The following is a 253,791-nucleotide window of genomic DNA, read 5'->3' as shown; positions in this document are numbered from 1 at the left end:
GCATATAAACTTGTACTACTGTAGTAGGTGTGGGCTTCGTGTCTATCTTGGCCACAATAATGCGTTCACTATACTGTTTGTAGTAGCTTACCCGCATTCCTATTTTCCTATTCATTATTAAATCTACTCCTGCATTACCCCTATTTGATTTTGTGTTTATAACCCTGTAGTCACCTGACCAGAAGTCTTGTTCCTCCTGCCACCGAACTTCACTAATTCCCACTATATCTAACTTCAACCTATCCATTTCCCTTTTTAAATTTTCTAACCTACCTGCCCGATTAAGGGATCTGACATTCCACGCTCCGATCCGTAGAACGCCAGTTTTCTTTCTCCTGATAACGACATCCTCTTGAGTAGTCCCCGCCCGGAGATCCGAATGGGGGACTATTTTACCTCCGGAATATTTTACCCAAGAGAACGCCATCATCATGTAATCATACAGTAAAGCTGCATGCCCTCGGGAAAAATTACGGCTGTAGTTTCCCCTTGCTTTCAGCCGTTCGCAGTACCAGCACAGCAAGGCCGTTTTGGTTATTGTTACAAGGCCAGATCAGTCAATCATCCAGACTGTTGCCCTTGCAACTACTGAAAAGGCTGCTGCCCCTCTTCAGGAACCACACGTTTGTCTGGCCTCTCAACAGATACCCTCCGTTGTGGTTGCACCTACGGTACGGCTATCTGTATCGCTGAGGCACGCAAGCCTCCCCACCAACGGCAAGGTCCATGGTTCATGGGGGGGACTAGATACCTACGAATTGTAATTACGAACAAATTAAATTGAAACGATCAGATAGATAATGTTTGTGGGCTCCTTACCAGGTAGAACTGACAGAAGACATCGAAAAAGTCCAGAGAAGGGCACAATTTTTTTGCTGTCGAGAAATTGGAGAAAGAGTATCAGAGATATGATTAACGAGTTGGAGTCGTAATTGTTAAAACTAAGGCGTTTTTAGTACCGTGTGATCTCATGAAATTACCGTATTTTACGGACTACAAGATGCATTTTTCTCATGTCCAGTGTTTGATTAAAAATTCCCGCCAGTCTTAAAAATGGCCATAAATTCGATGCCACGGGGAACCTATCTCTATCTGGCAACACTACATTCAACTGGCAGAAGCGGTGCGCCGATGCGACGAACACGGGTTGCGGGGATTCACAAGCTGGCTAATACTGCGTCTCTCACGGCCTGTCATCACAAACTACGACGGCAGTGAATTTGAAAGTGATTTGTGTTTCGGTAACACTGCAATATTTTTGTTAGTAATTAGACTCGTAATGGAAAAAGATGAAAGATATTCACATGATGCGGACTATGAATGTGCGGAAGAACATGGAAACAGAGCAGCTGAGAGGCATTTCGGTCATTCACCAACAGAAAAAAAACACACCCGCGATTGGAATTAATACGAAAATCATTCAAATACACACTCGTAAGGTAGGGCTACAGTGGAACTTAACAGACTTAAGGGTGGAGTTGGTCGGTGTTGCAGGTTTATGAAGCGTCACCGACATAGCATGCGAACCAAAACGTCTCCGAAAATGCCACAAGAGTATGGAGAGGAAATATTATCTTTCCATCGCTTTATTATTCAAAATCGAAAAAAAAACAGTGTGGAACCAACCAAATAGCGAACATGGACTAAACTCCTCTGACATTTGATGTGTCGAGTAACAGAATGTTGCCATTAAAGATGCTAAAACTGTAACTATAAAAAAGAGAAATTGAGACAGGGAATAACGGAGCTTGCTGTTATTATGGGAGGTCTTACTTAAGAGTTGCAACCTCTTGATGTCTCGATAAATGAAGCGCTTAAAGTGTATATGGCAGAGGAATGGAACAAATGGGTGATGGATGAAACCTAACGTGAATTCATGCCGGAGTCAGCTTTAAAACGACCTACAATTAAACAAGTTTATCAGTGGGTAAAGCAGTTGTGACCTAGAGTGAGACAAGACGTTATTGTTAAATCTTTCGAGAATTAGAGTGTAAGTTACGCTCTCGATGGCAATGAAGGCCATCTTAAACACTGAAGCGCAAAGATACTGGTACATGCATGCGTATTCAAATACAGAGATATGAAAACAGGCAGAATACAGCGCTGCGGTCGGAAACGCCTATATAAGACAAGTGTCGGCTACTGCTGTTACAATGGCAGGTTATCAACATTTAAGTGAGTTTGAACGTGGTGTTATAACTGGCGCACGAGCGATTAAACGCAGCATCTCCGAGGTAGCGATGGAGATTTCCCGTACGACCATTTCACGAGTGTACCGTGAATATCACAAATCCGGAAATAAACATCAAATCTCAGACGTCGTTGCGGCCGGAAAAAGATCCTGCAAGGACCGGACCAGCGACGAATGAAGAGAATCGTTCAACGTGACAGAAGTGCAACACCTCCGCAAATTGCAGTAGATTTCAATGCTGGGACATCAAGAAGTGTCAACTTGCGAACCATTCATCGTAACACCATCGATATGTGCTTTCGGAGCAGAAGGCCCACTCGTGTACCCTTCATGAGGTGCACGCCACAAAGCTTTACGTCTCGTCTGGGCCCGTGGACACCGACATCGGACTTTTGGTGACTGAAACATATTGCCTGGTCGGACGAGTCTCGTTTCAAATTGTATCGAGCGGATGGTCGTGTACGGGTATGCAGAGAACCTCATGAATCAATGAACCCTGCATATCAACAGAGGATTCTTCAAGCTGGTGGAGGCTCTGTAATGGTGTGGGGCGCGTGCAGATGGAGCGATATGGGAGACCCGATACGTCTAGATATGACTCTGACAGGTGACACGTACGTAATCGTCATGTCTTTTCACCTGCCTCCATTCATGTCCATCATGTATTCCGACGGATTTAGGTAATTCCAGCAGGACAACGCGACACCCCACACGTCCAGAATTGCTACAGATTGGCTTCAGGAACACTGTACTGAGATTAAACAACCAACCAGCCAACTAACCAACCACTGTACATTGTGATTATACAAAGTTCTGGTACTCTCTTATTTTCCATGACGTAGTAATAGTTTCGATTCTACTTACAGATTTCGTTGATGCTGCATTACATTTGATCTTGTTTCGCTGTTTGGTCTGTTCCTCTGCTTACTGTCAGAAGTTTCATTTGCACAGCAATAACAAATTAACACTAATTTTTTTCACGTTATGTTTTGGATGTTGTTACCAACTGTACCTCGAAAGCGTCTTGTAATGAAATTGCGTGCTTACGGAATATCGTCTTAGTTGTGCCAATAGATTCGTGATTTGTTGCCAGAGATGTCACAGTTCGTAGTAACTGACGAAAAGTCATCGAGTTAAACAGAAGTGATGGTTCAAATGGCTCTGAGCACTTTGGGACTCAACTTCTGAGGTCATCAGTCCCCTAGAACTTAGAACGACTTAAACCTAACTAACCTAAGGACATCACACACATGCGTGGCCGAGGCAGGTGTACCAGTTTCTTTGGCTCTTCAGGACATACGAGGGGCGTTCAGAAAGTAAGCTCCGATCGGTCGCGAAATGGAAACGACTATGAAAATCCGATAAAGCTTTGCACAGATGTGTTGGGTAGTGTCTCTAGTATAACCCCAGTTAGCATCACGTCGCTCTTCTCATTTCTGAGCTCGCAGTGAGTGCGTAAAGATGTCTAGAAAATAGTGTCTGCCGCCAAGTACGAGGGCCTGGTGAGAAATTTCGCCTGAAGCTATGCAGCTAACATTACATAACTGTCGTGCTATTTCGTCTTCACGACAATTCTCAGCCGCATTCTGCAGGGGCAATGAAGATGCTCCTGCATCGTTTTCAAATGGAAATGTCAGATTACCCACAATACAGTCCGCAATTGTCTCCCCCTGAGTTTCATCTCTAGTCACATGAACCGCTGTCTTTGAAGACAACATTTTGACACAGACAACGAGGTGTAGGCCAGCGTGGAGAATTGGCGGAAAGCACTGGCGGCTGCCTTCTATGATGAGGCTCTTGAATAGTTGGTACAACGCTATGACAAAAGTCTAAGTCAGAACGGCGACTACGTAGAGAAGTAGCTGAAAGGTGTAGCTAATTCTTACAAGTAAAGCATTTCTGATGTTCACTGTGGTTTCAATTTGGCAATCAATCGGAGCTTACTTTCTGAACAGGCCTCGTATGAAGGGGACAATGGTGGCGACGAAGAGTAAGAAGAAGAAGAAGAAGGAGGAGGAGAAGAAGAATGTTCAGGTGACGATTTTCAAGATTTTAGAGGTCATTTCGGTTTTATAAAGAAAGTTTTTCTTAGGCTGGATTTGTAATCTAATAATTAAATCGATAGAATTGATTAAAAATTAAGGTGCGCCTTATAATCCATAAACTACAGTACGATCACAAATTTTCTTCTCACACTTTCAACGTATTCTGTTGGCGCCGACCTAGGTGTGGAGAAACAATCATAAGAACGAAATAAGAGAAATCACAGCTCATACGGAAAAATTAAAGCGTTGACTTTTCCCCACCCTCTGTTCGAGAGTGGAACGGTAAAAAAATAGGGTGAAAGTCGCGCGATATAATGTCAGGCAAGGGCTTAATCGTGAAATGAAGATTAATTATGTAGATGTAGAGGCAGAGGCAAAAGATGCGTGCGAGCTAGTGTAGACTGGGTGCGGACGGATAATCGCCTACCTGGTCTTCCCTGCAAGGGGTCGGCCAAGGGCAGAGAAACGCACCGGCCGACCGCGGCGCACACGCGGCTGCTGCGTACGTGAGGACACTACGGCGAGCTGAGCACAGCGGGTGACTGTGGGCTACACGCCGCTCCATTGGCACGTACTCCTAGCAGACGTGGGCTGGCGCACTAGAGGCCGGGCAAAGAACCACACATTCGACTGCTGGCAATAATATTCTACGTCTACATCTACATGGATACTCTGCAAATCACATTTAAGTGCCTGGCAGAGGAATCATCGAAGCACCTTCAGAATTCTCCATTATTCCAATCTCGTATAGCGCGCGGAAATAATTGTAACACCCCACCCGTCACTCATCTGGTTTTGCTGTGTGTTCACACCAGGTAATTGACTAACAGATCAATAGAGAGTTCAAAACTGCCGCAATGTCGGATAACGCAAAGAAAATAATAAGGCCCTGTGACTCCTGATCGAACTGCAGTGGCAGTGTTGACATTAATTGATTCAGAATTGATTCCTTTTAATTAAAAAGGAGTGCACATTGATGTTAGATTCAGCTATTGAACACCAGATGCAAATGTTGAACATAAAATTAATTGAAATTTCAACTACTTGATTGAAAACAGATGCAGTCGATCAGCACAGATTTATTTTAACTCACGACCTTCAATCATCACATTACATGACTCTCCTAACTGGCAGTGGTAATAAATTGCGTTTGCGTGGAGTAAAGCTCGATAAATCAAAAGTAATTCCTATCGACTAACCCAGGCGTAATGCGAAGTGTGAGAAAAATTCTACAATACACAGCCCATGAAACCCTCATGGAAACTTTTCCGACGTGATCCAACAAATTAATCAGTGGCCGGAGCGGGCACAATATCTCCAAATTCAGCGTGGCGGAGTGGCGTCGTTGTGCGGACGTCGGCCGACCTCGTGGTGCTGCAAGGCTGCGCTCGTCTATTCACTTCTAGCTATCTTGCTCAGTACATAGCTGAACGAAAACTTTCTATCTCCAAGCTCAATCGTTCCATTTGCTAAGTCCTAAACTGCAGAGATGCTCACTCTCTCTCTTAGGCAAGCTGAGTAAAGAACGCCACGTCTGCACTCTAGGCAAACTGGGAACGGAAGACCACTACGCGGACTTCTGCCAGTCCGCTCTTCGCCTCGGTTTCCCCTCCAGCAAAATCACTTACGCCAATTGCAGCGCAAGTCGCGTAAATTATGCGTAGCTTCCCAGCGCCGACCAATGCCTGCTCTGGGAAGTGAACATATTCCCACAAAATTTCCCTTCTTCTCAACTTCTGCTATGTATCTCCTCCCAGGCCACCCATCAAGGTTAGCGTCTGCACAAACACCAGTTTTTCCGGAATTCTGACTCCCAGGAGAGTACTTCAAATTCCTTGCTCCTACATTCCCATCAGAGGCCGGTGTATTTCATTCTGTCGCTCTTCACCTGATTTACTTCAGACCCTGCAGACCGTGAATTCAGCGTGAAGTTGCTATAGTCACGAACACGCATATTTTGGCCTCTGTTGACCGCTCCATCGTAGCTTTGTGCGGCTTTCTCGCATGTTTCACTGAAAACGGGACGACGGACATTTATCAACAGGCATACAAGTTGTTCGTCTGCTTCCCGGTACAACAGCATGGGGTCGGGGTCAACCAACCACCCACTCACTGTCACTCATCTTAAGGCGGCTGGAGGCCGCGCCCTGTTACCACTTTCTCAGAGCTTGAGCCGCCCTAAGCTGCCTATTGTCGCTTCCCTTCCCCGCTCCCCAGCCGGCCATGATCAACTCTGTATACTTCCCTGGGATAAACTAGCCTCCAGTAAATCGATGCGTTTCCACAAAGTTTTTCATTTCGTGTGAATTACTTTAAAACCATCACCTGACATTAATTATTCCAATACGTCCATACTATACCCTCTACAAGATGCATTGTGCCTTGTCAGTCATTTTTGTTCAGGCCTACTGTTCGCTCAACGTGAGTTAGGTGATCTTTAATGACTTCATGTAAGGGATATAGTTCTTGTCATCTTACAGAATGAACATCTATATACAACATCCAATTTTCCTTATTTTATCGTGGTGATCGTTCCTCCCTATGTAGGTCGGTGTCAACAAAAAAAATTCGCATTCGGAGGAGAAAGTTGGTGATTGGAATTTCGCGAGAAGATTCCGTCGCAACATAAAACGCCATTCTTTTAATGATTTCCACCCCATTCTTTTAATGATTTCCACCCCAAATCCTCTATCATTTCAGTGACACTCTCTCCTATATTTCGCGATAATACAAAACGTGATGCCTTTCTTTGAACTCCGTCAGTCCTATATGGTAAGGATCCCACACCGTGCAGCAGTATTCTAAAAGAGGATGGACAAGTGTAGTGTAGGCAGTCTCCTTAGTAGGTCTGTTACATTTTCTAATGTCCTGCCAATAAGACTTAGCCTTTGGTTAGCCTTCCCCACAACATTTTCTATGTGTTCCTTCCAATTTAAGTTGTTGATAATTGTAATACAAAGGTATTTATGGCTTTTGGATTAGACTGATTTATCGTGTAACCGAAGTTTAACGAGTTCCTTTTAGCACTCATGTGGATGACCTCACACTTTTCGTTATTCAGGGCAATTGTCAATTTTCGCACCATTCAGATATTTTTTTCTAATTCGTCTTCCAGTTTGTTTTAATCTTCTGATGACTTTATTAGTCGAAGACGGCTGCTCACATTGTCTGCCAAATCGTTTATGTAGATATTCACAATAAATCTCTATTGTTCCCATCACGAACAGTGCGCGGAAACAACAAACACTTATATCTCCAGGGCAGCATTCTGCGCACGCCCGCCCGTGATGCGTGTGTGTGTTTTGCTTCCTGCTCTCGCCCCACAGCCTTCTGCAGTTCAGTCATGCACGCAGTGATGGGCCAGCACGTCATAACCAGGGAAGTACAGTGCTGGCTGTTCAGAATGCAGCACCAGTAACGCGGTGACCAACGAACGTCAGATCGGCATGTGATTATTATTCCCCCACCTGCGCAAAGTATAGGCGTAAACCCGTCTATGATATCAGATCAAAAGTATCTCTAAACGAACGTTAAATCTACAATATTGGCGATCCTTTGCGGAAGTTCGAAATTTAGCGCAGACTTCAATGCGAGATACTTATAATAGTTTCCACAACGAGACTGTCTCCAAACTGGTAGAAAATCCAGAGATTCTGATCGTATGTAAAGTATGCTAGCAGCAACACACAATCAATGCCTCCTCTGTGCGGTGGAAACTGGAACACTATTACCGACCGAGTTCCCGTAGATGTTAGCACACTGGACTCGCATTCGGAAGAACAACGGTTCAAACCCACGTCCGGCCATTAAGAGTTAGGTTTTCCGTGATTTCCCTAAATCGCTTCAGGAAAATGCGTGATGCTTCCTTTGAAAGGGCACGGCCGACTTCCTACCCCTTCCTTGCTCAATCCGATGGGACCGATGACCTCGCTGTTTCGTCCTCTCCCCATAATCAACCAAGCAACCATCCTCTCCCGTCCTATTCGCAAATGTACCCAGAGAAACATCGATGACAGTGCTGCCAAAGCAATGTTACTAAACATGGCCCTCCGAAATTTCTTCACCAAAGAAGATGAAGTCAAGTCCAGAATTCGAATCAAGAACTGCTGCCAACATGAGTAACGTAGAACTATATATCCTCGGAGCAGTGATGCAACTTAAATCACTAAGTAAAAGCACCTACCCAATATCTTCAGAAAAATCTTCCTGGAGCTTAAATTTGTGTTTTGATCTGACGAAATTCTAAAATTTCAGAGGTGATTTTCTTAACATTTTCAATTTGCGTTTTACATGATCTGTATTTCGAACATTGTTTTTTGCTGCGCGGATGGCAAAACTAATCTATTGCTTTTAGTGTCTCAGTTCCTGATCTGATTCCTTTAGCATTATATGATTTAATTTGACTACGTTCCATTAGCCCTATGCTTTAAACATGGCCGATGAGCAGTTCAGACAAGAAGAGAATAGAAGCTACTTACAAATTGGAGGGGTAGATCGTGTAACCGGAGGTACTAGTGTAATATTGTACAACATTCACTTTCCGTTTCACGAACAGTTTTTCGGCTGTTACGTCATCATTAAGTACAAAGATTAGTATGTTAAAGCATCTACTTTTTGTTCCTGAACTTTAATTCCCTTTACATATTTCTTCTTAGTTTCCTTTACTGACTGGTCAACGTTCAGATTGGATAACATGGGCGTTAGGCTACAACCCAGCCTCATCCCCTTCTGAACCACTGCTTCCCTTTGATGTTCGACTATTAGACCAGCAGTCTGCCTTTTGTACACGTTGTAAATAAAATTTATCAACCCGTATTTTATTCGTGCTACCTTCAGAATTTCAGAGTACTGTCCACTCAACGTTGTCAACAGCTTGGTGCAAATCTCCAAATGCCGTGACTTTATTCTGACATACACTAATGGCCATTAAAATTGCTACAACAAGAAGAAATGCAGATGATAAAAGGGTATTCATTGGACAGATATATTATACTATAACTGACATGTGATTACATTTTCACGCAACTTGGGTGCATAGATCCTGAGAAATCAGTACCCAGAACAACCACCTCTGGCCGTAATAATGGCCTTGATACGCCTGGGCATTGAGTCAAACAGAGCTTGGATGGCGTGTACAGGTACAGCTGCCCATGCAGCTTCAACACGATACCACAGTTCATCAAGAGTAGTGACTAGCGTATTGTGACGAGCCAGTTGCTCGGCCACCGTTGACCAGACGTTTTCAGTTGGTGAGAGATCTGGAGAATGTGCCGGCCAGGGCAGCAGTCGAACATTTTCCATATCCAGTACAGGACCTGCAACAAGCGGTCGTGCATTATCCTGCTGAAATATAGAGTTTCGCAGGGATCGAATGTAGGGTAGAGCCACGGGTCGTAATACATCTGAAATGTAACGTCCACTGTTCAAAGTGCCGTCAGTGCGAACAAGAGGTGACCGAGACGTCTAACCAATGACACACCATACCGTCACGCCTGGTGATGCGCCAGTATGGCGATGACGAATACACGCTTCCAATGCGCGTTCACCGCGATGTCGCCAAACACGGATGCGACCATCATGAAGCTGTAAACAGAACCTGGATTCATAAAAAAAAATGACGTTTTGCCATTCGTGCACCCAGGTTCGTCGTTGAGTACACCATCGCAGGCGCTCCTGTCTGTGATGCAGCGTCAAGGGTAACCGCAGCCGTGGTCTCCGAGCTGATAGTCCATTCTGCTGCAAACGTCTCCGAACTGTTCGTGCAGATGGTTGTTGCGTTGCAAACGTCCCCATCTGTTGACTCAGGGATCGAGACGTGGCTGCACGATCCGTTACTGCCATGCGGATAAGATGCCTATCATCTCGACTGCTAGTGATTAGAGGCCATTGGGATCCAGCACGGCGTTCCGTATTACCCTCCTGAACCCACTGGTTCCATATTCTGCTATCAGTCATTGGATCTCGACCAACGCGAGCAGCAATGTCGCGATACGATAAACCGCATTCGCGATAGTCTACGATCCGACTTTTATCAAAGTCAGAAACGTGATGGTACGCATTTCTCCTCCTTATACGAGGCGTCACAACAACGTTTCGCCAGACAACGCCGGTCCATTGCTGTTTGTGTATGAGAAATCGGTTGGAAACTATCCTCATGTCAACACGTTGTAGGTGTCGCCACCGGCGCCAACCTTGTGTGAATGCTCTGAAAAGCTAATCATTTGCATATCACAGCATCTTCTTTTTGTCGGTTCAATTTCGCATCTGTAGCACGTCATCTTCGTGGTGTAGCAGTTTTAATGGCCAGTAGTGTAAATCTCGGTGTCGGTATTGCGTCGCGTGTTCCTGCAATTCTGTACTAGTGTTTTCATTTTTCTGTAAATAATTCGTGTTTCTCTTTTGTAACTGTGACTTATCAAACTGATGGCTCACAGCTACCTTCTTCGGAACGTGGCACCGCTGCAGCGACAGCCCCGGCCATCGCAATGCAGCCGCCTCTGCCATTTCCCCGAGGCCCGAAATAGACGTCGCAGCCGTGAACTCTGCAGCCGACCCTTCCGTGGACGATGAACGCGCTTTGAGCGCAGGCGTGGCTATCGAGTATCGGTTTGTTCCACCTGTTTTCCGTTGGGGACGGCGGGTCTAGTTAGTTACTTTAGCTGACCGCAAGTGATTTTAGGAACGAGATATTTCGTTTCGAGGGGTATCTGTCTTTTCGCTTATTCTGTCGACGCGATATCGGTCAATTCATTTTATAATGGGCTTGAACACTCGCCAGGATAGCAGTGCATGCTAAACCGCCGCTTTCGGGACGGGGAGGTTGTAATGGTACTTGAATTACGTAACCATTACGGCACCTCATCTCAACCTCTCGATACCAGCAATATTCTACTGTGTTTCTGTAAAATAGTTAACATATATCTGTGACAACATTCAGATTTGATTAATGTAGAGGTACTTCGATATATCGGTATGTATATATTGCAATGATATTATTCTTATTTGTATTCTTGCATTTGTCACTATGATCTTTGACGTACTTGTACCTCTGATTTTTGGGCGCGTAAGCGGTTATTGGAGAGTCAAGCTTTGGTCGTCATGTTAAAAACACACAAATTGTAGTTAATGAAATGAGGAAGATATTTTCAAGTATGTTTTATATTGTGAAGTGATGTTTTGGAACGAGTTACGTGATATTGCAACAAAAGTAATAAAAAAGAAGTGTAACTTGAATTCGGAGTGCTGATTACTTTTTTACATCACCATCACCCTAACTTGCAAAAGTTTAATCTTCAAGAATGGTTTATCAAACACATCTATAAAACTTTTCAATATCGCAGAATAACACCTAGGCCTCTTTGCATCCGAGCTTGGAATCATCACTACCTAGATTTTCGACGATTGAGCCATGAGTTCACAATGTGACCAGCGTGGGAAACACGAAAAGATGAGTGCCTAGTTTATCCATTATTTCAAGAAATGACTTTATTAACTGTGCTCTAATGACACCTCCCACATAATATAACTTTGTTGTTGCCCGAAAATGCAATATTTAGCTGCGTGAGCAACACTACAATCATAATTAATTTTTGACCTTTGTTGTAGTAGGGTTGTTAGAAGGTTCGCCGACCTCGGGTCGGATCCTCCCGGTGGATTAACAACGGGGCGGTTTTGCACATCCCACTAAGTGAATTCTGGGCTGGTACCCAAGTCCCGCCTCAGTTCACCCGATTCGCAAGCATTTGGGAAACTTTAGCTCACTTTCACATGACTGGGGTATACACATTTCGTCCCCAGGGGTAACGGCTGTTGGAGAGCATCCGGCCACCCCTAAAGCTAACCAAAACAAAACCGTCAACAACCATGTCGACCCTGCGCTGATGCAAGACAAGCGCATAATAAAAAAAATAAGCAACGTGTGCTTGAACATTCGTATTTCATAGAGACATGTTATCGAATGTACAAAATTTTCACGGTATACATACCACGTCAGATTGCAGCAGTTAAAACTTGAGCTTTCGTAGGTTAAGTGTCAAAAATTGTTTTCTTTTTGTCTTAAAAACTTCTCTGTAGTTTTCTGAACAAGAAGCAGCCTACTTCGAGGAAACTGTGCCGAAGAAAGGCCCAAATTAGAAGAATTTAAAAGTGTCTACACTCATGACGACGCCCCCATGTCACGCATACAGCTCTGTTAAAAACAGAATTTCGTTCCCACTTCTTTGTTTTTCATAACGTTTTCGTTCAAAATGGTACAAATGGCTCTGAGCACTATGGGACTTGACATCTGAAGTCATCAGTCCCCTAGAACTTAGAACTACTTACACCTAACTAACCAAAGAACATCACACACATCCATGCCCGAGGCAGGATTCGAACCTGCGACCGTAGCGGTCGCGCGGTTCCAGACTGAAGCGCCTAGAACCGCTCGGCCACACTGTCAGGTAACGTTTTCGTCTCTAATGTCTTTGTGACACACGGTTATTAGAGTAGTAGTTACACGGTAAGACTCAAAATCTAAAGGAGAGTTTTAACAACTGTTTTTGAGAACGAATACCAAAACCTGTTCTGGTAGGACTAAATACATTGAAAATAGGTATGCTGGATGCTCTGCTGTGCTCCAGTGACGGTGCAGTGCCAACTTTTAAGGTTAGGGAATTGATTGGAGCGCCAGATGGACTAAATATGCAAAGAATTTTTATTGCCAGTGACCGCAGCAGGTTCTTCGAAGCAGAGAAATCAGTGCTGGAAGCCACCAAAGAAGCTAGAATAAGAATGAGAAAACTGAAAACGAAAAGGGAGGAAGAACTACACTAGAAGCAAGGTGAATATGGACCTGGGATGCATTAGTGCCATGCAGGTAGGTAGAAAAACAGAAGTTCACTTTTTTCATGTTCTGGTACACATTGGTTAACAACTATTGACGATAGAAGTCCGTAATTTTGTATATTGTCTTAAAACATAATTGAAAAGAAGGCTACTCTTACGACTAAATTTGAAAATTTAAGACTTTTGAAAAGAAAAACTATGAGGTAATTACTGAAATTTTTAATAATCATTGTTAAACAATTTTTGAACGATAATGTATGACATCATCATATTCTTAAAAGTCTATTTTAAACATCATTTTGCATGGAAGTTTCAGAAAAAATGAAGCTTTAACTTTGTTTTTATTTGTATCTGTGCTGCAGATAAATAATTAACATGCGTTGTTTCACTTGCAACACAACATACAATTCAGAAAAAAGCGTGATTCCAAAATTGTAGTTCATACATCAAATTGTTCCCAAAAGGTCTATTAGAAGATGGTAAGCATTACGTGGGCTGACAATTCTTATTCTTTGAGCTGAACTATTTAGAAAACTGACAAATCAAGGTTTCACCTTGAGTTCACGAACCAGTCCGCTTATCACCATCTTCTGCGTCACGAGACGGCTGTCTGCCTGTAACTTACTTCGTAGTAACGGTGAAGCTTGTAATTTGTCTGATGATGTCTCTTGGAATGAGAGCTTCTATTGCACAGAACTCCTATATAGTAACAGGCTGAAACATCCGCCATGTTTTCCCCATCTCTGAAGATTCAGCAGTGTTTACCTTGTGGGTGGTTAACCTACACACGCAGCTTTTTACAGTACTTCTTATAAAATATTTGATATTGCATGTATGAAGCGAAGCAAAGAGTAATTAATGTTAATAGAGATACTTAGAATGCCCTTTTCGTACTACAGAAAAATCGAAATGTAATATTACACGGCTATAGAAACGTAGACTCGGAACTTGTGTGATAGTTTGTAAATATTAAATGTAATGAGCTGTGTACCAATGTCTTCAAATATGGCTGTTATGCAGTAACAACCTGCGGCTATCTGTTAGTTTAGGCTGTATATAGCCATTTGTAAAAGAGGTATTTATTTTTTATTCACAAGGTGTTTTTACTTCAGACCCCAGAACTTTAGAGTGTCTGCACTACTTGTAATGAAGTGTTCAGAAAAGATTGCTTTCGAGCTGTATGATGGAAAGCACGGTCATTTAAATAAAGATACGGGTGAGTCCGCTTTCTGTACACGAATGACACAATCAGATTAACTTTCAACCAACATACAGTACGGCCGCTTGCCTTCCGTTTATCTCCTGACGAGGAAGACCGTGGTAAGCTTCGAAAGCTCGAGTTTTAACTCCGATCTGATGCGGTCTGAACACCGAGATTATTTTTTATACAGGGATACCGCACTGGAAAATGGTTCATATGGCTCTAAGCACTATGGGACTTGACATCTGAGGTCATCAATCCTCTAGAACTTAGAATTACTTAAACCTAGCTAACCTAAGGACACCACACACATCCATGCCCGAGGCAGGATTCGAACATGCGACCGTAGCAGCAGCGCGGTTCCGGACTGAAGCACCTAGAACCGCTCGGCCACAGGGGCTGGCATCGAATATCTAATTATACCGACATACAAAGTTTCAACAACCATACTTGTGTGATGAATCCGAGAATCTACTACATCCACCCCCCCCCCCCCCTCCCACCCGCACGAATATCGCTTCCATACGCATTTACGCATTTTGCATAGGCGTATGGAACGTCAACAGACTCAGTGCATTATACGATGGGGAATAGCAGCTTGCTCCAAATGCACAAGTAGAGAAAGATAAGTTAATGCAGGTGAGTAGGAAAAAACAAACGCCTATTAGCGGTGCTCTGTTTGGCAAAGTCATGCCGATTAAATATCTAGGTGTAAGTTAGCAAAGCGGTATGAAATGAAACGGGCATCTGAGAACGGTAGTGGGGAAGGCAGATGGTCGGTTTTGGTTTATTGGGGGAATCTTGGGAAAGTGTGGTTCATTGGTAAAGGAAGACTTGTACAGAACACGTGTGCGATCTATGCTTAAGAATTCCTCTAGTATTTGGGACGCATTACCGGAAATGTTCCGTGAATTGAAATGGGAATCTCATGTGGAAATTTAGAGGGCAGGCATTCTCATCTGACTGCAGAACGATTCCACGGCCGCCAGCGTGTATTTCTCGTACTGTTCACGAAGATAATGTAAGACAAATTAGTGCTCGTTAGGACGCTTATAGATGGTGCTTTTTCCCTCGTTCCACTTGCGAGTAGAACAGGAAAGCAAATAACTAACAGTGGTACAACGTACCATGCGCCATACACCACACGGTGGGTTGCAGAGTGCAAAATGTCGATGTACAGTCGTAGACAAAACGAGCGAGACCCTCGCCTTTTCGTTATACTGACCCGCACAGCTTCAAAGTCTGCTACACAGCATAACAGGCAAGGCGACGAAGTGCTACCAACATACTATGCACAGGCGTGAAATTGAGAAACTATCCGAACTTTGTCAGACTGTTTTCAACCATGTGTAAGACTGTATTAAAGCTGATTAGTGCGTTAAACACAAGACGTAAATATAATATATAAATGAAAGAAGAAACGCTAATTAATATGAACTGTACTAATAAAAATGAATTTCAGCTTATCGAGATAACACAACAGTTTCATAAGACAAAGTACCCCAGATCGTTACGAATTAGCAAAATATTATGCGCATTCGGCCGCGAAACGGTCTGTGTCAACGTTCAGACCAGTCATACTGGATTACCGTTGCTGACCTATCATGAAAGTGTGCAAATTTAGCAATTCGTGAAGATTCATAAGGAAATTCAGTTAAGAAATTATTCTCATGGATGACATTGAGACAGTAAATAACAAGAGCAATAAAAAAATTCTCAGAATCAATATAGAGAGTTCAAGTGTCCAGTGGATTCAAAAGTTTGCTATAATAACGAATAATTGCTTTCACTGACTCCTTCATGCCTACGATTTCTGAGTCAGACAATGTTGGAAACTACACTCCTGGAAATTGAAATAAGAACACCGTGAATTCATTGTCCCAGGAAGGGGAAACTTTATTGACACATTCCTGGGGTCAGATACATCACATGATCACACTGACAGAACCACAGGCACATAGACACAGGCAACAGAGCATGCACAATGTCGGCACTAGTACAGTGTATATCCACCTTTCACAGCAATGCAGGCTGCTATTCTCCCATGGAGACGATCGTAGAGATGCTGGATGTAGTCCTGTGGAACGGCTTGCCATCCCATTTCCACCTGGCGCCTCAGTTGGACCAGCGTTCGTGCTGGACGTGCAGACCGCGTGAGACGACGCTTCATCCAGTCCCAAACATGCTCAATGGGGGACAGATCCGGAGATCTTGCTGGCCAGGGTAGTTGACTTACACCTTCTAGAGCACGTTGGGTGGCACGGGATACATGCGGACGTGCATTGTCCTGTTGGAACAGCAAGTTCCCTTGCCGGTCTAGGAATGGTAGAACGATGGGTTCGATGACGGTTTGGATGTACCGTGCACTATTCAGTGTCCCCTCGACGATCACCAGTGGTGTACGGCCAGTGTAGGAGATCGCTCCCCACACCATGACGCCAGGTGTTGGCCCTGTGTGCCTCGGTCGTATGCAGTCCTTATTGTGGCGCTCACCTGCACGGCGCCAAACACGCATACGACCATCATTGGCACCAAGGCAGAAGCGACTCTCATCGCTGAAGACGACACGTCTCCATTCGTCCCTCCATTCACGCCTGTCGCGACACCACTGGAGGCGGGCTGCACGATGTTGGGGCGTGAGCGGAAGACGGCCTAACGGTGTGCGGGACCGTAGCCCAGCTTCATGGAGACGGTTGCGAATGGTCCTCGCCGATACCCCAGGAGCAACAGTGTCCCTAATTTGCTGGGAAGTGGTGGTGCGGTCCCCTACGGCCCTGCGTAGGATCCTACGCTCTTGGCGTGCACCCGTGCGTCGCTGCGGTCCGGTCCCAGGTCGACGGGCACGTGCACCTTCCGCCGACCACTGGCGACAACATCGATGTACTGTGGAGACCTCACGCCCCACGTGTTGAGCAATTCGGCAGTACGTCCACCCGGCCTCCCGCATGCCCACTATACGCCCTCGCTCAAAGTCCGTCAACTGCACATACGGTTCACGTCCACGCTGTCGCGGCATGCTACCAGTGTTAAAGACTGCGATGGAGCTCCGTATGCCACGGCAAACTGGCTGACACTGACGGCGGCGGTGCACAAATGCTGCTGCAGCTAGCGCCATTCGACGGCCAACACCGCGGTTCCTAGTGTGTCCGCTGTGCCGTGCGTGTGATCATTGCTTGTACAGCCCTCTCGCAGTGTCCGGAGCAAGTATGGTGGGTCTGATACACCGGTGTCAATGTGTTCTTTTTTCCATTTCCAGGAGTGTAGAACTACCAAGGTATAATATTTTTTCACAAATTGTCAACTTGGAAGTCGAAAGAGCAAGTTACATAAATTACGATGACAACAAACGTTTTTGAGGTAGACTGATCGCTGTAGGCATCCAGCACTTTTATTGTGTGTTACATGCGCAGTACTTAAACTGGCAACGAGACCAACACACAATACCACTAAGGTATGAAACAACTGTAGCAAAACAGAGCATCCTCGTTGTCCATGTGATGGATAAGACGACTAATTGGCAACCTAAGTGTCAATGTAAGCAGCAGTTTCTGTTGGATCGTGTTCCTGCAACAAATAACACACATTTCCTACGTCTTCAGTTCGAATCTCGTAGGAAATGTAATTTAAAGGACATAAAAATATCGAGTAGATTTACTAACATAATTATGAACTGTCAAGAACGTAAATCGATGGTCACGTAGTTGTCAAACGTATTCTACGGTGTTGCCATTGTCCATTACACTAGCAGCAGGAAGAAAACGTTCGCTCAACGGATGTGCTGAGATAGCGAGCACTGGCAAAGCAAAGCTCGAGCTTTGAAGACGCCACAGTATCGTCTGCCACCACTTCGTGGGAAACGAAATACCTCAAGTATAAGCCAATGTGTTGTATTCGCATATCTGTGACTATGACTTGGCGCTAAAGTGTGGTTATGGACAGTACGTACGCTCAGATTGTGAGCCTAACATCATAAATAAAGACAAGGGGAAATTAATTAGGCGTCCTCCCTCTTCTGCAACATCAAATATATTTTTAGTTCATCATCATCATCATCATCATTTAAGACTGATTATGCCTTTCAGCGTTCAGTCTGGAGCATAGCCCCCCTTATACAGTTTCTCCACGATCCCCTATTCAGTCCTAACATTGGTGCCTCTTCTGATGTTAAACCGATTACTTCAAAATCATTCTTAACCGAATCCAGGTACCTTCTCCTCGGTCTGCCCCGACTCCTCCTACCCTCTACTGCTGAATCCATGAGTCTCTTGGGTAACCTTGCTTCTCCCATGCGTGTAACATGACCCCACCATCTAAGCCTGTTCGCCCTGACTGCTACATCTATAGAGTTCATTCCCAGTTTTTCTTTGATTTCCTCGTTGTGGACACCCTCCTGCCATTGTTCCCATCTACTAGTACCTGCAATCATCCTAGCTACTTTCATATCCGTAACCTCAACCTTGTTGATAAGGTAACCTGAATCCACCCAGCTTTCGCTCCCATACAACAAAGTTGGTCGAAAGATTGAACGGTGCACAGATAACTTAGTCTTGGTACTGACTTCCTTCTTGCAGAAGAGAATAGATAGTAGCTGAGCGCTCACTGCATTAGCTTTGCTACACCTCGCTTCCAGTTCTTTCACTATGTTGCCATCCTGTGAGAATATGCATCCTAAGTACTTGAAACCGTCCACCTGTTCTAACTTTGTTCCTCCTATTTGGCACTCAATCCGTTTATATTTCTTTCCCACTGACATTACTTTCGTTTTGGAGATGCTAATCTTCATACCATAGTCCTTGCATTTCTGATCTAGCTCTGAAATATTACTTTGCAAACTTTCAATCGAATCTGCCATCACAACTAAGTCATCCGCATATGCAAGACTGCTTATTTTGTGTTCACATATCTTAATCTCACCCAGCCAGTCTATTGTTTTCAACATATGATCCATAAATAATATGAACAAGAGTGGAGACAGGTTGCAGCCTTGTCTTGCCCCTGAAACTACTCTGAACCATGAACTCAATTTACCGTCAACTCTAAATGCTGTCTGACTATCCATGTAAAGACCTTTAATTGCTTGCAAAAGTTTGCCTCCTATTCCATAATCTTGTAGAACAGACAATAACTTCCTCCTAGGAACCCGGTCATATGCCTTTTCTAGATCTATAAAGCATAGATACAATTCCCTGTTCCACTCATAACACTTCCCCATTATTTGCCGTAAGCTAAAGATCTGGTCCTGACAACCTTCAAGAGGCCTAAACCCACACTGATTTTCATCCAATTGGTCCTCAACTAATACTCGCACTTTCCTTTCAACAATACCTGAGAAGATTTTACCCACAACACTGATTAAAGAGATACCTCTGTAGTTGTTACAATCTTTTCTGTTTCCATGTTGAAAGATTGGTGTGAAAAGTGCTTTTGTCCAGTCTGATGGAACCTGTCCCGACTCCCAGGCCATTTCAATTATCCTGTGTAGCCATTTAAGGCCTGACATTCCACTGTATTTGATGAGTTCCGATTTAATTTCATCCACCCCAGCCGCTTTATTGCACTGCAATCTATTGACCATTTTTTTTAGTAATTCTATCTTAAATGAATTGCGCAGAAAATCATTCACCAGAAGTGAATAACTTTTTAGCAACACCAGATGATATTAACAGCTTGCCGGCGCGGGTTAGCCGTGCGTTCAACGGCGTCATATCGCGGACCGCGCAGCTCCTTGCGCCGTCAGTTCGAATCCTTCCCCGGGCATGGATGTGTGTTAGGTTAGGTTGGTTTAAGTAGTTCTATGTCTATGGACTGATTACCTAAGCAGTTGGGTCTCATAGATCTTAGAGCCATTTTTTGATCTTTCGAGCAAATTTTCTTTACATAAATGGCCGTATCTTTAGATTGCGTTGACATAGTATCTCACTTCTTTACACGCCCAAGGGATCGTATACTTCAGGAAGTGAAATACATTTCCGCTTATTATATCTACCCGTACTCGAGATAAACGAGTTTTAGGGGTTGGGTAGACAGATAGATGGTCAAGAAAGTGAAACTAGTAGGGTTCCATTTTTAGCCATTTAGGTGACGAAATCCCAACAACGAAAATAGCTACGACAGTTAGTGAAGATGACAGTTAGTGAAGATGAGGGCCACATAAATAACTCCCCCTACTATTTATTCGAAATGTTCTACTTGCAGTCGATACATCAGCATATTAATTGTAGCTACGCTTTCGATCCAAATCACGTTTACAGGAATGCAAATAAAATCAATTTGCCTATACACATGGTAATCCAGATCCCAGTATTAATGCCACCGCGTTTTAGAAGTGCTAGGTAGCTTAAGAAGCACTTCGGCTAATAAACGTTTTCTGGCTGTGGCGAATGTAATGGAGAATACGAAACATTGCAAGATACGTTTCGCAGGTATGCAGCCGTTTATTTCCTGGGGTGGTGCAGGATTATCCTACTAAATTTACTCGCTAATAACAGTATTTTGTTATTTCGAGAAACATCCCGAATGATTGTCGCATAAGTGATGACATGAAGGCAGAAAATTCATGGTTTTGAGTCCAGAAAGCTCCATGCAACAAAAAACAGCGGATCATTTAGCCATTTTCATTGCGAAATTGCCGCCTTATTCATGTCTGCGATAATAATAGAGGGCTGTTTGGCTGGATTGTCTGTTAGCGTAGTGAAAGGTGTTTGCTACTGCAAGGAAGGTCTGGTTTGCTTTAGGTTTTAATCTCGATGGAGGCAGATAGACTATCAGTAAAGCAATTTTAAGAAATTCTCGCGCCCCCAATATGTTTTATTGCTACCATTATTCTGTACCGGCGCCTTGTGGTTGTCAATATGAAACTATTACAGAGTTTCGTACTTGTTACTGGTTACTTTTACCGCTTCTGTCAATAACTGAATTGACTTAAGTGGCACTCAATGATTTTAACTGAACTTCCTTATGAATCTTCACGCACTGCTAAACTTGCACTTCCATGATAGGTCAGCAACGGTAATCCAGTATGACTGGTCTAAACGTTGCCACAGACTGTCTCGCGGCCGAATGCGCATAATACACTCCTGGAAATTGAAATAAGAACACCGTGAATTCATTGTCCCACGAAGGGGAAACTTTATTGACACATTCCTGGGGTCAGATACATCACATGATCACACTGACAGAACCACAGGCACATAGACACAGGCAACAGAGCATGCACAATGTCGGCACTAGTACAGTGTATATCCACCTTTCGCAGCAATGCAGGCTGCTATTCTCCCATGGAGACGATCGTAGAGATGCTGGATGTAGTCCTGTGGAACGGCTTGCCATGCCATTTCCACCTGGCGCCTCAGTTGGACCAGCGTTCGTGCTGGACGTGCAGACCGCGTGAGACGACGCTTCATCCAGTCCCAAACATGCTCAATGGGGGACAGATCCGGAGATCTTGCTGGCCAGGGTAGTTGACTTACACCTTCTAGAGCACGTTGGGTGGCACGGGATACATGCGGACGTGCATTGCCTGTTGGAACAGCAAGTTCCCTTGCCGGTCTAGGAATGGTAGAACGATGAGTTCGATGACGGTTTGGATGTACCGTGCACTATTCAGTGTCCTCTCGACGATCACCAGTGGTGTACGGCCAGTGTAGGAGATCGCTCCCCACACCATGATGCCGGGTGTTGGCCCTGTGTGCCTCGGTCGTATGCAGTCCTGATTGTGGCGCTCACCTGCACGGCGCCAAACACGCATACGGCCATCATTGGCAACAAGGCAGAAGCGACTCTCATCGCTGAAGACGACACGTCTCCATTCGTCCCTCCATTCACGCCTGTCGCGACACCACTGGAGGCGGGCTGCACGATGTTGGGGCGTGAGCGGAAGACGGCCTAACGGTGTGCGGGACCGTAGCCCAGCTTCATGGAGACGGTTGCGAATGGTCCTCGCCGATACCCCAGGAGCAACAGTGTCCCTAATTTGCTGGGAAGTGGCGGTGCGGTCCCCTACGGCACTGCGTAGGATCCTACGGTCTTGGCGTGCATCCGTGCGTCGCTGCGGTCCGGTCCCAGTTCGACGGGCACGTGCACCTTCCGCCGACCACTGGCGACAACATCGATGTACTGTGGAGACCTCACGCCCCACGTGTTGAGCAATTCGGCGGTACGTCCACCCGGCCTCCCGCATGCCCACTATACGCCCTCGCTCAAAGTCCGTCAACTGCACATACGGTTCACGTCCACGCTGTCGCGGCATGCTACCAGTGTTAAAGACTGCGATGGAGCTCCGTATGCCACGGCAAACTGGCTGACACTGACGGCGGCGGTGCACAAATGCTGCGCAGCTAGCGCCATTCGACGGCCAACACCGCGGTTCCTAGTGTGTCCGCTGTGCCGTGCGTGTGATCATTGCTTGTACAGCCCTCTCGCAGTGTCCGGAGCAAGTATGGTGGGTCTGACACGCCGGTGTCAATGTGTTCTTTTTTCCATTTCCAGGAGTGTATTTTGTAAATTCGTAACGATCTGGGGTACTTTGTCTTACTGAAACTGTTGTGTTATCTCGATAAGCTGAAATTCATTTTTATTAGTACAGTTCATACTAATTAGAGTTTCTTCTTTCATTTATATATTATATTTACGTCTTGTGTTTAACACTCTAATCAGCTTTAATACAGTCTTACACATGGTTGAAAACAGACAAAGTTCGGATAGTTTTTCAATTTCACGCCTGTACATAGTATGTTGGTAGCACTTCGTCGCCTTGCCTGTTATGCTGTGTAGCAGACTTTGAAGCTGTGCGGATCTGCATAACGAAAAGGCGAGGGTCTCGCTCGTTTTGTCCACGACTGTACATTAAATGCAGACCCGTTGCTAGCATTGCTGCCTCATAACACTGAAACATCAGGAAGGAATGAAGACAATGAATTCTACTTATTGTGCCTATGCAGAACAGTGGGAAGAAAACTGATTAATTTATTAAATAAAAAATTAATTCTAGAATCGTTTTATGCCATGACTGAAATATTCAGTACACAATCACAGCACGATGAGAAGTTTCGGGCCGGCCGTCGTGACCGAGCGGTTCTAGGCGCTTTAGTTCAGAACCACGCTGCTGCTACGATCGCAGGTTCGAATCCTGCCACGGGCATGGATGTGTGTGATGTCCTTTGGTTAGTTAGGTTTAAGTAGTTCTTAGTCTAGGGGACTGATGACCTCACATGTTAAGTCCCATAGTGCTTAGAGCCATTTGAACCATTTGAACAAGTTTCGGTTGTTTACTACAGCCATCTTCAGATCGTTCACATCGTAAAAAAAGCGGTGGACATGCATTGAAAAACATCATCGTTAGCTGTAGTCACACAGTGAAATGGATTCGTATTGTGGGCCAACAAGAGTATTACAGTACGGAGTTAAAAGCTTCATCACGAGCGGTCCGGGTCGTAAGCCACAATGTCGCAAGATGACGGTACTAAAGAAGCAAAATTTCCAGTTGCATTACTAAAACTTGCATGGCATGTCTGTGTTTTGCAGTTGTACGGCAGGTATTATATTTTATTTAAAAAATTACGTTAAGACCGCCGTCTCCTTCCCGACAGTGTCAAGCTTCCAGTAATCTGGGGGTATGCGGCGTCTGAAATTTTGACAACTTCTCTGACTCACCTGGGCATCCAGTGGAACTGAGCCTGGATGACAAATCAGGTTACGTCATTCTGTGCTGCTTCAACTCGTGTGCTTCAGCTCCTGATTCACAATGCCTCGTGACTAGTGGCGCAGCCCATGACCAGATGTTTTCAATGTGTAAGAGAATTGAAGGACGCGCTGGCCGCGGTGACTGTCGAATCCGCCGTGTACAGAGGCAGATCAGGAGAGCACGGGCGGCAAGCGGTCTTGCGATATCTTGTCGAAAGGTAACGTCACGGAGACGTCAAAGATACTGCACAACCATCAGCCTTAACATGTTATAAATGTAATGCCTGCTGTTCAAATTACTAACTCAACCACATGTGGCAGTGTTGTATTATAACCCCGCAGTTCTTACTTCTCAATTCATTTGTCTATCTCTATTCTGTGATTATCGTGGCAAGCTACGAGGGCGGTTTTTTCTGCTCTGTTTAAATTTAATATCTTCTTGGGCCTGCTTTCGTATCGTAGCTTTCGAATCGTAGTCACGTATCCCTGTTAGTGAACGAACCTTCTCCGACTATTTATTATGCCCATAAGTGGAAGGAAATTTGGCCCATTTGTATATTAAATGAAACTACACTCGATTGAAATTGTTCCTAGGTACCATTACGTAGCAACAGATATTATTTAAAACACGCAACGGATATCGTAGGGAAATTGGGGCGCTCAGAGAAAGTTACGTGATTTTTCTTTTCTTGGAATTTTTCTATGCATTTATTTTTAAACTTCGTGAACCTACAATCTTTACCTCTTTGATATTCATTATATTTTTTGAATACTTACAAAACGGGAATCTCTTTCAGCAATGGCTTTTAAATGATTTATGTGAGAGCGAATTACTATCACTTTAACAAGGAAGATTATTCCAAAGAAAGCAGGTGTTGAAAGACGTGAAAAATACCGAACTATCAGTTTAATAAGTCACGGCTGCAAAACACTTAACACGAACTCTTTACAGACGAATGGAAAAACTGGTGGAAGCCGATCTCGGGGAAGATCAGTTTGGATCCCGTAGAAATGTTGGAACATGTGAGGCAATACTGACCCTATGACTTATCTTAGAAGATAGGTTAAGGAAAGGCAAACCTGCGTTTCTAACATTTGTAGACTTAGAGAAAGCTTTTGACAATGTTGACTGGAATAATTTCCTTCAAATTCTGAAGGTGGCTGGGGCAAAATATAGGGAGCGAAACGCTATTTACAATTTGTACAGAAACCAGATGGCAGTTATAAGAGTCCAGGAACATGAAAGGGAAGTAGTGGTTGGGAAGGCAGTAAGACAAGGTTGTAGCCTTTCCCCGATGTTATTCAATCTGTACATTGAACAAGCAGTAAAGGAAACAAAAGAAAAATTCTCCATGGAGAAGAATTAAAAATATTGAGGTTCGCCGATGACAAAGGACCTGGAAGAGCAGATGAACGGAATGTACATTGTCTCTAAAGGAGGATATGAGATGAACATCAACAAAAGCAAAACGAGGATAATGGATTGTAGTCGAATGAAATCAGGTGATGCTGAGGGAATTAGATTAGGAAATGAGACACTTAAAGTAGTAGATAAGTTTTGCTATTTGGGGAGCAAAGTAACTGATGATGGCCGAAGTAGAGAGGATATAAAATGTAGACTGGCAGTGGCAAGGAAAGCATTTCTGAAGAAAAGAAATTTGTTAACATCGAGTATAGATTCAAGTGTCAGGAAGTCGTTTCTGAAAGTATTTGTGTGGAGTGTAGCCATGTATGGAAGTGAAACATGGACGACAAATAGTTTAGAGAAGAAGAGAATGAAAGCTTCCGATATGTGGTGCTACAGAAGAATGCTGAAGATTAGATGGGTAGATCACATAACAAATGAGGAGGTATTGAATAGAATTGGAGAGAAGAGAAATTTCTGGCACAACTTGAACAGAAGAAGGGATCGGTTGGTAGGGCATATTCTGAGGCATCGAGGGATCACCAATTTAGTATTGGAGGGCAGCGTGGAGGGTAAAAATCACAGAGGGAGACCAAGAGATGAATACACTAAACAGATTCAAAAGGATGTAGGTTGCAGTAGATACTGGGAGAGAAAGAAGCTTGCACAGCGTAGAGTAGCATGGAGAGCTGCATCAAACCAGTGTCTGGATTGAAGACCAAAACAACAACAACAACAACAAACACAGTTAAACAGTTGAGAAAGAAGTTGAGTCTCATACTCTTTGGATCCTCAAAATATTTCTATACAGTTTTACACAAAACCAACTGATAATACACTGAAGCGCTAAAGAAACTGGTATAGGCGTGTATTCCAATATAGAGATATGTAAACAGGCAAAATACAGCATTGCGATCGTAAACGTCTATATAAGATAACAAGAGTCCGGCGCAGTTGTTAGATCGGTTACTGCAGCTACAATAGCAGGTTATCAAGATTTAAGTGAGTTTGAATGTGGTGTTATTGCCTACACATGAGCGATGCGATACAGCATCTCCGAGGTAGCGATGAAGTGAGGAATTTCCCGTACGACTATTTCACAAGTGTAACGTGAATATCAGGAATCCGCTAAAAAATCGAATCTCCGACATCGCTGCCACCGGAAAAATATCCTACAAGAATGGCACCAACGACGCTTGAAGAGAATCGTTCAACGTGACAGAAGTGCAACCCATCATCAAATTTCTGCAGATTTCAATGCTCGGCCATCAACATACAGGGTGTTTCAAAAATGACCGGTATATTTGAAACGGCAATAAAAACTAAACGAGCAGCGATAGAATTACACCGTTTGTTGCAATATGCTTGGGACAACAGTACATTTTCAGGCGGACAAATTACAGTAGTTACAATGTCAGCATGGGAACCATTCAAAGAAACTTCATCGATATAGGGTTCTGGAGCCGAAGGCCCACTGGTGTACCATTGATGACCGCACGACACAAACCTTTACGCATCGCATGGGCCCGTCGACACTGACATTGGACTGTTGATTACTGGAAACATGTTGCGTGGTTGGGTGAGTTTCCTTTCAAATTGCATCGAGCAGATGGACGTGTACGGGTATGGAGACAACCTCATGAACCCATGAACCCTGCATGTCAGCAGGGGACTGTTGAAGCTGGTAGAGGGTCTGTAATGGTGTGGGATGTGTGTAGTTGGAGTGATATTGGACCCCTGATACGTCTAGATGCAACTCCGACAGGTGACACGTAAGCATCCTGTCTGATCACCTGCAACCATTCATGACCACTGTGCATTCCGACGGACTTGTGCAATTCCAGCAGGACAATGCGATACCCCACAAGTCCAAGAACACTCTTCTGAGTTTAAACATTTGCGCTGGCCACCAAACTCCGCAGACATGAAGATTATTGAAAATATCTGTGACGCCTAGCAACGTGCTGTTCAGGAGAGATCTCCACCCCGTCGTAGTCTTACGGATTTATGGACGGCACAGCGGGCTTCATTGTGTCAGTTCTTAGTCGAGTCCATGCCACGTCGTGTTGCAACACCTCTGTGTGCTCGCGGGAGCCCTACACGATATTTTGCGGGTGTACTAGTTTCTTTGGCTCTTCAGTGTATTTCAGACGTGTTTAATATGTTTTACCCGTATTTATACACACATTTCCCTATATGTCTAGCGAATTTCAACCTTCAGTTTCGTTTTCACACACCTCAGAGTTCATGATGTCACATCTCCTAAACTATGTGTCGTTCAGATGGTTCAAATCGCTCTGAGCACTATGGGACTTAACTTCTGAGGTCATCAGTCCCATAGAACTTAGAACTACTTGAACTTAGCTAACCTAAGGACATCACACACACCCATGCCCGAGGCAGGATTCGAACCTGAGACCGTAGCGGTCGCGCAGTTCCAGACTGTACCGCCTAGAACCACTCGGTCACACCGGCCGGCTCTAAAGGCTGTAAATTCGACTAAATCCCTAGGAATTACAATTACGAACAGCTAAAATTGGAAAGAACACACGGAAAATGTTGCGGGGAAGGCAGAACACTTAGAAAATGTAACGGATCTACTAAGGAGAATGCCGAAACTGCACTTGTCCGACCTCTTTTAGAATTCTGCTGCGCGGTGTAGGATCCTTACCAGATAAGATTGTTGTTCTCGTTGTTGTGATCTTCAGTCCTGAGACTGGTTTGATGCAGCTCTCCATGCTAATCTGTCCTGTGCAAGCTCCTTCATCTCCCAGTACCTACTGCAACCTACATCCTTCTGAATCTGCTTAGTGTATTCATCTCTTGGTCTCCCTCTACGATTTTTACCCTCCACGCTGCCCTCCAATGCTAAATTTGTGATCCCTTGATGCCTCAGGACATGTCCTACCAGTCGATCCCTTCTTCTGGTCAAGTTGTGCCACAAACTCCTGTTCTCCCCAATTATATTCAATACCTCCCCATTAGTTACGTGATCTACCCACCCAATCTTCAACATTCTTCTGTAGCACCACATTTCGAAAGCTTCTATTCTCTTCTTGTCCAAACTATTTATTGTCCATGTTTCACTTCCATACATGGCTACACTCCATACAAATACTTTCACAAACGACTTCCTGACACTTAAATCTATACTCGATGTAAACAAATTTCTCTTCTTCAGAAACGCTTTCCTTGCCATTGCCAGTCTACATTTTATATCCTCTCTACTTCGACCATCATCAGTTATTTTGCTCCCCGAATAGCAAAACTCCTTTACTACTTTAAGTGTCTCATTTCCTAATCTAATTCCCTCAGCATCACCCGACTTAATTCGACAACATTCCATTATCCTTGTTTTGCTTTTGTTGATGTTCATCTTATGTCCTCCTTTCAAGACATTGTCCATTCCATTAAACTGCTCTTCCAAGTCCTTTGCTGTCTCTGACAGAATTACAATGTCATCGGCGAACCTCAAAGTTTTTATTTCTTCTCCCTGGATTTTAATGCCTACTCCAAGTTTTTCTTTTGTTTCCTTTGCTGCATGCTCAATATACAGATTGAATAACATCGGGGAGAGGCTACAACCCTGTCTCACTCCCTTCCCAACCACTGCTTCTCTTTCATGCCCCTCGACTCTAATAACTGCTATCTGGTTTCTGTACAAATTGTAAATAGCCTTTCGCTCCCTGTATTTTACCCCCGCCACCTTAAGAATTTGAAAGAGAGTATTCCAGTCAACATTCTCAAAAGCTTTCTCTAAGTCTACAAATGCTATAAATGTAGATTTGCCTTTCCTTAATCTTTCTTTTGAGATAAGTCGTAAGGTCAGTATTGCCTCACGTGTTCCAACATTTCTATGGGATCCAAACTGATCTTCCCCGAGGTCGGCTTCTATCAGTTTTTCCATTCGTCTGTAAATAATTCGTGTTAGTATTTTGCAGCTGTGACTTATTAAACTGATAGTTCGTTACTTTTCACACCTGTCAGCACCTGCTTTCTCTGGGATTGGAGTTATTATAATCTTCTAGACGTCTGAGGGTATTTCGCCTGTCTCATACATCTTGCTCACTAGATGGAAGAGTTTTGTCAGGACTGGCTTTCCCAAGGCTGTCAGTAGTTCTAATGGAATGTTGTCTACTCCCGGGGCCTTGTTTCGACTCAGGTATTTCAGTGCTCTGTCAAACTCTTCACACAGTATCGTATCTCCCATTTCATCTTCATCTACATCCTCTTCCAATTCCATAATATTGTTCTCAAGTACATCGCCCTTGTATAGACCCTCTATATACTCCTTCCACATTTCTGCTTGCCGGCCGCGGTGGTCTCGCGGTTCTAGGCGCGCAGTCCGGAACCGTGCGACTGCTACGGTCGCAGGTTCGAATCCTGCCTCGGGCATGGATGTGTGTGATGTCCTTAGGTTAGTTAGGTTTAAGTAGTTCTAAGTTCTAGGGGACTGATGATCACAGCAGTTGATTCCCATAGTACTCAGAGCCATTTGAACCAGCCTTTCTGCTTTCTCCTCTTTGCTTAGAACTGCGTTTCCATCTGAGCTCTTGATATTCATACAAGTGGCTCTCTTTTCTCCAAAGATTTTTTTAATTTTCCTGTAGGCTGTATCTATCTTACCCCTAGTGAGATAAGCCTCCACATCCTTACATTTGTCCGCTAGCCATGCCTGCTTAGGCATTTTGCACTTCCTGTCGATCTCATTTTTGGGCCGTTTGTATTCCTTTTTGCCTGCTTCATTTACTGCTTTTTTATATTTTTTCCTTTCATCAATTAAATTCAGTATTTCTTCTGTTACCCAAGGATTTCTATTAGCCCTCGTCTTTTTACCTACTTGATCCTCTGCTGCCTTCACTACTTCATCCCTCAGAGCTACCCATTCTTCTTCTACTGTATTTCTTTCCCACATTCCTGTCAATTGTTCCCTTATGCTCTCCCTGAAACTCTGTACAACCTCTGGTTCTTTCAGTTTATCCAGGTCCCATCTCCTTAAATTCCTACCTTTTTGCAATTTCTTCAGTTTTAATGTACAGTTCATAACCAATAGATTGTGGTCAGAGTCCACATCTGTCCCTGGAAATGTCTTACAATTTAAAACCTGGTTCCTAAATCTCTGTCTTACCATTATATAATCTATCTGATACCTTTTAGTACTCCAGGATTCTTCCATGTATACAATCTTTTTTTATGATTCTTGAACCAAGTGTTAGCTATGATTAAGTTATGCTCTGTGCAAAATTCTAACAGACGGCTTCCTCTTTCATTTTTCTTAGCCCCAATCCATATTCACCTACTATGTTTCCTTGTATCCCTTTTCCTACTGTCGAATTCCAGTCACCCATGACTATTAAATTTTCGTCTCCCTTCACTACCTGAATAATTTCTTTTATCTCATCATACAATTCTTCAATTTCTTCGTCATCTGCAGAGCTAGTTGGCATATAAACTTGTACTACTGTAGTAGGTGTGGGCTTCGTATCTATCTTGGCCACAATAATGCGTTCACTATGCTGTTTGTAGTAGCTTACCCGCAATCCTATTTTTTTATTCATTATTAAACCTACTCCTGCATTACCCCTATTTGATTTTGTATTTATAAACCTGTATTCACCTGACCAGAAGTCTTGCTCCTCCTGCCACCGGACTTCACTAATTCCTACTATATCTAACTTTAACCTATCCATTTCCCTTTTTAAATTTTCTAACCTACCTGCCCGATTAAGGGATCTGACATTACATGCTCCGATCCATAGAACACCAGTTTTCTTTCTCCTGATAACGACATCCTCTTGAGTAGTCCCCGCCCGGAGATCCGAATGGGGGACTATTTTACCTCCGGAATATTTTACCCAAGAGGACGCCATCATCATTTAATCATACAGTAAAGCTGCATGTCCTCGGGAAAAATTACATTTGTAGTTTCCCCTTGCTTTCAGCCGTTCGCAGTACCACAACAGCAAGGCCGTTTTGGTTAGTGTTACAAGGCCAGAGCAGTCAATCATCCAGACTGTTGTCCCTGCAACTACTGAAGAGGCTGCTGCCCCTCTTCAGGAACCACACGTTTGTCTGGCCTCTCAACAGATACCCCTCCGTTGTGGTTGCACCTACGGTACGGCTATCTGTATGGTTGAGGCACGCAAGCCTCCCCACCAACGGCAAGGTCCATGGTTCACGGGGGGAGGCAGATAAGATTGACAGAGTGTATTGAGACAGTTCAAAGAAGGGAAGTACGTCGTATCATCGGGAAATAGATAAGAGAGTGTCACTGACAGGATTTGGGGTGCTCATTATTAAAACCATGTTGTTTTTCTTTGCGCGGACTCTTCTCACAAAATTTCAGTCACCAACTTTCTACTACGAATGCGAAAATATTTTGTTGACGACGACCTGCATATAAAGAAACAATCATCATAGTAAGACGAGGGAAGTCAGAGCTCGCACGGAAAGAATAAGGTTTGTTTTTTCCGCACGCTGTTCGAGAGTGGATTAACACAGAATTGTTGTGGTTCGACGATATCTCTGCCAGGCACTTAAGTGATGCACAGAGTATCCATGTAGAGGAAGATGTAGGTGTAGAATGCTATTGCCAGCAATGGAATGTCTTTTTGCCGAAGGCGTCGCTTCTTTACCCGGCCTCTAGTGCGCCAGCCCACGACTGCTAGGAGTACGTGCCAATGGAGTGGCGTGTAGTCCACAGTCCCCCCGCTGTGCTCTGCCCGCCGTAGTGTCCTCACGTACGTGTGCGCCGCGGTCGGCCGGGGCGTTTCTCTGCCCTTGGCCGACCCCTTGCAGGGAAGACCAGGTAGGCGAATGTCCGTCTGCACCCAGTCTCCACTAGCTCGCACGCATCTTTTGCCTCTACCTCCACCTCTACATCTACATAATTAATCTACAAGGCGCTACAGTCATGGACTGTGCGGCTGGTCCCGGTGGAGGTTCGAGTCCTCCCTCGGGCATGGGTGTATGTGTTCGTCCATAGGACAATTTAGGTTAAGTAGTGTGTAAGCTTAGGGACTGATGACCTTAGCAGTTAAGTCCCATAAGATTTCACACACACACAATTAATCTTCAATTCACACTTAAAGCCTTGCCTGACAGTATATCGCGTGATTTTCACCGTATTTTCTTACCATTCCACTCTCGAACAGCGCGTGGGGAAAAACCAACGCTTAAATTTTTCCGTACAAGTTTATCTTATTTCATTATTATAATTGTTTCTCCATACCTAGGTCGGCGCTAACAAAATATGTTGGAAGCGCGAGAAGAAAACTGGTGATCGTACTGTATTTTATGGATTATAAAACACTATGCACTATAAGGCGCACCTTAATTTTTAACCAATTCTACCGTTTTTATTATTAGATTACAAATCCAGCCTAAAAAATCTTATTTTATAAAACCGAGTGACCTCTAACATTTTGAAAATCGACACCTGAACATCCTGCTTCTCCTTCTTCCTCTTCCTCGCTTTCATTGTACCCTTCATATGTACTGAAGAGCGACAGAAACTGGTACACCTGCCTAAAATAGTGTAGGGGCCCCACGAGCACGTAGAAGTGTCGCAACACGACGTGGCCTGGACTCGACAAATGTCTGGAGTAGAGCAGGACGGATTCACAGCATGAATCCTGCAGCGCTGTGCATAAATCCGTAACAATACGGCGTGTTGGAGAACTCTTCTGAACAGAACGTTACAAGCCAGTCCAGATATGCTCAATAATGTCCATGTCTGGGGAGTTTATCGATGAGCGGAAGTGTTTAAACTCAGAAGAGTGTTCCTGGAGTAACTATGTTGTAATTCTGAAAGTGTGGAGTGTCGCATTATCCTGCTGGAATTACCCAAGTCCGTCGGAATGCATGATGGACACGAATGGATGCAGGTGATCACGCAGGACGCTTACGTATGTGGCACCTGTCAGTCGTGTCTAGACGTAACAGAGGTGCCACATCTCTCCAACTGCACGCACCCCATACCATTACAGAGGCTCCACCAGCTTGAAGAGTCCCCTGCAGACATGCAGGGTCCATGGGTTCATGAGGTGTCCAAGGAATAGAAAAGCAACTGGAATCACTCAATAGAGGAAAGTCCACTGGACCTGACGGGATACCAATTCGATTCTACACAGAGTACGCGAAAGAACTTGCCCCCCTTCTAACAGCCGTGTACCGCAAGTCTCTAGAGGAACGGAGGGTTCCAAATGATTGGAAAAGAGCACAGGTAGTCCCAGTCTTCAAGAAGGGTCGTCGAGCAGATGCACAAAACTATAGACCTATATCTCTGACGTCGATCTGTTGTAGAATTTTAGAACATGTTTTTTGCTCGAGTATCATGCCGTTTTTGGAAACCCAGAATCTACTATGTAGGAATCAACATGGATTCCGGAAACAGCGATCTTGTGAGACCCAACTCGCTTTATTTGTTCATGAGACCCAGAAAATATTAGATACAGGCTCCCAGGTAGATGCTATTTTTCTTGACTTCCGGAAGGCGTTCGATACAGTTTCGCACTGTCGCCTGATAAACAAAGTAAGAGCCTACGGAATATCAGACCAGCTGTGTGGCTGGATTGAAGAGTTTTTAGCAAACAGAACACAGCATGTTGTTATCAATGGAGAGACGTCTACAGGCGTTAAAGTAACCTCTGGCGTGCCACAGGGGAGTGTTATGGGACCATTGCTACAATATATATAAATGACCTAGTAGATAGTGTCGGAAGTTCCATGCGGCTTTTCGCGGATGATGCTGTAGTATACAGAGAAGTTGCAGCATTAGAAAATTGTAGCGAAATGCAGGAAGATCTGCAGCGGATAGGCACTTGATGCAGGGAGTGGCAACTGTCCCTTAACATAGACAAATGTAATGAATTGCGAATACATAGAAAGAAGGATCCTTTATTGTATGATTATATGATAGCGGAACAAACACTGGTAGCAGTTACTTCTGTAAAATATCTGGGAGTATGCGTGCAGAACGATTTGAAGTGGAATGATCATATAAAATTAATTGTTGGTAAGGCGGGTACCAGGTTGAGATTCATTGGGAGAGTGCTTAGAAAATGTAGTCCATCAACAAAGGAGGTGGCTTACAAAACACTCGTTCGACCTATACTTGAGTATTGCTCATCAGTGTGGGATCCGTACGAGATCGGTATGACGGAGGAGATAGAGAAGATCCAAAGAAGAGCGGCGCGTTTCGTCACAGGGTTATTTGGTAACCGTGACAGCGTTACGGAGATGTTTAATAAACTCAAGTGGCAGACTCTGCAAGAGAGGCGCTCTGCATGGCGGTGTAGATTGCTCGCCAGGTTTCGAGAGGGTGCGTTTCTGGATGAGGTATCGAATATATTGCTTCCCCCTACTTATACCTCCCGAGGAGATCACGAATGTAAAATTAGTGAGATTAGAGCGCGCACGTAGGCTTTTAGACAGTCGTTCATCCCGCGAACCATACGCGACTGGAACAGGAAAGGGAGGTAATTACAGTGGCACGTAAAGTGCCCTCCGCCACACACCGTTGGGTGGCTTGCGGAGTATAAATGTAGATGTAGATGTAGGTTCTCTGCATACCCGTACATGCCGTTCCGCTCGATACAATTTGAAACGAGACTCGTCCGACCAGGCAACATGTTTCCAGTCACCAAAAGTCCAATGTCGGTGTCGACGGGCGCAGGCGAGCGTAAAGCTTTGCGTCGTGCACCTCATCAACGGTACACGAGTGGGTATTCGGCTACGAAAGCCCATATCGATGATGTTACGTTGAATGGTTCGCAAGCTGACACTTGTTGATGTCCCAGCATACACTGGTAGCAGTTACTTCTGTAAAATATCTGGGAGTATGCGTACGGAACGATTTGAAGTGGAATGATCATATAAAACTAATTGTTGGTAAGGCGGGTACCAGGTTGAGATTCATTGGGAGAGTGCTTAGAAAATGTAGTCCATCAACAAAGGAGGTGGCTTACAAAACACTCGTTCGACCTATACTTGAGTATTGCTCATCAGTGTGGGATCCGTACGAGATCGGTATGACGGAGGAGATAGAGAAGATCCAAAGAAGAGCGGCGCGTTTCGTCACAGGGTTATTTGGTAACCGTGACAGCGTTACGGAGATGTTTAATAAACTCAAGTGGCAGACTCTGCAAGAGAGGCGCTCTGCATGGCGGTGTAGATTGCTCGCCAGGTTTCGAGAGGGTGCGTTTCTGGATGAGGTATCGAATATATTGCTTCCCCCTACTTATACCTCCCGAGGAGATCACGAATGTAAAATTAGTGAGATTAGAGCGCGCACGTAGGCTTTTAGACAGTCGTTCATCCCGCGAACCATACGCGACTGGAACAGGAAAGGGAGGTAATTACAGTGGCACGTAAAGTGCCCTCCGCCACACACCGTTGGGTGGCTTGCGGAGTATAAATGTAGATGTAGATGTAGGTTCTCTGCATACCCGTACATGCCGTTCCGCTCGATACAATTTGAAACGAGACTCGTCCGACCAGGCAACATGTTTCCAGTCACCAAAAGTCCAATGTCGGTGTCGACGGGCGCAGGCGAGCGTAAAGCTTTGCGTCGTGCACCTCATCAACGGTACACGAGTGGGTATTCGGCTACGAAAGCCCATATCGATGATGTTACGTTGAATGGTTCGCAAGCTGACACTTGTTGATGTCCCAGCATACACTGGTAGCAGTTACTTCTGTAAAATATCTGGGAGTATGCGTACGGAACGATTTGAAGTGGAATGATCATATAAAACTAATTGTTGGTAAGGCGGGTACCAGGTTGAGATTCATTGGGAGAGTGCTTAGAAAATGTAGTCCATCAACAAAGGAGGTGGCTTACAAAACACTCGTTCGACCTATACTTGAGTATTGCTCATCAGTGTGGGATCCGTACCAGGTCGGGTTGACGGAGGAGATGGAGAAGATCCAAAGAAGAGCGGCGCGTTTCGTCACTGGGTTATTTGGTAACCGTGATAGCGTTACGGAGATGTTTAATAAACTCAAGTGGCAGACTCTGCAAGAGAGGCGCTCTGCATCGCGGTGTAGCTTGCTCGCCAGGTTTCGAGAGGGTGCGTTTCTGGATGAGGTATCGAATATATTGCTTCCCCCTACTTATACTTCCCGAGGAGATCACGAATGTAAAATTAGAGAGATTAGAGCGCGCACGGAGGCTTTCAGACAGTCGTTCTTCCCGCGAACCATACGCGACTGGAACAGGAAAGGGAGGTAATGACAGTGGCACGTAAAGTGCCCTCCGCCACACACCGTTGGGTGGCTTGCGGAGTATCAATGTAGATGTAGATGAAATCTGCAGTAGTTGCGGAAGTCTTACACTTCTGCCACGTTGAACGATTCTCTTCATTCGCCGCTGGTCCGGTTCTTGCAGCATCTTTTTCCGGCCACAGCGACGTCGGAGATTTGATGTTTTACCGGATTTCTGATATTCATGGAACACTCGTGAAATGGTGGTACGGGAAAATCTCCATCGCTACCTCGGAGATGCTGTGTCTCATCACTCGTGCGCCAGTTATAGGAACAAGTTCAAACTCACTTAAATCTAGATAACCTGCCATTGTAATAGCAGTAGCTGATCTAACAACTGCGCCAGACATCTGTTATCCTACACGGAGGAGTGTTCTGCCTGTTTACATACGTATCTCTGTATTTGAATGCCTGAACGAGTATCTTTGGCGCTTCAGTGTATAAGATGGTCTTCAGTGCCATCGAGAGCGTAACTTATACCGTACTTCTTGAAAGATTCAACAATAATGTCTTGTCTCATTCTAGGTCACAACTGCTTTACCCACCGACAAACTTATTTGATTGTAGGTCGTTTTAAACCTGATTCCGGCATGAATTCACGTTAGGTTTCATCCATCACCCATTTGTTCCATTCCACTCCCATATACATTTTAAATGGTTGATTTATCGAGACATCAAGAGGTTGCAACTCTTAAGTAAGACCTCCCATAATAACAGCAAGCTCTGTACTTACCTATTTCAATTTCTCTTTTTTATAGTTACAGTTTTAGCATCTTTAATGGCAACATTCTGTTACTCTACACATCAAATGTCAGAGGAGTTTAGTCCATATTCGCTATCTGGTTGGTTCCATACTGGTTTTCTTTCGATGTTGAATAATAAAGCGATGGAAAGATAATATTTTCTCTCCATACTCTTGTGGCATTATCGGAGACGTTTTGGTTCGCATGCTAATTCGATGACGCTTCATAAACCTGCAATACCAACCAACTCCACCCTTAAAGTCTGTTAGTTCCACTGTAGCCCTAGCTTACGAGCGTGTATCTGAATGATTTTCGTATTAATTCCAGCGCCATTTCGACAGTGTCCTTGAATTCTTTTCAATACCTCGTCTTATAGTTTTGGCCGTTTTGAATTCAGTCTTCTGTTTGCACATTTAGTCTTCTACATTTTTTCAGTTCTTTTTTACTCGCCCGCCAATCGCGGATGTTTTTTTTTCTGTTGGTGAAGGACCGAAATGCCGCTCAGCTGCTCTAAGCCATTTTCTTCTGCACATGCTGTTACTTTCCATTCGTAGTCTGCATCATATGAATATCTTTCATCTTTTTCCATTACGAGTCTAATTACTGACAAAAATATTGCAGTGTTACCTAAACACAAATCACTTAAATTCACTGCCGTCGTAGACTGCAGTGACGCATCGTAGGCTAGACAGTGTTCTGGGTTTGTGGTGGTGGGGCAGGAGAGAGGCAGTGTTTGCAAGCTTGTGAATCCCAGCAACTCATTTTCGTCGCATCGGTGCACTGCTGCTGCCAGTTGAATCCAGTGTTTCCAGATTGAGATAGGTTTCCCCGCGCCATATATGGCCATTTTTAAGACTGGGGGGAATTTTGATCAAACACTGGACATGAAAAAGCTCGTCTTGTAGTCCGTAAAATACGGTAATTTCATGAGAAGATCACACGGAACTAAAACACGGCTTTGTTTTAACAATTACGACCCCCAACTCGCTAATCATGTCCGCGGCACACTTTCCCCAATTTCTCGACAGTAAAAGAAAAAACAAGTTGCCCTTCTCTGGACTTTTTCGATGTCTTCTGTCAGTTCTATCTGGTAAGGAGCCCACGAACATTATCTAAGTGATTGTTTCAGTTTAAGTTGCTCGTAACCGCAGTTCGTACGTGATAGTGGGATTGACAGCTTTTACAGTTGTGTGACTTCCAGTCTCGTGGATGACCTCACACTTTTCATTATTCAGAGAAAATTTCCACTTTTCGCACCACATAGGTAAAGTGTAGAAGTCATTCTTCAATTGGTTCCGATCATCGGATTACTTTACTAGACGGTAAAAGATAGCAAGCAGCATCTGGAAACAATCTAAGACGGTGCTCAGATTGTCTCCGAAAGCATTTACATACAGTGTTTGTCACTAACTATTGCCACCTACAATAACTCCGACAGTATGATAGGACTGAAGAGTTTGTGGGATAAATGTTGCATGGGACAACGGAGGCCATAATAGGAAGTCGGTTTTCTGTTGATAGGTGGGGTCGCTTCAGAGATATGGAGGTCAACTTTGTTTTTTGAAATGGGATGCTATAGTTTGGTACTTACTTTCTGATAGCGGCTATCGAGACGAATCCAATGATGTGTAACAGTAAGGACTCTGAAGGTCAACGAAGGTCAGAAAGGTGGCATCAACGTTCATTTACAGAAAGTGTTCCAAGTGATGACCATTGGTTGGGGTTGGGTTGTTTTGGGGAAGGAGACCAGACAGCGAGGTCATCGGTCTCATCGGATTAGGGAAGGACGGGGAAGGAAGTCGGCCGTGCCCTTTGAAAGGAACCATCCCGGGATTTGCCCGGAGCGATTTAGGGAAATCACGGAAAACCTAAATTAGGATGCCCGGACGCGGGATTGAACCGTCGTCCTCCCGAATGCGAGTCCAGTGTCTAACCACTGCCGGCCGAAGTGGCCGTGCGGTTAAAGGCGCTGCAGTCTGGAACCGCAAGACCGCTACGGTCGCAGGTTCGAATCCTGCCTCGGGCATGGATGTTTGTGATGTCCTTAGGTTAGTTAGGTTTAACTAGTTCTAAGTTCTAGGGGACTAATGACCTCAGCAGTTGAGTCCCATAGTGCTCAGAGCCATTTGTCTAACCACTGCGCCACCTCGCTCGGTCATTGGTATCAGTGCAGTGCTACAATGTTCTTATCATGAATTGAGTGGTATTCCTTATCACATCGGCACTTATCAAAGCACATGCTCTGACAATTCTCGCTCACATATCTTCAGATGAAGTTGGAACGTCTTTATAAACAATGTCTTTTACGAATCCCCGAATCCAGAGGCATCAAGTCTGGCGAACGAGCCGGCCACTACACATCTCCTCCTCGTTCGATCCAACGATTTGGGAAAAGTCTCTGCAACTCATTTCTAGCCCTTAGCGAGAAATGTGCCGGACACCCATCATGATGATATCACATTCTGTTCCTTGTCCCTAAAGGTATTTCTTCCAATAACAGTCCTAATGTTTCTAGCAGAAATGTGGTGTACTTGCTACCATTAAGGTTTCCTGCAATGAAATAGGGCCTATAATTCTGTCCTCCAGTATCGCACACCACACATTAACCCACCACGGTTTTTGGTGTGCAACTTGCCGCAGTCAACATGGATTTTTAGTTGCGCATTAATGCATGTTATGCAAATTAACATTTCCATGGTTCGTTTATGTAGCCTCGTCAGTAAATATAATCAAATTAATAAATGTGTCATCCGTCTGAATCTGAAGATGAGCTCTTCGGCAGAATCCAATACGACGCGTACAACTGTGGTGGAGACTGTTATGGGAAGGATGATATTTATGGCGATGCGGAACACGAACAACACTACTCTGGCGCAGTGGCTAGCACACTGGACTCGCATTCGGGCGATCCTCATTTAGGTTTTCCGTGATTTCCCTAAATCGCTCCAGGCAAATGCCCGGATGGTTCCTTTGAAAGGGCACGGCCGACTTCCTTCCCCGACCTTCCCTAATCCGATGAGACCGATGACCTCGCTGTCCGGTCTCATCCCCCAAACAACCCAGCACTACTCTGGCTCATGCCAGATGCCCTTGCCATTTGACGCGAACTAACACAAGGATCTCGAACCACTGTGGCAAGACCACCAGTTTCTGTTTCCTCGTTAGTAACTTTCCTTCGCCGGCCCTGTTTCCAGATCCAGTTGTTCTCAATTTATCATACACGTATTTAAATGTACGACGTGTAGCGTGAGTACATTGAGGATATCTTTCAGCGTATAAGTCTGTTGCTCTCACTGAATTTCGTTGGCATTCTCCATAAATTAGAAGCACATCGACTTGTTCTTCGAAGGAATACATCATTCACATTCCCTTGATTCGACTATACTGGTCTTACCGTTCCTATTAGTGTTGTATTGCGAAACCGTCGAATGGTGTTGACATGTCAATGGCACGTTAGATGAATACGGCGTATTCGGCGAATATTTACTATCTGCACGATGCACGAGAGCGAATTGTCAGAGCATGTGCTTCGATAAGTCCCGATGTGATAAGGAATACCACTCAATCCATGATAAGAATATTGCAGCACTGCATTGATACCAATGGTCATCACTTCGAACACTTTCTGTAAATGGACGTTCATGCCACCTTTCTGACCTTCGTTGCACTTCATTGGATTCGTCTCGGTAGCCGCTATCAGAAAATAAGTACCAAACTATAGCATCCCATTTAAAAAAAAAAACCAAAGTTGACCTTCATATCTCTGACGCGACCCTACTTATCAAGAAAGAACCAGCGTCATAATATGGCCCCCGTTATCCCATGCAACATGTCTCTCACAAACTTTTCAGCTACTATCATACTTTCGGAGTTATTCTAGGTGGCAATAGTTAGTGACTTACCCTGAAGACTAGGAACAGCAGAGGTTTCATAAAACTTCCTTGTGGAACGCCAGATAATACATCTGTTTTACTCGATGACTTTCCGTCAGTTAATACGAACTGTGGCCTTTCTGACAAGAAACCACAAATGCAGCCACACAACTGAGACGGTACTCCGTTGACATGTAATTTTATTAGAAGTCGCTTGTGGAAAAAGATGTCAAAAGACTTCCGGAAACCTAGAAATATGGAATCAGTTTGAGATCTCCTGCCGATATAATTCGTTACTTTGTAAGAATAAAGAGCTACTTGTGTTACACAAGAATAATTTTTTTCTGAATCCCTGGTGATTATTTCTCAATAGATCGTTTTCTTCGAGGTAATTCATGGTGTTTGAGCACAGTATTTGTTCCAAAATCTTGCTTGAAATCAGCGTCAATGATATGAGTCTGTAATTTAGCGGATTCTCCTACATCCTTTTTTTAGTGTTGGTGCGACCTGTGCTACTTACCATCACTACGTACGGATCTTTCGTCGAGCGGTTGTGTAAGATTGCTAAATACGGGAATATTGTATGAGCGTGCTCTGTAAGAAACCTAATTCGTGTGGTATCTCGAGTGGTGGAGTTGCCTTTATTAAGCGATTTAAACTACTTCGCCGTACCAAGGATATCAACTTCTAAATTACTCATGTTGGCAACTGTTAGTGACTCGCATACTAGACTGTTTACTTCACGTTCATTAGTGAAGGGATATAGTAAAAACTGTGTTAGTAACTCTGATTTAGTGGCACGTACATCGATAATAATAGCATGATGAGTGATGACTTCTTGTAGCAAAAAACACGATCCTTTCTCGTCCATAGATACAGAATAAATATCTGTTTTGTCCCATATGCAGGCCTGTGTGACCGAGCGGTTCTGGGCGCTACAGTCTGGAACCGCGCGAACGCTACGGTCGCAGGTTCCAATCCTGCCTCGGGCATGGATGTGTGTGATGCCCTTAGGTTGGTTAGGTTTAAGTAGTTCTAAGTTCTAGGGGACTGATGACCGCAGATGTTAAGTCCCATAGTGCTCAGAGCCATTTTTGAACAAAAATCACCAACCAGGAAATCCTGCAATAAGCTGGCGAAGAAAGGTCGTTTTGGAGAACAATAGAGAGAAGAAGAGCGGGCGGACTGGCTGTACAGTTAGACAGAACCAATTTCTTGTATATACCCTAGAAGGAACGTTATCGGGGACAACAGTCCGAGAAAGACCTTAACTTGCTTTTTTGAATACAAACTACACTACTGGCCATTAAAATTGCTACACCATGAAGAAATGCAGATGATAAACGGGTTTTCATTGTCCAAATGTATTATACTAAAACTGACATGTGATTACATTTTGACACAATTTGGGCGCATAGATCCTGAGAAACCAGTACCCAGAACAACCACCTCTGGCCGCAATAACAGCTTTGATACGACTGGGCATTGAGTCAAACAGTGCTTGGATGGTGTGTACAGGTAAAGCTGCCCATGCAGCTTCAACACGATACCACAGTTCATCAAGAGTAGTGACTGGCGTATTGTGACGAACCAGTTGGTCGGCTACCATTGACCAGACGTTTTCAATTGGTGAGAGATTTGGAGAATGCGCTGGCCAGGGCAGCAGTCGAACATTTTCTGTATCCAGAAAAGCCCGTACAGGACCTGCAACATGCGGTCGTGTATTATCCTGCTGAAATGTAGGGTTTTGCAGGGATCGAATGAAGGGTAGATACTCGGGTCATAAGACATCTGAAATGTCACGCCCACTGTTCAAAGTGCCGTCAATGAGAACAAGAGGTGACCGAGACCTGTAACCAATGGCACCCCACACCATCACGCCGAGTGATACGCCAGTATGGCGATGGCGAATACACGCTTTCAATGTGCGTTCACCGCGATGTCGCCAAACATGGATGCCACCATCATGATGCTGTAAACAGAACCTGGATTCATCCGAAAAACTGACGTTTTGCCATTCGTGCACCCAGGTTCGTCGTTGAGTACACCATCGCAGGCGCTCCTGTCTGTGATGCAACGTCAAGGGTAACCGCAGCCACGGTCTCCGAGCTGATAGTCCATGCTGCTGCAAACGTCGAACTGTTCGTCGGATGGTTGTTGTCTGGCAAACGTCCCCATCTGTAGACTCAGGGATCGAGACGTGACTGTACGATCTGTTACAGCCATGCGGATAAGATGCTTGTCATCTCGACTGTTAGTTATACGAGGCCGTTGGGATCGAGCACGGCGTTCCGTATTACCCTCCTGAACCCACCGATTCCATATTCTGCTAACAGTCATTGGATCTCGACCAACGCGAGCAGCAATGTCGCGATACGATAAACTGCAATCGCGATAGGCTACAATCCGACCTTTATCAAAGTCGTAAACGTGATGGTACGCATTTCTTCTCAGTACTCGAGGCATTACAACAACGTGTCATCAGGAACGCCGGTCAACTGTTGTTTGTGTATGAGAAATCGGTTGGAAACTTTGCTCATGTCAGCACGTTGTAGGTGTCGCCACCGGCGCCAACCTTGTGTGAATAGTGTGAAAAGCTAATCATTTGCATATCATAGCATCTACTTCCTGTCGGTTAAATTTTGCGTCTGTAGCAGGTCATCGTCGTGGTGTAGCAGTTTTAATGGCCAGCGGTGTATATACTGAGTTGACGGAAGTCATGGGATAGCGATATGCACATGTACAGAATGGCTGTAGTATCATGCACACAAGGTATATAAGGGCAGTGCATTGACGAACTTGTCATTTGTACTCAGGTGATTGTGGCCGCACGTCGGGAATTAACAGACTCTGAACACGGAATTGTAGTTGGAGCTAGACGCGTGGGACATTCCATTTCAGAAATCGTTAGGGAACTGATTATTCCACTACTAGCAGTGTGGACAGTGTGCCGAGAATACCGGATGTCAGGCGTCACCTCTCATCACGGACAACGCAGTGGCCGACGGGCTTCACTTGACGACCGAGAGCAGCGGCGTTTGCTTGGAGTTGTCAGACCTGACAGGCAAGCAACACTGCGCGAGATAACCGCAGAAATGAATGTGGGACGTACGACGGGCGTATCGTTTAGAACAGTGCAGCGAAATTTTGGTGTATTTGGCAGCAGACGCGAGGGACTTTGCTAACAGCACGACATCGCCAGCAGCGCCTGTAGTGGACTCGCCACCACATCGATTGGACCCTAGACGACTGGAAAATCGTGCGCTGCTCCGATGACTCCCAATTACAGCTTGTGGCGTGGTTCGCGTGGGCGCAGAGTGCACGAAACTATGGATCCAAGTTGTCAACGAGGTACGGTACTGAGCAAATGTGGTGGTTCCATAACGGTGTGGACTGGGTTTACATGGAATGGTCTGGGTCCTCGTGCATCTGAACCGATCGTTCACTCCTAATGGTTACGTTCAGCTACTCGGAGACCATTTCGTGTTCCCAAACGTCGATGGAATTTTTGTGGATGACAATGCACTACGTCACAGGGTCACAGTTTTCGCGATTGGTTTGAAGAACATTTTGAACAGTTCGAGGGAATGGTTTAGCCACCCATATCGCCCGAGATGAATCCCATCAAACAATCGAGAGGTCATTCTTGCACAACGTGCTGCACAGGCAACAATTTCGCAATTATGGGAGGCTGTAGAGGCTGCATGGGTCACTGTCCATGCAGGGGACTTCAAACAAGCTCTTGAGTCCATGTCACGCCGAGTTTCTATACTGGGCCAGATAATAGAAGGTCCGACATTATATTACGAGGTATCCCATGACTTTTGTCAGCTAAGCATTCGTAATGCAGGAGTCTGTAATTTTACAAAACTGTAGAAGTTAGCTTGTACTAGACCCTAGACGGAGAGTTGCCAACCAAACGAAAGATTGATGATCAAGGAAACTGCTCCTTCCAGCACCGCTGCTTTTGAGCGGGTAGCACGTGTATGTTGTATTGTACAGTATTGAACAGGGGACCTAAAGAAACGACGGAGAGGCTTCGTCCCCGCCGTAGCCTTCAGTGGTTCACAACCCCACAACAGGCTGCAGCAGTCCACTCACCCCACCGCCGCCACACATACACCGAATCTAGGGTTATTGTGCAGTTCGGCGCCCAGCGGACCCTCTCCCCCCCCCCCCCCCCCCCTTCGCCTCACCCCGGAACGTCGTACACCAGACGAGTGTAACCCCAGTGTTTGCGTGGTAGAGTAATGGTGGTTGAAACGCCCGCTAAACCTGCTGGGCAGAAGAGGTGATTAGGATTGTGCAAAGGTCCAAATAAGATTGGGGTCAGTTTCACCTTAAAATTGTAATTTATGGTAATTTAATAACACATTTACAACCAAAGCGCCACATAGCCGAACCTTTACAACTACGAGTTTCAAAATGCAATTCTTTCACGGCTGAAGGCCTCCAAACAAGAAACCTTAAAAATCAACAAGATAAAAATGCAGTTAAAATAGCAAATAAAATAATTAAAATGTATATATATGGCAGATAGGTTGAAAGCCTCAAGGCAAGAGTGGATAGACAAACATAACCAAGTTGCAATGCACACGGCTGAAGGCCCACAATAAAATTTTCAAGATTTTAAAATAAATTACCATAACCTTTCAAAGGCAGAAGGCCGCAATGTTTAAGCTTGAAAGGTAATTTTAAGAATAAGGTTCCAAGGCTGAAGGCACACATTAATTTTCCAAGATTTTTAAAAAAATATAACCATAAACCTTAAGTTTTTTGTAGATGAAACCGGACTAAAAGAAAAGACAACGGCAATAACCTTTCACCAAATATCCACTTGCCGGAATTCAAACTTACTTACATAAAACACAGTAAAACCAAGAATTTATTCTTTTATCATTGGCTCTGATAGATCATAAAGAGACAATTAAACATTGGTGAGAAAGACAGTAGAGACAACAGCACTCAGAAGCCACTAGGGGTCGGTCTGCCCTCGTTCACTTAGGTGAGACAGGTGCTGAGCCCAACTACACTTGATCCATCGGAACCCAACCAAGGGACAGCCACGGACCAACCAAAAAAACGACTTGCTTGCCACCAATCGGTACACCATGTTGGACAGCGACAACAGGAGAGGAAAGGACGCTGCCTGAAATTACGTTAGTGGCCAGGGCAGGCAACCGGAACACTAGCGGCCACTAGGCAGAAAATTCCGCTGGTGCACTTGAATTGTAGTCAACCAATATAGTTCATTCCACAGCATGGCAGCTAAATTTCAGCAATACAAACACTTGATGTTGCTCACAGGAAAACCTCCCCAACAGCGAACCACCGTAACGAACCACACAACATGAATGGACGTGGCTTGGGTACTTGAAACCACCACTCAACTTTGACGTCCTGGATCTGTGAGCCACAAAGCTCGTAGATATCGGACAGCTCTACACATGCTCCGACACTGCGCAGGGACCGCCAGCGGACCCAGCCGACTGCACCATCAGGAGATAACTTACCTGGTCCGCAGCAACCGACCGGCTCCTCTCAGAATGACGACAAAATCTAAAATAGTCGTCAGTGGAAATAATGCCAGCTGCACACACAACTTGACAAACACTTGCACGCAGGCCGGAGTGGCCGTGCGGTTCTAGGCGCTACAGTCTGGAACCGAGCGACCGCTACGGTCGCAGGTTCGAATCCTGCCTCGGGCAAGGATGTGTGTGATGTTCTTACGTTAGTTAGGTTTAATTAGTTCTAAGTTCTAGGGGACTGATGACCTCAGCAGTTAAGTCCCGTAGTGCTCAGAGCCATTTTTTGAACAGCCGATTCATGAACGATCGGCGAGCCAAAACGCGTCGTCCGGTAGGACGACCGGCCGACGATCCACCAAGACCGTGGCCCGGTTCAAGTGAAGCGTGGCGGCAATGGTCGGGCGAGCCATGTCGACGCAAACCTCACTGCTGCTCCAGCCCGACTGCACCAGTGCCGCATTGCAACTCCCCAACTGGCAGGTCCGGACTGCACTCCAGACGCGTTCCAACCCACTGGCAGGCCCGACCTCGCGACCCGAACAGGCTTACGACAGACAACGACCGGGAAGTCATAGCAGTCGACACAGATACTACGAGAGGGGATATATCGACACGCAAACTGCTAGCGCCGGTCACGGTCAGGGAAAGCAGCAACTCAGAGACAGTAGCAATTTAAATTAACGTAGTGAGGTGGAAATACGTTAAAAAAAGGGAGGTAAAATACATGATGGCGGGAACATGAGCCACGCACGGCTCAATGGTGTATGCGTACGTGGAGACAGTGTCTGCGCAGCAATCGCCGACATAGTGTAACTGAGGCGGAATTGGGGGAACCAGCCCGCATTCGCCGAGACAGATGGAAAACCGCCTTAAAAACTATCCATAGACTGGCCGGCACACCGGACCTCGACACGAATCCGCCGGGCGGATTCGTGCCGGGGACCGACACACCTTTTCTAGCATACTCTTCAATTAGACATTTAGGGTGAATAACCAGATCCTTAACAGTCAGAGAAAACATCTGGGTACTTTATTACTGTATTTACTCATTACTAAGACTAATCATAGTCTTATTATTCAAGCAAATAAATTTATTCTTTATAAATCAGCCGCCCGGAAAGCAGCGCGCTAGACTGCACGGCTAACCGGGCGGGAACGTTTATATTACTAAAATATGGGAAACGAGCTTATTTCATATAAAAGTGTTGTCATACTCATTAAGAGGTATCATCTTTCGTTAAAGGTTTAACACCGTAGGAAGAATGTTACAGTTAGAAACTGTGCGTAAGTCTTGAGGCAGCATTAACACTGGGCCCGCAAATTACCCAGACTGTGTTCACGCAGTATTGGACATTGAGAGTACTTAGTGACTTACAACAAACTTTACACATAATTTCAAGCCTATACGCAACTTTTCCTCGCTGAAAAACCACACAAAATGGTGAAAGGTACAAAGCTTGTCACTAGGTACATATTCGCTGCTCACACAGTAAAGCTACAGTATCTGGGATGACGTTTTATTATTTCTTTACTACTTACACTATTTGGAACGCATTTTACGGGCAATGTTGACACATACCACTGAAAGTACCTGGAAAATTACACACATCAAATAAGTTTTGCATCACCGCGGTTCCGAGAGTTACGGAACCTGTACAGAAAGTTGCAATAAAGATCAACATAAACATCATTTCCGCCCCTTTTTATTGCTCATGAAAAGCACACACTGCATACAGCGAGACCTTCAGACGTAGTGGTCCAGATTGCTGTAAACACCGGCTTCTCTAATACCCAAAAATAGTTCAAATGTCTCTGACCACTATGGGACTTAACTGCTGAGGTCATCAGTCCCCTAGAACTTAGAACTACTTAGACCTAACTAACCTAAGGACATCACACACATCCATGCCCGAGGCAGGATTCGAACCTGCTACCGTAGCGGTCGCGTCGTTCCAGACTGTTGCGCCTGGAACCGCTCGGCCACTCCGGCCGGCCTCTAATACCCAGTTGCACGTGCTCTTGCATTGATGCATGCCCGTATTCGTCGTGGCATACTACCTACAAGTTCATACAGGCACTGTTGGTCCACATTGTCCCATTCCTCAACGGCGATTCGGTGTAGATCCCTCGAGTGGTTGGAGGGTACGTCGTCCATAAACAGCCCTTTTCAATGTATCCTAGGCATGTCGATAGGGTTCATGTCTGGAGAACATGCTGGCCACTCTAGTCGAGCAGTGTCGTTATCCTGAAGGATGTCATTCACAAGATGTGCACGAGGGGGGCTCGCATTGTCGCCCACGAAGACAAATGCCTCGCCAATATGCTGCCGATACGGCTGCACTATCGGTCGGAGGATGGCATTCACATGTCGTACAGCCGTTACGGCGCCTTCCATCACCGCCAGCGGCGTACGTCGGCCCCACATAATGCCACACCAAAACAGCAGGGAATCTCCACCTTGCTACACTCGCTGGACAGTGTGTCTGCGGCGTTCAGCCTGACCGGGTTGCCTCGAAACATTTCTCCGACTATTATCTGGTTGAAGGCACATGCCACACTCATCGGTGAAAACTTGATGCCAATCCTTAGCGGTCCATTCGGCATTTTTTTGGGCCCATCTGTACCGCACTGCATGGTGTCATGTTTGCAAAGGTGAACCTCGCCATGGACGTCGGGAGTGAAGTTGCGCATCATGCAGCCTATTGTGCACAGTTTGAGTCGTAACAACGACATCCTGTGGCTGCACGAAAAGCATTATTCAACATGGTGGCGTTGCTGTTAGGGATCCTCCGAGCCATAATCCTAAGGTAGCGGTCATCCACTGCAGTAGTAGCCCTTGGGCGACCCGAGCGAAGCATGACATCGACATTTCCTGTCTCTCTCTGTATCTCCTCCATGTCCGAACAAAGTCGCTTTGCTTCACTCCCAGACGCCTGGACACTTCCCTTGTTGAGAGCCCTTCCTGGCACAAAGTAACAATGCGGATACAATCGAACCGCGGTATTGACCGTCTAGGCGAGGTTGAACTACAGACAACAGGAGCTGCGTACCTCCTTCCTGGTGGAATGACTGCATCTTATTGGATATCGGACTCCCACCGTTTAATAGGCGCTGTTCATGCATTGTTGTTTACATCTTCTGGCGAGTTTAGTGACAATTCTGAACAGTGAAAGGGACTGTGTCTGTGATACAATATCCACAGTAAACGTCTGTCTTCAGGTGTTCTCGGAACCAGGGGATGCAAAGTTTTTTTTAATGTGTTTATATTATTCTACAACACACAGTTCAGGAGGTATGACGTCATAGACATTGAGTGAGCACTAGTTTCTTCTTAAAACGGAGCCAAAATTATCCAGACTATACTTATCCAGTGTTTGCTAATGAGAGCATTTATCGACTTCCATTTTTTTTTCAATTTACATGCTTAAGGTCGTATACTTAACACAGTAACTCATTTATGATGTAATCAGAAGTCTGAGGCCGTTTTGTGTATGCGAGTTCGATTTTCTAGAGAATTGGGAGCTTATTCGTATCGGACTTGTATACTAGTGTTCGCTCTGCGCCAGAGATGATGTTGACCACTAAGTGTATCCGGTGTTTGAGAGCCTATTGTGCTCATTTATGTGTGATGTGCATCTATGCTTCATTCCGTGAGTTTCGGGAGAAAGGAAAGAAAGGGGTTTATATTGTTAGAGTCGATAGAGATGAGGCGTTTGTGAAAACACTCTCGCTGGATTCGATTAAGAATAATTGTGCATGATTAAAGGCTTTAGCTGTTGTATTTATCCGACAGTACACACGCAGGTGAGAGGTTACTGCAAAAGTTTCCTTCCTAGATTTTTAATTGTATATGGAATGAAACAACGGCAGTGTCGCAGTGCCGTTGGCAAGCGGGGTGTGCTCAGCCCTTGTCAGGCCAATTGAGGAGCTACTTGACTGTGAAGTAGCGGCTCAGGTCGCGAAAATTGAGAAAGGCCCGGGAGAGCGGTGTGCTGACCACATGCCCCTCCCGCATCTGCATCCGGTGACGCCCGAGGGCTAAGGATGATACGGCGGCCAGTCCGCACCATCAGTCATTCGAGGCCTGTTCGGACGGTGTTTCTTTCCTTACGAAATCAAACGTAGCTCACGGTTCGGACGATTTGTTGGTTCATGTTGAGGCAACTCAGAAGTTGCACTTCGGAGCCATGTTTGTGGGTCGATATCATTAAATTAAAAATCCAGTAGCATCGTTGGTAACCATTAAGTATCGATCAAATTTGTCGTGGATTGTGCTATGCGCGATGTTCGCCCCAGCCGTAATGACGTAAACTCTGTGGATTCAGTTTAAAAGATCAAAATATGTACATTATGAAGGCAATAAAAGAAAAATTCGGAGTGGGTATTAAAATCCATGGAGAAGAAATAAAAACTTTGAGGTTCGCCGATGACATTGTAATTCTGTCAGAGACAGCAAAGGACTTGGAAGAGCAGTTGAACAGAATGGACAGTGTCTTGAAAGGTGGATATAAGATGAACATCAAGAAAATCAAAACGAGGATAATGAAATTTAGTCGAATTAAGGCGGGTGATGCTAACGGAATTAGATTAGGAATGGGACACTTAAAGCAGTAAAGGAGTTTAGCTATTTGGGGAGCAAAATAACTGATGATGGTCGAAGTAGAGAGGATATAAAATGTAGACTGGCAATGGCAAGGAAAGCGTTTCTGAAGAAGAGAAATTTGTTAACATCGAGTATAGATTTAAGTGTCAGGAAGTCGTTTCTGAAAGTATTTGTATGGAGTATAGCCTTGTATGGAAGTGAAACATGAACGATAAATAGTTTGGACAAGAAGAGAATAGAAGCTTTCGAAATGTGGTGCTACAGAAGAATGCTGAAGATTAGATGGGTAGATCACATAAGTAATGAGGAGGTATTGAATAGAATTGGAGAGAAGAGAAATTTGTGGCACAACTTGACTAGAAGAAGGGATCGGTTGGTATGGCATATTCTGAGGCATCAAGGGATCACCAATTTAGTATTGGAGGGCAGCGTGGAGGGTAAAAATCGTCGAGGGAGACCAAGAGATGAATACACTAAGCAGATTCAGAAGGATGTAGGCTGCAGTAGGTACTGGGAGATGAAGAAGCTTGCACAGGATGGTGTAGCATGGAGAGCTGCATCAAATCAGTCTCTGGACCGAAGACCACAACAACAACAACCATCGTTGGTAACTATTACGTATCCATCACATCTGTCGTGGATAGTGCTATGCGCGATGTTCTCCCCAGCCATAATGACGTAAACTCTGTGGGTTCAGTTTGTAAGATTAAAATATGTACATTATGAATATTTGATCTTGGACTGTTTCAATAAAGGGATTTGGACGCGAGTAGTATCTCAAAGTATACGAGAACGTAAGACAGAAAATACCATACTTATTCCTTGAACTTAATACGTTTACTACTATCAGTTTAATGATTTGCAATTCGGAGAATAATATTTCCAGTTCCAGTGGATTAACTTGTTTCGTTGCTTATTACGAAGAGCATTAATTTCCTCCGAACACTCAAGCACGGAAAGCATTCAAGTGAATCTTACATTCACTCTCGAAGCCATAGGGTTATTATTTTGTACACTGGTTTACGTTGTTGTGGTGTTATACTTGGAGCTGCTTTGTACGAGGAGGTTCGATTGTTTAAGGAATCGGGGCCTTACTGTTAGCGACTAGCGGAGCGGTTTAGTAGTCGCAGATGCAGAAATGTGCAGCTAGGCTAGGTGGACCTCGCCTGAGGCAGGTCGGGGTCGAAGTGATTACCGCACGCGCTAGCCTAGCGCTGCACAGCGGCGGTGCTAACAGCTTGTGACACCAGCTGCAGCTGCAGGCGGCTCCAGGCCGGCGGGACGCGGAGTCCTGTGTGTTTACCGCGGCTCCACCAAGGCTGGCAATGAGCGGGGACCGCCCCACATCGGGAGAAAGCGATCGCGTCTATATAACGGGGTGCCCGGCCAGGGGCGGTAGGCAGTTTGTCACCAGCTGAGCGGAAACAGGGCGAGCCGGCCATGAGACTGGTGAGTCTCTGTCTTTGAATACGCTTATCTTCAAAACTACTAGGTGAATTTTCATGGGATTTTCGCAGTTAACTTTAGCACTGCTTGGGGCACCGTACAGGCTTTAGCCCATTAAAATCAGATAACAGCAAAAAAGATGTGATTTAAAGTTTTAGTAGAACTTCCTTCTCTGTCTGTCTGAACAAGCCAATCTCTAAAATTATTAGACGGATTTTTAATGTGTTTTCAGTGGTAACTTCAGTGTACCTCGGGGCGCCGTAAAGGCTATATTTAATCAAAAACAGATCACGGAAAAAATATATTCGTACTTATCATAAAAATGTATTTTTTCAGAATGAATTTCAATCATCAGTTGCAAATAAAATTTATTATCTTTACCGGTTTCGACTAGTTCAGGAGCCTACAAAATTAGGGATATTATAAATGTTTTGACCTTGGCTACACATTCATGTGAATCAGGTTTATAATTTTGCACGCTTCTGAAGCTAATAAATCAATTTGCCGAAACCGCTAGAGATAATAACTTTTCATTTTATTAAGATTTTAAGCTCCTCTTGATGTTCTTCCGTGTTCGCGGTTTAAAAATTGGATTTGAATTCAGCCTTAGGCAAACACAATTTATATATATATATATATATATATATATATATATATATATATATAATGTCTGGAGATATATATATACCCAGATATGTTTCGACACCTACGTTATCATCTGCTTTGGGTCAAATTTTTATTTCTGTAAAGTACAGCCAGCCGGTGTGGTCGAGGTGTTCTAGGCGCTTCAGTCTGGAATTGCGCGACCGCTACGGACGCAGGTTCGAATCCTGCCTCGGGCATGTGTGTGTGATGTCCTTAGGTTAGTTAGGTTTAAGTAGTTCTAGGGGACTGCTGACCTCAGATGTTACGCTGTTGTTTTCTATCTACATAAATGGTTTTTGGATACGGTGGATAGCAATTTGCGGCTGTTTGCTGATGATGCTGTGGTGTACGGGAAGGTGTCGTCGTTGAGTGACTGTCGGAGGATACAAGATGACTTGTACAGGATTTGTGATTGGTGTAAAGAATGGCAGCTAACTCTAAATATAGGTAAATGTAAATTAATGCAGATGAATAGGAACAAGAATCCGGTAAGGTTTGAATACTCCATTAGTAGACTAGCGCTTGACACAGTCACGTCGATTAAATATTTGGACGTAACATTCCAGAGCGATACGAAGTGGGACAAGCATGTAATGGCAGTCGTGAGGAAGGCGGATAGTCGTCTTCGGTTCATTGGTAGAATTTTGCGAAGATGTGGTTCATCTGTAAAGGAGACCGCTTATAAAACACTAGTATGACCTATTCTTGAGTACTGCTCGAGCGTTTGGGATCCCTATCAGGTCGGACTGAGGGAGGACATAGAAGCAATTCAGAGGCGGGCTGCTAGATTTGTTACTGGTAGGTTTGATCATCACGCGAGTGGTACGGAAATGCTTCAGGAACTCGGGTGGGAGTCTCTAGAGGAAAGGAGGCGTTCTTTTCGTGAATCGCTACTGAAGAAATTTAGAGAACCAGCATTTGAGGCTGACTGCAGTACAATTTTACTGCCGCCAACTTATATTTCGCGGAAAGACCACAAAGATAAGACAGATTAGGGCTCGTACAGAGGCATATAGGCAGTCATTTTTCCCTCGTTCTGTTTTCGAGTGGAACAGGGAGAGAAGATGCTAGTTGTGGTACGAGGTACCCTCCGCCACGCACTGTATGGTGGATTGCGGAGTATGTATGTAGATGTAGATGTAGAATGAGGGAAAACACTGACTCTTTGACATTTGGACTCTATCGTATTTGCGACAACGCTGTTCTTGGTTGATATCACGTGTTACCACTGTAAGTTGTAAATAAATAAAATGCCTACACGATCTTCATTGTCTTTAAACCATACTTCCGCACTGTTTAGTGCATAGTGTACTCCCGCTTCGTACACGGCGTTTAAATTTATCATAACTAACCCGCTCTACCGATTTCGATTGTATATTTACTATGCGCACTATTCAGTATTTGAGAACGACTTACTGGCGTACAACAAACTTTACACATAATACCGAACTGTTACGAAAATATTTCTCGCTTACAACCCCCACAAAATGATCAAAGGAAAAGTGTTTATCGCTTAGTATATTTTCGCTACTCACACAGTAAAACTGTCTTATCAGGTACGACGTTTTAATTTATCACTTCTTTTCTATTACATTCAGTGCACTTTTAGCAGACAGTATCCTTATATGCCGCAGAATGTACGTACAAAATTATATCACTGTACGGCATCACGAAATGCGGATTCTCAGTCCTCCAGATGCGCCAATTTTGCTTATTGACGAACCCATCCAAATGAAAGCGGGCTTGATCGCTAAACCAAGCCTTGAGCATGCGCATACTAATTCCCATCATGCCCCGCGGCCAATCGTGCAGTTTAAACGTCCAAACGCAAACACTTCAGAAGTTATGACGATTTTATTTCATATAGTTTAATAACTGTCGTAAAAGCGTAAGCCAGGAGGTCCTGGAGCAATATGCATGACTCATTATCTGTGTAAAGTACTGTGTGAGTAAGGGGATGGGGGTAACGTGTGGAACATGTTGAAACGTGGGAAAAGTTCTATGAATTATTTCCCAACATCCGATCTTCTTTCGTCTTCATTGGCCGGTCTCAGTCGTGCGCTTACACATTGTAAAATAGCATAAGGACCACGAAGATAAGATACGAGAGATTAGGGTTCATACGGAGGCATATAGATAGTCGTTTTTCCCTTGTTCTGCGAGTGGAACGGGAAAGGAAAAAAAATGGTTCAAATGCCTCTGAGCACTGTGGGACTTAACATCTATGGTCATCAGTCCCCTAGAACTTAGAACTACTTAAACGTAACTAACCTAAGGACATCACACACATCCATGCCCGAGGCCACTCTGGCTGGGCCGGCCGGTGTGGCCGTGCGGTTCTAGACGCTTCAGTCTGGAACCGCGCGACCGCTACGGTCGCAGGTTCGAATCCTGCCTCGGGCATGGCTGTGTGTGATGTCCTTAGGTTAGCTAAGTTCAAGTAGTTCTAAGTTCTAGGGGACTCATGCCGTCAGAAGTTAAGTCCCATAGTGCTCAGAGCCATTTGAACCATTTTTGTGGACCAACGCGTTATTGACTTCCTTGGTTTGTGAAGCTCTGTCTCTTGACTGAATCATCCAACTTTTTTGAAGTTATAATCCTTTTTTTTTTCTGCACTTGTACATCACATCTAACGGTTCCCATTCCATTCGGATAATTCCTTCGTGGTGCGCTCCTTTTCTTTTAGATTTTCGATTGTTTCCGCATTATTCTTAGCCTGTCACCAGCACATTAAAGATTGCAGGAAGAGGAGAACGGAAATAACAGCAAGACTGTAGCAAGATGTGGCATTGGCTAATAGGAACGCAGAACAAGACGATAACAATTCCGATGAAAGGTTCCAAAGTAGGAATTTTCGTGCACGAAGGGAAGGACTGGAAGGAGAGGAAAGATGACCCAACAGCAAAAAGTTTAGCCCGACTGTTTGAAATAGCATCTTGCGCATACGCCCATGTTTCTTAAAAATAAAAATAAAAATGTTATCTGCTGTTGATGCGTCTTAAAACTACTTCGGAATTGTCTAGATGTACGAAAGTGCACTGGTCTCCACATTGCTTTAGTTCTTACGGCGGACTATATCTGCGCAAACGAAATGCAACAGGCAATACGATATTTAACTGTTCTGGAAATCACCTTAATTCCTTAATTATATCATTTTACGCTTATAACGTGTTTTTGCCCTCATGAATTTCAGTATTTAAAAATAAACAAGGAAATGAAATTGAAATCATTTCGCAGCCCACTAAAACGCTCCATTTGAGTCATCTGATGTCTGTGATGTCACTTGCTAGCACGCTGCCCCTATGTTCATGAAGCCCATTCACAGTGATACTTTGTTTTGGAATTTACGTTCGGATAGTGGGTTACAAATGGTGTGTACCACCATACTGTACAAACACATCTATAAAATCTCCTGAAAAACTGTTTTTGTATGGTCCAAGAATGATAAGGTGCGTAAAACGTGGCTTTAACTCGCTTGTAGAGATCCAAATGATCTATCTTGTGGTTATTTCTGTGAGCATCATTTTTATATAAGTATATACTGCATATTAACACGCTGTCTCCTGTAGCGAGGTCGATTTTTTTCTTTCTTTTTCTGGTTAATATTGCTGTCTTTTTTTAATTTTACTTTATTCGTAGTGAGTCACGTAAGAACTTTAAATTCTGTAATATATTACATTTTAATATCTCTCTTAATTTTTTAGCTTCATTTTACACCTGATCAACTTGGGACGAATTCCAAGAGTGGTGTTAAGAAACTGTATTTCACGCCATATTTATCCCCTATTCTGAAGAATCTGAGGAACCATTTAACAACTTGCGATCACATTAATCTTATCAAACAAGTCGTTGAAGGCAACAATTTGCCACTTCACACAATCTCCATTGAGCCTGTTGTAAAGCTGAATGATTTTGACAAAGAGATAAACTGCCTGGAATCTACGAGGGAATGTAATAAGACCAGGGCATTACGATAGAATGAAACTTGGTCCTGTGTAAATACTTTCAACTAATAGTGTTTCAGCAGCACTTAGATATGCAGTAGAACAACAGATATTTTAAGGTTCTGCTACGTCAACTGAATATTTTATAGAATTAATTTTCCATGGTTTAAATTTATGAGCTGGACGAACAGCAAAACCGTTGTGTGTACAGCTGTTGAAGACAAAAGGTGGGTACAAACTAGACGAATGAAGATCGACAGGTGACAGACGCTGGACTTGGACGGACGTTGGTCGCCAGAGCATTGGTGTTCTCGCCTACACCAAACGAAGAGCTTGGGGGCAAAGCGATGCGCCGTGGGGAAGCGCAATTGGCTCTGGTGAGTTGCCGACGTTGCTACCGTTTTGTTACTGCCATAAAGCGGCGTTTTAATTAATTTCACCGGCCGACATTATGAAGGAAGATGAGGACTTAGCAGTCGTCGCGTATTTACCTTCAGGTTCATGAAAAACAGGACACTTTGAATGACTAGAGATAGGACGTTCACATTCACAGGACATGTACATTAGTATGTTCTGCAGAAATGGTTAGCATTTCAGTCACCTCGGTTCAGCATGTGCCCTGTTGGCACAGGATGCGACAGGCGCCCTGTTAACTTGTTCCATGTGCGATGGCATCGACGAGTATAAGGCGCGAATGGCGTCCAGTGGTATACCCGTCCATTCTGCAGTCACCAGGTTCCAAAGTTAATCCGTGGTGGTCAGCAGAGGACCAAACATTTTCGACTGGCGACGAGTCTGGTGATCTGGCGAGCCAGGGCAAAAGGCTCACATCCAGTGACACCAAGAAAGCACGTGTTCGTGCAGTAATATGTGGTCGTGAATTGTCTTGCTGAAAAATGGCGTCTGGGGTAGAAGGAGAAAGGATACGGTTACGGGTCGCAGGATGTCATTAACGTAGGTCGCACTGGTTACAGTGCCCTGAACAAGCACCAGCTGTAACTTGTGGTGGTACCCAATAGCACCCCACACCATAATGCCTTGAGTTGGCGCTGTTTGTCTTGTGCGAATGTAGCACTGTGATGGCGCTCCCCCTGTCTGCGGCGAACCAAAATGTGGCCATCATTTTCAAACAAACGAAACCTGGACTCGTCCAGAAACACTATCTGATGTCATTCCTGCCTCCAGTGACGTCATTCCACACACGCCATTGCCGTCTAGCATGTTTCTGCACATTCATCAAAGGTAGGCGGATAACTGGACGACGCGCGCGTAACGCATGCCGTGATAAACGGCCACGGACTGTGACCCCTGATAGTGTACAATGTGTTACACTGTGTCACTGTTACGCCAGAGCCGAGGGGGAGGGAGATCTACTCTGCAATGCCATTCGGATGAGGTGTCGCTTTGTCGGGCGGTGGTCTGGGAGGTGCGACCTTACACAGCTCGTCGCGTTCTACGGCCTTCCGTGAATCATTTTGCACACACCCGTTGCACTGCCGACACCCTTCGTCCCACACGAAGCAGCAGTTTCCCGGACGGATGCAACACATTCTCTCGTGCCAATAATTCGACCAATTTTAGTGGCCAGTAGTGTAATTTGGCTCCAACAATTACAAAATGTTTCTGTTCTCCCAGTACAGTCAAGAGAACTCAGCACTTTCAAACACAATAAAGATGGCGTAGTGACGTGTAACAGACCAGTTGTGTTACAACATTTTGTTCTGAAAGCAGGTTGGTTCTATTCAGTATTCCAATTACCACACTGGTGAGTGGTCCAGGCTGTAAGTGGACGAGGAAGATTTTTTACAGCCTCCCACAGACGTCCACTTGTGCAGTAGGGCGTATGGTTGTGATCCGTCTATCACCTCGAGTGAGAGTGTCCGCACGTTCCAACACTGCAGAAGTGCGCCCTGCCAGCACTCCGAAGATCGGACAGGTTTGCGCGACCTTGTTGATGATAACAGACGCCTCGCCCAACGACTCACCGCGCTTTTGTTCAGCTCATGCGTTGTTATGGAGAACGAGAGGTTCGTTTGCATGTTTGTGACGACGAACACGCTGTAGTCGTTTCTTCAGTTTCTCTGAGGGTAGCACAATACACTTCACTGTCGATCGTTGCACAATGAGGCAGTGCATCAAACAGAATAACCCGTTCAGAGTCGCAGAAGATCCATGACTTTACCGGCTGAGGTAGCGGCTCTGAACTTTTTCTTCGGAGGAGAGGTAATGTGCCGCCATGGACTGCCATTTTGTTCCCAGTTCGAACTGATGGCCCCATGTTCCATCTCTTGTGATGATGTTCGACCAAAAGTTGTACGACCGGTTTCTTAACGCTGAAGCAATTCCTCACACATGGTTCTTGATTGCTCTTTAGGCTCAGTTAGGCGGCGAGGAACCCAGTGGCCACACACCTTCGAGTATGCCAACTGGTGCACGAGTGTGTCAGCACCATCAGCACAGACGTCCACTTATGCAGTGAGGTGTGTGGTTGTGATCCGTCGATCACCTCAAGTGAGGATGTCCACACGTTCCAACATTGCAGAAGCCGCAGCAGAGTGCGGCCTGCCGGCACGCCGAAGATCGGACAGGACTGCGCGACCTTGTTCGATGATGACAGACGCCTCGCCCAACGACTCACCGCGCTTTTGTTTACCACCAGGTCTCCGTAGACGTTATGCTAGGGCCTACTATGCCCTGGATTTCCCCCAAAAGAAACTCAGTGACATCTCTCCGCTCGGAAGGCACCTCCGTAACAGATGTCACAAGTTGAAGGCTATGCATAGCCACGCCCACCTACCGGTAACTATAGGGGCTGACGCGGGAATATTCCACAATGTCCCACATCAAATTCCGGATTTTTTTCAACCGAAATAGGCGGAGAAAAAAAGATGTTGCATTACTTATTGAAAGCCGCTCTTACGTGATAATAACAGATATTTTGCCAGAATGATGAGCGAAAATGTTGTCTGAACGTTATAATCATTCAGAGCAACAACAGTCCGGACTATATTTTTAGCACAGGAAAATAGCCAGTTGTACTGTTGTCATGAAAAATGGCAAAGCGGTAGGTACAGATACGACACCGGGAGAAATATTAAAATGCTTGAACCAAGATGGAATAAGAGAAATATTGAGATTATGTAATAAAATATATGACAGTGGTGAATGGCCTGAGGACTTTCTGACAACAGTAACGATTTCATTATCCAAAAAACAAGGAACCAAGAAATGCAGCGAACATAGGACAATCAGCCTCATTTCACATTCAGCCAAAGTGATGTTAAGAATAATTAATAAAAAACTTGAAAAAGTAATGGAGGAGAATCTTGGCGAAGAGCACTTTGGCTTTAGACGGAATACGGGCACCAGAGATGCAATAGGACTCCTACGAATCTTGGGAGACAGGTTTATTCAAAAACTAAGAGACCTATATATGTGCTTCATCGATCTAGAAAAGGCATTTGACAATGTGGTTTGGGACAAGCTGGCGACTACAATGAGCGAAAAGAGAGTGGACTGGAAAACCGGAAGACTTGTAAACTCATTGTATCTTAATCAAAAAGTTTCAGTTAAAGTGAGAGGAGAAAGTACAAATTGGATCGGACTAGGAAAGGGAGTAAAACAAGGATGCTGTCTATCACCTACACTTTTCAACCTCTACTTGGAAAATATGATTGACCAATGCTCATTAGATGAGAAAGGCGTAGAAATTGGAGGAAGGAGAGTAGGGTGTTTGAGGTTTGCTGATGACATGGTCCTTCTAGCCACAGGGAAAAAAGAATTACAGGATTTGGTGGACACCATTGAAACTAACAGAAAAAAATATGGAATAAAAATTAACACAAATAAAACAAAAGTATTGGCACTAGGAGGAAATAAGGAAATAAAAATTATGCTGAATGGAGAAATACTAGAACAAGTGCAAAATTTTAAGTTTCTTGGAAGTAGGGTAGAAAGCAACTGGAAGTGCACCACAGAAAGTAAAACAAGGATAGCAATGGCAGAAGAGGCGTTTTATAAGAATAGGAGAATTTTCTGCAGCGGTCTGGAAAGGAGAATTTTCTGCAGCGCTCTGGACAGAGAACTCAGGAAGATACTCATAAAATCTTGTATGGAGTGTTCTTCTATATGGTGCTGAAACATGGACTATGAGGAAGAAAGACAGAGAAAGACTGGAGCCTTTTGAGATCTGGACATGGCGGAGGATGGAAAGAATAAGTTGGATGGACAGAGTAAAAAATTAAGAGGTACTGAGAAGAGTGGGAGAGAAAAGACAGTTACTAGATGTAATAAACAGAAGAAAAATAAATTGGATCGGGCATATATTAAGAAAGAATGACGGACTGATAAAAACAGTTTTAGAAGGTTATGCAGAAGGTAAAAGGAAGCGAGGAAGGAAGAGATTCCACATACTGGATGACACGATGGACGGTACAACATACAGCAGCCTTAAGAAGGAAGCAATGGATCGCAGAAAAGGGAGAGGCAAAGGACCTGCTAATATAGCAGATAACTGATGATGATGATGATGATGAATGTTGTCAGAGAGTCAAGACGTAGTATCGAGTCACACACGAAGCAGGCGATGGGGTTGAATTGCGCCGGAGTCGGCATATTAATAGCTCGCTGGATAAACAGGTTGTAGGTGCCGCCCGGAGCCAAAGATAGCCGGCGTACGTAGAACGTCGGTGAGTACGCAGCTGTTGCTTCACGTAGGTGCAGCCAGTCAGTCGAGGACCTGCGCAACGCCAGACGTAGCTACCCACTGGCGCGTTGGCAGCTGGCTCTACTTGCGAAATGATGTTGATAGCCCCGGGTGTGCATGAGTCTATTTTGAGTCTCCAATGTTCTCTTTCAAATTCTGAAGGTGGCAGGGGTAAAATACAGGAAGCGAAAGGCTATTTACAATTTGTACAGAAACCAGATGGCAGTTATAAGAGTCGAGGGCATGAAAGGAAACAGTGGTTGGGAAGGGAGTGAGACAGGGTTTTAGCCTCTCCCCGATGTTATTCAATCTGTATATTGAGCAAGCAGTGAAGGAAACAAAAGAAAAATTCGGAGTAGGTATTAAAATCCATGGAGAAGAAATAAAAACTTTGAGGTACGCCGATAACATTGTAATTCTGTAAGAGACAGCAAAGGACTTGGAAGAGCAGTTGAATGGAATGGGTGATGTCTTGATAGGAGGGTATAAGATGAACATCAACAAAAGCAAAATGAGGATAATGGAACGTAGTCGAATTAAATCGGGTGATGCTGCGGGAATTAGATTAGGAAATGAGACGCTTCAAGTAGTAAAGGAGTTTTGCTATTTGGGGAGCCAAATAACTGATGATGGTCGAAGTAGAGAGGATATAAAATGTAGACTGGCAATGGCAAGGAAAGAGATTCTGAAGAAGAGAAATTTGTTAACATCGAATATAGATTTAAGTGTTAGGAAGTCATTTCTGAAAGTATTTTGTATGGAGTGTAGCCATGTATGGAGGTGAAACGTGGACGATAAATAGTTTAGACAAGAAGAGAATAGAAGCTTTCGAAATGTGGTGCTACAGAAGAATGCTGAAGATTAGATGGGTAGATCATATAGCTAATGAGGAGGTATTGAATAGGATTGGGGAGAAGTTTGTGGCACAACTTGACTAGAAGAAGGGGTCGGTTGGTAGGACATATACTGAGGCATAGAGGGATCACTAATTTAGTATTGGAGGGCAGCGTGGAGGGTAAAAATCGTAGAGGGAGACCAAGAGATGAACAGACTAAATGGATTCAGAAGGATGTAGGTTGCAGTAGGTACTGGGAGATGAAGTAGCTTGCACAGGATAGAGTAGCATGGAGAGCTGCATCAAACCAGTCTCAGGACTGAAGACCACCACAACAACAACAATGTTGTGGCTTGATGTCTTTCCATTCCTTATTTTCCTGTACGATCTCTTGGTGTTCTGAGCCGCCTCTACAGAGGTAGGACAAAATAATATGAACATTCATTCATACGATGGATGATCTTTCCTTTATTGCGGACCAGAGTGCGATAGTATGTGGTAAAACAGGGATAGATAGCCATGATAGTTTCAAATGCCACTGATATTGCTTTATCCATTCATAACAAACAAAGCGAGACTTTTTTCACAAAGTTTGACGGAACTTCACACTAACTACGAATTTTCTTTTAAACACTTGGCCATTTCACCTGTGTATCAATTTTAGGCGACCAAACACGCAATGGATAGACAGCCAGCTGACAAAACGTTTTAAAACCGTGAAACATCCCCTTAGAAAAATTATAAATTACTGTGCTGATAAACCTCTTACGTTATTTGATTTTCAAACAGTTGAGCAGAACTGAACGTACTCAGACATTTCTCTCTTTACTTATTCTGATCAACACTAAACTGACACACAATAACTTTTAGCGCAAGGCAATCTGACTTTCAATAATCCCTAAAAAAGAATGGCCATGACTAACAATAACCTATACCTTTCATGAATCACTTACCTCACAAAAATCTTCATTACTCGAACTACTGCAATACAGCGTGCGCCAATACTGCCAGCTGAATAAAAGATTCTAACCACTGAAGGCACTAACTACTGATAGGCATAGTTAGCAAATGAAAGATTTTGATAGAGAACAAACAATGTATTTACCTTAATAATGTTCAAAAGTCATAATATATATATATCAGTTCATGATATCCAGTCTTACAAATTTACTGTCTCTGATGGACACACGTCCAGATCGTCCGCTCTCAGAATTCTGCCATCTCTCTCCCCACATCCACCACTGCTGGCGGCTCACCTCCAACTGCGCAACGGTACGCACTGTTCACATCCAGCTGCCCAACACTGCAATAGCGAATATTCCAACAATGCCAACCAGCCACAGACTGCATACAGCACAATCAGTGATTTTGATACAGAGCGCTACGTGGCATTACCAACATAAAAACCTACTTACAACCGAAAAGAAAATCGTATTGACGTGCGGGATTAGCCGAGTGGTGTATGGCGTTGCAGTCCTAGACTGTGCGGCTGGTTCCGGCGGAGGTTCGATTCCTCGCTCAGGCATTGGTGTGTGTGTTTGTCCTAAGGATAATTTAGGTTAAGTAGTGTGTAAACTTAGGGACTTATGACCTTAGCACTTAAGTCCCTCAATATTTCACACACATCTGAACATTTGAAAATCGTATTAAAAGAGTTGCAAATAATCTTAACCGGTGTTTTTTTGTAGAGAAAATTACAAGAAATAACACAGTTTTACATGAAACTGAAACTTAAACCGGCCGAAGTGGCCGTGCGGTTAAAGGCGCTGCAGTCTGGAACCGCAAGACCGCTACGGTCGCAGGTTCGAATCCTGCCTCGGGCATGGATGTTTGTGATGTCCTTAGGTTAGTTAGGTTTAACAAGTTCTAAGTTCTAGGGGACTAATGACCTCAGCAGTTGAGTCCCATAGTGCTCAGAGCCATTTTGAAACTTAAAACTAATACATCAGAAGGTATGTACGTTGTGCACGCCAATTTTTTTTTTTTTACGCTACCACATCAATAGCACTTGTCAATGTATGACGTACAGGATTCGAGTAGCCAACGCTTCCAGCTGACTCACTGAATCCAGTCCAGTCGCATCTTTCCCTTCCCACAACCAGACCACTCTCCCTCTTAAAATAGCTATCATTCGAATCTTACCTGTACTGAACTTCCCGTGACAAGTCTGAACTGTCTGAAGTCACTTCAAGTTTACTTCTTTGTCGAATCTTCTTTACGATTTTTTCCCAATAGGTTTAGACTTTTTCTTTTTCCCCAAGATTTCAATTTTTAATACTTTCTTCTGATGACGTATTGGAGCCTTTAATGTTTCTTCTTTTGTTATTTTGGGTTTTGGGTCCAGCCAGTGTAGGTGAAATACGAGGTGCGACAATAAAGTAATGAGACTGATGTGAAAAAAAATGTTGCTTACAGTTTTAGTCAAGTTTAGTGTTGTCTCCATCAAAGTAGTTCCCTTCTGATTGCACACACTTTTTCCAGCGCTTCTGCCATTGATGTTAACATTTCTGGAACTCATCTTCTGTAATATCCTCCAAGACCCTCGTCACAGCTTTTCAGACATCTTGTGTTGTTTGAAAATGGTGTCTCTTGACAGCCATTTTGTCTCTTGGAAATAGAAAAAAGTCGCACGGAGCGATATTTGCTGAATAAGGTGGCTGTGGTAGTACTGAAATTTGTTTTGAGGTTAGAAATTGCTGTACTGACAGAGCAGTATGGGATGGCGCATTGTTGTGATGCAGAGTCCATCAGCAATGTTGGCACGGACACGAAGAACTCTTTTACGAAGTCTTTCTAAAATTTCTTTGTAGTAATATTAGTTAACTGGTTGTCCAGGAGACACCCACTCTCTATGAACAATTCCCTTGGAATCAAAGGAATGCACAAGCATGCATTTCACTTTTGACTTTGACATGCGAGCTTTTTTTGGTCCCTTTGAGCACCATTGCAAACTTTGGCGTTTTGTCTCTGTATCGTATTGAAAAAAAAAAAAAATAACTTTCATCACCAGTGATAACACGGCTCGGCAATTCTGGATTGATTTCCGTTTGCTCTAACAGATCGGGTGCCACATTTTTCCGTGTTTCTCTCTGTTATGGTTAGAGATTTTTGGGAATCATTTTTGCAGAAATCTTTCTCATACCAAGATCTTCAGTTATTATTAGACGAACCGTTTCTCGATTGATGTTCCTTCTGCAATCATCTTCGATCAGTTCACGCACCTTGGCCAAGTTGACAGCCGTCCGTGAGGTTGATGGTTGTCCACTGTAGTCTTCATCTTCAACATTCGTTCTGCCTTCACTAAACATTTTATGCCAACGAAAAACTTGAGCTCTTGACATAACCTCCTCTCCAAAAGCCTTCTGAAGATTGCCATAAGTTGTCGCGTTTTCACCCAATTTAACGCAAAAAGAAATGGCATACCGTTGCGCAATACTATGCGGTTCCATTTCCGTGACGAGAGACACAAACACGTGTTAACTTATTACAGCACAACTCACGACTGAGCAGTTGCATCCATGTACCGCTTGGACTAGAAGCAGCTCATAGACCAAGGTCAAAGATATTGTGCCTGCACAAGTCTGCAGGGTTGCAAAGCAAATCAGTCTCATTACTTTATTGTCGCACCTCGTAGTGTTCAGTATTTAGATTGGTGTGATTTGGGTTGTTCCTTTCAGGAGCACAGGCCAGCTATCGTCTACTTTAGTAGAGGGAGCACGCTGAGGTACCAGGGTTCTTCTTTCAGGGAATGTTTCGCCACATTCGTCTGCTGCAGTAAGACTGTCCGCTCTAGTACCGGACTGAGGCTTAGGTAGCGGTTTTTGGCCTGATGGGTTCAGGGCTTCATTGCCTCCACGTCCAACTGAATCACTTGTAAATGTGTACATTGGATTTGCATCTGGATTAGAGGGGTAAATCTCTGTTGCATTCTTCCAACACTCATGAAGAAGCTCGCCAATATGTAATCTTCCTAGCTTTCGATCTGGATGATAGTTTCACTATTTTGCTTCGGCTGTGTAAAAATAATGTTGTAATGGTTTACACGTAGATCGGCTAGCGGCTGCAGATAATTTGTACTGTGACTAGAGAGGCAAACTAAAATGACATTATTCATGTCAGTAAGCCCGCCCAGTTGTCCGTGCGGTCTAACGCATGGCTTTCCAAGCGTGAAGGAGCGCCGGTCCCCGGCACGAATCCGCCCGACGGATTTGTGTCGAGTTCCGGTGAGCCGGCCAGTCTGTGAATGGTTTTTAGGCAGTTTTCCACCTGCCTCGGCAAATCCCGGGCTGGTTCCCCTTATTCTGCCTCAACTACACTATGTCGGCGATTGCTGCGCAAACAAGTTCCCCACGTACGTGTACACCACCATTACTCTACCACGCAAACATAGGAGTTACACTCGTCTGGTGTGAGACGTTCCCTGGGGGTCCACCGGGGGCCGAACCGCACAACAACCCTGTGTTCGGTGTGTGGCGGCGGAGGGGTGCAGTGGACTGAGGCAGTCGTCGTGGGGTTGTGGACCACTGCGGCTGCGGCAGGGACGGAGCTTCTCCGTCGTTTCTAGGTCTCCGGTTAACGTACCATAACATAACATGTCAGTAATCTCGAACATCTTAAAAGTTAGAGTGTGAGGTATGTGATGTGAAGCTGGAGAAAAGGAGCTCACAAAACTTGTCGACAGAGTGTCAAAATGCCCTTTTCCGAAAATGCGACTATCTGCCTTGCGCGTTTAAAACAGCAGGGTCCGCCAGATATCGAAGGCATCGGATCCCAGCCCTGCAGTGAAATGGTGTATGTTCTGTTTACTGTATAGTATAGATGAAATATTCAATACATACGCAAATGGGGTCTGGCCTCCACCAAGTGATCTGGAGTAATTAATGTTTTTTTACAAGCTGTAGTCACTATAAAATTCTGTTAAAAGCTGAAGTACAGGCCCCTGCTCGGGTGGAACAATCACGCACTGTTGGGGCAGTGCGGCTCGAAATGAACTCTTGCTCTAGGGCCATATTAAGTGGCAGACGCGCGGGACTTTATCATCGACACTCGTGCTGGTGTGGATGTAGTGATGCGTAACATTTTAGTATTACCAAATTTTAGTATTACCCCTCCCATTGGTGGTGTAGCATCATAGTATCACGGCATTTCTCTCTCTCTCTCTCTCTCTCTCTCTCTCTGTGCGTGCGTGCGTGCGCGCGTGTGTGTGTGTGTGTGTGTGTGTGTGTGTGTGTGTGTGTGTGTGTGTGTGTGTGTGTGAGCGACCGAGCGGTTTTTAGGGTACTGCAAGCTTTCGCCGGCCGGAGTGGCCAAGCGGTTCTAGGCGCTACAGTCTGGAGCCGCGCGACCGCTACGGTAGAATCCTGCCTCGGGCATGGATGCGTGTGATGTCCTTAGGTTAGTTAGGTTTAAGTAGTTCTAAGTTCTAGGGGACTGATTACCATAGCAGTTAAGTCCCATAGTGCTCAGAGCCATTTGAGGCATTTTGAGCAAGCTTTCGATAATCTGTGTTACTTGTGCGTTACTCGTCGAAAACCGAGAAGGTACACACAAGAAAAACTATCAAATGTGCCTTTACCTTCCGAACCAGTGGTAATTCGTTGGGGTACGTAGGTCGAAGCTGCGTTGTTTTACAATGAACAATTCGAGGCCATTACAGGGATAGTAAAGTAAACGTCGTGTGAATAGGGCCTCCCGGCGGGTAGACCGTTCGCCTGGTGCAAGGCTTTCGATTTGACGCCACTACGGTGACTTGCGCGTTGATGGGGATGAAATGATGATGATGATTAGGACAACACAACACCCAGTCCCTGAGCGAAGAAAATCTCCGACGCAACCGGAAATCGAACCCGGGCCCTTAGGATTGACATTCTGTCGCGCTGACCACTCAGCTACCGGGGGCGGACAGAGGGACAATAAACGACTTCGATAGCGCAGAGGCTTCGGCAATTTGCCAGTGCAAGGAAGCTTTTAATGATTACAGTATTAAAAAAGACATTGCTGTGATTAGCACTCATTTTTCCCATGTAACTGCGAGTATTAAAAAGCTTGAAACTCAACGTTCGGTGTTGAACGAATCTATTCACTTGATGAATAAAATTATTATAGTGAACTCCTCATTGCCTGAGTTATTCCCAAGAACACTTAAAGAAAATTTTGAAAACATTTTGAACAATAACCCAGGCTTTGAACCCAAATTGATAGTTTTCTTAATGGGACGGATGAACTGTTATAAGAAACAATATGTGCTAATATAGCACCCAAATTCAAATATTGCCCTGTTAACTCAGTTGATGTAGAACGGGCTTTCTGGGCGCTTATAAAAATGTTTTCATTTATCGAAGACGCTACCGAACATTTGGAACAGCACTCGGTCGTTTATGTTTACAATAGTAGAAAAACGCAAAATAAATTGTAAATTATACTTCGGTCCAATAGTATCAATTAAAAGTTAATGCTGTTCAAAAAATTGATGATTTAATGTTTTTAAATAAAATATTACTTGGTTACGGGCATGACCCTATGCGTGCGATATATCTCGAAGTTGGTCCTGTACATATCGATTGTTTCGCTGCGACCCACTCGCATCGCGTCCGCTCGTTGCCGACAACAATAGCACAGAATGAACAATTCTTGAAACACGGTATACGTCCTCATTTTGCAAATTTTTAGAAAATAATCCCAGAAGGCCCCCTTTCTAACATCTACCAGAAAGTATTCAGAAAATATCAGCGTTCTAAATGAACCGATTTTTCGCGTGGCCGGCGCACTTCCTCGTGATTGATAAGCACCAGTTCGACTTTGAGAGACAATGTACGCAATAACTACCATGTTTTTTTATTATTTGTTCTTGCATATTTCGACACTTTTCAAGCAATTTTATTCATTTTTCATGCATGTTTTGCATGCATATTTTAAGGTTTCTGTGAGAACTATAATCCTGTCTCTAGTGATAACGCTTTCTTCCTCTGCCGAAAAATGTTTCCGCGCTTCATCTGCGTCGCTTCGCTGCTCAGACCCTGGTTTCATAGGCACAGCTGTGAAACCTCTCGCAGATGTTTTCGTCTTCGACTACTTCAAAACCGGAAGTCTGTCTTTGAAATATTAATATTTGTTCCAATTACAACAGAATATTTCGGACTTCGTTCACTTTTAATTTTCTTCAACAAATCGACGAATTAGTCACGGACAGTCCGCAAGCTATATACACTCCTGGAAATTGAAATAAGAACACCGTGAATTCATTGTCCCAGGAAGGGGAAACTTTATTGACACATTCCTGGGGTCAGATACATCACATGATCACACTGACAGAACCACAGGCACATAGACACAGGCAACAGAGCATGCACAATGTCGGCATTAGTACAGTGTATATCCACCTTTCGCAGCAATGCAGGCTGCTATTCTCCCATGGAGACGATCGTAGAGATGCTGGATGTAGTCCTGTGGAACGGCTTGCCATGCCATTTCCACCTGGCGCCTCAGTTGGACCAGCGTTCGTGCTGGACGTGCAGACCGCGTGAGACGACGCTTCATCCAGTCCCAAACATGCTCAATGGGGGACAGATCCGGAGATCTTGCAGGCCAGGGTAGTTGACTTACACCTTCTAGAGCACGTTGGGTGGCACGGGATACATGCGGACGTGCATTGTCCTGTTGGAACAGCAAGTTCCCTTGCCGGTCTAGGGATGGTAGAACGATGGGTTCGATGACGGTTTGGATGTACCGTGCACTATTCAGTGTCCCCTCGACGATCACCAGTGGTGTACGGCCAGTGTAGGAGATCGCTCCCCACACCATGATGCCGGGTGTTGGTCCTGTGTGCCTCGGTCGTATGCAGTCCTGATTGTGGCGCTCACCTGCACGGCGCCAAACACGCATACGACCATCAATGGCACCAAGGCAGAAGCGACTCTCATCGCTGAAGACGACACGTCTCCATTCGTCCCTCCATTCACGCCTGTCGCGACACCACTGGAGGCGGGCTGCACGATGTTGGGGCGTGAGCGGAAGACGGCCTAACGGTGTGCGGGACCGTAGCCCAGCTTCATGGAGACGGTGGCGAATGGTCCTCGCCGATACCCCAGGAGCAACAGTGCCCCTAATTTGCTGGGAAGTGGCGGTACAGTCCCCTACGGCACTGCGTAGGATCCTACGGTCTTGGCGTGCATCCGTGCGTCGCTGCGGTCCGGTCCCAGGTCGACGGGCACGTGCACCTTCCGCCGACCACTGGCGACAACATCGATGTACTGTGGAGACCTCACGCCCCACGTGTTGAGCAATTCGGCGGTACGTCCACCCGGCCTCCCGCATACCCACTATACACCCTCGCTCAAAGTCCGTCAACTGCACATACGGTTCACGTCCACGCTGTCGCGGCATGCTACCAGTGTTAAAGACTGCGATGGAGCTCCGTATGCCACGGCAAACTGGCTGACACTGACGGCGGCGGTGCACAAATGCTGCGCAGCTAGCGCCATTCGACGGCCAACACCGCGGTTCCTGGTGTGTCCGCTGTGCCGTGCGTGTGATCATTGCTTGTACAGCCCTCTCGTAGTGTCCGGAGCAAGTATGGTGGGTCTGACACACCGGTGTCAATGTGTTCTTTTTTCCATTTCCAGGAGTGTATATCCGTTAGCCGGTTAATAGATAGTTTATTGCACAGGGCTACTACCAACGATTCTTTCATTTTCAAACTTCTGTATTTTCCAGAGTATTACATGTACACCACTGGACATCAAAATTGCTACACCACGAAGATGACCTGCTACAGACGCAAAATTTAACCAACAGGAAGAAGATGCTGTGATATGCAAATGATTAGCTTTTCAGAGCATTCACACATGATTGGCGCCGGTGGCGACACCTGCAATGTGCTGACATGAGGGGAGTTTTCAAGCGATTTCTCATACACAAACAGCAGTTGACCGGCATTGCCTGGTGAAACGTTGTTGTGATGCCTCGTGTAAGGAGGAGAAATGTGTACCATCGCGTTTCCGACTTTGATAAAGATCGGATTGTAGCCTATCGCGATTGCGGTTTATCTTACCGCGACATTACTGCTCGCGTTGGTCGAGATCCAATAACTGTTAGCAGAATATGGAATCGGTGGGTTCAGGAGGGTAATACGGAACGCCGTGCTGGATCCCAACGGCCTCGTATCACTAGCAGTCGAGATGACAGGCATCTTATCCGCATGGCTGTAACGGATCGTGCAGCCACGTCTCGATCTCTGAGTCAACGGATGGGTAAGACAACAACCATCTGCACGAACAGTTCGACGACGTTTGCAACAGCATGGACTAACAACTCGGAGACCACGGCTGTGGTTACCCTTGAAGCTGCATCACAGACAGGAGCGCTTGCGATGGTGTACTCAACGACGAACCTGGGTGCACGAATGGCAAAACGTCATTTTTTTCTGATGAATCCAGGTACTGTTTACAGCTTCATGACGGTCGCATCCGTGTTTGGCGACATCGCGGTGAACGCACATTGGTAGCGTGTATTCGTCATCGCGATACTGGCGTATCACCTGGCGTGATGGTATGGGGTGCCATTGGTTACACGTCTCGGTCACCTCTTGTTCGCATTGACGGCACTTTGAACAGTGGACGTTACGTTTCAGATGTGTTAAGACACGTGGCTCTACCCTTCATTCGATCCCCGCGAAACCCTACATTTCAGCAGGATAATGCACGACCGCATGTTGCAGGTGAAGTACGGGCCTTTCTGGATACAGAAAACGTTAGACTGCTGCCCTGGGCAGCACATTCTCCAAATCTCTCAGCAACTGGCTCGTCACAATACGCCAGTCACTACTCTTGGTGAACTGTGGTATCGTGTTGAAGCTGCATGGGCAGCTGTACCTGTACACGCCATCCAAGCTCTGTTTGAATCAATGCGCAGGTGTCTCAAGGCCGTTATTACGGCCAGAGGTGGTTGTTCTGGGTGCTGACTTCTCAGGATTTATGCACCCAAATTGCGTGAAAATGTAATCACATGTCAGTTCTAGTATAATATATTTGTCCAATGAATACCTGTTTATCACCTGCATTTCTTCTTGGTGTAGTAATTTTAATGGCCAGTAGTATATAAATATGGGAGAGGCACGAATAGAATCGTAAACTCATAAAGTTCGCATCTCGCACTCTAAAGATATTCTATGAGTGCCTCTGTGGTCACACGACACGTTCAAGCGCTAGTCATGTTCGTTACATACCTTATGTGCCAACATCTTGGTAGGAATCACAGCAGCGCTGATTCGTTCTCTCAGCCGTTCCAGTGTTCTCGGCAGTCAGGGTACGTAAACACAGTCCTTAATAACCCCAAAGGAACAAGTCTCAAGGCGTTAGGTAAGGCGACCTGACTTGGGGGGGAGGGGGGGGGGGGTGAAGGAATCAGATAAACATCATCTTCACTACTATGTCCAATCCAGCGATGCAGAAGTTTGTCGCTTAGATAGCCACGAATATTGATGATCAAATGAGGCGGTATCCCGTCTTATTAGAAGATTAAATATTCAGCAGTCAGCTGTCCACAGCTGCAACATACGAGGGTAATCCCAAAAGCCATATTTTTTTAAAGTACAGAACTCTGTTTGTGTGGCAGTTGGTCTCACTGTTATGAAGACTGCTTCACGTGCTGGGTGTAAACATGCGCACGCCGCTCTGACGCTCTCAGTCTTGGCTTGGCAGCCGTTGAGAATGGAGCCCCCGTTGGATGTTACCGCCAAGTGCAAATTGCGCGCAGTTATTCGGTTTTTGAACGCAAAGGGCACTACGGCGATTGAAATCCATCGCCAATTGACGGTTCTAAAATGGCTCTGAGCACTATGGGACTTAACTTCTGAGGTCATCAGTCCCCTAGAACTTAGAACTACTTAAACCTAACTAACCTAAGGACAGCACACTCATCCATGCCCGAGGCAGGATTCGAACCTGCGACCGTAGCGGTCGCGCGGTTCCGGACTGTAGCGCCTAGAACCGCTCGGCCACCTCGGCCGGCTCCAATTGGCGGAAGTGTATGGTGAGTCGTGCATGGATGTCAAAAATGTTCGTAAATGATGTAGAGAGTTTGTAGCTGGTCGGACCGAAATTCACGACGAACAAAGGAGCAGGAGACAGTCAATTTCTGAAGATACAGTGTTGAAGGTTGAGCAAAGCATGTGTGAAGATCGGCGGGTCACCCTGGATGATCTCTGCACGTTGGTTCCTGAGGTTTCCCGAAGCACCGCTCACAGGATTTTAACGGAAATCAACTCGTTGCCGCATGTGGTCCTCAGTCAGCAGCGTGGCACCCAACTTGCGAATACCTTCCGGTACAGCGGAGGAGTGGTACTCAAGCGTCAACTTTAGGTTACGATATCTCTGGATGTAATTAACATTTTACAGTGCAACAAACGGCACTGATTAGGTATTTGTTTATATGTTCAGATGTGCTAACAAAACTACCGGGGTACCATTTAAAAAAACGTAGGTTTGTGTTAAAAAACATACTTCCGTGCATTTTTTTATGGTTTGCATTAACCAATTACATTAGCCCCTCTCCTCACGTTCGGTCTGTGGAATCGATTCGTCAGTATTTGATGTAATTTACGAAATATATCCAGCGGTAATGTTATGTGACTCACCTTGTATACGCACTGAAGAGCCAAAGAAGTACACCTGCCTAATATTGTGTAGGACCCCCGCGAGTACGCAGAGGAGCCACAACAGGACGTGGCATGGACAACTAATTCCTGAAGTAGTGGTGGAGGGAACTGACACCATGAATCGTCCACGGCTGGCCTTCAATCCGTAAGAGTATCAGAGGGTGGAGGTCTCTCCTGAACAGCACGCTGCAAGGCATACCAATATGGTCAATGGTATTCGTGTCTGGGGAGTTTGGTGGTAAGCAGAAGTGTTTAAACTCAGAAGAGTGTTCTTGGAGCCACTCTGTAGAAATTCTGGGCGTGTGGGGTGTCGCATCGTCCTGGAATTTCCCACGTCCGTCGGAATGCACAATGGACATGAATGGATGTAGGTGATCAGAGAGGATGCTTACGTACGTGTCACTTGTCAGAGTCGTATCTAGGCGTATCAGGGGTCCCATATTACTCCAACTGCACACGCCCCATACCATTACAGAGCCTGCACCACCTTGAACAGTTCCTTGCTGACATGCAGGTTCCATACACGTACACGTCCATCCGCTCGATACAATTTGAAACGAGACTAATCCGATCCAGTCATCAACAGTCCAATGTCGGTGTTGATGGACCGAGGCGAGGCGTAGAGCTTTGTGTCGTGGAATGGCTCTGAGCACTATGGGACTTAACATCTGAGGTCATCAGTCCCCTAGAACGTAGAACTACTTAAACCTAACTAACCTAAGGACATCACACACATCCATGCCCGAGGCAGGATTCGAACCTGCGACCGTAGCAGTCGTGCGGTTCCGGACTGAAGCGCCTAGAACCGCTCGGCCACCGCGACCGGCTGTGTTGTGGAATCATCAAGGGTACACGTGTGGGCTTTCGGCTCGGAAGCCCATATCGATGACGGTTTGTTGAATGGTTCGCACGCTGACTCTTGCTGATGGTCCAGCATTGAAATCTGCAGCAATTTGCGGAGGGGTTACACTTCTGTCATGCTGCACGATTCTCTCCAGTCGTCGTTGGTCCTGTTCTTGCAGCATCTTTTTCCGGCTGTAGCGATGTCGGAGATTTGATGCTTTACCGGATTCCTGATATTCATTGTACACTCGTGAAATGGTCGTACAGGAAAATCCCCACTTCATCGCTACCTCGGAGATGCCGTGGCCCATTGCTCGTGCGCGGACTACAACACCACGTTGAAGCTCACTTAAATCTTGATAAACTGCCATTGTAGCAGTAACTGATCTAACAACTGCGCCAGACACTTGTTGACTTACATAGGCGTTGCCGACCGCAGCGCCGGATTCTGCCTGTTTACATAATATATTTATATTTGAATACGCATGCCTGTACCAGTTTCTTTGGCGCTTCAGTGTAGCCTGGAAAACAGTTTATACTGTTTTACACTTACCTTGCATGATACTAAAAAGTTATTTTTATGCTGGTAGCTTTGCAAAAATACCTTACCCATCTGTCCCTGTAGCTTATACTTAGTTACCCAACTTGCACAATTATACTTTGTCTACATCTACATCTACATTTATACTCCGCAAGCCACCCAACGGTGTGTGGCGGAGGGCACTTTACGTGCCACTGTCATTACCTCCCTTTCCTGTTCCAGTCGCGTATGGTTCGCGGGAAGAACGCCTGTCTGAAAGCCTTCGTGCGCGCTCTAATCTCTCTAATTTTACATTCGTGGTCTCCTCGGGAGGTATAAGTAGGGGGGAGCAATATATTCGATACCTCATCCAGAAACGCACCCTCTCGAAACCTGGCGAGCAAGCTACACCGCGATGCAGAGCGCCTCTCTTGCAGAGTCTGCCACTTGAGTTTATTAAACATCTCCGTAACACTATCACGGTTACCAAATAACCCTGTGACGAAACGCGCCGCTCTTCTTTGGATCTTCTCTATCTCCTCCGTCAAACCGATCTGGTACGGATCCCACACTGATGAGCAATACTCAAGTATAGGTCGAACGAGTGTTTCGTAAGCCACCTCCTTTGTTGATGGACTACATTTTCTAAGCACTCTCCCAATGAATCTCGACCTGGTACCCGCCTTACCAACAATTAATTTTATATGATCATACCACTTCAAATCGCATACTCCCAGATACTTTACGGAAGTAACTGCTACCAATTTTTGTTCCGCTATCATATAATCATACAATAAAGGATCCTTCTTTCTATGTATTCGCAATACATTACATTTGTCTATGTTAAGGGACAGTTGCCACTCCCTGCACCAAGTGCCTATCCGCTGCAGATCTTCCTACATTTCGTTACAATTTTCTAATGCCGCAACTTCTCTGTATACTACAGCATCATCCGCGAAAAGCCGCATGGAACTTCCGACACTATCTACTAGGTCATTTATATATATTGTGAAAAGCAATGGTCCCATAACACTCCCCTGTGGCACGCCAGAGGTTACTTTAACGTCTGTAGACGTCTCTCCATTGAGGACAACATGCTGTGTTCTGTTTGCTAAAAACTCTTCAATCCAGCCACACAGCTGGTCTGATATTCCGTAGGCTCTTACTTTGTTTATCAGGCGACAGTGCGGAACTGTATCGAACGCCTTCCGGAAGTCAAGAAAAATAGCATCTACCTGTGAGCCTGTATCTAATATTTTCTGGGTCTCATGAACAAATAAAGCGAGTTGGGTCTCACACGATCGCTGTTTCCGGAATCCATGTTGATTCCTACATAGTAGATTCGGGGTTTCCAAAAACGACATGATACTCGAGCAAAAAACATGTTCTATAATTCTACAACAGATCGACGTCAGAGACGTAGGTCTATAGTTTTGCGCATCTGCTCGACGACCCTTCTTGAAGACTGGGACTACCTGTGCTCTTTTCCAATCATTTGGAACCCTCCGTTCCTCTAGAGACTTGCGGTACACGGCTGTTAGAAGGGGGGCAAGTTCTTTCGCGTACTCTGTGTACAATCGAATTGGTATCCCGTCAGGTCCAGTGGACTTTCCTCTATTGAGTGATTCCAGTGCATTTCCTACAGCGATCAATCATACTAGACTGCCTCGAATTTGTTGAGTCTTGCTTCAATTAACCTGCACCTACCTGAGCAGGAAACACATTCTTTCTGTCACTGCGCTTCGCTAATTCCGTAATATGTACTTGTCGGTAGTGCCACTTCTGCTACGGCTCAGCTAGATTACGCAGTGTTTTCATGCCGGATTAAATGCACCGCTGAAGCGTCCCGATAGTCTAATATGAGCGCGTCTCTTGCCAACCAGTCGGCCCACATTTAGACCGGACGTGGCGTGTCGTGGCCGCTACGAATACACACACACACACACACACACACACACACACACACACACACACACACACACACGAGCGTGCGTCTGAGAGAGAGGCGTGGGATAGATGGCGGACACGGTGCCGGAACTGGCTGCTGCAAAAATACACTCTCCCTCCCCGGTAAAGCTACTACGGTACGTCCAAGATGAAAGCGGCTTCGCGTCAGTAACACGGATATGTAGGCGTAGAACATTATTACGGTTGTTAAGCTAGCGTAGTCTACAGTACACGGTCATGAATAAGAGTAGACTGCTGTAGCTTTAGTAGTAGCTTTGGTTGGTTAAGGTCGTACCCACGTTGTACGTTGTGTATGTTGCATACCTACTGGACTTTTCTTTGCGTAAGCAATCAGTACCATACTAGGTTGTCCTAAAAATCGGAAGCGGTGAACCATATAGAAACCCTGTGAGGATATCCATTGATCAGCCAGAATATTATGACAACACAGCTGCACTACTGGCCATTAAAATAGCTACACCAAGAAGAAATGCAGATGATAAACGGGTATTCATTGGACAAATATATTATACTAGAACTGACATGTGATTACATTTTCACGCAGTTTGGCTGCATAGATCCTGAGAAATCAGTACCCAGAACAACCACCTCTGGCCGCAATAACGGCCTTGATACGCCTGGGCATTGAATCAAACAGGGCTCGGATGGCGTGTACAGGTACAGCTGCCCATGCAGCTTCAACACGATACCACAATTCATCAAGAGTAGTGACTGGCGTATTGTGACGAGCCAGTTGCTCGGCCACCATTGACCAGACGTTTTCAATTGGTGAGAGATCTGGAGAATGTGCTGGCCAAGGCAGCAGTCGAACATTTTCTGTATCCAGAAAGGCCCGTACAGCACCTGCAACACGCGATCGTGCGTTATCCTGCTGAAATGTAGGGTTTCGCAGGGGACGAATGAAGGGTAGAGTCACTGGTCGTAACACATCTGAAATGTAACGTCCACTGTTCAAAGTGCCGTCAAAGTCAACAAGAGGTGACGGAGACGTGTAACCAATGGCACCCCATACCATCACGCCGGGTAATACGCCAGTATGGCGATGACGAATACACGCTTCCAATGTGCCTTCACCGCGATGTTGCCAAACACAGATGCGACCATCGTGATACTGTAAACAGAACGTGGATTCATCCGAAAAAATGACATTTTGCCATTCGTGCACCCAGGTTCGTCGTTGAGTACACCATCGTAGGCGCTCCTGTCTGTGATGCAGCGTCAAGGGCAACCGCAACCACGGTCTCCGAGCTGATAGTCCATGCTGCTACAAACGTCGTCGAACTGTTCGTGCAGATAGTTGTTGTCTTGCAAAAGTCCCAATCTGTTGACTCAGAGACCGAGACGTGGCTGCACGATCCGTTACAGCCATGCGGATAAGATGCCTGCCATCTCGACTGCTAGTGATACGTGGCCGTTGGGATCCAGCACGGCGTTCCGTATTACCCTCCTAAATCCACCGTTTCCATATGCTGCTGACAGTCGTTGGATCTCGACCAACGCGAGCAGCAATATCGCGATACGGTAACCCGCAATAGCGATAGGCTACAATCCGACCCTTATCAAAGTCGGAAACGTGATGGTACGCATTTCTCCTCCTTACACGAGGCATCACAACAACGTTTCACCAGACAACGCCCGTCAAGTGCTGTTTGTGTATGAGAAATCGGTTGGAAACTTTCTGGTGTCAGGACGTTGTAGGTGTCGCCACCGGCGCCAATCTTGTGTGAATGCTCTGAAAAGCTAATCATTTGCATACCACAGAATCTTCTTCCTGTCGGTTGAATTTCGAGTCTGTAGCACGTCACCTTCGTGGTGAAGCAGTTTTGATGGGCAGTAGTGTAATAGCCGATACGTCCAACCACCTTTGGCATGGATAATGATGGCGACGCGTCGTGGCATGGAAGCAGTGAGGCCTCGGTAGCTCGCCAGAGACAGTTGACTCCACATCTGCACACATAAGTTACCTACTTTCCGTAAATTCCGCGGAAAGAGGGGGAGCTGTGACGCCACGTTGAATCACCTGCAAGATGTTTTCGATCGGGTTCAGATCTGGCGAGTTGAGGGGCCTAGACATCAATTGGGACTCGCCACTGTGTTCCTCGAACCACTCCATCACACTTCTGGCCTTGTGACATGGAGCGTTATCTTGCTGAATAATGCCATTGCCGTCGGGAAACATGCTCGCTTGAAGTGATGTAAGTGGTGTGGAACCAGTGTACGATACTCTTTGCTCGTCGTGGTACCTTGCACCAACTCCTCTGGTCTAATGGATGCCCACGTGAATGTTCCCCAGAGCATAATGGAGCCGCCGCCAGCTTGTCTCCGTCCCGCTGTTCAGTTGTCAAGGAGCTATTCCCGTGAAACACGTCGGATTCGGGCCCTCCCATCGGCATGACGAAGAATGTACCGGGACTCATCACATCGTGCAACGCTCTGTCACTGCGCCAACGGTCACGCGCCCATTCGAGTCATAGTTGCCGATGTTGTTAACATTGAAACGTGCACGGACGTCGGCTGTGGAGACCGATCGTTAGTAGTGTTCGGTGCACTGCGTGTTTAGACACACTTGTACTCTGCCGAGCATTAAAGTCTGGATGTCAGTTCCAGCACAGTTCGCCGCCTGTCCTGTTTTACCAGTCTGCCCAGCCTACGAGGTCCGAGATCTGCAATGAGGGGTGGCTGCCCAACCCGACGACGCCTGGACGTGGTTTCCAAAATTCTAGTGCCGAGCCTCGGAGCTATCGGAATCTTTCCTCGGCGAAACTCAGCGCGCCTTCCCCTTTCTATCTACAATCCTGCAAATGGAAAAAAGAACACATTGACACCGGTGTGTCAGACCCACCATACTTGCTCCGGACACTGCGAGAGGGCTGTACAAGCAATGATCACACGCACGGCACAGCGGACACACCAGGAACCGCGGTGTTGGCCGTCGAATGGCGCTAGCTGCGCAGCATTTGTGCACCGCCGCCGTCAGTGTCAGCCAGTTTGCCGTGGCATACGGAGCTCCATCGCAGTCTTTAACACTGGTAGCATGCCGCGACAGCGTGGACGTGAACCGTATGTGCAGTTGACGGACTTTGAGCGAGGGCGTATAGTGGGCATGCGGGAGGCCGGGTGGACGTACCGCCGAATTGCTCAACACGTGGGGCGTGAGGTCTCCACAGTACATCGATGTTGTCGCCAGTGGTCGGCGGAAGGTGCACGTGCCCGTCGACCTGGGACCGGACCGCAGCGACGCACGGATGCACGCCAAGACCGTAGGATCCTACGCAGTGCCGTAGGGGACCGCACCGCCACTTCCCAGCAAATTAGGGACACTGTTGCTCCTGGGGTATCGGCGAGGACCATTCGCAACCGTCTCCATGAAGCTGGGCTACGGTCCTGCACACCGTTAGGCCGTCCGCTCACGCCCCAACATCGTGCAGCCCGCCTCCAGTGGTGTCGCGACAGGCGTGAATGGAGGGACGAATGGAGACGTGTCGTCTTCAGCGATGAGAGTCACTTCTGCCTTGGTGCCAATGATGGTCGTATGCGTGTTTGGCGCCGTGCAGGTGAGCGCCACAATCAGGACTGCATACGACCGAGGCACACAGGGCCAACACCCGGCATCATGGTGTGGGGAGCGATCTCCTACACTGGCCGTACACCACTGGTGATCGTCGAGGGGACACTGAATAGTGCACGGTACATCCAAACCGTCATCGAACCCATCGTTCTACCATTCCTAGACCGGCAAGGGAACTTGCTGTTCCAACAGGACAATGCACGTCCGCATGTATCCCGTGCCACCCAACGTGCTCTAGAAGGTGTAAGTCAACTACCCTGGCCAGCAAGATCTCCGGATCTGTCCCCCATTGAGCATGTTTGGGACTGGATGAAGCGTCGTCTCACGCGGTCTGCACGTCCAGCACGAACGCTGGTCCAACTGAGGCGCCAGGTGGAAATGGCATGGCAAGCCGTTCCACAGGACTACATCCAGCATCTCTACGATCGTCTCCATGGGAGAATAGCAGCCTGCATTGCTGCGAAAGGTGGATATACACTGTACTAGTGCCGACATTGTGCATGCTCTGTTGCCTGTGTCTATGTGCCTGTGGTTCTGTCAGTGTGATCATGTGATGTATCTGACCCCAGGAATTTGTCAATAAAGTTTCCCCTTCCTGGGACAATGAATTCACGGTGTTGTTATTTCAATTTCCAGGAGTGTACATCTACATATGTACTCCGCTAGCCACAAAGCAGCGTGTGGCGGAGGGCACTATTCGCACCAGTCATATTTCCCCCATCTGTTCCACTCGCGCATCGCACGAGGGAAAAACGACTGTCTGAACGCCTCAGTAAGAGCTCTTATTTCCCTTATCTTTGAATGGTGATCATTGCGCGATTTGAAAGTTGGTGGTAATAATATATGCTCTACATCCTCGGCGAAGATCGGATTTCGGAATTTTGTGAGCAGCCCCTTCCGTTTAGCGCGTCGTCTATCTGCAAGTGTGTCCCACTTCAAACTTTCTATCAGATTCGTAACGCTCGCGATGGTTCAACGTACCAGTCACGAATATTGCCGCTCTTATTTGGACATTCTCAATCTCTTGGATCAGACCCAACTGGTAAGGGTCCCATACAGACGAACAATACTCCAAGACTGGACGAACTAAAGTATTGTAAGCAATTTGCTTTGTTGAAGGACTGCATCGCTCCAGGATTCTACCAATAGACCGCAATCTAGAATTCGCCCACCCGTTACTTGTGTGATCTGATCGTTCCATTTGAGATTATTTCGAGTAGTCACACCCACATACTTGACGGATGTTACCGTTTTCAAAGATTGGGCATTTATTTTGTACTCGTACGTTAATGGGGATTTTCGCTTTGTTACACGCACTAGCTTATACTTACTAATTTTGAGAGATAACTGCCGGTCATTACACCCCGCATTTATTTTCTGCAAATTGATTTGTTCACAGCTTTCGTGTGATACTACTTTCTTATAGGCTACAGCATCATCGCCATACAGTCTAACACCGCTGTCAATACCATCAACTAGATCGTTTATGTAAATCGTAAAAAGCAGAGGAGCTAATAGGCTGCCCTGGGGCACACCTCATGTTACGCTTGTTTCTGTTGAAGTCTCCCCGTTCAGGACGACATACTGCTCTCTGTCTGTTAGAAAACTTTCTGTCCAGCCGCATATCTCATCGGATAGACCGTAAGCGCGCACTTTTTGGAGCAAGGAACAGTGCGGAACTAAGTCGAACGCCTATCGAAAGTCGAGGAATATGGCGTCAACCTGTGAGCCGGTATATAGAGCCTGTTGTATATCATGCAGAAAGAGGACCAGCTGTGTCTCGTAAGATCGCTGTTTCCTAAAACTGTACTGGTTTCTGCAGATGAGCTTATCTGACGATTACAGACTGAATAAAAATGACAAGTTTTCCAAAGTGAGACCAATCTTTGATATAATCAATCAAAAATATCTTGTATTTGGAATATTTTCATATTATTTGTCTATTGACGAGGAAATGGTCCCTTATTTTGGGAGACATTACTGCAAGATGTTCGTCGAAGGAAAATCTGTCAGATTAGGCTTCAAATTGTGATGTTTATGCAGTTCGAATGGTAAGCTGTTGGTGAACAAGTAGTTATGAATTTGCTTTCAGTTGTTGAAGACCCGTCTCGTCATTCTATATATTTTGATAATTTCTTTTTCTCTTTTTTTTGTATTTTAAAACAAAAGGGATTTTTTGCCATTGGCACTATTCGGGAGAACCGCACTGCAAAGCGCTGAAAGAAAAGAAAGGCAAGGATGTGTTTGTCTTTCTCTTTGACGATAAGACTGAAATCATGATAGCAAAGAGGAATGGCAGTTCCACTGTGACAGTAGTTACCAACAACGGCACCATCCAACCTTTAGCGATTGCAAAAAGATTCAGTCGGAAAGGAAAGAAAAGTATTTCTCTGCTCCAACCCAGGGTAACAGCTCAGTACAATCAACATATGGGTGGTGTTGATTTACACGATAATGCTATTGCCAATTACAGAATTCGCCGGCCGCGGTGGTCTCGCGGTTAAGGCGCTCAGTCCGGAACCGCGCGACTGCTACGGTCGCAGGTTCGAATCCTGCCTCGGGCATGGATGTGTGTGATGTCCTTAGGTTCGTTAGGTTTAAGTAGTTCTAAGTTCTAGGGGACTGATGACCACAGAAGTTAAGTCCCATAGTGCTCAGAGCCATTTTTTTTTTTTTTTTTTTTCTTTTCAAACATTTCATAAGAGAACGAAATTAGACTCCTTATAGTCCCAAAGTTGCGTAAACGCAACATTTTGCTGTACTTTAATTGGGGCCTGTATGTTTCTTTTTTGTATTTTTATGTCTATATTAATGTACAATTAGATCAAATATTATTTTCAAAAGAATTTTTATTATTGTTAATGCTTTGTCCTTAATGGGTTTTGCACCATCCTTAACGTTGTACTGAATGACAGATTAATTTTTGAGGTTGTTGCACATCATAGTATCAGAAATTGAAAGAAAGCAAACCTTTTAAATTTGCATTCTGGAAAGGTTTCACAGTAATGTTTCGGTAACAAACCCAGCAGGTTCAAATGGTTCAAATGGCTCTGAGCACTATGGGACTCAAATTCTGAGGTCATTAGTCCCCTAGAACTTAGAACTAGTTAAACCTAACTAACCTAAGGACATCACACACATCCATGCCCGAGGCAGGATTCGAACCTGCGATCGTAGCGGTCTCGCGGTTCCAGACTGCAGCGCCTAGAACCGCACGGCCACTTCGGCCGGCAAACCCAGCAGGTAAACAGCAGTAAGTTAACGATAAGTAATGTTAAGTGCACTCAGTTAACAAGTAAACAATTTTAGGTAGCCAACGACGTATTTTTAAGAATAAAATTTTGGATATAATTTACGATTTTAGAAGTATATCGTTTCTCTAGAAATATTTGGAACCAATGATTTATATGCTTAAAAAATCACAGTGGTTGTACTTGAAGTATCTTATTTATCAGAATTCGTTGAAACTTGACTGTGCAGTTTCTCAAAACAGCCAGATCGTCCAATTACCATAGTTAACAGCCGAGGGCTTCATATGTAAAATAAATACTTTTAAAAATGAGTAGAATTGCAACAATTAGAAACAATGTAGACTTCTGCGAAGTTCACCTAGCCTTTTCTACGTCTACATACATACTCCGCAACCCCATAAGGAAAGATTGATTCACCTGTAAAGGAGACCGCATATAGGACGCTAGTGCGACTTGTTCTTGAGTGCTGATCTGGTGTTTGGGATCCGTACCAGGTCGGATTGAAGGAAGACATCGAAACAATTCAGTGGCAGGCTGCCAGATTTATTACCAGTAGGTTCGAACAACATGTAACTGTTATGGAGGTGCTTCGGGAACTCAAATGGGAATCCCTGGAGTGTTCGGGGAAACACTGCTGGGAAAATTTAGCATCTGAAGCTGACTGCAGAATGATTCTGTTGCCGCCAACACACGTTGCGCGTAAGGGCCACGAAGATAAGATTCGAGAAATTAGGGCTGATACGGAGATACAGAGGCAGTCGTTTTTCCCTCTGTCTATTCGCAAGTGGAACAGGAAAGGAAATGACTTGTTGTGATACAGGGTACCCTCGACCACCGCGGCTTGCGGAGTATCTATGTTGGAGGTAGATGCAGTCTGAAAAGTATCTACATCGACACCTACGCTCTGCAAATGTCTTAGCTGTTAGCCATTTTGCCTCTGAAGATGTCTCCAGCAGTCGGAGAGGAATCGTTAGGAGAAAGTTTTACACGTCAATCAACCCGGAAGTTTTAAGTGCTGTCCGTGAAAACTTACAGTTTTACATCAGTCGGTCTGTCAGTAAGTTAGCACTCTGCCTTTTATACAGCGAGAAAAAGACTAAATCTATTTTGAAGATATTGTTACTCTCCAGTTACAGAATTTAATGGGGAGTAAAACCCTACACATATTTTAAAACTAGTTATATAACTTGTGGACGTTAAAGTTATGCTTCGTCGGTGAAATAGGAGGTCTTTTGTCATGGAACATGTGGTACTTGCAAACGAACTCAAGTTTATTAAACGTCTTAACAGTTTTCACAGTCTTCAAAATGGAATACTTCTCAGTATCATTTCACTTACTAATTAATGGTGTGCAGTAGTGTAATAACGTGACACATAAACTGTTAAATACAGTACTGTCAATCTTTTCTAGGCTACAAGACTTTTAAATTTAAATAGAATATTTGTTTGTAGGAGATGACCGTGCTGAACCCTGGAACAGTTTTTCATATTTGGATAAACCTCAACGCTCCAGAGTAATATTTGTAGTTTCAGGAAAAGGCTGCAGCGCACATAAAGCGAATGCTACCATTTTAAAATAGAATAAGAAAATTAATACATTGCGGCGGCTGGCTAGAAGTGAAATTCCTCAAAAGTATTCTAAGATGCAACTCTCTCACTTCGACAACAGCGATGAATCAAGTTTATTTTTGTCTTATTTGACGCCTTTGGTTTTATATCGCCTTATAGACTGTTGTGAATATTTTACGATACCTGATTATGGCCTGCGGAACGAAACTGTTTGTATAATGCAGAAATTTTTATCGGAATCTCATGGTGGACAATCACGACTTTTTTTCAAATATTTACGAGCTGTGGGGCGCCACTTTTCAAATATACTGGGCTGTAGTTTATTCCTAGATTCATCACTTACAGCCGGCCGCTGTGATCGAGCGGTTGTAGGAACCGCGCGAACGCTACGGTCGCAGGTTCGAATCCTGCCTCGGGCATGGATGTGATGTCCTTAGGTAAGTTAAGTTTAAGTAGTTCTAAGTTCTAGGGGACTGATGACCTCAGATGTTAAGTCCCATAGTGCTCAGAGCCATTTGAACAATTTGATCACTTACAGCCTGTTCTTCTAACATTGTAGTATACACTGATGAACCAAAAAATTACGACCACCTGTTTAATAGCTTGTTTGTCTGTCCTTGGAACGAAATACATCAATGACTGTGCTTATGAGGGATCCAACAGTTTGTTTGTAGGTTTGTGCAGGTATGTAGCATTAGATGTCTACACACACATCATGTAATTCACGTAAGTAAGGCGCTGATTTCCGTATGCAGTGATGGCACCCGATAGCGACCCAGATGAATTCCATAGAATCTGCATCAGGTGAATTTGGTCGCCGAGACATCAACGTGAGTTCACTATCATGCTCCGAGACACGGACAGTTATACTGCTCAAAGAAGACATCGCCATCGGAGAATACATCAGGGATGAAGGGCTGCACGTGGTTCGCAGTTCTGTCAGCGTGCCTTCGATTAGTACCGCAGGTCCCACGCAAGTGCAGGAGAATGTCTCCCACAGGGATGGTCTCCTGACGAGCTTCATGTGCAACAATGTACGGTGAACGGTGTGCTCCGAGACAATCGCGTGTGTGTACGAGCGTTGTACTCTTTCGGCAGAAATGCCACAGATCGCAATCTCTTCTGCTTTACTGAGCAGGCATGTCTCCGTACCGCACGCTATGTGAAGAGTCGTGGACGTCCAATCATTTAGCGCCTAGTGGTAGTTTCACTCCCCTTCTCTTTCCATAGATGCTGACAACAGACAGTCGACAAGTTTCGCCGTTTTCGAGCTACTCGTTCACGGGATCTGCATAATAATAATCATCCCCTGTCATAGTCGCTTATCTGAATGGATTTCCGCATTTGCAGCCATATTTTCACTAGGGTGATCCTCCGTCCGTGTCTGCTCCGCTTACGTACTTCTGCTACCGAGTTACGTGCCCGCAACCCCACCAGACGGGATCCAGCGTCGCGGTGGGCAGTGGTCATAATGTTTTAGCTTAGCAGTTTGTTCCCATCTTCATTACCTTAAGCGTCATATCGAAACGGATATAGGTTCTCTCTGGCTAGTGTGGATCTATCTTTATGTCTCTGTGACGCTCACCAGCGTGTCAAACAAACTTGTGACCGAAGTTAAAATCGTCTGGGTTCTTAGGCTGCGTCATATTTCTTCTAAAATGATCGACGTTTCGACCCCTCTGCTGTGATCTTCCACTACCGCTCCTGCAGTGTTCTAGCAGTAGTGGACACCAGAAGATCCTGAGGAAGATCACAGCAGAGGGGTCGAAACGTCGATCTTTTTGGAAAAAAACATGTCGCGGCCTAATAACCCAGAATGTTTTAACTTTAATGACAACGGTCACGAAAGCCTGCAGACTTACATAAACCTGTTATCATTTGTGCTGTCTGTCGTATTCGGCAAACTTCCCACACACTTGGCAACATCCTATGATCCTTGATTTGTAAGCAGTCTCCTTTGTAGACTGCTTGCACTTCCCCAGTATTCTACCAATAAACCGAAGTCTGTCATCTGCTTTTCCTGCGACTGAGCCTACGTGACCGTTCGATTTCATATGCCTAGAAATTGTTACTCTCAAGAATTTGTAAGAGATTAATTCCAACTGTGAGTCATTGATATTATAGTCATAGGACTCCACCTTTTTTACGTTTTGGGAGGCGGAAAACTTTCATTTCTGAACGTTTAAGGCAAGTTGTCTGTCGTTATAGCAGTTTGAAATCTTACTTTCTTGAGGCAGTACTTCATTACAGCTAACTGCATCATCTACAAAAAGCCTTACCTTACTATTAATATTGCCTGCAGGATCGTTAATGTATTAAATGAACAGCAAGGGTCCCAGCACATTTCCCTGCGGCAGACCCGAAGTTACTTCTACATCTGTCGGTTAATCGCCAACCAAGATACGATACTACATCCTCGAAAAGATGCTAGATCCTCTCTACCAAAAAATCCTCAATCCAATCGCAGGTTTCTGGTGATACCCCATACGAACGTACTTTCGATAATAAGCGTAAACATGGCACTGAGTCAACTGGTCCGGAAATCTTGCATCTACATGTCTGCCTTGATACACAGCTTTCGGGATGTCACGTGAGGGAAGTGCGAATTTGTTATCACAAGACCGACGATCGCGGAATACGTTGCGGTTGACATGGAGGTAGTTATTCTGTTCGAGATGCTTAACTATGTTTGAGCTCAAAATATGTTCCAACGTCCTTCGACAAATTTCTGTGATGGACATTGCACGGTAGTTGACGTTGTCCTCGATGGCGAGTGTCCATCACAGGCAAGGGTATCGTCAGGAGTACCCCAGAGAAGTGGGATACGACCGCTGTTGTTCTATATACATAAATGATCTGACAGACAATGTGAGCATCGTCTGCGGCTGTTTGGTGATGATGCTGTGGTGTACGGGAAGGTGTCGAAGTTCAGTGTCTGTAGGAGGACACAACATAACATAGACAAAATTTCTAGTTGGTGTAACGAACGGCAGCTAGCTCTAAATGTAGGAAAATGTATGTTATGCGGACGAGTAGGAAAAACAAACTCGTAATGTTCAGATACAGTATTAGTTGTCTGCTGCTTGGTACGGTCACGTCGTTTAAATATCTAGAGGTAACGTTGAAAACCGATATGAAATGGCAAACTATTTTATACTCTACGCATCCGCAGCTGTTGAAAGGTATGAGGTTGGGAATAATTTAGCTAACAGCTGGTAAAATTGTTGTTTGTTAAAACACGACCGGTTTCGCGGCCTAAAGCCGCATCATCTGGTGCACCGTCTTCGTTATCTTTCGCTCGCCATAGCAGTGGGTGATTTGCAGGGGGCGATGGGGGGGGGGGATTTCCCCCCCTCTGCATCAGACCATCCCCTCCTCTGGCTTTAGTTTATGCATCCCAACCTGAGATGTTTATTTCCCACGCACTGGAGTAAAACTTTACATATAATTTAAATTTGTGGAGCCGAACACTGAAAGTGTTTAATACAGTCTTACTATTAATACTATTAATATGTTTGCTTATTATTTTGAAAAAGTGTTACGTAGTAGTTGTTGTTGTTGTTGTTGTGGTCTTCAGTCCTGAGACTGGTTTGATGCAGCTCTCCATGCTACTCTATCCTGTGCAAGCTTTTTCATCTCCCAGTACCTACTGCAACCTACATCCTTCTGAATCTGCTTAGTGTATTCATCTCTTGGTCTCCCTCTACGATTTTTACCCTCCACGCTGCCCTCCAATACTAAATTGGTGATCCCTTGATGCCTCAGAACATGTCCTACCAACCGATCCCTTCTTCTGATCAAGTTGTGCCACAAACTTCTCTTCTCCCCAGTCCTATTCAATACTTCCTCATTAGTTATGTGATCTACCCATCTAATCTTCAGCATTCTTCTGTAGCACCACATTTCGAAAGCTTCTATTCTCTTCTTGTCCAAACTATTTATCGTCCATGTTTCACTTCCATACATGGCTACACTCCATACAAATACTTTCAGAAATGACTTCCTGACACTTAAATCTATACTCGATGTTAACAAATTTCTCTTCTTCAAAAACGCTTTCCTTGCCATTGCCAGTCTACATTTTATATCCTCTCTACTTCGACCATCATCAGTTATTTTGCTCCCCAAATAGCAAAACTCCTTTACTACTTCAAGTGTCTCATTTCCTAATCTAATTCCCTCAGCATCACCCGACTTAATTCGACTACATTCCATTATCCTCGTTTTGCTTTGTTGATGTTCATCTTATATCCTCCTTTCAAGACACTGTCCATTCCGTTCAACTGCTCTTCCAAGTCCTTTGCTGTCTCTGACAGAATTACAATGTCATCGGCGAACCTCAAAGCTTTTATTTCTTCTCCGTGGATTTTAATACCTACTCTCAATTTTTCTTTTGTTTCCTTTACTGCTTGCTCAATATACAGATTGAAAAGCATCGGGGAGAGGCTACAACCCTGTCTTACTCCCTTCCCAACCACTGCTTCCCTTTCATGTCCCTCGACTCTTATAACTGCCATCTGGTTTCTGTACAAATTGTAAATAGCCTTTCGCTCCCTGCATTTTACCCCTGCCACCTTTAGAATTTGAAAGAGAGTGTTCCAGTCAACATTGTCAAAAGCTTTCTCTAAGTCTACAAATGCTAGAAACGTAGGTTTGCCTTTCCTTAATCTTTCTTCTAAGATTAGTCGTAAGGTGAGTATTGCCTCACGTGTTCCAACATTTCTACGGAATCCAAACTGATCTTCCCCGAGGTTGGCTTCTACTAGTTTTTCCATTCGTCTGTAAAGAATTCGTGTTAGTATTTTGCAGCTGTGACTTATTAAACTGATAGTTCAGTAATTTTCACATCTGTCAACACCTGCTTTCTTTGGGATTGGAATTATTATATTCTTCTTGAAGTCTGAGGGTATTTCGCCTGTTTCATACATCTTGCTCACCAGATGGTAGAGCTTTGTCAGGACTGGCTCTCCCAAGACCGTCAGTAGTTCCAGTGGAATGTTGTCTACTCCGGGGGCCTTGTTTCGACTCAGGTCTTTCAGTGCTCTGTCAAACTCTTCACGCAGTATCATATCTCCCATTTCATCTTCATCTACATCCTCTTCCATTTCCATAATATTGTCCTCAAGTACATCGCCCTTGTATAGACCCTCTATATACTCCTTCCACCTTTCTGCTTTCCCTTCTTTGCTTAGAACTGGGTTTCCATTAGCATTTCAAAACATTTAGAACTAAATCGTCATTCTCATGTTGTCATTGTTGCTTTCCTCTAAGGTGCGTCATCCGTTTACTTGCGAGCTTGCGAGGGAAGTAGTGTGGCAGTCATACCGCAGCAGTCGTTCCGCAGAGTTGGGTGAGGTGGGGGCTGAAATTCTCACCCCGGGTCCTGACACAGGGTGGTGACGGGCCCGGTACCTGTGCGAACATTCACCGTTAGGCCACCTTTTGGCAACGGTATGGCGCGGGCTAACGCGCCTGGGACGAAAGCACACGTTACTAAATAACGCACCATCGCCTGCCTCTAGTTCCTAGGATACTATTTCGTGGACCTTCTTTAAATACTCTTCTCTTCCACCATCGTTTTCTTTTCCTTTGGTTTTCATTTCCGTTGTTAGCTGCATGTGCAAGTACCATGTAGTCCGCCGCTGCGATACTTTATCATCCTTTATACTGCAAGACCGACACACGTGTGGCACAAATTCTGTTGCTTCGGTATAAATTAACCTGCCGCATGCAACATACGCCGCAAGATGTTGCCTGTTGTAGCATGCTACAAGACGACGCACGCCACATTTCCGTAGCATGCCACAATGTTGAAAGACGCCGCCCCAGCGTAAACGAGGCTTTAGAGCCAGGGCTGTATTGTATGGTGGATGTGATGTGTTGCGTACGAAACTATAACCTACAATCAGATTCAAACGTCGTCAAGAACTGTGAAGAGGTGTCATCCTGCAGCAAGATAACGCTCGCCCACATTCTGCCAAACGGACAGCCGACGCAATAAAGGAGTTGAGATTCGAGGTGCTGGAACATCCACCATACAGTATAGACCTGGCTCCAAGCGATTTTCACATGTTTGGACCCTTATCGGAAGCACTACAGGGAAGAAGATTTGAAAGTGATGAATACGTCATTGCTGCGGTGCAAAATTGGTTACAGATGCAACCGATAAACGTATTTTCTGATGAAATAAAAAAAAAAAACTCGTAAAACGTCGGGAAAGCTGCATTGAAGTCCAGGGAGGTTACGTAGTAAAATAACGCATGTTTCAGTTTCCTATCATCAGAATAAGTGCAGCTTTTCACAAATGTGCCTCTACTTTTTGAATTCCCGTCGTATACCTGTATGTAGAAGAATTTTGTAAATAAGCTTTACCTATAATGTGCTTTTAAAGATATAACAAGGGATGGCTTTTCTGATAATGCATACGCGTGATTAGTGAGTTTCGGCATTAACATCTATTTATAAATAACTGTTTAACCATGGGTAACGCCACGGTCCAAGCTAGTAACATATGTAATTATACTAACCCCCTAAGACATCCCCCCCCCCCCCCCCCCTGGTAAAAGCACAAATCGCATACTGCGCCATAGTAATGACAATATTCACCGAACGGTAACTTTTGACTAGGAACCATAGGTATGGGTATGATCTTTTAAAGTTGTGGGTATATTTATACATTCCTTTATTAATTTTAATTTCCACAAAATGTGGTGACACACTACTTCGCTTTTTATTACCTAGGTTGCATCTGATGGTGCGGCTTTAGGCCGTGAAACCGGTTGTCTTTCAATAAACAGCAATTTTACCACCTTTTAGTGGAATTCTTCCTAACATCGCGATATGAAATGGAATAACCATGTCGCGTTGGTAGTAGGGAAGACTTCGTTTTATTGGGAGAATTTTAGGAAAGTGAGGCTTATCTCTAAAGGACACTATTGTGACCGATTCTTGAGTACTGTTAGTGTTTGGGATGCCCAGCAGATCGGATTGGCGTGGTGCTAGATTTGTTACCTGTAGGTTCGATCAGCACCCAGGTACTACGGAGAAGCTTCGTGAACTCAGATGGAGGGAAGACAAGGTTTTTTTTTTAGCGAGACACTATTGTGAATTTGACGCTGACCGCTGATCGATACTACTGCCGCCAAAGTACGTTTCGCGTGAGGACCATGAAGATAAGGTGCGAGAAATTAGGGCTCGTACAGAGGCATATACCAGGCGTACCGATATGAAATGAGCGTTCTTTTGTTAAAATGGAACACTAATTTTGAACTGAAAAGTAAAAACATTTTATTCAAAGTACTGACCATTGCTTTCTATACATTTTGACCACCTTTCTGGCAATTTGTGAACACCACGCCAATAGATATTTTCGTCTTTTGAATCAAACCAATCAGACACCCAATTTTCGACTTCTTCGTAGGAATCGAAGTGTTCCGCAGCCAATGCGTGTCTCATTGATGAAAACAGATGATAGTCAGAAGGGGCCAAGTCTGGTGAACACGGCGGGTGGGGTAGCAGCTCCAAGCCAAGGGTTTTGATTATATCCTGAACCAGTTTTGCTTTGTGTGCAGGTGCATTGTCATGAAAAAAAATTACTTTGGCATGTCTTCTGGCCAATTCTGGTCGTTTTTTGATCAATGCATAGTTCAAATTGATCATTTGTTGTCTGTAGCGATTAGTATTCACAGTTTCACCGGGTTTTAGAAGCTCATGATACACCACACCTTTCTGATCCGACCAAACACAGAGCATTGTCTTCTTGCCGAATCGATCTGGTTTTGCAGTCGATGTTGATGGTTGTCCCGGATTAACCCATGATTTTTCCCGTTTAGGACTCTTAAAATAAATCCATTTTTCATCGCCAGTAACAATTCGATGCAAAATTGATTTTCTTTCATGTCTTTGAAGCAAAATTTGACAAATGGTTTTTCGGTTTTCCATCTGTCTTTCATTAAATTCATATGGCACCCGTTTTCCACACTTTTGAATCTTTCCCATAGCTTTCAAACGGTCAGAAATTGTTTGTTGTGCAACATTTAGCATTGCTGCCATTTGCTTCTGACTCAAAGTATCATCTTCATCCAGTATTGCTTGCAATTCTGCGTCTTCGAACTTTTTCGGTGGCCTTCCACGTTCTTCATTTCTTACATCAAAATCATTATTTCTGAACCGTTGAAACCATCTTTTGCGTGTTGCTTCTGATAGAGCATGATCACCATATGCCTCGACAAGCATTCAATGCGACTCTGCAGCACTTTTTTTCAAATGAAAACAAAAAAATTAATGCTTTCCGCAAATCATCACTTTCTGGTACAAAATTCGACATTGTTAACACTATGAAAACATATGATGATGTTTCTTCCATGACTTGATGTATACTAAATATCTTTGACAGATGTCATAAAAACCAAACAAAAATTGAGGCTCGTTCACAACAAATGTTCCCTATCGACACATTTGTATCTTAACGCTCATTTCATACCGGTACACCTGGTAGATAGTCGTTTTCCCCTTCCCCTGTTTGCGGGTTTAACAGGAAGGGAAATGACTAAAGGGTACCCTCTGCCACGCGCCGTGCGGTGGCTTGCGGGATATGTATGTAGGTGTAGGCGCATATCACTTTTGCTACCTTTCTTGTAGACGGGTGTGACCTGTGCTTTCTTCCACGCGGTATCTCGACTCGCTGTGGAAAAGTTTGACTGTACTTTCCACACCGAGTTCCCGCTGTCTGAATTTCGTTGAGATCCGGCCTCTCTCGACCACTTGTCCTGTGTGTTGTGCTGTTCCGTGGGTCACTTTCCCACCGCAACGCGGTGTTTACTGCGCGTGGAACGGACTCCCCACATTCCAGGTGGACGCCCCCTCCCACCCACCTCCAAGGCCGCGGCAGGTATTCCACGGACAAAACACACTCGGGCAGACCGCTAGCGGCGGATGTCTGGAGTCCAGTTAGCGGACAAAGAGCCCGCCTGCGGGACTCCTTCTCTGCTTTGCGTCCCCACTACGTACGGCCCCACTGCGAAAAATATCGTAGCGAAACAGCGTGGTCTCCAAAAACATCTTTTACGTGAAACCCGATTCTGCTCTCTAGGGAGGATTTTCCGATAACAGTGATTTCTGTGACTATTACTTTTCAGAAAGTGATCTTCTTTATGTGTGATGTATTACAGTCTTAAATCACATGGGATTACAGCTTGATAATAAATTCAACTGGGAGGAGCACACCACAGAACTGGTGAAGCGTCTTAACAAGTCTCTATTTGCAATGCGAATTGTGTCAGTCATAGGGGATATAAAAATGAAAAAGCAGGCATACTATGCTTACTTTCATTCCATAATGTCATATGGGATTATTTTTGAAGGTAATTCATCAAGCCAAGCTAAAGTTTTCCGAGCACAAAAACGTGCAGTAAGAGTTATATGTGGTTTGAACTCAAGAACATCCTGCAGAAGCCTGTTTAGGGAACTAGGGATACTAACTACTGCTACCCAATATATTTATTCCTTAACGAAATTTGTCATTAAAAATGACAAGCCAACAGCTCAATTCATGGAATCAACACTAGAAATAAGAATAATCTTCACAAGGATTTAAAGTCACTTAGTCTACAAAAAGGTGTGCATTATTCAGGAACTCACATTTTCAATAACTTGCCAGCAGCTATGAAAAGCTTAACAACCAATGAAATTCAGTTTAAGAGAAGCCTAAAGGGTTTATTGGTGGCCAACTCCTTCTACTCCATTGATGAATTTCTCAGTAAACTTCAGTGCAGTAATGTGTTCATTGTAAATATGTGTGTGTGTGTGTGTATGTGTGTGTACAATCTAACTTCTGCACCATTTCAGTGAAGTAATGTGTTCATTGTAAATAAGTATTATAGTAGTTGTATTACATGTTTATTACCTTATAAATAAATAAGAAATCTTTATTTTAAATTCAGTGCATTAGTATTTGTAAAATGACTATTTCATATACTGTTCATTAAAAAATGACGATAATTCCACTTGGGATCTGTGGAATGGTACATTAGCTTCTTTGTTTTAGTTGTAAATATTTGTCGTTTTTCTGACATGTTCTACATCCTGGAGGACCTCCTCACTACGGATCGATTGGAATGAAAGTAAATCTAATCTAATCTAAACACTCCGTCAACCTTAAAACGTTCCTGCTGTCACTAATCGCCGCAGCTGTAACAACGTGATTAATCACAAATAACAACTAACAGGCACTGTCTACATTACTAACGCAAGCAGCTGTCGGCAACCAGGTTGCGATTAAAGGTTGCCTATCCAACAGCATCCAGGGGCGACAAAAATTATATTTCCAGTGCTACGCATTACTGTCGACGGAGTTTAAAAAATGCTAAATGCAGCCAGCCATGCTCGGCTCACTAAGAGGTATAATCTTATGTCAAAAGTTTAACACAACAAGTCAAGTATTACATTTAAATTGATTCAGCTGTGGGTTATTGATTAAACATTGTATATTGGTACAATTTTGTCGTATGATGACATGTTTGGACGCTGTGGCTGTTATTTGATGTTGCTGAGACAGCAACCAGCCACAAATTTATTTTAAGCTCCTTTATTCAAAAGGTACCGTTACCGGTTCCGAAAAATTACAATTCATCGTCAGACGGGTTTCATGCTTTCATTAGAAGATGTGGTACGTTTTTTACTGAATAGTTGTCGTGAAATCTCGGCTTGGAGTACTTGTTTTCATAGTTTTCACCCAGCAGACGACATGTTCTAATGAAAGCATGAAAGCCGCCTCACGATGAATTGTGATAATTCGAAACCGGTAACGCTACCTTTTTAATAAAGGAACTTTAAATAAATTTGTGGCTGGTTGCTGTCTCAACACCATCAACAATTGTATATTGGGTTAACTAAACGAAATTTCGAAGCCTTCTTTCACAAACTTCATTATCTCTTTGAGACCCGGGATTCCGGTTATAAGCCCATATTCTGATACGTAACTGAGCACAAAAATGCGAACGAAGAAAAGATAAATATATCAACTTTTTAAATCTATAGATTCTTGACTTGAAACCTAAATGTTATCCCTGTTGAGAATTTTGATAAAATTGCGTGTGGATTTACAGAAGTCATTAGGACATCATTTACAATAACTATGATCAAACATGTGTACAAAATACGTCAGGCTAGCATTTACCATAACTATGCCTTAAGAGACAGTGGAGTGGAGTTATGCTCAGGAATGGGTGGGTGATCTATCGTTTCCTTTCATCTCAATACAATAAAAACAATAGCCGCAAACAATGAATCTGACTCCACCATTGACAAAAGTCTCAATAAAAAACTGAAGAAGGAAGCCAGATCCCTATTGTACCCAGTGAACAGCTTAGACAGACCGAAAATGAATTGCTGAAGTTTACCGTTTATAGCTAAATAGGAAAAGCAACATTTTAAAAGTAAAAGATTTGGTTCAAATGGCTCTGAGCACTATGGGACTTAATATCTTAGGTCATCAGTCCCCCTAGAACTTAGAACTACTTAAACCTAACTAGCCTAAGGACATCACACACATCCATGCCCGAAGCAGGATTCAAACCTGAGACCGTAGCGGTCGAGCGGTTCCAGACTGTAGCGCCTAGAACCGCTCGGCCACTCCGGCCGGCGGCAAAAGGTTTTTCTGTGCTGTTCTATATACCATAGACAGTTGGTATATGTCTCTCCAGTTAAAAAGATAAACAATTAGAGATCATGAGATGTAGGACTTATAAGACTGTGCCGCAAGAGCACAGAAGCTAGAGATTGAGGAAGCCAGATTCATCCTTGCCAAGCTCTGCACAAATATATCATAGATAAAGAAGTCCTATGTATGGAGGGAAAGGGTGAAAAACTCAATCAGCAATTTCAGAAATTAAGAAACAGATGTAAGTATCCCCACTTTTCTTACTGAATCAACAAATTCATTTCAAATATTCAGTCCTTCTAGACAATATTGCAGCCCCTAAATAGAAGATAAAGCCTGGTGCATTCTTTCACATAACAAAATTTCGTTCCTGTACATTACTCTACATGAAAGTATGTTTAGTCGGTCACTGTAAATGTTACCCTATTCCTTTCTGACCTGAAATTTTTCTGGAGGAAGGAAAATTTTTGTTTATCTGGTAATGCTCTTGGGTGATTTTTTTGTGATTTTAAATGCAAGATTTATAAAAAAATATGCACTCGTTTCCAAAACATACTTTTTACACTTCATTTGATGAAATATTCTCTATTGTAATAAATAATTGAATGATCATTCAATAATTACCATACAAAATAACAATAACAATATTCGATCATACAATGGAACAGAGAGAACCAACCACATCCGAGTATTCTGGTGGTCCCGAACTGGTGCACACTGTTACGATGACTTGCTGATATTTTCATAGTTATGCCCAACAGTTGGCAGCAATTGCGCTAGATGAAAAGGTTGAACATTCACATATCTGTACCTCAGGTTGGGAAAAAATACTTCAGTTGCAGCAAAGACACAGTAAAAGCTAATGTACACAATTGTCGCCAGAGGGTCTGAAAAGGTTAACGAATTTTGTAAATCCGTATACAATTCGGTCAAAAGTGTCAAAAGAACTCTGTTAGTGAAGAATCCAATGTTTAAAAAGTTGTCATGTGTAGCTTTGCTTGTTTCTCATCTTTGGAGATCAGTTATGTGCCAGGAAACGGGCTTATGACTAGAAACCTAGTTCGTACAGTAATACTGAAGTTTGTGAAACAAGATTAAAAAAGTATTTCGCTTAGTCAATACAAGTGTTACAGCGAGAAACTGAGTGTTTATCATGAAGCAGCGTAACAGATGGCCGCAAATAGCCGGATTTTAATCGTCAAATATTTGAGAATCAGAGGAGTTACAGAATTCCATCAAATTTCACGCGTAATTTCACACCTTCACGAAACTATTTTTCGCTGAAACCCCTCGCAAAATGATGAAAGGAAAAACTTCATCGCTTACTTCACTTTTGCTGTCCATGCACTAAAACGGCAGCATCAGGCATGACGTTTAATTTTTTACTTCTAACTCAATCTGCAACACATTTTACAGCGCATATCACTAAATGTACCTGCAAAGTTATATCACTGTAAAGGTACGTTTACACCTGTGCGCCTTACGATCTACAGATTCTGAGAAACAGCAACAGTCTATACCGACAACTAACAATAGAAGAAAATTACCACATACAAAAGCCTATAGTCGAAGGGAAAAATGTAATAAATGAAAGCACTACGCTCTGCAACAACACTCTCTTTACCGCTCTGAGAGAACTGACGAAGGACACAGAACAGTAAGCACACACACGCAAAAGAACCACTTCCCCATCACACTTCCCCAGGGAAGCGTACTGGGACCTCAGCTGTTCCTGATCTATATAAATGACCTGGGTGACAATCTGAGCAGTTCTCTTAGGTTGTTCGCAGATGATGCTATAATTTACCGTCTAGTAAGGTCATCCGAAGACCAGTATCAGTTGCAAAGCGATTTAGAAAAGATTGCTGTATGGTGTGGCAGGTGGCAGTTGACGCTAAATAACGAAAAGTGTGAGGTGATCCACATGAGTTCCAAAAGAAATCCGTTGGAATTCGATTACTCGATAAATAGTACAATTCTCAAGACTGTCAATTCAACTAAGTACCTGGGTGTTAAAATTACGAACAACTTCAGTTGGAAAGACCACATAGATAATATTGTGGGGAAGGCAAGCCAAAGGTTGCGTTTCATTGGCAGGACACTTAGAAGATGCAACAAGTTCACTAAAGAGACAGCTTACATTACACTTGTTCGTCCTCTGTTAGGTGTGGGATCCTTACCAGGTGGGATTGACGGAGGACATAGAGAGGGTGCAAAAATGGGCAGCTCGTTTTGTATTATCACGTAATAGGGGAGAGAGTGTGGCAGATATGATACGTGAGTTGGGATGGAAGTCATTAAAGCAAAGACGTTTTTCGTCGCGGCGAGATCTATTTACGAAATTTCAGTCACCAACTTTCTCTTCCGAATGCGAAAATATTTTGTTGAGCCCAATCTACATAGGTAGGAATGATCATCAAAATAAAATAAGAGAAATCAGAGCTCCAACAGAAAGGTTTAGGTGTTCGTTTTTCCCGCGCGCTGTTCGGGAGTGGAATGGTAGAGAGATAGTATGATTGTGGTTCGATGAACCCTCTGCCAAGCACTTAAATGTGAATTGCAGAGTAGTCATGTAGATGTAGATAAATAATGAACAGAAGTCGTCGTAATTCGCGCTACAGTTTTTCATAGCCTTTCTCGCCACATGCGATACGCCTCTCGCGACACACGCGAACAGCAAGATGGCGTAATATTCCGGATCAGAAACAAAAGTTTTGTTTTTCTGTGTAAAAAGCAGCCACATACCATCCAACGAACGTGAGTACACGAACAGCTAAGCAACAGCTCAATACACACCAAAATTACTGGTTTCCACAACACTACTACAACCCCAAGTATATACTGCTGACATACGAAGTTCACCTTTTAGCATTTGTTTACTAACAGCCGCTCACATGGTTGCAGATGACATGATGTTCCCTAAGTAAAAAGACGGCAACAGAAAAAAAAGAGCACAGAAAATATGTCACAAACAGCGCCAATAATTGCTTGAAACATGCTGTAACACACAATAAATAAGGTAGTATGAAAGTATCAATATAAAACTATATTTCAAAAGACGATTTTAAAAATGTAATAATGTTTTCCTGTGTTTGTACAACCATACCATTTTCTGCTTGTTTTAAATTAAAAAACCCCACTGATGATGGTGATATTTGTCGCCGATACTAGTTTGGGATACTAAAGAAATAAACGAATAACAAGGTGTTTTGCATCATGGCGGACTCCATGTCTGATATTGCATCTACATCTACATCAGCATCTACATCCATACTCCGCAAGCCACCTGACGGTGTTTGGCGCAGGGTACCTTCAGTACCTCTATCGGTTCACCCTTCTTTTCCAGTCTCGCATTGTTCTTGGAAAGAAGGGTTGTCGGTATGCCTCTGTGTGGGCTCTAATCTCTTTGATTTTATCCTCATGGTCTCTTCGCGAGATATACGTAGGAGAGAACAATATACTGCTTGACTCCTCGGTGAAGATATGTTCTCGAAACTTCAACAAAAGCCCGTACCGAGCTACTGAGCGTGTCTCCTGCAGAGTCTTCCACTAGAGTTTATCTATCATCTCCGCAACGCTTTCGCGATTATTAAATGATCCTGTAACGAAGCGCGCTGCTCTCCGTTGGATCTTCTCTATCTCTTCTATCAACCCTATCTGGTACGGATCCCACACTGCTGAGCAGTGGGCGAAGAAGCGCACCGTAACCTACTTCCTTTGTTTTCGGATTGCATTTCCTTATTATTCTTCCAATGAACCTCAGTCTGGCATCTGCTTTACCGACGATCAACTTTATATGATCATTCCATTTTAAATCACTCCTAATGCCTACTCCCAGATAATTTATGGTATTAACTGCTTCCACTTGCTGACCTGCTATATTGTAGCTAAATGATAAGGGATCTTTCTTTCTATGTATACGCAGCACATTACACTTGTCTACATTGAGATTCAATTGCCATTCCCTGCACCATGCGTCAATTCACTGCAGATCCTCCTGCATTTCAGTACAATTTTCCATTGTTAACTACCTCTCGATGTACCACAGCATCATCCGCAAAAAGCCTCAGTGAACTTCCGATGTCATCCACAACGTCATTTACTGTTTTTCTATGCAAACACGGACCAAATGGAAGAGTTCCAAGATAATATTATTGTTACGACTAGTCACCGTGCGACTGTAGCTTGCCCCACACGGAGTAAAGGCGCCCAGTGTGAACAACAGGTGTGAATGGAATCCACTAGCACGCACGTGTTGAGGAAGAGGTATCCGCCTATATGCGTGCCTCTATTTTCGCCACAGGCCACCGCACATATTCATAGTCGCTTGCAGAATATCTGCGGAGACGTGAACAAAAGCACGGTGAGTGGTTGGGCGAGGCGGCCCTGATCATCCAAAAAGGTCGCGCAAACGTGTCCAATCTCCCGCGTGCCGGTCGGTCGCACACAGCCGTGACTCCTGCAACGTTGGAACGTGCGGACACTCTCTTGCGACGTGATCGACGGATCATTATCAAACACCTCGCTGCTCAACTGGTTGTCTCTGTAGGTAGTGCACACACGTCCACCAGTTGGCGTACTCAAACGTGTGTGCCGGCTGGGTTGTTCGCGCCCTAGCAAAGACCATAAACGGCAACGAAGGACCACTCGTGCTGGATTACTTGCGAGGTACGAGGCTCATCGTGAGATTTTACTGTCGAACTTCGTCACAGGCGATGAAACATGGCTTCAAAACACTGAACTACACTACTACCCATTAAAACTGCTACACCAAGAAGAAATGCAGATGATAAACGGGTATTCATTGGACAAAATATACTAGAACTGACACGTGATTACATTTTCACGCAATTTGGGTGCATAGATCCTGAGAAATCAGTACCCAGAACAACCACCTCTGGCCGCAATAACGACCTTGATACGCCTGGGCATTGAGTCAGACAGAGCTTCGATGTCGTATACAGGACAGCTGCCCATGCAGCTTTAACACGATACGACAGTTCATCAAGAGTAGTGACTGGCGTGTTGTGACGGGCCAGTTGCTCGGCCACCATTGACCAGACGTTTTCAATTGGTGAGAGATCTGGAGAATGTGCTGGCCAAGGCAGCAGTCGAACATTTTCTGTATCCAGAAAGGCCCGTACAGACCCTGCAACACGCGGTCGTGCATTATCCTGCTGAAATGTAGGGTTTCGCAGGGGACGAATGAAGGGTAGACTCACTGGTCGTAACACATCTGAAATGTAACGTCCACTGTTCAAAGTGCCGTCAAAGCGAACAAGAGGTGACGCAGACGTGTAACCAATGGCTACCCATTCCATCACGCCGGGTGATACGCCGGTATGGCGATGACGAATACACGCTTCCAATGTCCGTTCACCGCGTTGTCGCCAAACACGGATGCGACCATCATGATGCTGTAAGCAGAACCTGGATTCATCCGGAAAAATGACGTTTTGTCTTTCATGGACCCAGGTTCGTCGTTGAGTACACCATCGCAGGCGCCCCTGTCTGTGATGCAGCGTCAAGGGTAGCTGCAGCCACGGTCTCCGAGCTGATAGTCCATGCTGCTGCAAACGTCGTCGAACTGTTCGTGCAGATGGTTGTTGTCTAGCAAACGTCGCCATCTGTTGACTCAGGGATCGAGACGTGGCTGCACGATCCGTTACAGCCATCCGGATAAAACGCCTATCATCCCGACTGCTAGTGATACGAGGCTGTTGGGATTCAGCACGGCGTTCCGTATTACCCTCCTGAAACCGCCGATTCCATTTTCTGCTAACAGCCATTGGATCTCGACCAATGCGAGCAGCAATGTCGCGATACGATACACCGCAATCGCGATAGGCTACAATCCGACCTTTATCAATCGTGACGGTACGCCTTTCTCCTCCTCTCACTAGGCATCACAACAACGTTTCACCAGGCAACACTGGTCAACTGCTGTTTGTGTGTGAGAAATCGGTTGGAAACTTTCTGGTGTCAGGAGGTTGTAGGTGTCGCTATCGGCGCCAACCTTGTGTGAATGCTCTGAAAAGCTAATCATTTGCATATCACAGCACCTTCTTCCTGTCGGTTAAATTCCGCGTCTGTAGCACGTCATCTTCGTGGTGTTGCAGTTTTAATGGCCAGTAGTGTAGAAACAAAAGTCTGGAGCCCCACGGCCGCTACGGTCGCAGGTTCGAATCCTGCTTCGGGCATGGAAGTGTGTGATGTCCTTAGGTTAGTTAGGTTTAAGTAGTTCTAGTTCTAGGGGACTGATGACCTCAGCAGTTAAGTCCCATAGTGCTCAGAGCCATTTGAACCATTTTTTGTAGAAACAAAACGGCGTTCCATGTAGCGGCGTCACACCACCCATCCTCCGAAAAAAAAAAAGTTCAAAGCCGCACCCACAGCTGGTAAACTTATGGTAACAGTTTTCTGGGGTCCTGAAGCGGTTATTCTGTTTGATATCCCTCCTCGTGGTGCAACGATCAACTCGGAAGTGTATTGTGTTGCCCTCAGAAAATTGAAGAAGCGAGTTTTGGGTGTTCGACGACTCAAAAATACAAACGAACAACGCACAAGTCTGCGCACCCGAGAGGAGCTCACTGAACTTCATCAGACAGTTCTTCCTCATCCACCCTACAGCCCAGATCCCGCACTTTCCGATTTCCATCTGTTTGGCTCACTGGAGGATGCATTCCTCGGGAAGCAGTGTGTGGGTGATGGGAAGGTTATTGATGCAGCAAGACGTTCGCTCCGACGTCACCCAGTAGGGTGGTACTATGTTGGCATACAGGCCCTCCCAGTAAAGTGGTGTACGACTATCGCACTGAATGGAGATTATGTTTAAAAACCAACCTGCTTTCAGAAAGAAGTATGTTGCATTACTTATTGAATGCCACTTGTACATCTCCTACACTTCCCCATAGCAGTCTAGCAGTACTGGTCAGACACATGAATTGCACCACCCACATGTGTGAACGTTTTCTGCTTCGCTCATACGAGGTGCATTCAAGTTCTAAGGCCTCCGATTTTTTTTCTCCGGACTGGAAAGAGATAGAAACATGCGCATTGTTTTAAGATGAGGCCGCGTTCATTGTCAATACGTCCCAGAGATGGCAGCACCGTACGGCAGATGGAATTTTACCGCCAGCGGCGAGAATGAGAACTGTTTTAAATACTTAAACTGGCGACGTTTTCCTTACTTGAACAGCGTGCAATCATTCGTTTTCTAAATTTGCGTGGTGTGAAACCAATTGAAATTCATCCACAGTTGAAGGAGACATGTGGTGATGGAGTTATGGATGTGTCGAAAGTGCGTTCGTGGGTGTGACAGTTTAATTAAGGCAGAACATCATGTGACAACAAACCGAAACAAACTCGGGCTCGCACAAGCTGGTCTGACGACACGATCGAGAAAATGGAGAGAATTGTTTTGGGGGATCGCCGAATGACTGTTGAACAGATCTCCTCCAGAGTTGGCATTTCTGTGGGTTCTGTGCACACAAACCTGCATGACGACCTGAAAATGCGAAAAGTGTCATCCAGGTGGGTGCCATGAATGCTGACGGATGACCACATGGCTGCCTGTGTGGCATGTTGCCAAGCAATGTTGACGCGCAATGACAGCATGAATGGGACTTTCTTTTCGTCGGTTGTGACAATGGATGAGACATGGATGCCATTTTTCAATCCAGAAACAAAGCGCCAGTCAGCTCAAAGTAAGTACACAGATTCACCGCCACCAAAAAATTTTCGGGTAACCGCCAGTGCTGAAAAAATGATGGTGTCCATGTTCTGGGACAGCGAGGGCGTAATCCTTACCCATTGCGTTCCAAAGGGCACTACGGTAACAGGTGCAATCTACGAAAATGTTTTGAAGAACAAATTCCTTCCTGCACTGCACAAAAATGTCCGGGAAGGGCTGCGCGTGTGCTGTTTCACCAAGACAAGTCACCCGCACATCGAGCTAACGTTACGCAACAGTTTCTTCGTGATAACAACTTTGAAGTGATTCCTCATGCTCCCTACTCACCTGACCTGGCTCCTAGTGACTTTTGGCTTTTTCCAACAATGAAAGTCACTCTCCGTGGCCGCACATTCACCAGCCATGCTGCTATTGCCTCAGCGATTTTCCAGTGATCAAAACAGACTCCTAAAGAAGCCTTCGCCGCTGCCATGGAATCATGGCGTCAGCGTTGTGAAAAATGTGTACGTCAGCAGGGTGATTACGTCGAGAAGAAACGCCAGTTTCATCGATTTCGGGTGAGCAGTTAATTAGAAAAAAAATCGGAGGCCTTAGAACTTGAATGCACCTCGTATTTCTGGAGTTGGCGTTTCGCTCTAACAGCTCACCATCAGCAGTACAGTTTCCACAATCGTGTTTCGTGGAGCTGTCGGTTATGGCGCCGGCTCAACTGCGCTCCGGGTGACTGCTGTATGGCCTGGCATCGTTCTACCTGTCTCATATACACTGCCTGACAAAGTGGTAGGAGAACCTACAGAGTGCACTAGTGTTGTTCGTGTTTAGTGTTGTTACGAGGCCTGGTAGGGTATACTATGGGCGTGAACAGCGATAGATGTTGGATGACTATATAAAATTAATCGTTGGCAAAGTAGATGCCAGACAGATTCATTGGAAGAATCCTAAGGAAATGCAGTCCGAAAACAAAGGAAGTAGGTTACAGTACACTTGTTCGCCACTGCTTGAATACTGCTCACCGGTGTGGGATCCATAGCAGATTGGGTTGATAGAAGAGATGGAGAAGATCCAACAGAGAGCAGTGCGCTTCGTTACAGGATCATTTAGTAATCGCGAAAGCGTTATGGAGATGATAGATAAACTCCAGTGGAAGACTCTGTAAGAGAGACGCTCAGTAGATCGGTACAGGCTTTTGTTGAAGTTCCGTGAACATATCTTCACCGAGGAGTCGAGCAGTATATTGCTCCCTCCGACGTATATCTCGCGAAGAGACCATGAGGATAAAATCAGAGAGATTAGAGCCCACACAGAGGCATACCGACAATCTTTCTTTCCACGAACAATACGAGACTGGAATAGAAGGGAGAACCGATAGAGGTACTCAAGGTACCCTCTGCTACACACCGTCAGGTGGCTTGCGGAGTATGGATGCAGATGTAGATCGCTATGAAGAATGCGGAAATGGTGCTTACTCATGTGAGACACAATCATCAGCACCTGACAGTGTTTTGAAAGGATCTCATTGTGGGGCGTTATGTGGCCAACTGGTCGAATTGTGCAATATCCTGATTTGTGGGTTATTCTGTGTCATACTGCACCATCGATCACAGACTAGCAGCAGCCGTAGTAGGGAATTCCTGTGCATGCGTAGGCTGCCTTTAACCCTACGCCACACTTTGTACGGAGTGGTGCTGTGATATGGAAGCGTGAACTGCTAATCAGTGACGTCGCATAGTGCCGAGTGGCGAATTATGGCACTGCACTACATCCTCAGCATGTATGGCAGCAAGCTTGGGAGAGATGCCATCCTTCCAGTGCCTTAGAGAGGAACATTGGTGTTACGCTTCTCATCATGGTGTGGGAAGCCATCGTGTGACTTCAGGTCACGGTTGGTAGTGGCTGTGGGAACTCAGATAGGGAAATGGTTACATCACGGATATTCAAGTGTTACATCTCAAGTGACGGTATCATGGTCCCATTTTTCAACAGGACTGTATCCACCCATGCATACACGTATCTCTGTGAAGTTTCAGCATGATTATGAGATCCTCTTCTGGCCAACAAGGTCACCAATATGCGACCAGCTTGTGCCTGTACCAACTATATCGAGGATCACTTACGATAGTTGTGGGGCTGCTCGCCTCATGAGAGGATACAACGGCCTTATGACGCCCTTCCCAACCGAATCAGTGCATGCATCCAGGTCAGAATGGGTGCAACGCCTTACTGCCATGTTCTTTCCAAATTTGAGTGGGGTTTGCAGTCACTGAAAGAACACCAAGAATCTTCTCAATGCGTGAAGTTTAATTTCGTTTGCTCCTACCTTTCAGGGGGCTTCACTCTTTTTGCTGGTATTTCTCCCCTGTGGCCCATCATCAGGGTCACAGTTTGGGCACTTCACTTTGAGGGGACGCCACTGTTGCTGTTGTAACTTTGCTCGGGATGGCTGCCACCTGAGCTAGCGTCATTGCTACTGTGTCACAGAGATATTTTGGGGCTGGCGTTTCGGCCGCCTATTTCATCATCAGGAGTATAGTTTGCACGCTCGTGTTTCAGTGGACGCCGCTGCTGCTGGCGGCGCTGGTGCCGCTGTGCTCCGGGTGGCTGATTCCTGGGATCGCGTCGCTGCTGCATGCCAAGGCCTACCTGCTACGCCAGTTCACCGGCAAGATCTTCCAGAAGCCTGCGGTCCACATTGCCAAGATACACGTCTACCCCGCCTACCCCGCCAGGTGAGAAACAGTTTTACATGCGCCACAACACGAGACTGGAATAGAAGGGAGAACCGATAGAGGTACCCTCCGCAACACGCCATCAGGTGGCTTGCGGAGTATGGATGTAGATGTACACTCCTGGAAATTGAAATAAGAACACCGTGAATTCATAGTCCCAGGAAGGGGAAACTTTATTGACACATTCCTGGGGTCAGATACATCACATGATCACACTGACAGAACCACAGGCACATAGACACAGGCAACAGAGCATGCACAATGTCGGCACAAGTACAGTGTATATCCACCTTTCGCAGCAATGCAGGCTGCTATTCTCCCATGGAGACGATCGTAGAGATGCTGGATGTAGTCCTGTGGAACGGCTTGCCATGCCATTTCCACCTGGCGCCTCAGTTGGACCAGCGTTCGTGCTGGACGTGCAGACCGCGTGAGACGACGCTTCATCCAGTCCCAAACATGCTCAATGGGGGACAGATCCGGAGATCTTGCTGGCCAGGGTAGTTAACTTACACCTTCTAGAGCACGTTGGGTGGCACGGGATACATGCGGACGTGCATTGTCCTGTTGGAACAGCAAGTTCCCTTGCTGGTCTAGGAATGGTAGAACGATGGGTTCGATGACGGTTTGGATGTACCGTGCACTATTCAGTGTCCCCTCGACGATCACCAGTGGTGTACGGCCAGTGTAGGAGATCGCTCCCCACACCATGATGCCGGGTGTTGGCCCTGTGTGCCTCGGTCGTATGCAGTCCTGATTGTGGCGCTCACCTGCACGGCGCCAAACACGCATACGACCATCATTGGCACCAAGGCAGAAGCGACTCTCATCGCTGAAGACGACACGTCTCCATTCGTCCCTCCATTCACGCCTGTCGCGACACCACTGGAGGCGGGCTGCACGTGGTGGGGCGTGAGCGGAAGACGGCCTAACGGTGTGCGGGACCGTAGCCCAGCTTCATGGAGACGGTTGCGAATGGTCCTCGCCGATACCCCAGGAGCAACAGTGTCCCTAATTTGCTGGGAAGTGGCGGTGCGGTCCCCTACGGCACTGCGTAGGATCCTACGGTCTTGGCGTGCATCCGTGTGTCGCTGTGGTCCGGTCCCAGGTCGACGGGCACGTGCACCTTCCGCCGACCACTGGCGACAACATCGATGTACTGTGGAGACCTCACGCCCCACGTGTTGAGCAATTCGGCGGTACGTCCACCCGGCCTCCCGCATGCCCACTATACGCCCTCGCTCAAAGTCCGTCAACTGCACATACGGTTCACGTCCACGCTGTCGCGGCATGCTACCAGTGTTAAAGACTGCGATGGAGCTCCGTATGCCACGGCAAACTGGCTGACACTGACGGCGGCGGTGCACAAATGCTGCGCAGCTAGCGCCATTCGACGGCCAACACCGCGGTTCCTGGTGTGTCCGCTGTGCCGTGCGTGTGATCATTGCTTGTACAGCCCTCTCGCAGTGTCCGGAGCAAGTATGGTGGGTCTGACACACCGGTGTCAATGCGTTCTTTTTTCCATTTCCAGGAGTGTAGATGTAGATGTAGATGCCAAGCACACATTTATCGCGGTTTTTCCATATTTTTGTACAACCCTGTAACCTCTTCGTTTCTGCATTATGTATAGCTTGTTTTGAAAACACCAGTCACGTTCTTTCTCGAGCTATCGTAACGTTCTTTCGAAGATATATGTAAGGAACTGGTAATGTGAAGACTCTACTCGTTTCTTCTTCTCTCTGTTAGCTCCTAAACGACCTTAGCCAATTGCTTGCAGCACTTCTTACTCGGGGGCTCTATCTGTGCGATTTATATTTAAATATATCTATTTTAGAAAGCAGATAAAATTTATTTGATGCCTTCCTAAGAGACAAACTCCATTCCTTCCAGTTTGGCTGTATAAGCCTACACCACATGTGGTTCAGATTCAAAGAAATAGTGTCGTAATTGAGAGATATAGAGTATATAAACTAAGTAGAGACTATACTGGTCTCCCACGATGCACAAAACAGTTCAGACCGCTTTTGGAGAAGCAACGGAGAAAGCGTGCCAAATTTAAAAGAACGCATAAAAGATTGGCCAAGTTATACAGAAACTTCGAAATTTAGTGCGATCTTGTGCGAGATGCTTTTAATATTGACCACAACTAAATTAGACCTCGCAATCTGGCAGAAAACCCAAGGAGATTCTGGTCGTATGTAAAGCACGCAAGCAGCAAGACATATCTTCACTGCGCAATAGCAATGGTAATATTATTGATGACATTGCTACTAAAGCTGAATTACTAAATGCTGTTTTCCGAAATTCCTTGACGAACGAAGACGAAGTAAATATTGCAGAATTCGAATCAAGAGCTGGTGCCAACGTGAGTAATTTGGAAATAGATATCCTCGATGTAGCGAAACAGTTTAAATGACTCAAGGCAACGCTTCTGGTCGTGAGTGTATATCAGTTCGGTTCCTTTCAGGGTATGCTGGTACAATAATTTGTTCAAATGGCTCTGACCACTATGGGACTTAACTTCTGAGGTCATCAGTCCCTGCCGGCCGAAGTGGCCGTGCGGTTAAAGGCGCTGCAGTCTGGAACCGCAAGACCGCTACGGTCGCAGGTTCGAATCCTGCCTCGGGCATGGATGTTTGTGATGTCCTTAGGTTAGTTAGGTTTAACTAGTTCTAAGTTCTAGGGGACTAATGACCTCAGCAGTTGAGTCCCATAGTGCTCAGAGCCATTCATCAGTCCCCTAGAACGTAGAACTACTTAAACCTAACTAACCTAAGGACATCACACACATCCATGCCCAAGGCAGGATTCGAACCTGCGACTGTAGAGGTCGGGCGGTTCCAGACTGTAGCGCCTAGAACCACTCGGCCACTCCGGCCGGCGCTGATATAATACCTACTTACTTAGCAATCATATGCAGTCGCACCAAAAAGTATTGGCACAGTCACATTTTAGTGGTTATAGGTTAAACGAAACGCATATTTATGAACAGAACCCAAACATGTGCCACCCTACATTACATAGGTTACAAATATGTCCAAATCACCTGTCCGTAAAGTAACATACAGTGTTATGAAAATAAACATCGCTCTTCTGCATCCCAAAAGTATTGGTACACGCTTATGAATCGGACAGTGTGTTCGTTCTCTTCATTGATATTCACCTTCTAATAGCTGGTGTGCATGCCTTTAGCATCTGTAACAGCACGTAAACGCCTAGGAATGCTTTGTATTAAATTCTGGGCGGTATCAGGGGTAATTTTCGCCCATTCCTCCAGGAGCACTTTTTCCATGTCGTTTTTACCGGACAGACGCCTTTTTCTGACTTGTGTGTCAAGATCAGCTCACAGGTTCTCAATGGGGTTCAAATCAGGTCTCTGATGTGGTGTTAGAACCCTTCTTGGGGCATTGTACAGTAACCACACCCGGGTTTTCATGGCGGTATGTTTTGGGTCGTTGTTTGCTGGAAATGAAACACTCCAGTAAGGCCCAATGTCTGCGCACTAGCGTGTAAATTACCTCGCAACACGTCGATGTATCTCATATGACCCATTGTACCGTGGTTTATAGCTAGGTTTCCAACGCCGGATGCCGCCATACAGCCCCAGACCATGATACCGTCCACCGTGTTTGACTGTGGGATGCATGTGTTTGATGTCGAGGTGCGTATTCGGCTTGCGCCAAACTTTCTTTCTTGCATCAAATCCGAACACATTAAACTTCGATTCGTCGCTAAATACGAGGGGCGTTCAGAAAGTAAGCTTCGATCGGTCGCGAAATGGAAACGACTATGAAAATCCGATAAAGCTTTGCACAGATGTGTTGGGTAGTGTCTCTAGTATAACCCCAGTTAGCATCACGTCGCTCTTCTCATTTCTGAGCTCGCAGTGAGTGCGTAAAGATGTCTAAAAAATAGTGTCTGCCGCCAAGTACGAGGGCCTGGTGAGAAATTTCGCCTGAAGCTATGCAGCTAACATTACATAACTGTCGTGCTGTTTCTTCTTCAAGACAATTCTCAGCCGCATTCTGCAGGGGCAATGAAGATGCTCCTGCATCGTTTTCAAATGGAAATGTGAGATTACCCACAATACAGTCCGCAATTGTCTCCCCCTGAGTTTCATCTCTGGTCACATGAACCGCTGTCTTTGAAGACAACATTTTGCCACAGACAACGAGGTGTAGGCCAGCGTGGAGAATTGGCGGAAAGCACTGGCGGCTGCCTTCTATGATGAGGCTCTTGAAAAGTTGGTACAACGCTATGACAAAAGTCTAAGTCAGAACGGCGACTACGTAGAGAAGTAGCTGAAAGGTGTAGCTAATTGTTACAAGTAAAACATTTCTGATGTTCACTGTGGTTTCAATTTGGCAATCAATCGGAGCTTACTTTCTGAACAGGCCTCGTATCACAGTGTTCCAAAACTCCATCGGCTTGCCGATGTAGTCCTTGACAAACTGCAGGCGTTTCTGCCGGTTAATTTCCGATATGTATGGCTTTTTCTTGGGAGAACGTCTATGTATGTCAGCCTTATTCAACACATTTCGTATAGTTTGAACACTTACCTCTTGTCGGAGGACTGTCTGAACAACCTCAGCAACGGTTGCTGCACTTATAGCAGGTTCCTTCCGAGCAAGTGTGATGATACGGCGACGCTCTCGGTTTTGGACGTCCAGGACGACACTTGTTCACTGTTGTTCCAGTCTCTTTATATTTATGAATGATGGCTCGTAGCGTGGTGTAGCTAACAGAAACCTCTGCTCCGATTTGTCGATAGCTTCTCCCTTGTGAATGGAGCAATACCACTCTCTCACGCAACGCCACTGAATGTTACTTCTTCTTCGGCCCCATACTGACCGCTATCACGCAGTACAGCAACAAACTAGCGACTGGGTCGCCAACAACACGCAGTGTCTATTGCGTCAGATATGGCGTCCCGGTACCTGAAAACCCAGCAATATACCGAGAAGCCACGCTCTGTGCCAATACTTTTTGTGTGCAGGGGAGATACACGTTTGCCCTTAACACTGCATTTCTTTGTTAATGGTAGGCACTGTGGGCAGAATTGTAACGTCTGGTATGTGAGGTAGCACGTACATGTGCTGTGTACCGGAAGGTGCGGCGTTTGTAACCAGCAACGATAAACACGCACGTGTGCCAATACTTTTTGGTGCGATTGTACAGCCGCACGCACCAGTGCCCAAGTAAGTGAATAAGAGTAATCCACTGAATTACAGGCCGAAATGACTAACGTCGATTAGCAGTTGGATTGTGGAACATATACTGTGTTTGAACATCATGAATTACCTCGGTTCGATGAGCCCTCTACCAGGCTAAGGCACAGTAGTCATGGAGATGTAGATGTAGTACGTGTCTCTAGCACCATACCTCAGATACTTCAAAATATTTCCTCTCTTAGCCATTCTGTGGCTCAGTAACAGGAAACATTAGTCGGCCCCCGAAGAGGCATAAAATTGATTCGCTCTTCACGGATCCAACAAAAATTCGACAGCTCATGAGATCTGTGAAAGGCGATATAGGCCACAGAAGCCAGGAGCATAGAAAATACTGTGCGGGTGTTGACAGTTTCATATCGGACAGACCCGCTATTGAACAGAGCTGCGTAGAACACATTAGATCTACACCTACCTCTACATGTACATGTACATGGATACTCCGCAAATCACACTTAAGTGCCTCGCAGATGATTTCGCCTTCGGTACCCTGAGAAATCTGCGGTATCAGAGTATGCTCTATAAGACATCGTACTGAATCCGAAGAGACATCTGTTGTTTGTTGTTGTTGTGGTCTTCAGTCCTGAGACTGGTTTGATGCAGCTCTCCATGTTACTCTATCCTGTGCAAGCTTCTTCATCTCCCAGTACCTACTACAGCCTACATCCTTCTGAATCTGCTTGCTGTATTCATCTCTTGGTCTCCCTCTACGATTTTTACCCTCCACGCTGCCCTCCAATACTAAATTGGTGATCCCTTGATGCTTCAGAACATGTCCTACCAACCGATCCTTTCTTCTAGTCAAGTTGTGCCACAAACTTCTCTTCTCCCCAATCCTATTCAATACCTCCTCATTAGTTATATGATCTACCCATCTAATCTTCAGCATTCTTCTGTAGCACAACATTTCGAAAGCCTCTATTCTCTTCTTGTCCAAACTAGTTATCGTCCATGTTTCACTTCCATACATGGCTACGCTCCATAGAAATACTTTCAGAAACGACTTCCTGACACTTAAATCTATACTCGATGTTAACAAATTTCTCTTCTTCAGAAACGCTTTCCTTGCCGTTGCCAGTCTACATTTTATATCCTCTCTACTTCGAGCATCGTCAGTTATTTTGCTCCCCAAACAGCAAAACTCCTTTACTACTTTAAGTGTCTCATTTCCTAATCTAATTCCCTCAGCATCACCTGATTTAATTCGACTACATTCCATTATCCTCGTTTTGCTTTTGCTGAGTTCATCTTATATCCTCCTTTCAAGACCATATCCATTCCATTCAACTGCTCTTCCAAGTCCTTTGCTGTCTCTGACAGAATTACAATGTCATCGGCGAACGTCAAAGCTTTTATTTCTTCTCCATGGATTTTAATACCTACTCCGAACTTTTCATTTGTTTCCTTTACTGCTTGCTCAATATACAGATTTAATAGCGTCGGGGAAAGGCTATAACCCTGTCTCACTCCCTTCCCAACCACTACTTCCCTTTCATGTCCCTCGACTCTTATAACTGCCATCTGGTTTCTGTACAAATTGTAAATAGCCTTTCGCTCCCTGTTTTTTACCCCTGCCACCTTCAGAATTTAAAAGGGAGTATTCAAGTCAACATTGTCAAAAGCTTTCTCTAAGTCTACAAATGCTAGAAACGTAGGTTTGCCTTTCCTGAATCTTTCTTCTAAAATAAGTCATAGGGTCAGTATTGCCTCACGTGTTCCAACATTTCTACAGAATGCAAACTGATATTCCCCAAGGTCGGCTTCTACCATTTTTTCCATTCGTCTGTAAAGAATTCGCGTTAGTATTTTGCATCCGTGACTTATTAAACTGATAGTTCGGTAATTTTCACATCTGTCAACACCTGCTTTCTTTGGGATGGGAATTATTATATTCTTCTTGATGTCTGTGGGAATTTCGCCTGTCTCATACATCTTGCTCACCAGATGGTAGAGTTTTGTCAGGACTGGCTCTCCCAAGGCTGTCAGTAGCTCTAATGGAATGTTGTCTACTCCCGCAGCCTTGTTTCGACTTAGGTCTTTCAGTGCTCTGTCAAACTCTTCACGCAGTATCACATCTCCCATTTCATCTTCGTCTACCTCCTCTTCCATTCCCATGTATTGTTATATGGACTAATAGTTTCTGGGATAAGGTAATAAAGGAAGCAGTCTAGATAAAAATTTGTGACAACATTCTCAATAAAAGCGGCGACCTGCCGTTAAGCAAGGGTTCGGACCTGGCCATCAGAAGGTTGAAGTGGGTGCGAAACGAAAACAGGCCTTACACGGCACTAGAGCGAGCATCAGTGACGTCACCGAAGGTGGCGCGGTTGTATCGGCTATACAGGGTGAGACACTATTGCCAACTAGAATAACTCCGTATGATAAGAGCTGAAAAGTTCGTGGGACAGGTGTTCCATGGGACAGCGGGAGCCATAACATGATGTCCGTTGTTTGTTGATAGGTGGGGTCGCGTCAGAGATATGAAGGTCAATTTTGTTTTCTGAAATGGGATGCTATAGTTTGGTACTTATTTTCTGATAGCGGCTATCAAGACGAATCCAGTGATGTGTAACAGTATGGCCTCTGAAGCTCAAAGAAGGTCAAGAAGGTCCATTTACAGAAGGTGTTCGAAGTGATGACCATTGGTATCAACACAGTGCTGCAATCTTCTTATCATGGATTGAGTGGTACTCCTTATCACTTCGGCACTTATCGAAGCACATGCTCTGACAATTCTCTTTCGCATATCGAGTCCTGCAAATAGTAAATATTCTCCGAATACGGCGTATCCATCTAACGTGCCATTGATATGTAAACCACATTCGACGGTTTCGCAATACAACACTAAAAGGAACGGTAAGGTTAGTTGTGGTGTCACCGCCAAACACCACGCTTGCTAGGTGGTAGCCTTTAAATCGGCCGCGGTCCGTTAGTATACGTCGGACCCGCGTGTCGGCACTATCAGACCGAGCGCCGCCACACGGCAGGTCTAGTCTAGAGAGACTCCCTAGCACTCGCCCCAGTTGTACAGCCGACTTTGCTAGCGATGGTTCACTGGCTACATACGCTCTCATTTGCCGAGACGATAGTTAGCGTAGCCTTCAGCTACGTCACTTGCTACGACCTAGCAAGGCGCCATATTCAGTTACTATTCTGAACAGATAATATTGTGAATCATGTACCGTCAAGAGTGACGTTCATCATTAATGGATTAAAGTTAAGTATCAAACTAATTATGTCCGCTTTCTGAATTCTCATTCCTTGTCATGTTCCAGACCTCACGTCAGTATAGTTCTTCCCTCCTCACGGCAGCCTGCGTGAGCTAAAACGCGTGCACTTCGGCCTCCACTCGTAACACGGTGTTGGCTCTTCTGCTAACACAAAACTAGTATCGTCGAATCAAGTGAATCTGAATAATGTATTACTTCGAAGAACAAGTCGATATGCTTCTCATTTACGGAGAATGCCAACGAAATTCAGTGAGAGTTATAGACTTATACGGTGAAAGATATCCTCAACGTACCGTACACGTCGTACATTAATATATGTGTATGATAATTGCTAACGAGGAGACAGAAATGGTACTCTTGCCACTGTGATTCGAGATCCTTGTGTTAATTCGCGTCAAATAGCAAGGGAATCTGGCATCAGCCAGAGTAGTGTTATTCCTGTTCTGCATCGTCATAAATATCATCCTTACCACATCGGTCCCCAGCAAGAATTAACTGGTACGGTTGTATGCGTCGCATTGAAATCTGCCGATGGGCTCAACTTCAGATGTAGAGGAATGACGCATTTATTAATTTGATTTTATTTACTGACGAGGCTACATTCACGAACCATGGAAATGTTAATTTGCATAACATGCATTATTGGACAATTTAAAATCCATGTTGACCGCGGCAAGTTGTACACCAAAAACCGTGGTCGGTGAATCTATGGTGTGGGATTCTAGAGGACAGAATTATAAGTCCCTGTTTCATCGAAGGAAATCTTAATGGTAGGTGTTACACCAGATTCCTCAAGAAACATTAGGTCTGTTATTGGAAGAATTACAAGGAACAGAATGTGGTATCAACGCGATAGGTGTGCGGCACATTTTTCGCTGAGGGCTAGAAATGAGTTGCAGAGACATTTCCCAAATCGTTGGATTGGACGCGGAGGAGATCTGTCATGGCCGGCTCGTTCGGAAGAATTGACGCCTCTGGATTTTTTCTTGTGGGGATTCGTAAAAGACCATTGTTTATAAAGACGTTCCAACTACACCTGAAGATATGCGAGTGAGAATTGTCAGAGCATGTGCTGCGGTAAGTGCCGAAGTGATAAGGAATACCACTCAGTCCATGATAAGAAGGTTGCAGCACTGCACTGATACCAATGGTCATCACTTCGAACACCTTCTGTAAATGGACGTTGTCGCCACCCTTTTGACCTTTGTTGATTTTCGAAGACCTTACTGTTACACGTCACTGGATTCGTCTCGATAGCCGCTATCAGAAAATAAGTACCAAACTATAGCATCCCATTTTAAAAAAAACAAAGTTGACCTTCATATCTCTGACGCGACCCCACGATGCAACAAACAACGAACATCATATAATGGCTCCCGTTGTCCCATGCAAGTTTTGTCCCACGAACTTTTCAGCTCCTATCATATTGTCGGAGCTATTCTAGGTGGCAATAGTTAATGACTCACCCTGTATAGGGACGGCAACGGCAATCAAAAGACAGTCACCACTTGACAATGACCAAGGAATCCTCGACCGAAAACTCGTGGATTTTGAACCATTCAGTGCCGCTGGAAGCTCAAGAGAATTCCATCACTATTTTTATTATTTTCAACATTTATTTTAAGTCTTTTTTTATGTCTTCTTTGCCGCTTCCGTCTCCAGTAGCCTTATTTCCTAAATATCTGTATGGCGCCTAGTTTCTTTTATCTCTATTTTCTCTGATTTTAAAGTTGACTTCCTCTCATTCCTTGGAGGACACGAATATTTCGTTTTCGAATTAATTTCCGTTTTATGCTTGTACCTCAATGCTAAGTCCTTAACTTGTAAGGTTCTTTGGCGATTTCTTTCATCTGGAGCTATCGCAGCTATGTTATCAGCAAACCTGAGCATCTATATTTTGCCTCGATATATTCTAATACCTGTACAGTATCCTTTGCACTCGTTTATTGCATGTTCCATGTAGGTGCATATTGTATCCTAGTGCAACGACTTTAAAGATTTTCATGGAAATACAGCGTGCCGCCACTGGAGCATTTTTCCAGATGGTTGGAGAACAACCAAAATTTTGTTTTCTCACGGCAGAATCCTTTTCCAAAACATACTTGAAATCACATACGGACACAAATACACTACTGGCCCTTAAAATTGCTACACCACGAAGATGACGAGCTACAGACCCGAAATTTAACCAACAGGAACAAGATGCTGTGATATGCAAATGATTAGCTTTTCAGGGCATCCACACGAGGTAGGCGCCGGTGGCGACTCCTACCACGTGCTGATATGAGGAAAGTTTCCAACCGATTTCTCAAACACAAACAGTTGACCGACGTTGCCTGGTGAAACATTGTTGTGATGCCTCGTGTACGGAGGAGAAAAGCTTACCATCACGTTTCCGACTTTGATAAAGGTCAGATGTAGCATATCGCCATTGCGGTTTATCGTATCGCGACATTGCTGATATGGAATCGGTGGGTTCAGGAGGGTAATACGGAACGCCCTGCTGGATCCCAAGGGCCTCGCATCACTAGCAGTCGAGATGACAGGCATCTTATCCGCATGGCGCATGTAACGGATCGTGCAGCCACGCCTCGATCCCTGAGTCAACACATGGGGACCTTTGCAAGACAACAACTATGTGCACGAACAGTTCGCACGCCTGCGATGGTGTACTCAACGACGAACCTGGGTGCACGAATGGCAAAACGTCATTTTTTCGGATGAATCCAGGTTATGTTTACAGCATCATGATGGTCGCATCCGAGTATGGCGACATCGCGGTGAACGGACATTGGAAGCGTGTATTCGTCATCGCCATACTGGCGTACCACCCGGCGTGATGGTATGGGGTGCCACTGGTTACACGTCTACGTCACCTCTTGTTCGCTTTGACGGCACTTTGAACAGTGGACGTTACATTTCATATGTGTTACGACCAGTGGCTCTACCCTTCATTCGATCCCTCGGAAACCCTACATTTCAGCAGGATAATGCACGACCGCATGTTGCAGGTCCTGTACGGCCTTTCTGGATACAGAAAATGTTCGACTGCTGCCCTGGCCAGCACATTGTCCAGATCTCTCACCAATTGAAAACGTCTGGTCAACGGTGGCCGAGCAACTGGCTCGTCATAATACGCCAGTCACTACTCTTGATGAACTGTGGTATCGTGTTGAAGCTGCATGGGCAGCTGTACCTGCACACGCCTTCCAGTCTCTGTTTGACTCAATGCCCAGGCGTATCAAGGCCGTTATTACGGCCAGAGGTGGTTGTTCTGGGTACTGATTTCTCAGGATCTGTGCGCCCAAATTGCGTGAAAATGTAATCACATGTGAGTTCTAGTATAATATATTTGTCCAATGAATACCCGTTTATCATCTGCATTTCTTCTTGGTGTAGCAATTTTAAGGGCCAGTACTGTAGTAAACTTGAGGGTGGTCATAGCTGTGTATTGAAACACAGGATGCTGTATATACGAGTGCTTTCATTTGTCACACAGGACGATATACTACCCTCCGAAGCCGGTCTACCGACCGCCGCCCCCGGTCTACGGCCCACCCCCGGCTTACGGCCCACCCCCTGTCTACGGGCCGCCTCCGTCGTACGGGCCGCCCCCAACCACCACGACGACGACGACTTCGCCGCCAGAGACATTTCCTCCGGAGACTGAACCTCCGCCTCCCCCGGAGGCGCCTTATGCACCGCCGCCGCCACCGGAGTCGTCGTACGGGCCTCCACCGCACGAAGAGGTGTTCACGGAACCTCCTCCACCTCCACCGTCGTATGGCCCGCCCCCGGCATCCTACGGCCCACCACCAGTGACGCACGGGCCGCCTCCATCGTCTTACGGACCACCCCCTTCGTCTTACGGACCACCCCATTTGTCTTACGGTCCGCCTCCGACAACGTATGCGCCACCGCCGTCGTCTTACGGGCCGCCTCCCTCGTCATACGGCCCACCCCCAGCGTATGGAGTTCCCAGATGAGAGCGAGGTAAGTCGAGGCTGCATCCGCCTGCTCTAAATGCCACAGTGCGTTACACGCCTCAGTGTCTGGTGACAGCTGCATAAACGCTCGTCCTCTCGGGCGTGACCGACCGAGGTGGCGCAGTGTTAAGCACACTGGACTCGCATTCGGGAAGACGACGGTTCAATCCCGCGTCCGGTCATCCTGATTTAGGTTTTCCGTGATTTCCCTAAATCACTCCAGGCAAATGCCGGGATGGCTCCTTTGAAACGGCACGCCCGACTTCCTTCCCCATCCTTCCCTAATCCGATGAGACCGATGACCTCGCTGTCTGGTCTCCTCCACCAAACAACCCAACCTAACCTCTCAGGAGTGCCACAGGGCGCAGTCTTAGCCCCACTACTGTGCTCCACGTGTTTTGGAAATAGACGTTCCACAGCCGCACTTTGCTTTTTCTTTTGTTTGTTGTACGTGGTCAGAGGGTCAAATGGTTCAAAAGGCTCTGAGCATTGAACATCTAATGTCATCAGTCCCCTAGAACTACTTAAACCTAACTAACCGAAGGACATCACACACATCCATGTTCAAGGCAGGATTCGAACCTGCGGCCGTAGCGGTCGCGCGGTTCCAGACTGAAGCGCCTAGAACCGCTCGGCCACTGCGGCCAGCATGGGCACAGGGAAGGGGGAGGAAGGTTGTCACATCTGGCTTGCGACGATAATGTACAGGAGGTCGAGCGGTCAGGACTTGTGAGTGGGCATCCGGGGCTGCCGTTAAGTGGCAGAACAGGAAATTAGCTACAGTAAAGAGAATATACAGGGCGAGCCAAAAGTTCTCGGAAGATTAAAGGGAAAGTTGAAATGTGATGATGGGAACATAGGTTTGACGTGGGGCCGCAACTTTTGGAGTGAATGTCATTCATGGTCGCCATTTTGGATTCAAGTTATTTTTTTAAGGGGAGGGGGGGGGGTGTATGACACATCAAATAACACTCGTTTGTGCTCTGGAAGTGAGTGGTGTAATTTGTTTTTGTCTATCTTGTACAGTTTAGAAGTTATTAATGTTCAAAGATACCTTGATACCGACACGTGTCTCTCTTTGTCCCAGCTGATCTAAAACGGTATGACGGTAATTTCCCAACTTTGAACATTAATAACCTCTAAACTGTACAAGATAGACAATAACAATTAACACCACTAAATTTCAGAGCTCAAGCGAGTGTTATCTGATGTGTCATACACCCCCCTTCCCTTTGAAAGGAAATGACTTGAATCCAAAATGGTTCAAATGGCTCTGAGCACTATGGGACTTAACATCTATGGTCATCAGTCCCCTAGAACTTAGAACTACTTAAACCTAACTAACCTAAGGACATCACACAACACCCAGCCATCACGAGGCAGAGAAAATCCCTGACCCCGCCGGGAATCGAACCCGGGAACCCGAGCGTGGGAAGCGAGAACGCTACCGTACGACCACGAGATGCGGGCACTTGAATCCAAAATGGCGGATTTCAAGATGGCGGCCATGGATGACATTCACTCCAAAAGTTGCGGCCCCACATCAAACCTATGTTCCCATCATCACATTTCAATTTTCCTTTCAATCTTACAACTTGTGAAGGTGTCCAAGGACTTTTGACTCGCCCCGTTTTTCAGTGTACGGTATACAAGGGGCGCGGCTAAGGTCGGAAGTATGGCCCAGTCTAAGAGGTCGAACAATTAAGTGAAGTGGGAGGCGGTTCATGTTAATTGATGTCGGTGGCCAGTCATGGAACGCACAGCCGGTGGCTCTGCCTCCCAGGAAAGACGTCTGTTCTGATGGAACTCTGGCTCACAAGAGAGAGAGAGGCAACTGTGTTATGCTTTGCAGAACGCTGCAGCACCCACACACGTGACCTGTATTCCACGCATGCTATTGGCTAAAAATGGTTCAAATGGCTCTGAGCACTATGGGACTTAACATCTGAGGTCATCAGTCCTCTAGAACTTAGAACTACTTACACCTAACTAACCTAAGGACATCACACACATCCATGCCCGAGGCAGGATTCGAACCTGCGACCGGAGCGGTCACGCGTTTCCAGCGCCTAGAACCGCACGGCCAAACCGGCCGGCTATTGGCTAAAACCGATGGCGTGAATTCAATAGCAGTTTCAGCAGAAGGCTCAAGGTGTCTCTTGTCAGCAGCTTTAAGTGGACAGAACTGCCTTGGTTCTGAAAGAGAGCCAACTTGTGTCACGTAAGCACAGCAAAAGTTGCTCTGGGAGAAGTATAGATGTCACTGGGAATTTGTAATAAATTTTTTTACACCAATTTCCTCAAATATTCCTTGGCTGGCTGCCACTCTGAACATTGTGTTGGTAGTACTGAAACATGAGGTAACAGGCATCAGCTTTGACCTGTGACGTCATTAAGAAGATGGAAAACCGTGTCCATTACTAGCTGCGCTCCGCCGTGTTACCGCCGGTTAAACTGTTGTTCATGAAGAAATATTAACGCCGAAACTCACTATCTACGCGTATGCGCCATCACAAAAGTTCTCTCGAGGTACGGAGGTGCGACCCACTTGCGGCCCAGCAAACCGCGTGACATCAGAAAACACACACACACACACACACACACACACACACACACACGATACCTTGGGATATTGAGAGAAACTGACAGAAAACATGTCGCCGTCCAGAACTCACTCGTTTGTGTGAAGAAAAAATATTTACGCGACCCAGTAGCGAAGTACAAAACGTACCAGGAAACGGAGTAAATAATTTCACGGCTGTCTGCCTATATGTAGAGATTTCAGGCTCTCGATACACGTGAGCAGCCAACGTGATTCTGTCTGCGAAAAACATGGTGTGCTCAGATGAATACCTACTACTTTTAACGTTTGTCCTTTAGTCTCATTTATAGTGGTCGATAATCTTCCTGCTGTTCTACATCTATATACGTACTAATTTCATCTATTAAAACAGTAAAAAACTAATTTATACGCTAAACGTAATGTATTCATTTGACATTTTTCTTTCATGGATGACTTTTTAGTCACGTTATGCATCCCACGTGAACAGCAGTCACATAGACCATCACATGGAAGCAGTGATTTCCTTTTGGGGATAAAAGGGCCTATGCGTTGATTCAGCGTATAGGCTATCTCTATTCCAAAGTACATCTAAATCCGTCCACCTGCTTCAACGTGAAGGAGTAACAAACATCTTAACTCGACGAAGAAGACAGTAAGCAATTTCTAGTTCGGTGCAGCTCAAATCTTCTAATATTTGTGCCTGCAACGTCATCTGCCCTCACGTGTGTGCCTGTTGGCAGCGGATTTGCTTGCATATCACAATCGAAACCAGCCTCACTAAAAGCCTACCACGTCCTCCTACATATAAAGGCACGACGTCTCCCTATTGTACACCATTTAAATGACACCGTCGACGTGAGCCTTCCATCGTATCAGAAGTATACCCGCGCCTCAGGCTCAGCGGCTAAAAGGAAGCATGTCTGTATGGAAGTCGGCATTAAACACTTCGACGATTGTATAAGCATCGCATTCATTACGTTGAATCGTATTATTTAGCACATATTAAACAGTAAAAGCATTTTGACAACTACGATACGGTTCAGAAGTGGAAACGTAAATAGCTTTATCTAAGAGTAATTATTGTTGCACATTTCGCGTTATATTCATCAAATCAATAAATATTATTACACATTTTTAAAAGCAGCCTGTGTGTTAATTCAGAGTATAAGACAATTCCATTCTAAATTTCTTCGAAGTCCGTCCAGCCGTTTCAGCGTGAAGGAGTGACAAATATGCTCACACACAAACTTTCGCATTTATGACGTATATGGGATGGCGTTCATGATGTGACAGATTCAATAATTAAGCAGACCAAAACAATTCCATAAGACAGCATGTAATTAAATTAATTTGAAGGAGAAAATGAAATTAACGGGACACTGACGAGAATTAGAGGGTTTTCAGTGGCGACTAGCAAAATAATCGGCATTCCTACCTTAATAGCCGGCCGCGGTGGTCTAGCGGTTCTGGCGCTGCAGTCCGGAACCGCGGGACTGCTACGGTCGCAGGTTCGAATCCTGCCTCGGGCATGGGTGTGTGTGATGTCCTTAGGTTAGTTAGGTTTAAGTTGTTCTAAGTTCTACGGGACTTATGACCTAAGATGTTGAGTCCCATAGTGCTCAGAGCCATTCCTACCTTAATATACAGACCCAAACAAAAAATTACTCCCAAATCCAGCAGGCCAACATTACACAATCCTCACGATAAAATATATATGTATACAAAGTGAGTATCATCATTGGTTTAAAAAAAAAAGTTCAAATGCGTGTGAAATCTTATGGGACTTGATGATGCCATTATGGCCGTATCACTTTAGGACATGGTGTAAAAAAGATCTGAGGATGGTCATTACAGACTGAAACCGGTCATCGTCTAAAGAATTCATATTGTGATCAGAGACTGAAATAAAAATGCATTTTATGGGACTTAACTGCTAAGGTCATCAGTCCCTAAGCTTACACACTACGTAACCTAAATTAGCCAAAGCACAAACACACACACCCATGCCCGAGGGAGGACTCGAACCTCCGCCGGGACCAGCCGGACAGTCCATGACTGCAGCGCCTGAGACCGCTCGGCTAATCCCGCGCGGCTCGTCATTGGTAAACTGAACTTTACGATACCAAAGAATGAGTGAAACTGGTATCGAACATTCCGTGATGCAAATGACCGTGTGACAGGGGGCGCTGTCCTGATGCAGCACCCATTTGTCTGCAATGTCTAGTCTCAGTCGATTCATCCTTTCCCTGAGCTCTTCAAAGATACATCTGTAAAACAGAATATTGTTGCGCGGTGTGGGACCCTTACCAGATAGGACTGACGGAGTACATCGAAAAAGTTCGAAGAAAGGCAGCACGTTTTGTATTATCGCGAAATATGGGAGAGAGTGTCACAGAAATGATACAGGATGGGCATCATTAAAAGAAAAGCGTTTTTCGTTGCGACGGAATCTTCTCACGAAATTCCAATCACCAACTTTCTCCTCTGAATGGAAAATATTTTGTTGAGATCGACTTAGATAGGGAGGAACGATCACCAAGATAAAATAAGGGAAATCGGAGCTCGTACGGAAAGATATAGGTGTTCATTCTTCCCGCGCGCTATACGAGATTGGAGTAATAGAGAATTGTGAAGGTGGTTCGATGAACCCTCTTCCAGACACTTAAATGTGATTTGCAGAGTATCCATGTAGTGGTAGATGTAGATGTAAAACACTTCGTTGACAGTATGTCCTGGATAAACAAATTCTTTATGCACGACACCCCTACTGTCGAAAAAGGAGATCAGTATTGTTTTGATCTTTGATTTGCTCATTCAAGCTTTTTTCTGTCGAGGAGATGTCTCAGTGAGCCACTCCTCACTTTGTCGCAGGATCGTACCTAAAAATCCAGGATTCATCGCCTGTACTCACACAACCGAACCATTCACGATCCTTGTCAATCCTCGTAAGATGATCAACGCATGTGTTTCTTCCGTTGCCCTTCTGATCAGTTGCGAGGTTTTTCCGCACAATTTTCGGGCAAACCTTTCGCATGTGCAAAACTTCCACCAAAATTTGATGCACGGTGAAAGTGTTTATCGGTCACCCATTATTCTTATTGTTAAACGTCAGTCTGATCTCATAAGAGCACGCACATGTTGGAGGTTTTCTTCGGTTTTTCAAATTGAAGATCTCCCTTAGCGAAGTTCATCTTCAACGTGTTCTGGGCCTTCCAAATATGATTTGTGATACCGAAAACTTGTGCCCTTGATATCGAATGTTCCCCATAGGTCTGTTGCAACTGTTCAAAGGTCACACCCACGGACTCCCCAAGTTTAACACAAAAATTTACGGCATAACGTTGATCCCAATTCCGCTCATTTTAGTAACACACAACAAAAACACTATTTCACTTACGGCGCTCTCAAAAATCGCGTGATTACTGTTCGGAGTTGAAACTCTGACTTAGCATCTGGAAGGAATGAACACACCGGTCTATACAAGTAGAACAACACAGCGTTGCCAGACCACTCGCACTGTTGACAGTCTCATTATTTTTCTCACACACCCCTATGTAGCTCGAGCAATGTCCAGGATAGCAAGATGAGATAACAGGTCAACAAAACTGTATCCTGGATTGTGTGGCGAAATAAATACAAAAATTAAATTTATTGATTTTTTTGAAAAGAGAAAAGCTATGGATATGGAACTTTAGAATTTTTGAAGGGCTTTTTTATGAACAGTATTGACCGGCTTGAATTCGGACAAATTCAGTGCTGCATGAAATTTGGCTGTAATATAATTTACAGTTCCGATTAATAACATTTTTGAATTCTGCGTCATTGCTGATTTAATCAGAGTTCTCACCTTAAACGTAGAATTAGTCCTTCTGCCACAATATTAATTCAGTAGTCGCCATCGATGTTCTTCTCTTTGTTGACCGTGTGTATCTTCCTAAGTCGGCATCGGTTTCCTTCACGAAGACGGTGGAAACAAAGGAATACAATGTCACGTCGCTTTAAATAATTCTCGTAAAACGTAGATAAATTCACTATTTTTTATTCACAAGAGAATAAGACTTGCTCTGCTCGTCGCACAAACCATAAATACTAACAAGATGGCTGCCTTTCAGCACACACCAAAAATTACGTCCATCCCCCACAAGGTAACAATCGAAAGTGTACCTTAACTTCTTCTTGGAGATTGAAACAAAAGAGAATCCAATATGAACATTACAGAGATTATATTCTACATTCCTCTCAATTTAATCTTTGGCGTAGACTTTAAAGTATTGTATGTCTCTGTGTCAGAATGTGTCATTACAATTGCCAGTGCAGATTTCTCTAACTAGCCACCGCGACGAATCGATCGCCGACAGTTATCCTCTCGACACCGTGAAATATACTCGTCGTTGGTCCAAGAGGAAGCAATTTCATGTCATTGCCACAGATTTGGCACTTTAAAAATTCGGACAGCAAGCCACACTGCTGCAAAAACTTAACGATGCTAGCTTCATCATTGCCCACAGTATCTGTAACTACTACTAATAATTCCACGCAAGAAAACAAACCACTCAACGCTGTTTGCCATTAGTACTCACTAATAACAACACGAGGCATTGAAATTCAACGCTCAAGAGCGCCACTACATACTATCAAATACCATTCTCTAACACGCCATATTTCAAATACGCCGCCCAGCCATGACGTCACATAGTAGAACGTCACAATGTGACGAATCATAGGCGAGGCCCGGTATCGTACGTTGCCTTTCACTCTTTATCTTTGGTTCTTTGCAACTAATGTCAGCGTCAAACTCCCGTTCTCAACTACCTGCCACCAACAGAGCGGTCTGGCTGGAATTAAGACATTATCACTGGACACAGCCAAACCAAACTGCCAAGGCACTCTTTGTCTTCTAATATTATTATTACCTCTTTGGTCTTGAACGTACTATTACTCGTCTTTCCTCGTAGTTTATACCAATTCTTCTGGCAACAACAAACATTTTTCATGTTATCGAATGCTTGTTCTAGTTCGAAATATTACGAGAGGAGGCGTGGGTCGTGGTTAAAGCCTCTCAAGCGGAGCCTACCCAAATCATACTGGCTGTCTCTGCCAAGAATTTGCCTTTTCTCTGGTGTTTCGGCAATTTCGAGTTTCCTGTGTGTAACTGGCTTCAAACAAATACTGCTCATAATGTCTTTCATGCAACCCTCGGTGCCAGCGAAAAGCGTCCATTTGTTTCCTGTGACGAACAAAATTATTTTTAACGTGGAATTTTGAGTGGCCATTCGACAAACTCGACCCAGATTAGTCTTGTGCGATATTCGTTTTATCTGTGGGCTATCGACAGCCACAGTAAAACACGAAGGAATAACAAATACTCATTTTCAGCACCGCCCTGGCCTGTGCTGATGCTACTCCCATGCAGCAGCGCTGCTCAGTCGCTACTGTAATACTGGCTACTCTTGATGTTTTACTGTCCCTGTTAATACACAGCGATGAAACAAATATCGCAATCGACTAATTTAGGACCACTCTATCCAGCGGACACGTCAAATCCCGCTTTAAAAATAATTTACTTTGTAATGGGAAACAAGCGAAGGCTTTTAGGTGGCGCTGGTTGTCGCGTGTAAGAGATTATGAGCAGGATTTGTTTGAGCCGACTACACGTACACATTACAAAAACGAAACTGCAAATATCTGCCGAAATACCAACGAAAGTACGCCTGATGATGCTTTTTAGAGACACCCTGTATATTAAAAAAAACATTTTTCGATAACGCAGCACAGAATTTAAGTTATCAGTGATTAAGCATACGCTGAGTTTTCTACATCTACATTTATACTCCACAAGCCACCCAACGGTGTGTGGCGGAGGGCACTTTACGTGCCACTGTCATTACCTCCCTTTCCTGTTACAGTCGCGTATGGTTCGCGGGAAGAACGACTGCCGGAAAGCCTCCGTGCGCGCTCGGATCTCTCTAATTTTACATTCGTGATCTCCTCGGGAGGTATAAGTAGGGGGAAGCAATATATTCGATACCTCATCCAGAAACGCACCCTCTCGAAACCTGGACAGCAAGCTACACCGCGATGCAGAGCGCCTCTCTTGCTGAGTCTGCCACTTGAGTTTGCTAAACATCTCCGTAACGCTATCACGCTTACCAAATAACCCTGTGACGAAACGCGCCGCTCTTCTTTGGATCTTCTCTATCTCCTCCGTCAACCATATATGGTACGGATCCCACACTGATGATCAATACTCAAGTATAGGTCGAACGAGTGTTTTGTAAGCCACCTCCTTTGTTAATGAACTACAGTTTCTAAGGACTCTGCCAATGAATCTGAACCTGGCACCCGCCTTACCAACAATTTATTTTATATGATCATTCCACTTTAAATCGTTCCGCACGCATACTCCCAGATATTTTACAGAAGTAACTGCTACCAGTGTTTGTTCCGCTATCACATAATCATATAATAGTGGATGTTTTAGAATTTATACGTGTGTATTACGAAAAGAATTAGTTTAAATGATACACCGCATTGATGATCACCCCAATGCATGTCATTTTTAGTGGAGTTCTTGTGCTGAGGCGTCGGGAAATGTTACATCTTGATTTTTTTTGTCTTTTTGCCATTATCAAGTGCAATATCAGAACTGCCTCCGTGATGCCTTTACCTTGGCGAAAGCAAAACCAATCGTCTTCTAACAGGTACTCCATTTTTGGGAAAGGATATCATGTTGTGTGCTACGAACTGCACTTGAAAAATGTTTATCTGCCAGATCAGTATTCGGGCGTACAGTCCCTCCATTTGTTACAGAGGAAAAAAAGCTTATATGTGCCTGTAATATAAGAACATATGATATACACTAAAGTAGAATCATAAGATTACTTGCACACTGTGCACGTGTCCATCAAACGATGTGTCTGTTTGGTATAAAACCTTTACGATGGTTAAAAATTATATGGATCTTGAAAACATAGAACACCGTGAATATTTAAAATATAATTATAACGCAGTACGTAACGACGCCAACATGATCCGGATAGGGTCGGTTACCTTGGCAGTACACAGATGAGCGTGTGTACTTGTTATAACTGTTTAACGACAAATGGCCACACTTACTGGTCGTATGTGACGCTGCTATTGGAGTTATAAAACCTGGAACTGCTCCTCAGGGAAGAGAGTCTCATAGTACCTGTCTCTGAGACCATACCTGGATATATCTGTGGCACTCAGTCCCTATGTACTTTGTACAGGGCTATTACAAATGATTGAAGCGATTTCATAAATTCACTGTAGCTCCATTCATTTGGTCACGACACACTGCAGATACGTAGAAAAACGCATAAAGTTTTGTTCGGCTGAAGCCGCACTTCAGGTTTCTGCCGCCAGAGCGCTCGAGAGCGCAGTGAGACAAAATGGCGACAGGAGCCGAGAAAGCGTATGTCGTGCTTGAAATGCACTCACATCAGTCAGTCATAACAGTGCAACGACACTTCAGGACAAAGTTCAACAAAGATCCACCAACTGCTAACTCCATTCGGCGATGGTATGCGCAGTTTAAAGCTTCTGGATGCCTCTGTAAGGGGAAATCAGCGGGTCGGCCTGCAGTGAGCGAAGAAACGGTTGAACGCGTGCGGGCAAGTTTCACGCCTAGACGCAGAAGTCGACGAATAAAGCAAGCAGGGAGCAAAACGTACCACAGCCGACGGTTTGGAAAATCTTACGGAAAAGGCTAAAGCAGAAGCATTTCTTAAACAGGAGATTGGAAAACCGATGGATCGGTCGTGGTGGAGATCATGATCAACAATTCATGTCATGGCCTCCACGCTCTCCCGACTTAACCCAATGCGATTTCTTTCTGTGGGGTTATCTGAGAGATTCAGTGTTTAAACCTCCTCTAGCAAGAAACGTGCCAGAACTGCGAGCTCGCATCAACGATGCTTTCGAAGTCATTGATGGGGACATGCTGCGCCGAGTGTGGGAGGAACTTATCGGCTTTATGTCTGCCGAATCACTAAAGGAGCACATATCGAACATTTGTGAATGCCTATAAAAACTTTTTGAGTTTTTGTATGTGTGTGCAAAGCATTGTGAGAATATCTCAAATAATAAAGTTATTGTAGAGCTGTCAAATCGCTTCAATCATTTGTAATTACCCTGTATGTTTCCTTGATCCATAGCATTTTTAATCTTCATAAAGATGTGACATGGCTATCACATATCACTATGCGATGCTGTTCGTTTATCTGCCACAACTTCGTGGTTGTTTTATAGAGCGTAATGGACATGTGTCTGGTAGGAAATCTTTGCATTTTTTAGTCTAGGGAGGCGCGTCCCCAGTGCGCCGTTCCCCGACGGTTTTCTGCTGAGATGTAGCTCCTCTTGCCAGAATCCCATACCAGCAAACAAGTTGCGACTTTACCTAATGCTGCTCATACCTTTCGTAACTGGGCTATGCATGGCTCTGTTTAAAAGGGTATAGCTTGTTAATGACGTAGCGTCGAGCGGCACACGTGTGCTTTCATGCACAGGAGCTAAAGTAGCTGTGATCCTGCAGCCAAATAGCTTATGCATAGGCTAGAATTGCGAGTTAAAGAAATAAACAGACATAATAAATAAAAGATAACTGAATAATTAGAAAATGAGTTCTATTCTAACATCTGTAATTGATGTAGACGACAGAGAATTATGTCGAAAAATGTTTATTCGAGAAAATACATCTCAAATAAACGGAAAGAGGTCCAACGATAGCTAAATACGATACATAGAAATAATCTTGTTAAATGAGTACAGTTGCAGTGAGAGCATTACGAGAACGGTAGCTGAATCTACAAGCTGAATAGTCGTTGAAGATGAACGAAAAAATAAGCTCATTTCGAGCACACATTAACGAAATGTTTGTCAGCACAAACTAATTCAAAGTTTTCACTTAAAACTTCCGGGCTGATAGGCCGTGGTCGATGTATAAAACTCTCCCCTGAGTAAATAACGACACAATATCAAAACTGACGAGGATATCATTCGCGTCCACGGTCATTTCCTTTAACTTCTCAATGAAATGAACAGAATTTTAAATATGAATGTCCGTCCCACCAATATAAGGTTGCAGCAATGAGGCAAGGTGTCTAGCTAACTCGTGTGATGGTCCGCCTATAGCACTGACAGTTGCCCTAAACGGAACCTCAGGTTTTATGCACTTTGGGTAACCATAAAGTCCAGGTGTGTACGCTTCTGCTTTACAAAGCAGTTTCTTATCATCGGGGCGAATGAAGATGCTTTCACCAGTCGACTGGTCATTCTTAAAATCTTCATAGTCGGATCCTTCTGGAGGAGAGGTGTAATGAAAACTTTGGTAGACAAGGCCTACATAATTTGTGAACCTGTTTATTTAACAGGTGAGATTGAACATCTACGGCCAACTTTCGTGAAGAATGGCTATTCTAGCAAGGATATAGATCGAGCACTTCGCTCTATGCAGAGAATCAGGAGCAACGACGTACAACAGTCGCCCAAGGGCAAGGTTTTTCTTCCGTTCATTAGTAAGGTCACAGATCGCATTGGGAAAATTTTAAGCAAGTATGGGGTGGAAACTATTTTCAGACCCACCGGGAAAATAAAAGAATATTTAATATCGGCAAAAGATGCACGACAGCCTTTGGCTACACCGGGTATATATGAAATTCCTTGTAGCTGTGGACAGGTTTATTTCAGTATCACAAAGAGAAGTGTGAACACCCGCCATGTTCAACATAAGAGGAATTACCGCCTTGGTCACACGGATAAATCGGCCGCGGAACATGTTTACCAGGAAGGTGATCATGAAAAAAAATTCAGCGAGACGAGCGTCATATCTAAAACGTCGCATTATTATGCACGTATGTATAGACAGGCTATAGAGATTGATAAACAGCGTAGTAATTTTAACAGGAAAGACGATGGTGTTAAACTGGATAAAATTTGGATGTCAGCATTGCACCGCAAGCGTGACGATCGATTACTTTCAATCGAGAATGTTGGCATTACCAGAGACAGTCTCATAGCCGATGCCACGTGATCGACAGTGGCGCCCTCTGTACGGCCTATATAATCAGCCCTTCCTCGAGTCTTCTTCACAGTTCGCCGGTTTACCTCGGAGGATGTCTCCCGCTGTCAGGGGAGAGTTTTATACATCGACCACTGCCTATCAGCCCGGAAGTTTTAAGTGAAGATAATACTGGCCGTGAAAGCCTACTCTTAATTCCGTAATGCTGTCGGAAAATTTCTACACAGGAGCTATTTAGACCTATTAAGAGGTGAAGTATTTTAGTTGAAGTAGTGTAGCGGTAGGAGACTTCTCGAGAGATGAACCACTACCAGGAATCAATCACCTATATGACTGACTCGCACGTATTACCAGAGGAAGATGTGCCTTCTTCAAGAACAAAAGTGAAAGTGTCCAGAATCGCTGCCCTGCACTCTTCACTCCAAAAGTCCCACTCTCCACTTGACTCCAGCAGTGTTCTGCCGATGTCTGCTTCTCCATTGGCTGAAGGCCGTCCCCACCTTGTGGTATAGAGACATGATTTGACTCAACTTGATCACTTTTCCCTCTAGACTAATATATTACAATCCCATTTAAATAGAATAAACGTTGTAAACATTCGCTCAGACTCAGACCATTCGCAATAAATATAAATAAGGTTTGATCTTAAGCAAATAAGCCAGCAGTTTTGAGCGAGAGCGCTCACATTAAATGACAACAAATATGTCGTTGAATATTGTTTAAACAATTACTTATGACGGCTTGATAGAAGTGTCTTTCGGATCTCTTTTCAGTGGTGCTATAGATAACAGATGTGACTAACTGCCTTTAAATTACCATTGTTTTATAAATAGCAGTTCTAATCAACATTTAGACGATGCAATTTACAAAATACTAGCAGATTCCTTAAGGGGGGTATGACATCCAACGGGCCGACATGGAGCAGGAGAGGCACCACAGGACATTTTAATTTCCACTGACTATACTTTTACAAATAAATTCATAAAACTTTGTCAGCATCACCAGGAAGGATTCAGAATTCACACTCATAGCAGTGGAAGTTCGAAAACATAACGAAGTAATTTTTTTACATGTAAAATTTCATCATTTTTTTTCACTTACTGATGGCAGCATTTGTTGCTATAGGTATACTTTTCTTCATAAGTAAGAGAGATGGTTCGATGAATTTTGCAGAACATACAAACCATACTTAAAGGTATATGAAACTCTAGAATGTTCCAAATCTATGAAAAACTGTGATAAAAATTGAGGTAATTAACTACAAAATTTGTGTTTTTTCTAAACATGAAGTTTAAAATTCAACAGAACATTCGTTTTTTCATAAATTAAATAAATTCTAGAGTTTCATACACCTGTAAGTATGGTATGTATGCTGTGCAAATTCATTGAAGAATCTCTGCAATTTATGAAGAAAATTGTACCTATAGCAACAAATTCAGCCGTTAGTAAGTAAAATAATGATGAAAATTTCAAATGGAAAAAAAACTATTTCGTTAAGTTTTCGAACTTCCACTGTAATGAGTGTGAATCCTGAATCCTTCCTGGTGATGCTGACAAAGTTTTATAAATTTATTAGTAAAAGTATAGACACTGGAAATTAAAATGTCCTGTGATGCCTCTCCTGCTCCAAGTCGGCCCATTTGACGTCCTACCCCTCCTTAAAGATTCAAAATGGTTCAAATGGCTCTGAGCACTATGGGACTTAACATCTGAGGTCATCAGTCCCCTAGAACTTAGAACTACTTAAACCTAACTAACCTAAGGACATCACACACATCCAAGCCCGAGGCAGGATTCGAACCTGCGACCGTAGCGGTCACGCGGTTCCAAACTGAAGCGCCTAGAACCGCACGGCCACTCCGGCCGGGCCCTCTTAAAGAACTACACAAATATTGTAAGGTGGCTATAATTTCGCACCTTACAAGAACTCATCTACATATTTTGCCGTGATCTACAAACACAATTAGGTATCATGTGACAGGTTGTACATCGTATACAGGGTGATTCAAAAATGCATGTAAATATTTTAAGGGTGTATTTGTGAGGTAAATATAAGACAAAAATGTTCTATAAATGTTTTTCCATAAACGTTTAATTCCACAGTTATCGTTAAATACGAAAGTCATGTCCGTATCAAAACGACGGCAGTGCAAGCAGCAGGATGCCATATTCTGGTACGTAATTCACATACGTATCTCCCAACAGTTGATTCGAAACTGCATGAATAGTGTTTGTTTTTGTTTGCACGTGATGTTTACTCCTACTGTACGGAAGATGACGCTGATGTTGTTGGTAACGGAAAAGTACGTCCTGTCGTTCATTCATCGTCGGAAGGCTAAAGGTTTCGTGCACATGATGTACTCAAACAGTGAGTATGCTGATATGCACCTTGTGTATGGTGCAGCAGATGGAAATGCACTTGCAGCAAGACGAAGGTACAGTGAGCTGTTTCCAGGAAGACGGTTACCAAGTCATCAGACGTTTGTATCTGTGGACAGACGTATGCGGGAGTATGGCATTCGTCCTGGGCCACATTCAGGTCGACCACTTGAGCATGCAGTGAACGTCGAGGAACATGTTTTGGACCTGGTAGACCAAGATCCATCTATCAGTACGAGACAAATTAGTGCAGCTGTACGACTTCCACAATCTACTGTATGGCGGCTGCTTCGGAGACAACAGTTGCATCCATTTCACCTGCAAAAAGTGCACGAATTGACACCTGAAGACTATCCTCGCCGTCAGCAATTCTGCCAGTGGTTACAAGAGCGTCATTTGAATGATCCAATGTTCATTCGGCGGATATTATTCACAGATGAGGCCATGTTTACTCGTGCGGGTGTAATCAATTCGCATAATATGCACCAGTGGGCTGTCGAGAATCCTGGCGCGAGAATTGTGCGTGGATATCAACATCAATTCTCCATAAACATTTGGTGTGGTATTGTGGGGAATTACTTACTCGGACCTCATGTTCTGCCTCCAAGGCTGAATGGGCACGCGTACTGCGAATTTTTGGAGGGAGAATTGCCTGGATTGTTACAGGATGTCCCTCTTGCAACACGAGCCACCATGTGGTTTATGCACGATGGTGCTCCCGCCCATTACAGCCGCAACGTAAGGGCGTACCTCAATTCTGCGTATCCACATCGATGGATAGGTCGCGGAGGACCAATTGCTTGGCCAGCCAGATCACCTGACCTGAACCCTTTAGACTTTTATTTATGGGGCCGACTAAAGACATTGGTGTATTCTTCTGCAGTACCGAACAGAGAAGTGCTACAACAAAGAATTGAAGGTGGTTGTGAAATTATTCGTGGAGAGTTGAACGGACTGTGTAATGTGCAGAGATCATTGATGCGACGAGCACGGGTCTGTCTGCAAGTTCAGGGACAGCATTTTGAACATGCATTGCATTAAGATTTGTGCAAATACAGTACAGTACAGTACAGTCTGTAAAATGCTTCAATTTTCCTTAGTTATTGTGCATTGCTGTAGTTCAATCAACAGGACCTAAATTAATACAGTGTTCGCGAGGAATTGTTTCAGTTTGTTACGTCACGTTTATTTATCAGTTTGCGTTGTTAGTCCAAATGCACTGTAATTAAACTGTGAACTCTGGGAATTAAATACCTTACGTTGTATTGAATGTATTATCCTGTTTTGTTCATAACTCTGTAATAAGCCAAGTATGGAAAAAATTGTATAGAACATTTTTGTCTTATATTTACCTCACAAATACACCCTTGAAATATTTACATGCATTTTTGAATCACCCTGTATATATATATTCCTGGAAATTGAAATAAGAACACCGTGAATTCATTGTCCCAGGAAGGGGAAACTTTATTGACACATTCCTGGGGTCAGATACATCACATGATCACACTGACAGAACCACAGGCACATAGACACAGGCAACAGAGCATGCACAATGTCGGCACTAGTACAGTGTATATCCACCTTTCGCAGCAATGCAGGCTGCTATTCTCCCATGGAGACGATCGTAGAGATGCTGGATGTAGTCCTGTGGAACGGCTTGCCATGCCATTTCCACCTGGCCCCTCAGTTGGACCAGTGTTCGTGCTGGACGTGCAGACCGCGTGAGACGCCGCTTCATCCAGTCCCAAACATGCTCAATGGGGGACAGATCCGGAGATCTTGCTGGCCAGGGTAGTTGACTTACACCTTCTAGAGCACGTTGGGTGGCACGGGATACATGCGGACGTGCATTGTCCTGTTGGAACAGCAAGTTCCCTTGCCGGTCTAGGAATGGTAGAACGACGGGTTCGATGACGGTTTGGATGTACCGTGCACTATTCAGTGTCCCCTCGACGATCACCAGTGGTGTACGGCCAGTGTAGGAGATCGCTCCCCACACCATGATGCCGGGTGTTGGCCCTGTGTGCCTCGGTCGTATGCAGTCCTGATTGTGGCGCTCACCTGCACGGCGCCAAACACGCATACGACCATCATTGGCACCAAGGCAGAAGCGACTCTCATCGCTGAAGACGACACGTCTCCATTCGTCCCTCCATTCACGCCTGTCGCGACACCACTGGAGGCGGGCTGCACGATGTTGGGGCGTGAGCGGAAGACGGCCTAACGGTGTGCGGGACCGTAGCCCAGCTTCATGGAGACGGTTGCGAATGGTCCTCGCCGATACCCCAGGAGCAACAGTGTCCCTAATTTGCTGGAAAGTGGCGGTGCGGTCCCCTACGGCACTGCGTAGGATCCTACGGTCTTGGCGTGCATCCGTGCGTCGCTGCTGTCCGGTTCCAGGTCGACGGGCACGTGCACCTTCCGCCGACCACTGGCGACAACATCGATGTACTGTGGAGACCTCACGCCCCACGTGTTGAGCAATTCGGCGGTACGTCCACCCGGCCTCCCGCATGCCCACTATACGCCCTCGCTCAAAGTCCGTCAACTGCACATACGGTTCACGTCCACGCTGTCGCGGCATGCTACCAGTGTTAAAGACTGCGATGGAGCTCCGTATGCCACGGCAAACTGGCTGACACTGACGGCGGCGGTGCACAAATGCTGCGCAGCTAGCGCCATTCGACGGCCAACACCGCGGTTCCTGGTGTGTCCGCTGTGCCGTGCGTGTGATCATTGCTTGTACAGCCCTCTCGCAGTGTCCGGAGCAAGTATGGTGGGTCTGACACACCGGTGTCAATGTGTTCTTTTTTCCATTTCCAGGAGTGTATATATAATGAAGAATAACTCGGGACAGAGATGAGATACAGCTAAATGTTTTAAGTAAAAGTTGTAGGTGGCAAGGAGGGTCACGCATTGCTGTTAATGGTCGTCACCTTTAAAGTGATCTTCAAAGTTATTTGAATGTGAACCCTAATATTTAATATTTGAAAAGAGCGGCAAATTTTACGTATAAAATGAGACTTATTTAACGTCATGGAAAGGCTCAATGAAAATCAAATAAACAAATAGAGATTAACTCTGCATAGAGGAGCGATACAGCAAAATACAATGCTAGATACAAACTGGAAGGGGCATCCCGAGGAATGAGAGGCCATCAGACACTCAACGACTTGTAAATCGATGACCTGCTTTTTATTTATGTCTTGCAAATGTCAAAATAACATTTATACATTGCGATGTATTTATTTTCACCTGTAAACACTGTAATTAAAACTATAAATTCAAACCTCTCTTCGCTCTTTCCAAATCCAACGCCGCAGATAACGGTTTCCATGGAAGAAAAATCAACCTTCGATGCTTAATATCATGGTTATTGGTAATATACTTGACCCCTTATGCCCCTTCCAATTTGTGTCTAACATTGTATTTGTTGTATCCCTCCTTTATTCAGAGTCAACACCTACAAGATGTAAAAACATATTTGCTTATTTGACCTTTATTGAACCTTGTCATGACCTTCAATAATGCATCATTTTATACATAAAATCTTCAGCATCCTTCTGTAGCACCACATTTCGAAAGCTTCTATTCTCTTCTTGTCTAAACTATTTATCGTCCACGTATCACTTCCATACATGGCTACACTCCATACAAATACTTTCAGAACTGACTTCCTGACACTTAAATCTATACTCGATGTTAACAAATTTCTCTTCTTCAGAAACGCTTTCCTTGCCATTGTCAGTCTACATTTCATATCCTCTCTACTTCAACCATCATCAGTTATTTTGCTCCCCAAATAGCAAAACTCATTTACTACTTTAAGCGTCTCATTTCCTAATCTCATCCCGCAGCATCACCCGACCTAATTCGACTACATTCTATTATCCTAGTTTTGCTTTTGTTGATGTTCATCAAATATCCTCGTTTCAAGACACTGTCCATTCCGTTCAGCTGCTTTTCGAGGTCCTTTGCTGTCTCTGACAGAATTACAATGTCATCGGCGAACCTCAAAGTTTTTATTTCTTATCCATGGATTTTAATACCTACTCCGAACTTTTCCTTTGTTTCCTTTACTGCTTGCTCAATATACAGATTGAATAACATCGGGGAGAGGCTACAACCCTGTCTCACTCCCTTCCCAACCGGCCGGCCGGTGTGGCCGGGCGGTTAAAGGCGCTTCAGTCTGGAACCGCGTGACCGCTACGGTCGCAGGTTCGAATCCTGCCTCGGGCATGGATGTGTGTGATGTCCTTAGGTTAGTTAGGTTTAATTAGTTCTAAGTTCTAGGCGACTGATGACCTCAGAAGTTAAGTCGCATAGTGCTCAGAGCCATTTGAACTTTCCCAACCACTGCTTCCGTTTCATGTCCCTCGACTCTTATAACTGACATCTGGTTTCTGTACAAATTGTAAATAGCCTTTCGCTCTCTGTATTTTACCCCTGCCACCTTCAGAATTCGAAAGAGAATATTCCAGTCAACATTGTCAAAAGCTTTCTCTATGTCTACAAATGCTAGATACGTAGGTTTGCCTTAATTTATTTTCTAAGATAAGTCGTAGGGTCAGTCTCGCCTCACGTGTTTCAACATTTCTACGGAATCCAAACTGATCTTCCCCGAGGTCGGCTTCTACCAGTTTTTCCATTCGTCTGTAAAGAATTCGTGTTAGTATATTGCAGCCGTGGCTTATTAAACTGATAGTTCGGTAATTTTCACATCTGCCATGTTGGACATAAAGTGCAATAACAACTCACAAAAAAGCAGGTGGCAGCACTTATAATGGAACGTATATAAAGCTGCTGGGGAATGCAGGAAACAGTACAGTCGTTATCGTAATGCGGGAATGGAGCGATTTATCTGAAGCCCAAAGGTCCATGGTCATTGGCTTTTGGTCCAAGGGTGGAAGCATTTCCGAAACGGCTAAGTGGGTAAATTGTTCCCATGCCGCCGTGCATGAAATATACTGTGTATGGCAAAATGGCGCCATCCAAAACCGGCCCGGAGGCAACTGTGGTGCACCACAGGCCATAGGTGACAGGGGCGAATGGCGGCCCTGGAGAAATGTATGGGTGAAAAGACTTGCAACTGTTGCACAACTGCCCATCCAAGTGAACCATGGGGCTTCCACCAGTGTTGCTGTCAACGACCCTTCAGCAGACGTGTGGGCCTCCGCAGCAGACGCCTGGCTCATACACCCGCAGTTGCATCGGCGACGAAGGCTGGAATTTGTTCGCCAGTATCGCAAATGGACGTCGTCCACCGAGTGGCGGCAGGTGGCCTCTCCAGATGGACGCTCCGTCAGACAGTTGACCATTGGCGTGTACTGCGTGAAACTTCGAAATGGAACACCCTGCAACAGTCATCAGAAAGATTCAGGCCATAGGAGGGATCATTTTTATTTTTTTTTGTCATCAGTGTACTGACTGGTTTGATGCGGCCCGCCACGAATTCCTTTCCTGTGTTAACCTCTTCATCTCAGAGTAGCACTTGCAACCTACGTCCTCAATTATTTGCTTGACGTATTCCAATCTCTGTCTTCCTCTACAGTTTTTGCCCTCTACAGCTCCCACATGTCTTAGCAGATGTCCTATCATCCTGTTCCTTCTCCTTATCAGTGTTTTCCACATATTCCTTTCCTCTCCGATTCTGCGTAGAATCTCCTCGTTCCATACCTTATCAATCCACCTAATTTTCAACATTCGTCTATACCACCACATCTCAAATGCTTCGATTCTCTTCTGTTCCAGTTTTCCCACTCCATGTTTCACTACCATACAATGCTGTACTCCAGACGTACATCCTCAGAAATTTCTTCCTCAAATTAAGGCCGGTATTTGATATTAGTAGACTTCTCTTGGCCAGAAATGCCTTTTTTGCCATAGCGAGTCTGCTTTTGATGTCCTCCTTGCTCCGTCCGTCATTGGTTATTTTACTGCCTAGGTAGCAGAATTCCTTAACTTCATTGACTTCGTGACCATCAATCCTGATGTTAAGTTTCTCGCTGTTCTCATTTCTACTACTTCTCAATACCTTCGTCTTTCTCCGATTTACTCTCAAACCATACTGGGTACTCATTAGACTGTTCATTCCGTCCAACAGATCATTTAATTCTTCTTCACTTTCACTCAGGATAGCAATGTCATCAGCGAATCGTATCATTGATATCCTTTCACCTTGTATTAAATTCCACTCCTGAACCTTTCTTTTATTTCCGTCATTGCTTCCTCAATGTACAGATTACAGATTAATACGAGCACTTCGTTCTTGATCGTCCACTCTTATTATTCCCTCTTGGTTGTTGTACATATTGTATATGACCCGTCTCTCCCTATAGCTTACCCCTACTTTTTTCAGAATCTCGAACAGCTTGCACCATTTTATATTGTCGAACGCTTTTTCCAGTTCGACAAATTCTATGAAAGTGTCTTGATTTTTCTTTAGCCTTGCTTCCATTATTAGCCGTAACGTCAGAATTGCCTCTCTCGTCCCTTTACTTTTCCTAAAGCCAAACTGATCGTCACCTAGCGCATTCTCAATTTTCTTTTCCATTCTTCTGTATATTATTCTTGTAAGCAGCTTCGATGCATGAGCTGTTAAGCTGATTGTGCGATAATTCTCGCACTTGTCAGCTCTTGCCGTCTTCGGAATTGTGTGGATGATGCTTTTCCGAAAGTCAGATGGTGTGTCGCCAGACTCATATATTCTACACACCAACGCGAATAGTCGTTTTGTTGCCACTTCTGCCAATGATTTTAGAAATTCTGATGGAATGTTATCTATCCCTTCTGCCTTATTTGACCGTAAGTCCTCCAAAGCTCTTTTAAATTCCGATTCTAGTACTGGATCCCCTATCTCTTCTAAATCGACTCCTGTTTCTTCTTCTATCACATCAGACAAATCTTCACTCTCATAGAGGCTTTCAATGTATTCTTTCCACCTATCTGCTCTTTCCTCTGCATTTAATAGTGGAATTCCCGTTGCACTCGTAATGTTAACACCGTTGCTTTTAATGTCACCAAAGGTTGTTTTGACTTTCCTGTATGCTGAGTCTGTCCTTCCGACAATCATATCTTTTTCGATGTCTTCACATTTTTCCTGCAGCCATTTCGTCTTAGCTTCCCTGCACTTCCTATTTATTTCATTCCTCAGCGACTTGTATTTCTGTATTCCTGATTTTCCCGGAACATGTTTGTACTTCCTCCTTTCATCAATCAACTGAAGTATTTCTTCTGTTACCCATGGTTTCTTCGCAGCTACCTTCTTTGTACCTATGTTTTTCTTCCCAACTTCGGTGATGACCCTTTTTAGAGATGTCCATTCCTCTTCAACTGTACTGCCTACTGCGCTATTCCGTATTGCTGTATCTATAGCGTTAGAGAACTTCAAACGTATCTCGTCATTCCTTAGTACTTCCGTATCCCACTTCTTTGCGTATTGATTCTTTCTGACTAATGTCTTGAACTTCAGCCTACTCTTCATCACTACTATATTGTGATCTGAGTCTATATCTGCTCCTGGGTACGCCTTACAATCCAGTATCTGATTTCGGAATCTCTGTCTGACCATGATGTAATCTAATTGAAATCTTCCCGTATCTCCCGGCCTTTTCCAAGTATACCTCCTCCTCTTGTGATTCTTGAACACGGTATTCGCTATTACTAGCTGAAACTTGTTACAGAACTCAATTAGTCTTTCTCCTCTTTCATTCCTCGTCCCAAGCCCATATTCTCCTGTAACCTTTTCTTCTACTCCTTCCCCTACAACTGCATTCCAGTCGCCCATGACTATTAGATTTTCGTCCCCCTTTACATACTGCATTACCCTTTCAATATCCTCATACACTTTCTCTACCTGTTCATCTTCAGCTTGCGACGTCGGCATGTATACCTGAACTATCGTTGTCGGTGTTGGTCTGCTGTCGATTCTGATTAGAACAACCCGGTCACTGAACTGTTCACAGTAACACACCCTCTGCCCTACCTTCCTATACATAACGAATCCTACACCTGTTATACCATTTTCTGCTGCTGTTGATATTACCCGATACTCATCTGACCAGAAATCCTTGTCTTCCTTCCACTTCACTTCACTGACCCCTACTATATCTAGATTGAGCCTTTGCATTTCCCTTTTCAGATTTTCTAGTTTCCCTACCACGTTCAAGCTTCTGACATTCCACGCCCCGACTCGTAGAACGCTATCCTTTCGTTGATTATTCAATCTTTTTCTCATGGTAACCTCCCCCATGGCAGTCCCCTCCCGGAGATCCGAATGGGGACTATTCCGGAATCCTTTGCCAATGGAGAGATCATCATGACACTTCTTCAATAACAGGCCACATGTCCTGTGGATACACGTTACGTGTCTTTAATGCAGTGGTTTCCATTGCCTTATGCATCCTCATGTCGTTGATCATTGCTGATTCTTCTGCCTTTAGGGGAAATTTACCACCCCTAGGACAAGAGAGTGCCCTGAACCTCTATCCGCTCCTCCGCCCTCTTTGACAAGGGCGTTGGTAGAATGAGGCTGACTTCTTATGCCGGAAGTCTTCGGCCGCCAATGCTGAAGGATCATTACGGTCTGGGAAATATTTCCGTCACATTACCTGGATGATATCGTCATTCTGGAAAGCCCTGTGGGCCAGCACAAGAACGTATCTGTCCTTCCACACCACGTCCATCGCTACACGCAGTTATTTTTCTTCAGCACGACAGCATCTACGGCTGGGCAATGCAACATGTCACACAGCTTGCAGTGTACCTGCGTGGTTTTAAGAGTGAGTTTACTGTACTCCCCCGGCCACCAACCTCCCCGGATTTAAGCCCATTCTGTGAGACCACCTGTATCAGGCTGTTCGCATCACGGATCCTCACAGAGAAATCTAACGCAGCAAGGCATGGTGCTGAAGTCGGCGTGGCTCCACATCCTTGTTGGTGCCTTCCACAACCTACCTGACCCTCGTCCTGCACTTCTTGCAGCGGTCTGCACTCCGGAAAGGGGTTATCTGGCTTGTTAGGGTCGCCACATTAATGTGACAGGACAGTATATTTGTAACGTAAAATACTAGCGAACCTGGCAGTGCTAAACGTGTTTGAGATTTGCGTATACATCCTAAATTTTTTGCCCCATCCACCCGCCTTCACACCCCCCCCCCCCCCCTCTCTATGACAATTTACAATTAATTTTCATTAGAGTGTCGAGTAAAAGTTTGAAGTAAATCGGTCAAGAACTTTTCGGGATTCGTGGTAACTACAGTTCCCTTGTACACACTGGCCATTGAAATTGCTACACCACGGAGATGACGTGCTACAGACGCGAAATTTAACCGACAGGAAGAAGATGCTGTGATATCCAAATGATTAGCTTTTCAGACCATTCACACTAGGTTGGCGCCGGTGGCGACACCTACAACGTGCTGACATAAGGAAAGTTTCCAACCGATATCTCATACATAAACGTCAGTTGGTCGGCGTTGCCTGGTGAAACGTTGTTGTGATGCCTCGTGTAAGGAGGAGAAATGCGTACCATCACGTTTCTGACTTTGATAAAGGTCGGATTGTAGCTTATCGCGATTGCGGTTTATCGTATCGCGACATTGCTGCTCGCGTTGGTCGAGATTCAATGACTGTTAGCAGAATATGGAATCGGTGAGTCCAGGAGGATCATACGGAACGCCGTGCTGGATCCCAACGGCCTCGTATCACTAGCAGTCGAGAGATGACAGGCATCTTATCCGCATGGCTGTAACGGGTCGTGCAGCCACGTCTCGATCCCTGAGTCAACAGATGGGGACGTTTGCAAGACAACAACCATCTGCACGAACAGTTCGACGACGTTTGCAGCAGCACGGACTATCAGCTCGGAGACCATGGCTGCGGTTACCCTTGACGCTGCATCACAGACAGGAGCGCCTGCGATGGTGTACTACTCAATGACGAACCTGGGTGCACGAATGGCAAAACGTCATTTTTTCGGATGAATCCAGGTTCTGTTTACAGCATCATGATGGTCGCATCCGTGTTTGGCGACATCGCGGTGAACGCACATTGGAAGCGTGTATTCGTCATCGCCATACTGGCGTATCACCCAGCGTGATGGTATGGGGTACCATTGGTTACACATCTCGGTCACCTCTTGTTCTCATTGACGGCACTTTGAACAGTGGACGTTACATTTCAGATGTGTTACGACCCGTGGCTCTACCCTTCATTCGATCCCTGCGAAACCCTACATTTCAACAGGATAATGCACGACCGCATGTTGCAGGACCTGTACGGGCCCTTCTGGATACAGAAAATGTTCAACTGCTGCCCTGGCCAGCACATTCTCCAGATCTCTCACCAATTGAAAACGTGTGATCAATCGTGGCGGAGCAACTTGCTCGTCACAATACGCCAGTCACTAGTCTTGATGAACTGTGGTATAGTGTCGAAGCTGCATGGGCAGCTGTACCTGTACGCGTCATCCAAGCTCTGTTTGACTCAATGCCCGGGCGTATCAAGGCCGTTATTACGGCAAGGGGTGGTTGTTCTGGGTACTGATTTCTCAGGATCTATGCACCCAAATTGCGTGAAAATGTAATCACATGTCAGTTCTAGTATAATATATTTGTCCAATGAATACCGATTTATCATCTGCGTTTCTTGTTGGTGTAGCAATTTTAATGGCCAGTAGTGTATGAAGTGGACTTTTGGGTGTTACTGTGCGCCGACATTGGCCAACGGGACAGATCGGCAACAGGGCACAACATGCGAGTGTTGCAGGTAGTCTAGCCGCTCACGAGAAGGCGAGACATACGGCGTCAAGCGACGGTCTGCGTGAAACTACGAATAATGGCAGCGCCCACATTCCTCTCGTGCCGGTTACGCTGGCCTGTATTATGTATCGTGGCTAGTTGGCATAGGGAAAGGAACGTGAGGAGGGGCTGTACTACTCACATGCATGTTTTATAATTTGCTTTTTGTGTCCCAGACTTAGTTTTAAGAAACGAGTACATAAATGCACAATACAAAATACAACTGCACAGGTATGTGGCAGTTAATACAGACGAATACAATACAGCTGTAGAAATCGTAACTAGCATATAAACACATGACCAGAAGCTGCAGTGCCGGTTGATAAGTACTGTTCGAAATGACGGCCACGATGTGTGAAGCAAAGTTGAACTGTTCGCAGGAAGGATTGCTAAACACGATCCAACATGTCTGTATCTCTCTGCGTAATATCACAGGCATGTTGTATTCTGCGTTGAAGGGTGTTGACATCGACAACCTCTCCTTCATAAATCACAGATTTCAGGTGGCCCCACAAAAAGAAAGCCAGTGGATTCAGGTCTGGCGATCTTCTGGCCATGTTACACGGCCTCCACGACCGATCCATTTCGAAGGGAAGGCATTCTCCGGGTGACGTCGCACTGTGCCACTGAAGTGAGCGGGGGCACCATCAGGCATGTTCATAAGAGAGGCCAAACTAACGTCTTCCAAAAATTCCGGTAATGTAGCATCCAGGAAACGCAGGTACCACTCTCCTGCAAGCCTTTGTGGTAGCACATGTGGCCCTATGAGATGGTGATCCATAATACCACTGGAATGTGTGTTCTTATAGGACAACTATCCAAGGATTTCCACACAATAATATACAAACAGCAAACTTTGTACACAATTTATTAAATTGCCAATACTGAACTCTTTTCAATAGCAACAAATTCATATAACTTACAGAACTTAACAAGTGATTAAAAGAATGAGCTTTAAAAAATAATAATGGCGGCTTGCCCCCATAAAATCAAAGAACCTTTTACAATAGTGCTTTTAGAGTTTACACAAGAGACAAAATCCAATAATAAGTTAACTTAGCAATACATCTTAAGATCATTTACAGAAACCTTTAAGAATGATAATGATACTTGGCACCAGAAAATCGGAAAACATTAAGAGCAGTAATAAACTTAAAAAATAATAATAATGGCAACTTGGCACCATAAAGTATGAGAAATTTCTTCTGCATGAACAAATTACAATGGTGCTTTAAAAGATTTTACTCCACAGACCAAGATCCAATAATAAGTTAACTTGGCATTACAATTTAAAATCATTTATATAAAAAAACTTTGAGAATGATAACGGCACTTGGCACCATAAAATCAAAGAAGCACAACACAGAACCAATAAGTATAATAACAAAATAATAATTTGATACAACCGATAGGCAAGGGCAACTTCCAACGCAATCACAGACGAGCGAGCTCTCAACACTTCGGAGCCTTCCCACTACAAACGGTCCCCGAAATAAACCGCTGAGAGCTCACCGGCATGCTTCCCACAACTCCCATCACTTACGCACCTTGGTTATGTTCTGTAACACACGACAGGTAATATTAACACAAGATAAAATTCAAACAGTATAAAATCCCGACAGCACATTATAGCCACAGCGCTGTTAACTCGGGCGCTCTTAACAAGTGCCGCAAGCCAACACACACCAATCTTAATAAACTATTCCCGCTTCTTAAAACAAAACAATAAAAGCCAAGCGCACATGAATAGTCAAACCACAGTCTTAGAAGTGCCTTAACGACACCAAACGCGTCTATTCCACCAAGTTAATAATAACACAGCGAGATAAAAATACAGAAGATACCACTAAATGCTGTTACACAAACCAAATTGACGAGATCGTGTTGTTCAGGTCCCAGAGGACCACATATACCAAGCAGCAGTAATTCACTATGCCTATACTGCCCAAAACCGCCTTTCTTAGGCAGACTTTACGTAAAACATCAAATGCCAAATATACCATACATGAACGCAACTCCGGGCAGGTAACAGGAACCACGTACGTGAATTCCTTCAAAAAGGAACAAACAGGCACCACCAAAGGTAACGCTGAGCAGACCGGGTGGGCAACGACCCACTCAGCGGTATAACCAAAAGATACTCCACTTGAGCAAATAAATTAGTACCTGCAAATATCGTAACGTGCCACACACACACACAGCAAAAACTTCCAACAACGCGTCCCACATCAGAATGAAAACCGCTGCTGGAGCTTCCATGGGAAAATCTGACGAGCCAACGGAGCCGACACCCTAACCTGGCAGACGACTCCAAAATTCAGCAACTAGTTGTCTCCGGGCCAGAGTATCACAGGACCCCACCGCACCTCCACATGAGACAGGCAGGCAGAACAACTACGCCGACTCCAATTAATCACCACCGCATGGCCAGCACAGCGGCGAGTCGCCTCCGCCCCAGACCACTCTGCTCATATTGCGAGGCACAACAACCTTAGCGCTAGTCACTAGCAGGTCAGGCAGATCGAACTTCACGTTCCGTGCAATCCCCGGAAACCGACTGCCCTCTGGCTTTCCGCCGGCCACCGCAAACACACGCCAGCGACGTAATAGCAAATCACCATCGAAGCGCCACCCGCACCAGAACAGCGAGCTATAATCGATTATAGCGCGCGCTCTAAACATCATCACAGGATAGCGGCTCGCGCCGTATCAGCCACACCAGATATTGACACTGCATCGTTGTTGGTACCCTCGTATCACTGTGCTGTGGAGGGTTTGCTCCGGTCCTGGCGGAGGTTTGAGTCCTCCCTCGGGCATGGGTGTGTGTGTTTGTCCTTAGGATAATTTAAGTTAAGTAGTGTCTAAGCTTAGAGACTGATGACCTTAGCAGTTAAGTCCCATAAGATTTCACACATATTTTTTGGGAGGTTTTCTTCCGCCCACTCTTGCCAATTATGCGAATTCACTATACCGTCCTTCGTGAAATAGGTTTCGTCGGTGAACAGTACTTTACGTGAAAAATGCTGGTCGTGGGTCTGACGCCGTAGGATAAAGCCTCCTCTGGTAGTCTTCTGGCAATAATGCCTGTACCTTCTGCATGCGAAAGGGATGGTAATGGTTTCTATGGAGTACTCGCATAACAGTAGGTTGTGACATTCCTGCCGCAGTGGCGAGAGACCTGGTGCTTAGTGTTCGGTTCTCCGCAACAGTTTGTAACACTTTTTCTTCGTCACCCGCACTGCAAGTCGACGGTCGGCTACGACCACTAATTCCTGGAGGTGCTACACTCCCTCAAGCGCCTGTCCACAGAGTAAAACGTTTTTGCGGATGGAAGGCGCCGACTAGGAAACCTCTCGTGATACAGTTGCCTTGCAACGTCAGCTCTTCCATCTGCAAGCCCGTAGGTAAGGTGGATGGCGGCGTGTTCCTCGTTCGTGAAGCTTGCCCCGGTACTGTGGTAACACTGCCAGGCGGCCGTTAGCAGCTGTCGACACGGCGAGTATCGGGCGGAGTGAGCAGCGCAGAGGTGCTGTAAACACGTCATGCACGCCGCCGTTGACCACTCTTTCCGCTCACATGACACACATTCCCTAACATGCGACTGTACACTCACTTACCGCTGGCAACGTGTGATTCACAAGTTCTGATACAATTTCACACACATTACGATGGGATTTGTTCTTTCTCGCATCTTTCAAAAGTTGGCAGATTCACAACAGCTCATTGGTGTGTCATGTGTTGTATCTATGGGTGAACGACATGTCATGATCGTGAGGCTCCTCGCTCTCTCGTTCAATGGTTAACGGGTGTTTCTGTTTTACGTACACAGTACACCGAGGAGAACGAAATTAACAACGGTGCGTCACGTGTTACGCATAGCAGCATGCGGTCCTCCACGTAGATTTCCTCATTTATGACTCACCCTGTATATAGTCTTTGTCCTTCCAAACGTTCATTAGAGCGTCAAATCGGTCAAGGATTGGTTCAAATGGCTTTGAGCACTATGGGACTTAACAGCTGAGGTCATCAGTCCCCTAGAACTTAGAACTACTTAAACCTAACTAACCTAAGGACGACACACATCCACGCCCGAGGCAGGATTCAAACCTGCGGCCGTAGCGGTCGCGCGGTTCCAGACTGAAGCGCCTAGAACCGCTCGGACACTCCGGCCGTCTGCGCAGATGGTGTTTGTGAAAGACCAAGCAGATGGGAAAGGTCGAGAGGTAGCGCGGCTGTACCTAAACAAGTACATTCACAGACACCAACCACATCACACAACATTTCAAACCCTTTTTGGGCATTTGTGTGATCATGGGTCCTTTCAGACAGACGAACGTGCAGGGAGGCAGCACTCGGTGCATACACCAGGTTTGGAGGACCAGGTTCTACAGAATATTGAGATGAACCCTAGTACAGGGAAGTAGCCCTCTAACACGTTGTAGGTCAAAGTACGATTATGTGTATCTTGGATGACAATCGCTACTATCCCTGTCACCTGCAAAGAGTGCAAGGATTCCCCCCATGGGAAAGATTATGTCGATGTTTCTTGCACCAGATCATCACATTTATGAGATATGTCATCAGTCCTCTTCATCGATAAAGCAACCTGTTGTGCTGGCTGAAGCGCCAACAGCGTGTTACTAGAGGAAACCGAAATGCACGCGTTTTAGCTCGCGCAGGCTGACGTGAGGAGGGAAGGACTATACTGACGTGAGGTCTGGAACATGACAAAGAAATTCAGAAAGCGGACGTAATTAGTTTGATACTTAACTTTAATCCATTAATGATGAACGTCGCTTTTGACGGCACATGAGTCACAATATTATCTGTTCAGAAGACATAGTAACTAAATATCGCGCCTTGCTAGGTCGTAGCAAATGACGTAGCTGAAGGCTATGCTAAACTGCCGTCTCTGCAAATGAGAGCGTATGTATACAGTGAACCATCGCTAGCACAGTCGGCTGTACAACTGGGGCGAGTGGTAGGGAGTCTCTGTAGACTAGACCTGCCGTGTGGCGGCGCTCGGTCTGCAATCACTGACAGTGGCGACACGCGGGTCCGACGTATACTAACGGACCGCGGCCGATTTCAAGGCTACCACCTAGCAAGTGTGGTGTCTGGCGGTGACACCACACAAGCTTCACGAGAATTGGCATCATCAGTGTGCATAATCGTCATATCGTCATCTGTGGGATACAGACAGTCCTCGGTCAGTGGTTGAGACGTCTCATCAGCATCGTTTCAGCATCAGTGTGTGGTCAGGGTTCTTGGCGACCACATACTTGATCAAGTTGTTATTCCACAATGCCTCGACGGAGGAACGTACGTGTACTACCTGTAGATTACTTGCCTGGGCTGCTTGAGAATGTTCCTTTGGCAGTACGACGGGTTGTGGTTTCTGGATGACGGAGCACCGCCCCACTTCAGCATTACAGTTCGCCGACAGGACGTCTTCCCTGAATGTTGTATAGAACGCGAAGGCACTTAGGGTGGTCCGCTAGATCATCGGACTTAAACAGCCTGTATTTTTACCTCTAGGAGCATATGGACAGCGTTGTGTATGCTGTACCAGTTCCTGATGTGCAGACCTTTCTACAGCGTGTCAATGCTGGGACGCCATGATGAACATCTGTTGTCACATGGATGCGATGCAGCTCTGTATTGTTTTCCGGGACGATTTATTGTCGTTGCATGCAGGTCCATTTGCAGACACATGTTCATACGAGCTCTTTTCACCATTTCCATTCAGGAGTCCGTCTCTGCAATTTGTCGGTTTTATTAATGTTCACCCTATATGTTACGCAGGGTGTATCAAAAACAATCATCCGATTTCAAAACAATCATAACTATTATGTTATTTGAGATAGGTGCGGGAACAACGTATTGTTGGAAAGAGCAAACTCTCGAGATTTACACAGTTGCCACGAGGTAGCAGCAGTGTGGACCCACTTCAGTTCTAGTGAAAATGGTGTCGGGACAACAGAAAGCGTTTTGTGTTCCACATTTTGCGCAGTGCATTTCAGTAATAACTGTGCAGCGTAACTTTCGTACTGAGTATGGTGTGGATCCTCCTACAGCACAGAGCATTAGATGGCATGAACAGTTACGAGAAACAGGTTGTTTGTGTGAAGGCAAATCGCCGGGCCGTCCTCGAGTGTCTGACACAGACGCGAATGCATCCGGCATAGTTTCACAAGGAGCCCGCAGAAATCCGTTCGCCGTGCAGCTCGACAGCTCAACATGTCTCCGATGTCCGTTTAGCGTGTGCTGCGTTGACGTTTACACATGAAATAATACAAAATTCAGCAACTGTAAAGTGTGGCAAATAACGTGTGGGGTTCCGTAATTTCGTCCTTGGCAACGTGGAAGATGACAGTTTCCATCCACGCTTCGTGTTTAGCGATGCGGCAACATTCCATTTAAATGGAAAGGTGAACCGTCGTACTGTGAGAATGTGGGTACAGAAGAATGACATGAAATTGAACAACATGAGAGGGACTCTCCAAAATTTAATGTGTTTAGTGCAGATTCACGGGAAAAGGTATGTGGCCAAGGTTTTTTGAGAAAGCTATCACAGGAAGCACATATCTCGATATGCTTGAGAATTTCCTTTTCCCACAGTTAGAGACTGATTCGAATGACTTCATTTACCAACAGGATGGGGCACCTCCACACTGGCATCTGGAAGTGCGGGAATTTTTAAATCGAAGGATTACTGAACGATATATCGGTCGCACAGGACCAAATGATTCAGCCTTACATTACTGGCCTCCAAGGTCACCGGACCTGACTGTACGTGATTATTTATTGTGGGGGTTAATAAGACTGTGTTACCATCAACAGTGAATGAACTGAGACATCGGGAGGGGCATATTGAACACCTATGAAAACGTTTTTGAGTTTCCCATTCATGAAAAATCCAAATTCATTGTAGATGTTTATCAGTTTCAGAAATATGGACGCGCCAAATCGGGTGATTATATTTGGTACAACATTATATAAATAAAATCTGTCAAACTGAGTTTTTTTGTTATAACATGTGACAGCAGAAATGTCAAATTTAATTTAAATTTTGTTGTTGCCTTTTTCACATCAAAAGCGCAATTACCACCTACAGTTACGAACATAAAAAAAATTAATATCTGAAGAAAACAACCAAATCGTTTAAGCCGTTCTCAGGTGATGTTCTTTCACAATCGGTTTTTCGTCACTGATTTTTCCGGTGAATTTTCCAATAATTTTCTTTCACACGAACCTTGTCCTGATAATTACAAACACAACAAAGACAAAACTCAGTCAAATTCGTTGAGCCATTCTTAAATGATGATATTTTATACGTGTTGCAATTAATGTTAATTTCCACCATACCCGTTGTATTTCCAGAAATTCTCCTTCATACAAAACTCGTCCTGACACTAATGAAAACAACAACAAAAATAAACCAAATCAGTCAAAGCCGTTCTCAGGTAATGATCTTCCGTAGATACGGCAATTGATTTTTATTTAAATTTACATGTAGAATACCTCGCTAGATGTGAGATGACACAAGCCTTACCAGGTTAAGTAGAGAAATAAATTAAATTAAATAAATGATTTCGACTCATGGGTTATGGAGACGTAGAGCAGCCACGCTATGGGATGGCTGTCAGCCGGCCGCTGTGGCCGAGCGGTTCTAGGCCCTTCAGTCCGGAACCACGCTGCTGCTACGGTCGCAGGTTCGAATCCTGCCTCGGGCATGGATGTGTGTGATGTCCTTAGGTTACTTATGTTTAAGTAGTTGTAAGTTCTAGGGGGCTGATGACCTCAGATGTTAAGTCCCATAGTGCTCAGAGCCATTTGAACCATTTGATGGCTGTCAGTCGGAGACAGCCGCTTGGTGGTTTGCGTGGTCCTCCGTGCTCGGTGTTGACTCTCGCCTAACCTTTGAGCCTGCTGTTCGCCAGTGTCTTGCTGACGACGTCATTAAGGTTTCTACAAGTACTCGGCTTCCGTAGGTGTGTGGCTGCGCGTGTTTTTGTTCATTGTCACACTACACTTACGGAGGGTTACATAATTAATAGCGGAAAGTGATACGGATGGAAGTATCCGGCAATAGAAGCACGAACGTTTCAGCGGACATGGGTCCGCAACCTTGTTATCTGTGAGATAAGAGGTGATGTGTGCTTACGAGCTGCCCCTGACCTCATTCATTGTAAACATCGTTATGCTTTAAGGCCGGTTCTCACTAGAATGCGGCACACACGGCAGTGGCGGGGCAAGCGTTCTCTGGGATGACGCGGCAGCTCCCGGAATTGACGTTCTCACATGAGAGAGGCAGATACTAGCGGTAGCCAATGACGGGCTGCCACTGGGATATGGGTGGAAACCCACTGAAACGCGTAGTGCATTTCATTTAGCGAGCATGTAATGCGTTTGGGTCCAAAAAATAGATTTTTCAAAAATATTATTTTCTTAATCTTCTTCAGAGTTTAATATGTTATGTGCCAATTTTATCGCAATGGCAGCATTACAAATGCCTTTGAGGAGTATAGAGTCCTCTATAGTTGTGAGCATTTTCTCCAGATCTGTGGACCAGTTTGGTGATATACTACACTGAAGCGCCAAAGAAGGTGGTATAGACATGCGTGTTCAAAATGGTTCAAATGGCTCTGAGCACTATGGGACTTAACATCTATGGTCATCAGTCCCCTAGAATTACTTAAACCTAACTAACCTAAGGACAGCACACAACACCCAGCCATCACGAGGCAGAGAAAATCCCTGACCCCGCCGGGAATCGAACCCGAGAACCCGGGCGTCATGCGTGTTGAAATACAGAGATATGTAGACAGGCAGAATACGGCGCAGCAGTCGCCAAGGTCCAAGACAGCAAGTATCTGGCACAGTTGGTAGATCGGTTACTGCTACTACACTGACAGTTTATCAAGATTTAATTGTCTTGCTGAAATTACCCAAGTCAGCCGAAATGCGCAATGTACATGGATGGATGCAGATGATCAAACAGGATGCTTACGTACGTGTCACCTGACGGAGTCGTACGAGACGTATCAGGGCTCCCATATCACTCCAAGTACAAACGCCCCACACCATTACAGAGCCTCCGCCAGCTTGAACTTTTCTGCTGAAATGCAGGGTCCATGGATCATGAGGTTGTCTCGATACCCATACACGTCCATCCGCTCGATACTATTTGAAACGGGACTCGTCCGACCAGGCGACATGTTCCCAGTCATCAACAGTCCAATGTCGGAGTTGACGAAGCCGTACGGGGTAGCCGAGCGGTCGCTGGCGCCTTGTCACAGTCAGCGCGGCTTCCCCCATCGGAGGTTCGAGTCCTCACTCGTGTATGGGTGTGTGTTGTCGTCCTTAGCGTAAGTCAGTCTAAATTAGAGTAAGTAGTGTGTAAGCTTAGGGGCCAATGACCTCAGCAGTTTGGTCCTGTAAGACGTTACCACAAATTACCAAAAAAATTTTTCGGACGGGCCCAGGCGAGGCGTAAATCTTTGTGTCGTGGAGTCATCAAGAGTACACGAGTGGGCCTTCAGCTCCGAAAGCCTGTATCAATGATGTTTTTTTTTTTGCATGGTTCACACAGTGACACTTGTTGATGGCTCAGAATTGATTTTTTTTTATTTTTTATTTACACGTAAAATTTCGTAGGACCAAAGTGAGGAGCAAGCCTCCAAGGTCATGTAAGGTGTCAGTACATGAAATTACAACACAAATGTAATAACAGATGAAAATAAAATGTTTATGAACCCGAAAAAAGTCAATCTATAAGTTTAAGTAAATGCAGTCAACAGTACAAGAATCAGCTTACTTTTTTAAGAAACTCCTCGACGGAATAGAAGGAGTGACCCATGAGGAAACTCTTCAGTTTCGATTTGAAAGCGCGTGGTTTACTGTCAAGATTTTTGAATTCCAGTGGTAGCTTATTGAAAATAGATGCAGAAGTATACTGCACACCTTTCTGCACAAGTGTTAAGGAAGTCCGATCCAAATGCAGGTTTGATTTCTGCCGCGTATTAACTGACTGAAAGCTGCTTATTCTTGGGAATAAGCGAATATTGTGTCAATAAGTGTCAGCGTGCAAGCCATTCAATGGGCATTCATAGCTGGAGACACTCGTGTACCCTTGATGAGTGCACGAAAAAAATGGTTCAAATGGCTCTGAGCACTATGGGACTTAACATCTGTGGTCATCAGTCCCCTAGAACTTAGAACTACTTAAACCTATCTAACCTAAGGACAACACACACATCCATGCCCGAGGCAGGATTCGAACCTGCGACCGTAGCAGCAGCGCGGTTCCGGACTGCGCGCCTAGAACCGCTAGACCGCCGCGGCCGGCGATGAGTGCACGACACAAAGCTTTACTCCTCGCCTGGGCCCATCAACACCGACACTGTACTGTAGATGTCTGGAAGCATTTTGCCTGGTCGGACGAGTCTCGTTTGAAATTGTATCGAGGGGGTGGACACGTACGGGAGTGAGGGCAACCGTCGACCCTTCATGTCACCAGGAGACTATTCAAGCTGGTGGAGGCTCTGTAATGGTGTGGGGCGTATGCAGTTGGAGTGAATGGGACACCTGATACGTCTAGATACGACTGTGACAGGTGACATGCACGAAATCATCCTGTCTGATTACCTGCATGCATTCATGTCCATTGTGCATTCCAGCGGATTTGGGCAATTCCAGTACGACAATGCGGACCCCACAGGTCCAACAGTGCTCCAGGAGCACTCTTCTGAATTTAAACACTTCCGCTGGCCACCAACCTCGCCAAACGTGAACATATTGATCTCCACCCGTTCGTACTCGTACGGGTTTATGGAAAGCCCTGCAGGATTCATGGTGTCAGTTCCCTCCAGCACTACTTCAAGCATTAGTCGAGTCCATGCCACGTTGTATTGCGGCACTTCTGCGGTATACGATATTAGGCAGGTGTACCAGTTTCTTTGGCTCTTCAGTGTACGAGGTTTGTCCGGAAAATACGTATAAAAGTTGAATAATGTCTTTATGGTACAAGTTGCAGTCACCGCCAGGTGGGACTACTGCTGTAATCAATCCCATCAACGCTCAGTTAGAGCCAGAGCACTCTGCGTGAAGGTGGGAGTGTGCGGCAGCTTGTTGGCAGTTACCCTTTTTCAACTGCCGTCGGCATGGAGCTCTCTCTGATTGAGGAACAGCGCGTCAACATCAAGTTTCTTGCAAAGCTAGGCAAGAATGGCCGTGAGATTTTTGAGTGTTTGAAACAGGTTCACGGAGAGAATTCTCTGAAGGAACCAACTGTGAACAGATGGTTAAAAAGGATCCGGGATGGCGGAGAAGAAGTGAACGATGACCCTCGCCCAGGACGCCCGTCGACATCGAGTTCCGATGCAAATGTTGAACGAATTGGGGCTTGTGTTCTTAGAGACCGTAGATTGACAGTCAGTATGATTGCTGACGAGCTGTCAATCCCCAAAACAATCGTTCACGTAATCCTGACACACAAACTTGACATGAAGAAATTGTGTACGAAAATCGTCCCGAAGCTCTTGACGCCAGAACAGAAAGCAAAGAGGGTTGAGTGCTGTGAGGATTGGTTGGAAGCAGAGGAACGAGGGGAGTTTCTCAACCGAGTCATCACTGGAGACGTCCTGGTTTTACGAATTCGATGTGGACCTCAAATCTCAAAGCAAGGAATGGAAACTAGCAGGAGAACCGAGAACAAAAAAGTCGCGGAAATGATGGTCCAATGTGAAGACAATGTTGATTGTTTTCTTTGATTCTAGGGGCATTGTTCACAAGGAATTTGTCCCTCCCGGCCAGAGAATGAACGGAAATTTTTACGTTGAAGTTCTGACACGTCTCAGAACTCGTGTGGCCCGAGTTCGACCGGAGCTGGCAAAAGGGGGCAGGTGGATCCTTCATCACGACAATGTGCCCGCTCACACATCGCTCGTTGTGCGCGAGTTTTGGCCCGAAGCTCAATCACCGTGACAGACCACCCGTCTTATTCACCCGATTTAGCCCCGTGTGACTTCATGTTCCCGAAATGCAAAATAGTGCTTCGGGGGTGGCACTTGGGAGATGTGGAAGCCATCAAGGCGGAAACGACACGGCAGCTGAACAACATCACAACTCAAGACTTTCAGCAATGTTATCAACAGTGGAAACGGAGTTGGCAGAAGTGTATCGCGTCTCAGGGCGAGTACTTTGAAGGAGACCATATTGTAATACCTGAATAATTGTAAAATAAAGTTATTATTCAACTTTTATACGTATTTTCCGGACAAATGTCGTACTTCGCATCTTATTAAATGTTCGCGGTACTTTTCCGAAATGCACTGATAACGCTATGACGCACTGCCTACATTCTTAATACTAATGCTGGTGTGTGTTGCAGGGCAGGGTCGCTTCCACCTGACTGCCCTCACCGTGTGTGGTTTCTGCCTCATGACGCTCATCTTCGAGTCGCTGGCGGCTGCCTACGTCACGCCGGCGGCCCAGTGCGACTTCGACATGTCCTCCTTCGAGAAGGGCTTCCTGAGCGGCACTATCTACATAGGTCAGTAAACCCTTTTGCTGCTGCTTGTGACGTCGATGAGGGTGTTCAAAATATTGTAGATCAGGTGCTCCATCGCTGTGCAAAAGACAAATGTCTGTGCGCTTCACGAAAAGTGGGAGAGTTCATTCGTTTGTTCGGAAGAGGAGGCCGCTAACAAAGGAACTTACAGATCGCACCCCCATCAGATTTAGTTATAAGTTGGCACAGTGGATAGGCCTTGAAAAACTGAACACAGATCAATCGAGAAAACAGGAAGAAGTTGTGTGGAACTACGAAAAAAATAAGCAAAATATACAAACTGAGTAGTCGATACGCAAGATAGGCAACATCAAGGACATGTTGAGCTCATGAGCGCTGAGGTCCCATGGTTCAGCCGGCGCGGTAGCTCAGCGTGTTCGGTCAGCGTGCTCTCTGTAATAAAAAAAACTGAGTCAAGGCATCAACGGTCAACTTGGACGGATGTCTTGTGACGTCAGCCCAGACCAAACGCAACGAACTACATCGAACAAAAAAAAGGGTTAGCGCGAACAGCGGAGGAGCGAGGGGTCCTTGGTTCAAGTCTTCCCTCGACTGAAAGAATTAATTTTTTATTTTTCGTTTGTGTGCTAACTATTATGTTTTCATCACTTTTTTGGGAGTGATTATCACATCCACAAGATAACCTAAATCGGGCAAGGTAGAAGAATCTTTTTACCCATTCGCCAAGTGTACAAGTTAGGTGAGTCGACAACATATTCCTGTCATGTGACGCACATGCCGTCACCAGTGTCGTATAGAATATATCAGACGTGTTTTCCTGGGGAGGAATCGATTGACCTATGACCTTGCAATCAAATGGTTTCGGTTCCCACTGGAGAGGCACGTCCTTTCGTCTACTAATCGCACGGTTTTGCGGTGCGGTCGCAAAACACGTACACTAAACTTATTACAGTGAATAGTGACGTCAATGAACTAACGGACAGATCATAACTTTGCGAAAATAAAAGATAGTAAACTTTTCACTCGAGGGAAGACTTGAACCAAGGACCTCTCGTTCCGCAGCTGCTCACGCTAACCACGGGACCACGGCGCTCGTGAGCTCACACCATCCTTGATGTTGCCTATCTTTCCATGGACTATCAGTTTCTATATTTTCCTTATTTTTTTGGTAGTTCTACACAACTTCTTCCTGTTTTCTCAATTGATCTGTGTTCAGTTTTTCAAGACCTATCCACTGTGCCAACTTACAACTAAATCTGAGAGGGGTACGATGGGGATGTTCCCTTGTAAGTGTTTTCCACCTTTCGGCCGGTAAGCGATGCCAGAATCGAGGAGCGCGCTCTGCAATATTTTTCAGTCGATTTTACAGAAACTATTCTGTAAAAACATTTAATTTTTGCTTTACTTACAGCTTTATATGTCAGGTTTATGATTATGCCTCCTTCATTTCGTTAATGGTCGTAGCTATTATGATATTTATGCGAAAGTAAGAGAGTACTCGAAAATCGGAAAAGCGCGCAATGAAAATTAGAGGTGGCTATGACTTTACATGTGTTGCGTATTATATAATATGTTGTTGCGTATGTAATTGAGCAAACACATTAAATTTTTCTTTAGAATTGAGTAGAGATATCTGTCTCTACCAGTCTCGAGAAAAATTGATCTGATGTAGCACACTCGTTTGCGATCGCGCCGCGCCAGCGATAAAGCCAGAGTGAAATATCCACAACATTCCTCATATTTCATAAACAGTTTCAGATATTGAAATGAGATTTTGGCAAATGACAGCATGCAAAGAGGAGAGTATTTCACCACATCGTTATTACACTACTGGCCATTAAAATTGCTACACCACGAGGATGACGTGCTACAGACGCGAAATTTAACCGACAGCAAGAAGATGCTGTGATACGCAAATGATTAGCTTTTCAGAGCATTCACACAAGGTTGGCGCCGGTGGCGACACCTACAACGTGCTGACATGAGGAACGTTTCCAACCGATTTCTCATGCACAAACAGCAGTTGACCGGTGTTTCCCGGTGAAACGTTGTTGTGATGCCTCGTGTAAGGAGGAGAAATGCGTACCATCACGTTTCCGACTTTGATAAAGGTCGGATTGTAGCCTATCGCGATTGCGGTTTATCGTATCGCGACATTGCTGCTCGCGTTGGTCGAGATCCAATGACTGTTAGCAGAATATGGAATCGGTGGGTTGAGGAGGGTAATACGGAACTTCATGGGATCTGCGCCACACTAAAACCCTATCATCAGTTCTTACGAACCGATATGGGAACTCATCAGACCAGGCCATGGTTTTCCAGTCACCTACAGTCTCATGCTTCTAGCTCCAATGACCATTCTGCGCCCAACGTCTGCTAATTCTTGGCGTGTGGCCATACTCACGTCGGAAACCTTTCCACGTGAATCACCTGAGTACAAATGACAGCTTGGCCAACGCACTGCCATTTTACCCTTGTGTTCACGATACTACCGCCATCTGTATGCGTGCATGACTGCATGACTTTTGTCACCACAGGGTACATCTTCATCTACATCTATACCCACACCTATATCTACACCAAAATCTAAATCTGTATCTACACCTATATAGCTACACTACTGGCCATTAAAATTGCTACACCAAGAAGAAATGCAGATGATAAACGGGTATTCATTGGACAGATATATTATACTAGAACTGACATGTGATTACATTTTCACGCAGTTTTGCTGCATAGATCCTGAGAAATCAGTACCCAGAACAACAAACTCTAGCCGTAATAATGGCCTTGATACGCCCGGGCATTGAGTCAAACAGAGCTTGGATGGCGTGTACTGGTACAGCTGCCCATGCAGCTTCAACACGATACCACAGTTCATCAAGAGTAGTGACTGGCGTATTGTGACGAGCCAGTTGCTCGGCCACCATTGACCAGACGTTTTCAATTGGTGAGAGATCTGGAGAATGTGCTGGCCAGGGCAGCAGTCGAACATTTTCTATATCCAGAAAGGCCCGTACACGATCCGCAACATGCAGTCGTGCATTATCCTGCTGAAATGTAGGGTTTCGCAGGGATCGAATGAAGGGTAGAGCCACGGGTCGTAACATATCTGAAATGTAACGTCCACTGTTCAAAGTGCCGTCAGTGCGAACAAGAGGTGATCGAGACGTGTAACCATACCATCACGCCAGGTGATACGCCACTATTGCGATGACAAATACACGCTTCCAATGTGCATTCACCACGATGTCTCCAAACACGGATCCCACCATCATGATGCTGTAAACAGAACCTGGATTCATCCGAAAAAATGACGTTTTGCCATTCGTGCACCCAGGTTCGTCGTTAAGTACACTATCGCAGGCGCTCCTGTCTGTGATGTGGCGTCAAGGGTAATCCCAGCCATGGTCTCCGAGCTGATAGTCCATGCTGCTGCAAACGTCGTCGAACAGTTCGTGCAGATGGCTGTTGTCTTGCAAACGTCCCCATCTGTTGACTCAGGGATCGAGACGTGGCTGCCCGATCCGTTACAGCCATGCGGATAAGATGCCTCTCATCTCCACTGTTAGTGATACGAGGCCGTTGGGATCCAGCAGGGCGTTCCGTATTACACTCCTGAACCCACCGATTCCGTATTCTGCTAACAGTCATTGGATCTCGACCAACGCGAGCAGCAATGTCGCGCTCCAATAAACCGCAATCGCGATAGGCAATAATCCGACCTTTATCAAAGTCGGAAACGTGATGGTACACATTTCTCCTCCTTACACGAGGCGTCACAACAACGTTTCGCCAGGCAACGCCGGTCAACTGCTGTTTGTGTATGAGGAATCGGTTGGAAACTTTCTTCATGTCAGCACGTTGTAGGTGTCGCCACCGGCGCCAGCCTTGTGTGAATGCTCTGAAAAGCTGATCATTTGCATATCACAGCATCTTCTTCCTGTCGGTTAAATTTTCCGTCTGTAGCACGTCATCTTCGTGGCGTAGCAATTTTAATGGCCAGTAGTGGGAGAGGGCGTCTCCTGTTGCTGTCCACTGATCCACATTTGGAGTGCAACGAGAGTGATTGTCTAGGCGGAGGTCCCGATGTACATGTAGGTGTTATGTGTACTTGCAGATGTACGTAGTTGTAGATGTTGGTGGGTGTAGTAACAAGCTGACGCGTGTTACGGCTGCGGCAGGCATGATCGTGAGCTCCCACCTGTGGGGGTTCGTGGCGGACACGCGCGGCCGGCGGCTGGTGCTGTCTGTGACGCTGGCGGCCAACAGCGCGTGCTCCGTGGTCGCCGCCTTCATGCCCAGCCTGCCGCTGCTCATCTTCCTGCGCCTGCTCAACGGCATCTTGTGAGTGAGTGCTGGCGTTAGAGATGCGCGTGTAGCCTCCTTTTCAGCCTGTATGAAGCTGTGTAGCCGAAGAAGCAAGCTATGTGATTATACGTGTTACAAACCGGACACAATAGGAAGGACCAGGACCTTTTGCTTTTTTCTTTTATCACTCGTTTATTACAGCAGAGAAATACACATTTATTTTTTTAACCGAGCGAGGTGGCGCAGTGGTTAGACACTGGATTCGCATTCGGGAGGATGACGGTTCAATCCCGCATCCGGCCATCCTGATTCAGGTTTTCCGTGGTTTCCCTAAATCGCTCCAGGCGAATGCCGGGATGGTTCCTTTCAAAGGGCACGGCCGACTTCCTTCCCCGTCCTTCCCTAATCCGATGAGACCGATGACCTCACTGTCTGGTCTCCTTCCCCAAAACAACCAACCAACCAAATACACATTTTAAGACAAAATTTAACTTGGGTTGGGTTGGGTTGTTTGGGGGAAGAGACCAAACAGCGAGGTCATCGGTCTCATCGGATTAGGGAAGGATGGGGAAGGAAGTCGGCCGTGCCCTTTCAAAGGAACCGTCCCAGCACTGGCCTGGAGCGATTTAGGGAAATCACGGAAAACCTAAATCAGGATGGCCGGACACAGGATTCAACCGTCGTCCTCCCGAATGCGAGTCCAGTGTGCTACCGCTGCGCCACCTCGCTCGGTCAAAATTTAACTACATGAAATATTGCTTCCAGTAAAAGGTTAACATAAGCAGTGACAAAACTTAGTTCTCTTAAGGATTTCTGCTGGCAACAAATTTTAAGGAGGCAATATAAGGTTTATATCAATTTAGCTCAAACACGTAGCTAGTGATTGAATCACGACACAGACACTTTAACAATTTCGGCAACAAATAAAGAGCGTGAATTTGTATTCGCAGTAACGAACTAATCAACAGCCTTGCCATTGAATAAGTAGTAGGCCATTTGGAACGAATTAGCAACACACAGCAACTAGGGGAGTTAATACCAACACACTTTAAATGTCTTGCTCCCCATTAAATAAACAATTTACAGTAACTAAATGAATAGCAAATGAAACACATTACGCTCCACTCAAACTCTTCAGTGGAAGCCAAGCCAAAATGAATATTCCATTAACTGACTAGCACTGAAGTCACTTTAAAGTTCATCTCTGTGTTCCCAGACACACAGGCGGCAAACTTATACAAGACAAGATTTTGAAGGGAGCACATCAGTAAAACCGTTAGTGGAGCTAATTCGTCCTTCAGAAAATTAAGGGGCACAAGGTGGTATACAATGAGGTTGCCTTAGTGCTATACTGCGCTCCAAAATATTAATTCAAATGGCCAATTCAAAATTGTTGTTGTTGTCGTTGTGGTCTTCAGTCCTGAGACTGGTTTGATGCAGCTCTCCATGCTACTCTATCCTGTGCAAGCTTCTTCATCTCCCAGTACGTACTGCAGCCTACATTCTTATGAATCTGCTAGGTGTATTCATCTCTCGGTCTCCCTCTACGATTTTTACCCTCCACACTGCCCTCCAATACTAAATTGGTGATCCCTCGATGTCTCAGAACATGTCCTACCAACCGAACCCTTCTTCTAGTCAAGTTATGCCACAAACTCCTCTTCACTACAATTCTCTTCAATACCTCCTCATTAGTTATGTGATCTACCCATCTAATCTTCTTCTGTACCACCACATTTCGAAAGCTTCTATTCTCTTTTTGTCTAAACTATTTATCGTCCATGTTTCACTTCCATACATGGCTACACTCCATACAAATACTTTCAGAAACGACTTCCTGACATTTAAATCTATACTCGATGTTAACAAATTTCTCTTCTTCAGAAACGCTTTCCTTGCCATTGCCAGTCTTCATTTTATATCCTCTCTACTTCGACCATCATCAGTTATTTTACTCCCTAAATAGCAAAACTCCTTTACTACTTTAAGTGTCTCATTTCCTAATCTAATTCCCTCAGCAACATCCGACTTAATTCGACTACATTCCATTATCCTCGTTTTGCTTTTGTTGATGTTCATCTTATATCCCCCTTTCAAGACAATGTCCATTCCGTTCAACTGCTCTTCCAAGTCCTTTGCTGTCTCTGACAGAATTACAATGTCATCGGCGAACCTTAAAGTTTTTATTTCTTCTCCATGGATTTTAATACCTACTCCGAATTTTTCTTTTGTTTTCTTTACTGCTTGCTCAATATACAGATTGAATAACATCAGGGAGAGACCACAACCCTGTCTCACTTCTTTCTCAACCCCTGATTCCCTTTCATGTCCCTCGACTCTTGTAACTACCATCTGGTTTCTGTACAAATTGTAAATAGCCTTTCGCTCTCTGTATTTTACCCCTGCCACGTTCAGAAGCCGGCCGTTGTGGCCGTGCGGTTAAAGGCGCTTCAGTCTGGAACCGCGTGACCGCTACGGTCGCAGGTTCGAATCCTGCCTCGGGCATGGATGTGTGTGCTGTCCTTAGGTTAGGTAGGTTTAAGTAGTTCTAAGTTCTGGGGGACTGATGACCACAGATGTTAAGTCCTATAGTGCTCAGAGCCATTTGAACCATTTGAACCACGTTCAGAATTTGAAAGAGAGTATTCCAATCAACATTGTCAAAAGCTTTCTCTAAGTCTACAAATGCTAGAAACGTAGGTTTGCCTTTCCTTAATCTTTCTTCTAAGATAAGTCATAGGGTCAATATTGCCTCAGGTATTCCAACATCTCTACAGAATCCAAACTGATCTTCCCCGAGGTCGGCTTCTATCAGTTTTTCCATTCGTCTGTAAAGAATTCGCGTTAGTATTTTGCAACTGTGACTTATTAAACTGATAGTTCGGTAATTTTCACATCTGTCAACACCTGCTTTCTTTGGGATTGGAATTATTGGCTCAAATGGCTCTGAGCACTATGGGACTCAACTGCTGAGGTCATTAGTCCCCTAGAACTTAGAACTAGTTAAACCTAACTAACCTAAGAACATCACAAACATCCATGCCCGAGGCAGGATTCGAACCTGCGACCGTAGCGGTCTTGCGGTTCCAGACTGCAGCGCCTTTAACCGCACGGCCACTTCGGCCGGCTTTGGAATTATTATATTCTTCTTGAAGTCTGAGGGTATTTTGCCTGTCTCATACATCTCGCTCACCAGATGGTAGAGTTTTGTCAGGACTGGCTCTCCCAAGGCTGTCAGTAGTTCTAATGGAATGTTGTCTACTCCGGGGGCCTTGTTTCGACTCAGATCTTTCAGTGCTCTGTCAAATTCTTCACGCAATATCATATCTCCCATTTCATCTTCATCTACATCCTCTTCCATTTCCATAATATTGTCCTCAAGTACATCACCCTTGTATAGACCCTCTCTAACTCCTTCCACCTTTCTGCTTTCCCTTCTTTGCTTAGAACTGGGTTTTCATCTGAGCTCTTGATATTCGTACAAGTGGCTCTCTTTTCTCCAAAGGTCTCTTTAATTTTTCTGTAGGCAGTATCTATCTTACCCCTAGTGATATATGCCTCTATATCCTTACATTTGTCCTCTAGCCATCCCTGCTTAGCCAGTTTGCATTTCCTGTCGCTCATTTTTGAGACGTTTGTATTCCTTTTTGCCTGCTTCATTTACTGCATTTTTATATTTTCTCCTTTCATCAATTAAATTCAATATTTCTTCTGTTACCCAAGGGTTTCTACTAGCCCTCGTCCTTGTACCTATTTGATGCTCCGCTGCCTTCACTATTTCATCCCTCAAAGCTACTCATTCTTCTTCTACTGTATTCCTTTCCCCCATTCCTGTCAATTGTTCCCTTATGCTCTCCCTGAAACCCTGTACAACATCTGGTTCTTTCAGTTTATCCAGGTCCCATCTCCTTAAATTCCCACCTTTTTGCAGTTTCTACAGTTCATAAGCAATAGATTGTGGTCAGAGTCCACATCTGCCCCTGTAAATGTCTTACAATTTAAAACCTGGTTCCTAAATCTCTGTCTTACCATTATATAATTCAAAATTAAGTACACATAAACCAGCATTAATTAACGAGGAGTGACACCAGATCGCTCGAAGGGATGACAACACTTAATTGAAAAGACGAATGCAGTAACATCAAACACCTTCTCCGAGTTTTAACCAGGAGTCACTTCCCGCCATACAAGTATACTTTTAACCAAGTACAAGGAAGGAACCCCAAAGAGAAAATTCAAATAAAACCCCCAATAGGTTATAAAGGACAGGGAACCCCAACTATTTAAATTTAAAAGAATCAGCTCTCCCCAAAGGCAGTGTAAACGCTAAGGCCACACTTAAGAGGCCGCCAAAATTGGTTACAAAAGTCTTATACATTTGTTCCTTTTCTTTAAAAGAAACACAAGGCTGCTTAACTTCTGCTGACGTCCGGTATGGCTCGTGTAAGATACACCAGGCAGAAACCCAAGCTAGGCGGTCGCAAGGCACGGCGAGCAAAATCAGGAGAGCAGACAGGGAGGCAGCCAACACATATTCTCCATGCTGAACCGGCAGACCGCTTACAACCAACTCCACATATACGTGGTTGCTTCCCACCTCGTACCTCTCAGCATCTCAGCACATCGCCCGAGCAAACGTCAACTGCCACTCGCCCTGCGAATGCGGAAAACGACAAGGCAGGCAAAGATAAGAGACATCGAAGGATCGATAATGGACATCCAAGAGACTGACGCGCCAGTAACGTGTGCCACAGCTCAATACATCTACACACATCTGCAAAAATACCACATAAGATCTTAAAAGAACAACGTGGTTGCCACAAGTCCTGGAAATCAGGGAATATCAAACGTGTCCAGGAAATCAGGGTAATATCAGAGAAATTAAAAAAAAAAAAAAAAAAAAAAAAAGAAAAACACCGGAAAAATGTCGATTTTGTCTCAATACATGAAATGGTTTGTTTACTGAGATGTCATGCATCGTTGCTGGCTGGGCACCGCTTCCCGACTCCCTCATTCTTACTGCTTCTCCCCTTTCTGCCACTCTCCTCGGCTTGCAGTTTTTAAGTGCTGCCACCATTTCTTGCCGCTTGCCTAGCAGCTGCCGATAGCAGGCAGGGAGGCGTGAGGAGTGGTTTGTTTGGCTCTGATTCTCAAAGATTGTTGGCGCAGTTGTTGGAGACGTCAGCCAAGTGTGCGTGAGTTGTTTCTGAGTGTGTGCTCTCGTTTTCTGAGAAACGCTATGGCCCAAAATTTAGTTGTGAGAGTGTGGTTGTCTTTCCTACATGTCTGTCTGCGGCTCAACAATCATTTGTACGGTGAGTTGCTACCTATCCTCATTAGTATTGATTCTCAGAGTATTTGTGCATGTTACCTCTTGCATGGATCGACTACTGCGGTCTCATTTCAGCAACGTGGCGTATGTGACATGTGAATAGCTAGCCACACGAGTGGACTTCAACGACGAGCCAAAACCACAGGCCATTTCTGCCGATCTGAAGCCCATTGTTTACCACTAATGTTCAAGCCCTGCCAGTTGGATCTAGTCTCACTGATCTACCCACAGAACGGGTTTGTTTGTGTGTGTAGTAATGCGGCGGATTTTCGTGGTTTATCCGTGGACCTGGGAATGCAATGCTCCTCGGCAGGCCAGAGGCCACAGGCGATGGATTTCAGGAATTGTGACTGTCTCACTGCATGTACATTGTACATGTGGCATTTTACAGACATTGATTTATTCTAGTGCATTTTGGCACTTCTAAAGTAGTTAATACATTAAAAAGTATGGACAGTAAGAAGAAAATTGTGGCAGTTGCTGGCAGTTTGTACGCTAATACATGTATTTCTTAAAGGAAAAAAAACACATACCTGTAGAGTAATAGACATAACACAGTGGGAATCTACAGGCTGCAAATGGGGAAATTCGTTGAGATAAGCGACTTTGACAAAAGGCAGATTATTACCACGCAGAGGCTGTGAATGAGTGTCTCAAAAACTGAGAAACGGGCAGAGTGTTCGCATGCTAGTGTCATGAGCATCTATGGAAAGAAGTAAAAGGACAGTGAAACTACCACTAGGCATTAAATGACTGGACAACCACGACTCTTCACAGAACATGGGGTTCGGAGGCTTGTCTGCTCTGTAAAGTAGGACACATGGTAATCTGTGGCATCTCTACCAAAAGAGCACAATGCTGGTGCACACACAAGTGTTCCAGAGCACGCCATTCATCGTACATTGTTGAATGTGAAGCTTCTTTTAGGCATAAGACTAACACATTAAATTTTTAAAAAAATTGTGATTCAGCAAAATTTTAGGACATATTTAATCTGAAAACTATTTATGTTACATAGTAACTGAAATATGTGCAGTATTCAGAGAACTCAATCTCAAACACCTAAAATTTATGACAGTAATGCTACTAGAATGAAGATTTAAAGTGACATTGAAAAAAATATGTATTGCTGTACAGTCGTTATGAAATGAACACTCTCTTATTCGATACAATAGAGCACAATAAGGTGACGAAAGTCATGGTATAGCTATATGCACGTATACAGATGGTGGAAAATGTATAAGTACAGTGCATTGGCAGAGCTGTCATTTGAACACAGGTGATTCATGTGAAAAGGTGTCCAACATGATTATGGCCACATGATGCAAATTAACAGATGTTGAACATAGAATGGCAGTTGGAGCTAGACGCTTGGACATTCCAGTTCGGAAATCATTAGGGAGCTCATTACTCTGAGGTCCACAGTGTCAAGAGTGTACTGGGAATACCACATTCCAGGCATTACCTCTCACACAGTCAATGCAATAACTGATGACCTTCACTTATCAACTGAGAACAGCAATGTTTTCATAGAGATGTCGGTGCTAATGGAAAGCAACATTGCACGAAATACACTCCTGGAAATCGAAAAAAGAACACATTGACACCGGTGTGTCAGACCCAACATGCTTGCTCCGGACACTGCGAGAGGGCTGTACAAGCAATGATCACACGCACGGCACAGCGGACACACCAGGAACCGCGGTGTTGGCCGTCGAATGGCGCTAGCTGCGCAGCATTTGTGCACCGCCGCCGTCAGTGTCAGCCAGTTTGCCGTGGCATACGGAGCTCCATCGCAGTCTTTAACACTGGTAGCATGCCGCGACAGCGTGGACGTGAACCGTATGTGCAGTTGACGGACTTTGAGCGAGGGCGTATAGTGGGCATGCGGGAGGCCGGGTGGACGTACCGCCGAATTGCTCAACACGTGGGGCGTGAGGTCTCCACAGTACATCGATGTTGTCGCCAGTGGTCGGCGGAAGGTGCACGTGCCCGTCGACCTGGGACCGGACCGCAGCGACGCACGGATGCACGCCAAGACCGTAGGATCCTACGCAGTGCCGTAGGGGACCGCACCGCCACTTCCCAGCAAATTAGGGACACTGTTGCTCCTGGGGTATCGGCGAGGACCATTCGCAACCGTCTCCATGAAGCTGGGCTACGGTCCCGCACACCGTTAGGCCGTCTTCCGCTCACGCCCCAACATCGTGCAGCCCGCCTCCAGTGGTGTCGCGACAGGCGTGAATGGAGGGACGAATGGAGACGTGTCGTCTTCAGCGATGAGAGTCGCTTCTGCCTTGGTGCCAATGATGGTCGTATACGTGTTTGGCGCCGTGCAGATGAGCGCCACAATCAGGACTGCATACGACCGAGGCACACAGGGCCAACACCCGGCATCATGGTGTGGGGAGCGATCTCCTACACTGGCCGTACACCACTGGTGATCGTCGAGGGGACACTGAATAGTGCACGGTACATCCAAACCGTCATCGAACCCATCGTTCTACCATTCCTAGACCGGCAAGGGAACTTGCTGTTCCAACAGGACAATGCACGTCCGCATGTATCCCGTGCCACCCAACGTGCTCTAGAAGGTGTAAGTCAACTATCCTGGCCAGCAAGATCTCCGGATCTGTCCCCCATTGAGCATGTTTGGCACTGGATGAAGCGTCGTCTCACGCGGTCTGCACGTCCAGCACGAACGCTGGTCCAACTGAGGCGCCAGGTGGAAATGGCATGGCAAGCCGTTCCACAGGACTACAACCAGCATCTCTACGATCGTCTCCATGGGAGAATAGCAGCCTGCATTGCTGCGAAAGGTGGATATACACTGTACTAGTGCCGACATTGTGCATGCTCTGTTGCCTGTGTCTATGTGCCTGTGGTTCTGTCAGTGTGATCATGTGATGTATCTGACCGCAGGAATGTGTCAATAAAGTTTCCCCTTCCTGGGACAATGAATTCACGGTGTTCTTATTTCAATTTCCGGGAGTGTAACTGTAGAAAGAAATGTGGGATGCATGACGAACATACCCGTTACGACAGTGCAGCAAAATTTGGTTACGACAACAGATAGGTGATGAGAAGTGCCTTCGTTAACACCACGACATCGCCTGCAGCACCTCTCTTGAACTTGACCACATTGGTTGGACGCTACATGACGGGAAAATCGTGGCCTGGTCAGACGGGTCCCAATTTCAGTTGATGAGAGCTGATGGTAGGATTCGTTTGTAGCACAAAACCCACAAAGCCATGGACCCAAGTTGTCAATGAGGCACTGTGCAACTGGGTGGTGGCTCCATAACTGCGTGGGCTGTGTGTGTACATGGAGTGGATTGGATCATCTGATCCAACTGAACCAATCACTGACTGGAAATCATTTGCAGTCATTCGTGAACTTCACACAGTTGTTCGCGATGGGTTTGAAGAATGTTCCGGAAAATTTGAGTGATGATTTGGCCACCCAGATTGCCTGATATGGGATATAATCGTGAGTTCAGTTCATGCAGAAAATCCTGCAACACTTTCGCAATCTTGGACAGCTGTAGAGGCAGGTGCCTCAATATTTCTGCAGGGGACTTCCAGTGACTTGTGGAGTCCATGCCATGTCCAGTTGCAGCACTGTGCTGCGAAAAATGAGGTCTGGTGCAATATTAGGAGGTATCCCATGACTTTTGTCACCTTGTTGTACTAGTACGTTAGAGCATATTCTGAACACATTCTAGCCCAAAATTACTAAAAACAAAAATTAACTCTGTTTCTTAACCCTTTCACTGCGCATTTACTCTCAGCGGCTTGCGCCCTGTGCGCGTTATTTTCTCCCGGTGCGTATATATACGACTGTAGCAGTCTACCGTTATTATTGAGATAAAAATGAGACGCAAAATTCAGTATTGTTGGTGTAAATCGTTTCCTTTTTTTAAATCTTTGTTCAGAGAGTCTTATTTTGTTCAAAAATGGTACTTTATTAGGAGAAAAAAAATACAAAAATATTACATTAGTAATACTTCAAAGTGTGATATCTCTCGAAACAAAAATTCAAACATAAAGGCACATTACAGTTTACACAAATGTATCTTGTGTCACTTCGTTTATCATGTTTTGCACATAAAATACACCTCTGGGCGGCCTTTTTCTTTGAAGTTCCTGGGATTAGCGAGATGAAGTGGCGCTCGGTTAGGCGTAAGGCATTGTCACCATCAGCCGATCTCTTTCCACGACGTCCCTCTGTTTGCAGTTGGTGGTGAATCTCTAGGATCTCCTTGATAAGTTTCTGTTGAAAATCAGATACTGAAATATTTCGTCCCGTTTGAGTTTTATATAATGCATGCGCATTGAGCAGAGACAGATCCACCAAACAAAAAATACTTTTTTATACCATTTTACAGTTTTTCGTACACATTCTACTGAACTTAGCATCATGTCGCTCCTGTCGACGGCCCCCATATTTTCAGTGTAGCTTACGATGCAAGCTGGTTTTGTTTTTGGTTCATTCGTGGTTCTGTCAGTTTTGTCAGTCGCTGTAATTAAACTTACATGAAGAGTTGAAAGCATCCTCACTTCCCGCTTGTCCTGTCAGTTTAGAGCAAGAAGTTTATCTGTTGACATAAACTCGATCTCGCCTTTTCTAAGTTTTTTTGATAAAGCAGGCATGCCTTTGAGGTTTGTTCTCACAGTTCCACAGGCATTAATCACTCTGTCATGCAAATCAGAAAATAACGTTGGGCTAGCGTACCAATTGTCAATATATAATGTGTAACCTTTACCAAGGTAACGTTCAAGTACAGTGAGAACAATGCTTCCAGGTATTCCAACGTTTACACCAAAGTCAGTTTCCTTTTTTACGTCTGTTGCTGCACCCACATAAATAATAAAGTCAGGAATATAACCAGTTTCACATCACATAACACAGCAAATTTTACACAAAATCTGTGGCGTTTGGAAGGAATGTACTGCTTGAAGAAGACACGACCTTTGAAGAGAACTAAACTTTCGTCAATGCACAAATTTTAAAAAAAATAGAAGGCACTTGGAAATACTTTTCGTAAGTGATCCACAACTCGACGTAATTTCCAGATTTTGTCATCTCCAGGGTCCTTACTGGTTCAAATGGCTCTGAGAATTATGGGACTTAACATCTGAGGTCATCAGTCCCCTAGAACTTAGAACTACTTAAACCTAACTAACCTAAGGACATCACACACATCCATGCCCGAGGCAGGATTCGAACCTGCGACCGTAGCAGTAGCGCGGCTCCAGACTGAAGCGCCTAGAACCGCTCGGCCAAATCGGCCGGCGGTCCTTACTGTTATCAGCAAAATGTAACATTAGACGTAACAGAAGATATCTATCTCTCAGAATGATTTGCGCAAACATTGGAGTAGACAGTAACTGATCATTGGTCCAATAACTGTTTATTTCATTTTTTCTCACTTGAGCCATCAGAAAATTTACAGCAAGGAAACAGTAAACTTCGTCACTGTTTGTGTTTTTCCAACGTCGCAGTCTTGATTTTTCACTGGCATCATTGCAAAGGTGTTCATAATATAAATTACGTTGCTCAGCTATGTAGCTCACAATTTCTTGGCTAAAAAAAAACTTGGAATCAGTCGTAGACAGTACATAAATAATCTAAATTGACGATTTTGCAACCGGAACCACTGTTATCGAAATTAATCACTTTAGGGTCCAAATCAGAGTCTTTCCATTTAAAATCAACTGTTTGTGTCTCTTAGGATATTTTTCGGGTATACGCTCAGGCTCTTCTTCGGAATCGGAGAAAGAATCGACGATAACATCAAAATCTGGATTTGCATTTACTGGTTCAACGTTTGTTGATTCACAAATATTTTTTATATTTGTGGTGACAGATTTATCTGCCAGCTCGTCGTCGTCATTATTGGGCATGATGATGTCCTCGTCACTCTTTTTAGAATACTTAGCAGCTCATCGTCTGTAAACGGACGGTAACGTCGCGTCATTTTATTTGGTCACGCGGAAACGGCCGCACACATACTAGGTAATATAGTGATACGAATGAACTCAGCAGAAAGAGAATTCAGCATTCAATAGTCGTTCAGGTATTTCCTATTATTACAACAATTAAACTGCATACTTGCGCAACAGTTACCTCCGACTCGCTGGCCGATTGTCGGCGTTATACGTAACTATACGACTGTAGCAGGGAATCGCTGTAAGTATTGTTTATAGAAAATAGTATATATACGTCTGTAGCACTGAAACGATTAGCTTATATTTACGTCTGGAGCAGTGAAATGGTTAAAGACCTGCTGACACTGTAATAGGCCGCTTTCTTCATGTTGATGGTGCCACCTGCTGATAATGTCCAGAAGAAAAACAAGCGATGCACAGGCAGCACAAGTCAAGGTTGTGGTTTTACTGTTTCATATGTTCCACATAACGTCCTTCCACTAGAGTGCATAGAACAGGACATTCATAAAACCTTGTGAATCTATCAGAAACGTTCTTGTTCCTTAAGTTCAGTTTGACCGTCACAGTGACGCAAAGGTCGGTTACATCATCAAAGCGTTGACCCTTCGTATGAATTTCTGCGCTTTTTCGTGTTCTCTCAGGTTTGTATTGATGACACCTAGTGACATCACGTCTGATGATTTTTGCAGAAAGTAATTGTTGGCATTTTGCTTTTCAGTCAAGTGGTAGTAGTCTTCCATACATTGTTGATTTTGTTCGGGACTAAAGATATGCAGGACGAATTTCGTACACTCTTATCTCTGCTTCAAAACATTCTGTAGAATGTCTTGAACACTAGGTTTAGAGATCTTCAGTTCACTGTTCATCTTCAGTTTGTGATGCAACAATGTTGCGACACTATAGGCACATGTCCACAGATTCACAGTGCCTACTCACAACTGGCTGTCCGAATGCACACCTGTTGTTTAGAGTCGTTGGTTCAAACTACCACCGTAGCTACTGCACTGATGTCGCTTATATACCAGGAATAAAATCAGCCTTGGAACTTTATGGATGGTCTGTATATGCTACAATCATTCACTGCAAGTTTGGTTTATTCACTGAGCTACCAAAAATAAATAAATAAAAGTTCGATGTGTCATACATGCTGTGTGAGGAATGAGGAGAATATACACTGCAAACAGCAAGGGTTACAGTAAACTTCCCTGGGGTACTGAAGATATTTCTACGGGGTGTTCAAAAAGTCTCACCGCAGTGCTGTATGATTTTTAGACGCACATGCCGTATGCCACAGTGAATATACCAAAATGAAACTCAGTGAAATACAAGTTATTAATTTATTGAATATTCATTTTTACTTACAAATTTTAACATTAAACGTTGAAAGTGTCCCCCCTGTTGTTGAATACACGTCTAATCATGTTTCCAAACACAAGCTGTAACATATCTTCCGTAACAGAAGCAGTGAAAGTGGATATTGCAGTTTTCAATTCATCGGTGGATTTTGGACGGTTTTTATAGACAGCTGCTTTCGCTGCACCCCAGAAGAAAACGTCAGGTGGTGTTAGGTCAGACTATCGTGGAGGCCAAAGGCCCTGTGAAACTACGCGATCACGAAAAACATCAGCAAACAGTGACATTGAAATGTGAGCTTTATGCTCATCTTGTTGAAAATAACCGTTCAGTATTTCACTTAACACAAGTTCTCCTGTAAATGGGTACAGAATATCACTGCAGTATCGTTGTGCGTTTATTGTTTCATTGAAAAATATAGGACCCACAATCCGACATCTAGAAATTGCAATCCAAACTCCTATTTTCACAGAATGAAGTGGTTCCTCATGAATGCACAATGGATTTGCAGTACTCCACATAAGAGAATTTTGAGAGTTTGTCATCAGCGAAAAACGTTTCATTAAGAATATCCCTTCAATTTTGTTGAACGAAATTTTTGAACCATTGACAATAATGCAGCCTCTTACCATGATCAGTATTTTTCAGTTCTTGCACGACTGTCACTTTGTATGGGAAAAGTTCTAATTTTTTCCTTACAGCCGGCCGAAGTGGCCGCGCGGTTCTGGCGCTGCAGTCAGGAACCGCGAGACCGCTACGGTCGCAGGTTCGAATCCTGCCTCGGGCATGGATGTGTGTGATGTCCTTAGGTTAGTTAGGTTTAACTAGTTCTAGGTTCTAGGGGACTAATGACCTCAACAGTTGAGTCCCATAGTGCTCAGCGCCATTTGAACCATTTTTTTCCTTACAGCTGTGTGGGCTGTTCTGACATTAACATCGATTTCCTGGGCGAGTTTTCTTACTGACTTTTTTCCAACTCATGGACATTTTATCAGAAATATCGAGTAGTTTATCCTCGGACAAAATGCTAGGATGACCGCTTCTCGGTGCATCTGTCACTGAACCCGTACTTCGAAATTTGTTAATCAAATCTCGCACAGTATCACGATGTGGGAGTGTTGTCTCCGGGAAAACTGAATTAAATGTTTGACAAACCAAAACTGTGTGTTTACCGCCAGCTTTGAACACTTGTTTTACTAAAAACACACATTCTTCAATGGTTTGCATTTTAACAGTGACAGGAACGAAACAAACGAACAAAGGAACTAAACTTAAATGTTCACGTCAACACGTAATGACACACACCAACAATACTACTGACTCTGGATGAGATAAACGATACAGTGGAATGTTGGGGGAGTCCACTTGAAGGGAAGTAACCCAGGCAGGTGAACAATCATACGGCATGCGCGGCTAACAATCATACAGCACTGCGGAGAAACGTTTTGAACACCCTGTACTTCAGCTGATGACTCTCCATCCACAATAACAGCTCATGTCCTCCTTTCCAGGAAATCCTCCAGTCAAAAAGTTGTTTGATCCTACTTTCAATATTGAATTTTAATGTGGCACCGATACGAATGGTTTTTGCTACTCAAGAAATATTTCATCTACCTGACTGCCATTATGCATCGCTTTCAGGTTATTGTGCGGGAGAAGTGCTAGTTTGGTCTTTTGTTTTCTCACTATACAGCATCTGCGGGCCCTCTGCTGTGACATACGCCTACCTGGGGGAGTTCCACGGTGAGAAGACGCGCACTCAGAGCATGGTCTACGTCTGCGTCTTCATCGCCATTGCCAGCGTCGCACAGCCGGGTAAGTCGAGTTCCAGTCCGGGCGACCAGTTCCACCACGCTAGGTGTGCTACTGCCACAACAGGAATCTACACAAATGATAAGAACTACTGTGGCCCAATCATCTTTTCCATGTTGTAGCTCTTCTTTTCCATGTTTCCTAGGAAAAGTACAGAGAGATAAATTCTGCTGTATTTAAGACACCATTTGACTTTTTTTTATCCACATGTTTCAGCCCTTTCTCATGTATCTTCAATGTGTTTGATTTATTGTTCTTCCTGAAAATTATCGTCTTTTTATGGTTTCTGTTATACCACTAGAGTTGTTTGGACCTCTTTCTGTGTATTCATACAAAGTGTTTAAAAACGTGTCACATATTCACACAGGAGATAGTATTGGTAAAACCTAACAGAGAACAACCTATAGTGATCTGTCAAGAAACGAATAGCAGTTGAGATATGTGATGAGTCATATGTGGTATTCAGCAGTGTGGACTGGATTCGCAAGCATGGTGCACTACACATGTTCGCAGATACAAATCCTTGAACAGTCACGGAGGTGAGGCATCGGAATCAGTACTAATGTATGGGCAGGAATTGTTGGGTCACACTCCTAGGGCCATACACATTACTAAACAATTAACATGTCCTATGTCGCGATGTTCTTGAGGACAATATTATGGAAATGGAAGAGGAGGTAGATGAAGATGAAATGGGAGATATGATACTGCGTGAAAAGTTTGACAGAGCACTGAAAGACCTAAGTCGAAATAAGGCCCCGGGAGTAGACAACATTCCATTAGAACTACTGACAGCCTTGGGAGAGCCAGGCCTAACAAAACTCTACCATCTGGTGAGCAAGATGTATGAGACAGGCGAAATTCCCTAAGACTTCAAGAAGAATATAGTAATTCCAATATCAAATAAAGCAGGTGTTGACAGATGTGAAAATTACCGAACTATCAGTTTAATGTCTCAGCTGCAAAATACTAATGCGAATTATTTACAGACGAATGGAAAAACTGGTAGAAGCCGACCTCGGGGAAGAACAGTTTGGATTCCGTAGAAATGTTGGAATATGTGAGGCAATACTGACCCTTCGACTTATCTTAGAAGAAATATAAGGAAAGGCAAACCAACGTTTCTAGCATTTGTAGACTTAGAGAAAGCTTTCGACAATGTTGATTGGAATACTCTCTTTCAAATTCTGAAGGTGGCAGGGGTAAGATACAGGGAGCGAAAGGCTATTTACAATTTGTACAGAAACCAGATGACAGTTATAAGAGTCGAGGGACATGAAAGGGGAGCAGTGGTTGGGAAGGGAGTGAGACAGGGTTTTAGCCTCTCCCCAATGTTATTCAATCTGTATATTGAGCAAGCCGTAAAGGAAACAAAAGAAAAGTTCGGAGTAGGTACTAAAATCCATGGAGAAGAAATAAAAACTTTGAGGTTCGCCGATGACATTGTAATTCTGTCAGAGACAGCAAAGGACTTGGAAGAGCAGTTGAACGGAATGGACAAGGTCTTGAAAGGAGGGTATAAGATGAACATCAACAAAAGCAAAACGAGGATCATGGAATGTAGTCGAATTAATTCGGGTGATGCAGAGGGAATTAGATTAGGAAATGAGACACTTAAAGTAGTAAAGGAGTTTTGCTATTTGGGGAGCAAAATAATTGATAATGGTCGAAGTAGAGAGGATATAAAATGTAGACTGGCAATGGCAAGGAAAGCGTTTCTGAAGAAGAGAAATTTGTTAACATCGGCTATTGATTTAAGAGTCAGGAGGTCGTTTCTGAAAGTATTTGTATGGAGTGTAGCTATGTATGGAAGTGAAACATGGACGATAAATAGTTTAGACAAGAAGAGAATAGAAGCTTTCGGAATGTGGTGTTACAGAAGAATGCTGAAGATTAGATGGGTAGATCACATAACTAATGAGGAGGTATTGAATAGAATTGGGGAGAAGAGGAGTTTGTGGCACAACTTGACTAGAAGAAGGGATCGGTTGGTAGGACATGTTCTGAGACATCGAGGGATCACCAATTTAGTACTGGAGGGCAGCGTGGAGGGTAAAAATCGTAGAGGGAGACCGAGAGATGAATATACTAAGCAGATTCAGAAGGATGTAGGCTGTAGTAGGTACTGGGAGATGAAGAAGCTTACACAGGATAGAGTAGCATGGAGAGCTGCATCAAACCAGTGTCAGAACTGAAGACCACAACAACAACAACAACATGTCCGCTCCCAGTAGCTGAGTGGTCAGTGCGACAGAATGTCAATCCTAAGGGCGCAGGTTTGACACCAGGCTGGGTCGGAGATACTCTCTGCTCAAGGACAGGGTGTTGTGTTGTCCTAACCATCATTATTTCATCCCCATTGACGCGCAAGTCACTGAAGTGGCGGCAAATCAAAAGACTTGCACCCAGTGAATGGTCTACCTGATGGGAGGCCCTATATTTTTTTTCACAAGACATTAACACGTCCTATGTAGCTCTGAATTGTTTGCGGTGAATTCTGAGCACTATGGGAGAACATTGCCCTTGCAGAAATGAGACAAACTGTGGTTTATGCGTGACTAGACACTACTTCATTTTCTATGGATCATGTGACAGCACCTTGCTGTAATGTTTCACGGGTGACGTATTGGTCGAGGTGGTCCGGTAGTGCGGCCTCCTCGTTCATTGGACCTGAATCCGTTGGGTTTTTGGCTACAGGGATATCGGCAGTGTGCAGATAATACAGGAGTGTGCGTTCTCTGTACCAGACATTTGGGATAAGGGGACACATTAGTCTGTTTTTGAACAGGTATTGGTTTCCAGACAAATAATTATGGAAAGATGCTTCTAGCTTTGACCAATGCTACCTCGTATAGGAATACTCACACGTGTGTGTGTGTGTGTGTGTGTGTGTGTGTGTGTGTGTGTGTAAAAAATTCTAAAAATCAGTAAATAGTACGAAATTTGTACAAACTGCATTAGGCAAACAATATTATCCCCAGCTAAGTAATTATAACTGTAAACAAAATGTCATCAGCAGCATGACCGACAAAACATAAATCTGATATGTCGATAAAGTTGGAAGTCCGGTCTCTGCCGTCCAAATACACAAGCATTGAACACTGAGTCACACATACTGTGGAGTGGCTTGCAGAGAAATAGCACGAATGCACAGTGTACGCCAAGACGATGTTTTGACTTGACGGAACACCTCCAATGCTCTCGCAGCATTGGCGTGGGTGGTGATCCCGCAGCCTTGGGACGTGGCGCTGGGGGCTGTGCGGCTGCGCTCCTGGCGCGTCTTCCTGCTGCTGGGGGCGGCGTTGAGTGCCATCACCTTTGCACTGCTCAGGCTGTTCATGCCAGAGAGCCCCAAGTTCCTGCTGGTTGCCGGCCGGAGAGACGAGGCACTCGACGTGCTCCGCCACATGTTCGCCACCAACAATGGCGTACCACCGGACAAGTTCCCCGTGAGTACACGCAACGCTTATTTCACTTCCCGTGTCAGTTGTGGCCTTCGTAGTCTGTTGCAATTTGAGTTGTCATTTGATAGTGACTGCCCTGACAATTTCTTAAGATACACACGTCGACGAGGCATAGTGCTTCAGTGCTGTTGCCGATATAGCTCACAGTGGAATGATTCTGCTGGTCTGCGTTGGCCGCTTTTATACTGAGCGCGTGACCTTGATTACATAAGAGCGCTGAGGGCCGGCGGGGGTGCAATCCCGCCAACGCGGCACTATGTTTTCGATTTTTTTTCAAACTGTTGCATCCTTGAGCCCCTGTTAACCAGATGTACGTCTAGCGATTGGCGGCTGACGCTACAGATCACACTTTATTAATAATTATAGTACAGCGTTACATCACCAGTTACAGTTACATTCTCAGCAAGTACACCAAGTCCTTTCATCCAAACATGTATTTTCTCATCATTACTAACTTTACGACAGGGGCGGGTATATAATGTAAAGGGCATATTACTATATACATAACTAGGTCTACGTTGTATACCCGCTCCTGTTGTAAAGTTAGTAATGATGAGAAAAGGGCTTGGTGTACTTGCTGAGAATGTAACTGTAACTGGTGATGTAACGCTGTAATATAATTATTAATAAAGTGTGATCTGTAGCGTCAGCCGCCAATCGCTAGACGTACATCTGGTGAACGGGGGCTCAAGGATGCAACAGTTTGGCAAAAAATCGAAAACGTAGTGCCGCGTTGGCCGCTGAGCGCCTGCGAGGCTGCATGATGCAACCCGCCTGGGCCGGCAAGCACGCGGTTACGCGTGCTGCTAAAGAGACTACAGCACATGTACGGGATTGCACACCCGCGCCGGCCCTCGCAGCGGCTAAGTCCGTTATCAGCGCTGTTCTGTAATCAAGGTCATGCGCTCAGTATAAAAGCGGCCAACACAGACCATCGGAATCATTCCACTGTGAGCTATATCGGCAGCAGCATTAAAGCACTATGCCTCGTCGATGTGTGTATCGTCAATGACGCCATCGCATGCCAGTCTACAAGCATAAAATTAGCCTTGAGAATAAACTTGGCACAAATGGAACTGCACGAAGTGTCATATTGAATGGACCGATTTTTTTTTTAATTTTTTTTTTTTTTTTTCCCCCCCGTGGATGTCAAGTTAATTTCAGAATTTCAGTCTTGATGTTGCCACAGGGAGTACTGGAAGTGGACGGTTCACTCTTTCTATTGTCCGATGTGAGAATGTCTCCTGCTACACAAAACACTGTGCCTGCCATTACTCAAATATGAAATTTTTCTGGAAGACAAAATGAGCCTGTCGAAAGAAAAGAAAACGTAGCTTTGCTCTTAATTAAACAAAGGAAAACAGTTTGACATTCTTTGATACATTATAGAGGTCAGTACCAATTGCCAATTCTGTTCAGATTCGTTCTATTGGGTCCATACACAAGTTTGTAGCATTTTTCCATAAGTTTACAGCAGATACACATATTTAGTCATAAATAATATGTTCTCCTTCAACATTTACAACAGTCTTCCAACACTGAGTAACTTTTCAATTCCGCAACTGTAGATATCACTTGGCTTTGAGGCAAAGAATTTGTCGAGCATTAATCGGAATGCATTTTCCTCCAGAAAGGGAGTTCGTAAAGATTGTTTCATAGAGAGTGCACAAGATAAGGTGAGTAAGGTGAGTGTAGAGTGACTTCCCAATCCAGCTCCTGTATAATGTTTTTTGTCAGTGTAGCAGAATGTGAGTGGCATTATCATGGAGTAGCATTACTTCATACAATTTTCATTATTGTTGTTCTTAGATTGTGTCTGCAAGACATCTCAGTTGTTGACAATAAATGTCAGAAGCAATTTGTAGTACACCACACTGTCATTGTTCCACCAGATGTGTAACATTATCTTTTGGGGATGTGCACAGATCTTTGTCCAGTAAGTTGCTGCTTTGTTTGGGATCAACCATTCCTTTCTGTTCCTTTCGTTAGCATAAAGACATGGTTTCTCACAGGATGGGAATGGTCAGTGTTGTTCACAAGCCAGTTGATAATGAGCAAGCAGAGATGCCCATATAATCACTTATGCTGGTTTTTGTAGTTTCACCTTAGGGTGTACAGTACCCATACACCCAATTTTTTAAGATGCCCCATTGCATGCAAACGTTGCATGATGGTGGAATAATCAGAATTCATCACATTTACTGTTTCTTGAGTGGAATGACATTCATCATTGTGGATTAATGCATTTAAACAATCTTCATCAAATCACTGAGATCTTTCTGAATGTGCAGAGACACTAATGTCAAAATGATCCCCCTTAAAATGACAAAACAATTTTCTTGCTGTGCTCTGTCCAGTGGTGTTATCGCTGCACACAGCACAAAGCAGAAGAATGTGCCAGGAATATCCCGATTTTTCCTTCTTAGCCCTCCATTTTCCATCATCCATATCTCCACTATCTATCTCCAGGTGACAGATTGACAATATGTAAACTCAGATAGCAACAGTGAAGAACTAATAAAAAATGACAATCGATAAACAAACCCATAGCAACCACAATACTATCACACACAAAGAAAAAAATGCTACCAACTTATGCACCAATCTAACACAAATAGTTTTCCTCACAGAATGTCAGTTCCTTTGGTACGGAATTATTGTTTCATTTATTGTATTGGGCTGTTTTTCAAATAAGGAGGCATTTTGAGTAACTTTTAAAAATAGCTTCTTTTCCCCTAAAATTTAAGATTATCAATGCATACCATTCACTTCCATGTCTGTGTAAAGGTGGTTTCTGGCATCAATACCTACTGTGATGAATTTGGATAAAATAAGGAAGGTTTTAATGTTAGTGTACAATTCATTATTAGTTAAAGTATATCCGTCACTTGCATTATAAATGGCGCAGTCACTCTAATCCAAGATGTAAGCAGAATGGTATTATATGACCTGCTCAAACAATCGTGTATTAACAGTAGAGGACGAATTTACTACAGAGCTTATTATCTTTCTAAGAACCACCTGTACTCCAATAAATGTCAGTATAATTTTCCAAGTACACAAAACTGGGAACTGGACTGGGTTATACATTTCACTGACAGATACCCTGACTAATATTTAACAGGTCTACTGTCAAGTGGATCAGAAAATCCCATCCAAAACTAGAATGTGGTCAGAACCATCTGAAAATTAACTGGAATACAAAGATCTTCCATCTGTAGATCAGTCCCTTACCAACCTTATACACTGAAGTGCCAAAGAAACTGGTATAGGCATGCATATTCAAATACAGAGATGTGTAAACAGACAGAATACAGTGCTGTGGTTGGCAATGCCCATATAAGACAAAAAGTGTCTGGTGCAGTTGTTAGATTGGTTACTGCTGCTATAATGGCAGATTATCAAGATTTAAGTGAATTTGAACATGGTGTTATAGTCGGCGCATGAGCTATGGGACTCGGCATCTCCGAGGTAGCGATGAAGTGAGGATTTTCACATGTGACAATTTCATGAGTGTACTATGAAAACAAGAATCTGGTAAAACATCAAATTCCCAACATCACTGCAGTTGGAATAAGATCCTGCAAGAATGGGACCAACGACAACTGAAGAGAATCATTCAGTGTGACAGAAGTGCAACCCTTCTGCAAATTGCTGCAGATTTCAATGTTGAGCCATCAACAAGTGCCAGTGTGTGAACCATTCAACAAAACATCATTGATATGGACTTTCAGAGCTGAAGGCCGACTGGTGTACCCTTGAATACTGCATGACACAAAGCTTTACGTCTTGCCAACATTGGACTGTTGATAACTGGAAACATGTTGACTGGTCAGACGAGTCTTGTTTCAAATTGTATCAAACAGATGGACATGTTTGGGTTTAGAGATAACCTCGTGAATCCATGATACTTGCATGTCAGCAGGGGACTGTTCAATCTACTGGACGCTCTGTAATGATGTGGGACGTGTGCAGTTGGAGTGATATCGGACCCCTGATATGTCTAGATATAACTCTGACACGTAACACATATGTAAGCATCCTGCTGATCACCAGCAACCATTCATGTCCATTGTGCATTCTGACAGACTTGGACAATTTCAGGACGGCAATTTGATGCCCCACATTTCCAGAACTGCTACAGAGTGGCTCCAGGAACACTCTACTGACTTTAAACACTTTTGCTGAGACATTAATATTATTGAGCATATATGGGATGCCTTGTAATGTGCTGTTCAGAAGAGATCTCCACCCTCTTGTACTCTTATGGATTTATGGACAGCCATGCGTAATTCATGGTGTCAGTTCCCTCTGGCACTATTTCAGACATTAGTCAAGTCAGTGCCACGTTGTGTTGTGGCACTTCTGCATTTTTGGCATGGGCCCTACAAGATATTTGACAGGTGTATCAACTTCCTTGGCTCTTCAGTGTTTACACATTCAATCTACAGACTAGATACTGGGTAGGTAAGTGGAATCATATGACAAGGTGGAGAGCAGATAATTCAAATCATATGACAACTTGGAGAATAGGTAATTGTAATCATGCAGCATGGTGAAGGGCATGTAACTGGAAGCATACAACATGAACAGTGGGTAATTGTTTTTGTATGATAAGGTACAGGGAAGAGAACTCGAATTATATGACAAAGTGGATGGCAGGGAACTACACACATCAAAAAAAGTTTTGCATCAGCCCGGTTCCCACAGCTCCTGAAGATAGACCTTGACTGTGGATATTTTATCACAGACACAGTCCCTTTGACTGTTCAGAGATGTCACTAAACATGTCCAAAGATGTAAACAATCATGCATGAGCAGTGCCTATTAGACGGAGTGGGCTCGACAGCCGATCAGTTCCAGTCATTCCACCAATAAGGAGGTACACGTCTCATGTTGTCTGCAGTTCAGCCATGCCTAAATGATCAATACCACAGTTTGATCATGTCCACATTGTTACTTTGTGCCAGGAAGGGCTCTCAACAAGGGAAGTGTCCAGGTGTCTCAGAGTGAGCCAAAGCGAGGTTGTTTGGATATGGAGTTGACACAGAGAGACAGGAACTGTCAATGACATGCCTCGCTCAGGCCACCCAAGAGCTACTACTGCAGTGGGTGACCGCTACTTATGGATTATCACTTAGAGGAACGCTGACAGCAAAGCTACCATGTTGAATAATGCTTTTCGTGCAGCCAGAGGATGTTATGTTAAGACTCAAACTGTGTGCAATAGGCTGCACAATGAGCAACTTCGCTCATGAAGTCCACGGTGAGATCCATCTTTTCAACCATGTCACCATGCAGTGTGGTACAGATGGGCGCAACAACATGCTGAATGGACTGCTCAGCATGTTCTCCAGACTTGAACCCTGTTGAACATGCCTGGGTTGGATTGAAAACGGCTGTTTATGCATGACGTGATCTACCAACCACTCTGAAGGATCTACTCCAAATCGCCGTTGAGGAGTGGGACAATCTCGACCAACAATGCCTTGATGAACTTGTGGATAGTATGCAACAACAAATACAGGCATGTGTCAATGCAAGAGGACATGCTACTGGGTATTAGAGGTACTGGTGTGTACAGCAATCTGGACCACCACCTCTGAAGGTATTGCTGAATGTTTATGTTGATCTCTGTTCCAGTTTTCTGTACAGTTTCCTGAACTCTTGGGACTGAGGTGATGCAAAACTGATGTGTGTAGAATCATATGGGAAGGGGAAGGGAAACTATATGAGAAGATAGACAGGAAACTGGAACCTTATGTGAAAATGAGTGCAAGTAATTGGAATGATTTGATGGGATGGAGGGTAAGGAACAAGCAGTTGACAGAAGAACCACCACCTTCCCTTTGCACAGGTTACAGCCCTCCAGAGGGACTCGCAGTCAGTGTCATCGGTGGGTGTCAACACGAAGTCCCCAGCGGCCATCGCTCGCCACATGTGGAGGCAGACTGCCCCACTGTTCAGACCGCCCTACCTGCTGTACACACTGCTCGCCTGTCTTCTGCAGTTTGGCCTCTACGCCAGGTACGTACTAACTGCAGGTGCACAGAGGCTACTCTGTTCAGCTCCCAGTGTATAAATGACATCATTTTCCGCTTTTGACTGTAACAGTTTTCATTGTCTATTGTAGTTTAGGCTTGTGTGCCACTGTCAAGCATATACAAATGTATAGTACCAACCACATGATAGGAGAAAAACAGTATGTACAACAAATTTACAGTCTGCTACCATTCATTTATTTAAAGGAGTGGTTGCCATATTATGGCACAGAAACAGATTAATAATGATAATAATAATAAATAATGATAATGATAATAATAATAATAATGATAATAATAATAATAATAATAAACAACAACAAATAATACTAATAATATTACAAATATTAAAGAAGAACTAAAAGAAAAATATAGACAAAGACTAACAAAAATACTGAAAACAGAATTGACAGCAAGAAACAAGACAAAAGCTATAAATACTTACACTATACCAATATGGACCTATTCATTTGAAGTAGTGAAATGGAGTAACACAGACCTAGAAGCACTCAATACACTTACATGATCACAATGCCACAAATATAGAATACATCACATACATTCAGCAACAGAAAGATTCACATTAAGCAGAAAGGAAGGAGAAGGGGATTTATCGACATAAAAAACCTACATTATGGATAGGTAGGCAATTTAAGAAAATTCTTTATAGAACAAGCAGAAACTAGCAAAATACACAAAGCAATCACTCATATAAATACATCGGCTACATCATCGCAATTTCATAACCACTTCTACAACCCTTTAGATCACATAACATCAACAGATATGAAGAAAGTAAAAGAAAACACTACATGGCAAGCACCCGTATCATCTAACACAACCACACATCGATCAAGACACATCCAACACATGGCTAAGAAAAGGCAATATCTACAGTGAGACGGAAGGATTCATGACTGCAATACAGGATCAAACAATAAACACCAGATATTACAGCAAGCATATTATTAAATATCCCAATACCACAACAGATAAATGCAGACTTTGCAAACAACAAATAGAAACAGTAGATCACATCACAAGCAGATGAACAATACTAGCTAATACAGAATACACAAGAAGACATGACAATGTAGCAAAAATAATACAACAACAACTCGCCATACAACATAAACTAATAAAACAACACATTCCCACATACTAGTATGCACCACAAAATGTACTGGAGAATGATGAATACAAATTATACTGGAACAGAACCATTATAACCGATAAAACAACACCACATAACAAACCTGACATCATACTCACCAATAAAAAGAAGAAATTAACACAACTAATCGAAATATCCATACCCAATACAACAAATATACAGAAGATAACAGGAGAAAAAATTGAAAAATACATCCAATTGGCTGAGGAAGTCAAGGACATGTGGCATCAGGATAAAGTTGACGTTATACCAATTATACTATAGACTACAGGAGTCATACCACACAATATCCGCCAGTACATCAATGTAATACAGCTACGTCCAAATGTATATACAGGGTGTTACAAAAAGGTACGGCCAAACTTTCAGGAAACATTCCTCACACACAAAGAAAGAAAATGTGTTATGTGGACATGTGTCCGGAAATGCTTACTTTCCATGTTAGAGCTCATTTTATTACTTCTCTTCAAATCACATTAATCGTGGAGTGAAAACACACAGCAACAGAACGGATCAGTGTGACTTCAAACACTTTGTTACAGGAAATGTTCAAAATGTCCTTCGTTAGCGAGGATACATGCACCCACCCTCCGTCGCATGGAATCCCTCATGTGCTGATGCAGCCCTGGAGAATGGCGTATTGTATCACAGCCATCCACGAAGAGTCTCTACATTTGGTACCAGGGTTGCATAGACAAGAGCTTCCAAATGCCCCCATAAATGAAAGTCGAGAGGGTTGAGGTCAGGAGAGCGTGGAGGCCATGGAATTGGTCCACCTCTACCATTCCATCGGTCACCGAATCTGTTGTTGAGAAGCGTACGAACACTTCAACTGAAATGTGCAGGAGCTCCATCGTGCATGAACCACATATTGTGTCGTACTTGTAAAGGCACATGTTCTAGTTGCACAGGTAGAGTATCCCGTATGAAATCATGATAACGGACTCCATTGAGTGTGGGTGGAAGAACATGGGGCCCAGTCAAGACATCACCAAAAATGCCTGCCCAAATATTCACAGAAAATCTGTGTTGATGACATGATTGCACAATTGCGTGCAGATTCTCGTCAGCCCACACATTTTGATTGTGAAAATTTACAATTTGATCACGTTGGAATGAAGCCTCATCCGTAAAGAGAACATTTGCACTGAAATGAGGATTGACACATTGTTGGATGAACCATTCGCAGAAGTGTACCCGTGGAGGCCAATCAGTTGCTGATAGTGCCTGCACACGCTGTACATGGTATGGAAACAACTGGTTCTCCCGTAGCACTCTGCATACAGTGACGTGGTCAACGTTACCTTGTACAGCAGCAACTTCTCTGGCGCTGACTTTAGGGTTATCGTGAACTCCACGAAGAATTGCCTCATCCATTGCAGGTGTCCTCGTCGTTCTAGGTCTTCCCCAGCTGCGAGTCATAGGCTGGAATGTTCCGTGCTCGCTAAGATGCCAATCAATTGCTTCGAACGCCTTCCTGTCAGGAAACCTTCGTTCTGGAAATCTGTCTCGATACAAACGTACCGCGCCACGGCTATTGCCCCATGCTAATCCATACATCAAATGGGCATCTGCCAACTCCGCATTTGTAAACATTGCACTGACTGCAAAACCACGTTCGTGATGAACACTAACCTGTTAATGCTATGTACTGATGTGCTTGATGCTAGTACTTTAGAGCAATGAGTAGCATGTCAACACAAGCACCGAAGTCAACATTACCTTCCTTCAATTGGGCCAACTGGCGGTGAATCGAGGAAGTACAGTAGATACTGACAAAACTAAAATGAGCTCTAACATGGAAATTAAGCATTTCCGGACACATGTCCACATAACATCTTTTCTTTATTTGTGTGTGAGGAATGTTTCCCGAAAGTTTGGCCGTACCTTTTTGTAACACCCCGTATACAGCTACAAAAATCTGTAATTATTGATACATGTTCAATTACCCGAAAGTTCCTAAATGCAATGTAACATACACCGTACAGTTAAAAAGAAGTCATGCTTGATAAAGGTCCGCGTCACTTTTCATTTTTAACCAGACCTAACATCTGAGAAAGGAAAATAATAATAATAATAATAATAATAATAATAATAATGTCTTTGCATATCTGTGTCATCCTTGATAGCCTGTAAACAAACTATAGGTACGTACACCACCTGTTCAAAAGTATCTGGACAGCTATTAATGGACATTAATGAAGCGTTTGTTTGCCTTTCAATATAATGGTGGCTTAAGCATTGTTAGGGACACTTTCAATGGCGTTTCTGAATGTCTTTGGAGGACTGGCAGTGCATTATTCCTCAAAAGCCGAAACCAGAGGAGGTAGTGATGTTGGACACTGCAGTCTCCATCAGATGTTCCATTGGGTTCAAGTCAGGCCTCTCCACAGGCTAGTTCATTTCAGGAATGTCACTGCCCACAGCCCATTGGCTTATAGATGCTGATTATAACTGGTTACATTGTCAGCTGATACAGACAATCATCATATCTGAACTGTTACTGTGCTGTATGCAGTACATGATGCTGTAGAATGTTTCCATATTCTTCCACTTAAGCACAAAATGGGGACGACACCCCGAACACAAGACAAACTCCTGTACAGTAATAGCACGTCCTTCTGTACGTCACTGTTGACACTACAAGTGATGGAAGTAACATTCTCCAGGCACTGGACAAACTCTGACACTTCCACCTGATTCCCAGAGGGCACAGTGTAATTCATCTCCCCAAATTCCTCGTTTCCAGTTATCCACTGTCCAGTGGCATCACTCTTTATGCCGTCACAAATTTCACTTAGCACTCATTACAGAAATGTGCCAAAATGAGAAATAGAGACAATTTTTATAGAGAAAGCCACACGAAAGCTATGTATCAAAAAAGTGTTCTTTATCAACCAAAAATCTTATTTAGTGCACTACCAAAGAAAATTAAAAGGATATCAGAATTCCACATATTCTAAAAAGATCTTTAAAAAATGTTAATTAGCAAGACTTTTTATAGTGTCAAGGAATACTTAAATCACCAGCATTCAATATACAGTAGCTTATTTCCTTCATCGTAATGATCCAAAATGCTCATTGAAAACTAAATTGTATTAATCTATTATTCTAATTTAGCATATTATGAATGTTTGTTATGCATATGGTTTCATGTTATATGTAATAATATTTTATTTATGAACATATAATTGTAAATCTTTTCATGTCCTATTTTCTATGTAAGGCAATGTATGACAAATCCTATATCATTTTTATAATGATGAGATACAAGGATGCTAAGTAAAAAAAACATAAATAGAAAAATAAATAAATGTGCAACAGAGAATTGCCACACCAAGAATACTTACAATAGAGTGAGCAGATGTTATCAACACTTGCTCCCAGGTTCCTTTCAGGACTTATCTCGGTGAGAGGCTATAATGGTTGACTGCAAATTTTCTAGAGGGTATGGTGATGACAGACTGCTAACGGACATAAATAACTCACCAAAGACAGAAGCAGTGGCTTATTTTGTATAAGTAGATCAGTCTCTATGCTGGTGGCAGATTCACTGTTAGAACCAATTGTTAATTGCAGCAGGGTGTATAGCTCATGCAGGATATGGTGGCCGATGCGCAATGACCATTTTTTGTCATAAGCACTGTGCGAGTTCATTTTATTCGTTTGTTCAGTAGGGGAGGCTGATAGGTGTTTTTCACCTTTCAGCCAGACAGCAGTGACAGAATCGAGGCGCACATGCTGCAATCTTTCTCAAATGATTTTGCAGAAACTATATGGTAAAAAATTTCCTTTTTACTTTACTTATAGCTTTATATGTCCAGTTCATGATGATGTGCCCATCACTTCGTTAATGGTCATAGCTTTTGTGGTACACTCCTGGAAATGGAAAAAAGAACACATTGACACCGGTGTGTCAGACCCACCATACTTGCTCCGGACACTGCGAGAGGGCTGTACAAGCAATGATCGCACGCACGGCACAGCGGACACACCAGGAACCGCGGTGTTGGCCGTCGAATGGCGCTAGCTGCGCAGCATTTGTGCACCGCCGCCGTTTAGTGTCAGCCAGTTTGCCGTGGCATATGGAGCTCCATCGCAGTCTTTAACACTGGTAGCATGCCACAACAGCGTGGACGTGAACCGTATGTGCAGTTGACGGACTTTGAGCGAGGGCGTATAGTGGGCATGCGGGAGGCCGGGTGGACGTTCCGCCGAATTGCTCAACACGTGGGGCGTGAGGTCTCCACAGTACATCGATGTTGTCGCCAGTGGTTGGCGGAAGGTGCACGTGCCCGTCGACCTGGGACCGGACCGCAGCAACGCACGGATGCACGCCAAGACCGTAGGATCCTACGCAGTGCCGTAGGGGACCGCACTGCCACTTCCCGGCAAATTAGGGACACTGTTGCTCCTGGGGTATCGGCGAGGACCATTCGCAACCGTCTCCATGAAGCTGGGCTACGGTCCCGCACACCGTTAGGCCGTCTTCCGCTCACGCCCCAACATCGTGCAGCCCGCCTCTAGTGGTGTCGCGACAGGCGTGAATGGAGGGACGATTGGAGATGTGTAGTCTTCAGCGATGAGAGTCGCTTCTGCCTTGGTGCCAATGATGGTCGTATGCGTGTTTGGCACCGTGCAGGTGAGCGCCACAATCAGGACTGCATACGACCGAGGCACACAGGGCCAACACCCGGCATCATGGTGTGGGGAGCGATCTCCTACACTGGCCGTACACCACTGGTGATCGTCGAGGGGACACTGAATAATGCACGGTACATCCAAACCGTCATCGAACCCATCGTTCTACCATTCCTAGACCGGCAAGGGAACTTGCTGTTCCAACAGGACAATGCACGTCCGCATGTATCCTGTGCCACCCAACGTGCTCTAGAAGGTGTAAGTCAACTACCCTGGCCAGCAAGATCTCCGGATCTGTCCCCCATTGAGCATGTTTGGGACTGGATGAAGCGTCGTCTCACGCGGTCTGCACGTCCAGCACGAACGCTGGTCCAACTGAGGCGCCAGGTGGAAATGGCATGGCAAGCCATTCCACAGGACTACATCCAGCATCTCTACGATCGTCTCCATGGGAGAATAGCAGCCTGCATTGCTGCGAAAGGTGGATATACACTGTACTAGTGCCGACATTGTGCATGCTCTGTTGCCTGTGTCTATGTGCCTGTGGTTCTGTCAGTGTGATCATGTGATGTATCTGACCCCAGGAATGTGTCAATAAAGTTTCCCCTTCCTGGGACAATGAATTCACGGTGTTCTTATTTCAATTTCCAGGAGTGTATTTAGGTGAAAGTAAGACACTGCACAAAATTCAGAAAAGTGTGCAATGAAAATAAGAAGTGGCTTTGATTTTCATTTGGTGCATATTACATAATATGTTGCAGCATATGAAATTTAGCTAACGTATTGAATTTTTCTTTAGACTGGGTAGACGTGATCGCACCACACCAATTATAAAATCAGAGTGAAATATCCACAACATTCCTTATATTTCATAAATGGTTTCAGATGTCAAAATGAGATTTTGGCAAATGATAGCTTGCAAAGTGGATAGTATTTTACCATATTGTTATTATGTAAAACTTCATTATCTCCCATATTATTCCAATAACTACAGACTTTTGTGGAGAAAGAATGTAATTTTTAAGGGCCATTGATAGCTGGTGAAATGAGAAATGCTGTGTGTCTTGGAACAATATATGTGAAACCATTACACGTTTTTTTGTACTGAGGATGTGATTTTTCATAAGCTACTGACTTTACTTTTCCTCAGTCCCTCTCTTAATAAACTTAATAAACCACTGTTTCAGAATTCTCTTGCAATTGCGTCTGCACAATATGTTAGTGAGGTGAGACAGTGTAAACTCCACTGTGTTTTGACAAAAGAAGCAAATTTTGACATGTCAGCCAAAGAAATGTGTAGGTTTCGCTCAAAGTTCTTCACTCGTGATACTTCTCTGAAAGTAGCAGATGGTTAACAAGCCATGCAAAAACAAATCACTGCATCTGAATTCTTTTTAGATACTTATGAAAGCAGAGGTGACAATTAGATCTTTTTGAATGGTAACCATGGAAGTGTGGTTGTGGTGGGGCCCCACTTAATATTTACAAAAAAATGTGAGTGTAAGCTTCAGTTTAAAATGGCACTTCCCTCCAGCACTCAGCATTTCCCCTACAGTGCTCTGAGTGACCTCCCACCACTGCCATTCTCCCCACACTTCCCCATCCGACTGCACATCTAACGGCCATGGTTATTTTGTGTGCACTGTATGCTGGTTGGAAGCTGTATGGCAACCTGGGCCAGAGCCACTACTCTCTCTCCCTGAACAATATGCCGACGCTGTCGCCTTCAATTCTTTCAGCACCTATCTCTTACTTCACAAATTTCATTTCTTTGAGAACTGTTAATCCATAAAGATATTGAGGAGAGCTCCAGAAGTTTTGAGTGCTTCAGGGCATAAATCCAGAGCCTTGTGCCACAATCCTGTGGTTGAGAACTGTGTGCTGGTGATCTGTGCTCCCTTCACTGGCAACACATCTGATGCATTTTTTCCACCCCAGTCAGGTGCAGCCAACTCAGGATCAAACATCATCTCTGCACCACGCCTCTACTGAATTTTACTATGGAAGCAAGTTCCACTTCAACCACTTCTTTCCCAAAAAGTTGTTACAGAATAAAACAAAAACCAGACACATGCAAAACACTGATGAAAAGAGTGATAATGGGCACCAGTCCTAAGCTTGGAAGCTCAGACATGACAGGTACCTCAAATTTCACCAGAGAATGATGCAGCAGAACTGTGTGAATTATCCTCTGAGATCAAAGAGGTACAATAGGAGACTAGCACCTGGAAAGTGGAGACAAGAAGTGGACTCTAGCAGGGCATACAACTAGGATGGATCACAGCAGGAAAATGAGGGGAATGACAGTGGGTTATCCAGCATTGGGGATTTTGTATTTGACAGTTATTCTTGTTCTGCAACAAGATGCAGTATTGAGGCAAAGTTTGAGACAGTGCGGTTAGTGAGTAATAGCAGTTCCAGTCCCACAAACAGCACAATCAGTAGGACCTTAACCTGGTGCATGTCTGGAATTAAATACGTGCATGGTTGTGTACATCCATTTGGATGTTATGTTTTGAATCCTTCAAAATGTATCATTTGTTGATTGTGTTACAGTTTCTCTCCTTTGATATCACTCTGGACTGATCTAGGATGCTTATGATGACCTTTTATGTTTTGGCCTCTGTTTATAGCTATCTGTTGGCTATATGAGCCATTGACATTGCTACAGTGCTAGCACCAGTTCCCATCAGATCACCGAAGTTAAGCACTGTTGGGTATGGCTAGCACTTGGATGGGTGACCATCTGGGTCTGCTGAGGGTTGCACTCAGCCCTCGTGATGCCAGTTGGGAACTACATGATTGAGAAGTAGCAGTCCAGTCATGAAAATTGTCGACAGCTGGGAGAGTGGTGTGCTGACCACATGCCCCTCCATATCAGCATCCAGTGACACCTATTGGCTGACACAGTGGTTAGGCGGTACCGTTGGACATTTTGAAGCCTGTTTGCATGGAGAATTGATTGTGAGGTCAGTCAATAGTGACCAGTCAGAATTGCCACGTCTTCCACCAGCAGATGGCCCAGATGACACACTGCATTCAGGGCTACGGTGCTAGCAAGCCTATGGAAATTAATATAGCATGCACCACATTGCTTGCTTCGTGCCACATGATTAAGGGGAGCACCACTGGCTATGGCTGCAATGATGACAGTCTCTTAAGGCTACAAAAATCATTCTTCTGTTTGTGCTTAATCTGCTCTCTGAAATCATACCATACGGGCCATATTACCTGACCTTCATTATGAACTTCATTCAGACTTTGCTTTTGGGCAGCAACTATGATCTCTGCTGCTGTACAAGATGACTTGGTTGCTATCTGGAGTTTTTTTTTCTCTTCTGTGCTTTCATACCAAACTGGACACTATGCCCACAGCAGGCAGTGATTATATAAGAAATGATGTGGCTCTCTGAGCAATATGTGAGTGGTCTTCACTTTCAGTTGTTGACCCATAATGTGTGTCTGCATCATTCTGCTGCAATAAGAGGTCAGTTCATGAGTACTTTACCTTTGAATTAGGTGGTCTGACATATTAAGCTGAACTAATTGAGCCCCTTGGGATAAAACACTTACGAGGAAGAATGATCAAGAGTAATGGCGGACAGATTTTCTGTCCAAAAAGGAGATAATCCAAGGAACAGTCTACATAATGGAACCTATGCAGGTTAGAGAGCTCCTACTTTCCTGTCTTTCATTTAATACATGTAATATACTCATAAGTCCAGACATTATGACCACCAGCTTAAAAGCAAGTTGGTCTACTTTTGGAACACAGTACGGCAGCATTTCTGCACAACATGGCTTTGACAAGTCCTCAGTGAGTTTTCAAAGGTATATGGTGTACAGGTGGTTTATGTAGCCTGCAGCTATCACTGTACCTTAGATTACTGCCACAGGTCCCATGGAAGCCCAGATGACTGCCTCCCCCTCCCCCCCATATCGTAATACTGCCCCCCACCAGCCTACAGTCATGGTACAGTGCATATTTCGAGCAGACATTCACTCAAATGATGCTGTATCCACACACGATCATCAACCTGGTGTAATGAGAAATGTGATTCGTCTAACCATGCAACACCTTTCCGTTGACCCACTGTCACCTGGTGAACGGGTGCGTACTCTACTTGTACTTGTTATTGTTGTCTTTGGATCAATGTGGGAACACTTGGAGGATGTTAGCTGTAGGGCCTTTATTCAGTCGTGTATGCTGAACAGAATGCTTGGAAACACTTGCTTCCATACCAGCTTTGTCATCAGATCTAGCACAGATCACTGCCTATCCTGCCTTACAGAGCTGACAAGCACCCACGTTCTGTGATGAGGTGTGGACTTTCGACACTTTGTCACTCATTCAGTGTTCTCTCGTCCTTTGAACACTTCCTGAAGGAGCTCACGACAGTAACGTGTGAACAGCCAACCAGCTACCCCATTTCTGAGATGCTATTCACATGCATCACAAAGTAACAATTTGCCCTCGGTCAAAGTTGCTTATGACAGTGAACTTCTATATATGCAAAGCTTCCATGTAGGTCTCTGCTTTGCTTCCAGGCTTTCCTTATCTTGCTGCATGCCAATGTCATTAGACAGCATTTAGTCTTTTGGTGGGTGGTGACCAATATGTTTTGGCTGATCAGTGTAAGTGGTTTCAGTGTCAATGGGTATCAAAGGTTCTTGGAATCCCAGAACATACAACAATTATCGTTTGTGTGAAATGTGTCTCTCCTATAGCCTCTTGAGTCCTGAGCACATATTAAATGTTCAAATTAGCCACATTTTCATTAACTGCTTTGTGTTACTTTTAGTTAATATCAAGTGACCCTCAAAACAGTTTTGAATACATAGTGAAATTTTTGTAGGTGGTATCATATATGATACCTCAGGACTAAATAGGATAATTATACACACAACTAAGCAGTTTCAAGTTGCTTTATTACAAACAATCAGTGATAAGCACTACACATATTGTTCACATTTGCTGTATATTTCAAGATAAATGAGATTACAAACATGGTATCAACACTTTCAACAAGTGTAAGTAAACACTTCACAATATTCCAGCAAAAGTTTTCTATGTAATCTGTCTGGTGAAAAGCAGTAGTTATTTTAATAACACTATTTTCTCAACCCATGCCTCCAGAATTCATTGCTTTGTTGAATTAGAGCAAGAGGCACAGTTTCCTCTTCTGATAAACTTTCTTCTCTTTAATCTCTTTCCATCAAAGCATCATCTTTATCATCAGATGCATCAAACTCTATCGGACTCTTCTGGATTAAGTCTTTTGACCAACTGGGTGATCTCTATTAGGTCAATCCTGAGAATAAAGTAGGAAAAAATTATAACCACAGGCCAGAAAGAGTTCATCTGCATACACACCAGAAAAAAAATATAACCTGGAGGTATCATAAACTGAGAAGCCAAAACATTATTACCACTACCCTCCACAATGTTGGATGCTGCCTGCTGGCACTGCAGGCATGTGACACGGTAAGAAACGTATGTAGGTGGAGCAGACATGCAAGGGGAATCACACTAGCAAAGATGTGGGCTGAAAATGGGAAAATCTGTTGATACAAGCACCTTTGACAAAGGACAGATTATTATTACGCAGAGCCTGTGAACAAACATCTCAAAAATGATGAAACTAGTCGAATGTTCATGTTCTACTGTTGTGAACATCTGCTTCAAGAGGTAGTAGAAGACAATGAAATTACCACTAGGCACTAAATGCTTGAATGTCCATGACTCTTGACAGAATGTGGGGTTCAGAAACTTGTCTGCTCTGTAAAGTAGCATCTCTGCCAAAAGAAAAGAGCACAATACTTGTGCACGCACAATGTTTTGGAGCACACCATTCATCATACTTGGTTGAAAATGGGGCTTCACAGCAGACCATCCCTATGTGTTCACACATTGAAATGATGACATTGTCAGTTAAAACTGCAGTGGGTACAGGACCATTGGGATTCGAACATCAATCAGAGGAAACGTATCGGCTGTTCAGATGAATCACATTTTTGCTACACTAGGTTGACAGTCATCTTCTCAAACACCATAATCTTGGTGAATGGCACCTCAAAATGTAGAATATGCCACAGACGCAGGCTGATGAGAGCAATGTTATGCGATGGGAGACATTCTCCTGCGCTCACGTGGGACCTGTGCCAGTAATCTAAGACACGCTGACAGCTGCAAACTACCTGCATCACTTCATGCTTGATGTCTTCCCCGATGGCTCTGTCATCTTTCAGCAGTATCACTGTTTGTATCTCAGAGCTAGAACCATGCTACAGTGGTTTGGTGAGGAGCATCATAATGAACTTGCGATGATATCTCAGTAACCAAATTCACCTGATGTGAATCCTATGGAATCCATTTGGGTCGCTATCGGGCACCCATCACAGAGTATACAAATCAACAGCACAGTATTTAGACAAATTACATCTAATGCCACTTTACTTCACAAACCTACCAACAAACTGTCAGATCCCTGGTATGCAGAATCAGTCATTTTTTGTTCCAAATACGGACAGATAAGCTAGTAAGCAGGGGTTTGTAATGCTTTGACCCATCAGTGTATATGATACCTTGGGACTGAAGATGATAGACAGCCACATTTTCTACAGCTGCTGTTTTCCATTTGCAGCTCTAATGGCTTCCTGCTGTGGCTGCCAGACCTGGTGACCCGCATGTCGCAGTACAACATGGCCTACCCTGGCCAGGAGACCACCGTCTGTGACGTCATCGCTATCCTCGCTGGACAGATGCCACCACCTGTTGACATTCAAACGAACTACTCCAGGTGAGTCTGATGCAAAGAAACCTGTCACTCAGTCATACATAAGAGTGAATTCTGTGGCTAGGAGCCCATAGAGTGATCATTCCAGAATAAGTGAGTCGAGCTCCATCACTGAAGAATGCTAGGACAAGTTTCACCAGAGTTTATAGTGACATCTCTTTCTTGTGATTGCCATTTTTGCAATGGCTGATTTTTGTGAGCAGAGTGTGGCAGTGAAATTCTGCTCTTTACTTGGAAAAGATGGAACAGAATCTCTTGAAGTGTTAAAACCTGTATACAAGGATGATGCTGTGGGGAAAACTCAAGGGTTTGAGTGGTTTTTCTGTTTCAAAAATGGTGAAATGTCAGTTGCACAAACCTCATTCTGGCCATCCTCCCACAGCCCCAACACATTAGAATGTTAAAAACAATCATGCAGTCATCAAAGAAGATTGACGATGGACCACTGAAGAAATTGTGCGGTGCATTGTGTCAGAAGATTTGTGAATGAAAACGCTGGCTGCCAAATTCGTGCCATGACTGCTGATTGCTAAACAGAAACAAGTTCGCATGTAAGGATGTTTTACTTCGAAAAATGAATCCCAAAATGATCCGAACTTTTCTTCAAAAATTAACAGATGCAATGAAACTTGGCACTGTGCTTATGATGCTGATCAAAGTAACAGTTGAGCCAGTGAAAGAGTACAGGTTAGCCTCGCTCAAAGAAAGCCCTTCAGGTGAAATCAAACATTAAGACAATGCTGATTTGTTGTTTTTTTATGTGAGAGGAATTGTCCATTTGGAATTTGTTCCACTGGGCTTTCTACAGCAGACAGTGGAAGTGGCTCAATTTGTGGAAGTCGGGTGCCTGGTTTTTCCTTCCTGACAATGCCCTGCTGACACAGTCCTGTCTGTATGACAATTCTTGATCAAAAATGGAATGGCCCCTGTTTCTCACCCCTACCCATACTCCCCTGACCTTGCCCCATGTGACTTTTTCCTTGTTTCCTAGAATGAAGAAAGACATGAAAGAGAAGTGTTTTGTTGATGTTGCTGAGGTGAAGAAAAAACTGATGAAGTCACTGTCAGGCATCATAAAAGATGAATTTAAACAATATTTTGTAAAAGGTGTACAACTTTGCTTCCACTGTTTGCCAATAGGTGGCGACAACGATAAGTAGCAGTCGAAAGAAACAGATCGCAGATGTCAGGCAGTTAGCTTGGGCCTCGGTCAACATAACCTCATTCAAACATTAGTCGATTTGTGTCTGCATCATAAAGTTGTTCTTGATTCAAAATGTTAGTTTATGAGCCTAATTCTTGTCATTTCCGGAAGATGTTAGTGTTTTGTTTCAATATGAAGAAAACAGCGTTGAGTCTCATCGAATGCTCTCAAGTACATATGGTAAGGATGCTATTAGTGAAAGAACATGTCGTGAGTGGTTTCAATGCTTCAAGAACGATAATTTTAACGTCATAGACTGGCATATTGGTGGAAGAGAGAATGATTTCAAAGATGCAGAATTGGAGACATTGCTGAACGAAGACTCACGTCAAACTCAAGAAGAATTGGCACGATTAGTGGGAGTGACACAGCAAACCATTTCAAAATGTCTCAAGGCTATTGGCATGATTCAGAAAGAAGGAACTTGGGTCCCCTATGAGCTGAAACCAAGAGATGTTGAATGGCGTTTGTGTGTTTATGAACGATTGCTTCAGAGGCAAAAACGGAACAGATTTCTGCATCGCATTGTGACTGGGGACAAAAAACAGGTTCATTACGATAACCCTAAATGCAAAAAATCATGGGGATATCTTGGCCATGCTTCCATGTCGACGGCCAAACCAAATATTCACGGCTCGAAGATCATCCTCTGCATTTGGTGGGACTAGATCGTCGTCGTGTACTATGAGGTGTTAAAACCAAGTGAAACAATCACAGGTGCTCATTATCAAATGCAAATAATGCATTTGAGCAGAGCATTAAAAGACAAATGGCCGCAATACAGCAAGAGGCACGATAAAGTGATTTTACAGCACGACAACGCTCAACCCTATGTTGCAAAAGAGGTCAAAATGTACTTGGAATCGTTAAAATGGGAAGTCCTACCCCACCCGCCGTATTCTCCAGACATTGCTTCCTCTGACTATCACCTGTTTAGATCAATGGCGCATATCCTGACTGACCAACGCTTCCGATCTCATGATGAAGACAAATTGGATTGATTCGTGGATCGCTTCAAAAGATGAACAATTTTTTCGACATGGGATTTGTATTCTGCCCAAAAGGTGGGAGAAAGTAGTGGCCAGCAATGGAAAATACTTTGAATGATACATGTGTAACCAATTTGTTTCATTAAAGCCTCAAATGTTGGGGAAAAAATGGCGGAAGCAAAGTTGTACACCTTGTAAAATGGAATAAAAGATTAGACATGCGCATTACTGCAAATGGAGAGTACTTTGAAGGGGGTTGAAGATGCTTAAAATGTGAATAAATAAGTTAAAAGAAATAAGTTTGGTTTCTTTTTGACTCCCTATAGAAGGGCCATAGCTGGCAACACAGAATCCTCCACTGCAAAGTTATTATCGAAGGATTAATGGTTGGACTGTCATCAGCTGGCAACAGTAATCTAGTTATGTAGTGGTCTTTCCCTTGTGTCCACACTGGTTAGATTATAAAATTTGGGTAAACCTGGAGAAATCTCCTCTGCTATTGTTCATGCCTACAAAACCTTGATTTGACATACCCTCCCCCCTGCCAGTGTTGCCTGAACACCAACGCCACCTAAGTTCTACCGCCTTAAGCCCTGAACACTGCATGAATATGTAAAACAGATCATAAATGAAAAGCACAACACTTTGTATATTCTATAGTAACAATGTATTTTGCTAAGCAGTTTTCTTGAGGGGGAAAAAGGTGTTACATATTGAGAATGAGATACAAACACATGGTAAATGTCCTCTTTGACAGTGCAGTAGTAATGTAATAAAAATGTTGAAGTTGGTTAGTAAATAAGTATAAAGGAAACAAACCAGAAAAATATTAACATGGAACCCTTATTAAACACTGCCTATATAACAATTAAAATTAAATTAACAGTAACAAAAAATAGAATTAGTACAAGACACAAGTACCGTACTCAAGAATAGCTTGAAGACATATTTCATGCAGAAGGTGTAAGAATTCCTCTTACTAGAATGAAATTTTCACTCTACAGTGGAGTGTGCGCTGATATGAAACTTCCTGGCAGATTAAAACTGTGTGCCGGACCGAGACTCGAACTCGGGACCTTTGCCTTTTGCAGGCAAACGCTCTACCAACTGAGTTACCCAAGCATGACTCACGCCCCTTCCTCACACTTTTAATTCTGCCAGTACCTCGCCTCCTACCTTCCAAACTTCACAGATGCTCTACTGCGAACCTTCGTTCTAGAAACATCCCCCCGGCCGTGGTTAAGTCATGTCTACGCAATATCCTTTCTTCCAGAAGTGCTAGTTCTGCAAGGTTCGCAGGAGAGCTTCTGTGAAGTTTGGAAGGTAGGAGACAAGGTACTGTTGGAATTAAAGCTGTGAGGATGGGATGTGAGTCGTGCTTGGGTAGCTCAGTTGGTAGAGCACTTGTCCGCAAAAGGCAAAATGTCCAGAGTTCGAGTCTCCGCCTGGCACACAGTTTTAATCTGCCAGGAAGTTTCAACTCCTCTTACTGTTTGGAAGATGAACATATAACACACTGAGGTGACAAAAGTCATGGGATACTTCCTAATATTGTGTCGGACCTCTATTTGCAGCAGCTCAATGTGGCATCGACTCAACAAGTTGTTGGAAGCCCCTGCAGAAAATTGAGCCAGGCTGCCTTTATAACCGTCCATAATTGAAAAAGTGTTACCAGTACATGATTTTCTGCACAAACTGAGCTCTTGATTATGTGCCATAAATGTTCAATGGGATTCATATTGGGTTATTTAGATGGTTAAATCATTTGGTGGAATTTTCCAGGATGTTCTTCAAACCAGTCATGAACAACTGTGGCCTGGTGATAGGGTACAATGTGATCCATAAAAATTTAATCATTGTTCGGGAACATGAAGTCCATGAATGGCTGCAAATGGTCTCCAAGTAGCCGAACACAAAAATTTCCGGTCAGTGAGCAATACAGTTGGACCAGGACCAGAGGACCCAGTCCATTCCACGTAAACACAACCCACACCATTATGGAATCGTCACCAGCTGGCACAGTGCCTTTTTGGCAACTTGGGTCCACGGCTTTGTGGAGCCTACAACACACTCAAAACCTAACGTCAGCTCTCATAAACTGAAATCAGGACTCCTCTCGCCAGGCCACTGGTTTCCAGGTGTACAGCTGCCAAATGATACAGTCACAAGCCCCAGGAGAGGTGATACAGGCAATGTCGTGCTGTTAGGTAAGGCAGTCATGTCGGACATTTGCTGCCATGCTCTGTTAATACCAAATTTTGCTGCACTGCTCTAAGGGACACATTCATCGTCATCCTACATTGATTTCTGCAGTTATTTCATGCAATATTGCTTGTCTGTTAGCACTGACAACTATATGCGAATACTGCCACTTTCAGTCATTGAGTGAAGACTGACAGCCAACTCTTGACACTATTTATGTATGAATATTGAATTCCCTAACCAATTCTGAAATGGAAAGTCCCATGTGTCTAGCTTCAACTACCACTCTTTGTTCAATGTTTTGTGCTAGCAGAAAAGCCAACATCGTGTTGCGAGTGGAGGCCGAAATGCACGCGTTTTAGCTCACGCGGGCTGGTGTGTGGAGGGAAGAACTATACTGACGTGAGGTCTGGAACGTAACAAGGAATGAGAATTCAGAAAGCGGACGTAATTAGTTTGATACTTAATTTAAATCCATTAATAATGAATGTCGCTCTTGACGGTACATGATTCACAATATTATCTGTTCAGATTACATTCTTGAAGATAGTAATTATAGTTAAGGAATATGGGGCCTTGCTAGGCCGTAGCAAATGATGTAGCTGAAGGCTATGCTGTACTGTCGTCTCTGCAAATGAGAGCGTATGTAGACAGTGAATCATCGCTAGCAAAGTCAGCTGTACAACTGGGGTGAGTGCTAGGGAGTCTCTAGACTAGACCTGCCGTGTGGCGGCGCTCGGTCTGTAATCACTGATAGTGGCGACATGCGGGTCCGACGTATACTAACGGACCGCAGCCAATTTAAAGGCTACCACCTCGCAGGTGTGGTGTCTGGCGGTGACACACACAATGTCTGGTAGTTTCCCTCAAGTGACCATAACCCCACTGGAAACCTTCTCACCTGAGTCACCCTCATACAAATGACACCTCCGCCAATGCACTGCCCTTTTGTACATTGTGTACTTGATACTACCACCATCTGTATACACTCCTGGAAATTGAAATAAGAACACCATGAATTCATTGTCCCAGGAAGGGGAAACTTTATTGACACATTCCTGGGGTCAGATACATCACATGATCACACTGACAGAACCACAGGCACATAGACACAGGCAACAGAGCATGCACAATGTCGGCACTAGTACAGTGTATATCCACCTTTCGCAGCAATGCAGGCTGCTATTCTCCCATGGAGACGATTGTAGAGATGCTGGATGTAGTCCTGTGGAACGGCTTGCCATGACATTTCCACCTGGCACCTCAGTTGGACCAGCGTTCGTGCTGGACGTGCAGACCGCGTGAGACGACGCTTCATCCAGTCCCAAACATGCTCAATGGGGGACAGATCCGGAGATCTTGCTGGCCAGGATAGTTGACTTACACCTTCTAGAGCACGTTGGGTGGCACGGGATACATGCGGACGTGCATTGTCCTGTTGGAACAGCAAGTTCCCTTGCCGGTCTAGGAATGGTAGAACAATGGGTTCGATGACGGTTTGGATGTACCGTGTACTATTCAGTGTCTCCTCAACGATCACCAGTGGTGTACGGCCAGTGTAGGAGATCGATCCCCACACCATGATGCCGGGTGTTGGCCCTGTGTGCCTCGGTCATATACAGTCCTGATTGTGGCGCTCACCTGCACAGCGCCAAACACGCATACGACCATCATTGGCACCAAGGCAGAAGCGACTCTCATCGCTGAAGACGACACGTCTCCATTCGTCCCTCCATTCACACCTGTCGCGACACCACTGGAGGCGGGCTGCACGATGTTGGGGCGTGAGCGGAAGACGGCCTAACGGTGTGCGGGACCGTAGGCCAGCTTCATGGAGACGGTTGCGAATGGTCCTCGCCGATACCCCAGGAGCAACAGTGTCCCTAATTTGCTGGGAAGTGGCGGTGCGGCCCCCTACGGCACTGCGTAGGATCCTACGGTCTTGGCGTGCATCCGTGCGTCGTTGCGGTCCGGTCCCAGGTCGACGGGCACGTGCACCTTCCGCCGACCACTGGCGACAACATCGATGTACTGTGGAGACCTCACGCCCCATGTGTTGAGCAATTCGGCGGTACGTCCACCTGGCCTCCCGCATACCCACTATACGCCCTCGCTCAAAGTCCGTCAACTGCACATACGGTTCACGTCCACGCTGTCTCGGCATGCTACCAGTGTTAAAGACTGCGATGGAGCTCCGTATGCCACGGCAAACTGGCTGACACTGACGGCGGCGGTGCACAAATGCTGCGCAGCTAGCGCCATTCGACGGCCAACACCGCGGTTCCTGGTGTGTCCGCTGTGCCGTGCGTGTGATCATTGCTTGTACAGCCCTCTCGCAGTGTCCGGAGCAAGTATGGTGGGTCTGACACACCGGTGTCAATGTGTTCTTTTTTCCATTTCCAGGAGTGTATTTGCACATTGCTATCCCACGACTTTTGTCACCTCAGTGTATGTGGATGTGTCTGCCAAATGTATTGTGAATAGAGATAGTAGTAAAAAAGTAATAAATGAAAACATTATGCCTGATGCTGCATTTTTAGTACGTAAATAGCAAAAATGTAGTAGGCAACAAAGTTTGTTTTTTCTTTCTTCATTTTGTGAGTTTTGTAAAGGTTTGGAATTATGTGTAAAGTTTGTTCGAAGATGGTAAGTGCTGTTACTCTCGAATACTGGATGAATATAGTCTGGGTAATTTGCACACCATGAGATACAGTGCCTTTAGACGTATACATAGTTTCCAGCAGTATTACTTGACTTATTGTGTTAATCCTTTAACATAAGATAGTACCTCTTAATGCTTAGATTATGACAGCATTTGGATACCAGTATACTTACTACTCTGCAACAACTTGCTCCGTCCATACCTGAGGATGTTCAAGCATCTTGGAGGGTATTAGGCGTAGTGTTACTGATCCGCTCTGTTCAGTTGCACTGAATTATGGCAAAGGTTGTCAAGAGATTCACTATTGCCATAGTTATCTACATCCAAGACGAACATAGAATGGAACTGTGCAAATGTTTCCAATAACATTTGATTACAAAATGATTATATAGTATTGATGTACATACAGTGTGTCTCACAAAGGGTTTACACTGTTCGAACTTTCATAACTTGAACAAAAATAATAAAGCTATGATTTTTTAAGTCCCATGATGGTCACATTTACGGAGCATAGAATTCACTCCTGCAACATGTTAAGGTACTTTAGACGTGTCACTTTTCCTTCAAAAAGGAAACACATTGATCTTCCGCAACATAGGAATTATCTATTGCACGGTACACACAGTTATGGTGGCTGAAAGTTCCATCCAGATAAAATGTTGGTTCATCAGACCAAACAATGACATCAGTCAACTGTTCACTATTGCAAGTCCAGTCACAAAATTTGAGGCACCTATACGGATCATCCTCATTCATCACAACTGGCGAATGTAGGATTTCCACTTTGCTTGCTTTAAAATGCAGTGAATACGTGATTTGCATACACATGTTTCACTTGCAGCTTGCTGTATGGATTTCTCTGGGCTTCTTGTGAAAGATTGTACCAGTGTGCCCACCCCTCTGTCATCTGCTACCGACTTCTTCGCGCCACACAATTCCTTCTTCAGATGACACACACTTCTTTCCCTCTCAAATGTATTGGGTAATTTCATTGTTGTTACATGTGATGGGTGTGAAGTAACAAGCTCTGCAAGACATCATCTCTGAACTTCTTTCAAATTTCCACATTTCCAATAACACTTTAAAATCCACTTTCTTTGCTCAAGGAAAAAGTTTCCAGCCATCTTTTTATTTACATGTAGTTACTGGCAACTGAAAATAACAAAAGGAAAAACAAATGAATGGCTGCACATACTACTTACGAGAGCACCATATAATCACAATCGGATCAGGTTATCACTAATAACTTCTCAGCCATTAAAGTTCAAACAGTATAAATCCATTCCTGGAACACTGTATGTAACTGTGTATGTTCTGTCTACAATACCTGTAAGTTTTGTTTGTGTGATGGCTGTATGGTTTGAAATGAATGCCAGTAAATGCAGTAAAAAAATTCAGTTCAGTCAATATCTAAATCTACGTAATTAGTCTGCTATTCACAATAAAGTGCCCGGCAGAGGGTTCAGTGAACCACTTTCAAGCTGTCTCTCTACCACTCCACTTTCGAACAGCATGCGGGAAAAACCAGCACTTAAATTTTTCTGTGCGAGCCCTGATTTCTCTGATTTTATCATGATGATCATTTCTCCCTATGTAGGTGGGTGCCAACAGAATGTTTTCGCAATCTGAGGAGAAAACTAGTGATTGAAATTTCATGGAAAGATCCTGTTGCAATGAAAAACGCCTTTGTTTTAATGATTGCCACTCCAATTCACATATCACGTCTTTGGCACTATCTCCCCTATTCTGCGATAATACAGAAAGAGCTGCCGTTCTTTGTACTTTTTCGATACCATCCGTCAGTCCCACCTCATGCAGATTCCACACCACACAGCAGTACTCCAGAATAAGGTGGAAAAGTGTGGTGTAAGCAGTCTCTTTAGTAAATCTGTTGCACCTTCTAAGTGTTCTGCCAATGAATTGCAGTTCTTGATTTGCTCTACCCACAACATTATCTATGTGATCATTTCAATTTAGGCTATTTGTAATTGTAATCTGTAATTATTTAGTTGATTTTACAACCTTCAGGTTTGTGTGACTTACCGCGTAATCAAAATTTAGTGGATTGCTTTCAGTATTCATGTGAGTAACTTCACACTTTCCTTTATTAAAGGTCAATTGCCACTTTTCACACCATACAGATATTTATCTAAATCATTTTACAATTCGTTTTGATTATCTGATTTCACAAGATGGTAAATGGTAGCACCATCTGGAAACAATCTAAGACAGCTACTTAGATTGTCTCTTATGTCATTAATATAGATCAGGAACAATAGAGGGCCTATAAACTTCCTCGGGGAACACCGGATATTACTTCTGTTTTACTCGATTGCTTTCCATCTGTTCCTGCGAACTGTTACCTTTCTGACAGGAAATCATGAATCCAGTCACACACCTGAGGCAATATTCCATAGGCATGCAGTTTGGTTACAAGACGCTTGTGAGGAACAGTGTTGAAAGCCTTCTGGAAATCTAAAAATATGGAATCAATTTTACATCCCCTGTCGATAGCACTCATTACTTCGTGAGTATAAAGAGCTAGTTGTGTTTTGCAAGAACAATATTTTCTGAATCCGTGCTGACTATATGTTAATAAATCATTTTCTTCAAGGTACTTAATAATGTTCGAATCAGTATTGTTTCAAACCCTACTGTATTAAATATTGAAAATCAAATTTTTGATGCCCCTGGGGGCCATCAAATAGGGTATCTGGAATTGGGACCAAGCACTGTGAATCAGGTTAGTAGTTTAGTAATAGAGATAAATACTGTTAGTTTGATGTAGAAGTCAAAAATGAATAAAATGTTGTCTTCTTGGTTTTTTCAACCTCTTTCTTCTGCAGTTGCAGATGTACAAGTTGTATAGATTAATTACCGTGTTACGCAAAAGCCTCTCTGAACACCATGTGACCACTGGTATAGGAACTAGGCCTAAGCACAATGAGAAACTCAGACAGGAGAGTACTGCAAATGTTAGAATAAGGAAAGGTTCTCATAAAAATATAATTAAAAATAATGTAAGTATATTTCATCAAAATATTGGGAGTTTAAAGAATAAAGTAGATGAGCTTCTGGTTTGTTTAGAAGATTTAGAAGCTGAGAATGAAATAGATATACTATGCCTGTCTGAGCATCACATTGTTACTGGTATGGATAAGGTAAATGTAAGTGGTTATAAGCTCTCTGCACATGTAATGAGAGAAAATATGGAGAAAGGAGGAGTTGCCATATATGTCAAAAGTTATCATTGTGCAAAAAGTATAGAAACAAAAAAGTTTTGTGTAGAGAAACATATAGAAGCATGTGCCTGTGAGCTTAAATTAAATAAAGGCACATTTATAATTGTAACTGTATATAGGTCCCCATCAGGAAATTTTCATCTATTTCTGAAAAATTTGGACTCCTTGTTGTGCTATCTGTCAGACACGGGGAAGCAAATTATTATTTGTGGGGACTTCAATGTAGATTCTCTGAAAGAGGGTAATAGGAAAAATGACCTTGAAGTATTACTCGGTTCTTTCAATTTGACACCCGTTATTGATTTTCCTACTCGGGTGGTAAAGGATAGCAGCTCACTGATAGATAACTTCTTTATAGACCAAGATAAGTTTAACCAGATAAATGCTCAGCCTGTTGAGAATGGTCTTTCTGATCATGGTGCACAGCTAGTTACAATATATGACATAGCTCCATTCAGCAATACTAAACAGTCCTCCAAAGTAGTACGTTCAGTCAACGATTTAACAATTGCAAATTTCAGGGAAAGCCTACAGCAGTTAGACTGGGATGAGGTGTACCGTGAACCTGATGCCAATTTAAAATATAATTTATTTCATGACATTTTTGTAAATGCATTTGAAAACTGCTTCCCCAAGAAAATAGTTAAATATACTCGTAAGAAACCTTGTAACAAACCATGGCTTACTAAGGGTATAAAAATATCTTGTAACCGGAAAAGGGAAATGTATCTGACAGCAAGAAAGAGTAGTGACCCAGAAACTATCAAAAATTATAAAAACTACTGTGTTATATTAAGAAAAGTTATTAAAAAATCCAGGAGTATGTGTATCATGTCTGAAATCAGCAACTCTGATAATAAAATTAAAACAATTTGGAATATTATTAAAAGAGAAACAGGTCAACCAAGAGCAGAGGAAGACAGTATTACCATCAAATTGAATGAAAACTTTACGAACAAAAAGTCAGAAGTTGAAAATATTTTTAATAATCATTTTCTAAATGTTGTGGATATAGTAGGATCCAGGTGTTCATTAGAAGATGCTAGGCTGTTAATGGAAGAGGCCATGCCTATGCAATTTGATACAATTGAAATCTCACCCACTTCTCCCTCTGAAATTAGGAAAATAATAAACTTGATTAAAAGCAAAAACTCACATGGAATTGATGGCATTTCCAGCAAAATACTAAAAGCTTGTTCTCAACAGATAAGTAAGATTCTCAGCCACCTGTGTAATAGCTCTCTGGAACAGGGCATTTTCCCTGATAGACTGAAATATGCTATTGTTATACCTTTGCATAAAAAGGGGGCTAGATCTGATGTCAACAATTACCGTCCAATCTCCCTTCTAACAGCTTTATCCAAAATTTTTGAGAAAGTTATGTATTCAAGAGTAGCTTCACATATCTGTAAAAATGAAGTACTAACAAAATGTCAGTTTGGTTTCCAGAAAGGTTTTTCAACAGAAAATGCCATATATGCTTTCACCAGTCAAATTTTGAATGATCTGAATAACCGAACACCACCCATTGGGATTTTTTGTGATCTCTCAAAGGCTTTTGATTGTGTAAATCATGAAATTCTGCTAGACAAGCTCAAGTATTGTGGCATGAGTGGGACAGTGCACAAATGGTTTAATTCGTACCTAACTGGAAGAGTGCAGAAAGTTGAAATAAGTAGTTCTCGTAACATGCAAAGATCAGCACATTCCTCAAACTGGGGAACTATCAAGAATGGGGTTCCACAAGGGTCAGTCTTGGGTCCTTTGTTGTTCTTATTATATATTAATGACTTGCCATTCTATATTCATGAAGAGGCAAAGTTAGTTCTCTTCGCTGATGATACAAGTATAGTAATCACACCTGAGAAACAAGAATTAACTGATGAAATTGTCAATACTGTCTTTCAGAAAATTACTAAGTGGTTCCTTGTAAACGGACTCTCACTGAATTTTGATAAGACACAGTACATACAGTTCCGTACAGTGAATGGTATGACGCCATTAATAAATATAGACCTTAATCAGAAGCATATAGCTAAGGTAGAATATTCCAAATTTTTAGGTATGTCCACTGATGAGAGATTAAATTGGAAGAAACACATTGATGATCTGCTGAAACGTTTGAGTTCAGCTACTTATGCAATAAGGGTCATTGCAAATTTTGGTGATAAACATCTTAGTAAATTAGCTTACTACGCTTATTTTCACTCACTGCTTTCATATGGCATCATATTTTGGGGTAATTCATCACTGAGGAATAAAGTATTTATTGCACAAAAGCGTGTAATCAGAATAATAGCTGGAGTCCACCCAAGATCATCCTGCAGACATTTATTTAAGGATCTAGGGATATTCACAGTAGCTTCTCAGTATATATACTCTCTTATGAAATTTGTTATTAACAACCAAACCCAATTCAAAAGTAATAGCAGTGTGCATAACTAAAATACTAGGAGAAAGGACGATCTTCACTATTCAAGATTAAATCTACCTTTGGCACAGAAAGGGGTGAATTATACTGGTCACTTACCAAATAGTATCAAAAGTTTGACAGATAACCAACAAGTATTTAAGAAGAAATTAAAAGAATTTCTGAATGACAGCTCCTTCTACTCCGTAGAGGAATTTTTAGATATAAATTAAGAACAAAAATTAAAAAAAATAAAAAAAATAAATAAATTAAAAAATAAAGAAAAACAAAAAAACACAAAAAAATAAAGTTGTTATATTAACTTAAGTATGTTGTTAAATTAACCTAATTATGTCATGTATTGGAAAATTCGACTCGTTCCACATCATTACGAAATATCGTAATCATGATCCATGGAACTAGTATTAATCTAATCTAATCTAATCTAATCTAATCTAATCTAATCTTTGTTGGTCATATTTCTTTCTTGTTTACTTCATTCTTGTTATTCTTGCACATGTATGTTTTGGGTATTTGACACACAGCATTTTTACTGCACTAAATATTTATGTTTCTGTGTTGAGAAAACCTACTGTCCTCTCGCCATTTCGTGTGAATAAAGCGAAACGCGTCTGGTCATAATAAGACTTTTGTTACAGTTGCAAAAGACGGTAATTAACCTATATGACTTGGATAAACACTATTTATCTTCCAACATAAAAATTTTATCAGCTGACATGCCCACCTGTTCTTTCACAATGGCAGCTACAAGGGTGGGTGGCAAGATTCGAATTCTGGTCCGGCCTACCAGTTTCAGTTTTCTATCAGCACACAAATCCATTCCAAAACAGGGCAGGTCATTTACTGAAGTGATGGGTCACCTGCCACAATATCAGAAAATGAATCAACTTCTTTTTCCTGCAGTGTTCTGAACACGACCGTCACAGAGCCGTGGACCGAGGAGGCCACCTGGATGGAAGCCACTGTCGCCAGTGGCCTTCTGTTGAACTCCAGCACGCCAATCATGGAGGCAGCATGCTCGGCATCCATCAGCAGTTCCAGCTTCCAGAACACTCTCATCATTGGTGTTGGCATGGCTGTCTCCTTTGCCTCCGTCACCCTGCTGCTCAGGGTCGTCTCCAAGAAGACCATCATCGGTGAGGGCAGTAGCGGCTTCACCGCTCCATCCAGACTGTCTGTCTGTTGCTAATATTTTGTGCCTCCAGAATAATGTCTCGAGCAAATATTGTTACAGTGTTATTGTTGTAGTAAGCTTCAGTGTTAAGACTAGTCTGATACAGCTCTCCGTGCTAGCTGACTGTTTGCAGACTTCTTCGTCCCTGCATACTCCCATCTGAACTGGCTTACTGTAATCAAGCACTGGACTCCCTCTTCATCTGTAACAAACAACATTTCCCTCAGTGGCCAAATTAAATATTTGTTGATGCCTTAGCATATGTCCTATGAACCAGTCCCTTCTTTTAATAAATCTGAACCGTAAAGAACTTTTTTCCTCTGACTCCATGCAGTATATTTTCATTACTTACTCTACAGAAAGTATCTCAGGTGGAATGGGCAATATTTGGGATAAGACAGGAACACTCATTTGAAGGAAAAAACTTCACATGGACACATGCCTTATCCTGAACGGTTTTTCAGGCAGAGCACATTTAATATACCATACTTTTGTTTTTCAGCTTGTGGCGTGTACGTACGAGAGTGGACGGGGCTTTTGTAGTATCACCTTTCGTCACTAGGAGCGCACATTGTGAAGTCAGTAAGCTGAGTACTGTCACTGAGGAGATCGGCAGAGTTTGTAGCGACAACTGTTTTGTGTGATTGTCATTTTTCCAATGGCTAATTTTGGCAAACAGTGTGCAGTGGTGAAATCCCGCTTTTTGCTTGGAAAAAGTGAAACACAATAAGTTTCCTTTAATTTACGTCTACGGTCACAAACTTTTTGTTAACAGATTACCGGTTTCGGTCTACAATGATCATCATCAGATCTGCAGCAAAAAATGGAAAAAAACATAAATACACTCACAGTTTGTCTACAACTTAAAAACAATAAAGAGACCATAATGAAAAGTACTACTGACATATATAGGCATTTGTGCACTTTAAGTATGAAGAGGCAGACCTGTTTTATAAAAACAAAGTCCTAATGTACTACAGCCATAGTGGCATCATCAAATGTTGAATGCAAAATCAGCACCAGCATCATCAAATATATATAAATAACATCATATGCACCAGTCATGTTGTCAGTAGCAGTCCTGTTCAAAACAAGCTGCCGCACAGTAGCCAAAAGATGTTTGTGTTGTAAGTTCACCAGATGTCACTAATGTCGGCATACACTAGTTTTCAGTGATTAATTGAGCAGCATAAAATAAAGGGGGATACAATAGTTGAAGTGTGTAGTGAGCTTATAATGTATAAAAGGCAATACAGTAATAAAAAGCGATGAAATAGAATACAACAAAAGTCAGATTGTTAAAAAGAGGAAGAGTTAAGAGACAGTAGTTGGCATATGCTCAAGTGCCAATGTTCTAGATAATGGCATAAGTAATAGACACCTTTGATTGTGCACAGAATAATATTTAAAAAAAACTATAAAACAAATCACTAAAGAAGCCACAATGAAAGAAAACATAGTGCTGGACATAATCAGCGCCCTCTGTTAGTGCTAATGCCAGAATTAAACATAGGCGAGATCTCAGTGCAGACGTATGGGTTAGGAAGGAGGAATCTTTTGGAGTGGCTTTGAGATAGTATGTAGAGGATGAGGAGGTGCAGTGAATGACGTGTTGGTTTAGTTGTGCTAACAATCCAGTATTGGAGAGGAGGCAGAAGGAGGCAGTTGGTTTATTTTCGTCTTCAGGTTTGAGATATTTATAAACAGCAAAGTAGTTTGAGCTCTTTGAGGAAAGAGGGGTAGACAAAGAAAGTGGGAAAGGTGTATTGAGTATGGAAGGTGAGGAGGTGTGTGTGGTTTTCTAGGTTTTTAAGGTGCGGTAAAATTTAGGGGATGGAATGTACACTCCTGGAAATGGAAAAAAGAACACATTGACACCGGTGTGTCAGACCCACCATACTTGCTCCGGACACTGCGAGAGGGCTGTACAAGCAATGAGCACACGCACGGCACAGCGGACACACCAGGAACCGCGGTGTTGGTCGTCGAATGGCGCTAGCTGCGCAGCATTTGTGCACCGCCGCCGTCAGTGTCAGCCAGTTTGCCGTGGCATACGGAGCTCCATCGCAGTCTTTAACACTGGTAGCATGCCGCGACAGCGTGGATGTGAACCGTATGTGCAGTTGACGGACTTTGAGCGAGGGCGTATAGTGGGCATGCGGGAGGCCGGGTGGACGTACCGCCGAATTGCTCAACACGTGGGGCGTGAGGTCTCCACAGTACATCGATGTTGTCGCCAGTGGTCGGCGGAAGGTGCACGTGCCCGTCGACCTGGGACCGGACCGCAGCGACGCACGGATGCACGCCAAGACCGTAGGATCCTACGCAGTGCCGTAGGGGACCGCACCGCCACTTCCCAGCAAATTAGGGACACTGTTGCTCCTGGGGTATCGGCGAGGACCATTCGCAACCGTCTCCATGAAGCTGGGCTACGGTCCCGCACACTGTTAGGCCGTCTTCCGCCCACGCCCCAACATCGTGCAGCCCGCCTCCAGTGGTGTCGCGACAGGCGCGAATGGAGGGACGAATGGAGACGTGTCGTCTTCAGCGATGAGAGTCGCTTCTGCCTTGGTGCCAATGATGGTCGTATGCGTGTTTGGCGCCGTGCAGGTGAGCGCCACAATCAGGACTGCATACGACCGAGGCACACAGGGCCAACACCCGGCATCATGGTGTGGGGAGTGATCTCCTACACTGGCCGTACACCACTGGTGATCATCGAGGGGACACTGAATAGTGCACGGTACATCCAAACCGTCATCGAACCCATCGTTCTACCATTCCTAGACCGGCAAGGGAACTTGCTGTTGCAACAGGACAATGCACGTCCGCATGTATCCCATGCCACCCAACGTGCTCTAGAAGGTGTAAGTCAACTATCCTGGCCAGCAAGATCTCCGGATCTGTCCCCCATTGAGCATGTTTGGGACTGGATGAAGCGTCGTCTCACGCGGTCTGCACGTCCAGCACGAACGCTGGTCCAACTGAGGTGCCAGGTGGAAATGTCATGGCAAGCCGTTCCACAGGACTACATCCAGCATCTCTACGATCGTCTCCATGGGAGAATAGCAGCCTGCATTGCTGCGAAAGGTGGATATACACTGTACTAGTGCCGACATTGTGCATGCTCTGTTGCCTGTGTCTATGTGCCTGTGGTTCTGTCAGTGTGATCATGTGATGTATCTGACCCCAGGAATGTGTCAATAAAGTTTCCCCTTCCTGGGACAATGAATTCATGGTGTTCTTATTTCAATTTCCAGGAGTGTACATTGGAAAAGGTGAGGATGGGTTCGTACAGGGCTTTTGTGCATGTAGAGGATACTGGAAGGATGTACTCTTCATAGTGGTTGTAGTCTATTTTGGGGTCTTTGTTGAGTGGTTTATAGAAGGGATTTCAGATTATTGTGGTTGGTCCAAGGCATTTTAGTGTGTTAGTAAGATGGATGAGATGGTTATGGATGGTGAGGTAGCAGGTAATAATTGCCATTGTTGTAGCCTGAGTTTTTGCCAGAACTTTACCACCACTGACCACTCCTTTTTGGATAGGGACTTTATGCTACATTGCTCCTTGGTGCCATCCATCCACCTCTTGATGAGCATGCTTCCAACTGCTGTAAACACCAAAATAATGAACTGGTCTGGGAGGCCCAATACTGTAGCTTGTGTTGTATTGTGTTGCAGATGTGCACCTAGGAGTGTCTGCAGCATGCCATGTTTCTGCGATATGGATCCAGATGGAGCTGCAGATACTGTTGCTGCCCATGTGGTTCCCATTGCTGATGTTACTGTTGGCCACTCACAAATAGTGAACTAGTTTGGAATATCCTGTGTTGTAACTTGTGTTGCATTGTATCAGTGTGCCCGGAGACATCGAGAGCATGCAGGGTGTCTATGATGTGAAGGCAGACAGAGCTGTTTGCTGTCCATGCACCTCCTGCTGCTAGTGTTCCATTTGTTACTGCCCACACAGTTGACCAACTTGGGACTTCCTATGTTGTGGCTTATATTGCTCCGAAGCAGTGTGCCTGGGGGGCTGTCTGGGGCATGCAAGGTTTCTCAGACAGGCATGGAGGTCCTGTTGCTCCCCATGTGCCTCCCACTCCTGGTGTTCCAGTTTGGGATATCCCATGTTGTAACTCGGGTTGTGTTGTAGTGGTGTGCCTGGAGGTGTCTAGAGCATGCGGGGTGTCTGTGATATCATCACAGACAGAGCTGTAGGTCCTGGCCCTGTCTGTGCACCTCCCACTGCCGATGACACAGCTGCAAACTTTCAGACAGTTGACTAGTTTTGGATGTCCCATCTGTGTTGCAGCGGTGTGCCTGGCGGTGTCCGGTGCGTGCGGGGTGTCCATGATCTGGGCCCAGACGGAGCTGCAGATCTTGCTGCTGCCCATGGCCTTCATCGTGCTCTCCGGCATGTGCATTGCGGTCGTCAACAGCGTCGTCGTCGACATCTTCCCCACCTACCTCAGGTGCGAGTTGTTTTCCGTCCCTGGATATTGCCTCCTCACAGTGGACTGGCAACTGCTGTAGACTATTGTTCTGTGTTTTCAGCAGCTCTCATCAATGTGGCATCATCTGACTTACTTTGTTATTGCTATGTCATCTGAATCTCAGTTTGCAGACTTGATTCTTTACTTCTATGCAAACAGCAGATGAAAATGGTGTTACCATTGTATAACTTCATCTATTAATAATGGAATTTTGATGATACGGAGTATTATCTCAGAGGTGCAATTGCCCTCATGAATTTGTTACAAATATAGGGCTACTATAAATGATTCATTCATTTTCAGAGCTCTATATTTTCCTAAGTATTACAGGGTGAGGCACGAAATGTGTTACCAATTGTTTCTTTCACAATTTATGATGCGCATTAGATATCCCACTGGGATCTCTACAGCAGTACCAGCAGAGCTTGGAAAAACAAATGAGTTACGAAATGACGTGTAATTCACGATACTGCCGCTAGGAGACTAGTAAGTAGCAATGGCTGACAATGGAAGACTGACGACACAGCAACGATTGGCTGTTGTGTTACTTTTTCATGAAACGAAAAGCCTTGTCGTGACTCAGAGGCATTTTCGCCAACAGTTTAACACACAATGGGTCCCTTGCAAGAAGACCATCCACAGGTTGTTTGATAAATTTGTACAGGAAGGAACAGTATTGGAATCAAAGCGACCTAGGCCTAAGCCTGTTTGTTCACCGGAGAATATTGAAGCTATATGAGTCGCTGTACAGAGAAGTCCCGGGAAATTGTGTAGAAAGGCAGCAGTGCAACTGGGAATATCCAGATGCTCCGTTCAACGCATTCTTAAAAGTGACCTCCATATGTACCCATACAAGATGACCTGTGCACAGAAACTCACTGAAGAACACAAGCAGCAGAGACTACTGTTTGCTCAGAGGGCGGAGGATAGGGAAGAAACTCTCAACGTTTGGTTTTCAGACAAGGTGCATTTTCATTTAGAAGGTGTGGTTAACAAACAAAATGTACACTTTTGGGCCACTGAAAACCCACAAGTGCTTCATGAACAACATTATTATGCTCTGAGGATTACAGCATGGGCAGCAATTTCCAGTCACGGACTTATTGGGCCATTTTTCTTTGAAGAAACTGTGAACAGCAAGCGTTATTTGAGCATGCTTCGCAATATCTTCATTCCACAGCTTCTTGCTACTGCCTTGCCCTTCAACACGCAGTGGTTCATGCAAGATGGAGCAAGGCCACATACTGCAAACACTGTCTTGGAGTTTTTACACGAGCATTTTGACATGCGGATCATTTCGCTCAGGTTTCCAGGTCGCTTCAATGACAGACAAAATTGGCCCCCCAATAGTCCAGAACTCAATCCATGTTCTTTTTTCTTTGGGGGTACCTAAAGGAAAAAATTTTCTCGAAACGTCCACGTGATTTAATTGAGCTCAGAAGACTTATTCTTCAAGCATGCAGTGAAATTACGGAAGACGTGCCGTAGGGTAATCACTAACTTCAGTGTTCGTTTGAAGGAAGTTAGGAAACAAAATGGTGGACATATTGAGCATGTGCTGAGTTAGAACAAATCTCCATGGATGGCTCTTCATTGTAGTATATGTTCCTTTCAGATCATATTGGCGATAAAGTTTATATTCAAAAACAAAATGGTAACACATTTCGTGCGCCACCCTATATGTGTACAAATATGATTGATGCATGAGTAGAACTGTAAACTCATAAAGTTTGCATTTTGCACTCTACAAATGTTCTACGAGTTCCCCTTTGGTACAAGACATGTGTCTGAGCGGTAATAAAATTAGTTCCATACCTTTTGTAGCAACATATTGTCAGTGGGCGTCAAAGCAGCATTGATGGATTGTCTGAGTTGTTAGAGCATTCATCGCAGTAGGGATATGTAAACAAGGTTCTTAGACCAGTATTACACTGTCATATTTCTTTGTTAAAGTCGATATGTCAAATATTTATGTCAAAGAAATTTGATACTGCAATAGGAAACTTTGCCCCACCTTGCCTTTCTTCAAAGAAATATTATCAAATGTAAGGCCTGGCTGTAGATTTCATCATAAAGATCATTCACTTTCTGTTCACTGCAGTGTGAAATGTAATCACTTGGAATGGTGGCATCACTACAGCTACTTGATGTCTGTAGTGTGTCTGTAAACATGGCTGCAAAGTTTAGTTGGTGTGTTCCTTTGAGGGTGGGTGAGGGGGAACGAGCAAGGGGCACGGTGCATGCTATTAATCATGTGCTGGTGGGTTGTGCTGCAGGTGACTGCAAATCCACAATCATAGCTAGTAGCCATCAACCTCTACATCAGGAAACATCAAAGCAGCTTTTCAGCAAGCCAGAACAGAGGACAACATACATTAAAATTTTTAAAAAAAAATCTTAGCTCTCCATTGCATGGTTATTTCTGACACCTAGAGCACGTCACATCATATAACTGTTTAGGGGTAGTATTGGCAAGTGATATGAATAGGTGAAATCAGAAGCAATGATGATGGATGGAGAACTTAAGTACAGTGGGAGGGTTCTGGGAAAATGTGGTGCATTTGTACAGGAAATCATGAGAGAAAACACCAGTGTGACCAATTATAGAGAGAGTACTACTTCAGTGTTTGGCTCGCTTATCAAGCATGGATGGCAACAGACATCGAATAAATTCAGAGACACATTGGCTCTACATTTGCACCTGCATCTACTTCTTGGATCGTAAGTAGTCAGTATGTGTAAGAGAGGCTCAGGGCAGTTGAATGGGAAAAACAGCTACTGTAAACATTCAGATTATTGGTTTCAAAATATAAACTGCTGTCTTGAGATTACAGTAATCCATAAATGGTCACATAGTCCACAAAAATTATCATATATGAAGAGGACAGTTAATATGCTGAAACTGGCAATGTGAATTTTTACAGTAATTAGAGGTGATCTTGAAATAAAGTTATTGTCTGAACACTGAAAGGTCCCATACCCCAGTCTGACAATATACTATCAGTTCGTGTCAGATGGGAATCTTCGGATGAAAGGCATTGTTGTATTTTTGAAGCCCATTCGGGAAAATGTAGGGAAACAGGCTGTGCATAAATCCTACTTTCTCCACAGTACACGTTGTGTAGGGATTGTGGAAATAATATGAAAGGCCACGGGGAGTTTACAAAGATATGCAGAACATCATTTGTTCCTCACTCAGTACGTGAGTAGAACAGGACAGAAAATCACTAACAGTGGCACGAGACACTCTCCGCAACACACATTGGCTTGAGTGGTATGTATGTGGATGTGGATGTGGATTTGGATGTGGATGTTGAAGTAGGTCATTCCAATAAAGATTTATTTTTAACCCTTTTGTGGTTAACTGTTTGAGTGCCATTGTTTTCTGCTTGAAGTCACCATTTTATTGTGATTATTGTGTCTTCCATGTACAGGGCTATTACAAATGATTGAAGCGATTTCATAAATTCACTGTAGCTCCGTTCATTGACATATGGTCACGACACACTACAGATACGTAGAAAAACTCATAAAGTTTTGTTCGGCTGAAGCCGAACTTCAGGTTTCTGCCACCAGAGCGCTCGAGAGTGCAGTGAGACAAAATGGCGACAGGAGACAAGAAAGCGTATGTCGTGCTTGAAATGCACTCACATCAGTCAGTCATAACAGTGCAACGACACTTCAGGACGAAGTTCAACAAAGATCCACCAACTGCTAACTCCATTCGGCGATGGTACACGCAGTTTAAAGCTTCTGGATGCCTCTGTAAGGGGAAATCAATGGGTCGGCCTGCAGTGAGCGAAGAAACGGTTGAATGCGTGCCGGCAAATTTCACACGTAGCCCGCAGAAGTCGACGAATAAAGCAAGCAGGGAGCTAAACGTACCACAGCCGACGGTTTGGAAAATCTTACGGAAAAGGCTAAAGCAGAAGCCTTACCGTTTTGAACTCATTGATGGGGACATGCTGCGCCGAGTGTGAGAGGAACTTGATTATCGACTTGATGTCTGCCGAATCACTAAAGGGGCACATATCGAACATTTGTGAATGCCTAAAAAAACTTTTTGAGTTTTTGTATGTGTGTGCAAAGCATTGTGAAAGTATCTCAAATAATAAAGTTATTGTAGAGCTGTGAAATCGCTTCAATCATTTGTAATAACCCTGTATTTGTCGATCAAACAATCCACAGGTGTACTGTCAGTACATAGTGATGCTATGAACTGGCTGTTCACCTGTGGACTCTTTTATCACCATTTTATTATTATTTCTTTTGTTAGAATACCAGAACTTTTAGCATGAAACTGCTTATGCTGTTGCAAGATATACACCTAACAATACAATGAATGTAGTGCATTGTAGCAGTCACTTGCAGTGTTCAAAGCAACAGTCGGCACAGAGATTGTGCTGTGTGATTGTAGCAGATTGTGACATGTGGCTTTTTTTATAGGACCCATATTGAGGAGACCATTGCATGTCTAAAATTATTGTAATGTAAATTTCAGTTAGTACTACAGCTTTCATGAGTGGTTTCAAAATGAAACCATTGGGGTGGTATATAGTTTTGATACAAAATTTATTAAATTTCAGGCCCATTTTTGCTTCTTATTCAGGACTGTAAAGTGTTTCAGGCATGATGAGTGTGTGAAAGTTTTGAGATGTGGGATTGTGTCTAGGAACAATGCAAATTTGCTTTCAAATATATCACATGAAATGATGGGTGGTTGAAACCTGTATGGCCTAGTAATTCCAAAGTGAAACCACCTCCTTTAAACAATTGAATGTTTTCTTTTTTGCCAATGACTTCTTGGATCATTGTTTACTATGATGATAAAGGTTAATTATGTGAATTTTGTTTTAATTGGTTAAAACTCATTTTATGAGGTCGAAAACTTTCTTCTTTGATGACCAGTATTACACTTTCACTACTACAAACTTTTTAGTTGACCAATTATTAAGACCAGGGTGGTGGGACAAATGTGTCTTGTAAATCAACTAGGTCCACATTTTTATTTCAACCGCAGAGTTTCAAAGCTGAATTTTTGTTTGTAGAGGGACTTTGTCAGGATGGCAAATGTAGAAAAAGCATGACACATCAGTACCAAAAATACATTCATTTTCTGGAAAATAAAAAGCATAAAACATCATTTTGAAATTTTCAACATCAAACTTGAAGTTGCTGATGCGGAGTATGTGTTAACAAGGCTAAACATCAAATGTCACCAGTTCCTATTCACCTCGCCTCCCCCTTCCTCTCCCCTAACCCTCCCCCTCTCTCTTGCCACCCCCCCCCCCCACCCCCCACCCCATGACATTAACATAATACCCATTGTGTCTATGTACAGAATAAATTCTGCAAGTGTGAGCAAGAATGTTTGTGTAACGCATATCTGAGGCAGACCATGGGAACCACCTCAGTATACATACAGTGGGATGTGGGAAATGGCATAAAAACTGCATCCAGGCTAGCCTGCACACCAACCCCTTGTCCACTGGGCAGATTTGGTCCAGGATCAGCATACCTCCCCTTCCCAGAAGTAGTTGCATTAACATGCGCTACTCGGGGAAGGTTTTGAAAATGCCTTTGACAGATGTGTACCAATGTTTTTATATTCTATGAATTTTGCTAGGTTATGTACATCCCGTGATCCTCTCAGAGGTGTGGGTGTAATTAATTAGCGATGTATCACATGAGATACGAACCTCCAAATTTTTATTGTATCTGGAAATATTTGTTACTACATCACCAATGTTTTATGTTATAGACTGATAGGCTCACCCCATTAAGAAGGCAGACATAATCTTTATGGTTAACACTTTGTACGGTAAATTCTAATAGTACATGTGGCATGATATATGATGTAAAAGTTCCGATCCTGTACTTTTAATAAGGTAGTATGTATGAGAAGAATGACATAATGTATCACTGAATATTGTGCCAGTAGCTTACAGAAGGTTATCAGTCATCCATAGATAAGATTCTAAACATCTTTGGTCATACAATAACAGCTGTGCCTCTATTACGATATGGCAGCTTCTTTAAGTGTCAGCTAATGGATGTGCCACATAAGCACAGAAATACGATGTATAACTGACCATGTGTACCAGTGTGTAGTAAACTGTGAAATGTAGTGTGAAGCTTAAAATAAGTAAGTAACTTTAGTTACGAAGTACAGAATATGTATATGTGACAGCTGTAGACAATTAATGTATAAACCAAAGTCACCATTTTATGAATGTATTACAGATACTTGAAAATGACCCACAGTTGAAATTGGCTGATTTCACCCTTAATAAACAATGACAGTCTATTTGGATCATGTTTCCGATTTCAAAACCATTATGTATTTGTCAAACACAATAAACTGTGTGTCTTTCGTAAGAGTTGTTAGGTGCTTTTCTCTGGTGCTTTGGGAGATGGTTGCAATTTCACTGTTGCAATGCATAACTGCAGTCACCTCACCATGTCTTTCACACAATACCCACTAACAAAGAGATAGAGGGGCTGGCCAGTACTCACCTCAGCTCAGCACAGCCGATAGATACACAAAACAGAACAGAAAATTTACATTCCTAACACAGACAAACTGTCTGCCTAGGAGATGTCCAATACCCAGTAGCAGAGCATGCCCTCCAGCATAATTCCAGGGACCTAGGAACGTGCTACAACGTACATGCCATTTGGCTTCTCCCACCCAACACCAGTCCCTCGGAACTGCGGAGATGGGAACTTGCACTCCAACACATCCTTTCATCCCGCCATTCCCCTGGACTGAACCTATGTTAACCAACCTCACTACCATTTACTCTTCACTCTTGTCCTTTTTCCCTCTCCTCTTTAGCCATTCACACATCTTTTCATCCTACATAGTTGTGTTTATCTTTATACTATATACCTCTTTATTTCTGCATGCATCCTCTTTGGTTTGAAGTTGGCACAGTACTTAACAGTAGAATATCTTTGGCTTCCCTCTGACAACCATGCCTCCATCCTTGCTACCCTCCTTGGTTACCTTTTCCTGTTGCTTCATAACCTGGGTTGTGAGTAACTGAATCCACTTTCCCTTCTTCCCTTTTTTCCCCTCTCTCCTTCCTGATGAAGGAACAAAGTTTCAAAAAGCTAGGAATATAAATTTTCTGTTCTGTTTTGTGTATCTATCGGCTGTGCTGAGCTGAGGTGAGTACTGGCCAGCCCCTCTATCTCTTTGTTAGTATTTGTTTCACATCTTTATATGAGATTTTCCATTAATCATTTAGATCACACAATACCCACTGTTAACAGAAAATGTCGATTTGTGTTCCCATTACAAATAAAATGATTTTTAAAGCAGTCCACACAGTCTGCTACTGCCATGCAGCAGTGCTGTTCAATCTCTGCTGGAGTACCAGTTACTCTTTGTGTTTTACTACCCCTGTTAAGACGTACTGCTAAGCTGAATATCGCACTAGACTGACCTGGGACTGCTCTATCGAATGGACATGTACAATTTCGCTCTAAACGTGATTTTGTTTAAAAATGGGGAAACAAACTGATGCTTTCCATTGACAATATGCATTGCATGAAAGATGAGATGATGATTATTTGTTTAAGCTGACTCCAGCTACACATTACTGGAAAATGTCAGTAGACACATTTGGCATGACTCTGTAAATGGAACTAAGATTGATGTTCTTAGAGGCTTTATTTACTTTAATTCAGAGCCATGGCAGTGTGCCTGTCACTGTGCTGCGGTCGCCTGGGCACCTTTATCACGTCCCTCATGCTGGGTGCCCTAATTGACTCTAGCTGCATCCTCGCTATTGCCATCCTTGGAGGATTTGTCTTTGGTAAGCTTCTTTTTTAATGTTTACTTATTATTTTTGTTTTTACCAACATGAGTTTTCAGCCACTTGTAGCATTGTGAGGAGTCACGTGTAAGTCAGTCCTGCTTTTGTATTAAACTAGCACAATTGAAGGAGTTGGCAGCAGAAAATGTTAGCTATCAAATCGTAAATCTTATCTGTTGTTGAAGTATGAGAGTCCAGTCAAATGAAAACAAGACACATGGAAACAAGTAAGTAAACTATTTATCATTTCAAAAATCATCGCCTTAACTGTCAATACAATTATCCCACTTTGAAGCCAGATAGTAAATGCCTACATGAAAGAATGTTTGTGGTTGCCATAATCCTCTCCTCCTTGGCAGTGACATGGTTCCCTAAATACAAATTGGAAATTTGTGGTAAGGACTATGGGACCAAACTGCTGAGGTCATGGGTCCCTAAGTCACTATACACACTGAAGTGCCGAAGAAACTGGTATAGGCATTCATATTCAAATACAGAGACACGTAAGCAGGCAGAACACGGCATTGTGGTCGGCAACACCTACATAAGACAAGTGTCGGGCACAGTTATTAAATCGGTTACTGCTGCTAGAATGGCAGGTTATCATGATATAAGTGAGTTTGAATGTGGTGTTACAGTCAGCACATGAGCGATGAGACACAGCGTATCCAAGATAGCGATGAAGTGGGGATTTTTCCATACGACCATTTCATGAGTGAGTGTACCCTGAATATCAGGAATCTGGTAAAACATCAACCTACTTTGCTGCAGCTGGAAAAAGATCCTGCAAGAATGGGACCAATGATGATGGAGGAGAATCATGCAACACAACAGAAGTGCAACACTTCTGCAAATTGCTGTGAATTTCAATGGTGGGCGATCAACAAGTGTCAGCATGTGAACCATTCAATGAAACGACATCAGTATGGGGTTTCGAAGCCGAAGGCCCACTCGTGTACGCTTGATGACTGCATGACACTAAGCTTTACGCCCCACCTGGGCCCATCGACACTGATATTGGGCTGTTGATGACTGGAAACATGTTGCCTGGTCAGACGAGTCTCATTTCAAATTGTATTGAGTGGATGGATGTATACAGGTATGGAGACGCCCTCGTGAATCCATGAACCCTGCACGTCAGCAAGGGATTGTTCAAGCTGGTGGAGGCTCTGTAATGGTGTGGGGCGTGTGTCATTGGAGTGTTATGGGTCCCCAGATAAGGCTACATACAACTCTGCCAGGTTACATGTACATAAGCATCCTGTCTGATCACCTGCATCCATTCATGTCCATTGCGCATTCCGGTGGACTTGGGCAATTCCAGAAGGACAATGTGACACCCCAAAAGCCCAGAATTGGTGCAGAGTGGCTTCAGGAGCACTTTTCTGAGTTTAAACACTTCTGTTGGCCATCAAACTCCCCAGACATGAATATTATCGAGTGTATCTGGGGTGCCTTGCAACATGCTGTTCAGACAAGATCTCCAACCCTTGTACTCGGGATTTAAGGACATCCGTGCAGTATTTATGGTGTCAGTTGCCTCCAGCACTACTTCAGACATTAGTAGAGTCCATGCCATGTCATGTTATGTAACTTCTGTGTGCTCGAGGGAGGCCCTACATGATATTAGGCAGGTGAACCAGTTTCTTTGGCTCTTCAGTGGTGTGTGTGTGTGTGTGTGTGTGTGTGTGTGTGTGTGTGTGTGTGTGTGTGTGTGTGTGTGTGGACACACACACACACACGTAAATTGTTATACGAAGATATTTTATGACTATCTCAGTATCAAACACAAGAATAATGTAATACCCAGAGAGACTCTGAAGACACACACACACACACACACACACACACACACACACACACACACACACACACACACACTCTCTCTCTCTCTCTCTCTCTCTCTCTCTCTCTCTTTCAGAAAAAAATAATACCCCCGGAGAGACAACATCAATTTTGATCAGTTGACGACATATGTCACCTGGGGGACTGTAGATGTGCTGATAATTGTTTCAGCATAATGTTGTGGCATAGCTACTGGAGCACCATCTGTGTCTAATCTTTAATAGTGAATGCTCACAGCCAGATGGCTCAGTGTAATGCAGACGTGTGAAGCAAGCAGGCAGCCATGCCACAGAGACGCCCTCACACTTCCTGCAGCCAACTCAGTGAGTTTGAAAGGGGTCAAATTGTGGTCTACCAATTGGTGGGATGGTCTTTGTGGAGAATTGCCACACAAGTTGGACATGCTGTTCCAGTTGTTCAATGATATTGGTATCAGTGGTCAAGTATACATTCTCACACCAGTAGACGAGGTTCTGCATGTCCATGCATCACAAAACGCCCCACCCATGACCATCATATTGTAGGGACAGCAGTAGCACATCATACAGCTACCACATCACAGGTAAGAGCTCTTGTGACCAAAGACAAGTCAACATGATCTGTTGTGAACCAGTTATTAGTAATGGGAGTATGGGCGCACACACCTCTAGCCCATTTACTAAAGTAGCAGCAGCCAGTTATTATTTCTCTCATGATTAGATAATGAACTTGTTATAACTGTTCCACAACCGCATTACATACACGTCTTTCTCCTCCCCTCCCCCCCCCCCCCTGCCTTTTGGCCTGTTCATCACATTCACCAGTTAGTGCATATAGCATAGTAGCCTGTGCCATTACTTGGTTTATATGTTAACATAGTTTTAATATTTGAATATATTGTAATATAATATTTGTGTCTTCAGAGTCTCTCTGGGTATTACATTATTCTTGTGTTTGATACTGAGATAGTCATAAAATATCAAATATCTCCGTATAACAATTTATGTACAGCTGTGAGCTCTCGCTGAAGTTTATGAACTATCTGTTTACTATTAAGTTATCTGACAATGGCCTAAGAAGCTGAAAGGCAGTTCATAATGAACTATTAAACAAATATTATTGTGGAACATTAATACAGTGTGTTTAAGTTTTTGATATCATGTTCTTTATTCAAATCGATGTTGTTTTTTTCGTAAGATTTGCTTTAACACATGCTCGCTTCCTTCATTATCAACACAGCCTCTCGTGATCCAGTATCTAAATTCAAATTTGACCTTTCATTCTCAGTTGCCTCTACAATTTGATTTCTGTTAATAGAACTCATGTCAATACTTTCCAGATCAATACTGTCTTCCTCATCAAATAGGCCACGATTCTCACTTTAACTAGACATTGTCATTCAAATACACACATTGCACACACAGTTTATAATCAAAGTAAAAGCTCACTATCTCTATCATTCTTCCTGTCCAACATTGCTTGAAAAATACAGGTACCACTGAAAATTACAAATTCACTCACCATCCATCAATGGCAGTCAGGCTCTGGGTTCAAAGACTGTTGCGGGAAGTGATCTCATTGTCACACGTCTTCATATACAAGTTGATGGATGCATAGTAGATATATTAATCAATGATACTCTATGTTTAACGATCTAACTGTATATTTTCGTTTCCTGGTAATTTTTAGGACACAAACAATGAAAGACTCAATTGATAATGGACTGTATGAGTTATTACTGAATTTATTATTTAGTATATCAAACCAATTTAACTACATTCAGTTTTAGCAGCATCCCATAGGCCACAATACAATATTAATCACTTCACACTGAAACCTTAAGCCAATTCAAATACGGCACGAATAATTAGCCCGAGATTATGTTATCAAATATAGCCTTTCAGCAACAACATCATTCTCTCTACACAGGGCTGTGGCATCTGGGTAGCATGAAGCAAGTCGGTAGGAAAAAATTACTCTCAAATGCTGAACAAGGTAACAATTTCAGAAAAATTGGATGATTAATCCACAAAATAGAGCTTCACAAACTGAGCATGTCAATAACATGTTTTTCCATCTCTGAGCCTTATGCAAGCAGTTATTTGACTTGGCAGTGATGGATAAAGTTATTGGATGTCCTCCTGAGGGATAGTGAGACAAATTCTGTGCAGCTGGGGTGTTGGATCTTCAAAATAGTTAGCTGGTTGGTTGTCCTCCACAGCACACCCTTACAGCACATCGGTATGTCAACAATATTCTACGCCATGTTCTGTCGATCTTCATTGCAAGCCATCCTGGGCTTACATTTCTGCAAGATAATGCCCGTCTGCACATGGTGGGTCTTTTACTGCTTGTCTTCATGCTTGCCAAACCTTACCTTGGCCAGCAATGACGAGATCTCTCCCAGATTGAGAAAGTTTGGAGCATTATGGGCAGGGTCCTCCAGCCAAGTTGGTATTTTAACAATCCAACATGCTAATTATACAGAATTTGGCACAATATCCCTCGGGACATCCAATGACTCTGTCAAAGAATGCCAAGCCAAATAACTGTTTGGAGGAGGGCCAGCTCTTTCTCTTGAATAAATCATCCAATTTTTCTGAAATTGCAATCATTTGTTTTGTCTGCACATGTACATCACATGCACATCTCTTCTAACACAAATGTTACTAATGAAATGAACCTAGAAATGGGTGAGCATGAGATTTTGAAGGTTGAGTTCTCCAAATTCTTGGGTCTGCATATAGATAGCAAAATGAAGTGGCACCACCATATTCAAGATCTATGCAAAAGGCTAAGCTCAGCAACGTTTGCCTTAAGAATAATTTCAGACACTAGGGAAATGAGCACAATAAAAACTGCATATTTTTGCTATTTTCACCAACTTATGGCCTAGGATATAATATTTTGGGGAAATCAACCAATAGCAAAAAAAGCGTTCCATGCACAGAAGCGAGCAATAAGAATTATGTGTGAGTACATCCTAGGCACTCGTGCAGGGATCTGTTTACAGCTCTACAAATCCTTACAACACCTGCCCAATATACTTTTTCCCTGATGTGCTTTGTTTCAAAAAATAGCAACTTATTCAAAATCAATAGCTCATACCACAGTTATAACACCCGAAGGAAACTGGATATCCATTATGAGCTAAAAACGAAAAGTATGGTCCAGAAGGGGGTTTTATACAGTAGCACCAAGATTTTTAATGCCCTCCCACTGCACATTAAAGAACTGGTTGGAAACATGCCAAAGTTTAAAGAAAATCTGAAGCAATTCCTTTTAGATGAATCTTGTTACAGTAGTGATGAATTTCTTAGCAAAAATGCATAGAATCTCTTGTTTGTGCTTAAACCTTACTGTGTGACCTCTACAATTGATTAATCATACTCTGTAAGTACAGTCTAACTTAATACAGTACCCAAATTTATGTATGACTGTTTATTCCTTCAGATGTCCTATATCTTAACTAATATGTAAGGGTATATGCTAAACTGCACAGTTTCTTTAATCTAATGATAAGACCAATGTATCTGTGCACAAAACAATAATCTGTAAAAACCTTGACTCGTTCTATATCCAGGGATTTGTTCCCATATGGGTCTATGGAACACGAAATAAATAAATAACCATTCATTATCTGTCTTCTAGTTAGAAAATTAGTTAACAATGAACTTTCATACAAATATATTCACAATATCAGCCTTTACATATACCAAAAAACAGAATGTACCAAAGTTTGCCTATATTTCACACAATGCATCTTAAAACTGACAACACTGATTCTAAAGTTAACACACCACTGAAAAAAGAGTGCATCTGAGACTGTCAGAAACAGGAATTTTCATTTTTGTTTCAAAATCTTTACTTGATTTTTTAAGCACATTAAAATGCAGTTTGTTAGTTTAGTAGTCAATAAAATTTGTGTTCCCTATTTCCTTTATAATTCCTCAGCTGTTGTGTATGCCATTTACTGTGTTCAAAGTCTGTAAATAAGTTTACTTTAGAATCTAACAGCCATTTAATAGATGAAGTGTTTTATGCTTGGATGAGGATGCTCACATATGCTTTCATTGTGAATCACTGCTCTTATGTGGGTTTGAATTTTTATTGGGTTGGTCAGTCCAGCATCACTTCACACAGTTTTCCTGGCTGTTGTTCACAGATTGTGGCTACAATGCTGCTGTTCCAGCAGATGCATTAAATTATCTTTTGTGGATGTGGGCATGGCTTTGTATGGCAAGTTGCTGCTATGTTTGGGCTCAACAATTCCTTTCTTTTCCTTATGTTAGCATAAACACACCATTTCTTATTACCAGTAGCATTGCAGCATAGGAATCATCAGTGTTGTTTATGAGCCAATTGATGATGAGAAAGCAGAGATGCATGTAGGGCCACCTGATAATCGTTGTGATTTTGGCTTAGAGCATGTGGTAACCTGTACTCCTCATTTCTTAACCTTCCCCAGTGCATGCAGATGTTGCACAATAGAAGAATGACCACATTTCATCACATTTGCCAGTTGTCTGGTACAGTGATGTGTGTTATTTGGATTAGTGGGTTTAAACGATCTTAATTAAACACCGAATGTCTTCCTGAATGTGGAGCATCACTATTGTCAAAATGATACTCCTCAAAATGAGAAACCCATTTTCTTGCTGTGCTCTGTTGATTGATATTATCCCCCTACATGGCATAGGAGTTCCTGACAGCCTCCACTGCTGTCATCCTTTTTTTGAACTAAAACAGAAGAATATGTTGGAAATGTTAAGATTTCTCCACTTGGCACCTCCATTTTCTAGGATGAGTGGAGACTCACTATCTCCAGATGGCAAAATAACAACATGTCAACTCAAATAACAACAGTAAACTACAAATACAAAAATTACAAGTGTTTAATAAGCCATAACAACCAGAATACCAACACACAAAACAGATGCTATGAACTTGGGCATCAACCTAATGCAAAGAAAATGTTGTAGCACTTTGGGTAAAAATAACCATACAGTGCAAAAATTTTTGCTCTCAATTGTGTCATAAGTACTGATCAGCTGAAATGTGTGACAGATAGCTGATATGAAAGCAGCCTAAAAATGTACCCATCATGCAGAAAAGATTTTGGGAAAAAACTCCACAGATGTTATTTTCATCTCACCCAAATGAAGCTGATGAGACCAATACTTCTGAAGCTCTGCATAGAAGCTTCTCAGTTATTGGAATGTAACCACTTAAATTTCACTTATTTTCTTAACCCTTTGCCTTACGATTTAAGTTCTGTTAGCGTGAGGCTTAAGTGGCTGAAAGGTACAGATGCACCTTAAGATTCCCAGCACTTACACACGCTAAGGCTGCGGTGCACTATGCCTGATGGCGTCCGAAGTCATGCAGAGGCCCTCAGGATTTGTAAGTATGTGTGTGAGATACTAGTAACGTGACATTTCTACAGGTATCATAAATAATGATGATTAGTTGCCCATTGGAAATGAAACATCCATTGTCTCAAACGCAACAGTATATTAAAAACTAAAAACCCGCCTTGATTGTGAAAAATCACCTAGTGTTAATCTATTTTTGGCGTAGATAACTACACCTTCTTCAGAACAATAAAACCCACAAGTGCCTAAGGAGACCTTTGTCAATGATTAAAAGAACACAATAGCTATACATAAACAGTTTATGGCGGGTCAGGGCCCATCGAACATAGGCCAGTGTGAGGTGGAGGTTACACCATTAAGTTAAGCAACGGTTTAGACTTTGTACACATGTACTGTTTGTGTTTCCCTTTTTTTCGTTTATAAATGTATAGCTATTGTGTTCTTTTAATTATTGACAAAGTTCTTCTTAGGCACTTGTGGGTTTTATTGTTCTGAAGAAGGTGTAGTTATCTACGCCGAAACCTAGGTTAACACTAGGTGATTTTTCGCAATCGAGGCGGGTTTTTAGTTTTTAATATATTAACCAATGATTGCTGACGCGCTGTGATGTTGAAGGTTCTTAAGCAACAGTATATTCACAAACATTTTATTTCCCTTTATAAGCAAACATACATTGATGAAATACATCTTAATAATAATATTCACAACAATGCAATGATCTAAGAGTGTATATTTTGTTCAAAACATTCTGGGACCTGTTACGTTAGTACATTGGCAAACATATTTTCAAACGCAACATCTTCACAATGACATGTACATGAATTTAATAGTCTTTGATTGTATGATATTGTTCAAAACAATCTGCCACATGTAATGCAATCCTGCAATTTTTGCATTCCCATGTTGTTTTGCTGCATCTTTTATGCTTTCTGCACACTACACAAGCTCTCACAGGATTTACTTTTGATGGTGTTGGATCAATATGTTTGGGAAAATGTGCCCAATGTTGTGCATGCAGTGTTTGTGGTATATCACTGGATGCTAATTGTCCCTTCCGATTATATTCCGGTAAAGTTGTAGTTTTCGACAATGATTCTGCACTGTGAATCCTATATTCTGCGTAACTCTGTCATTTGCCGCAATGTATTTTGTAATAAAAAGTGTACATGTTAAATAAAGCAACATCAAATAGGTAAAAGAATATCTTGCAGTATCCTTTCATACATTTTCTCATCATAGGGAGGCATGCGAGCATCTGATCTTGGCGATCAACTCCAATTGTGCCATCAACTCCAATTGTGCCTCTATTGTATTTGACGACACATTTCGGTTTCCATGATGCATTGCAGAGAGGTGTGTCTGTGGCAATCATTTCTGCTGTTGAATGTTTTGTGGAAAGCATGTAAACGTCTCGTTTATCTTTCCATTTTCGTGGCAATATTCCATTACAACTCCTCACTGTATATTCTTCCTTCTTTAATTTTGCCATCAGGAAGTCTGTCGGCATATTTTTTTCTGTTTGAGCGCACTGTTCCAATCACATTAGTTTTATAGGTGAGGAGAGTTTTGAAAAGTTTCGGTGAAGAAAATCAGTTACCTAAGTATAGAGTATGCTCTTTGTGTAATACCGACTGTGATAGTTCTAGAACTACACTTTCAGAGGCTCTACCACTAGCATCACGTTTGTCACTACCTGTGTATATCTTAAAACCATAGCAGTATCCTGAACTTGACTCACACAATTTATAAATTTTAATACCAAACCTTGCTCTTTTTGATGGGTTAAATTGTTTGTATGATAAGTGCCCCTTAAATTTCATTAATGATTGATTGATTGATTGATTGATTTCTTTATTAATCCATGTAACAATTTACATTGTGTGGATTTCGTCAGCAAAATCATATACAATACAATATACCTACAATTATACACATAAAATTAGTATTTACACACATTTTTGAGGTATCTTAAATTAGTTTTATATCCTTGTGTAATTTGTAATTTTCTTATAGTACTGTACAATTTTTGATTACATATCATAATTATTTCCTCATGTATTACAATGCAGGCTACTTTAATTACACTACATGTTTTAATTCAGATAGTCCGTTACTGCGTAATAACTTTTATTTAATAAAAAAAATTTTAGTTTTGTTTTGAACTGTCCGATTGTGTCAATATCTCTTATTTTTTGGGATAATTTATTATATAATTTAACAGCATTGTACAACAAGCTCTGCTGAGTTTTAACTTTATTTTTCCTCTCTAGATGCAGATTGAATTGGTTTCTAGTTTCATAGCTGTGTACTAATGAATTTTTCATATAGCAGTCAATATTTTTTTTTACATACGTAACACTTCGAAAAATGTATTCACAGGGGACAGTTAGGATTTCCAGCTTTTGGAAATGTTCAAGGCAGTGAGCCCTACTGCCACTCTTGGTTATTATACGAATTGCTCTTTTTTGTAATTTGAAAACTATTTGAATATTTTTACTGTTGACTCCCCAAAATATTATTCCATAGGTAATAACAGAGTGGATATAAGAAAAATATACAGATCTGACACATGTAGTATCACAAACTGCAGTCAGAATTCTCAGAGCATAGCATGCTGTAGCGATTCTGTTACTAAGTATTTTAATATGTTCTTCCCACTTTAACTGACTGTCAATATGCATACCAAGAAATTTTGTGTAGTCTACACATTCTATAGTTTCATTGTTTAACTTAAAGTTGTTAAAGTGTGGTTTTTTGCAGACATAGAAGTTAACAGCATTTGTTTTTTTAAGATTTAGTGTTAGTTTATTATTGGATGCTCACTCACGTACACTGTTTAGTGTTTGTTTGGCTTTTTCTTTTAGTGCATCTGGTGATTTGTCACTGATTAGAACATTTGAGTCATCTGCAAACAATATTGTTTGTCCATGCTTGATGCTCTGTGGGAAGTCGTTTATGTAAATGAGGAATAGTACTGGGCCAAGGACACTACCCTGTGGGACACCTATATTTACATAATTTGGGTCTGAAGTATACTTTACAATATAGTTTGAGCAACTTGAAATATGTGAGATTTCAGTTATCTGTCTTCTATTTTTTAGATATGACTGGAACCACTTTTTCACAAGTCCCCTAATTCCAAGTTCATCTAACTTATTTAACAATATGTTGTGGTCTACTGTATCAAACGCTTTAGTTAGATCAAGAAATATACCTGTTGTGTAGTTCCCTTTATCTAATGCTTCTAGAATGTGTTTTGTGAGGTGTGCTGTTGCTGATTCTGTGCTTTTCCCTGATCGAAATCCAAACTGGTCAACAGACAGTAAGTTGTATTTATTTAAATAATTGATTAGCCTATCTTTCATAATAGTTTCTAATATTTTTGCAAAGCATGATAGTAGAGAAATTGGCCTATAATTTTCAATTATTCCTGCATCACCTTTTTTGAAGAGAGGTAGTAATTTTGCATATTTTAAATAGTCTGGAAAGTAGCCCTGCTTGAAAGATTGATTTATAATATCAACTAAAAGTGGAAGTAGGCTCTTGATACAGTCCTTAATTATAAAAATGGGGACTTCATCCAGACCAGCTGAGTTTTTGTTTTTCAGTTTGCTGACTGCTTTATAGACTTCATCCTGTGTTGTAGGGAATAACACCATTGAGTGTGATACACCATTATTTGGCTTTTTGACCTGAGGGGCTGTTAGAAAATTCTCCTGTAATTTTATTCCTATGCTACTAAAATAATCATTTATATAGTTTGCCAAATATATTGGGTCTTTTATTAAAGTCCCTTCCTCTTTGATTTTCAAGTTTGACAGATTCATTTTCCTGGTACCAGTTTCCTGCTTCACAATCTTCCATACTGCCTTATTTTTGTTTTCAGCAGAGTGCACTATTTTGGAGTTATGAGCTCTCTTTGCTGCAAACAATATTTTCCTATATGTTTTCCTATATCTTTTATAAAAGAGTGAGAAAGCAGGATTAGTTTGGCTGTGTTTAATGGAGCTCAGGTACTTTAGTGTTTCAGATGATTTTTTGATTCCTTTTGTGACCCACTTGCTTTTTCCTGCTGTTGGTAATGGACATAATACTTTAGGAAATGTTTCTTCAAAATTTAATTTAAACAATGTCATGAAATTTTTGAATTTTTCATTTGCATCTACCTCTGAGTATACTGAGTCCCATGTTTGTCCTGCTATCTGTTTGGCAAATTCATGTCTATTTTTTTTAGAAAAAATTCGTCTGTAAATATGCATTTTCTTTGTTTCTTCTGGAGCCACTTTTGTATTAACGATTTGAGCTGAGTGATCAGATAATCCTAGCTCTGCTACCACCACCTCACAGTTTTCTTTGCCTAAATCTGTTAATACCTGATCAACAGCTGATTCATCAATGGCAATATTCACTTGCATTGTGTACACTTCCTTAAATTTTTGATTGAACATATCTATGACTGATCTTAGTTTGTAAAACTTATCTGTGTTGTTGGCTAAACTGTTATTCGCTAGATGCAGAAATCTACTTATGTGCAGAAATCTCCTGAATGGCATCATCTTCCTAAATATTGGCGTTTCTATAACAGCCCTCCTAGACCAATACAGCTGAATCGACGAATTACATTAGCCATGATTCTACATAGCGCAATGTATATTTTTATTTCATTACAGCCAATAGGAGACCACTTTTGGTCTATTTTTCATCTCTTCTGTTCATTGTTGAGTACGTCTTGTGCATATCTATTCATCTCAGTTACGTTGTTTTCCCAAAATGTACTATTAAATATTACACAGAAAACGTCTAATTCTCTTCTGCTTGTACTCACATGCTGTAAGGCTGCATCCTTTATTCTGGGAATTTCGTTATACGTCCAGATTGTTGGTTCATTGTCTTTCTTTTGCCACATCCACGACTCTGATTGTTGCTGGTAGGTTTGCTCTTCTTCGCCAGCATCATCTTCAATCACCAGCAGCTTACACCGTTTTCATACAGGAGTTAAAACGTCACTACCACTGTCAAAATATCCTGCAAAATCATTGTTGGCTATGCACCACATCTCCCTTTCCTCGTGAACACGTTTGCTATAAGTCAGGAACATTGTGAAAGTATTTTTGTAATGTCAGCAGGTCCGAATGCGGAAAAGAACACTTTGTGTATGCCGCGTGTACTCGATCAGCTCCACAACATGTCAGAGACATTCTGTTTACATTTGGCGCGGCTGATCAACAATGTCTCTCACACGACATGCGCTCGTTCAGTGCGGTAAACAAACCACGTCTCTGATATGTCTAGATGATGATTGGCCAGGTCGGCATGCTACGTCTCTCACACGACATTGTAAGTTACGGGGTTAAAGAGATAAAAAAGGCTGTACAATGCGAAATATGTGTGAGATTGTTGTTGCAATTATGAAATAAAATGCAATACGGTAGTTCGTAGACTTGAGCCAAATGCATTGGAGCAAACTAGTGCAAGCAAGTAATTTCTCAATTGCTTATACTACAGGCAGCTGATGAAAGAAGTGAAAAGAATTTGAATACATCCAATCATCAATAAGAGAGAGTCACTTATCTTACCTTATTTCCTCAGAATCAGTTCATTAGAAAGACTGTGGATGGATTTTATGCTTCGTAAGAATGGCTCAGTTATCTATGAAGCTGAAGATGAAAAAGGGACACTGGGATATTCAAACGAAAGTGTGAAAAGACATTTTCAGAAAACATCAGACAAAATATTTTAGACTTAAATGCACTTTTTGTGTGGTGTTAACAATTATAAAATCATGTGTGTCAATTTTAGGATAAATTATGAAAAATAGAGGCAAAATTTTGTACACTGGGCTTTTTGTAACTTCCGAGGCTGATAACATAGTGCAAACACATGTGTGAGTTCATAATTAACCGATTTCCTGACACGCAAGACATTCTTGATTCCAGTGCCTTTGGCTCACTGCCAATATGTTGCTAAAATATGGAGAAAATTTGTTATAGCAAAGTTTTGAAGCAAACATGCAGAGAGGCTGCGCCACGAAGAATACTTTCTGATGATTTACATTCTTAGCACACACTGTGCAAAATGTTGTGTCAGAGCAGCACCTCGCAAGATCCTAGGTCTGTTAGGTCACAAACAGTGGCTTGACAAACTGGAGGATATTTTCGTGTGTTTCCAACCCCTGAGCAAATGGCCATTGTGGAAATAACTTTAGTGCCTGCTTCAAATTACAGTTAGAGGTGAAACTTTGTAGGACTTCGTGTGACTTCCTTGGGTACATTCTGCACAATTTTTCACAAAATTGAAGTTAATCAAACTGGGAGCATGTTCACGTCGGGTCCCTTGATATGGAATAATCATTCGCCAAATTGTAATATTTTGCTACATTTCCATAGACTACAAACACAAGGCTACAAGGTAGATATTAAAAATATGCTTAAACCTAAAATTACTAAGGATTTTTCTAGGGAATTTTATCTCAACCAGTATCAATGATTAACAATGATTTGACAGATGTTTGTTAACTTGGGGTGCAACATTTCCTGTATCTGCAGCTTGTGGTGTACTCTCGACATTGCTGCCATCCGAGGCAAAGCTGAAGAGGATGAACCACTGAGGGCAACTGCAGCGCAGCGTCTGTATCCTCGCTGCCATTGTCAGGAGCCTGAGGTGTCGCCCACATGTGCTGCTCTTACCGCCATACCTCATGACCACAACGATAAGAAGTTGTCCTAAGTGCTTCGTGTAGTCTGCTGTGATGGTCAGCATCCTGCATCACTGTCTTAAACATGACGTGGTGCACCAGCTATTATTATTTTGGTGCCAGACAGATGTGAGTGGCACAAGAAGAAACAGAGACTGCCAACTTGTGAACACTACACAAAACAAACTGTACTCTAAAGTACTAACTTCATTCTTTTCCACTTTTCATACATTTTTCAATGTACCACCAATTCAGCGACCATTATAGAATTGTTAAGTTGACCTGATGTATTAATTTAGAGAGATTAATTGAGGAAGAAGATGAAATTATTTTGTTGACCTCCTTCTTTAAGAAACTAAAGAAAATGCATTGAAGCACAAATATTGGAATACATTTGTGATATGATAAGTCTTGACATAGAAAGTAAGTTCATGAGGTGTGTTCAAAAAATAATGGGAAATATTGTTTCTTGGAAATAATTTTATTTATATGTCTACATCAATGTTTTCACCTTCCAAGTAGTCACACTCACATCAGCCCATTTCCCAACCTGTGAAAAACTTCCGTATTTCTGTCTTTCAGATAGTTTATCGCTCTTTCAGTGATTCACTTTTAGTATCATCTATGCTTGTGAAAGTATGATCCTTTAAAGTTTCCTTTACTTTTGGGAACAGAATGAAAGTCATGTGGTGTCATGTGTACTGAATGTTGAGGTTGATGAAGAATTATAATGTAATTTTTTGGCTAAAAATAAAAAAAAATTAAGTTTGAGCAGGTGCATTATCATGGTGCAAAAGCCATGGACACCACAAATTCAGACGTTTTTCCAATTGTTTCATGCAAATGGTTTTTAACTTGTAAATAGTAATCATTATTGATTGTTCCACCTTGAGGCAAGAACTCATGGTCCACTATGCTGTTAAAATCAAAGAATACAATGTTGTAAACTGCACAGTTGAGCTCACTTGCCAAGCTTTTTTTTGGTCCTGGTGTTCCAGAACTCTTCCACTGGCATGACAGATTTAATTTTGATGTACGAGGGGCATTCAGCAAGTAATGCAACACTTTTTTTCTGAAATCATGTTGTCCTTGTGACATCTCACTGGGAGGCCTGTGCACCCACACGGTACTACTCTATTGACTGACATCAGAACCAACATCTTGTTGCATCGGAAACCTCCCCATCATCCATCTACTGCTTCCCGTAGAGTCTGTCCTTCATTGGGCCTGACAGATGGAAGTCAGAAGGTGTGAGGTCTGGACTGTAAGGTGGATGAGGAAGAGCAGTCCAGTGACATTTTGTGAGCTCCTCTGTGCTGCCTTGAGTTGTAATGGAGAAGGAGAAGTTCATTTAGCTTTGTCTTAGACTAAAATTCAACAATTAAGGAATTAATTATCATGTCACATGTTTCATACATAAAACATAGCAAAAATCATGCCATGAGATAATTGATATGCCAGCATCATCAATGACTTCTTTGACTGTGGCTTGCAATCATTCATAATCTGTTACATCTTTTCCATGAAGTCATTGGATGATGATGCACTGTCCAAGATGCTCATCATCTTCAGCATCTTCACAGAGTTCTTCAAAATGCTTATACCAGTTGTAAACCCTTGTTTTACCCAAAGTATGCACACAAAAAGCAACATTATTTACAAAACTTTCCTGTAGTTTATTCGACTACCACAGCAAAATTTAATATATATTTGCTGATCCATATTCATAGAAAACAAATAACCACCAATGCTACCAAAAACACATGTAACCTATTTCACAGCTGACAACAGACTAAATACCCAGTGTAGCTAACACTGCACATACACTTTTCTCACATTTTTACCAACACAACAATGAATATTTTGCACAAAGCGGTTTGCTACGACACGCAAAATTACAGAATTCTTGTTACTTTTTGAACACACCTCACAGAGCTGCAATGAATCTTTCACTGTACCAAATTCATATGTGTGCCAATTCATATTTCATGTACATAAACCTAGTAACAATTAAAAACTTGTCTCCCTCCAGGGCTAAAAAACGATTAGTGACTTTATTCATTCATTTACTTGCATATATCACAAATGCTATGAATCCAGTACAATCATATATTTGTATGTGTGACGATTGAAACTAATTTGTGTAAGTATCTGATAACAGGTAATAATAACATCATGGTAAGATACAAAAATTTAATAATATTACATTACTGATGGAAAAGATATAGAACAATACAGCAACAATAATAACAATAATAATAATAATATCATTTATTAGTCATTTCATCATTCTGTACTATTAAACAGACAAATTACTTCCAAGGAGGTATCAAGACAGATTGCTACTTACTGTAAAGAAGACACATTAAGTTGCAGACATGTACAATTAAAAGACACGTACATAAAGCTTTCAGTCACAGCCTTCATCAGGAGAAGAGAAACACACACCATTCATACACACAAGAAAGCACACCTCATACACACATGACCGCCAACTCCAGCATCTTGGGCTGGAATGCAACTATGATGTGTGATGCAAGCAGCAATGTGCAGTGGCAGTGGGTGGGGAAGTGCAAGGAATAGTAGTGTAAGGGTGCGGAGATAGATGAACGCTGTCTGGTGGAGTGGGGCAGTAAATAAACAGCGAGGGAGACGAGGATGGGGAGGAGATGATAGGACACAGGGGGTGGAAATTGTTGGGTGGAATGCATGAGGACAGATGTTACTGTAGGCTGAGGCCAGGATAATTATGGGAGCAAAGACTGTGTTGTAAGGATAACTCCCGTCTGTGCAGTTCAGAAAATCTGGTGATGGAGGGGAGGATGCAGATGTCTCGAGTAGTGAAGCAGCCATTGAAATCAAGTATGCTATGTTCAGCTGCATGTCGCACGACAGAGCAGTCTACTTTGCTCTCGGCCAGAGTTTTGTGGTGGCTGCCCATCCTAGTGGATGCATGGTTGATAGTCACACCAATATAAAAAGCTGTGCAATGATTGTAGCAGAGCTGGTAAATGACATGGCTGCTTTCACAGGTGGCCTGATCCCTGATGGGGTGGGATAAACTTGTGACAGGGCTGGAATAGTAAGTGCTGGTTGAGTGGACTGGGCATGCCTTGCACCTGAGTCTTCCACAGGGATACAGCCCTTGTGGCAAGGATCAATGCGTTCACACTGCCGGCCGGGCCGAGCCGAGCCTGGCCGGGCCGCCGCCCGCTTCGATATCAAACACATGGTTTTGAATTGCGGTGTTCACACCGGCGGCCGGGCCGCGCCGACACGGCGTGAGCCTCCCGGAGCCGAGCCGACGACATTCGGAGTGTTTAATATTGCCGGCGCGAGCCGACCGCAGGCGCGAGCCTGTGGAGCAGCACTACAGCTTCTGCAGTACACGCATCACACGTCTCCCTTCTGCTTTCTTCACAAGTGTGACTGCACACGTCTTATTTTAAGATGTTACCTCACATTTCACAATCAGTGAGGAAAAATTACGTTTATTATGATGATACATGCGAAATTACTTTTATTTCATTTATTTAATCTACCGTATTTGCATGCATTTACAACAATAGCTTGCCAGCGATCGCGGCATTGCCGCCACTGAATAGTTCGCATTTACTTGTAAACGGAGACAGATATGAGTGTCACTGAGGGACGGAAAGGTGTCCCTACCAGATGATAATGCATTGTAAAGTCATGCTGTGGCAGTTCCTTATCAGTGGAGATAGAACCACTGAGTCAAAGGGCATTATGTCAAAACTCTTCGCCTATCAATCTGTCTATCTTACAAGGTAATGAAAAGAATTCTGTGAGGTCATCAGTGGCTCCACATGATGAACCATCACCACTGCCAAGCGCTGCATCATGAAGAAAAAAGAAGAAAAAACTTGGAAAATTCTGAAGGAGTATTTCTGCGATTCTTCGTTGAAGGCACAGCAAGACATTACCCAAAATGACGAAGCTAATTACTTCCTAATGATTCTCAGGAGTCCCATAAACTCTCTTCCCCTCAGAGGTTAGTGTTTGTGAAATTTAAAATACAAAAGCATGACTACAATTAACTGGAGGTAGCGAATGCTGTACAAAGTTCTACTGCAAACCAAAAAGTGTGTACTAACGAATCTTACCTTATCGTTATACACAATTTTTCTTCTGCTGTTATACTTCTGCGAAAATTTGTGTTCTGTTTAGAAATTTTGTCTTGAATGTTCTGCAGCACATACTGAAATGTATGATGATTCATTCTGTAATTTGAATAAAATTTTTCAGGATAGTTTTTAAGTTCTTCATATAAAGAGAAAAACTCTCCTAAATGCAGAGTCAAAACAATACCAATAAAAGAGTGAAGACATTGTTCTACACAGCACAGACTAGGTAAAGGCGAGCAGCTGTTGGCTGCAGCTGCGTTTTCTACTGACTTGCTTGTCAGCTGTCGAAGGGTGGGGATCTTTTAAAATTTATTTATTTGGCCTCCGGCAGCTGACATCCATTTAGCCAAAGAGTGGGTATTACCTTGACAGTGCAGCGCAGCCCGCCAAGGAAGAAAAAAAAACAATGAAGAACAATGAAACGCACATCTGTGTCGATGTACAGTAGTTTTTCTGTCAAAGTAGACAACGAGACTACAGAATTGCGCTTCAGTTTCTGCAGTAAACGTATCACAAATCTCCAGTTTGTTTTTGTGATTAGTTTTACACCACTGATCACTAGTAATTAGTTTTTTTCTGTCCTGCATTATATGACTACATTAAACCAAGCTGTAACCGCTCGAACTCCGTGGCTTGCGGACGCGGCACTGACGCCACTGAATATCTCGCATTCCTTGTGACCAGAGACAGATATCAGTGTCATTATCATTTCAAAAACTTTTTGGTACTTTTAGCTACATTTCATTCGCAACAATGTATGGTGTAAAACGCATCTAACAGTAAGCTACCCGCTACATAACTTTTTCACTACAAGATTTGTAAATCAAGTGCACAACGTTGACAAATAGCATCATTTCACAATGACTGTTAAGAAATACGAAAAGATAAATGATTCAATACGAAGCTAAGATGTTACACTAGCACGTGTACAAAAATCAGATTTTTTAGCCGCATACTTTCTTCAAAATCGGTTGGGAAGCGTTACGAAACTAAGAAATCACGCGAAACGAAAAGTAGACTTTTTCTTTTTTCACGACGTAAGTAACGCTTTTAAGGAAAAAATGAGTTCATAAAACGATGTGGCGCAGTCTTATATGCCGCTAAGAATTTTTAGAACATGAAAATCGGAGAAGTGGATTTTCCCCCATTTCGCCGACCCGGCTCGGCGCGGCGCGCAGTGTGAATGCACTACTCGTCGGCCTGAGCAGGATAGGCACGAGCCGAGCCAGTACGCGTCAGCCCGGCCCGGCCCGGCCGGCAGTGTGAACGCAGCCTTAGGCCCTTTCCAGAACATCTCCCCTGAATCCATTTCCCTCCTCACCCCTATGACACCTCGCACACCCATCTTCTGCGTGCTGCCCAAAATTCACAAACCTGGATGCCCCATTGTGGGTGCTCATTCTGCCCCCACTGAAAGAATTTCGTACTCATTGGCCAACACCTCCATCCAACCAATTGCCCATAATCTAGCTACCCACATCAAAGACACCAACCACTTCCTTAACCGACTCTCCATCATCCCCATCCCTTTACCTCATGGATCCCTACTCGTCACTGTTGACGCCGCCTCCCTATATGACAACATCCCTCATGTCCATGGTCTTACCACTTTCAAACACCATCTTTTTCAATGTCCTTCAGACTCCAAACCCATTACCTCATTCCTCATACACCTTACAGATTTTATCCTAACCCACAACAACTTCTCCTTTGAAGGGAAGGTACTCATATATAAACAAATCCGTGGCACAGCCATGGGCACCTGCGTGGCACCTTCCTATGCCAACCTTTTTATGGGCCATCTAGAGGAGACCTTCCTAGCCTCCCAAAATGCTGAACCTCTAGTCTGTTTCAAGTTCAGTGATGAAATCTTAATGCTCTGTCTCAGGGCCAAGACACCCATTGCCATTCCTTCATAACCTCGCCACCTTCTCTCCCATCCACTTCACATGGTCTTCCTCAACCCAGTGTGCCACCTTCCTAGATGTTGACCTCCTCCTCTCTGGTGGCTTCAACGGCACCTCTGTCCACATTAAAACCAGTATTTTGATGGCTGTAATCCCTTTCACACCAAAATATCCCATACAGCCTGGCCGCTTGGGGACAGCTTATCTGTAGTGACAAGGAAACCTTTGCTCGGTATGCTGAGGATCTCACCAAGGCCTTCACAGACAAGCACTGAAACTGAGCGAGTGGACTCACTTCATCTATTTTGGGCAAACCTGCTTTATCTGGTGTCAGCAGATAATTTGTCTGGAGTGTAGCCTCTGTAAGAAAGAGAAATGTCAGAGGTGAATGGTTTAGGCAAGAAGTGAATATAAACTGAGGAAATGTGATGCTACAGAAAAGTGCTGTAGATTAGGCAAGGAAATCGATTAAGCAGTGAAGAGGTACCAGTTGGAGTGGGGATAAGAGAGGCTTACAGCACAACTTGAGAAAAAGAAGAGATCAGTTGATGGGGATTGTCAATTTGGTAATGGAAGGAAGCATGGGAATCAAACTTGTAGAGGGAGGCTGCAGCTTGAATAGCTGTACTGCAATCAGGTACAAACGGACGTACATTTCAGACTGAAGACCACAGTAACAACCACATAATTAAAACAGACATATTGGTTTCTATATGACATGTATATCAGCAGGCTGGTGCAAAACTTTGTCACTATTATAGTTTTAAACAATGAAAGTATTTGGAATAAATTTAGTCACTGGGATAAGAAGAGAAAACACCTTTAAAATGAATCAAACAATGTCACTCCCCTCACATCACCAATTGTCCCACCCCCAAGAATCAACAACAGAGGAGTGTCACCTTTGTCACACAGTACCACCCCGGACTCGGATAACCGAACCACACACACCCTTTACCAGGACATCCTACCCGAGATACTGCACTTTCCACCCCTTCTAAAATGTTGTTCCATTACCCACTCAACCTCCACAACATCCTAGTCCATCCATATGCCACTTCCAATCCCAACCCTTTACCACAAGGATCATGTCACTATGGAATACCCAGGTACAAAACGTGCCCAGTCCACTCACCCAGCATTTCTTATTCCAGCCCTGTCACAGGTTTATCTTACCCCATCAGGAGGCCAGACCACTTGTGAAAGCAACTAGGCCACATTTACCAGCTCTGCTGCAATCTTTGCACAGCTTTTTACATTGGTATGACTACCAACCAGCTGTCCAGCAGGACGAATGGCCACTGCCAAACTGTGGCCAAGAGCAAAGTAGACCACCCAGTGGTACAAAATTCAGCTGAACATAAAATACTTGATATCAATGTCTGCTTCACTGCCTGAGCGATCCACCACCACCAGCTTTTCTGAACCGCACAGATGGGAGTTATCCTTAAAACACATTCTCCGCTCCCATAATTATCCCGGCCTCAACCTGTGATAACATACTGCCCCCACATACTCTGCCCAACAGTTTCCACCCCCCTGTGTCCTATCATCTTTTTCTCATTCTCATCTCCACCCCACCCTCCTCCTTCATTTATTTACCATCCTCTGTCAACACATCTGCCCATCCTTCCCTGCTGCTCTCCTTTTTTGTTCCTTTTTCCCCCACCTCCATACCCCACAACTCCCGACGCTGTGCCTATTGGCAGTCTAGTCCCTCCACACTCCACCATACAGCGTTCATATCTCTCTCTCTCTCTCTCTCTCTCTCTCTCTCTCTCTCTCTCTCTCTCTCTCTCTCTCTCTCTCTCCCCCCCCCCCCCCCCCCTGTGCACTACTATCCCCTCCACTTCCCCACCTCCTGCAGATTGCTACTTGCATCCCACATGATAGCTGCATTCTAGCCTGAGATGCTGGAGTTGGTGGTCATGTGCACTTGAGGTGTGCTCGCTTTGTGTTTGAACGGTGTTTGTTTCTCCTTTGCTGATGAAGGCTGTGACTGAAAGCTTTACGTAAGGGTCTTTTAATTGTGCTTGTTTGCAACTTAACATCTTTTCCTACAGAACCATATATATTATTTCAGATCATTATCCCTTTTTTCAACACATACTAATCATATATGTCAATTTTGTGCTAAAACTTACTATTTGTGGAAAACTTTTACACAAAGAGACTTTTAACAATCACAGGCAAAAGGACATCATGAATGCCTAGCTTCATAGCTTTATTTTATGAAGCTAACTTTTATACATTATTAATAAGGTGACAATGACAAATGAGTACATCACTTCTGAAACTGTATTCATTTAGAAATGTCAACTTTTACAACAGGCAGAGATAATGGATTACTGCAGTGGTCATGGCTATTATCTATGACAATACTGTGTACAAATTATCTAGTTAATAAGTACTTAAAAACAAATGAAATGGTATTTGTTGTAAGACAATATGAAAAGGGAGTCTCTTACACATGATTATCTCTGCCTGTTTTTGTGTTGTCTTAATAGAAATCTTGTTTTTTCTAAATCAATACAGTTTTGGAAGTGATGTACACATTTGTCATTGTAACCTTCAATTTTGATTTACTTATTGGTGCTATGGCTTAACATGCTTACTGTAATTGAAAATGTTTGTCGAGTTATAGATTGTGTGGCCCTACTGACAGACAGAGCAAACATTCCGAATGCAAAACACATTTCCAGACACATGGCAATGTATGTACAAGGATGTGTTGTGAATTTATGATTAATATTTCACATTGTTTGATTCATTTTAAAGGTGTTTTCTCTTCTTATCCCAGTGACTAAATTTATTCCAAATACTTTCATTATTTAAAACTATAATAGTGACAAAGTTTTGCACCAGCCTGCTGATATACATGTCATATAGAAACCAATATGTCTGGTTTAATTATGTGGTTGTTACTGTGGTCTTCAGTCTGAAATGTACGTCCGTTTGTACCTGATTGCAGTACAGCTATTCAAGCTACAGCCTCCCTCTACAAGTTTGATTCCCATGCTTCCTTCCATTACCAAATTGACAATCCCCATCAACTGATCTCTTCTTTTTCTCAAGTTGTGCTGTAAGCCTCTCTTATCCCCACTCCAACTGGTACCTCTTCACTGCTTAATCGATTTCCTTGCCTAATCTACAGCACTTTTCTGTAGCATCACATTTCCTCAGTTTATATTCACTTCTTGCCTAAACCATTCACCTCTGACATTTCTCTTTCTTACAGAGGCTACACTCCAGACAAATTATCTGCTGACACCAGATAAAGCAGGTTTGCCCAAAATAGATGAAGTGAGTCCACTCGCTCAGTTTCAGTTAAAGACAGCCCCTCATACTTGTTGGTTAGGGGGATCGATACAACACCCTTAGTCCTCCCTCGTCCGCATCCACCCTGTACAGGATACTTAGATATGCCATTGACATGCCACTCACCATCAAGTGGACAGGTGATGGCAGATCCCGCACTTTTTGCAGAGGAGACAGGATGCACAGAAGAAAATAGTACTTTGAGTGCTTCTGGTACAGGTATCACAGGTACACATCTCTTGGGAGCTCTTCCAACTCACCAGTTCACAGCAGCTGCCAATTGTTTGACAGTAGTCAGGGTGATTTCCAGCTGCTTGCAAATGTCAACCAACCCATCCCATGTTTGAGAGCAGCATTCACAGTGGGGCTGCATTTTGGCTGGTGCAACATATTACAAGGCAGTGAACAAGTAACTTTAAACCTGTTGATTATCTTTTTATCTGTTGAACTAAAAAGTTGCTAATTCTCTATAAGAACTGAAGCAGGTAGACAAAAACAAGATTTCTATTAAGACAACACAAAAACTGTGCTAAAAATTACTAGCTTCCTAAAACATTTTGATTTTAATTATAGTTGTCAGCAAACTTGAAAACAGAGTTAATTTACAATAAATGCAGATAATATATAGGGTTACTCCTCTTTAAGGGAAAACTAGTTGTAACGTGATATGTTAGTTAGAAAATCTGATAGGGTAACTAAATCACAAACGCCGATTTGCTACAAATTGCTCATAGATTATGCAAAGGACAATGGTAGCTTCTGAAAACTCTGAAAAATACACATTTATTTGCTAGAGGTTTATTTTCACATTTATCTGCAACTACAGTTTGCAGTGGTTATTCAGAGATGAAAAGGCTTTCACAGGATAGAGTAGCACAGAGATATCAAACCAGCCTTCGGACTGAAGACCACAACAAAAATGCACAGTAAGACAGTAGGCCAGCTATCAGTATGTACTCAGCAAATATTGTCATGAACAGGTATCAGCATGAACCAACATATTTACCTAATGTGTGTAAACATTTGAGTAAAAATATTGGTGAAACCAAAACAAAGGCCCAGGAGCAATTTGAAAAGTGAGACCTGTGATAGTAAACTGCAGACAAGTGTATTTATTACCTGAGACTATGGTACAGATCGGTGTGCCACAACAATATAAGTTTAAAAAAGTAAAATAAAAACTGTGATGTTTCACTCAATCTGTTTTCTCTTTTGGATATCTTCTCACAGCAAGAGGAGGGTATTGTAAACAGACAATCTGTGATAGTCCCTCTATTTTCCAGAAGTGGCACTCTTTCTATCCCTAGAGTGAGTTACCAATTTTCCTTCAGTCTGGACTGATAGTGGAGTTTAGGCTGAATACGCAATGACACACACATTTGAAGTTAAAAATTTTCTGGGTTGTTAGGCCACATCATATCTCTTCAAACAATCGAAATTTTGACCCCTGTGCTGGGAACTTCTTCAGGATCTTCTAGTGTCGACTATAGACTGAGCACTGTGCTCAATCTGTAGTGGACACCAGAAGATCCTGAAGAAGTTCCCAGCACAGGGTTCGAAACATCATTTGTTTGAAGAATATGATGCGGCCTGATAACTAGAATTGTTAATATTTTCAAAATATCAGGAAACCAATACTTCAATATTTAAAAAATACATATGATTATTGGCTCTCAGTATATAAAGAAAAAAGTGCTGATATATCAATGGAAAAAATATTGACGTACCTGCCTATAAAAATATCGGCTTCACATTGTAGACATACTACCAATTTTGGAGCTGTATGTTAAGTATTGATTTATTATCATATATTCTGTACATCAACAGGCTAGCAGCCTGCATATCCTTCTTAAATCAAGAATTGATGGGAAAATTATGCACGTTCATGCTTGTTGATAACCACTTGGCAAACAGTTGTAACTGCAGGGAAGTGGCACGATAGAAGGTGTCTGATGGGTCCGTTGTTTGGTTTCATCACACATCAGATTTTTCTGGAACACTTGATGTCAACTTTTTTTTTAAATGCCAGCAACCTAGGAATTGTAATGTCAAAATTGTGTGGTGAAGTTGTGAGGTAATGGGCAAGTTGTGGCGTCCTGGAAATTCTAAGTTCAGAGTTGGAGTTGCCACGCTGGGGCATCTTGGCGGGCCATGGATCATCGGTCGTATGGCTGGGAATTCCATGGTGATGCTGTGTTGATGAAGGAGACATGCCGGGAGTCCCAAAATGGCGGACTTTGTGAAACCTTACTGGCAGACATTTCACAGTTAATATAGAAATTAATAGTAGCCAGATGAATCGTGATACCTCAAAAAGAAACATGTACATCATCATTATTTGCACGACGATTCTGATGGGATAAGCAGATTTTCAATATCTGTATTAGTTTAAAGTTTAATATCTGACTGTAAATTATACAAGTAACACCAAGCAACAAATTTCCAAAATCTAAATGGTTCATTGAATTTTGTCAACTGACATGTCTTTAGAAAGCTATTAGTCTAAAACTAAATTGGTATGAATTACAGGCATGTAACTTGAATAGTACAGGAGTTATTGGAGGTCAAAATGGCCATAAGTACTCCTCAGTTCCAGCATGCTTATAAATATATTTATTCTTCTATGTCTTTGTTTATATCCGATATATCCTTTTCATGAAGAAATTGCTTAAATATTTACTGTGTTTTAGAAAGCACAGAGACATTAGGCTACTGGCCTACCTCTTGTTTCTATTCCTCTTATATATGTTTATTTAGTTTGTTTATGTATTTAATAATGAGTGCTAGAGTGTGTTCATGGTCCAGCCATAGGAATATTTATTTAATTTAGAGTTATTTAAATGTAAATCCACTATTTTGAATGTGTTTCAATATGTTTGTGAGTGTACATTGGCTTGGAGACATGGAGGGAGCGCTCTAGCCAATCACAGTGATCATTCCAAAAAGGACACGTGGAGAGACTGGCGTTTTCTGGGGAGGACACGGGGGAAGTGCTGAACAGGGCGGCATGAGGGTCAGTAGCACAGGACACGGGAGGCGCTGGACGCGACGGCGTGACGGACGTACTGTCGCAGGAGAGGCTTGGAGTGTGGAGCGGTTTGCGAGTGGTCGCGAGAGATAGAAATACTTCAGAGTGCCGAATTGTGCACTTGCGAGATTTCCGTGGCTTCTACAGTGAAGATGTAGTGTGTGTTTAGAAGTGAATATCTCGTGAGCTATGTTGTTGTTCGTAACTACTTACGCACAGCAGGAATCTAATGTTTCCCTGTTATTCAACTTATATTTTATTTAATTGCTGGACCATCAACATCAATAAGTGTTTGCAGAAATATACCACATTCTCAAAAGTACTTCTACTACCGTACTCACCATTTAAAGTCATTAAGAGAGTACCTGCAGATTTTCTTTAACTGCAATCTTTCGTGTATAAATTTCTACGTTACATCCGCAATTGCAAAGTGATAGGAACCTATGACCATTCAATTCATGTGTATATTCATATTGTATAATGTAGACTCAGCAGTATTTGGTTTGTAATGTGGCAACTATGTATCCCGGCCCCTAGACAATCAAACCAGTCAAAGCTTTTAATATTTCAACTCTGAGTTGAAGGGTACCTAGTTGAGGGCCACCACAACATCATTTCATTTTTTTGAAAGCCCGCAAAGTTAAATGCTGCTGTTTCTGTTGGTAGCACTGAGCATACATCATGTCAGTATTTCCCCTCACACATCTCCGCCCAGTGCAAAGACCAATCTTTGTTCATCATTTTCAGCAAGTATTTTTGAAGAGTTCTGATGTGAAGAAACAGCACACTAGTTGCATTAAAATTGTTTCTAACACAACTGGTGTACTGTTTCTTTACATCAGAAATCTTGTTATCCCATTCGCACCACCAACCCCCAGTGCAATCGGACTTCATTTTTTTTTGTGCCACATATACTTGCTTCACACAGACAAAGAGAAAAATTGGCTGTAATGAAAGCTCAAAAAGTAGTAAGACTCCTTCGCACAGTGAATGTAAAATTATGTTCTACTACAATTTCAAAAGAACACCTCCAAATATGTGCCGAAAACTGTGAAAAAAATTTAATATAAAATGGAAATATTGGCACTCGATGTTGCCATTTTGATATTGATATATCGGGGGAAAAAATATCGCCAATGCAAATTCAAAGGGTATCTCATGTACCAAAGGCTCAGAAGGAAATGTTTAGATACATGGATACTGTGGAGTACAAACTGGTCAGTTGTTTTAGAAACAGTCTTATCAGTTCAGTCACA

The 253,791-nt window shown here is 43.7% G+C and overlaps 1 protein-coding gene across 1 annotated transcript; it reads left to right on the top strand.

The window, feature by feature from the left end:
- The first annotated feature begins 135,933 nt into the window (after window positions 1–135,933).
- LOC124552333 (synaptic vesicle glycoprotein 2A-like) lies at window positions 135,934–240,398 on the top strand. The gene is made up of 11 exons (XM_047126604.1): window positions 135,934–136,042; window positions 159,007–159,168; window positions 163,332–163,494; window positions 177,789–177,910; window positions 181,115–181,356; window positions 187,229–187,398; window positions 199,872–200,027; window positions 213,658–213,890; window positions 218,241–218,400; window positions 226,117–226,244; window positions 239,989–240,398. Exons 1-11 carry the CDS (start codon window positions 135,934–135,936, stop codon window positions 240,048–240,050), a joined length of 1,707 nt encoding a protein of 568 aa, XP_046982560.1. The 3' UTR covers window positions 240,051–240,398.
- Window positions 240,399–253,791: the final 13,393 nt, after the last annotated feature.

Source organism: Schistocerca americana, chromosome 10 (genome assembly GCF_021461395.2).
Source record: "Schistocerca americana isolate TAMUIC-IGC-003095 chromosome 10, iqSchAmer2.1, whole genome shotgun sequence".
Classification (NCBI taxonomy): domain Eukaryota; kingdom Metazoa; phylum Arthropoda; class Insecta; order Orthoptera; family Acrididae; genus Schistocerca; species Schistocerca americana.
The sequence above is the reverse complement of the archived record's forward strand: the minus strand, read 5'-3'. Positions and strand labels throughout refer to the sequence as shown.

Excerpts from the sequence above, each read along its gene's own strand:
- LOC124552333 (XM_047126604.1), top strand. The coding sequence starts at position 135,934 with ATGCGGGAGTATGGCATTCGTCCTGGGCCACATTCAGGTCGACCACTT. Across the intron at positions 218,401-226,116 it reads ATCTTCCCCACCTACCTCAG|AGCCATGGCAGTGTGCCTGT; the intron begins GTGCGAGTTGTT and ends ACTTTAATTCAG. Across the intron at positions 226,245-239,988 it reads CCTTGGAGGATTTGTCTTTG|CTTGTGGTGTACTCTCGACA; the intron begins GTAAGCTTCTTT and ends CTGTATCTGCAG.